The 264187-nt window shown below is 38.8% G+C and overlaps 2 protein-coding genes and 1 long non-coding RNA gene across 4 annotated transcripts; all 3 read left to right on the plus strand.

The window, feature by feature from the left end:
- Positions 1-8333: 8333 nt before the first annotated feature.
- Positions 8334-25279, plus strand: LOC311089259 (uncharacterized protein). The gene is made up of 7 exons (XM_084123814.1): positions 8334-8501; positions 14309-14459; positions 20565-21648; positions 21762-21911; positions 22257-22349; positions 23629-23664; positions 24052-25279. Exons 3-7 carry the CDS (start codon positions 20590-20592, stop codon positions 24289-24291), a joined length of 1578 nt encoding a protein of 525 aa, XP_083979940.1. The 5' UTR covers positions 8334-8501; positions 14309-14459; positions 20565-20589; the 3' UTR covers positions 24292-25279.
- Positions 25280-44758: 19479 nt separating this feature from the next.
- On the plus strand, positions 44759-47358 carry LOC311090063. The gene is made up of 8 exons (XR_014607824.1): positions 44759-44852; positions 44942-45000; positions 45742-45860; positions 45985-46282; positions 46385-46445; positions 46611-46704; positions 46795-46913; positions 47021-47358. It is a non-coding gene; the product is annotated as an uncharacterized lncRNA (long non-coding RNA).
- A 25152-nt stretch (positions 47359-72510) lies between these two features.
- Positions 72511-243473, plus strand: iqck (IQ motif containing K). 2 transcript variants are annotated; one of them, XM_084124587.1, is made up of 8 exons: positions 72511-72629; positions 72753-72831; positions 77081-77207; positions 78996-79048; positions 79181-79258; positions 131902-131986; positions 233205-233319; positions 243094-243473. In XM_084124587.1, exons 1-8 carry the CDS (start codon positions 72620-72622, stop codon positions 243195-243197), a joined length of 651 nt encoding a protein of 216 aa, XP_083980713.1. In that variant the 5' UTR covers positions 72511-72619; the 3' UTR covers positions 243198-243473. The 2 variants fall into 2 exon arrangements, 1 of the variants encoding a protein (XP_083980713.1); XR_014607739.1 differs by lacking the exons at positions 72511-72629; positions 72753-72831; positions 77081-77207; ... (1 more) ...; positions 79181-79258; positions 243094-243473 and adding an exon at positions 89869-90343 and having other exon boundaries at positions 233205-233261.
- Positions 243474-264187: the final 20714 nt, after the last annotated feature.

Below are 264187 nucleotides of genomic sequence, written 5' to 3' on the forward strand. Positions count from 1 at the left end.
TGGTCAGAGCTAATGACTTTAAATTAGAAAGTTGTCCGGGTCGATGAGACCAATATACGTACTGATTTTTGTAATTGTGGGTAAAACTAACCCCCCCACTTTTGTCAAAAACATTTTTAAAGTGACACACTTCCTGCTGCCAGTTGATGGCGCTATAACTTTGACTCACAATAGTCACATCCATCTGATCGGCCTCTTACCACGAACACACTGCTGAAGTTTCATCAAGATCAGTTAATGTATGCAGAAGTTATAACACACTTCCTGTTTCATTTTTTCGCCATAAATTTGTTTCCTCGCCACGGCCAAACCGTTCGAGATATCAAAAATCCGTCCGCAATTTAGCATCCTCAATGTCTTGACTTCATGCACACCGAGTTTGGTGGCGATTTAATTAATTCTCTAGGAGAAGTGTTTCAAATTCCACAGCAAGCGTTCTCCAAACAACCCATAATAACCGACTTCCTGTTGGGCTGGCGTAAAACTTAGAGCACGAAAGTTGTTCGGCCCGATGAGATCTATATGTGTACCGAGTTTCATATCATTACATGCAAGTGTGTTTGATTTATGGACAAGTGTTCGGATCCCCTTCCAGGGGGCGCTGTTGAGCCCCCCTGCCACGCCCGGGTACCAGCTTCAGCCCGGCCCTGATGGCCGCGGTTTCTGACCTGTGTGCAAAGTTTCAAGAGTTTTCGAGCACGTTAAAGGCCCCAAAAGCCCCTGAAACCTTGAAAAACAGGAATTTTAAACAAATCTCACTCAAAAGACAGATCCCCCCACCCCTCACACACACAGAGACGCAGAGGCAGAGAGAGAGGGAGAGAATTCTCCAAAAAATCACATTCAAACCAAAATATCTCACTTCCTGTTGGTCACAGCTTATGACTATAAATTAGAAAGTTGTCCGGCTTGATGAGAACAATATACATAACGATTTTTGTGACTCTACTTAAAACTAAGCCCCCATTTTTGACTAAAGGTGGCGCTACTGAGCCCCTCACCACGCCCGTTTCTGAAACTTTGCACATGTCTACTGGCTAATAAATGTGATGTGTCTGTCGAGTTTCATCCAATTTCAAGCATCTTAAGAGTCTCAAAAGCATCCAAAAAGAAAATTAAAGTTTGATGCGTTGCCACAGCAACAGTATCTAAGATATCAATAATCCTTTCACAGGTCTACATCTGCCGTGTGTTTACATTATACAGATAAAGTTTGAAGCAAATCGGGTAAAAATAAGAGGGTGATTTCAAAGCATTTTGAAAGTGACACACTTCTTGCTGCCAGTAGGTGGCGCTATAACTTTGACTCACAATAGTCACATCAATGTGATCAGCCTCTGACCACGAACACACTGCTGAAGTTTTATCAAGATCAGTCAATGTATGCAGAAGTTATAATACACTTCCTGTGTCCCATTATTCGCCATAAATTTGTTTCCTCGCCACAGCCAAACCGTTCGAGATATCAAAAATCCCCTGGCAATTTTTCATCCTCAATGTCTTGACTTCATGCACACCGAGTTTGGTGCTGACCGGGTGAATTCCCTAAGAGAAGTGTTTCAAATTCCTAAGCATGCGTTTCCAAACAACCCTAAATAGTCGACTTCCTGTTGGGCTGGCGTAAAACTTAGAACATGAAAGTTGTGCGGCCCGATGAGATCTATATGTGTACCGAGTTTCATATTATTACATGCAAGTGTGTTTGATTTATGGACCAAGTTTTCGGACCCCGTTCCAGGGGGCGCTGTCGAGCCCCCCTGCCACGCCCGGGTACCAGCTTCAGCCCGGCCCTGATGGCCGCGGGTTCTGACTCGTGTGCAAAGTTTCAAGAGTTTTTGAGCATGTTAAGGGGCCCAAAAATGCCTGAATAGTCGTAAGAAAAATAATAATAAATATAGCTGCGAGCAGCGATTACGGGCCCAAGCCGGTGGCACCGCAACCCCGGTGCCTTTAGTTACCTAAAGGCACCGGGGTGGCGGTGCCCCCGGCTTTGGCCCTTCATCGCTGCTCGCAGCTATATTTATATATATATATATATATATATATATATATCTTTAATGTATTTTTATCATGTTGAAAAAGTTTGGTGTGAATAAAATAAACCACTTAGGAGGAGTAGCTAAAGTCTGACATATCCAAAAAATCCACATTCAAACCAAAATATCTGACTTCCTGTTGCTCGGAGCTAATGACTGTAAATTAGAAAGTTGTCCGGCTTGATGAGAACAATATAGGTACTGATTTTTGTAACTGTGGGTAAAAGTAACCCCCCCACTTTTGTCAAAAACATTTTTAAAGTGACACACTTCCTGCTGCCAGTTGGTGGCGCTATAACTTTGACTCACAATAGTTACATCCATCTGATCAGCCTCTTACCACGAACACACTGCTGAAGTTTCATCAAGATCAGTTAATGTGTGCAGAAGTTATACCACTTCGTGTTTCTCTTTTCTCGCCATAAATTCGTGTCCTCGCCACGGCCAAACCGTTCGAGATATCAAAAATCCGTCCGCAATTTAGCATCCTCAATGTCTTGACTTCATGCTGACCGAGTTTGGAGGTGATTGGATGAATTCTCTAGGAGGAGTACATCAAATTCCACAGCATGCGTTTTTCAAACAACCCATAATAGCCGACTTCCTGTTGGGCGGAGCTAATAACTTAGAGTGCGGAAGTTGTTCGGCCTGATGAGATCTATATGTGTACCGAGTTTCATATTAATTCATGCAAGCGTGTTTGAAATATGGACCAAGTTTTCGGACCCCGTTCAAGGGGGCGCTGTCGAGCCCCCCTGCCACGCCCAGGTACCAGCTTCAGTCCGGCCCTGATGGCCGCAGGTTCTGACCTGTGTGAAAAGTTTCAAGAGTTTTTGAGCACGTTAAGGGCCCCAAAAGCCCCTGAAACCTTGAAAAACAAAGATTAAATGGAATAGACAAATCCCCCCCACCCCCTCCACACACACACACAGAGAGAGAGAGAAAATTCTCCAGAAAATCCACATTCAAACCAAAATATCTGACTTCCTGTTGGTCTGAGCTAATGACAATAAATTAGAAAGTTGTCCGGCCTGATGAGAACAATATACGTACCAAGTTTTGCGATTCTAGGAAAAACTAAGCCCCCATTTTTGGCTAAAGGTGGCGCTACTGAGCCATTCCACCACGCCCATTTCTGAAACTTTGCACATGTCTACTGGATAATAAATGTGATGTGTCTGTCGAGTTTCATGCAATTTCAAGTATGTTAAGAGTCTCAAAAGCTTAAAAAAAGAATATTAAAGTTTGAAGCATTGCCACGGCAACAGTATCTAAGATATCAATAATCCTTTCACAGGTCTACATCTGCCGTGTGTCTACATTATACACATAAAGTTTGAAGCAAATCGGGTAAAAATAAGAGAGTGATTTCAAAGCATTTTGAAAGTGACAAACTTCCTGCTGCCAGTTGGTGGCGCTATAACTTTGACTCACAATAGTCACATCCATGTGATCGGCCTCTTACAACGAACACACTGCTGAAGTTTCATCAAGATCAGTTAATGTATGCAGAAGTTATAACACACTTCCTGTTTCCATTATTCGCCATAAATTCGTTTCCTCGCCACGGCCAAACCGTTCGAGATATCAAAAATCCGTTCGCAATTTAGCATCCTCAATGTCTTGACTTCATGCTGACCGAGTTTGGAGGCGAATGGATGAATTTCCTAGAAGGAGTACATCAAAATCCACAGCATGCGTTTCCAAACAACCCATAATAGCCGACTTCCTGTTGGGCTGGCGTAAAAAGTAAAAGTACGAAAGTTGTTCCGCCCGATGAGATCTATATGTGTACTGAGTTTCATATTATTACATGCAAGCGTGTCTGATTCATGGACCAAGTTTTCGGACTTCGTTCAAGGGGGCGCTGTTGAGCCCCCCTGCCACGCCCGGGTACCAGCTTCAGCCCGGCCCTGATGGCCGCGGGTTCTGACCCGTGTGCAAAGTTTCAAGAGTTTTCGAGCATGTTAAGGGCCCCAAAAGTGCCCGAAAGGTTGACAAAAAAATAATAATAATAAATAATCCTACCGAAAACAATAGGGCCTTCGCCCTTTCAGGGCTTGGGCCCTAATAATAATCCTACCGAAAACAATAGGGCCTTCGCCCTTTCAGGGCTTGGGCCCTAATAATCCTAACGAAAACAATAGGGCCTTCGCCCTTTCAGGGCTTGGGCCCTAATAATCCTACCGAAAACAATAGGGCCTTCGCCCTTTCAGGGCTTGGGCCCTAATAATCCTACCGAAAACAATAGGGCCTTCGCCCTTTCAGGGCTTGGGCCCTAATAATAATCCTAACGAAAACAATAGGGCCTTCGCCCTTTCAGGGCTTGGGCCCTAAAAATAATCCTTACGAAAACAATAGGGCCTCCGCCCTTTCAGGGCTTGGGCCCTAATAATCCTTACGAAAACAATAGGGCCTCCGCCCTTTCAGGGCTTGGGCCCTAATAATCCTTACGAAAACAATAGGGCCTTCGCCCTTTCAGGGCTTGGGCCCTAATAAAAAATATTGCATGAATCAGAATCAGAATGAGCTTTATTGCCAAGTGTTCTTGCACACACAAGGAATTTTTCTTGGTACTGAAGCTTCCAGTGCACATATACAAATACAACAAAAAACACAGTAATACAATGATAATAATAAAATATAAAATTATAAAGACACAGTTAGTTTTAGTCATAATGAACATTTACAGATTATGAACACATTTACAGTATTATAAATAATATAAATAAATATCAACTGAGTTTAGAAAGATATTGCATTAAACAGTGTGAGACTGGGAGTATTGCACTTACAGGCACATGCCTTTGGAGGCATTTAACTGTTCAGAACGGGAATGGCCTGTGGGAAGAAACTGTTCCTGTGCCTAGGTGTTCTGAAAATGATCATGTAGCGTTAGATTTAGGGGGTATTATGTGGGCAGGCCCGTTTTTACCCACCTGCCTGGATTATACCCCCCATTTCTTCTCTCTAAATACACAAATGGTTCCTAAAATGGGTTTGATACACCTACACCAGCAATACTGTTCAATGCAACATTTTATTCTATTAAAGTTTAGTTTGATTTATACAGACAGCTCTGCTATTCAGGAGGCTAATACCTGAGCGTATGAAAGTACAAACTTTTTCCATAAATCACAGAAAAGGAAACAATTATAAATATCCAAAAATACAATAATGTTTATGTACAAATATTATTCATTGTTTGAATAATGAAAAATACAAAAAAAAAAAAAAACACACCCTGAAATAACAAGGGTATACAAACATGTTTGTCCTTAATGTCTGTTTAACTTTTACAGGCATAACACAGAAAGTGAACTTTTGATGTCACCCGGACACATTGGTGGTACCATCGACCGCAGCAGTCATACGCAATCTGAAATTTAGAAAAAACTCAATAACTTTCTGTAAGGCACTATACAGACACAGTTACAACTGGTGTAATTGTGATAAATGCAAGTTAATAATATTAAAATACATCAACTAGTAAACAGCAACTACTTAACCAGTCAGTATCACCACTTTCCTCCCCAGAGACATGGCACAAATTGCTCAGGTCATCTAAAATAACCAATTCAAGTAAGAAGATGTAGTGAGAAGACTTCTTAATGTAGAAGTACATTAAGTCAATCAATGTACACTATGCATTGCAAAATGTATCATAGTTAAATCCAAATAGCAGGAGAAGTTCTGCTAAACTAATCTAAGCAGACTGTAAAGACAACAAATAATAATTTAACTAATTAATTTAGATGCTTCTCTAAAATACTTTGCAAATAGTTAGTAAAAAAATACTATTTTTAATGTTTTTAAAAGAAGTCTCTTATGCTTATCACGCCTGCATTTATTTAATCAAAATACAGTACAAATACAGTAATATTGTGAAATATTATTACAATTTAAAATAATGGTTTTCTATTTTAATATACTACAATTTATTGTTGTGATGCAAAGCTGAATTTTTATCAGCCATTACGAACAGTCTTCAGTGACACATGATCCTTTAGAAATAAGTCTAATATGTGTCACAGGCAGGGCGCATCACTGGTTCTTCTCTGTTGTTTGTTATGGTCCTGTCATTTTCTGCAGCCCATCATTTGGGAATTTTGGAAACACATTTGCGGCCTTATATATTTATTGGAACCTGTGATGCTTTTTTCAGGATTCATTGATGAAGAAAAATGTACAAAGAACAGCATTTATTCAAAATAGAAATATTTTCTATTTTTATTTTGTTTCTATAATAGAGTCTTTAATATCTCATTTTATCAATTTAACACATCATTGCTAAACAAAAGTATTAATTTCTTTAAAAAAACAAAAACAAACAAAAACTTTTGAACGGTAGTGTATATTGTTTCAAAAGTTTTCTATTTTAAATAAATGCAGTTCTTTTTCAATGTTTTATTCAACAAAGAATCCTGGGAGGGGAAAAAAATCACAGGTTATAAATAATATTAAGCAGCACAACTGTTTCCAGCATTGATAATAAATAGCATATTAGAATGATTTCTGAAGGATCATGTGACACTGAAGAGTAATGGCTGATGAAAATTCAGCTTTGCATCACATAAATAAATAATATTTTTAAGTATATTAAAATAGAAAACCATTATTTTAAATTGTAATAATATTTTACATTATTAACCAATATTAACCATTTACAATATCCACCTTGATAAAACCCTGGCTGCTGACTTCAACACTGTACTGGCCTCATTCGACCTCAAGCGAGTGTCTACTACGGCTACTCACAAATCAGGTAACCAACTGGACCTTGTCTACACACGCTACCTCAAACTGACTCCTGACACAACACGCACTCCTCTGCAGGTCACCTTTCGGCGTAACCTACGCTCACTCTCTCCCTCTCGCCTATCCTCTATGGTTTCATCCTCACTTCCTCCACCTGCTCAGTTTTCAGCACTGGACACTAACAGTGCTACTGACACTCGTTCCTCCACTCTAATATCTTGTTTAGACAACTTTTGTCCCCTTTCATCCAGACCAGCCTGCGCCACCCCCTCTGGCCCCTGACTTTCCGATGTTCACCGTGAACATGGCTCTAGACTCAGGGCTTCAGAGAGGAAGTGGCGCTACTCAAAAAATTATACTAACCTTAGTTTCTAGCAATCTCTCCTCTCTTCCTGCAAATGTCTCCACTGCTAAAACAACATTTTACTCTAACAGCTGACGACTCTGCAACATTCTTCATAAACAAAACAACCATTAGTGGCCAATTCTCCTCACAACAAAATGACAAACACATCATAACTAATACACACTCTCTCTCTTCCCTTTCTCCACTCTCGGAGGCAGAAATTTCCTAAATTATCCTTTCCAATCATCCTACTACCTGTCAGCTTGATCATATCACCCCTCACCTCCTCAGGCCATTTCTTCCTCAGTTACACCTGCACTTACTCACATTATTAACACCTCTCTTCACACTGGTACCTTTCCCACAGCATTTAAGCAAGCTTGGGTAACCCCACTGCTTAAGAAACCCACACTAAATCCAGCACTTTTGGAAAAATACAGACCAATATCACTTCTTCCATTCATTGCAAAGACACATGAAAGAGTTGTGTTTAACCAACTCTCCATGTTTCTCACACAGAACAACCTCCTGGACAACAACCAATCTGGCTTCAAAAGCGGCCACTCAACTGAGACGGCCCTGCTCTCGGTTACTGAAGCACTGAGACTGGCAAGCAGCTTCCAAATACTCTGTACTCATCCTGCTGGATCTGTCTGCTGCTTTTGACACAGTCAACCACCAGATAATCCTGTCAATCCTCATGAAAGATGGGCGTCTCAGGAACTGCACTCCAGTGGAACTGCACTCCAAATCTTGCCCACTCAGGAAGATCCTTCAGGGTGTCTTGGAGGGGCGAGGTCTCTAAGTCACAACTTCTTGCTACCGGAGTTCCTCAGGGATCAGTGCTTGGACCACTTCTCTTCTCCATCTACATGTCTTCACTAGGATCTGTAATTCAGAAACATGGCTTTTCCTATCACTGCCATCATCTAGCTACTGGAGTGCCTCAGGGCTCAGTGCTGGGACCACTTCTCTTCTCCATCTACATGTCATCACTAGGATCTGTAATTCAGAAACATGGCTTTTCCTATCACTGCCATCATTTAGCTACTGGAGTGCCTCAGGGCTCAGTGCTGGGACCGCTTCTCTTCTCCTTCTACATGTCCTCACTAGGATCTGTCATTCAGAAACATGTTTTTTTCTATCACTGCTATGCTGATGACACACATCTCTACCTCTCATTCCAGCCTTATGATCCGATGGTAGCTGCTTACATCTTAGCCTGACAGACAGACATTTCTTGCTGGATGAAGGACCATCACCTACAACTAAACCTTGCAAAGACAGAGCTGCTTTGTGGTCTCAGCCAACCCAACACTTCAGGACAACTTCTCCATTCAGCATTGAAACTCAACCAAATGGTAGGCCTCAATTTGGGGACAACCTATCAGAGTATGACCCCGATTGGCCCATAGGTGGTGCTGCAGCAAGCAAAAGTACAAAATCGCTAATAACTCTTAGACCGTTTGTCCTAGACTCAAGTGCCTTACACCACTGTGATCCCTGGCTCAAGGCGGACAATCCAAATTCAATTTTCCGCTATGTCGAATTTTGTCCGAAACCTACTTTTGCGAACTAGTCCCTGGTTTTTGACCCGATCGGAACCAAACCAGTCTAGGACAATTCTCTGGACTCTCTAGATCAATAATTATCGAAAAAAAAGTTGAACTTTTGCATCTGGGTGGCTGTAACAGGGTCATTTAGAAAAGGGGCGTGACAAAATATACTCAAAAGCCTACAAATCCTACAGCAAAACTCAGAACTTCACAAAAATTGATGAGCATATGTGTCAGAACATGGTGAAGAAGCATGCCGAGTTTCATGCAGATCGGACCATAGGTGGCGCTATAACTGGCAAAAAGCTTTCATTCTTATTAGGGGTTCAAGCACGAAGTGCTGAAACCCTATTGTAATTGTGCTGGTTAGGGGTTCAAGCACGAAGTGCTGAAACCCTATTGTAATTGTACTGATTTTTAGGGGTTCAAGCACGAAGTGCTGAAACCCTATTGTAATTGTCCTGATTAGGGGTTCAAGCACGAAGTGCTGAAACCCTACACTGAAAAAAGTGATTTTGGAGAGTGGTAAATATAATCTGTGGAAACCATATAAAATGTACATGATTATTGCAGCCAGCCAACGAATTCTAAAGTAATGGGTAAATTCTACATATGCTACCCATTCGTCAACAGTAAGAACCATCACATAGAAAAATGCAGTAAAATATACCCCCAAACCGTGAGTTTTTTTGCTTTAAATTGCGCATGCGTTAGCCCGCGTTTTTGAGTGAGTGTGGGCGACGCTGGATCCTCTCTCTGGCTGCCATCGAACAGTAGAAGTGAAGGTAAGCTATTTACATAGGAGTGCTGTATATATATTTTTTAATTATGAGATATTACACTTCACTTGTATTCGGCTTTCGTTTGTTTAACATGCCATTACTTGAAATTAAAGTTTGAATCTGTCGCTGGCGTCACCATGGCCCGGGACACATCAAGCCGACGGTCGGCCGTTGGGCAACGTCGGACCGTCGGTCAGGCAACTTGGTTTAGGCCGGTGACACACTGGATGCGTGGCGTGAGCGTCTCAGCTGCGTGGCGTGTCCGTTTTTATTTCGGCTCCCATGTTAACAGGTTAGAGCTTGCACACTGCCTGCGTGACACTCAGGCGCGGCTCGAGCCGCGCGGAAAACGCGTGCATGCTAGAAATAGAACCGACGCCTATTTTTCACGCGACGCAATCGTCTTGGAAGTGTTTCCAAGCAAAATTTAATAGGATACAATGTTTATATGACATTTTGACATGAATACATATTAATAAATGTCATTTTGATGTTGGAAAGTGTCTAGGGTTTGACATAAATGCAAATATAAATGCAATTTAAAAAAAATATTATTGATTTTCAAATACTGCACAGTCAATAGGCCTACAGAACGAAATATTCTGTAGCCTATATTGCCAACAACACTGCCCACGTTGTCTTTGCTGCTATATATTTATGTTTATCATGAAGTATAGGCCTTCCACAACTCTCTCCCCATATGTCAAAAATATCACCAATGAGGCTTATCATATGTCACCTAGCAGCAGCAGCGCCAAAAATGGATTTGGGCGGGTGGATAAAAATTGGGCTGGTTTCGGATCAGTTCGGCGGGTTTTTGTTGCCGAAACACCGGCACTTCAGATCCTTCTTCCTGCGACCCTCTGTTCAGCGGGCAGCAGTCTCACTCACTCATTCATACACTCACACACCCACTACAGCTCTGGCTGACGTCACGTGCCGCCCCGTAAGCTCACAACAGACACTCCCTCACTACTACTACGTAAAGCACGCCGGCACCGCCTTCCCCCCAAACACACTAGATTGCGGGGTTTTCAAACTTAGTTAGCTGACTGACACTGTCAATATGCCAAAGTGGGCAAAATATAAAAAAAGTTACAGGAAAGAGTGGGAAAGAGATCCAGACTTAAAGTCATGGATTGCACAGGGTGCAGAAGAAGGAAAGGCACACTGCAAATACTGTAACGCTGATGTCCGTGCTCATTTAAAAGATCTCAAAGATCATGCAACCACCAAAAAGCATAAGGCAAGGTGCCAGCCAACGGTCAGACCATTTACAGTGAGCAGAGTGGGTGAGTCCAGTAACCCTGACAACAATGTCCAGAAACGACGAGAACTGCGGATAGCAACGTACATTGCGTGCCACACGGCCATTAATGCTGTTGATGAACTATCTGATATACTGAAAGACGAGACAGGTGCATTCCAGATGCACAGAACAAAATGCACTGCTGTTATTAAGTCATTGCTAGCACCTCATTTTAGACAGGAGCTACTAGAGGACATCGGTGACTCCCCGTTCTCACTATATTTGGACGAGACAACTGACATTACAGTGAGCAAATTGCTCTGCATATGCATAAAATATCGCTCCAAAAAACACAACCAGTTTATTAGCACTTACTTGGGTTTGGTGGAGCTCTCAGATGCTGATGCTAATGGAGTTGTGGAGGCAGTCATTAGATTTTTGCAGGAGTGTGCACTGGACATTGCTAATATGGTGGGGATAGCAACAGATGGGGCCAGTGTAATGGTCGGCAGGCATCATTCGGTGTACACGTTACTGAAACAGAGGCAACCGAATTTACAACTTATAAGATGCGTGTGCCACTCCCTGGATATAATTGCCCACAAAGCGATGAAACAGCTGCCCAGCAATATAGACTATCTGATCAGGGAGACGTATAACTGGTTCTCACACTCCGCAAAGCGCCAGACCGATTATAAAGCCATATATACGAGACCGTCAATGGAGGGTCTCCCCTAAAATTACTATCGCTGAGCGTCACCCGCTGGCTGGCAACAGCAGACTGCATAGACCGAATTCTGGACCAAGAAGAGGAGCTGACCTTAAATTTTACATTGGCCGCTAATGCTGAGCATTGTTATGCCGCGCGTCTCCTCAGCGAGATGTACAAAGACAAAACAAACAGTCTGTACTTGCATTTTCTACGTCCGCTGCTGTTTGAAATTAAGGCCGTAAACAAGAATTTCCAGTTGGAGACTGGGGACAGCCTCGCTGTATTCCGAGACCTTAACCGGCTTTATATGTCAACCATGAGACGCATGATCAAGCCTAGCGTTTTCCGCATGAATAATGAAAAACAGCTCAGAGAATTGGACCTAAATTCCACCAGTATCTATCTCTCACCTGCAGACACTGACTTGGGGGCCACATTCAGCCAGAAGCTGGAAGCAAGCATCTTGTCCCCTGAAATGAAGCTACTGGTCCAAACACGTTGCACAGACTTTTTGAAAGAACTCCTGGTCCAATACCAAATGCACCTGCCTGCATCCATGGAGCTACTCGCCAAGCTGGAGCTCCTATGTCCTGCTGCCGTGATGTCCTACAAGCCAAAAGTCCGAGAGTTGCCTAGAGAGTTTTTTTCTGGCTCTCTCGATTCTCTTGAGACTCAGCTGAGAAATGTTGCCTCAGCAGGTTTTTCTCCCAACCTGGCCATTGACGCATTCTGGCTTGAGGTGGAATCTTTTAAAGATGCTGGAGGAAACCACTGTTTCCAGGATTTAGCTTTTGGTGATATAAAATTGCTCACCCTCCCCATATCCAACGCTCCAGTTGAAAGAGCATTTTCTCAAGTCACACTACTGAAAGATGACCTACGAAGCAGGATGGGCTTACCCCTTCTTTCAGGGTTGATGGACGTGCGCACAGGTCTTGCGCGTAATGGCTTCACATCAGCTACATTCCGTCCGCCCCGACAGTTGTTGAGCAAGTTTGACACTAGTATATACTAGAGCTTTTGTGTTAATCAAATTATTCTTAAAAACAATTGTTCAAAGCGATTTACACGAAAACTCACACTCCTAACGGTCTGACGTGTGTTTATGTAAAAACCTGTGTGTTTATGTAAAAATCGCTTTGAACATGTTATTCAGAATAATTTTATTAACAAGTTAAAATTATTGTTTATGTTATTGTGTTAATCAAATTATTCTAAATAACAATTATTCAAAGCGATTTTCATTCAAACTCTAGGCCTAACTGCCTGTCTCAGGGAATAGGCTACATTTATGGTATTAGGTCTAATTGTTCAAAATCACAGGTGTCAAACTCAAGTTTGCTGTTATATTTGTAGAGATGGCCCGCCCGCCATGCATGAACGTTCTGCTTATGCAAAGAGCGCACTGACTGTTCTAAATAATATGTTCAACGCGATTTTCATAAAAGCATAGGTTTAACTGCCTGTCACAAGGAATAGCTTGGTAACTCCTTGGTATTAATTGTTCTAAATCACAGGTGTCAAACTCAAGTTTGCCTATATTTGGCGTACGCCTATGAAATTATTTTTTGTATAGCCTAGAATTGTCCCGCCAGTCATGTGCTGCAAAGAGTCGACACCCCTGTTCTATCAACGAGATTTTCATGAAATGTTATTCATATCATATGCATGTTTCATGATGAAATTTGAAATAATTGAAATGTTAAAGTGGGTTATTTTGTATGTCCATATATCCACTCAATGTTTTTATGTTACTGAATGCTTTTGTTCCAACGTTTGACAATAAACAGACTTATTGAGAGCCTAAGTTGATCGCATTATTTTCCGAAACATTATAGCTTATAGTTTAATATATGTAGGCTACTGAATTGTGATTGCTTTTTTGCATTTTATTGTTGTTATTCTCTTTTGTGTATTGTAGCGCTTTGAGTCTAAGAAAAGCGAATATTAGCTGACATTAGAAATAAAATGTATTATTATTATTAATTGTATAGTCTGACTGAGGTCAGTAGCCTACTTTTGCGTTCATTTGATTGAATATTGTTTCTAAAGTTGGATAGGCTAAGTCGAAAAATGGGTCATTTTAAAGCTTGTTAATGATTTCAATGTGTTTAAACGAGAAACAAGCCACACAAAAAATTGGGCGGTTTTTGACGAGGTTTTGGGCTGGAAAACCTTGCTGGCACCTGGCAACCCTGTCTATGAAGCTAATTATATGAAGCATGAATATTAATATATGTAATTGCAATGCCTTTATTTAAGTCAGTACACAGTCTGTTATTTCTGCATGACCGGCCCTTGTCAGACAGACAGACTGCCCAGATCAGAGGAGCACAGATAAACTACCATATTTCCCCAATTAAAGGGATAGTTCACCCAAAAATGAAAATTCTGTCATCATTTACTCAACTTAACACAAAGGAAGATATTTGGAAGAATGTTTGTAATCAACAGATCTCGGTCCCCATTGACTTCCATAGTAGGAAAAAAATATATACTATGGTAGTCAATGGGGACCGAGATCTGTTTGGTTTGGTTACAAACATTCTTCCAAATATCTTCCTTTGTGTTCAGCAGAACAAAGAAACTCATACAGGTTTGGAACAACTTGAGGGTGAGTAAATGATGACAGAATTTTCATTTTTGGGTGAACTATCTCTTTAATCACCGGTCTGCAAATAGCCACCTGGTTCTTTTAAACGTCTGGGGTTATAATCCATTTTGCGTATTAAACACCCACCCGAATAACCAAAGGGGGTGATTATTTGCATTATATTGAGGTAAACCCAAAATCATCTGTACAAAATCTAACCCAGGTACATGTCTGATAATTTGTTTTGTGTATTTTTTGTTTTTATTTCTGTTGCAGGCAGAGTCTGTGTATGTGGACACTCACTATTTGCCCTCTCTTCAGTTCCTCTTTTCTGTCCTCCACAAGCAGAGACTCACTGTTAGACCACTGTTACCAGTTCTAGTTGACACATCCACCCCCGTCCCCACCACAAGTGTATCCTTTACAGGTATGCAAGTTTTCCAAATAAAATAAATCACATTGTCCTTAAAGGTATAGTTACCTTAACTAAAGTCCTCAGTTATGGGAAAATGAACTGGAAATGCAAGTTGTGCAAATTCACAACATCAAAAAGATTGGACCTGCTGAAACACAGCAGACTAATACATGAGCATTTAGGTCGAGTCCACTCCATACCCTGCCTCTATGCAGATTGTCCTTGCACAGTCAAGACATGGGGTGCATTAAGGACACATTTGTCAAGGCATCATTCTCAGTCAACCCAGCCAGGAAACATCATTTCGTTTACATGCATTGTCTGTAATTCATGCTCTTTTGACAATGAGAGGCATTTTTTTGAACATCTTGGTGGCCATCTAAAAAAGTTTGAAACTGTGACGTGTTTTTGAGGGTTGTGATTATAAGACCAACAAATATACTACATTCCACAGCCACAAGAGTAGAAAACACAACCCACATTTGTTGGAAGATTTCAAGACTAATGTTCTTTATCAACACCAAAACAACCCGGATGAAGAAAGTGATTTTGTTGAGGATGAAAACGACTGTGGCTTAGTCCTTGAGGAGGATGAGGACTTAAACAAAATTATTACTAAAAGAGTGGGGTTGCTCCTCCTGAAAATGGAGAATATTTTTAATGTCTCAAATTCATGCATTAATGAACTAGTAGAGGAATTTCATTTCCTTACAGCGTCTGCATCTGGCCCCGTCATTAAAGAGATCATTCTGAGTACTTTGAGAAAACATGGCTGTACATTTGAAGACTCAGTGATATCAGAACTGGTCAAAGACCTTTGCCAGCTAAGCCCTGTCTGTGCTGCTTTACGAGTGGATGGGCCTTTCAGCAGTAAGTTCAGGAGAGAGCAATTTAGTAAGGAGCATCTCTCATCGATTGAACCAGTTGAGTACATACTTGATAGTACAGAGAAAAAATCATTTCAGTATATACCAATCCTCCCATTATTATCTCAACTTGTGAACAACAGCCACATTCAAAACACAATATTACAAAACAAAAAGCCATCTGATGCCTCTTCTGGATACAAATCGTTTAATGATGGATCTTTACTAAGAGAAAACAGCTTTTTATGTGAGGATGAACTTAAACTCCCACTCATATTATATATAGATGACTTTGAGATATGCAACCCTCTGGGAACATCCCGCAAGAAGCATAAAGTCACAGCAGTGTACTGGGTGTTCGCAGACATACATGCCACATTGAGATCTACACTGACTTCCATTTACTTAACCATTTTGTGCAAGGCAAATGATGTCAACCAGTATGGCTATGCAAAGGTTTTGGACCCACTGCTCAGAGATTTGAAGTCCTTTGAAGATGAAGGTATTTTTGTTTCAAGTCTGGGCAAAGTGGTCAAGGGCACTGTACTTGCTGTAGTCGCTGACAATCTTGGTGCTCACTCAATAGGTGGCTTTGTTGAAAGCTTTTCAGCTTCACATTTCTGTCGCTTTTGCATTGGAGAATGGTCACAGATTCAGGAGCATGAAGTAGGAGAAGGACTGTTTCCTCCACGGACTAAGTCCAACTATGCCATGCATGTCAAAGCAGCACTGTCTGATCCAGCAGAAGGTCACCACTGCGGAGTTAAAAGACAGTGTCCCATCTCAGACAGACTCAGTAACTTTCATGCTATATCAGGTTATCCCCCTGATGCTTTGCATGATTTGCTCGAAGGAATTGTACCTGTGGAAATATCACTCTGTCTTGATGTGTTAATCAGAAAGAAATACATCTCTCTTCAGGAGCTCAACCATTCCATACGTTGCTTTCCTTACAAATGGAGTGACAAAAGAAACTGTCCACAACCCATTGCCCCGCATTTCAACTTACGAAAAAGCGTAGGAGGTAACGCACACGAAAACTGGTGTTTGTTGAGAATGATGCCACTCATGATTGGTGACAAAGTCCCAGAAGATGAGCCTGCTTGGGAGGTTTTGATGAACCTTAAAGATGTTGTGGAGCTTGTCATCATGGCTCCTCTCCACACAGATGAGACAATAGGTAACATGCAAAGTAAGATCTCAGAACACCGTTACAGATATTTTGAAGTGTTCCCAGAGCAGAAAGTTCGACCAAAACACCACTTTCTCGAGCATTATCCATGGCTTACAACTGTTTACGGGTCACTGGTACATTTCTGGACTATGCGGTTTGAAGCCAAACATCGATTCTTTAAAAGGATTGTGAGGCAGACTGGGTGTTTTAGAAACATTCTCATGACAATGGCAAGAAAACACCAATCAATGATTGCGTATCATACCAACAATTGCAACAACCAAAGGCCAGCACTGTCAGTGTCCCAGAGGACTCTTGTGGCAGTTGATGTTCTTAAAGATGGCATTAAGGAGTCCTTCGCAAGGAAGTTCCCTGGGGAAGAGTTTGTGAACATGACAAATGGCACAGACTATAATATTGGCATGATGCTGCCGTTTGGCTCAACAGGAGGCCTACCTGACTTTGGAGAAATCCAGCAAATAATCATTGTGCGTGAAACTCCTGTCTTTGTTCTGAAATTGCTTAGTGGTTGGTATTGTGAACACCTGAGGAGTTTCAAAGTAGAGCCAACAGGAGAGACAGAAATCCTTAAACATTCTGAATTAAAAGAAACATACCCCTTGGCTGCATACAATACAGCAGATGGCCGTATGGTGACCCTTAAACACTTCATTTGCACATCAGAGTAAGTGTAATGGGTTGATTTTATATATGTTGTCGTCATCAAATATGTGTGCACTTCAAGTAGATATTGAAACAATTACTTAACAGCTTAGTATGGCCAGGAATCCTGTCTTATTTATTTATTGTGATGTTTATTTAACAGGGACGATTGCCACAGAAAATGGGAAAATGTGATGCATACTTACTCTCCTTTCTTCTCCTCCTTTCCTCATCTACCTCTTCCTAAAGGGATAGTTCGCCCAAAAATGATATTTAAGCCATGATTTACTCACCCTAAAGTCGTTCGAGATGCATACGTCAATCTTTTTTCAGACGAACACATTTTCAGTTATTTTAGAAAATGTCTTAGATCTTTCAGTGGTTATAATGTGAAGCAATGGGGTCCAGCTGATTCAAGTCGGAAAGTGTACATGCATCCTTCTCAAAAATAATCCATCCGTCTCCAGGGGGATAAACGAAGGCCTTCTGAGGGTAATCCGTGCGGTTTTGTCGTAAAAATATACATATTTAAAACTTTATAAACTAAAATAACTGGCTTCCGGTGGCGGTCGGTGCACGTTCACAGAGATGAATGCGTCGTGACGTAGAACGAACGTTGAGTTTTGTTTTGCTCTGCTCTCTGGCTCCGCTGTCACGTTCGTTCTACGTCACGACGCATTCATCTCTGTGAACGCGCACCGACCGCCACCGGAAGCCAGTTATTTTAGTTTATAAAGTTTTAAATATGTATATTTTTACGACAAAACCGCACGGATTACCCTCAGAAGGCCTTCGTTTATCCCCCTGGAGCCGGATGGATTATTTTTGAGAAGGATGCATGTACACAGTGGCGTCATGCCCATTCAAAGTGAGGGGGCACGTGCCCCCTCAGATTTTTCCTCCCTGGTAATTTTTTTGTCACAACTTTATTCCTATTATGCTCCATAATATACCAGAGCCTATAACGACTCAAATGTATTCTTCTGGATGTGTAATAAATCGGTCAGCATCAGCCCGCCCCTTTTTCCTAATATGGTGTCTGTGTATATAAAATCTAGAGCGCTACGCGCGTCTTTGCTGTGTATGTTCAAGCAACTCACTCGTCTCGCACGTTGAGCTGGCAATGTTATACAGATGGTCTTGAAGTGGTAAGTGGGCAAAGCAACAAATCGGCATTGAATTAGTTATCGGATGATATTAAAAGGTAGTGGGATTATTTCTGGTTGACCTGGAAATTTTAACTTGATCAAAAAGTTATGGATTTGATATTAGCTGCGAATTCAGAGCATTAACTTAAGTTGTGTCAGTGTAACATTATGGATAGCTAGCCTAGTCTAACCGTAAACTAGCTGGCTAACGTTACTGCCATACAAAGCCATATGTTATCTGATCGGTTTTGAAACATAATAATGAGCAGTGTAACTACAGTATTTCAATGATTTTACTAAAGTAATGTTACATATTTACGGAAGCGTATTGCATTCACTTGAGGAAAAATAATCTACTCTGTTTTTCTGAATTAACGAGTTAATTATCTCAGAATTACGAGATAATTTTTCATACAAAATATTTGCTCTGTTTTGTATCTCATAATTCTGAGATAATTAAGTCATTAATTCAGAAAAACAGAGCAAAAACTTTTTATTCATGAAAAATTATCTCGTAATTCTGAGATAATTAAGTCATTAATTCAGAGAAACAGAGCAAAAACTTTTTATTCATGAAAAATTATCTCGTAATTCTGAGATAATTAACTTGTTAATTCAGAAAAACAGAGTAGATTATTTTCCCTCAAGTGAATGCAATACGCTTCCGTACATATTACATTTGATTTGATTACTTTTTTACATTTCTGTCAAATATTAACCATTTTCAAATAAACGGGGTAGTGTTAACCTTATTCAGCACTGAAATCTGTCAAACTTCTTTCAAAGTCCTTCATCACATATTAATATTAAAATAACTTAATTTCAGAGCACCACAAAGTCAGACCTCAGCACCTTTATGTACCTTTAATGTAAGATCGTTCTTAGGTCACATACCAATTTAAAATCATAACATAAAAACTGCAATGGTACTGTTTTTAAAATCATGTGTAGTAGGCCTAAGTGTAGTAGGCCTAAGTAGAATAGAATAGAATAGAATCGGGCATTTATATAGCGCTTTCATATGTACTACTGTACACCCAAAGCGCTTTACAATCATGTCAGGGGATCTCTCCTCAACCACCACCAGTGTGCAGCATCCACTTGGATGATGCGACGGCAGCCACAGTACAACGGCGCCAGTGCGCTCACCACACACCGGATATAGGTGGAGAGAGGAAAGAGAGTGATAGAGCCAATTCAATGTAAGGGGATTATTAGGAGGCCATGATTGGTAAGGGCCAATGGTGTGTGGCCATGACACCGGGGTTACACCCCTACTCTTTACGAGAAATGCCATGGGATTTTTAATGACCACAGAGAGTCAGGACCTCGGTTTAACGTCTCATCCGAAGGACGGTGCTCTTTGACAGTATAGTGTCCCCGTCACTACACTGGGGCGTTAGGACCCACACAGACCACAGGGTGAGCACCCCCTGCTGGCCTCACTAACACCTCTTCCAGCAGCAACCTGGTTTTCTCAGGAGGTCTCCCATCCAGGTACTAACCAGGCTCAGCCCTGCTTAGCTTCAGTGGGCAACCAGTCTTGGGCTACAGGGAGATATGGCTGCTGGCTAAGTGTACAGTAAGTGTGTGTGTAAACATGCTTTAATGAAGCAGACTTCAAAAGCTTTTGAATTTGAGCTTACAGTTCTTTCATCAACCTGTCTTTTACATAAACTTACAAAATAGATACTTTAACTTAGTCCTCAGATAGAGGAGGGTTGCTGCTAGCTCCGTTAAGGTATTTCTGTCCCTCCCAAACTGCATTGAAATGGTATGTTTAGCAGCCAGAATTTAAAAAATTTCAGGGGGAGAAACCCCCTGACCCCTCCTATCATGATCCATATCACCCGTCAGAAAACAATTGCAACGTCTCAGATTGTGCCCCCCCAGAATTTTGGCTTGCATGACGCCCCTGCATGTACATTTTCCGACTTGAATCAGCTGGACCCCATTGCTTCACATTATAACCACTGAAAGATCTAAGACATTTTCTAAAATAACTGAAAATGTGTTCGTCTGAAAAAAGATTGACGTATGCATCTCGAACGGCTTTAGGGTGAGTAAATCATGGCTTAAATATCATTTTTGGGCGAACTATCCCTTTAAAATAATAATGACAATCAAAGATTATTTATTGAAATTTCCACTGAACTAAATATCTGTTTATTGCTTTGGCAGAAGAATATTGAAGCAAACCTATGCAAGTAAGCTCATCAACTATTAATAACCTGTCTCAATTTCTTTTCTTTCTCTGTCTCTACAGCTGAGGAAACACACACCAAACAACAATGGCGGTCCATTTAAGAGTCATTTTAGAAGAACACAACATTCAAAAGCTGAAACTTCCAACAGGAATTCCAAATACAATGGAAGATCTTGTTTCCATAGTTACTGAAACTTTTCAATTGCATGGGGAAATTGGACTACTATACCAGGACAAACACTTTGACAATGAGTTTTTCAGTGTCACCTCAACTGCTGACTTGTATGACAAGGCCACTGTTAAAGTGATCCTAAAAGAGCCGACGATAACCCTTGACCTACACCCAGTACTTGAATCATCTACATTGAGTTCAGTGAGCACCTATCCTGCAAGTACTACTGAAACGGACATCTGCCCTGCAGATCATGATGCATCCTCAGAGGTGTCAAACTATGCATCGTCAAGTTCCAGTGACACCATTATTCTCCCTGATTCATGTCGCTCTGCTGCATGGCCAGTGCCATTCCAAGTACCGGAGTTTTCCCGAGACATAGAACTCATCCTCGCAGAGGCAAACAACTCATATGATGCCACTGGAAGACACTTCATGGATGCCAGTGTTAAATCAGCAATAATGCAAGAGCTTGCAAAAGTAATTTTTTCTTACACTGCTTACCCAACCAATGAGCAAATCCTCTCAGTGGCTGAAGCCTTGGTTTCTAAGTTTCCGTGTCTTAGGGAGCCGGGATCATATGCAGGCTTATATGGCTGGCAGCAGCACATAAAAAACAAGATGCACAATTACCGTGCCAAGCTAAGATCTCGAAAATATTCTTACCCGGAAATTGAAATCAACACCTTAAAAAGGAAGCATCCAGGTGATGCAGTGCCTTCAAAAAATATAAAAAAGCCCAAAAAAGCAGAGGTTAATTACCTCCCTCCGCACCCTACTGGTGAAAGCCAAGAGACTCTGGAGAAAGAGAGGCTTGAATTAATTTGTGAAATTACAAAGAAAAACAATGCAAAGATAATTGCAGATAAAATTAATAAAACCTTCTCTAGCCGAAGAGTTGAAGTGGTCAGCCTCAGCCCCTCTGTGGGTGTGTTTAAAGAAAGGTGGCCAGCATTATTCACTGAGGCTCAGGTGAGAATGTCTTGTAATTTTTTCTTCCCACTAGGATACATTCATGTGATTACTATGAGAGCTGGTCTTTAATTTAAAATGTAATTTTTGGTCCTTTTACTTCCTATATCAAGGAGGAGTTTAGACGCATCACAACAGTTTCCTTGGAGGAGACATTCATGCGGAAGCTTGATGAGTACACACCAGGTCTTTTGCGGCTAATGCGTGCCAAAGGAGGAGCAGCTGGTTGCAAGATGCGTCCTCTGCTGGACACTTTAAATGACGTATGTTATTTTATTTTTTCACAAATATGTAATTATTGATATGAGTGAATTAAAAGTAAAGTAATTTGTAAACAATTGCTTTGTTGTGCGCAAAGTTGAGCTCCTTACCAACTTAAACCTTTTAACATCAATGTGTGAATTCGGTCTTATCCATCCATTTTCTTTACTGCTTTGTCCGTTCGGGTCACAAGATTTTTGAGCCAACCCAGCATTTATCAGGCGAAGGGGCAGGGTTCACTCTGGACAGGTCGCCAGTCTGTTGCAGGGCCGGAATTCGGTCTTAGTATATGTAAATCACTCCCCACTCCGCTAACAGTCTTATCACTAAATTGTATCTCCCTACAGACACAGAACATTGAGAAAAAAAGAGATGCTGTTGTCTGCTGCCTCATTAACTACCTCGGTGAAAGACAAGAAGATCTTTTCCATGACTGCCAGGTATGTCATATTGATAACAGATTTTTGATTAACCCATTTAATCCCAAATTTTTCCCAGACACAAAAATATCCAAATCATGTGCCATTAGTATCCCTTTGAAACAATCAATCATAATTTTTAGACATTTTCATGGAAAAGTGTGTGAAAAAGTGTGTTTTATGATCGGTCACAATTGTGACTGGTGGGATACTGTGTTGTATCAACCATTGTACAGATTTAATATAGGTCTATTTGACCTGTGCATTGTGTTTGTGTGTGTTTGTGTGTGTTTGTGTGTGTGTGTGTGTGTGTGTTTTGTGTGTTTTTGTGTGTGGAGTGTGTGTGTGTGTGTGTGTGTGTTTTTGTGTGTGGAGATCAGACATCAGAGGAGACATGACCGTGTGTGTGTCTGTTTCTGTGTGTGTGTGGAGATCAGACATCAGAGGAGACGTGACCGTGTGTGTGTGTGTGTGTGTGGAGATCAGACATCAGAGAAGACATGACCGTGTGTGTGTGTGTGTGTTTCTGTGTGTGTGTCTGTGCGATCAGACATCAGAGGAGACGTGACCGTGTGTGTGTGTGTGTGTGTTTCTGTGTGTGTGTGTCTGTGTGTGTGGAGATCAGACATCAGAGGAGACGTGACCGTGTGTGTCTGTGTCTGTGTGTGTGTGTGTGTGTGTGTGTGGAGATCAGACATCAGAAGAGATGTGACCGTGTGTGTGTCTGTGTGTATGTGGAGATAAGACATCAGAAGAGACGTGACCGTGTGTGTGTCTGTGTGTGTGTGGAGATCAGACATCAGAGGAGACGTGACCGTGTGTGTGTTTGTGTGTGTGTGTGTGTGTGTGGAGATCAGACATCAGAGGAGACATGACCGTGTGTCTGTGTCTGTGTCTGTGTGTGTGGAGATCAGACATCAGAAGAGACGTGACCGTGTGTGTGTGTGTGTGGAGATCAGACATCAGAGGAGACGTGACCGTGTGTGTGTGTGTGTGTGTGTGTGTGTGTGGGGATCAGACATCAGAAGCGACATGACCGTGTGTGTGTGTGTCTGTGTGTAAAATTAGGTAGAAAGTAAGGTAGAACAGTTAGCCTATGTGTTAGCATGTAGATACAATGGGTTATCCCACCGGTCACTATTGTTGCCGTTGACATGTTTGTGAGTTCTATGACCACATTAAACAAAGTTGAGTAATTGCAAATGCATATATCAATACTAGACACCTTAAACATGATGTTTACCAAAAATCTATGTCCTATCTTTATGTTAACATACTTTACCACCCTTTTCTTTGGGAGCTTTCTTGCTGCCATCCTCATCTCTTGGCGCAAACAGTAAGTAAACAGCTCTGGTCATGTGACAATTTACAGTAAACATGCGACACTGCACATATTTCATTGAGACCCTTTATTATTTCAATATCTGCTGGAAATGCATTGATAGATCATTCAGTAACATTTTTATAGCCTTAGAAATGAAACTTTTTTTTTACGGTCACTATTGTGACCGGTGGGATTAAATGGGAAGGGATCCTCCTCTCCTCTCCTCTCCTCTCCTCTCCTCTCCTCTCCTCTCCTCTCCTCTCCTCTCGTATCCACCTTCTCCTTTTGCCTTCCACTCCCCCTCTGCTCTCCTTTTAGATAAACTGAAATATATTGAAACAGCATCTTAAATAAAATAAAAATGTGTATGCTTTTTTTTTGTTTCTTTTTAACATGTAGGAATGTGAGGACTACACAGACAAAACGATGAAGGTGATTGTGAAGCACAATGTCATGGCTGAGGAGGATCCATCAGATTTGTCTATTGTGATCGAGGGAAACCAAGTGATGGAAGGATGTGGAAGCCGAACAAAGGCATGCATACTGCTGATGGGACTCATTTATGCAATCAACATCGAATATCCAAAGGATCTGAAGAACACGTTTGAAGCTTTTCAAAAACTTTTTTTGGGAAATTGACGGGGCAAAACTACTGAAAAAGGTCCACAGCCTCAAAAATAAGCTCATGCAGTAGACACACATTTCCCCTCTTGTTCGAAGAGGATCTTTTGTCTGGACATACTTTTAATGGAGTTGTAATGGAGTGTAGTTTTATATTTTTCTTCTTTTCCCTTATTTGCTCCACACACAGACACAGATCCATCCACTCTCTCTCAGCCCACTCCATTGCTCTGTGATTTCCCCCAGATTGACAGAAAAGGAATACCAATAGAAAGTGGCCTGAAGAATTTTGATCTCTCCTTCTACCCTCTTTCCCTCCCCATTTGTTTGTTTTTTTTAATTCTCATCCTATCTTTGAGAGTGAGAGCAAGCTCAAAAACTAAAGAATGTTGGTTTCTGTTTTATCTTTATCCAGATATTTGATACTGTACATGCACAGAAACAACCATGTGGAGTTTGTGTGTGTGCTTTTGATTTTTAAAATAGAATAAGTGGCATGTGTTGTTTGCAGTAGCCAATTATCCAGAAACAACATTTGAAACTTATCTTAGTGAGTTATAAAACAAGTCAATTTGTTCATTGTTGTGTGAAGCTGTTGTACTTTATTTAGCACTTTATTCTGTGTTTTTGATAATTTGGTGCATCATTGCTGCATATAAACAAGGCTGTTCGGTTATTTGTTATATGAATGTACCTGGACCACAGATTTGGTCAGTCACTGTTGTGTAAATCTGAAGAGACACAAAGAGTTTAGTCTAAGAGTTTAGATACAAGAAAATCTTAATGTGATTGGACATCCAGCACTGCTCTGATCTCCTCACTTCTCCTTTCCGCTCTGATCTGGATGTCCTAAAACAGGGATATGTTTTATTATCCAACATTATTGAAACAACATTTGATAGATCAGTGAGTTATAAAACAGGTTCATTACTTGAAATGTTGTGTAAAGCTGTTGTGCTGCACTATATTTTGAGTGTTTCATAGGATTTTTGGGATTAAAAACATTGATCTGATGAACCATCTGAATGTCTTTATTGTGGGGGGTACATTTTACCTTCTCTGAATAAGTAATTGTTATTAACTGATATTAATTAACTTTGATTTGAAGAGATAATTTTTACCTAATTTTAATGAGTAAGTAGCTGTTGAATATATACATAAATGTGAGGTATTATTACCCAATTTATGCAAGTATTTAATAGCTTTTTACTTCAGATAGTTTATACTCAATATATGGGATTAAATCTACCCCACCAAAGTCGATGCAAATTGTTACCTCACATTTATTGGGTAAATTCTATAGATTCGTTTTTACAGTGTATTATAATTGTACTGATTTTTATTAGGGGTTCAAGCACGAAGTGCTGAAACCCTATTGTAATTGTGCTGGTTAGGTTCAAGCACGAAGTGCTGAAACCCTATTGTAATTGTACTGATTTTTAGGGGTTCAAGCACGAAGTGCTGAAACCCTATTGTAATTGTAAGGATTTTTTTAGGGGTTCAAGCACGAAGTGCTGAAACCCTATTGTAATTGTACTGATTTTTATTAGGGGTTCAAGCATGAAATGCTGAAACCCTATTGTAATTGTAAAGATTCGTTGAACGATGCGTTCAGGCCAAACCGTAAGGCCTAGAGACGTGAAACCTGGCCAGATGGTAGGCCTCAATTTGGGGACAACCTATCAGAGTATGACCCCGATTGGCCCAAAGGTGGTGCTACAGCAACCAAAAGTACAAAATTGCACATAACTCTTAGGCCGTTTGACCTAGACTCAAGTGTCTTACACCCCTGTGATCCCTGGCTCAAGGCGGACAAAATGGATATCTCTAAATTTGATTTAAGCAGGAAAAATTTTCTGCTATGTCGCATTTTGTCCAAAACCTACTTTTGCGAACTAGTCCCTGGTTTTTGGCCCGATCGGAAAGTTGAACTTTTGCATTTGGCTGGCTGTAACAGGGTCATTTAGAAAAGGGGCGTGGCAAAATACACTAAAAAGCCTATAAATCCCAAATGAAAACTCAGAACTTCACCAACATTGATGAGCATATGTGTCAAGAAGCATGCCGAGTTTCATGCAGATCGGACCATAGGTGGTGCTATAAATGGCAAAAAGCTTCCATTCTTATAATTGTTAAAAAGCTTTAAACCATATATTTCCTATGGTACATTGCCTGTATTGGCTGCAAATGGTCTTTTCCATCTATTATGTCAGTGGTTACATGCTTGCTAAATAAAACTTAATAACTTTAGATGCTTTTGTGCTTAAAGACCTTAAAGGCCTTAACCGCTTGAACCCCGATAAATGCTGCTTGCAGCTTTAATTAGGGGTTCAAGCACTTCGTGCTGAAACCCTATTGTAATTGTACTGATTTTTAGGGGTTCAAGCACGAAGTGCTGAAACCCTATTGTAATTGTAAGGATTTTTATTAGGGGTTCAAGCACAAAGGTTGTACAGTACAAATAGAGAAAACTAGACATCTCTCCATTGGGTCCCTTGTCAAACAATGTAAAACAAACCTTATAAATAATTAAGTTTAACATGATATTAAATAATGAAATCAAAATAACAGGCCCGGTAAAATTGTAATAGTCTAATGGAAATGTCCTAATATATAGCCACATTTTATGTTGCAAATGGGTAAAAAAAAAAAAAATATTTGATTAATCACATAGTTGTAGTCACCTTCAATATCATAAATAGCTGTTTTTTTCCCGGAAATTGGACTTCTGGTCCTTGGGTAATCCCTGAGGATATACCCACCACCTGTTTTGTAGGTCACAATAGCACTGTATGTTGCAGGATCCATAATCTACAGACCAAAAAGCACAAATTAATAAATAAGGGTTGGTTGTCTAGAGGGGTTTATTGGCACAGATTTAATTGATGGTATTTTATAATCACCTTCATAAAAGCGTAACATAAATGTTTTCCCTCTTGATGTGCACTGATCCTGTAAGGGCCTTTAAATGTTAATATATTAATATAATTCATTCATTCATTCATTCATTCATTACTATTGAACTTCTGAAACTGCAGTCAAACTGAAATAAAGATAGCCAGACACATATTTTTACAATATTTTACATTGAAAGTAGTAAATAATGATATTTCTTATATTTTGATGTAAGATCTGCAAGGCACCTAGCTGACACACATAATTTACAAAAAAGTGAGCACAATACTGTCTAGCACAACACTTACACAAATCTCTCATAAAGTAATTCATTGGGCCTGATAACAATTGTGTTGTTGTTTTGTTTTATTTTAAACAAATAATTTTTTATTTTTTTAGCTTTCATGACATCCACATAGTTGTTATAATGTTTGTTCCACCACAGGAATTCAACACAAATGTAAGAGTTCAATCAACCCCAGTCAGCCTTACTCTAAATCTGTCTATAATGTGACAATGGAAACATTTACCTTTCAAAAGGACAATTTCGATGGAAAGAAAAGCCTGCTTTTTAGATCCTGTATATTTACGTTTTACACAGGCCAACTAATTCCTTGAAATTACATTTGTGCAATTTTAAGAAAATTAACAGTGTCATATAATATCTGTCAATCAAGATATTATCATAATTACACGGGTAACGCTCCTACCTTTTTACACCTCCTCTTCGGCACACAGCATCACCGCACCTGAGGCCGAGTCCTGATTGGTCATCTTTCACGTGATCAGGTGATGGACAAAATATGACGCTTTCAAATTGTACAAGGCCAGCAAGAACGAAGTAACATTGTAAAAAAGGCACAATTTTATTTGTGTTCTCATTTGTATTAATTGTTATTAAGAGTTGAACTGTAGAGAGAGAGAGAGGCGCGGGCGCGATCGAAAAGTCGCAAAGTGTTTACTTATATTTGTGTGTGTGTGTGTGTGTGAGTGTGTGTGTGAGGCATGGCGCGATCGAACAGTGGAAACATAAAAAACAATACTCCGTCATTTTGTTTATACAGGACATCATTCAAACTGCAAAGTGTTTAAGTTACTGTTAATTAAAATTTTAAGGAAAACAAATATATTAATCTGAAATGTAGCAAATAAATTTTCAATTCATTCAGGTACAATTATCAAACATATCTCAAGGTCTTTTTGTCTTTTTATTAATTTAATTAATAAACGAATTATATAAAACTATTGTCAGTGCACTACAAATAAACTGGTTCTATGCCTTTACTTTATTAATAAAACTTATTTAAAAAATACAAGGCTTAAGTAATTTATTTTCCTTTGGTGGTACAGCCTGAGACATGCACAAGCCTTCTGCATTTTTGTTTTGCTTTTCCCTCCATTGTACCGAACTCGTACCGAACTGTGATGTCTGAACCGAGGTATGAACCGAACCGTGACTTCTGTGTACCGTTCCACATATTCAACAAAATATTTTTTTACAGAATTACAAAATCACGTTTATGAAAACGGAAAAAAAAAGTCCTAGTTAAAGAGATTTGTATATTAACTCTGATTACATTTACAGTGTATGTAGGCCTACTTATAACACAACCTATACTTGAGGGGTTGACGCACTGCACAGAAACACATTACACACTATTATTGCAATATGACCAAATAAATTACAATAACTCTTATTTTATTTAAATAAAACAAACAAACAAAAAAAAAAACAGAAGAATGGTGGGGGTGGGGGTATAATCCAGGCAGGTGGGTAAAAACGGGCCTGCCCAAATAATACTTAATGCTGGTTAATGCTGTTCGTAATCGAGTATAAAGTGTGCCATAGAACACATGTAAAACGTTTATGCTGTAGAAGTATACTTGTTAAAACCTGTTTGCACATTTATGTAATGGGAATAATATTTTTAAGTTCAAAAGTTATGAATGTTAAATGCATTTCGTGATGGGTGCTGACATGCGCGCCAGCTCATTGAAGAGAGAGATGTGAGCCACATGTGTGGCTATCCTTAATCTAAACCATCGTTGTCAATATTTTCCTAAATGGATGTCTGAACTGTTTTATTGCATTAGTTTGAATTGTTTCAACGCTCCGTGATCGTGTTGGATTCGCGCAGCGAGGGAGAACCGCGCTGGATTCCACTGTGGAGGAATTGCGTCATCTGGGACTCTGCCTTCACGAGGAAGGAAAAAAAAAAATTCGTTCATCGTTCATTCCTGCAAAGATAGTAGGCATTCACATGCAAACGAACTGTACTGAGTCACTTCCATTTCCACGCGAACTGAGTCCATTACTTCCACTTCCACGCGAACTGAGTCAATTGCATTCACACAAACTGAACTGAGTCAATTGCATTGCACTCGGACTTGTCTTTATTTATTTTTTTATTATTATTTTATTTTTTGTTTTTATTTATTTTATTTTATTTTATTTGTCATTGATGAATGATATTTTTTTGTTTTCAAATGGTGATTTGTAAAGAAAAAAAAAAAAAAAGTCGTCTCATGTGTGCAAAGTGATGCGTGCACATTGAAGATTTCAGTGAATACAGTTACTGTTCAGTGAACTGATTTGTTTCATTCATTAATTCATTTTGTTATTATTCATTAATTCTATTTCCTATTTTATTTTATTCACTGGTTTAATATATATTTTTTTTTATTTGTCCAGTTAGTACTGTAGACAACCATTTAAACAAGTGCAGACACACATTTAAGAGTATTAAATAATTTTCTTTTTTTGTTAATGCAAGGTGTGAGATCCCGAACCCGGGACTCCAAATATTAATATAAGTTGTGATTTATTTGTATTTGGTGAGCTCAGACCCGGTAGATATTTTTTTCTCCTTTTCTTTTCTGGTGTTAAGTCCTACTGATGGGTTACATCCAAGAATAGAGAGAGAAAAATTTGGCGCCCAACGTGGGGCTGCGCTTGTTTGACAAAATCGTGTTTTAGTCCTAACTGTTCTGAATATTTTATACAGTATTTTTTTTTCTTAATTTTTTTTCTTTCTTTTCTCTCACAATGGACTTGTGCAAGCAGCATAATTTTGATCCTGAAAGATCTGTAATACTTACAAAAGTAGATCCAAATACTACTCTCATGGAAGTGAGGAGATGTTTTGATCATCTTGATGACGTGAAGAAAATAGAGTGGTTAGGTGACAGATTCTCAGGAGAGCTTCTTTGTGAATTTCAGGAGGTTACTACCCCTTTAATAGCCGAAGAAGAATATTTGAATGCAGATGGCCAAAATGTATGGGGTGTTGTGCCACTAGAGGGTAGACAGATCGAAGATATGCAGCCTCACTCTAGCTCTCCAACACCAATACAGAGTGAATATTCAGGTCAAACCTTGGATGATATGGCTGATTAGCTGTTGGTGCAAATAGAGAGTTTAGCACAACTTCACTGTGTAAATGTAAATGATCTAAGCCAGCAGGTTGCGACTAAGCTTGCACACAAAGCTGATGGTGCTGATAGGGGCCCTTCCACTTCAACCCCTGCTCCAAGAAAGTTTGGTAATGTAATGCCATCATCAACGCCTACTGTAGTCGCCAGTTCGGCCCCAAAAGTGTCTTTTGCGATTCGAGCTGATTCACCTCCTGTGGAGAGGGACGCAATGCATGAAACTCCTATCACTTTCACTATACCACAGGACGTACAGCGTGTAGTGGTGGAACATGTGGTGAAACATGACTCGGATTACCAGGGACATGTTCCCTCACCCCCCAAGTTAAGAATGTTTTCCGGACATTGCCCCAAGCCTAATGGGGAAGTTGATTTCACCACGTGGAAATTGTATGCTAGGCAGTTACTCTCAGACACTTCTCTGATGGAGAGGCATAAGAGAAGGCATATTTTGGATAGTCTCCTTCCCCCTGCTCTTAATGTTGCCCTAGGAGTAGGCACAAATGCGCCACCAGAAACATGCGCACGGGAGCTAGAAAAAGCTTATGGTAGTGTCACGGGTGGAGATGAGCTGTACATCCAGTTTATAGAAACGCACCAAAACCGAGGTGAGAAGCCCTCTGATTATTTGAGGCGACTCCATTCCGATGCAGGAGGTGGTTGAAAAGAGGGGAGTGGTTGGCAAACATTCTGACACTTTGCTTCTCAAGCAGTTCATCAGAGTGTGCTGGGATGAAGTCCTGATAACACAGTTGCGTCTTAAAGATTTGCTATCAGATTCTTTACAGCCTGACTTGAACTATTCCAGCTTGCTTTTCAAACTGAGGTCTTTTGAGCATGAGAAACAGCTTAAAGAGAAACGTATGAATCTCCATTTATGCATGCCTCCTGTAAGAGTGCAGAGTCAAGTGCATATTACTGCCGATCAGGGATTTGCAGCGAACACTGAGGAAGCACAAGCCAATCGGGCATTGACAGAACGCATTAAAGAGCTTGAAGCTGAGGTGGCTAAAGCAAAAGCACAGAAGCCAGCTTCAGTGAAGAAACTGCCATATGATCAACACCAGTCAATTGTGCCTAACAAGAAAATGGGCAAAGAAGGGAAGCCATCACGTCCTGTGCCTCAAACTCAAGCTAAGTCACTGGCCTTGAGTGGGTTTTGTTATCGCTGTGGCGAGGATTCTCATTATTTGCAACAGTGCACTAATCCAGTGAATGCAGCCTTGGTGCAGAAAAAGTTGGTGCAGAGACATGAGCAAAGGAGTTTTCCAAATAAAGTAACAACACCCACTGCTCATTTAAACATGGAGTAGCCTCTGTTGTGGAACGAACAGAGGCTGGAGTTGTAAAAGGTTCCATAGACAAGATAAACCAGGTTCCTAGGGGCTTAGTTGGAGAACCTTGGGAAAGTAAAGTTTGGGTGGACGGAATTGAGTGTTGTTGTCTAATCGACACTGGGTCCCAGGTGACTTGTGTAGCTGAATCTTTCTACAAGCAGTATTTACAGCAAAGGGGTATTAACCCCATGGTAGAATTACTCCGGGTTGAGGGGGCTGCAGGGCAATTAGTCCCTTATGTTGGATACATTGAAATAGATGTGCAATTTCCCAAGTCTGCTTGTGGGATAGATGCAGTGGTTGCGGTACTAGCGCTGGTCTGTCCAGATCAAACCTATAATGCTCGTTTGCCCTTGTTAGTGGGTACAAATGTTCTCCGTCAGCTTGTACAAGATTGTAATATGCTGCAGGGAAAAGAATACCTACTGCAAATGCCCATTAGCACAAACTGGATGGCTGCTTATCGTAATTGTGATGCTACTTCGACACCTTGTAAAGGGGCACAGTGCCTCACCCCCGTTAGACTGTCGGGCAAGAAATCTGTAACGATCAGTAAAGGGGAAAAGTGTGAAGTGACTGGGGTGTATCGAGCTAAAGATTGTGGACAGAGCAAGACGATGATCATTGACGAACCACTGATGCACCACATTCCAGGTGGCTTAGTCGTGGAATGTAAGTTGATACAAGCTGAGGCTAGAGCTCGAAATAAAGTCAAAGTAGTCATTCGAAATGTTTCAGACCACAGTGTAACCTTGCAGCCAAAGGGAGTGCTTGCAGAGTGTTCATTGGTGGACTGGATAAAGTCTGTGCCTATTTTTGATAACACTAGCGCTTCACAAACTACCACTTCCCTGATAGCAAGTCTCATGGTAAAGGCAGACGATCCTGTGGTTCTAGATTTTGATGGCTCCCCCATTTCTGAGGAGCTCAAAGCTCGCATAGTTGGAAGAATAAATTGTGAGGCATCAAGTGCATTTGCCCAGCACGATCTAGATGTGGGACGAGTGTCAGGCGTGGCACATAGAATAGAGCTAATTGAGCATGTTCCTTTCAAAGAGCGTACTCGTCGTGTCTCTCCAGCTGATTTTGAGGACTTGAGGAAACACTTGTTAGATTTGCTTGCTAGTGAGATTATAGAAGAATCTAATAGTCCATACCCTTATCCATACATATCCATAAGAAAAATGGTGACTTGAGAATGGTGGTTGATTACCGCAAATTAAATAAGTTGACAAAGGGAGATGCATATCCTCTTCCCAGGATCGAGGAGACCTTTACATTGCTGTCAGGTTCAAAGTGGTTCACGGTCCTAGATTTAAAAAGTGGATATTACCAGTTGGAGGTGGAAGAGAGTGATCGTCCCAAAACTGCATTCACTACGCCGTTTGGAAACTGGCAGTTTCGGCGTTTACCACAAGGGCTGACGAATTCTCCAGTAACTTTTCAGAGAACCATGGATAAAGTCATGGCTGGTTTGACTTTGCAGGAAGTTATAGCTTTTCTTGATGATTTGATCATTTTCTCTGACACACTTGAACATGAGGCTAGGCTCATGAAGGTACTCCAACGTATCTCCGCTTTTGGGCTGAAGTTAGCACCTTCTAAGTGCAAGTTCTTTCAAACTTCCGTAAAATATCTAGGGCATGTTATTTCCGCTCAGGGTATACACCCTGACCCAGACAAGATTTCTGCTCTAACAGAATGGCCCATCCCAAAGACTGTTAGAGATCTGAGGTCATTCCTAGGCTTTGCTGGGTATTACCGGCGATTTGTTGAAAGCTACTCCCAGATAGTCAAGCCTCTGAATGCGTTATTACAGGGTGAATTTTCTACTAGAGGACGGTCAATATCATCTTACCGTGTTAGGAGTAAAGCGCAATCCCTAGCTGGGAAATGGGATGATGAGTGTCAAGTTGCTTTTGACACTATCATTCAAAAGCTTACAACTGCGCCTGTTCTAGGTTTTGCGGACTGGAAGTTACCGTACATTCTACACACTGACGCCAGCGTCACTGGCGTAGGCGCTGCTTTATATCAAGTTCAAGATGGAAAGACAAGAGTGATCGCCTATGCCAGTCGCGGTCTTTCTAGGAGTGAGAAAAACTATCCAGTGCACAAGCTAGAGTACTTAGCACTTAAAGGGTCACAACACCCCCCTCTTTCAGCTCAAGTCTAGCTCACAATCTTTTTGAAAAATGCAACTTAATTGGGCGTGGTGGCTGTGAGAAGAAGGGAGGGGAGTGGGTGTGGTGTGGCACGGCAGGGGAGAGGGGGGACTGTCATCGCCAGTGGCCCATTCATGCATATCGACTGTCACTAAAAATCAGTGGTAACACGTGAGGAAATGCTTGATTTTTTTATAGCTGGCAAAGTTATAGACTAAAGAAATACACTGATACCTTATAATTGTATTTAAAACATATAAATGCACATGTATGTATAATTATGTCATTATAAAATATATATTTGTTTATATACACACTATAAATGCATATATTTGAAAATTAAAAAAAATTCGCTTAAAAAAAAAACGTTCCGTACATAGCCTAGATCTACGCGCCCCCTAAACCCACATAATAAAGATGGACAGTGACATAGAAATTTGCACAAATTAAGCATACGTTCCATACAATTGAGGTATTATCGAAATATCTAAATTTTAATAACGAGTGATTATTTAACAAAAGGCAAGTAAACCGGTCAGGGTTACATTTTAGACACACACACACACACCTCTGAAGCGATAGAAAAGTCCTCGGGACCGCATCACAAGAAAAGACGAAACTTGTATTGGTGTACAAGGTCAAAGTCCACCATTCTCCCGTTGAATGGTTGCTACACACACATTAGATGTGTCCGTGGTTGATGGCCAACCAGCCGGCCGCAGTCAGAGTCCATCCCGGGCAGCATCGCGAGGAAAGATGCACTGGAACTTTTGCACCACGAAAACAAACGCGCGTCCCATCATTGCCTCTCTCATCTACTACGCGATATCATAGGTTGACATGTCTGTCATTGGAAAGATCCACGTGGTGTCATGAATAATTAATAGAAAGTGTCTTCTCATTGGATAAAAAACTCAGTCTCATTAATAATTATGAGACACCGATGAGTCATCAGAGTACTATAGTGCTCTGCCACGTCACAGCCAGTGACGTGGACACGATGAAGATTTTAAACCAGGAAGACGAAAATAGCGTATAAAAACTAAAATTTAACCATTTCCCCCCTACTATTAAATCTAACAGATGCTAACTTTGTCTTCAATGGTGTTCAACACACATACCTCTGTTAAAATCTCAGAAATTTTGGTTTAGGGTGTCGTGACCCTTTAAATGGGCTGTGTGTGAAAAATTTCACGATTTCTTGTATGGCACAAAGTTTACCGTGTTAACAGACAACAATCCATTAGTGTATGTGCTCACTACGGCTAAATTGGATGCGGCTGGCCATAGGTGGCTTGTGGCTCTGTCTATGTATGATTTTGATATTAAGTACAGAGCGGGCAAAACTAATGTCGATGCAGACGGGTTGTCACGTCGTCCTCAAAACCCACTTATGGATGATGCGGAGGCCATACAGATCGATGAGCGAGTAGCAAACTTGATAAGCAGAGCAGAATGTGCAGCAACTGAGTTTGAAAACATTGAGCATCAAGCAATCAAAACTGTGTGTTTGCGACATAAGGTGTGTTGTGAGACTCATGTCGTACAGCCGTGTGAGGAGGAAGACCTGCTCGAAGGCAGAGTCATCCCAAATCCCGCTGTCGAGATGCTTCTTTGCGATGATGATGTGGTTCCTGATGATTTGATAGAACCTGAGCACTGGCCTGGACAAAGTACTTTACCCAGTATGACTCCTACAGATTGGCACAAGTTACAGAGAGAGGATATAGCCATCAGAAGGGTAATTGACATTGTGGTGTCTGGGGAAACTTTAACTCATGCAGATAAGTTCAAAGAATCTAGAGAAGTGAGTCTAATGCTGAGGGAAAGGCCCAGACTAAGCTTAGTGGATGGAGTGCTGTATCGTGTGGTATCTGATCAGTATGGACAACAATTCAGGCAGCTGGTGGTTCCCCCGAGTTTCAGAGATAGAGCTCTTGAAGGAGTTCATGATGAAACGGGGCACATGGGGTATGAGAGGACTCTGGAGCTCGCAAGAGGCAGATTTTATTGGCCTAAAATGGCAGAATATGTGGAGAGAAAGTGCAGGACTTGTGAGAGGTGCGTCAAGAGAAAGGCTCGTGCACAAAGAGCTGCAGAACTAGTGAACATCAAAGCTTATTCTCCCTTGGAATTAGTCTGTATTGACTATCTTTCATTAGAGCCGGATTCAAATGACACCCGCAACATATTAGTCATTACTGATTTTTTCACTAAGTTTTCTTGGGCATTTCCCACTAAAGATCAAACAGCCAAAACTGTGGCTTCGGTGTTGTGGGAAAATCTGATTTGCAGTTTTGGTTTTCCTAAGAGAATACATAGTGATCAGGGGGCTAATTTTGAGTCTGAGCTTGTGAAGGAGTTGTGCACACTAGCTGGAGTTAAGTCCCGCACTACACCTTATCACCCGCGGGGAAACCCAGTAGAAAGATTTAATCGAACCCTACTGGATTTACTGGGAACCCTGAGTGATAAAAAGAAAGAACATTGGAGAAAATATGTCTGTCCTGTAGTGCATGCGTACAATTGTACTAGGAATGATTCGACTGGTGAGACTCCTTTCTTTCTGATGTTAGGACGCCAACCTCGTCTCCCAATCGACCTTTGTTTCCGGATTAACCCAAAGGGGCATAATTCCAAAACTCATACTAATTATGTCAGCGAGTTGAAACGAAGGCTGAAGTACGCTTATCAATTGGCTGTTCAAAATGCGGAAAAGAGGCAATTGATGAATAAGGCTAGATGGGATAAGAAAGTGACTGCTGCTACAGTAGAAGTTGGCGATCGTGTTCTTGTAAGAAATGTTAACATCCGGAGAAAGCACAAGATCACAGATCGTTGGGAATCCACCATCTATGTGGTGGTAAAGCAGCCTAATGCAGAGATCCCAGTGTATGTCATTCAACCTGAGAATTGCGAAGGCCCTGAGCGTGTCCTACACAGAGATCTTTTACTCCCATGTGGGTTTCTTCCTACCAGTCCTGATGAGATTGATGAGGCTCCGGCTGTCGAAGGAGCAGTTACATGCAGGAGGCGTAAACGTGAATTGGAAGGGGACATGGAGGCTGAATGTTGTGATGAGACTGTGGAAACTGAAGGTCCCAATGTGTCTCTGAATCCTTATGCCCCAGAGTTTCAGTTGGGGAGAGCCTTGCGAGAAGTCTCTGAATCTTTTATGTCTCCCAGTTTGTTGAATGAGCAAGGAGAAGTCTCTGAATCTTTTGTGTCTCCCAATTTGTTGAATGAGCTAGGAGAAGTCTCTGAACCTTTTGTGTCTCACAGTTTGTTGAATGAGCACGAAGTTGAAATGCACCAAGGTGATTGGCAAGGCACTGAATCTGTTGAGGACAACGTGGAAGAGGGCCATGAGACTGTAATCCAACAAGATGTTTCATCCTTAGTGGATGATGTTAATGAGGTGTCAGTACATCCCGATGAGTTGAGTGCTGAAGGGAAACTTGATTCTCATGTTGAGTTAAGGAGGTCCCAAAGAGAGAAAAGACCCCCAAGTAAATTGAAAGATTTTGTATGGAAAGCACAATGTGGGATGCAGAGTGTACATGTAGAACCCAAACCTAATTATTTTAGTCAAGTACTTGAAATGATGCAACAACAAATGAGAGTGCAACAAACTCAAAGCGAATTGTTGTTTAGCCTTGTGGGTCATGTACCAACTTGAGTATCTGATGAGGACATCAGAGTTTCAGCAGGGGAGGATGTAACCCACCCAATTAATTGAGGTTGTGTTCCGATGTATTTTTTCATGTATGATTTTTTTTGTTTGTTTGTTTTGATTTTATATTTTTCCTTGCCTAATGCATGAAATGTTCAGACATATATTTTTTATTATTATTTTATTTTATTTATTATTTTGTTTTCACTGGTTGACGAAAGTAATAAAGAATTGCGTCGATGGGTGCGCGCCAGCTCATTGAAGAGAGAGATGTGAGCCACATGTGTGGCTATCCTTAATCTAAACCATCGTTGTCAATATTTTCCTAAATGGATGTCTGAACTGTTTTATTGCATTAGTTTGGATTGTTTCAACGCTCCGTGATCGTGTTGGATTCGCGCAGCGAGGGAGAACCGCGCTGGATTCCACTGTGGAGGAATTGCGTCATCTGGTACTCTGCCTTCACGAGGAAGAAAATAAAAATTCGTTCATCGTTCATTCCTGCAAAGATAGTAGGCATTCACATGCAAACGAACTGTACCGAGTCACTTCCATTTCCACGCGAACTGAGTCCATTACTTCCACTTCCACACGAACTGAGTCAATTACATTCACACAAACTGAACTGAGTCAATTGCATTGCACTCGGACTTGTCTTTATTTTTATTTTTTTATTATTATTATTATTATTATTATTTTTTTTATTTTTTTTCTTTGATTGTTATTAATGAATGAGATATATATATATATATATATATATATATATATATATATATATATATATATATATATATTTTCAAATGGTGATTTGTAAAGAAAAAAAAAAAAAAGTCGTCTCATGTGATGTGTGCAAAGTGATGCGTGCACATTGAAGATTTCAGTGAATACAGTTACTGTTCAGTGAACTGATTTGTTTCATTCATTAATTCATTTTGTTATTATTCATTAATTCTATTTCCTATTTTATTTTATTCACTGGTTTAATATATTTTTTTATTTATTTGTCCAGTTAGTACTGTAGACAACCATTTAAACAAGTGCAGACACACATTTAAGAGTATTAAATAATTTTCTTTTTTTGTTAATGCAAGGTGTGAGATCCCGAACCCGGGACTCCAAATATTAATATAAGTTGTGATTTATTTGTATTTGGTGAGCTCAGACCCGGTAGATATTTTTCCTCCTTTTCTTTTCTGGTGTTAAGTCCTACTGATGGGTTACATTTGCATCTAAGCAGAAAAGAAAAAAGAAGAAGAAAAAAAAACTTTTAGCGTTATCAAAAGAGATTTGCAACGGACATGCCAGTCTCGTTTACGATTAGGGTTGAAAAGTAATTAATTACGTTTCTGAGTTTACACTGCCATCTACAGGAAAATGCATAGATTTTCGTCAAATTGAACGTTTGGAGTTGAAGCAAATGCATCAGTGAAGCATTTGACCAAACTTTTCGTGTTTTAACTGCCATCTACTGGAAACACGGTGGTACTGTCCGCATGCACGTGAAAGGGGGTAGTCTCCAGCCGGGGGGGTCGGAATTAGGCACGACACCAGTCAAAAATGACCGTTCCATTAATACTCATCATAAAAAAATTAAATAATACATTTATTCTTTGTTTTATATGTTTTTATTAACTTAAATTCTTATGAATAATACAATTTTTGTAATGTCTATTTGTTATTTATGGCCTGTATGCCTCATTATTGATCTGAGTTTATACATCTTGAATTCGATCGAGTACTAAAAAACATAATTGCTGGATTATTTTGACTATAATAAATAAGTAGATGAAACACAGTATACTGTTTATCACAGATTACTTTGGGCCAAAGTTACCAAGGAAATTTGTTTAGAAACCATTTAAAAATGTATACATTCACATAAAGTAACACCTGTTTGGGTCAAAAGTGAGAGATTTTATCTGTCACTTTGGAAAAAAGAAAGAGACTTTGAGAAAATGTTCGCGTAGAAGGCGTGAAAAAAGCATGGAAATATTTTAAAAATATTAAAAATAATAAAATGATCTATGGAAAGGAGTGCCATGTCTTTTTGGTACATGATAAAGTATCTGCATTCAGGAAAAAGTTGGACCTGTGTTGGGCTCGCGTGGAACAGGGCTCAGTGGAAAAGTTTCCAACCTTGGAGGATGTTTTGGAGAAGGCGGGACTGGCCGTTGCCTCTGTGCAGCAGTTTGCCACTGCGCAGGGCCGGATTAACAATTTTTTTCCCCTTTAAGTCCGACCGACTTGCCGGTTGTAGGCTAAACTTGCGTTAAGACCGACCGATTTTTTTTTACTCTTCAAACAACTAACACAAATGCATTAAAATAATATTAATTATAAGTATTGTGAATATAAATTGCCCATAGGCCTACATACAAACGTAGGCTATACGCTCTTTCTTTTAAATAAAAACCCGTGGCGTCATGATTATAAGGGCTGTATATGCCAAATGAAACCGAAATCGCAACACTCAGGGCCAAGAACCTGTGTCGCGGTGTGAGAAGGCAGAATCGCGACACAACCCTTCCAACTCCCAGAGTTATCCTTCCCGCCCAGATCCAATGCTATCTTTAAATTACTATTATTGGGCAATTCCAGCGTTATGGACGTGACATTTGCAGTCAAAACTTGAAATATAAATTATCAGAAAATGCGTTTAATACTAATATATTGAAACGTCTGTTTATATCCATACTCATTAATAAAGGAGTCCAGACATTAGAAAAATATCAGTATACACATGCGTTTTATATTTAATATGAGGGAAATACACTTGCGTTACGGTCCGGTCCGGACACAAAAAATCTTTAACTTGTAGGTGGTAAAATATGTTTTAGTAATTCTATGAATTACACTGCGCAAACCAAAAGTAATATACCCACCGGATGAAGAAGGGTCGGCTCTCCACATAACATAATATATTCATTTTATTTTATTTTTCGTGTTCGCATTTATGAGGAAAAAACAATGTTACGGACATGACAGCTCTGAAAGCAGCACTAAAAGACTGCTTTAAAACTTTCACAGAGACCTCAAACATGCATTTAAAACACTAAAATATTAAGGATTGGCATATCAAGCAAAATAATATTCGATGATTGATCGCAAATCGTATCTCTCCCCCCACATGCTCACCGGCAAGCTCCGACATTAAATTTCTCTGTACTGTAGGCTAATAGGCCTATGTGTTGTAGCCTAGTCATTTAAAAAACTATTTAGTTTCATATTCATTCTTAAAGGTGCCATAGAATGGATTATTTTATTATTTTATAATGTTTCCTGGGGTGCCCTTATAATGTTAGTATGTTTTTTAGATCAAAATTTGTTATAATTTAGAAATAAAAGGCATATTTCCTAGCCTGATTTCATCCATTGATTTGAACACTCTGTTTGAAGGGGCGTGTCTGCTGTGAGACTTCAGTGTTGTTGCCCACTGCTGTGATTGGCTGACATGCTTGCATATGAAATATCTGGCATTACATGTAGAGCTATCTGGAAAACTTTTACTATTACAGCTTTTATATGTTTTTACTATTACAGCTATCGGGATTAACGAATCATGAGAAGTTTTTTTTTAAGTATTTAGATCTATTCCCATCACATAAAAGGTTTCAGTGATGAGCACTGAGCAGATGACAGCCTGTTGATCGCGTGAATGAAGATCTTATCACTGCAACGCGATATACTGATGCATAAACAGTGTTGAACGACTTTGAAAGAAAGATTATCTGTCTGAATTTGAACAATTACACATCAGAAATTCACATAACCCACTGGTTCTCCAGAGGCTCGGATGAAGGAGCAAAAAAATATTTTTGTGTTCATTTGTACAACCAAACACTGAGCAACTGCCATGCTTCGTTCGCTCGTTTGCAAGCCATGATGTCTCTCGAGGAAAAAACAATATCGCGCTGGATCTAGATAACACAATGTAAATTATCGTTAATAAAATCCCTACTTGCCGCTTGCGGGAATATAACGTTAGTTGAAATTGCCCCCTTCGTCCGTTTGAGACGCCGAGAGAAGCCTGGCTGCTTGATATTGTTGTAACAGTCCGTGGTGAAATGGGCAGAGCAACTAAACAACTTCGAATTAAACTGTAGCGGTATCCGATTATAGATAGATCTGCCATTTTCCCTATGATCCTCCTCCTGCTTGTTTCTTCACCTGCAGAACTTCCGATGATTCGGCTGTGCAGTTCCGCCTGGCACTGAGCATGGGCTGGCATATGCAAATTTTTAGAGGCGTACATATTAATGATCCCATCGGTTTCGTCACAGTTGGTGTTATGTGGAGATTCGCCCGTTTTTCAGGGGTGTTTTTCAAAAACGAGATTTAAATAAGAAAGAGAAAACTATGGTGTTTGAGACTCACTGTATGTCATGTCCATGTACTGAACTCTTGTTATTTAACTATGCCAAGATAAATTCAATTTCACATTCTATGGCACCTTTAAATAAAATAATATATTTTTGTAATATAATATGTTGATTATATGAAAAGTGAAAAGCATGAATAAGATAAGATGATCCCGAAAATATCGGGAGACAAATGGAGTGGGCAGACTTGATTTTGACAACCTCATTAAGTTCGTTTTTGTAGAAAACCTTTCTTTAAAGTGAATTTCGTTTTGTATTAATTGTATCTCAATTTTAATCAATGTTTCATCAACCAATTTCCTGGATTTAATAAAATATAGCAGGCAATATAATCAGGACACGGAGGCGCCGGCGCGTGAACTGGAGCTCTCTCTTGAATGAACCGAAACTCAGCTATATACTTGCCTCACAGACCTGATAAATATATCTATAAAAAGCTTGGAATGTGTAACTGCTCTCTGCTTATGTAATCCGTATGAAATGTGCATTTCTCTCTGGCGAGTTCACTACTGCAAAGATCGCAAGTCAGCATCGTCAACTTCATCTTTGCAGCCGACTGTGACACAAAAAACACTTGTAAACAATTGAAATGTCTCCTTGATATATTTGACATATTAATAATCATTACTTTTCCCAGTTCTTTGTGACAGCTTTTAGATGCGTTAACACGTCACCACCGCTCAATAGTTAATATTATTCTTTGGTGTTAAGTTTATACAGGTTTTCTAAATGTTATTTAATATATATATATATATATATATATATATATAATTTTTTTATATTTTTTATTTTAATACATTTTATTTATTGTTTTTTTTAAATCAAAATCTCTCTTTTTTTTCTCTTGACACCTCTTTAACTTGGCACGAAGTTCTGGAAAACTGTAAGTGAAGTCCCGATATGCAAATTTGTTGCAATTCATACCTACGTAATCACCATGACCAAAATTGTACTTTTTTTTACATTGAATCTTGAAAAAAAATATAGACCCTTTTTTTTTTTTTTTTGGCTGTTACGGCAAACCACAATATTTTTAAGGATGCCCTGAGCAGGAGTATATCGGGAAGATCTAAGGAATAGCAAAATCTATTGGCAAGGGAAGGCAAAAGTTACTTGTATTGCAAAGGAATGCAATATAAACTATAAAAAGGGTCTTCTCTCCATTCTGCCTTTTGTCTGATAACAACCAAATAATTGGGTGACAAATAGCATGCATATAGACTATTAATTTTACAGGCAAACGAATACAGTGTGGGTAAACTCTTAATTTGAAAAATAATGAATGCATATGTAGCTTTTGTTAGGGAGACACACAGAAACCGTCTTGCTCTGTACACTTGGTTTATTGAACTGCCCGCTTCACCTTCTGTGCTCACTGTTACACGTCATGCACTGCATGAAAAGTGGGATTTTCGACAGTTACCGGCGCTGTAGATTGTCGTGGAAGTTCAGGTTTACGACTGCAAACGGCAATTTACAGGCAACACTGCAAACTGACGGAAATTGTCGGAAATTGACGTGGGACTTGCTTGCCCCGTGACCCCCCTCCCTCTAATGCTTTAACATGTAAATGAGACTGCTGTGAGCTTTACAAATGCAAATGAGGGTAGCAGGGGGAGTTTTATCCCAGGTGACTAAAAGGTATTAACTTAATTCAAAAAAAAATACAATACAATACAATATTTATTTATAACGCACAATTAAAAACAGCCAAGGCTGACCAAAGTGCTGTACAGGGCAATAGATAAAATGCAGGGCAGAAACAGGACAATAAAAAAAAAAAAAAAAAAAAAAAAAAAAGGCAATAGTTGTATCATAGTCAAGGGGTATTAAAAGCAAGAGAAAATAAATAAGTTTTCAAGGATGTTTTGAAGATGGAAATTGAGGGAGCTAGTCTGATATAGAGGGGTAGACTGTTCCAAAGTTTTGGGCCTGCAGTCGCAAAAGTGCAGTCGCCTCGTTTTTTAAGTCTGGATCTGGGCACGATGAGAAGACAGTGATCACTGGATCTCAAAGTACGAGATGGAGTGTACGGGCAGAGGAGATTGGTCAGATATTGGGGGGCCGGTTTGTTAAGAGCTTTATACACAAATAGTAAAATTTAAAATTTTTAAAATTTATTTCAACAATTAATTTCAATCAGGCTTTGCCACAAAGGTAAAATGTGCATTCCATGCAAACAGCATCACAATCTCTTAGAGCCCAACCACTTTGCATAATACAACACGAACAGAAGATTGTATTTGACTCATGCTGCATACACATACGCAATGACAAGAATTATGCCTACTGTACATATAGAGTTACAGCTACGATTAGAGTTGTTTGCATAAAATGTACCGTGAACAGTTTGCCCTGTGATAGGCCACAATTTATCTCTATAAATACTATTTTCTCAATTCTGTGCATATATTTTTACTTAGATCAATTGACATGATGCTGATAATGACGATATTGTGTGTAAGTAACTTTTTTGTTACTTTTCTGGCCTAGTAGTAGTGTAAATATACCTCGTTTCTATTTTGCATTAAAAATGTTTGTGGCCCCTTTAAGAAATCCCTCTCTTCTCGCGATACTATTCACTTGTGCTGGACGCGTGCGCGCGACCAGAGAACGGAAGCCATTTTACACTGTTCAGGAGAGCTCCGTGACTGTGCGTGCATCGATCGGATTCTGTGTTATACGTTCTTCTTTCTTGGTAAATATTACTCCAATATCTTTAATATGCACAAATAAGTTGTGAAGCGAAGTTAAAAGAACATTTGATGTATACATTTTTGTTTATAGATTTATTTGGAGCATGTGTGACGAGTGAACCTCGTGGTGATCGGACGGTATAGGATTGGGTATGTACGTTTCATGGTTTATGGGGGAAATTACTGATGGCATGTTTATTTGATAAATCTGTTAATGAGTTGAATCTATATTCTGTGATTATACAGTATAACTTTATGGTTAAATGCATATTTCTGGTTCCGCATGGCATGATTAAACGTGGGTTGTGGCTTTGTTAAAGTGCTTTTATTTCTCTTGTAACTTAGGCCTACCTCAGCCACCGCCGTATTCCAGTTTGTGTTATCGTATTTAATTGTAACATATTTTGGTTTGGAGAAATCAATTTAAATCTGACCAGTTGCAGTGTATTACACTGCATTTCAGTTTGAATTAAGTATTCTGTGGATTTGGGCATTGATCCACTGGTTAAGCTTTTTGTGACATTTGATTGTCATCTTCAAATTTACTGTAAACTGTTTATACAACTTTTTTTTTTTTTTTTTTTAAACTAGTGAAATCTATTTTTTTTCTTGTGAAATCTCTTCGAACAAGGCAAACTTTTTTCTTAATCAGACTTTTATCTGTTTAATTGTGCTTCCATTGACCGCTGTCACTTATTTTAAACAGCAGTCAGAATAAAACCCCAATTTCAAAAAGCATAGTTTGCTTCCGGTGTGTATTTCTTCAATTTCACCCGGTTGCATTTTTTTTCCTTTATTGTTTAATTTTACTGTGACTTATGTTGTTCTTATTAATTTTACTGTGACTTATGTTGTTCTTATTAATATCACACTCAATTAATTGTTTTCCAGCTGCCTTTAAGACATATTACGCAACAGTGCGCAGGAGCTTCAGGTACAAACAACCAGATCTTGCATTGCAGGCGGAAGCTGAGGTGAATTCAGCTCGGAGTCGAGCGAGAAGAAAGACGGTAAGATTTATTAGATTAGATTCGTTTTTGGTCAATGTGACTATTTTTCAGGTGCATTAATAGATGTGTGTTGTCCATACGCAGTGCATTGCGCAGTACTGATTGTCTTTATTGGATTTTACAGCTGCTAGAAGCGAGACAGAGTGTGCTAGCTGAGTATGAGGTGGGCCTTCGGAAGTGTGCTACCATAGACCTGATGTCTGATGAGGAAGACAGCATCGTCGGCGGGGTGTCTGGATGGATTGTGCGACCTCTGTCCTTTCGCAGCCAGGAGCTCACCGAGCTCTGTGCCACGCTGCAGTCGAGATTAGAGGCGACTCCAAAGTACAGGGCAACGCACCACAGACGTCTGCAAAATGGACCGAATTCAGACAGAATGCCGCTAGTTACCTGCAGCTGTATTCTGTCAGGCCTTGTGAAATGTAAGAATATTCTGTTTTTCATGATTTCATCATAAAGCAAGAGGTCATGGGATTGATGGCTATTATTTGTTTAATAATTGTAAATAATCCTGTAATTTACAGGAAGCAGTATGCCATCTTCTCAACTCTGAGACAAATTGTGGGCGCTACGAACTGGAGCAAGGTAAAAAAATAAATAAAAGAATCTTACATTCTTTTATTTTTTTACTTTCATAAAAACTTACAAACATTTTAAAGGTAAGATTCAAAGAATATGCTTTCATTCTCTTATATAAGAAAATAGATCCGTTATAGTTTACGATCTTAATCATACATTTTGTTTCCATAGAGTAACCTCGCCTCATAACGAGGGCATAACCTCACATTTACTCAGAGCTATGTCTGCAAGTCCAGATTTTCATGACGCTGATCATGACGACATTGTAAGTAACTTTTACTATTTTCTCCTTGTTTCATTTTACTTTGACTTGCGTTGTTTTTATTCATATCACTCTCATTTAATTGTTTTCCAGCTGCCTGTAAGACATACTACGAGACAGTACACAGGAGCTTCAGGTACAAACAACCAGATCTGGCATTGCAGGCCGAAGCTGTGAAGAGTTCAGCTCGGAGTCGAGCGAGAAGAAAGAGGGTAAGATTTTTAGTCAATGTGACTATTTTTCACGTGCATTAATAGATGTTTTGTGTCCATACACAGTGCATCACAGTACTGATTGTCTGTATTGGTTGTTTTTACAGCTGCTAGAAGCGAGACGGTGTGCTAGGTGAGGATGACGTGGGCATTTGGAAGTGCGCCACCATAGATCTGATGTCCGATGAAGTTCAACCACCAGCCAGGAGCTCACAGAGCTCTGTGCTACGCTGCAGTCGAGATTAGAGGCGACTCCTAAATACAGGGCAACGCACCACAGACGTTTTCAAAGTGGATCGAATTCAGAGAGAACGCCGCTAGTCACCTACAGCTCCGAAGATGAAAACAGACACTGAGCTTCCAATTTGTTGTGTGTGCAGATGATCTATGCTTTGTACATAGGTGTATATTGTTTTGTGTTTGTGCTAATAAAGCTCTTTCTTTGAATAAACAGCATGTCCCTGGCAAATTTTCCTTTCCTTTATAAATTCATGTCCTTGATGGTAATAATAGTGTAGTCCATAGGTTAACAATGACATGAATATACCACAGAATAGCATATTATGAATATAAATAAATAATTTATATATTATTATTTATATGAATATTATAATTTTTTTAATTTATAATGAGCGAGGGTGACCAATAGTAACAGATCTGCCAACCAATCACGAGTGATTTTTCTTGTTTAAACCACGTGGGTTCAACCAATAGTGAGTGAGGAAATTAAAGCCTTTCTCTGGCGGGAGCTGCTATTCATATGGTAATTAGAGCCATTCACACCTCCGGCGCGAGCGCTCTGCATACGTCATGGTTCGTTTCCGACAATATTCGGCACAGACGAACGCGACGTTCACAGGCTGTAAATTGTCGTTAACTGCCGAAAATTAGGGAGATTTACGGCCGTTTACGGGGTCGGAAATCCCAATTTTCATGCAGTGATGGGAGGAGGGGCCTTAAAGGAACATACCACATAACTCTACATCCCCCCTCTTTTAGAGAAGACCAGAAGACATTGCAAAATACAAAATTAAGTATAACCAATGACATAACATAACATGAGATTGCAAAATGCAAGATTAAGTATAACTAATAACAGAACATAACCTGAGTACCATTTATGAGGCAATATGAGAGTGCATAGCACCTTTCAATCAGGTCATAACATAGTCTTTGTAACATTCGTTAGGACGGCTGACTCTTCCAGAACGAGTCACCACTGAATGTTTGCCTTCTTTGTCAGTGTAACAATCCACTTTAGGGGACAGTGGTTGCCGCATGGGCCCCTCAGTATTGGATGGTGTTGCGAATGTCTCAGTATTAGTCACCACTGGGAGATCATCTTCAAAGTCAGCTGGACGGGATTCTGAGACGTGGAGGAGATGCCGTCTGTTCCTGATGTACTTGACACCTTGTGATGTCACAATGTAGCTATTTGGTGCTGGGCAGGGGAAACCACAGTTGCTAACCTGTCAAAACCACGTGCTGTCTGCATCCTGACAGTTTGCCCTGGGTTCAGTGCAGGGAGCTGATGAGCATTTCTGTCATAATAGTCTTTTCCCCTCAGTCGTTGTTTTGTGATGGTGTCCTTTACGTTTGTGTGAACAACAGGCTGAAGCATTGCTTTGGTCACTGGGAGGAAGGTCCTCGTTTGTCTGGAAAGAAGGCATTGTGCAGGGGATGGTAAACCATCTCGGGGAAGATTACGAACATGGAGAAGTGCAGCACGGATGTCAGTATGATCACGGTAGCATTTTTCCAGAAGATGTTTGGCAGATCTCACTGCACGCTCAGCCAGTCCATTGGATTGGGGATAGTGAGGGCTGCTGCGAATATGCTTAAAGTCCCATGTGTGTGCAAAATCTTCAAAATCCTTGCACACAAACTGAGTAGCATTATCAGTCATTAAAGTGTGTGGGACACCATGTACTGCAAAATGTCTTTTCAGTTTTGCAATAACCGTGATGCTTCTCATGTCAGGAAGGTAATCCAGCTCACACCAGCCAGAGAATGAATCCACGAGGACTAAATGTGTCTTTCCATGCCAATCAAACAGGTCAGCAGCCGTGAAAGACCAGGGAAGATCCGGGACTTCATGGAGCTGCAGTGGTTCTTTTGTCTGATGAGGTTTGAGTGCATTGCAGGGTGCGCAACGAGAGATCTCTATCAATGTACATCGATGGCCAATACATCATTTCCTTAGCCCTGCGCTTTGTTGCTATAATACCAGGATGACCTTGATGTAACTGGCCTACATAAAATTTCTGCAGCGCAGGTGGAATAATGAATCTCTCCCCACGAAGCAGCAAGTCATCCTGAATGGTCAGCTCGTCTCTCATTGAAAAGAAGGGACGCAAGGAATATGGAAGTTCTTTTGAGGTGGCTGGCCAGCCGTTTCTAATCATGTCAGAAAGCTGTTGGCATGTGACATCTTTTTGCACAGCAGCCCTGAGTTCATCTACACGACGGGAAGATAGTACCTGGACAGTCATGACCTCCAGCAGGTCATCAGTGAGTTGTGGGTCTGTTGTGGAGAGGTGGGCCCGGAACAAAGCATCAGCCACAAACAGCTCTTTACCACATTTGAAGATGGCATCTAGGTGATATCGATGCAGTTTCATCATCATACCCTGCAGGCGGGGTGAGGCAGTGTGGAGTGGCTTCTTCAATATGGTTATCAAGGGCTGATGATCAGTTTCTACAGTGACAGGGCGACCATAAATAAAATCATGGAATTTTTTTTGTTGCAAACATAAGTGCCAGCATTTCTTTTTCAATTTGAGCGTAACGGGACTCAGTGGGCGTGAGGTTCCCGCGATGCACATGCCACAGGCCGCCCTCGCTGTAAGCATACTGCACCAAGGCCATGTTGGGAGGCATCTGCAGAGAGAACTACTGGTACAGATGTGTAAAACTGGGGGGTTTGTCAAAGCCTGTTTCAGTCTTGCAAAAGCCTTGTCATGAGTCTCATGCCAGCACCACTCCGAATCCTGATGAAGCAACTGTCTTAAAGGACCAGTGATGTCATTGTACTGTGGAATGAATTTGGATAAGTAATTTGTCATGCCCAACAACTGCTGCAGAGCTTGTTTTTCCTGAGGTGTTGGCATATCACATACTGCTTTAGTTTTTTCAGGGTCAGGTTTGACACCATCAGCAGTCAGAAGGTGGCCCACGTACTGGACCGAATTAACTCTGAATCTGCATTTGTCCGGGTTGAGTTTCATGTTAATGGCACGAATTTTGTTCAGTACCTGTTGCAAGCGATCATCGTGTTCCTCATGTGTCCGGCCCCAAATGAGAATGTCGTCAACTACAATTTCACAAGGCTCTCCAGCAAACAATTGCTCCATTGATCTCTGAAAGACCTCACTGCCTGTTGAGATTCCATATGGCATCCTCAAGAACCTGTAACGGCCAAACGGGAACATAAATGTGGTTAATTTGGATGAAGCTTCATCAAGGGGGATTTGCCAGTATCCACATTTAGCATCCAGAATTGTAAACACTTTGGCACCAGGCATGTCTGCAATGATCTGTTCAATCGTTTTTAGGGGGTGCCGTGGTCTGAGGAGGGCTTTGTTAAGATGGACTGGGTCTATGCAAATCCTCACTGACCCATCTTTTTTTTGGCTGCAACCATGGCTGATACCCACTCCGTTGCCTCAGTTACGGGTGTTATCACACCCAGCTCAGTCATGCGATTCAGTTCTGCTTTTACTGTTTCTTTCATGGCTATTGGTATTTTACGGGGTGCACAGACTACAGGGGTCACTTGAAAAGATCTCTGTATTCACGTACCTTCCGGTGCCTCATGATGCAGCATGTGTACATCAGGTCCCAGTTGGATGAGTCCCATAGCAATGCTATCCTGTAGGCCAAGAAGGGGTTTTACATCACGATCCACCACATGAAATTTAAATTCCCCACGGACGCACTGCAACACTGTTGTTCCCTCAGTGTCAATTGTCTCTCCTCCATAAGCCACCAGATTGACTTTCTCTGCTATGTTGGTAGGTATGGTGTGATTCAAACCTTTCAGCATCCGTTTTGATATTACATTACACTTGGCGCCTGTATCAACCTTTACTTTCAGTTGGCCATTTCCATTTTTTAATTTCAGAGTTGTGAAAATTTCACCCTTTTGACTGGAGAGCTCAACAGGGTCACAGAAAAAAGTGTCCTGCATATTTTCATCAGGTTGTGCATCCAGCTCATGTATTCTATCTCTTTGCTGGGTCCTGGGCTGATATATTGTTTTAGCACCTACTTGCTGTGTTGGTGCTGACCTGCAGCATCTCGCAAAGTTGTTTAGTTTACCACAGTTGTTGCAGCGTTTGTTGTATGCGTAGCATTTGTTTTTTTTCTGAAGGATGTTGGCCATTACAGTTTGAGCAATGTGTTTTTTGCAGAGCATATACCTTTGTGTCTTTTCTCAGCTCTTTCAGACTTCTCTCAGACTGTTCATGCAGCAAACATATGTTAACAGCCAAGTCCAGGGTGAGTTTTTTTTCACGGGGTAACTGTTTGCGAACAGTGTCATTTTCTATACCGCAAACTATGCGGTCTCTAATGAGTTCATCTTGCAGTGATCCGAATTCACATTTCTTTGCCAGAATTTTCAAAGTGGAAACGTATGCTTGCACAGATTCACCTGGTTTTTGAACAGCGGTATTAAACGCGTGTCTATGCATGATGACGTTTTTTGCGGGTAAGCACAATTCAGAGAATTTAGTTAGAAGTACCTCTGGATCCTCATGATCTTCGCCGTCATCATACTCAAATGTTTCAGACTTGTCAACCGCTTCAGGACCGGCAAGGTTTAACAATGTGTAGGCTTGTACTTTCTTTGATTTATCTGACAGGCCAGCATAGCAGTATATGCTCCATTCCTTTTCAAACTTGCTCCAGTTATCGGCGATGTTGTCATCAAAGACCAGCGGATCGATACGGCAAAGTCCCTGGGCTATTTTATCCCACTTCTGACACCATGTAGCTTTTGTTAGGGAGACACACAGAAACCGTCTTGCTCTGTACACTTGGTTTATTGAACTGCCCGCTTCACCTTCTGTGCTCACTGTTACACGTCATGGGAGGAGGGGCTGGCCTTAAAGGAAAATACCACATAACTCTACAGCATATCCTGCCAATCAGATTTAGCACCACCCACAGTGAAAAATCGGAATATCAAGTGGTTTTTCTGATTTCCGTGCAAGAACGGAAAACCAAAAATCAAGTAATAATTTCGTTTTTCCGTTTTTCTAAACGAAAAAACGGAAAAAGGAGTTGTTCCCTTTCGAGAGGTCTCTCCTATTGCGTAAGTAGCTTACGCTATGGGAAAACTCCTTTTCTCGAGAATATTGAAGCCAAATTTTTGAAACACAGTGTAGCTCGGCGCTCGCCGCTCATCTGTGTATGCTGTGCTGCGGCAACTGCATGAACCTATGACGGGGCGTCCAATCAGGGCAATTCGCGCCAGGATGGCCGTGGCCAGAGGCTATAAAAGAGCCCATTGTCCGTCAGAGTCTTTAGATAAAATCTCCTTCAGCGAACCTCCACTTTGCTGAATCTCTGGATTAGAAGCCTTCGCCGCCGTCGACGAGCATCCAGCGGAACAAGCCCCTGCTTCGCAGGTCTGAGAACGCCGGCTTCCTTCGCCGCCTTCAGCCTGCTGTTCTGCTGAGCCATCCGACGCGCCGTATCCTTTCCTTGCTGTGTTCGCCGTCGCGACACATTTCGGAAAGAGAAATTTCCAGCGAGGCATTGTTTCAAATGCCTCGCACCAACTGCGCCTCATGCAGAGGTCCTCTCGTCGGTGGAGACCGTCACATCCTCTGCGCTTCCTGCCTGGGCCGTGACCATGGCGGCTGCCCTGAGTGCAATTTGATGGATCTCCCCACACTGCGGGCTCGCCTTGCCGTCTTGGAGGATGACCCCGCCCTTTCCGCTCTCTCTCTACCTTTGCTCGAGCCGCGCAAGAAAAAACGCCGTTCACAAAGGATGCCTGAGCAGACGGAGACGAGCGTTATCATGCCGGCCCAGTCCTCGCGTGCCTCGCTCTCTCTGGATGATTCCTCCTCGCTGGTCCAGTTCACGCAGGTGGACCAGCGCCCTTCTATGCGAGTGGCAGGTCTCGTCTCGAGCTTCGGACGACGACGAGGACAAGGATGACAGCCTTTCTCTCACTGCATCCGACTGTGATGATTGGGCGGGCTCCGCTTCCGGCCCCGCACCATCGACCCAAGCCAGCACAAGAGATCATTCGTGTTCTCTCCAGGGCCATCAAAGACCTTGGGATCGATTGGTCTTCCCCAGAAGAGCCTGCACGCAGCAGACTAGACAAGTGGTTCCTGCAGGGGCGCTGGCAGGCCCCTCAGCAGAGACCCACCCCGTCCTTCCCAGAAGTACACGACGAGCCGTGGAGTGGAAGGCAGACTCAGCTCGCCTGAAGCACTCTTTTTCATCGACGCTCTCCTCTGTGGACGGCGCGAAGGATAAAGGCTATGAGGCGATTCCTCCCCTCGAAGAGGCCGTGGCTGCTCACCTCTGCCCGCCCACTGCTGCTGGATGGAAGGCCAAAGCCTCTCATCCGTCTAAGCCCTGCCGCACTACTTCAGCTCTCGCCGGCCGCGCATATGCCGCCGCCGGTCAAGCTGCGTCGGCACTTCACACAATGGCTGTCCTCCAAGTGTTTCAGGCCAAGCTTCTCCATTCTATGGACGAGTCTGGACCTGACTTGGAGGCTTTCAAGGATCTGCGCAGCGCCACAGACCTGGCCCTGCGAGCCACAAAGTGAACAGCCCAGTCCATTGGCCGCAGCATGGCGAACCTGACTGTACTCGAGTGGCACCTCTGGCTCACGCTGACGGAGATGAAAGACACAGATAAGGCGGCGTTTCTTGACTCGCCTATCTCCACTAGTGGGCTGTTTCGCCGAGCGCTTCACCGAGGCTAAGAAGGCGCCGCCGCCTCAGCATGTGAAGGCAGCACCGACAGCCACTCAGCCCCGGCCAGCGACTGAAGTCCGTCACCGCTAGGCGCCAGCAGTTTCCTGAGAGGCGGGGACCCCGACCCAAGATTGCGTTGGACCCTGAGCCTCGAAAACCTTCCTAGCCACAGGAAGAAAAAGGGAGAGTTTGAGTCCCGCCGAGGCCGGACCGATCTCCCCAAAGCTTCTCAAACATTCCCCAGTCCCCTTCTTAGAGGTGGCTGGAAATGTCTATATTGCAGTCAATGGGCCGGTTACGAAACACGCTCACCTGCAAACAAATGCCGTTTTAACGGCGACGCACATAAAGCACGAAAAGAGCCCTTTTCTGTCTGTGTCACTTGTAGGTCACGTTCCCACGACAATGTACGCACCCCTACACACAAGCACTGTTCCCACAGTCTCAAACATGCTGGAAGTTTCATAAATATAGCGCGCGTGCCTACTGTCATGTACGCACCCCTGCACACAAGCACTGTTCCCACAGCCATAAGTATTTCCCCAGCTCACGCAGGAAGTTTAATAAAAGTAGCGAGCGTGCCTGGTTTATAACACACACCCCTACACACAAACACTGTCAACTCGATGCTCACTCTCCCCCCAACCAGTGCGGGAGAGACAATAAACCTAGATTGTGTGCCCACTCTTCAGTGCGCACCTCTACACATAAAAACTGTTCCCGCATCAGTTTTCCCTCTAGCTCATGCTGGAAATGTGACTATGGGTACGCCCGCTGTGCAGCCTGTGCCCCCGCTTATGAGCGCTGTACACACGGCATCAATAGCTCAAGATGGCCTGACGGCTGGGCCCCTATCTCACAGCGGCCCGTCCCCAGCCTTTATTCAACCCCTAGCTGTACGGGCCAAAGCCTGGGAAGCTATCCCCAACATATCAAAATGGGTGTTGAACATAATAAAACACGGCTACTCGCTACAGTTTGCTCGCAGACCGCTGCGCTTTTCAGCCATGGTCGAGACGAGAGTGAGAAAAGACGTCTCACACGTTCTCCGCACCGAGGTGCTCAAACTGCTGGAGAAGGGTGCTGTCGAAACAGTTTCCCCCTTACAAAGCGAGTCGGGTTTCTACAGTCGCTATTTCCTCATCCCGAAAAAGGATGGCGGTCTCCGACCCATCCTAGATCTCAGACACTTGAACAAAGCGCTGAGCAAGCGCCCGTTCAGAATGCTGACGACCAAACATATCCTTGCGCAAATTCGCCCGTGAGATTGGTTTTTCTCAGTGGATCTGAAAGACGCTTATTTTCATATCCAAATATCGCCTCATCACAGGCCATTTCTGAGATTCGCTTTCAAGGGACAGGCTTACCAGTACACAGTACTACCGTTCAGCCTATCATTGGCTCCTCGTACATTCACGAAGTGTATGAATGCAGCACTTTCCCCCCTGAGACAGCGGGGAGTGCGAATACTGAACTACCTTGACGATTGGCTGGTAATAGCACAATCAGAGGCACAGTTACTCACAGATCTTGGATCCTCAGCCATCTAGAATGCCTGGGTCTCCAACCCAGTCTCACGGCAGTTCGTGATATGGTCACGTAATTTAATCTATTGATTCATGACACGGACACGATTTATTTAGTTATTACTGTGATGTCAGCATGTTTTTAAAACTAATGTATTTCAATGGGAAGCATCTTTCGTGATCACAGCACGATTCTTTCTGCCTGTCGGGCTGCAGCAGTGAAGCTGTTTAATCAACATTTATTCACTTATCATGGTTTATATATTTCTTTTAATGTTATTATTTAGGTCTTATTGCCAGGGAAGCTGGATTGCTTTGCTGTTTATTGATATTTTTAAAATTATATTTTATCAGTAGGAAATCGCGCTGGAGAAGTCTCATTCCGAACACATTGCGATATTTGGCATCAGTTCACGTGTGCCAGATGTTGGTAAGTAACGTTAGTAAATACGGTAGTAAATAGTTGGTAAATGCGCTGTCCTAATAATGTTTGATATAATGTCTTTTTCTCTTTGTCGATATAAATCAGATTAGCTCACGTTCAGTCACTGCATTATATCTGTCATCTCCACGGAGGCTTTACATTTTATTGCTTTCTAATTCAAAACAGGGTGATACTGTCTGTCACGTTACGTGCTATAGGCCTAGGGCCTAGACCTTCAATCAGTTAATCATATTCATATCAGGTTTAAAGTAGTACTATTAGTTCCAAAGTTGTATTTGTAGTAGAAGCACAGTAAAAACAACACTTACCATGCTTTTACCACAGTAACATTAGTTTTACTGTGATAAGTGTAGTAAAAAGACAGTAATCACAAAACTTACCATGCTTTTAGTCAAGTCAAGTCACCTTTATTTATATAGCGCTTTTTTACAATACAGATGGTATCAAAGCAGCTTTACATTGATAACATGAAAATAATACAACAAAGTTTGTTTCTAGAAGAAAATTGCATCATCGTCCACCCTTAATAAGGCAGATCAATAATATTGTTGAATATTAAATGTCAGCAACTAAGCAAGCCAAAAGCCAAGGCAACAGTGGCAAGGAACCAAAACTCCATCAGGTGACAGAATGGAGAAAAAAAACCTTGGGAGAACCCAGGCTCAGTCGGGGGACAGTTCTCCTCTGGCCAACGAGCGAACAGTGTATGATTATGATTGAGGCAGCATTACAGGTCAGAAGTCAGATTGGTCGTGTCGATGAGGCCTTCACAGGGCTGATGAGGCTGGCACTTCAGGGTCATGGTTGGGTCCAGGTGCAGATCCACCATCTGATCTGGATACGGCCGGGGTCCACCTCACTTCAGGAAACGGAGAGACTGGTTGACACTTCAGTACTGCATTGTCGTCGCGCCAAGGCGCAGGTCCTTCATCGGATCTGGATACGGCCTAGATCCGGCGGAAGAGGAGAGACTAGTTGATACTTCAGGACTGCGTTGTCGTTGCGTCCAGGCGCAGGTCCTTCATCGGATCTGGATACGGCCTGGATCCGACGGACTGCGGTAAACCTCGACAAAAACAGAGAGACTAATATTAGCGTAGACGCCATTCTTCTTATGATGTAACGAGTACATCAGGATTTATGGGAAGTGTTCCCGGTTCCGGCTGGCCTAATCTATGCAGCCTAATATGGAATTATAGAAGTCTATAATGTGTTATGTGTATGCTAGGTCAAAGAGATGTGTTTTTAGTCTAGCTTTGAACTGACAGAGTGTGTCTGCTTCCCGGACAATGTTAGGAAGACTGTTCCAAAGTTTTGGTGCTAAACAGAAGAAGGATCTACCGCCAGCAGTCGATTTTGATATTCTAGGTATTATCAACTGGCCGGAATTTTGAGATTGCAATAGACGTGAAGGGCAATAATGCGTTAAGAGCTCGCTCAAGTACTGCGGAGCTAAACCATTTAGTGCTTTGTAAGTAATCAGCAATATTTTAAAATTTATACGATGTTTAATAGGGAGCCAATGCAGTGTTGACAGAACTGGGCTAATATGGTCATACTTCCTGGTTCTGGTAAGAACTCGAGCTGCTGCGTTTTGGACCAGCTGTAATTTGTTTAAGCGTGCAGGGCAACCACCCATTAGAGCATTACAATAATCTAGCCTTGATGTCATGAACTAATTGTTCCGCATTTGTCAATGAGAGCATATGACGTAATTTAGATATATTTTTAAGATGGAAAAATGCGGTTTTACAGATACTAGACACGTGACTTTCAAATGAAAGATTGGTATCAAAGAGCACACCCAGGTTCCTAACCGACGACGAAGACTTAACATTTACATTTTCACTAGTTAAAATGATAATTCTTGATATCAACAATTGAATTTCAACTAGTAAAAACTATAATTCTTGATATCTGTAATTGTATTTTCACTAGTGAAATGTCACCATAGGCTGCCATTCAAAATCCATTGTTGATATCAAAAATGTATTTCTTACTAGTTAAAATTCTGAATACACATATCAGAAATACAATTCTTACTAGTAAAAACCTTTATTTTTGATATCAAGAATTCAGTTGTCACTAGTTGAAATGTCTATTCTTGATATCAACAATTGAATTGCTACTAGTAACAATGTTAATTTTTGATATCAACAATTCCATTTTCACTAGTGACAATGTTAATTTCTGATATCATGAATGTGATTGTTACTAGTAAGAAAGCCATTTTAGATATCTGAAATTATATTGATATCAGAAATACATTTTCAGATATCAAAAATGAATTTTTTTACTAGTAGCAATTCAATTGTTGATATCAATAATATATATTTCAACTAGTGACAATTGAATTATTGATATCAGTAATTCACATTTTTACTAGTAACAATGTAATTATTGATATCAAAAATTATATTTCTACTAGTAAGAAATCAATTCTTGATATCAACAATTGATTTTGAATGGCAGCCTATGGTGAGATTTCACTAGTGAAAATATAATTACAGATATCAAGAATTCAATTGTTGATATCAAGAATTACATTTTTGATATCAAGAATTAAATTGTTGATATCAAGAATTCAATTGTTGATATCAAAAATTCAATTGTTGATATCAACAATTACATTTTTGATATAAAAAAATTTAATTGTTGATATCAAAAATATAATTCTTGATATCAACAATTCATATCCTGGAAATGAATAAAAGTTAAAACGGCTTGCCATAGACAACTGAATTCTTGATATCAAAAATAAAGGTTTTTACTAGTAAGAATTGTATTTCTGATATGTGAACTGGAATTTTAACTAGTAAGAAATCAATTCTTGATATCAACAATTGATTTTGAATGGCAGCCTATGGTGACATTTCACTAGTGAAAATACAATTACAGATATCAAGAATTATAGTTTTTACTAGTTGAAATTGAATTGTTGATATCAAGAATTTTCATTTTAACTAGTGAAAATGTAAATGCTGATATCAAGAATTAGCATTGTTACTAGTGGAAATGTAATTCCTGATATCAAAAATTGCCATTGTTACTAGTAGAAATCTAATTCCTGATATCAATAACTATCATTTTAACTAGTGAAAATTTAGTTGTTGATATCAAGAATTCATATTCTGCGAATGATTAAAAGTCAAAACGGCTTGCCTATTGCCATTCCCAGGATATAAATTGTTAATATCAAGAATTATAGTTTTTACTAGTTGAAATTCAATTGTTAATATCAAGAATTATAGTTTTTACTAGTTAAAATTCAATTGTTGATATCAAGAATGAACATTTTTACTAGTTGAAATGTAATTCCTGATATCAAAAATTGCCATTGTTACTAGTAGAAACATTATTCCTGATATCAAGAATTATCATTTTAACTAGTGAAAATTGAATTGTTGATATCAAGGATTCATATCCTGGAAATGAATAAAAGTTAAAACGGCTTGCCATACTTGTGAGGGTTGGCTCTTAAAAGAGCTGTTGAGTTTGATATTGTAGAGATCTTAAAAAAAAAGACTAAGTAATCCTGTAAAACAGAAAGGAAGGTAATTGTAATACATTACTTGAGAGTAGTCAGTTTATATATAACTGTAGGATTTATTTCTGTAAAGAGTGTTGCATAATTAAATGTTAAAAGCATATTTATGTAATAAGTTCACTGATATGTGGGCATTTCTATGAATAAAAGTATGTCTTTAATAGCAAGCAATAATCATATGAACTCGTTTAAAAATAACATGATTTACATGCAAACGGGACAGTTATCAGCAGTGTAATTGATCTAATTATGACAAAATAATCGAGTATCTGATGTCATGTGACATGATAATGTCAGATAAGCTTTTCCACTCTTGCAAACAGAGGTAGGTTATGAGGTGTGGAGAGACATCATGTATCATTGGAACATGAACAGACAGGGACCAATTTGTAATAATTTTAATGAATACAATGCAATTAATATAAACTTTCTGACAGTGTGTGGGACATACGACTACTTTCCAAGAAGAGGCGCAACTGATTTACAAATATCGCAATAAATATGTACAGGAATTGAGGCAGTAGCCAATGACAGCACTAGGAGTAAAAGCTGCAGGATTATGTACGAGTATACAAATATGTATGAGTATCGTACAAATTTGACAACTTGTTAAATCTTGTGAATTAAGACTTTGAGACTATGTTCGTACTGATTGGGCTATGGGTTTTGTGAGAAAAGGTTTAAGAAACAACAAATGCTTGATAAAATGTTTGATTTAGGGTTAAATCCAACACATACCATTGCGAATATTTGCCTTTGCAGCTGTCCATCTCCTCCGTTTACTTGTCCTCAAACAATAATGGGCTGACTGAGTCCGAAAGGCCCTTTTGGTCTTTTCAGCTGAAAAAAGAGAAAAGAAAATATCATTATGTATAATATTTTTAATAATAGTAAAAGTAAAATTACTGATTTACCTTACAAATATTGGATGTTACATAATTAAGCATTAAAAGCATGGTAAGTGTTGTGGTTAATATGCATTTACAACAAATATCACATTAAAACTACCAATAGTGTGGTAAAAGCATGGTAAGTTTTGTGATTACTGTCTTTTTACTACACTTATCACAGTAAAACTAATGTTACTGTGGTAAAAGCATGGTAAGTGTTGTTTTTACTGTGCTTCTACTACAAATACAACTTTGGAACTAATAGTACTACTTTAAACCTGATATGAATATGATTAACTGATTGAAGGTCTAGGCCCTAGGCCTATAGCACGGCACGTGACAGACGTCACCCTGTTTTGAATTAGAAAGCAATAAAACGCAAAGCCTCTGTAGAGATGACAGATATAATGCAGTGACTGAACGTGAGCTAATCTGATTTATATCGACAAAGAGAAAAAGACATTATATCAAACATTATTAGGACAGCGTATTTACCAACTATTTACTACCGTATTTACTAACGTTACTTACCAACATCTGGCACACGTGAATGAATGCCAAATATCGCGATGTGTTCGGAATGAGACTTCTCCAGCGCGATTTCCTACTGATAAAATATAATTTAAAAAATATCAATAAACAGCAAAGCAATCCAGCTTCCCTGGCAATAAGACCTAAATAATAACATTAAAAGAAATATATAAACCATGATAAGTGAATAAATGTTGATTAAACAGCTTCTCTGCTGCAGCCCGACAGGCAGAAAGAATCGTGCTGTGATCACGAAAGATGCTTCCCATTGAAATACATTAGTTTTAAAAACGTGCTGACATCACGAAAATAACTAAATAAATCGTGTCCGTGTCACGAATCAATAGATTAAATTACGTGACCATATCATGAACTGCCGTGAGACTGGGTTGGAATGTCTATCTGACGGACCCCCACGTCGAAAAACAACGCAAATGGTACACCTCTTTGTTAACATGAATGTCTATCTGACGGACCCCCGCGTCAAAAAACGACGTCAAGGGTACACCTCTTTTGTTGAAACTTGACGCCAGGGGTCCTTGACCATGCGTCAGAAATTTGACGAGTAGGGAGTGAGACTGTGTTGGTGGGATAAATGACTCTTGCACCCGACGCAAATCTAAAATGGGTTGGTCTGAAGTAGCTTCATTATTCATGTGGTTTGGGCATAACGTGAAATAACGGCGGATTTGCCAGGCGCACGCCAGGAGCAGTTCACAGCCGAGGAGACCGACGTTCTCGTCAGGGCCGTAAAAGACAGAGAAGTGACATTGAATGCGGATGGGAGAAACCCACCCAAATTAGCTTCGGTTAAACAGGCGTATAAAAATTTGGGTAAATGTGTAAGCTAGATTTATGCCTATTTTTTCACAGCTTCATGGACACAACAATGATTTCCCTCGTGTGTTCATATTTTTCCTTGTAATAATGTAAGGTTTTCTAAAAATGAGAATTGCTGCGTCTGTGTGTAGATGAGATAAGCAAAGTGCACACGCTACATTGATTATGGCCAAGCATGCGCCCTTAAAATAGCATATGAATAACAATTCCGCCACTGACTTTTCCTGGTCAGTGGCGGAATTGTTAACCTGCAAATTAGCACCAGGGAACGTTTGCGCCGGAACACACCTCCTCTTTGTGCTGAACCGCCCCCGGGAGCGCAAGTTAATTTCCTAATTTACCGACGTGCGTCTGTGGAGGGAAAAGTCTGCTGTGCGCGGGTGCAAAATATGAATGATACATGCGTCGTGTACAAAATCAATTGCGCTGGGTGCAAGATAGGGCCCAACATGTGAGTTGTTACAGAGCATTGCATACAAAAACTGGATTATTGGCCTGTGCATTGAAGAATAACACATATATGTGCTTCTTTCTACTTGTTATAGAGCATGGCCTATCATGTTCGGGTTCTCCCCAGATAGTAAAATATGATTCACTCACTAAATTATGATGATATTTTTAATTTATTTGCCTCAATTTGATGTAAGATGTAATTCACTTTCAAGAAAAACTACAGTACATTTTTCAATTTCACTTATAACATGAAAAATGTGTCATGGTTTATTGGAAGATTGCTGCCATCTACTGGAAAACAGACATATTAAATAAAATAACATTACATTTCACCTGCAGCCACTAGATGGAGCAGCCCCCCTGCTATTTTAGCATATTTTGCTAAATATATTAATATTTTAATTTCCCTCGTTTCCCTACATTCATTTATAAGTTTATGGAAATGTGGCTCCAGGTGTCTAATTTATATGAAGATGAGTTAGGAATGGATTCCAGATCCAATAAATAAATACAAATTCAATAAATGTAGATATATTGTTCCTGTTGGTGAATGATATTTTTTCTAATGTGATGTACTCTGTTAGAAGATTGATCCAGTGATTGATATGTATACACTTTTTGGATTTTCCAGTTTAATTTGACTACACTGTAAAAAATTAAATCGTAAAAAACGGTCAATGACTGTCAGCTACGGCTGCCAAACATAAAACGTAAAAAAAAAAGAGTAAAATATCCTAATTTAAATAAAGTGCAAAAAACTTTTACAGAAATTTTCCTTAAATGTTTTACAGAAAAACACTGTTATTTTACAGCTATTTCCTGAATTATTACGATCAAACACCTTCACTGTAAAAAAACAAACAAACATACAAAATGGTCAAATGACTGTCACTTATAACATTCTTACTGAGAATTAACAGAGGTTTAGAAGTTGATGTTTTAAGATGTTGATGGGGTTTTTGGGGGTGGTGTGATCTTTTTCTTAGAAGTTTTTTATGCTTTGGATATTTTGTAATGTTCTATTGTTTGTTTTGGTGGTTTTTGGATTGTCTTAAGTATGGATCGCTGAATCTCCAACAAATTGGGTACTAATAAAGACACCTTGACCTTGACTTTGACAATGAAAAAAATTCAGATCAACTCTGAACTCTGAATTCATCACAAAAAAAGCTACTAAAGTCAAAAACTTTGTTGATTGTCACCATTGTTGAGATTCATAGGTTGATTTTTGATGACTCCTATAAAAAACCCAGCGCAAAACATTTTCTGTAAAATATATATAGGCTATATATATATATATATATATATATATATATATATATGTATATGTATGTGTATATATATATATATATATATATATATATATATATATATATATGTATATATATATATATATGTATATGTGTATATATATGTATATGTGTATATATATATAATATACAGAAAATGCTATTGTAAAATGTTGATGACTCCTATAAAAAACCCAGCGCAAAACATTTTCTGTAAAATATATATAGGCTATATATATATATATATGTATATGTATGTGTATATATATATATATATATATATATATATATATATATATATATATATTTTTTTTTTTTTTTTTTTTACTTCAGAATATCTGATTGTCCTAATACAGATGCCACAATATCACAAGGACCATGTAAACAATTGCAACATTAAATATACTCTCTATGTAAAATTAAATGATGTCTCTTTTATGTAACCTCAGCCAATATACTCAGAGATTTGACTCAAAGTCATATCAGTAAATCAGAACTCCATATGATAACTGTAACATCACCAATAAGTGACCAACATCATCTAATGAGATTTTCTCCTGCATTTCAGGAATTAATTCAGGAAATAAATGTCAAATAACAGTGTTTTGTTTCCGGTGTATTTAAATTGGAATATTTTACTTTAATTTTAAGGGTTTTGTTTGGCACCCGTAGCTGCCAGTCATTTGACCATTTTTTTAAATGATTTTTTTTACTTTTTTTTAGAATGAAGGTATTTGATCACAATAATTCAGGAAATACCTGTAAAATAACAGTGTTTTTCAGTTTATTTAATTTAGGATGTTTTACTTTAATGTTACAGGTTTTTTTGGGGCTTTCAGTCATTCGACCATTTTATCATTTAACTGTTTTGTTACTTTTTAATAACAGATTATATTTGTAATTTTACATACATTTGTATGTAATTTAAGAAAACAGAAAAAATATTGTATGAAAAATACAGTAAATTTTCTGTATAAAAATATGAATTACTGCAATTTGTCATTAATGTCACAATACCTAAAATAACAACTGAATTTTTAATTTATAGATATTGAGTTTTGAGTACAATTTAAAATGAAAGAAAATGAACGTCAAAAAATCAGTTATTTTCTGTAAAATTAAGATTCTTTTTTACAGTGTATCTTGGCAATAGTTAGAGAAATGAGGAGTGTGTTTTTATATGTGACTGAGATTATCGACTTTAAACAGCCCATGATAGTGGAAAGCTTTGGTGACAGTATCCAAAACGAGAGAACTGGCATATGAGAGCATATGAGTTTCATGAGTTACAATGAAAGAAAAGCAGGCAGTTATGATATATTTTGTAAGTATATCCTAATCACGAGGTATTTCTTTAATCCAGTGTAATGACCCAGCAATCAATAGCCATCATTTCACCGTCTCGGTTAAATATAGACCCGATATAGTCCGGCTATGTGCAACCCACTTTTAGCCAAAATAACACTGAATCTGGTTACATGTCATTTTTTGCAAAATAACTTGCAAAATGTATGATATTCCATCATGTAGGCACAGTCAACTGTGATTACAAGGTGTTTGGTTTCATTTCTTTGACATGTTCAGGCTGTGCGTAGCCACGATTTAGCTCCTAGTCAGACCGGCCCCACTTATAGTCAAAACTGATTAATTGTAGTTTTTTTGGCCAGGCAGTGCGTGAGATGGTTGATATCCCATTATGTTCGCATTGGTAATAATATCTACAAGGTGCAAGTGTCATTTCATGACATGGTTGATCTGTAGATTTAGCTCTGAATAGCCCTGATTTAGACCAGCGATTAGTAGGCTATAGCCAAAATAGTCTTAAAATTGTTAACATGTTTTTCGGCCCACACAGCTTCATGTTTGCTGTCACACATAACATTCATACACAATCTACGATATTATTTGAATGTCTTTCATTTTAAATTAAATAAAAATGCAATTACATTTCTCAACCGCTAGATGGCAACAGCCCTACTGAGACATGACTACTGGCAACGCGAGACTTGATAATTAGTAGACTAGAGATCACTGTTCTCGCGCAATAAACATTTCCACCATTTTGAAACATTTTAAACGAGACGGAGCAATGGAGGGTTTTCACTACTCGTCATCAATCCGGAAGTCATTCTGAACGGATTTGCAAATTTGGCTGATTATTGCTGCTGAAAAATGGTCGTGTTTTGGTCTGTACTAATCGGTCGCACCGAGAAAAAACATTTCGAGTTCTATAGACTGCCGAAAGTTAAAGAGAAGAGTGCAAAAAACTGATGAAAGATGGCGTTTGTGGTTGAGAGAGGCACAGCATCAGCCACATGTGTAAATGAAACGTTGACTATGGCTAAAATGTTGACGTAAATTAGTTCACTATGGCTACATTCACACTGTCAGTCATCTTTGTATCCGATTGGAATATGATCTAAAATGATGTCCACTGTGTATCGCAACTGTTCAGATCCGATTTGTGTGTCCACGCAGCTCTTTGACAATACGGCAATGATGTTGCGTCTTTTACAAATTTTACAACATGGAAATGTGTAGCCGCCGTGCTGGACTACTGCGTCTTGAGCCTGCTGCAGAACTGTAGGAGGCTTGTATGCACAACTCTTTTTCCACGCCGGTTTCAAAATACATTTCAAAAATAATCATTTTCTGCTCGTCTGGCACTTTGCAACAACACAGCCTTGTTTCGGCAGCGACTTTCAGCATGTTCCCTATAACAACGTCTGATGTTTACATTTTACGTGGTGTAAGAAAGTCACATAAACCACGTGAAATCCGATCAGAGCGTTCAGACTGAAGTGGTTTGTCAACATTTCGCGCTCTTTCCTGCTTACTAAGTCCTTCCATATGATTTTGCAGCTTCCATGTGTTTTTTCCGTGGTTTAGACATCATAAATTAGTGTAACAATGTGTTCAGTAGTACATAAACAGTGCAATCCATGCCGTTGTTTACATCCGAGTACCTCCAATATGGCCGCGCATCCAGGTAACTGACCAAATCGTGACGTAGGTGCAAACCCTCTATGCATTCACTTATCTGTCGGTCGAAGAGAACAGGTAAAAGACATTCCTACTTTTGTCTTGTAAGTATCTGTGTTTTCGTTTTGACGTGCTAATTTTTTTATCTAAATTATTTGTTGTTGTTGGAATCGTGACATTTTTGCGGGTAACAGTGAACTGTAACCCGTTTCCATGTGCCCTTAAACTCGAATGATCTGAATTCAAAGGGGTAAACATGAAACATGTGCAACCTATTATAATGTATTATGAAAGCCACAAATATCTTTTACTCTTTTCTTTAGATCATTATGATATGAAAATAGGACTTTTTAACTTGGCAAGATTATTTGTATAGCACATTTCAACAGCAAGGCAATATAAAAATACAATATAAGAAAACAATTAAAAACACTTTAAAATACTTAAACAAAAACAAATAAAACCGAATAGTAAGAGTTACAGTGCAGTGTAAGAAATTAATATTTTTTCCAATTAATAAAAGGTAGTGACGCAAAATTGCTTGCTGGGTTTTTTCAGCGATCCGTTTCCTTTAGTTGTAACTTTTACAATTAAACAATTAAAACCTTTAAATAATTAAATACTCTCCTCACATGTGATTACAAATCCTTCTTTCCTCACGGGTCAAAATTACCCGAAGTATTACTATTACACTTCATTATTTGTCCAGAAAGCTTATATCATTTCATTCTGATATTTTTTCTTTTTTTAATGCATTTTTGGGGGATTTTTTGTGTGTTATTTATTATTTTATTTTATTATATTATTTTATTTACTTCTTAAAAACTTTAACAATAATTACATTTTAACATTCTACACATTCTAAATACAAAATAAATCTGCATTGCATGCAAAGATCAGTTAAAAATTCCTAATAGTCATTTCATGACTATTGCAACTAGATGGCCGAGTAGTTTTTCTCAGTTGCTTTGCTACATTTCTTGAATCATCCTTAAGATTTGCAAACCAGTAAGTGCATTTCTCCAAACAATTCATACAAACAGCAGAACACAATGGATTATCTGCAAAAGCCTAAAAAACCATTAGTTCACCTCTTAAAAGTCAGTATTTATGTCAATGAACTCTGCCATCAGAATGACAAGTCCTTGAGTCACTGTTCACAAACAAGATAAAAACAATATTGACAGCATGACTAAGCATTGTGAAGCAGTTTTTCCTTTTTGTCCAGAAAGCTTATATCATTTTATTCTGATATTTATTTCTTTTTTCATTCTTATTTCTTTTTTTGCTATTTATTATTTTATTTACCGCTCAATAACTTTAACAATAATTACATAAAAAAAAGGCACATTCTCCACATTATTTAATTTAAATACAAAATAACCAAAATAACTCTGCATTGCATGCAAAGATTGGTTAAAAAACATAATAGACTTTGCATTGGGTGTCTTTGCCGACCTCTTGTGGACAAAAATAGTATAACATGGCATTTCATGACTATTGCCACTAGATGGAGCAAATGAAAATTTCTTACTTATGTTAATTTTTCATCTCTGTTTTTTTGTGTTTTGTAAAATAAGAAAAATCTGATATTATTTTAATCTTACATCTGTTATTTAACAGTTGAGATAGTTGTTTAATGCAGAAACACTCGCCGGGTTTAAACTAGCAAAACGGGTTTAAAGTGCACACAAATTAAATAAAGCATGTTGTCACACTGAGTTACAATGAATGTTACTATTAGAACTATGATATTCTATTCTATACTTTTATCAAATCTATTGAGAAACCATGAGAAAAAGGTGAATAAAGACTGAAATTATTCATTATTATTATTATGTTTTGAACTAAGCTGTATAGCTGTGTTTTGTGTGTGTTGTTAAAAACAAATTTTATGATTAAAAATGCCATTATTTTATATGAAAAAGTTAATAATTTTATTTTATTGACAAAATATTTTATTTTGTCTTTTGTATATTTTTTGATTAGATCAGATCATGTGATAATGTACTCCACCTATGGGGCATGTTGTCTCATTTCGTTTCATTTCAAAGGCTTTATAGAAATCTACAAATAAAGCTATAATTTTCTCCTAAAGGTGTTTGTACAAATTTAACCTTTGCTGCTTTAAAGGGTTAGTTCACCCAAAAATGAAAATTCTGTCAGTAATTACCCTCATGTTGTTCCAACCGCGCAAGACCTTCGTTCATCTTCGGAACACAAATTAAGATATTTTTGATGAAATCTAAGTGCTGGATCACTTCTCCATAGGCTGCTAGGTGACCGAAACTTGCTGGCCCAGAAAAGTTATTAAAGAGATCGTTAATATAGTCCAAGTGACTACAGTGGCTCAATCTTAAGTATATCAAGCGACGAAAATACTTTTTGTGCGCAAAAACAAACAAAAATAACGACTTTATTCCACTATTCATTTCCTTCTCTCTGGGCCTCTAGTTGGTTCACGTAGTGTTTTTGCGCTGCGCGTCTGTGTTACACGTCACCACGTAGGCTCACAATTGGCCGACGCTGGTCATGTCAAAAACACTACGAGGCCCAGAGAGAAGGAATAGTGGAATAAAGTCGTTATTTTTGTTTGTTTTTGCGCACAAAAAGTATTCTCGTCGCTTGATATACTTAAGATTAAGCCACTGTAGTCACTTTTTACTATATTAACGATCTCTTTAATAACTTTTCTGGGCCAGCAAGTTTCGGTCACCTAGCAGCCTATGGAGAAGTGATCCAGCACTCAGATTTCATCAAAAATATCTTAATTTATGTTCCGAAGATGAACGAAGGTCTTACGCGGTTGGAACAACATGAGGGTGAGTAATTACTGACAGAATTCATTTTTGGGTGAACTAACCCTTTAATTAAAAAAGAGGGAGAATTGATGCTAAATTTATGTTTTTGATTAAAGATTAAAGTGCACACGAATAAAACAATAAGAATAATGATAAACATTGCAATATTCTGTTAAAAAAAAATATGATCAATTTTGAATTCATGGTGATCAGAGCCCGTCTACGGAGAGCCTGCCCACTCCCTATTAAGTCCTATTGTACCGAATTTTGGTTGTAGTTCCACCAGAGTTCCACTGGGGGCGATCGCCATGAGTGCAAAATGAATGGGAGTCTATGGGGCTAGACGGCTAAATGTCTCTCTTTCACCCGATTGCCGTTGAGAAATCTCAGATTTGAGTGTAGGTTTTGCAAGTTCAACATGGGTTATAGGTCGAAAGTTGAATGAACGAGTACTTATGTCCTTTCGATTTCTTACAGGTTGAGTTGTTGTTGCCCATAACACGCTAGCATTCTGCTAATGAACGCTGATTGGTCAGTGAAGGACTGATTACGACCAGAGATACCGCTTGATGGCATCGTGGCATCCGAAGCGGGACCAGAAACAAACAAAACAAAAACTCGTCTAGCACGTGTATATACCTGTGTCAGCTGTGTTGTCGATGCCTCGAGAGAAAACAAAGTGCAGAGCGCGAAAGCACCTGAGTGACTGAAGGATTGCCGTAAAGCAGTATCTCTGGTCGTACGATGTGTATGACGTCATTGACACTTTAAAACATTTTTTTAAGCAAATAAGTGACTCTAAAAAATCTAACACCCAGCAATGTGTAATTTCTTTGCATCTCCTTTCGAATACAACATTCAAATTACTAGACAAAAAATTATATCCTGAGAAAAGTGGATTTTGGTTGGTATAGCGCCATAGACCTCCATTCATTCTGCACTCGTCCTGTGAGCGCCCTCATATGGAATCAGAGTGGAACTGCAACCAGTTCAGAAGCTGGAAGTGTACTGAGAGTGAAACTTCTCGCCTTATTAGACATTTTATTTTATTTTTTTTATTTTATTTAGAACATGTAAATAACATTACAGAAAAAACAGGCATGAGTAACATAAACTCCAAAGATGATTAAATAAAAAGAAAAATAATAAAATAAAATAAAATAAAAAGAGACATTCACAAGACGCCAAATACAGATTCATAATATCTTACAATAGACATAGCTTTTGAATTTTTTACAATTTTAAGAGACTTCATTAACAGAGTGAGTTCGTTAGAGAAAACCTTGTATAAAGGAGGAGATTTTGACAATCTACATTTATGAATGAAAAATTGTCCATTCAGGATGATAAAATTTACAAAATTGTGAATATTTTTATCATCATTCTCAAAGTAGCAAATTATTTCTTTCACATTCAGTGTTATCGTTAGATTAATTTTAACTGAAAAAGTAAAAAAACAATCTTTCCAAAATGACTTTACACTCTGGCAATCAACAAACAGATGATTTAAAGACTCCTCACAGTTGTTACAAAAGGAACATTCTTTCCCCAATATCCATAAAATTAGAAAGCCACATATTAGTTGGATATATTTTGTGTAAGATCTTCTGGTGAATTTCTCTTACTTTGTTAGAAATACAAAATTTGTAAGGGAGCAGCCATGCTTTTCTTCAATTAACATCTCTTAAAATGGAATTCCAGTAAAATTTCCCTCTTGGAGTAACTCTCTTTTGTTCGTTAAATACTTGTCTTATATCTTTGTTAGTACATTTTTTATCAAAAATATATTTACCATTTATAAGGAGATCGTAATCTTTATTTTCAACTTTATAATAAGTCAGGTGGCTGCACATTAAATTAATAAGCCCAGAGGGAATAGCTTTAATTACTACAGAAAATTCTTTAAATTTTATAGGAAAATTGAATTTGGACAAAAAAGAATCGTAAGAGTGAATTTTTAAAGATGAATCAAATAAATCACTTAAATACATTAACCCTGTGATCCAACCATTTCTCAAAAAATAAACTCTTGCCTTTAACTGTAATCAATTCGTTGTTCCATATTTTCATTCTGTGAGGAGAAAAATTATGCACAAAGCACAATTTCCAGGCCAAGAATGCTTGCTCATGGAATTTAGACAGTTTTATAGGTAATTTAGATGGTACAAAATTGCAAGTTAAAAGAAATTTAAGACCACCGACCCTCTTAAAAATATTATGTGGAATAAAAGACCAAATTGAATCAGTATCAATAACACACCTTTTGATCCAATTAATCTTAAAAGTATTGTTCATGTCTACATAATCCAGCATTTCAAAACCTCCTTCAGATTTCTTTCCAACTAATAAAGTTTTTTTTTAAGATAGTGGTGCTTATTTTTCCAGCAAAAATCAACTAATAATCTATTAATTTCTTTACCAGTAGAATCTTGAACAAATAAAGACAGCCCAGGAAAAATGAATCTGGATAAACCTTCTACTTTTGTTAATAAGATTCTGCCTAAAATAGATAAATCCCTTCTTAACCAATTGTCAAAAATCATTTTTGTTTTTTTAATCTTGTTATTAAAATTGAGATGCTGTCTAACTGTCAAATTTTTATATATATAAATTCCTAAATATTTAACATATTCTTTCACTGGAATGTTAAACATTGAATGTTCAGAAGAATCATGCACTGGGAGAATTTAACTGGAGACCCGAGGTATCAGAACAAGTTTGAACTAATTCGATTGCATTCTTAATTCGAGTCTTATCTTTTAGAAATAAAGTTGTATCATCAGCCAATTGTGATATTTTTATTTTTCTATTAAATAATGTTATACCATGTAAATTTGGATTTTTAATTATACTAATCGCTAATAGTTCCACAACAATTAAAAACAAAAATGGGGAAATTGGGCAACCCTGCTTCACTCCTCTGTTGATGGAGAATCTTCTAGAAGTATTGTTCTGTAATATAACGGAACTATTAATGCCTTTGTAAAACATTTTAACAGTCTGAATGAATTTATTTCCAAAACCAAATGCATGTAAACTCTGTAATAAAAATTGGTGATCAATTGTGTCAAACGCCTTGTAAAAGTCAAGGAATAAAATGAGTGCATCTGAATTAACAAATATAAGCCTAATATTTGAACTAATATGACGCTTTGCCATAAAACCAGTTTGAGATTCTCCAATTATTTTATTTAAACCACTCTTTAATCTAGTAGCATTTACCTTATTAGACATTCTCTGTGGTGACTTTAAGTGAATGTCGTCACTTCCTCAGTTACCGTCACCATGGTTACGGTAAACAGACACGACAGAACAGTGGGTGGAACCGTTTATATACTGTCTATGGGTGGAACTAAACTAATGTTCATTCACGACGCTGATCCGCATAATTTATAATCTAACAAACAAACAAACAAACAACAAACGGGCTCCTCTTTCGTCTTGTTGTGAAAGCGATGGAGGCAGGTGAGAAAACACTGATTTTTATTTTCTCTCACGAAGTATAAATCATTCGAGCTATTAATATCGCAGTGGTAAATATTGGGAAACAGTTTGTTAAATTAGATGTCTTTTCCCTCTGTTTTGCAGAGGAAGACATGAACGAGTCATCCAGTTTATCAAGCTCTAGTTTCTACCCACTCTTCATCAGATGCTCAGCTCAAACAGAGTAATTCAACTGATACTATTTATTAACAAATCAGGGTTTTCCTGTTCCTGGTTTCCAGGTGGTAAAATCCCGATAATGTATTTTTCGTAGACCATCATATAAGTTAGCCTACTGTGTTTCCCACTGTATTTATGTGGGTGGAGCTCGGTACCTCTCTGGGGTCCGGCGTCATGCCCCCCCGGAAGAAAATGTACATTTTAAAGATAAATTCATTTATCTGGTGCACTTTGAGTCACCCAAATACGCTGTTAAAAATAAAAAATCCACCCGCCAACTGCCCAAACCTATGATATTCTCTGATTTAGATCTGCATCTGATCATCACATTACAATTATTCAAATTCTCAGTGTTAATCATGATAATATGGTAACATATCACACTGAAGTAGGCTGATTTAAAATGAACATTTATTTTAAAAGTTCTTCTTTTGGCAAAATTACATTTCCTTAATAGCCTTAACAGAGGCTTTACTCCCTTCAAATTTAAATTGTCAATGTTTCATTACATCACTGTTGGAAAACACTCTTATCAGATTTTTTTTTTTTTTTACCTTTATAAAGGGCATTTTTCCCCTAATTTTATTAAATGCATACTCCAGTTCAGTTAGAATAATAAGACACTAGGCTGTTACCAAATTAAATTATTTACATTGAAAAATTACAACTGTATTAAATGAGATTATGAGAGTGTAAATATTTTTTGAATAAACAAATAAGGAATGTTGAAAATAATGATACTTTGAAATTAAACCGCCAGTAGGAGGCGGCAAGCGACTGTGTTAATGAGCGAGTTATTGAGTCATTCATTCAAACGATTCGTTCAAACGGCTGATTTATCCAGAATGAGGCAGCTTATGAATGGATCATTGAATCTTTGAGTCAACCGATTCGTTTAAAATGCTGAATCATTCAGTAATGAAACATGGCTGAGTGTCCATGTGAGATGCGCGTGCTCTGTGCTATCAATCCCACTTAACATTACATTAAATGAAATAAAATCAGAATCCTCGCGTTTTCGGTAATTCCCTAGTTATTTTATTTATTTAATATGAAAAATGATTTTAATCAGGGCATTTGTCCGGTTGGGCAAGTACACTTCTCTTTCACGTGTCCCTTCAAAAAAAACACACGTGTCCCGGACAAGCGTTAATGTCGAGCGTTAATGTTTTCCTTTATTGGTTTTCCCTGAGGAGAATTACGTTGTTGAAAACGAAAGTAAAAGAGTGACACACGTTCATTGCGTTTTACCGTGATGAGTGTTCCATTACTTTAATGAACTCATCACCAGTAGCGGTTTTAGGCACGGGCGATCCGGGGAATCGCCCGGGGCGGCATTTTTTGGGGGGGGGGCGGCGCCGCCGGCACGAGCGAAAAAAAAATAATCTGCTCCGCGAAGCGGTTTTCTATTATCTATCATTTCACTGTGTGGTGGGGAATTGGCAAATTTGCGCCCCCTGCAGCTGCAGGCGCCCCTGCTTGCTGAGAAGATGCCGTGCACAGAAGCTGTTTGTTTGAGAAGGGGAAAGGGGAGGGGGCGCGGGCGCGGATGACAGTTCATATAGTTGGGGGGGTCCATATAGTTATCGAAGTCAGTCACACCTCGACTTTCTTCCAAATAACGCACATTTCATTCATAATATTATACAGGCCTCTATATTTCCTGCACATTTTTGTTTTTCTGAATGGTCTGAATGGCTAATAAAAATAGGTAATACAAAACGATTACTTGGTCGGTCACCACCACCAAGGTGAATTGGTTTAGTCTTGACTTCTGGTCGTGACTCGTGAGTGACAGTTGGTATGGGGGGATCAGGGGAAATCTGTTGATTGTCGAGTGCCAAATAAGAGATGGACAAGAAAGGTCAAAGCCATCAGGTGCCCAATTTAGATACGAGCGAAAGATAAAGGTATGCAATGCAACTATGTTTTCTCTGTATGATTACGGTATCCATGATGTCATGAATGAAGGGGCAATATTAATTGGTGGGTATAACTCTTATTTGTTAGCCTTTTTGCTATGATTCTTGCTATGCTTAACAATAAGGTTTTAACTCAAACACGAGATCTACCATAATATTGTTCTTTGCCAGTGGCGGTTCTACATTGAATTACACCCTGGGCGAGACCCCCTTCGAGCGCAACCCCCCCCCCCCCCCCCCCAAATATTTTTTTTCTTACCCCATTGGCAGATCAAGCAAAAACTCAATTTTTATTTATTTCCCCAGAAAACAAAACTTAATATCTTATGTCATTTTACTACTTTAGTAAAATAACGTTATGCATCTTTATTTAAGAAATATTTGATATTTGGACTGGAAACAAGACAAAAATACTAAGTAAGAAAAGCATTTTTGCAGAACTTGAACTTGTGAACCTGAACTTGTAACTGTAACTGTGGCGTTTCCATTAACCGATGTTATGCAACTAAAACGTCCTTTTTTCTCTCGCGATAAGTCATTCCAAAAATCACTGCAACGGACGTTGGTTATAATATCACAGCCACCGCATTAGACATTATTATTATTATTAATGGAAGGAGACGTGGCGTGTTATCCAAGCATTAATGGCAGGGAAAGAACCCCAAACGACACATATAAGGAGATTCTGGGTGTTTCGCCCTCATTTCTGCTCCGAGGATTTGATTGTGGCATTTCTTTGAGATTTAGAATCCAGTATTCCTATAGGCTAATTATTGTTTCTTTTATGAATTTAATAAATAATTCTGTCTCGTATTCTGTCCAAACGATCCATGTAGGCTACTTTTGTGTCCATTCGTTTTTCCTTTTTTAACCCCTAATTGAAAAACGAAAAATGAACGGTTGTTGTCTTTTTAAAACGCAAAGTTGAACACCAACATTTTAATTTGAACTGGCTACACCAACTGCTGTGCAAAAAAGTAAATATCGACGAATTTTCAGATTTTTGTTTATGACTTTTTGCCCCTTTATTAAACATTTAAAATATTCACAAATTAATATGGAAAACATGTCGATTTTACTGGTTTTCTAAGGCCAAATTAGAAACTGGAATTGATGTATTTCCCGCAGTGTTGAATGAGAAGAGCCATTAATATTATTAATAAACTATTGTTTTCTAAGTGTCGGCTAAAATCACATCTCCATCTCTGCTGTTAAGCAGATGCGCTTTTAGAGAGAAATGCACCTTTCATACGGATTGCAGAAGGTATTAGCTTTCGATTCGAATTTGTTCGTTTTAAAGTGGACATTTCAAGCTTTAGCCTACATAGGCTATATTTTGTTTCAGTTCTCACGCTCCAGTTTACGGAGATCATGAAAGTGCGTCTGATTGTTTCTTTTATTTTACAAAAGCACAGCGTTTTCTTGTTATTGTGAGTTTACACAAATAAAAGTAGTTTAGAATAATGTATTATTATTTTCTGTATGACCAGAAATGATAGAGTATTTTAAGTTGTTTCCATTGTTGATAGGAAAATGCAAGTGTTCGCGCCCGCGCCTCCGTGCCATGCAGTGCACGCTCCGCTCAGCTTTGTTCCTTTTTTGCATAAAAGCGTCTTCTAAATATAGCCTATTAAATGTTATAATAAAATAATATAAAATTATTATTATTTGCGTAGCTATAGGCTACATGGACTTCAAACACACCGCGTCGTCTAAGTCAGGTGACTGTAAATGCGCAAAAACTGTTTCCATTGCAGTTTTGCGAAATATTCCTTTTTCGAATTGCCTGAAAAACCACCTCATGAGAGCGTAAAAACTTTTTTGCGATAAATGGGAGTTTTTGCGAAATTGACGTGTTTCCATTAAGCGTATTTTCAATTCGCAATTTCAATTTGCGCAATTTGAAGGGTAATGGAAAGGCGGCTAGTGACTGCCTGTCCGAGTTTTGTCGAAAGCCGGAGGCGGCCGCCTCGTAATTCTCCATGCAGGAAAAACCCTGCATAATATTTATCTGTTTGTTTATTTACAGAGGTCCACACATGAAGTGGATTCAAACCTTTCATCAAAGTAATACATTAATTTTGATGAACTTTTTTGATCCACTTCAAATGTTGACTACTGTATTTGCTTGCTATTTCAACGTAAAAATATCATTACTTGTTTTTCAGTCATTTTATTTCCCATTATTACTATAATGACCCTCTGTTAACTGTGTATAATGCATGTTTGTCTGAGCATATGTTCAGAGCGAGGCAGCTGTGTCCAGGACCCCTCAGGTGTTATTTAGAGGAGTGTGTGTTACCTGTGTATAATGCATGTTTGTCTGAGCAGATGTTCAGAGCGAGGCCAGCTGTGTCCAGGACCCCTCAGGTGTTATTTAGAGGAGCGAGTGTTACCTGTGCTGCTGGCCGGACTGGAGGCTTTGCTCACAGAAGCACAGAAACACCAGTACTTTCAGGTCAGCTTTATCAGCATCAGTCCTGACTCACACACACACTGTCCTATAGGCAATAACTGTATATTTAAAAAAACATATTATTTGAATATGAGTAATGTACTGTACCTGTATTTGTTATTAATTAAATGATTAGTTCACTTCAGAATTAAAATGTCCTGATAATTTACTCAGCCCCACATCATCCAAGATGTTCATGTCTTTCTTTCTTCAGTCGAAAAGAAATTAAGGTTTTTGAGGAAAACTTTCTAGGATTTTTCTCCATATAGGCTAGTGACTTCAATGGGGTTCAACGGGTTGAAGGTCCAGATGTGAGTTTCAGCGCAGCTTCAAAGTCTCGACACGATCCCAGCCGAGGAATAAGAGTCTTATCTAGACAAACCATCGGCCATTTTATAAAAAAAATAAACATTTATATAATTTTTAACCACAAATGCTTGTCTTGCATGTCCACGACTTTACACATTATGTAATCACGTTGAAAGATCATGCGTGTTCCGGTTCATAAATGTAGGGTGATCTCATTCACTCATCCATCTCATTTTCTCCTCCAACTTTGTTTTTGTAAATGCCGTTTGACTCAGTCTTTGCACGTTGGCTTTGTAAACACTAGGTCTGTTCTTCCACCTACGTCATGCTTGACCTTTCAATGTGATTATGTAGTGTGGCACATCACAGAGACGCTCGCAAGACGAGCATTTTTGGTTAAAAAGTATATAAATGTTTATTTTTGTTATAAAATGGCCGATGGTTTGTCTAGATAAGACTCTTATTCCTCGGCTAGGATCGTGTAGAGACTTTGAAGCTGCACTGAAACTCACATTTGGACCTTCAACCCGTTGGACCCCATTGAAGTCACTATATGGAGAAAAATCTTGGCATGTTTCCCTCAAAAACTTTCATTTGTTTTCGACTGAAGAAAGAAAGACATGAACATCTTGAATGATGTGGGGGTGAGTAAATTATCAGGAAATTTTAATTCTGAAGTGAACTACTCCTTTAAATGATCTGACTTCAAAAAACAATAATGAAACAATGAAATAAAACAATTGAATTAAACTGGAAAAAAAAGCATCGCATTGAAGGTGAGAATTTCAGTAAAATAACTGCGATAAAGGTCTTATGCTTCTTAATAAGTCTCGTAATAAAAAAAACAAAAAAAAACTATATAGTACTATCAGTTTCCCTGCCAATGTCCTACGGAGCCCCTAAAGGGACATGGTGAAGACAAAAAATATCAGATGGGAGGAAAAATTATTTGGCAATGCTTTTGCGTTCTCTCGCAAATGTTTTGCCTTCCCTGAGAAACTTTGCATTCACTGTCAAAGAACACAAAAGTTTTTGCGAGGGAACGCACAGTATCTCAGTGGAATGCAAAACATTTGCGATAGACTTATTTTCCCCCTCATCTCATATTTTTTTCCACCACCATGTCCCCTTAGGGGCTCCATAATGTCCCGAGTCGCTGCGATAGGCTCCAGGATCCTCACCATGACCTTACTTAGCGGTTTGGAGAATGGATAGATGAATATTACCAGTGGATGCACATTATTCACAATATTTTTTTGTGATCTGAATAACTCTGCAAGAGATTTCTATGAAGATAAAAGAGTAGCAAAAAAAAAAGGGGGGGTCGCGAAAACAGTTGCACAGTGCTGTCACAATGCTGACCTAGGCAACTGCAAGATATGCCAGGATCCTCCAGTGATCAGCCATAATACAACAATAATATAATCTTGATATATAACATATTTTTCATTATTTTTATTTCACGTTTCATTGTCAATCTAGAGGAAAAAGACGGCGTTTAATGGCTGTGACTTCCTTACTGAATGGCTATACAAGTGAGTGGGACAAATGTGAACCTTTGTGTACTGCCAATATTGTATGGTTATTTTGTTGTGACTTTTATATATACAGTAAAAATGGTTAAGTGTGTTTAAATATTCTATATTTTTTATTCTCTTGTTTATCAGTAAAAACCCTCAATGGACAGAGCGAATGCCTACGAATTTTCACAATATTCCTTTTGTCCAGGACTGGTTTCTTAAACAGTAAGTATATTGCCTAATAAACATACTCTTGCGTACTTGTTGCACATTTCGTTATCGTTACACACTCTCTCTCTCTCTCTCTCTCTCTCTCTCTCTCTCTGGGGGGCGGTGGTGGACAGACAACAAAGTATTTCTACTTCTTTACTGTACAATGTAAATTTTTCAAGTGTCTGTACTTTTTAGTATCCATATTTTAGAGTATTTTTATTTTTGGGAAACTTTTACTTGCATTCCAAAGCATGATATCGTACTTTTACTCAATTATATGTTCCATAAAGACATATTGTTCTTCATTATTTGGAACTAAAGAAATCTCCACCCCCTCTGAGACGCAAGAGTGATGTCTGATTCGTGAACCTGCTGAATCAGTTCACAAACAACATGAACGAATAAATCGTGAATTGGACTGATCCATTTGCAGCTGTTCACGAGTCAGCAAATCACTGATTCAATGAATGATCTGGTCAAAAATGAGCCATAAACAGGGATATGGTCAGTACTGACTATTTTAAATGAAATCATAATTAGGTCATTAATGTCAGTTATTTGTGAATAACGTCTCGGTTACGTATGTAACCCTCGTTCCGGACGGAGACGTTACGTCAGTGACGACAAATGGGGTTTCGCTTAGAAAGCCTCTCACCTTCGAGTATACAAAATGAGCCAATGGCAAGAAAATGCCATGGGTCTGCGGAATTTGCATAGCGTAAGTCCGCCCCACGTCGTGGGTATATAAGGAAGTACGCTGGCAACATGCAGTTATGTTTCTTCGCTGAGGAGCTGAGACTGAACTCGAGCGTTCCAGCGTTCCAGCAGAAGTGGCAGGAAGACGTAACACTACGAGTTACGTCAGTGACGACGAATGGGGTTCCCAGTCTAATCACGCCACCTCGGCTGTCTTCCAGTGCCCTGCGTAAGTCTGAGCTCCCTGTCGTGAGACTGGCACGGACGAAGGACTCCTACTTAACACAGGAATACCAAGGTACACTGGGAAGCATATCTCAGTGGAAATATGCAATCATGCCCAGCCCGAAGGGGGGGCAAGCGAAGACACCTGAGCAGAATCTAGTACTGGCTGGATGAAGCGAGTACATGAGAAGAAACTGGCTCCACTCGGAGATTGTAGAATCTCGCAATTGTGTTAGGTGTCGCCCAGCCTACAGCTCTGCAGATGTCTGTTAGCGAGGCGCCATGACCTTGCTGCTGGTATGCCAAAGCAATGGCGTCCACTATCCAGTGAGACAACCTTTACTTGGAGAGAGCCTTTCCCTTCAGCTTCCCACCATAACAGACAAAGAGCTGGTCTGAGGTCCTGAAACACTGTGTTCTGTCTACGTAAGCACGGAGGGCGCGTACTGGACAGAGCAGTGCCAAGGCTGGGTCTGCCTCCTCCGAGGGCAGCGCTTGCAGGTTCACCACCTAGTCTCGAAAGGGAGTGGTGGGAACCTTGGGCACATCCAGGCCGGGGTCTCAGGATCACGTGAGAGTTAGCCGGCCCGAATTACAGGCACGCTTCGTCAACCGAAAATGCCGGTCCCCTACCCTCTTGATGGAGGCCAATGCAACCAGAAGCGCTGTCTTAATTGACAGGAACTTAAGTTCCACTGATTGCAAAGGCTCAAAGGAAGCACTCTGCAGGGCAGTTAAAACCACTGAGAGGTCCCAAGAGGGAACGAGAGGAGGGCGAGGAAGATTCAGTCTCCTCGCTCCTCTCAGGAACCTGATGATCAGGTCGTGCCTTCCCAGAGACTTACCTTCAACTGCATCGTGATGTGTGGCAATGGCGGCAACATACACTTTCAAGGTGGAGGGAGACAGCCTTCGCTCCAACCCTTCTTGCAGGAAGGAAAGCACGACACTGATCGGGCATTTCGTGGGGTCTTGTTGTTTAGAAGAACACCAGTTGACGAAGAGGTTCCACTTCAACGCATAGGCGTGTCTCGTGGACGATGCTCTAGCGGAAGTGATGGTAGCCACCACCGCTGGTGGTAGGGTACTCAAACCTGCCTCGTCCCGTCCAGGAGGCACACGTGGAGGTTCCAAAGATCGGGACGAGGGTGCCATAGGGTGCCCCGTCCCTGAGAAAGCAGGTCCTTCCTCAGAGGGATTGGCCAGGGAGGTGCTGTCGTGAGGAGTACTAGTTCTGGGAACCAGGTGCAGTTGTGCCAATACGGGGCAACCAAAATGACCTGCTCTTCGTCCTCCCTGATCTTGCGCAAAGTCTGCGCAAGAAGGCTCACTGGGGGAAACGCATACTTGCGGAGGACCCGCGGCCAGCTGTGCGCCAGTGCATCCGTGCCGAGCATGCCCTCGGTCAGGGAATAAAACAGGTTGCAATGGGACGAGTCGTAGGAGGCAAACAGATCTATCTGTGCGTCCCCGAACTGATCCCAAATCAGCTGAACCGTCTGGGGATGGAGTATCCATTCTCCAGGGAGAGGCCGAAGCCGAGACAGCTCGTCGGCCGCACGGTTCAGGTCTCCCGGGATATAAATGGCTCGAAGCGACCTCAGATGCTTCTGACTCCATATGAGGAGGTGGCGGGCGAGTTGCGACATACGGCGGACCACCCTGTCGGTTGATGTACGCTACTGTCGCGGTATTGTCTGATCGGACTAGTACGTGCTGAACACTGAGCAACGCCCAGAAGCGGTGCAGGGTGAGACGTACAGCCAGCAACTTGAGGCAATTGACATGCCAAAGGTGCTGGGGTCCTGTCCAGGAGCCCGCGGCAGCATGACCATTGCACATGGCGCCCCAGCCCGTGGTGGAGGCATCTGTTGACACAACAACATGCCTGGAAACTCGTTCTAAGGGTACCCCGAAGAAAGCTGAGGTTCGACCACGGGGTGAAGGTCTGACGGCAGGCCGGAGTCACTGGGACTCGGAGTGTGCCGTGTTGCCATGCCCACCTCGGGACTCGATCGCGAAGCCAAAGCTGAGGCGGTCTCATATGAATCAATCCGAGCGGCGTTACTGCGGCTGTGGATGCCATATGCCCCAGGAGCCTCTGAAATAGTTTCAGTGGAACCGCACTCTTGCCCTCAAATTGACGAAGGCAAGTCAGCAGTGACTGCTCGTAAGCTGCGCGCACATGGCGACCGAGTTGATTTCCATACCGAGAAAAGAGATCCTCTGCACGGGGCAGAGTTTGCTCTTCTCCCAGTTGACCCGAAGGCCCAGACGAGCTAGGTGCCGGAGCACTAGGTCCCTGTGTTCGCAAACCTGGTCTCGAGAGTGAGCTAGGATCAGCCAGTCGTCGAGATAGTTTAGGATGCGAACCCCGTGTTCCTGTAGAGGAACAAGGGCTGCCTCGACGATCTTCGTGAAGATGCGAGGAGACAGGGCTAGCCCGAAAGGGAGAACCGCGTACTGGTATGCCTGCCCCTCGAAAGCAAACCGTAGGAACGGTCTGTGTTGAGGAAGAATGGAGACATGGAAGTAGGCGTCCTTTAGGTCGATTGCTGCAAACCAATCCTGCGGCCGCACGCATTCGAAAATGCGTTTGGCCATGAGCATCTTGAACGGCATCCTGTGAAGGGAGCGGTTCAAGACGCGCAGGTCCAGGATCGGTCGTAACCCACCGGATTTCTTCGGTACAATGAAGTAGGGGCTGTAGAAGCCGGACTTCATTTCGGCTGGAGGGACAGTCTCGATCGCACCCTTCGCCAGTAGGGTGGCGACCTCCGCTCTCATGACAGGGGCATTGCCACCGACCATAGTGAAGCGGACTTCCCTGAAGCGGGGAGGAGACCGCGCAAACTGAATCGCGTAGCTGAGCCTGATGGTTCTCGCGACCCAGCGGGACAGCCTGGGAAGCTCTAGCCAGGCTCCCAGAAACTGTACCAGCGGGGTCACGCGAATCACAGACGTACCCTCGCTGGTGCAGCGAGGCGGAATGACCGGCGTGGGTGGCAAAGCGGCCCGGTGCGGGGGCACGGTCATTAGCCGCGTCCTGCCAGAGGAGGCCAGGGAAGGACCAGCGTTCCACGGGGGCGTGCTCTGGCAGGGGTCTGGCGACAGAGCGTAAGCGGCACGCACTGTCATCCACAGCCTCTTGGGGCTCGGAGAAAGGGGCATCCGTTCTTGAAATGAGATTCTCCCCCGGCCCTCCACCGGGGGAAGGAGTGACCCTGCTACCAGCTCCTGAGAAGAACTGAGCCCTAACTCCAAGCTGCCCGTCTCGAGAGTGCTGCTTAGCCCGGCGTTTGGCCAGCTAAGGGGCGGAGACGGACGGTGCCGCCCTCCTGCAATCCTCTCCTGCTCGTGGCCAGTGAAGGCTCGAGGGGAGGGGCCGCAGGGAGGCGGCCTCGGTGGGAAGCAGACTAAGGAGACTGCACGGACGGATGACCGTTGGTGCAGAAGGCCTCAGTCTGCTTCTGGAGGGTCGAAGACTGTAGGGTACAGTCCTCAACCACACCGCCGAGGAGCCCAGCCTGGGACATGGGGGAGCTGAGAAAATGAATTCTCAGACCCCCTCACATCAACCGGCCCAGGGATCACGCAGGTACCGATGTCGCCCGTAGAGCGAGGTCAGTAGTGTGCATGGCGGATCGACCAGCCCGGACATGGGAGGCATAGCGTCCCTGCGTGGGGGCATGGTCGAGTTTCTGCGTTCTGTCAGTGTTGGCCAGGGAAGGACCAGCGTTCCACGCGGCCTGGTCTGACAGAACTCCCGAGTCAGCACTGCCTCGAAGGCGAAGGCGACACACAGTACTGCATGCCTGTGCCACGATAGTGACAGAGAACATACAGCCCATGATCGCCACGCGATCGAGTGCAGCGAAGGTGGAGGACGCCCGCGGGCCGCGATAAGTCACGAGGACTCTCGCGAGCCGGAGGCGTCCTGATGCACGTCCGGGAGAAAGGCACTGGGAGCGAGTGCTGTAGAGCAACACGTGCCCAGGAACCAATTGTAAGCCTACAGCGCTCGGGGGGAGGGCGGCGCCACTCCAACCGATGCTTTCAGCTGCCCAGGAAAGCATGGCCATCAGCTCTGGATCTGACTCGACTAACGCTGACACACCCGAGGGAGGCAACGCAGTCGAATCCTCATTTCCAGAGGAATCAAGCCCACCTTGTGATGCTGTGAGTGACATGACACCATCTGCTGGAGCCTCGAATGAAAACACTGGGTCCCCTAGAAGAACCAGGCACACACGGAAGCCCCACGGTTTGCGATGTGGAGGGGGGCGTGGCCCGAGGAAAGTTTGTTGGTATTATGCCACACCGTAACCCTCAGATCACCCTGGCCACCAGCCAAAGTATCCCCTCTCGAGGAAGAGATAGATTTGGGTGTGGCAGAGGGGACTCTACCCACACGGAGATCATTGAGTCTCGATCTATAACATCGCGATGGTCATGTTCCCGCAATGAAAACATGACTCATCCACGAGCGCTGCCGAGCGTGATTAAGCCCGACACGCGAAACAGCGGGCACATCCACATCCAGTAAATACACGGGCGAGCCGTCTTGAAAAAGACGTGCCGTGTGCAGCTCTTTTAGAGAGAGGAAAAAGCTGAGCAGAGTGCTGAAGCGCCCAGGGAGAAACACACACACTGTCGGCAAATCACTGCATAGATCAGCAGCAGGCAATGCGATCTCGCTGGAACGCGCCGTCACACCAACACACTGAAGAGCCGCTCGTCTCGTAGAGTAAAGATGATTCAGAATGGCTTGTAGGAGTAAAGAGAGCTCTCGGCTCCGAAGCGAAAACATATCTGCATGTTGCCAGCTTACTTCCTTATATACCCACGACGTGGGGCGGACTTACGCTATGCAAATTCCGTAGACCCATGGCATTTTCTTGCCATTGGCTCATTTTGTATACTCGAAGGTGAGAGGCTTTCTAAGCGAAACCCCATTCGTTGTCACTGACGTAACTCGTAGTGACCACGAAAGGGAACTAAATCTGCTGTAAAAGGGCAAGCGGAAATACTTAAATGTGGACATTGTTGTTGAACACAAATGAATGTCCATGCATCTTCCCCGCTGTTGTAGCAGTTTCAAATGATATAAACTAGTGGTTTCATAGCGTTCCTCTTAAAATATGAATGCATTTTGCCCCATGTGAGATCCAAGAGATCACTATATATTGTATTATTTGCACACTAAAATTATCAGTAACTTAAATAGCTGTTTTAGTATATTAAAGTTTCATGTCTTAATAGTGTATAATACATATGCCTAAAAAAAGTTTGCTCATTTGCAAAACATATTCATATTATGCACTAATCTTTTTTCTTAATGCTGACCAGTGTGACTAGTGCTGGCTAGAATAAATACAGTATATTGTTCATCCATCTGTACTTTTTTTCTTTCAATACTTATGTACATTAAAAATCAAATACTGCCAAGTGTTTTTTCTAACTGTGCGCTTTCCCACACTTGAAGAAGATTCTCACTCTTTGAAGTTGTAAACTGGATTCCACTCAATGGTTAGGCCTTGTGAATTATTTCCATCCATTTATTTATTATAGCATTCACGTAGGTGAAAAACCTTTAAACAAATAAACATACATACAATGTTAATCCCCAGCAATATGGCAAGCCGTTTTAACTTTTATTAATTTCCAGGATATGAATTCTTTGTAACAGTTCTAGGTTGAATTCTCTGTTACTAGTGCTTTTTCCGCCACACTAGGGGGCGATATCCTCAGTTTTGAGGGGGGAGGATGCAGATATAAGCAGAGAAGAAGTGAAGTTATGGAGGGGTTGGGGTCTCATTTGCGGAAGCGGCTAGGAAAGTACCTGCTCAGCCAACTGTACAGGTGAATAAAACAGCGGCTGTAGAGGCATGCAGTTCTGCTTGTCAGGGATGCAGTAAGATCAAAGAAGATACTCTACTCATGAGAAAAGATGACTTTGTTTTGTTCATGGTAGAGATTATTAATTGTACTGCTCAAGCAGAAAGGAAGACGGAAAAAATTCAAATAATTGTAAAAGCAGCGCAGAAGTACCTCGGTTTTAAAAATACTAGCTGGGAATTAGTGGAAGAGAGATTAAGGCCATCCTTAAAAATATTCTTGTTTGCCGTAACCCGACCGACCCTGTCAATTTAGCACCGACCCAATTATTTATTTATTTTCCCTTTTAGTCCGACCGACTTGCCGGTTGTAAACTTGCGTTAAGACCAACCGATTTTTTTTAACTCTTCAAACAACTAATACAAATGCAATAAAATAATATTAGTTATTAAGTATCGTGAATATAAATTGCCTAGACCTACATACAAACATAAGCTACGCTCTTTCTTTTAAATAAAAACCCGTGGCGCGTCATCTATGATTATGTTTACACCATTGGTTAACGCATGTCACACTACGGCCTGCAGGCTAAGTTCGCTTCGTTTCATTCACTGTCAATGGTTCGCGCTTGGTAATGATGGCTGCGGCTTTACTCTAAAGATTATTTCATTTTTATATGTTGTTGAATATGGTTTATTAAAAAATAAACATGTGAGAGCGTGTTATAGGCTATATGTCATGTTATTGTCAGATATGACGACGCTACTGCAACACGCATCGCCGCAGATGAGAAGCTGAGCATCAACGTGCTATCGCAAATCAAAGTGAAAGTAAGTCGCAGACGCTTAACACACAATCATCTTCATTAAATGTAAAGAAACAAAATGATCTTACCAGGGCTGTTTCCGCTTTCTCTTATTGCGGGCTTTGATTCAGAAATTTTAGCTGATGATCAATAAAATAATGCGTCTCATAACTGTTGCTTTCGGTGACGTGCACTCCTAAATCTGCATATAGCGGGAATTGAAGATCGGATTTATATCCGCAAAAAACACACACATTTAGCCTATGTAACCAGGTGTAAATGGAATCGTTTTGATAAATCAGATTGCAATCTGATCTGAGAAAACGCATGAAGTGGCCTGGTGTAAACAGCCCCTAGACATCGGTGAAAAATGTTCTCTCTCTCTCTCTCTTAAATTGTCAGACACTGCCAAGTGCTGTAGAGAGGAGGCTTTAGCTGAAAATCCAGGAGTTATTGTTCGGAAGAGAATCACAAGTCGGGATCTTGATATGCCTTTTTCAATTTTTGAATTAAAGAAAGCTGTCTGTAATGTGAAGCAATCTACACCTGGCAAGGATGGTATTTGCTACTCTATGCTTGGACATTTAAGTGACAGGTCTCTTAATGTTGTCCTGAAGCTTTTCAATCTGGTTTGGGAAACAGGAAGGATTCCTGGTGTGTGGAAACAGGCAGTCATAGTGCCAGTGCTGAAGCCTGGTAAGAGTGCAGCTGACCCTTCTAATTACAGGCCCATTGCGCTTACCTCGCAGTTAGGGAAAACGATGGAGAGAATAGTAACAGATAGGCTGACATATTATATGGAAAGTAAAAACTTGTTCTGCCCTTTTCAAAGTGGTTTTCGTAAGAGAAGAAATACGATGGACGCAATTCTATGTTTGGAGTCAGAAGTGAGAAAAGCCCAGACAAACAAAGAAATAGTGGTTGCTGTCCTTTTTGATATAGAGAAAGCTTACGATATGTTGTGGAAGGAGGGATTGTTGATGAAGTTTGAGAAACTTGGTATTGGAGGTAAGCTTTATAATTGGGTACTGGATTTTTTATTTGGAAGAGAAATTGAGGTTAGAGTTGGCACGGCCTATTCTAGTACATATGCTGTAGAGAATGGTACACCGCAAGGTAGCGTCTGCAGTCCAGTACTTTTCAACATAATGATAAATGACATTTTCGATTGAATTGACGGAGCCCTTTGGATGCGGGGACGTAATCTGAAGTACCTGGAAAAGAAGATGCAGATTGCAAATTGTGGTGGTGGAGGAATGGGCTAATAAGTGGGGCTTTAGAATGTCTGTTGCTAAGACCCAAGTTATTTGCTTTTCAAGACGACATAAAGACATTACATTAAAACTTTACGAGCAAAAGTTGGAACAAGTGAGTGTTGTGAGGTTTTTGGGAGTTATATTTGATGAGAAACTTACCTGGAAGCAGCATATAGAGTATGTTCAAATTAAGTGTAAAAAAGTTAATCATTTGTTGAGGTGTTTGTCTGGTCAGGACTGGGGAGCTGCAAGAGGAGCATTGTTGAGGATTTACCAGACTCTCATGAGGTCTTCCCTTGATTATGGCTGTTTATCATATATGGGAGCAGCTGAAAGTCATTTGATTAGGTTGGACAGAGAACAATCACAAGGGTTGCGTATTTGTTGTGGAGCTTTTAGATCGTCTCCTGTTGCTGCTTTGCAGGTTGAGTCTGGAGAACTTCCGATGCGGTTAAGGAGAGTTAAGCTAATGTATGCGTACTGGGTCAATCTCCAGGGTCATAGCTGTGTTCACCCAGCAAAAGCTGTGTTGCAGGATTGTTGGGAACATCAGGAGTCTAACTATTATAGCTTTGGGTGGATTGGGGATATTAAAGCCCAGAATGTAGGCCTGACACAATTTAAGTTCAGTTCGACTGTACCATGTTCATCTATACCTCCATGGTTGTTTGTTATGCCAGTAGTGGACTTGCAGCTACAACTGGCATTGAAAAAGGAAAGTAGTACCCCAGAATGGCTTGTTGTTCAAAATTATTTTGAGCAGTTTAAAGAGCACCTTGTACTGTATACTGATGGGTCTAAAGATCCTAACAATGGGAGAACAGGAACGGCAGTGAGTATTCCACAATATAGCATCAAAATTAAAAGAAGAACTTCTGATTATCTTGCAGTGTATACTGTTGAACTCACTGCCATTGCTTTAGCTCTTAATTGGCTGCTTATGAATTGCATTGGGGGCATAAACAGAGCTTTAGTTGCCTCAGACAGTCAAGCTGCATTATTGAGCATAAAAACAGGAAAGTCATGCAGACTAGATCTATTATACAAAATTTACCATATATTGTTTCAGCTGCATAGTAAAGATGTTTGTGTTCAGTTTGTCTGGGTCCCTGCCCATGTAGGTGTTGATGGAAATGAAGAGGTTGATATTCTAGCTAAACAGGCCTTGAAATTGGATGTGGTTAACATCAATGTCCCTCTGTGCAAAGCTGAAGGGAAATCTATTATTCAGAATAAAGTGATTGGGATGTGGCAAGAGCAGTGGGATAGTAATGACACTGGCAGACATCTTTACTGTGTGCAAAGAAATGTGGGAGGGGGTAGGTCTAGGGATGGAAGTCGGAGAGAAGAGGCAGTGCTGACACGTTTGAGGATTGGCCATTCAGGTCTCAATAGATCTTTGTTCCGTATAGGGAAACATCAGACAGGAGTCTGTGATTATTGCGGTCAGCCAGAAACAGCTGAACATGTCCTAATAGAGTGTAATAATTACATGGAAGAGCATAGTTGTTTAACATCAGTCCTATATAAAGAAGGGAAAGCGCTTACTTTAGTTAATCTCTTAGGAGATGTATCTAAAAGTGTTAAAAATCAAGTTATGAGGTTTCTCAAAAATACGGGGTTGTTTTACCGTATTTAATATGTACATATTTATATCATAGGTATAGATGCGCATAGGTGAATAATTCCCTCTGACTATTCTCGACGACCACACTCCTGTCCGGTAGATGGCGGTAAATGCACCTTAAGTTGGTTTGCCAACCGCCAGTTAAACTCTAAAAGAAGAAGAAGAAGAAGAAGAAGTTATGGAGGGGTAACAAAACACATGGATGTGAGCTGTAGCTCAAGGTAGTCATCTGTGGTTTGGCGTTTGAGGAGAAATAGGTATTTTCTTTGCTACTCATTTAAGCCTTATGTTGTAATTGAGCACATGCTAAGTAAGTTATGAGACAAGTTTCTCTATTTTGACTGTTTATGCTAAGTTCGACCGCTTAATGCGTGTGGGAATCATCCATGGATTATTGACTGGGTTTGTCGTCTTTCGAACTGCCTAAACCTGTGGAACTTATTGTGGATATTAACTGACTGAACTCATCGGGCCATCATTGACTTTGAGAACGCTGGACTTGTGACAAGCTGCGTTGGAAACCCAGGTTTTCTATCATACAAACGATTGAACTGATATGTAAACATGGTGTGTTTTTGCTTGGAGGGTGAACACATTTGATGTTACTTGGTTGGTACTTAAATATAATCACTGATAAAACTCAACGAAGGGTACGTGAAGTTTAAGATAATTAAACTGTTGAAGTTTATCAATAATTTAATTTCAACTAGTAAAAACTATAATTCTTGATATCTGTAATTGTATTTTCACTAGTGACAATGTTAATTTCTGATATCATGAATGAGATTGTTACTAGTAAGAAAGCCATTTTAGATATCTGAAATTATATTGATATCAGAAATACATTTTCAGATATCAAAAATGAACATTTTTACTAGTAGCAATTCAATTGTTAATATCTAGAATAGACATTTTTACTAGTAACTCTTGATATCAGGAATTCACATTTTTACTAGTAACAATGTAATTATTGATATCAAAAATTATATTTCTACTAGTAAGAAATACAAAGCTGATATGTGTATTCGGAATTTCAACTAGTAAGAAATCAATTCTTGATATCAACAATTGAATTTGAATGGCAGCCTATGGTGACATTTCACTAGTGAAAATACAATTACAGATATCAAGAATTATAGTTTTTACTAGTTGAAATTCAATTCTTGATATCTAGAATGAGCATTTTAATTAGTGAAAATGTAATTGTTGATATCAAGAATTAGCATTGTTACTACTGGAAATGTAATTTCAGATATCAAAAATTTCCATTGTTGCTAGTATAAATCTAATTCCTGATATCAGTAAATATAATTTGACCGACTGAAAATTGAATTGTTGATATCAAGAATTCATATCCTGGAAATTAATAAAAGTTAAAACGGCTTGCCATACAGCACATCCAATAGCCTAAAGTGCATTGGCAGGTTTACCATGACTCAATTTTAACTCTTGGACATAGGTCTGAGTTGGTAAATACTACACATTCAATTAAAGCCGGTAAGTATTATACAGCCCAATGACAATAAATAACATACATAATTTATTTTACATTTAAAGTATAAAATGCATTTAATAGCTTTTACAGATTTGTAGTTTCATTTACTGAATTTTAACCATAAAGGCTATGAAATCACTTCACTAACCATATTTATAAATTAATTGCTATTTTAATAATTAAACAATCCATATTCAATTATAGTTGAATCACCTAAGTTTTTATTTCTATTCATATCAAATGGGTTTTAAGCAGTATTTCATATTATTTGAAGTATTTAAACAACTGCCCAAATCGTGAGTTACCAAATTAAACCAATCAAATAAGGTAAACCAAGTAAATTAAATTTAAATAAATGTTAACAAATTCTAAATGTTAAAGGGGTGGTTGATTATGATTTCACTTTTCAAACTTAGTGTGTAACGTTGCTGTTTGAGCATAAACAACATCTGCAAAGTTACAATGCTCAAAGTTCAAAGCAAAGGGAGATATTTGCTTTTAAAGTTAAGGACTACAACAAACGGCTGGTAGGGACTACACAACATTCCTCCAGGGTTAGTGACATCACAAACCCTCAAATTTACATAAACCCGCCCCCGGAACACGATTTATAGATTATCAAGACAGAATATGCTAATCAATGACCAGAAGATAATTACACATAAGCTACACAAATTCATCAACTAACCATTTAGAAACGTCCTGTTGCATTTACATGACTTGAGTCTCTCCATCATTGACTGTTGAAATCATCTGACTCCGGTTTGAACATAAAAGGCTACATTTTTTTGAAATTTGCAGAGCATGTCTGTGACGTAAAAGGACACAAGCTGTTGAAGCTCTGCCCTCTGTGCCGCGAACAGCAGTTCATTTGCATTTAAAGGAACAGACACAAAACGGTGCTTTTTTGCTCACCCTCAAAAAGTGACAACTTTAACATGCTATATAAAAATATCTGTGGGGTATTTTGAACTAAAACTTCACATACACACTCTGGAAATATCAAAGACACATTTTACATCTTGTGAAAAGGGCATTATACCACCCCTTTAAACAAAGCATAAACATATACATATACGAGTAGGCATATTTTAATACACTACACCAATAAACACCTTATAAGTTAAAATACACTACTTAAGAACATGGTGCGATTTACAGAGCGTCATTGAACGCTATATTCACACACTGATAACAGCAACTAGCAAGCATGACAAAGTTCATTTCTTAAACCAGCAGAGCTTCAGAACTTACTGGCTGTCCCTTCAGAGTTCTTTGGTGAGTACCCGATCCCGCACAGTGATCAAATCAGACATCAAGCTCTAATACTCGAGCCAGCGCTGCTCTCTGCCGTAGCGTCAGCTCCCAGTGCACACAAACAATAGCAATGGTGCGTTTCCTTATCCGGCCTGGGATGCGCAGTAGATTGCAGATTAGCTTCACCTGGTACTAATGAGGAAATGCGGGGTGACGGGCGGTTTGCCGCAACAACTCCCACTCGATCTTTCAAAGTCCCCTCTGAAGATCGCACAGCTTAGCAACCGTGCCGTTTGTAGCCTTTACTCTTTCTTCATCTGCTCTTCAACCGGGAGAAGAACAACAAGGCGTCTAACGTCTCTGTGCATCACAGTACCTTGACAGACCCTCTTCCTATCACAAGATGCAGATTCTTTGACCGTTGACTTCTGGACAGGGACACAATGGTTTGGAGAAACTTGAACATTTACATCCCTTACGATGCCCCTTGGATCAGAGTTTACACTGATGACTCTTCCGAGCTTAAACTGCCCTCTTAGTGCATTTTGATCGCATAGCCAAACGATGTCCCCAACGGCAACGTTCCTCTCTACTATATGCTACTTGTTCCTCACAAACAGGTTTGGAACAGCAAGTTGGCTCCAGGATCTCCAAAAGCAATTGACTTGGGTTTGTATCTCTCGCAGCCTTTAGCTATCGCAGGATAGCTAGCAAAGTCGAATGTCTTGTAGTCCCCTGTCTGTGCGGTTCGACCAAGCAGTAGTGTGTTTGGCGTGACATATTGTATGCAGCCCTCCCGGCTCTGAACTCTTGCATCAATAGGATGTTTGTTTGCGAGATTGGCTGCTAGTTGAAGCGCTGTTAACCCCCTGAGGTCGACTGTATCGCCGGCGATACCAGCTCGCTTTTTTTTTATCAGTGTAAAAGAAACTCATAAATACTCTATTGACTTTGATTTTCCATAGGAGTTTCATACATCAATCGATTCTGTTAAATGTGTATTATTTTTGTGTATACTCACAATAAAAACAAAGTGTTGTGCTTTTTGCCAAATAAAGAAAAATAAACACGAAGCGAGTTCTGCCTTCTCTCTGTCAGTGTAGTCCATTCTGAAACGCGTCCGAAAATGAACTGTAACTCAGCGAATACTCAGTCAAACAGACATGCAGACACACAGGCATGAAGCTTGAATTCTCTTCTTTTAAATGAAGTAATTTATATAAAAAACAAATATTTTCAGTTCATGTAATCTGTAAGAAAAGAGCGAGATGTCAGTCGTTCTCATCTCATCTAATTACTTGTAATGTGACTCCGCCCTCGGAGAGCGCGCGCTATTCAAACGCAAATGACTGAGGCAATCCGTGCAAACTGTGAACGCCCTCATATCAGCTCGAGAAAACAAGTTGAATCAGATCATTGTAGCCTACTTGTTTATACCGTCTCACAGCACTGTGAGGAATAATAATAATGGAAAATGTCCCTCAGAAGTGCGGGTATATCGAGGAGCGAGCTGAGGAATGGTGTAGTAAGTTTTTTTCCTTCTCACGTGAATCAGGTTTCTGTTTATGAATGAATGAACGGCATAGATGCGCGCTGTTTACCACAGCTCACAAAAAGACAGTTTAAATTTAAATCGCGTGTGTGAATGAATGATGATGTTTTAGCAAACTGTATTGCTATACTGAGATGAGTAAAATCGACTGAAATATGTTGAAATAAAGTGTCTAGGTTTTGACATAAATGCAAATATAAATGTAATTTTACAAAATATTATCGATTTTCAAATACTGCTGTATTGAATGAACAGCTTTTAGCAAACTCTATTGCTATACTGAGATGAGGAAAAATATCAAAAATTATCAAAAATAAAGTCATCAAATAATATGTTTTGTATACTTTAGTTTTTAAAAAGAAAGATTACACTTGAATTGTTGTAATTGTAACCTTTTTAATAAAAAATATATATTTATAAGGTAGATGTAAACAAGTAAATATAATTTTTTTCTTTAAATAATTTGTATTGTGTTTTATTAGTGACAAATTTGTGGAGAGGATAAATATTCCAAAACTGAAAATACAGTATGAGAATTAACTGCACAATTACTAGACATGTTTACCTTGGATATTCTACAATTTGCAAGCACAATTTGTGAAAAAAAAAAAAAAAAAATGCGATGCCTCCAACTGTGAACCAATTTGGTAGTGTATATATATATATATATATATACAGTACCAGTCAAAAGTTTGGAAACACTACTATTTTTAATGCTTTTGCAAGAAGTCTCTTATGCTCATCAAGCCTGCAGTTAAAAACAAAAAAAAAAACAAAAAAAACTGTAATATTATGAAATATTATTACAATTTAAAATAATGGTTCTCTTTTTTAATATACTTTAAAATGTAATTTATTTTTGTGATGCAAAGCTGAATTTTCATCAGCAAGTACTCCAGTCTTTGGTGTCTTATGATCCTTCAGAAATCATTCTAATATGATAATTTGATACTCAGTTATTATCAATGATGGAAACAGTTGTGCTGTTTAATATATTTTTTTGGAATACTTTTTTCAGGATTCATTGATGAGTAAAACGTTAACAGCATTTATTCATAAAAACAGCATTTATTCAAAATAAAAAAAATTCTAACAATATAAATCGTTACCATCACCTTTTATCAATTTAACGCATTCTTGTTGAATTAAAGTACTAATTTCTTTAAAAAAAATAGTTATTGTTCCCAAACTTTTGAACGGTAGTGTATATTGTTACAAAAGATTTCTATTCTAAATAAATACAGTTCTTTTTAACTTTTTATTCATCAAATAATCCTGAAAAAAGTATCTCAGGTTATAAAAAAATATTAAGCAGCACAACTGTTTCCAACATTGATCATAAATCATCATATTAGAATGATTTCTGAAGGATCATAAGACACCAAAGACTGGAGTACTTGCTGATGAAAATTCAGCTTTGCATCACAAAAATAAATTACATTTTAAAGTATATTAAAAAAGAGAACCATTATTTTAAATTGTAATAATATTTCATAATATTACTGTTTTTTTTTTTTTTTTTTTTTTTTTTTTAACTGCAGGCTTGATGAGCATAAGAGACTTCTTTCAAAAGCATTAAAAATAGTAGTGTTTCCAAACTTTTGACTGGTACTGTATATATATATATATATATATATATATATATATATATATATATATGTATGTATGTATATGTATATATATATATGTGTGTGTGTGTGTGTATATATATATATATATATATATATATATATATATATATATATATATGTGTGTGTGTATATATATGAAGAGTTCAGATGCAAAAGCCTCTAAATGCCATCTGAAATTTTCTTCTAGAATGATCATTTTTATGAAGCTTGTATATTTAAGTTAGCTATAGGTGACACACCTGAATGAATGGCTCATTAAGTATGCAGGGGCATTGTCTAATCAGGTGTGAACTACTAAATATGCATGATCGTTTACGCCCCATCCACATATTGGCTTTCCAAACTAAAAGTGTTTTACAAAACTTAAATCAATGTATCGTTTTATGTGAATGATTAGGCAGGATGATTTTCACATCATTTTGAAGAAAAAACACTAGGCGAGGACATCCATTAGTCAAGTCTTATTGACACATATTTAGTATGTGTTTTGTGGCCTTATTTCAGAAACTTTCATTTTTAGTTTTTTCAATAACCATGCATAAACATTATTCTCTCAAAAATGAAAACATGTACATACATGTGGCTCACATATTATGGTAGTCCTGTTTGTGCTAAATAGAGTGTAATTTTTTTTTGCCATTGATATGTTTATAAGCAACTGAAGAAAGCACAAATGTCAGGGCATGTCAGAACATCTCAAGGACCCCAAAAACACCCCAGACTCCAGAGGGTTAAGAACTCGCTGAAAGTGAGGTCTGACCCTTTTCCAAGGCTTTGGAGAGCTCTCTTTGTAATACGCACTGCAGCTTCCACAGCTCCATTTCGGTGTGGTGATTCGGCTGGTTGCACTTTCCAGGCAAACTGTGTTCCATTCTTAACTGCATACTCCTCTAAAGTTCCTTTATCTTGACTTTCCAGGAAAGCATACAGATCCTTCAGTACAGGTTTTGCACCAATAAAATTGGTTCCTGGGTCTGACCAGACCTTTCGGGGATGACCTTTAACTGCAGTAAACCTCTGGTATGCCAATAGGAAGCTCTCTGTAGAAAGAGTGTTTGCCAGCTCTGCATGAATAGCTCTACTTGCCATACAGCAAAAGACAACTCCCCAAACTTTCATTGACACTCTTCTCTTGACATCATCCTTTACCTGGTAGGGTCCGAACAGATCGATGGCGGTGAACTCAAATGGTACAGCAGGTCTCGTTCTCTCTTCAGGTAGTTTACCCATTACTTGTTGACAAACTCTGGCTTTTGCTTTTTTGCAGGAGACACATCGGTCAACGACTTTTTGAGCAACTCGTCGTCCTCATAAAACCCATGCTTTCCTTATCATCCTCAACAAGGTGCCCGCCACTCCATCATGTCCCTCGTCATGAGCTTCACAAGCCAACAAGGTTGCGATCCAGGCATCAAAGGGCAAGAGGGGAACAGTTTTGAGGTCCTCATGAAAGACTTGAACTCTGCCACCACACACCAAAAGTCCAGTTGCCATGTCTCTGTAGACAACCAGTCGATCTATTGTGGAGTTTGAGAAGATCACACCTTTTTGCACTGCTAAGCAGAGGTCCCTGAATGCATCTTCTCTTTCTTTGAGAGTGATGATACCGCCTCCTACTTTAGTTTGTCCATTGTCTTGACTTGAAGGAACTTTTTTGCAGCTCTCCAGACCAACGCCACCGTCTTAATCAGCCATGTTAGATTGCTGAATCTCTTCACATCAATTAGATCCTGAACTGCTGTTCCACCAGGTGGTCTACTTAGTCCCATCTGGGTTGAACCCCAATTTTCTTTCGGCTCTTGTTTCTTCAATTGAGCCCTAGTAAGTGCGGCAATAAACACTTTTTTCTGGATCTTGGTGATGTTTTCTCTGGCTGTAGCAGCAACATCTTTAGCAGATTTAATTGGCCACTCATTAACTGGTAGACTGAGGAACTTTGGACCTGACTGCCACTCAGTCTTCATACAAATCTTTAGGGCCAGGTCCTCTCGTGATGATGTCTGCAATGTTGATTTGCCCTGGAATCCACCACCAATCCTGGACGTTGGTGCTGCTTTGAATCTCTCCAATTCGATTCGCAAAGAAGGTTTGGTAGCCATAACTTTCACGCTGTACTGCTCCTAAGTAGGTCTCTGACTGTCAACAAGATGATACCACTTCTCAATTTGGACCCTGCAATGTCTTTGGAAGTACTTTTTTAACCGGGCAGCAAAGACAGCTCCGCACACCTCTACTTTTATGGCATCGCCCTTATGGTCGAGGGGGGTCAGTTTGGCCTTAGATTCAACAAGCCTCACGGTTATGCCTTGACTGCAGCCTCAACGCAGATACAACACTGCTCCGTACGCATGTTCGCTGCCATCAGAGGAGGTGACACTAACCGGTTTGATGGCAGTGTCTGGGGGTGTCAGGGGTCTGATGAATTTTACTTGTCCCAGCTCAACATACTCTTCCAGAAGCTTCATTGCATCCTCCCAGAGCCCTTCCGACAAAGCTGCAGGTATTCTCCCAGGTATTCTCGGTTGGGCCGTAGTTAACTTTGGCCTCTTGAAAGGCTCTTCGCACAAGAATTGCACCTTTTTGCTTGACAGGAGTAACCAGACCTAGCGGATCATACAGCCCTGAGACTTGCCTTAGAAGTTCTCTTCTGGTGAGTGGATTTGGCGCTTGTAATCTCACCTGCCCTTTTAATAAATCTTGGCCAAGTCTCATTTTCCTCTTCTTCTTTAAGAAATTTACAGAAATCATGATGTGAGTTTGTCATCTTGTACCGTGTATCCAAGGCCAAGGGCTTTATTATCGTCTTCTGTCAGCTGATTTGGTAAGATCATAGTCTTTGGCTCAGTCTTCATCTGGTCTCTGGACTCTTTCCTCCCACTTTGATCTGAGTAGACCCAGGGCTTTATATGGAATCCGCCAGCTTTTAGAATCTGCTCAACATTCGACGTGATGACCTTCAGTTGATCCATGCTGTCGTGGGAAGTCAGGATGTCGTCGACATAAGCATCTTCTTGCAGCACATGTCGCTCTTCCTTAAGGTGATTGAATATGGGTAGGTTTGTGGTCTCTCGCATGGCCAGTTGAGCAATGCAGCCTGCTGGTTTGTCTCCAATATTTACCCTTGTCAGTGTTGGGGAGTAACGGGAATATATGTACCAGCGTTACGCATTCAGAATACAAATTATGAGTAACTGTATTCCGTTACAGTTACAATTTAAATAGTTGGTATTTAGAATACAGTTACATTGTTGAAATCAATGGATTACATGACGATACTTCTCTGTTTCACGAGTTTATTCACTCTCTAAATAAATTAAGGCAACTCCATGCATTTCCCAGAAGCCCCAATATGAAAACGAAAAAATGCGTGGTTTGCGTGATCAGTCACAATGGAGTCGGAAGAGGAGCAGCGGGAGCTAGAGGTAGAGATGGAGCCGAAACAACAGAGCAGGGCAAGAATGCGTTTCTATCTTGGAAATTCAAACAGCATTTCACATTGAATAAAGAGAAGGGAGAACAAAATATAACTGTGCAGTGCAACCTCTGCTTGCCAGCAATCAACCTCCTTTCAGCGTCCAACTCCACCTCCAACCTGAAGAAGCATCTTAACCCTCTGAGGTCTGAGCTGTTTTCTGGGCCCTGGAGGTGTTCTGACATGCTCTGACATTTCTGGTTATTTCTGTTACTTGTGACATTTTCATGGCTAAAGTCTAATTACACTGTATTCAGCACAAACTCTGCTACGATAATATATCAGCAGCATGTATGTAAAAGTTTGTAGTTTTGAGATAATGACATTTATGCGTGGTTTGTGAAAATACAAAAAACAACTCTCACTGAAATAAGGCCATGAAACCCATACTGATTATTTCTTCACAAGACTTTTGAAAATTGTATCACGTAGCCTAGAATATTTGCTCTAAAACTATGTGAAAATCACCCTGACTGCTCATTCAGATAAGACAATATATTGATTTAAAATTTTTACGACGTGTTTTGTGTGAAAAAGCTTTATGCGGAGGTCATTAATATGTATTGTTTTCACACCTGAGAAAGACAAAGACCCTCCCCTAACAGCCCTATTAGGAGCTATCAGGCCCTGTCATTCTGGGCAACCTTGCACAATACTGTAAATGAGGAGATTTAAAAAATAATGGCTTTTAAATTGTTTGGATTTATTTACAACACAACATAGTCCAAAGATACACACAACAAATGCCAAAAAAGCACTTATTGAAAACAATGATCCAAAGACAGAGACCTTTGTGCCATTCCTAAAAACATTGTACATACCTTTCATTTCCAAGGTGTTTGATTTTCACTTTACCATGTTCATGTTCACTGAAGTCCTCATTGGCATCTGGGCCCTGAAAAAAAAAAGTGAACATACTGATATCAAGAGAAAGGCCTGCACGATTTTGGGAATACATTTTAGATTTTTCTGGTTAAAATTGCTTTTTAAAATTCACAGAATACACACACACATACACACACACACACACACACACACACACAAATGTTTCCAAAAATATATAATATAATGAACACCAGGTTTGTTGTGCCTTGTAGGCATAAGCTATGCGCAGTGCTGGATAAAATAACAATAACCTGTAGCAGTATAAATCTTCCAAAAGATTTCAGTAACAACTAAGCTAGAGAAAAATATATTGATTATCATGTTACTTCAAATGTTTCCATTCGTTATGATCAGTGGCGGTTCTACATTGAATTACACCCTGGGCGAGACCCCCTTCAAACCCCATTGGCAGATCATGTTTTGGCCCGTGCCTAAAACCGCTACTGTTCTTTGCAACAAAAGTTAAAAGTTCAGGTTCGAACTCGTGAGTGACAGTTGGTATGGGGGGATCAGGGGAAATCTGTTGATTGTAGATGTCGAGTGCCAAATAAGAGATGGACAAGAAAGGTCAAAGCCATCAGGTGCCCAATTTAGATACGAGCGAAAGATAAAGGTATGCAATGCAACTATGTTTTCTCTGTATGATTACGATATCCATGATGTCATGAATGAAGGGGCAATATTAATTGGTGGGTATAACTCTTATTTGTTAGCCTTTTTGCTATGATTCTTGCTATGCTTAACAATAAGGTTTTAACTCAAACACGAGATCTACCATAATATTGTTCTTTGCAACAAAACAGTTACAAGTTCAGGTTCACAAGTTCAAGTTCTGCAAAAATGCTTTTCTTACTTAGTATTTTTGTCTTGTTTCCAGTCCAAATATCAAACATTTCTTAAATAAAGATGCATAACGTTAGGGGGTCGAAGGGGGTCTCGCCCAGGGTGTAATTCAATGTAGAACCGCCACTGGCAAAGAACAATATTATGGTAGATCTCGTGTTTGAGTTAAAACCTTATTGTTAAGCATAGCAAGAATCATAGCAAAAAGGCTAACAAATAAGAGTTATACCCACCAATTAATATTGCCCCTTCATTCATGACATCATGGATACCGTAATCATACAGAGAAAACATAGTTGCATTGCATACCTTTATCTTTCGCTCGTATCTAAATTGGGCACCTGATGGCTTTGACCTTTCTTGTCCATCTCTTATTTGGCACTCGACAATCAACAGATTTCCCCTGATCCCCCCATACCAACTGTCACTCACGAGTCACGACCAGAAGTCAAGACTAAACCAATTCACCTTGGTGGTGGTGACCGACCAAGTAATCGTTTTGTATTACCTATTTTATTAGCCATTCAGACCATTCAGAAAAACAAAAATGTGCAGGAAATATAGAGGCCTGTATAATATTATGAATGAAATGTGCGTTATTTGGAAGAAAGTCGAGGTGTGACTGACTTCGATAACTATATGGACCCCCCAACTATATGAACTGTCATCCGCGCCCGCGCCTCCGCGCCCCCTCCCCTTTCCCCTTCTCAAACAAACAGCTTCTGTGCACGGCATCTTCTCAGCAAGCAGGGGCGCCTGCAGCTGCAGGGGGCGCAAATTTGCCAATTCCCCACCACACAGTGAAATGATAGATAATAGAAAACCGCTTCGCGGAGCAGATGTTTTTTTTTCGCTCGTGCCGGCGGCGCCGCCCCCCCAAAAATGCCGCCCCGGGCGATTGCCCGGATCGCCCGTGCCTAAAACCGCTACTGGTTATGATGATATGAAATGAGATAATAGTAAAAACATGAAGCCGTTTGCTTTTCAAACGCGATCGCGCTGCAAAATATGATACATTCAAACGCGATTGCGCTGCAAAATATGATACATTCAAACGCGATCGCGCTGCAAAATATGATACATTCAAGCGCGATCGCGCTCAAATATAAAACATTATGGTTACCATATACATATCTACGTTTGAGCAGATATCCACAAACGCAGTAACAGTAAACACGGGTCTAAATATTATAATATTCACCATATATCTAGCAACAGTTCAACTGCAATGTGAAATTTATGCAACAATAGCAAACTAATATGTAAGAATTTCTTACCTTACATCTTTCTTGTCTTCAAATCGCATTCTTCTTCTGATGTAAATCCAATGTAAGCTCAGGCGCGTCTAAAAGCAGAGACTTGTAAAGTGTTTTGGTGTTTTGTTTTTGAGGTAGGCCTAATGAGCGCGATCGCGTTCCATGTGTGGAGATTTGCATGTGAATCTCTTTTGCGCGAGTGGGCGTGGTAAATTAAAAAAATAATGAGCAAGCGTTTGAGAAGCTGGACATCTTGTTGGTTTTATACAAATTACTTAAACAGAGAATATTTGTTTTCAGTTTGAATCCGATCATTTAAAAGTACACACTTAAATGTTTATAAAGGTATATGGCTCATAAATGTGTGACAAGTATTCGCTGAGTTTTGTTTCAGTTTATAGACGTGCTCAAGAAAAAAAAGTTCACCGCGACGGAGAGGCAGAACGCACACCCTGTTTATTTTCTTTATTTTACAAAAGCACAATGTTTTGATTTGATTGTAAGTGGACACATACAAAAGTAGAAATATCACAGATTCTTTTTTTATATTTCTTTTTTCTGTATGACGATAAATGACGGAGTAATTTAAGTTTATAGTGCTACAATGTGGAGAAAATCCAGCAAAACGCGCCCGCGCGTTTGTCGACCTCAGAGGGTTAAAGTAAGTTATTTTTTTTAATTAGCCAGGTTTAGTCGTCTGCTGTAGTTTTACTGGTTACCTTGCTATTTTATAGTTGTATCAGGTAGCTACCAGGGCTGTAACGATATGCGATATGAAACCGAAATCGTGACACTCAGATCCACGAACCTGTGTCGCGGTGTGAGAAGGCAGAATCACGACACACCCCTTCCAACTCCCATGTTATCCTTCCCATCCAGATCCAATGCTACCACATCTTTAAATTACTATAAGTATTATTTGAAGTTAACATTATAAAATACGTAGACCTACACCACAAAATAAATACTTTAAAATTGGGCAATTCCAACGTTATGGACTGACGTTTGCAGTCAAAACTTGAAATAGAAATTCTCAGAAAATGCATTTAATACCAATATATTGAAACGTCTGTTTATATATCCATACTCCCTTAATAAAGGAGTCCAGACATTAGAAAAATATCTGTCTACACATGTGTTTTCTATTAAATATGAGGGAAATAAACATGCGTGACACAAAAAATCTTTAACTTTTAGGTGGCAAAATATGTTTAGTACTTCTGTGAATTACACTGCGCAAACCAAAAGTAATACTACCCACTGGATGAAGAAGGGTTGGCTCTCCACAGAACACAAAATATTCATTTTATTTAATTTTTCGTGTTCGCATTTATGAGGAAAAAATGTTACGGACGTGACCGCTCTGAAAGCGGCACTAAAAGACTGCTTTAAAACTTTCACAGAGACCTCAAACAGAAAGCACAAAAGCCTTTAAAGTGAATTTCGTTTTGTATTAATTGTATCTTAATTTTAACAAATGTTTCATCAACCAATTGCCTGGATTTAATAACACTCTTGAGTTTGTGCACCCAATGTCAACTGCCGATGGTTTGACTGACACATTAATCATCTGTTTGGCGGCCACGTTGGCTAGCATGGATCTGAGAAAAGGCACAACACAGCAGAACAACAAAAGAAAAACAACAACAGCCACAGCTATTATTATTCCCACCTTAATGAACCATTCTTTCCAAGACCCAAATACAGAGTCAAACCAGTATCCAACGTCTCTGTCTCTCCCCGCATTTTCAGCAACTTGTTGTCTTAGATCCTTCAGCTTCTTCATGGCCCTAGTAAAAGCTCCATCAGGGGCTGTATTATTCGGAATAAAGGTACAACAGTCAGTTCCAAACATCACACAAACCCCTCCTTTTTCTGCCAGTAGCCAATTCAGAGCTTGTCTGTTTTGCCATGTCATTTTGCTGGTGTATTTTAGTTGATGGCCTAAGGCATCCATTGCTTGATCTGTGTAGTTAATAAATCTCTGCTGATTATAATAAATATAGTTGATCCACTCTTGATTCTTATTTGGTAATATCCATACAAGTATTGACTCCCAACCTGCTGTTATCTCATTTCTAGCTTTAAATTCATGGGGTATCCCCCTTGGTTGTCCAATTGAGTCTATCGTTACTTTGGGGTCTGGGACATAGGCTCTTTTAACTCTGTGTTTTTGTCTATTAAGTTCCTCCAGTGTTCCTGTGTCATTAGGATCCCAGTCTACAATTCCCACCTTCTGGGCTAATCTTACTCTGACACAAAGTCCTTTCCAGTCTACTAGGGTGGCTCTTAGTCTCTTTCCTCCGCACAAACAGAAATAGTCAGCTATTGCTTCAGTTTGATTTTCTAATGGTCCTATCAAAGGAAAGGTCAAGGTGGCATTTTCACAATTCTCTTGAACAGTCGTTATTATCATATTATTATTCACTGTTGCTGTGGCATATATAATGCTAGAGGACTTATACACATTTGGGTCATAATACATTTCTTTGTCTAGATGCCATATTATGGCACATTTGCCTCGGAATGTCCCCATATCTCGTTGGCCTATAGTTTTGTTAAAGCATTCATATTCCAATGATCTGTCTAGTATGTAGTTAGTTGGGGTTTCTCGTTTGGTTGGGTATATTCTTACATCAAGCTTTTTGCATTCACTCCCCCACCCTCTCTGATTGTAAAACTTTTGGTAATAATGATTCCCCAACATTGCTAAACATTCCGCTGGGCAGTACAGAGTTATTTGTCCAGCTTGACTGTTACAATACTGCAAACCAAATCTGGCACAATGTACATGGTCATATTGGTTTGGTACTATCATTAGCTTTTTCAAAGGAGAGGGTGAACATAACACGCATGTGCTCCTTTTTGCCTGTTTTACTATATATTCTGCCCACCTATACCATTCATTGTGATAAGCTGTGTCCAATAATTTCTCTTTTCTTAATTTGATTCAAAGTAATACTCGGTTTGTGTGTATTTCTCATGAGTGGCCATAGCCCACTTCAGGGACCTTCTTACGTTGTGTTTGCTTGTTTTGTTACCTTGTGTTGGTTTACTCATGTTATGGTAACTCGTTCCATTCAACGTTGGAGAATTCGATGTCAGGGAGATCAATGTCGGGGAAATCAATGTTGGGGAGATCAATGTCCTGGAGGTCGAGTACATGGAACCCTTCTTGTTGGTGTGGTTCACCGGTGGAGGGTCCTGCTTCAGCAGACTGCCCTTCTGGAGGCCTTGTGCCTGAATAGCTTTATGTATAGCAGTCAATTGTCTCATATACGCTCTCAGTTCCATTTGTAATTGTTCTAAAGATGGCCCTTCATAGGGACCCCTCAAAGGAGGCACAGGCATTGGTCGTCCTGTTAGCATCTCGTGTGGAGACAAGTTAGTGATTCTGCTGGTCTGCATTCGGTAGCTCATTAGTGTATGAGGTAACGCATCTACCCAGTTCAGCTTAGTGTCAACGCAAATTTTGTTGATTTTGGCCTTAATAATTCCGTTCGAACGTTCCACCGTTGTGATTCCGGATGATAAACAGCCTAGAGTCTTTGTTTTATTCTTAGCTGTTGAATAACTGCCTTTACTGTCTTTTGGATAAAAGCAGATCCATTGTCAGAACTTATCTGAGATGGAATGCCAAACCTTGGTATGACTTCTCTGGTTAGGAACTTAATCACAGTTTGTGCTCCTTGATCTGCTGAAGGTTCTGCTTCCACCCATCTACTAAATCTGTCTACAATAACTAACATATACCTTTTTCCCCTTACTGATTTTATCATATCCACATAATCCATTACCAGATGTTTAAAGGGTCCTTCTGGAACTGGGATGGAGCCTATTGGAGTTGCGATTCCATTTCTGACATTATTTTTTGCACAGATTTCACATTCACTTAAGAATTCATCTACCATTGCTTGTAAGTATGGGGACCAGAATCCTTGTCTTTTTATCTTTCTTATAATCTCCCCCCTTGCACAATGGTCAAAACCATGCGCATCTGCAATTAAAATGTTCAGCAATGGGGTGGGGGCTATCATATGGCCTTCATGAGATCTCCATATATTGTTAGCGTCTCTTGTCGCTCCCCTTTGCTGCCATAAAGTTACTTCAGATAGAGAGGCTCTGGATTGCATTTGAGCTATACTGTCTACAGTAGGCAGGGGCTGAATCAGAACGGATGGTGCCATAACTGCTAATTGGCATCCTGAAGCTTGTTTAGCTTTTAGATCGGCCTCATTTTTACCTTTAAGCACAAAATCATTGCCTTTTTTATGCGCTTGGCACTTGATTATGGCCAATTTGGTTGGAAACATCATAGCTGTGATTAGCTTAACAATTTGGTCCCCATGTTGAATTGGGGTTCCATCACTCTTTTTGAAACCTCTTTGTTTCCATACTGCACCAAAAAGGTGGCATACACCATGGGCATATGCAGAATCAGTATAAATGTTGGCTATTTTATTTTTAGCCAACAGGCAAGCTTCAGTCAGTGCGTTTAATTCGGCCAATTGTGCTGAGCAAGGTTGTTCACAATGTTGCATCACAACAGAATTGAAATGGTCCCCATCTCTTTGCACAACAGCAAAACCAGCATGATTGCCTAAGTGGTCTCTGAAACACGAGCCATCTACAAAATAGTCCACGTCTGCATCAACAATTGGTGTTGATTCCAAATCTGGTCTCAGACGAGTGAAGGCCAGAGAGGCAGAAACACATTCATGAGGTGTTCCCTCCCCCTCTAGCGGGACAAAATTAGCTGGGTTTGCTGCGGTACATCTCTTTATTGTAACATCAGGATATGTTAACAAATTGGAGTATGTCAAACATCTAGCTTGGGTTAACCCTCTGGGGTCGACAAACGCGCCCGCGCGTTTTGCTGGATTTTCTTCACATTGTAGCACAATAAACTTAAATTACTCTGTCATTTATGGTCACACAGAAAAAAGAAATAAAAAAAAGAATCTGTGATATTTCTACTTTTGTATGTGTCCACTTACAATCAAATCAAAACATTGTGCTTTTGTAAAATAAAGAAAATAAACAGGGTGTGCTTTCTGCCTCCCCGTTGCGGTGAACTTTTTTTTCTTGAGCACGTCTATAAACTGAAACCAAACTCAGCGAATACTTGTCACACATTTATGAGCCATATACCTTTATAAACATTTAAGTGTGTACTTTTAAATGATCGGATTCAAACTGAAAACAAATATTCTCTGTTTAAGTAATTTGTATAAAACCAACAAGATGTCCAGTATCTCAAATGCTTGCTCATTATTTTTAATTTGACCATGCCCACGCATGGAGATTCACATGCAAATCTCCACATGGAACGCGAACGCGCTCGTTACCTCAAAAACAAAGCACGAAAAAACTTCACAAGTCTCTGCTTTTCGTCGAGTTTGAAAGACGCACCGTGAGCTTACATTGGATTTACCTCAGAAGAAGAAGAACGCGATTTGAAGACAAGAAAGATGTAAGGTAAGAAATTCTTACATATTAGTTTGTTATTGTTGCATAAATTTCACATTGCAGTTGAACTGTTGCTAGATATATGGTGAATATTATAATATTTAGACCCGTGTTTACTGTTACTGTGTTTGTGGATATCTGCTCAAACGTAGATATGTATATGGTAACCATAATGTTTCATATTTTGGAGCGCGATCGCGTTTGAATGTATCATATTTTGGAGCGTGATCGCGTTTGAAAAGCAAAACGCACCAAACGGCTTCATGTTTTTACTATTATCTCATTTCATATCATCATAACGAATGGAAACATTTGAAGTAACATATGATAATCAATATATTTTTCTCTAGCTTAGTTGTTACTGAAATCTTTTGGAAGATTTATAGGCTGCTATAGGTTATTGTTATTATTTTATGCAGCACTGCGCATAGCCTATGCCTACAAGGCACAACAAACCTGGTGTTCATTATATTATATATTGTTGGAAACATTTGTGTGTGTGTGTGTGTTCTGTGAATTTTAAAAAGCAATTTTAACCAGAAAAATCTAAAATGTATTCCCAAAATCGTGCAGGCCTTTCTCTTGATATCAGTATGTTCACTTTTTTTTTTTTCAGGGCCCAGATGCCACTGAGTCCTGCTGACTTCAACATTCACATGAGTCTCTGTACATGAACATGGTAAAGTGAAAATCAAACACTTTGGAAATGAAAGGTATGTACAATGTTTTTAGGAATGGCACAAAGGTCTCTGTCTCTGGATCATTGTTTTCAATAAGTGCTTTTTTGTCATTTGTTTTGTATCTTTGGATTATGTTGTTGTAAATAAATCCAAACAATCAAAAAGCCATTCTTTTTTAAATCTCCTCATTCTTTGTGCAAGGTTGCTCAGAATGACAGGGCCTGATAGCTCCTAATAGGGCCGTTAGGGGAGGGTCTTTGTCTTTCTCAGGTGTGAAAAGCTTACATATTAATGATGTGATCACACCTTCCGCATAAAGCTTTCTCACACAAAACACGTCGTAAAAATTTTAAATCAATATATTGTCTTATCTGAATGAGCAGTCAGGATGATTTTCACATAGTTTTGGAGCAAATATTCTAGGCTACGTGATACAATTTTCAAAAGTCTTGTGAAGAAATAATCAGTATGGGTTTCATGGCCTTATTTCAGTGAGAATTTTTTTTTGTATTTTCACAAACCATGCATAAATGTCATTATCTCAAAACTACAAACTTTTACATACATGCTGCTGATATATTATTGTAGCAGAGTTTGTGCTGAATACAGTGTAATCAGACTTTAGCCATGAAAATGTCACAAGTAACAGAAATAAGCACAAATGTCAGAGCATGTCAGAACACCTCCAGGGCGACATACAAGTGGAAATCTTTATCATACTGAGGTGTTGCTAATGCTGGGCAGTTTGCAATTCTTTCTTTAACGAGTCAAACGCTATCAGTGCTTCAGAATCCCACATCAGTTGTGCTTTAAGATTTTGATGACCTGCATGTTTCATTAAGGCCCGTAGTGGGGCAGTTTTAATGGCATAATCCTCTATCCAGTCTGCACTAAACCCTGTTATCCCCAGAAATGTCATCATTTGTCCCACAGTTTGTGGCTGTGGTGCTTTTCTTATTCCCTCTAATTGATTAGGTGATATCGCCTTTGTCTGGTGTGAAATTAATGGTCCCAAGTATTCTACTTGAGGCAGGCAATACTGTAATTTCTCTTTTGAGGCCTTATGGCCACCTTCTGCTAATTTAGTCAGCACTTTGATTGAATCCTGATGGCACTGTTCTAGCGTTTTTGAGCATATTAACAAATCATCAACATACTGTATCAATGTGCTATCCAGTCTTAGATCTTCCAAATCTAATTTCAGAACTTGGTTAAAAACATGTGGCGAGTGCTTAAATCCTTGGGGCATCCTAGTGTATGTATATTGTTATACCTTGGTAAGTGAAGGAAAAAAGGTGTCTGCTTTCGTCCGCTAACGGGATGCTGAAAAATGCAGAGCAGAGATCAATTACAGTGAAATAATTAGCAGCAGGTGGAACATTTGTCAATAGCGTATGTGGATTTGGGACCTCTGCCGGCCAATCTTCCACTATTTTATTGATTGCCCTTAAATCATGCACTAACCTCCACTTGGACTTACTGGTCTTTTCAACTGGTAGAATAGTTTCAACCAACACTCCAGCCTTTAACAGTCCCTCAGTTGTTTTTCTAATTCCTTCTACTGCTTCTCGCTTTAATGAGTATTGTTGTTTTCTTGGCAGTTGCACTCCTGATTTGACTCTAATCCTAACAGGATTTGCTGACTTCACCAGGCCCACATCTGTGTCATGCTTAGACCACAATTGTATTGGTACCTTTTGTTCCATCTCCAATTTCAGCTCCTCCATTTTTTGACTTCAATTCATTTTTCTTTTCTGTCTCTACTATTAATTTAGGGATCCCTAACATGGTGGTTGAGCATAAAATTAAGATGAAAAATGAAAGGGTTTTCAGTGGCTTCCCATTGTTTTTCTGTGGCTTTCAACATCATTGGGCCTAAGTCTTTCGCTTGACACCCTTCATTCAGGTATAGAGTAACATGTGGGATTGATTCATCTACCCTAAACCATGTTTTAGTGAAGTCACATTCTTCAATTTGCAATGCTGCCCCTGCTGGTCCTACAATTATATAATTTGAGTTCAAATATACCTTCTGTCCCCTGGTTTTTTCTAACCAGTCATTTTCTAATCTCAGGTTTCTAAGGGGGTCATATATCATTGTACAATGAAACTCAGTTCCTGGTGGACTTGGTTTTCTAAGCTGTTCTTTTATATATTTTCCCCATTTTTCAAGTGTTTCTCCTACTCCCTTTTCTATGTTCCCTAACCAAAATATGTTCGCTTGTGGTTCCTGCAGGTCACTGTCATCTATGTATATTCCTTCAGGAGAGCACCATATCTGTAATTTCAGTTTGCATATAGCATCCCTACCCAAGAGATTAACTGGTGTTTGTTCTGACACTAGTACGGGAATTTTTATCTCTGAGTCTTTGGTTTTTATGCTGACAGGGGCCGTCATTGGAATTAGCTGCGTTAGTCCCGAGAATCCTACTGTCTTGACATATTTTCCAGATCTAGGGAGGTGAGAGGCATAATTTGGGCTCAAGCACGTAAACGTCTCCCCTGTATCAAGCATAATGGGTGTTATTTTGTCCTCTATTTCAACCTGCAGCATAGGTTCTTGGTCAGCATTAGATGATATCATTGGAAGCTGACCCCTCCCTGTAGGATTCTCTGGGCATCCCTAGTAGCCTTGATCTGGGCCGCGCCATGGGTTGACAGGCCCTGACACTTGATGTTGCTGGTTCTGATGAGTCTGTTGCCATGGCTGGTACATCTGATCCTGTGGGGGCTCATTTTGGGGCCATGGGTTAATAGGACAGTTTCTCTTGGTATGTCCAGGCTGGTTGCATCCCCAACACATGTCAGATGTTCTTTGGTGACTGTTGTATGGTCTTCACCTTCCTCTTCCTCTTCCTCCACTTGGCCTTGATCTGTTTTGCTGTTTAGGAAGGTATATCACAATTGGTGCATTTGGTTGCTGTGGATTTCCCAAGGTGATGGGTGTAGTCTGACCCATAGGGGCTGGTTCCTGTGGCATGGCTTGTGCAGCTGGGTTCGGTATATTCACCGCTGCCATCACTGCAGACTGATCTTCTACATCTTTCATGGTAGCTTGGACTTTCTTCTTTTTGTTGATTAGGTCATCCAGCTGTAATTGGGTCAGCCTTCTTTGAAGCTCTCTTTCTTGATTCTTCATCTTCTGTTCACTCTTCCTGTATTGTTCTACTGCATGAGTCACATGGTCACAGAACTCTCTTGTCGTCTTTGAATTCAGTCCCACTACATCTTCCAGCTTGGCTTTTACAGCGGGTGGCATGGCTTCCATTATAGCAGTCCTGAACAGCACTGTTATCACTGGATCTTGTTCAGGGTCTTTTTCCAGCTCTTGCTTCCATCTTTGTGATTGTCTCTGGACGTAGGTAGTTGGGTTTTCTTCTTCGCCCATTGGTTCCCCTTTTAATAACTTTGGATCCATCTGGGTGGGATAATTTCCTCTGAGGGTTTGCCACATTACGGTTCTGTAATGGTCAAGTGGTATGGTGTCCATCCTCGTCGAGTCAACTGCTTGGTTAAGTCCTGAGTCATCAAGGATTTCATTTGTTCTTGCACCTCCCACACACTTTGCCAGCAGGGCCTTGATGTCTCCGATGGCTAGTATCTTGCCCATTGTCTCTTCTTCCAGTAGTCGAATCCATTTGCCCGCCCCTTCGTGTATGTCAGGGAGGCGTGCTATCAGTCCTTCCAGATCTTGTCCCGCCCACGGCACATACTGTCCTTGTTGTCCTTTAATCAGGATGGGGCACTGTGTTTGTTCCTCTCTCAGTTGGTTTATTTCGTCTTTATGCAGATATGCTCCACTCAATGGCCCTCATTTATCAAAAGTGCGTATACCAAATTTCCAGCGTACACCTGGCGTACACCCAAAACCACGGTGACTTTGAGATTTATCAATATGGACGTTGGCGTACGGCACGCTCAAATCCTACGCCAGCTCAGGAGGTGGTGTACAAACGTTTTGAGTTAGTGCGGAAATGCGCAGAAAAACAATTCCTAACACCACAAAACGCACTGACAAACTAAAAGATATGATATATTATGACCCACTGTAAAAAAAACAACAGCATAGTAATTATAAACTTCAGTGTTTATTTTTGTGCAACATGGACTGTTTAATTTGTGTGACTTTACCAAAGCATTTGATTTGTAGGCATATGTATTCCTTCAGTTGCGAGCCTGTGCGCTTTACCTGACGTTTCAAGCCTTGTTTATACTTTCGCCTGGCTCCGCAGCGCGAGTCTCCGCAGACTACGCGCGCACTAGTGATGCGCGGGTCGTCTCATAACCCGCGGGCCCCGCGGGTAGCCCGCGGGTCGGGTTGGGGCGGGTAAAGAAATTGTCACTTTATTTGCGGGGCGGGTTGGGGCGGGTCATTAAAAACAAAATAAAATAAAAATCCATATATGTTGCATGCAATGTCCAGCCTATATTAAATATTTGGGAATATCAATCTAATCATATTTTAGTAGGTTCTTTGATAAGGCCGTAGCAATGCAACTTGCGTGATTTCCCCAAACCTTTGGCGTCACGTGACACAGCTCGCGCAAAGCAGCTCGCGCCAAGCAGCTCCCCCCGCCAGCCACAACAACAAAGACGGAGAAATAAAAGTGAAGATGGAAGATGAGGTGCGGGAGAAATTGAGGTCGGGATTTTACATAATTAAAAGAAAAAAAGGTGAATGATGAATTAGATGAATACAAACACTGCATTGTAAATATTGAAAATGTTTAAATCATTATCTTATTAATATGACCTGATTTATGGTTCATATTCAGAATCGTCTGTTATTGCCAGTTTACATGGCGATGTTTCCAAGCACTTTCAGGCTGAAATAAAGGCTGTTTTCATTTACATTACAATGCCTAGTATGTCTATTTAATGATCGCGGGTGCGGGGCGGGGCGGGTTGTAAAAATAGATACAGTGGTGCGGGGCGGGCTGGGGCGGGCTGGGGCGGGCTGGGGCGGGCTGGGGCGGGCCAAATAATTTCATAAAAGCGGGACCCGCGGGTTGGAAAAAAAGCCGACCCGCGCATCACTAGCGCGCACCTCCCCAAACGGACGAGGCGTTTATACTCGACGCGCTCGCCGTTGTAGTATTCTTTGAAACGATGGTTAGGCCAGGGTTAGGCCCGGCAGGTGCGCACGGACTGGGTTCAGTAATGAAAGGCTTTCAATGACCAAAAAATAATTCAGACTGACAAAATAATAAAAATGACATTCTTCTTTTAAATAATAATAATAATACAAATAATAATAATAACGACATTCTTCTTCTAAATAACAATAAGCATCATTAATAATAAAAATCATCATAATAATAAGAATATTACAAATTGTCATGCAATTATTAATGTGAATGAATGGTACTCCACATCACATCATCATCACTATTGTACACCCCAATACATGTGACGTGATACGAAATTAAATGCTAATTGTTTCAAAACATGTGCTGTAAAATAATGCATTGTGATAGGTCATTTGCTCATCCAAACAGAAGTGAAAGAGAAAAAGAAGTTTCTCTTTTTTGCCGTCTTCCGTGTGTCCATGGCGTAAAATGAGGGCGTGGGGGAAGCGGAGACTTGAATATATAGGGGCGTGTTATTCTAATGACGATCGTTTTCAGCCGCGGCATTTATCAAGGGCAGGTATTGCGTACACCTGGATTTCAAAGGTACGCACAGCTTCATAAATCAGGCGGTGAGAGGAATGTAAGCATAATCTTACGCCAACATATACGCCCGTTTCTACGCAAGAATGATAAATGAGGGCCATTGACCACCTTCTCAGATTGTCCCCTCTTATCCAGTATGGTTTGCTTTGGGGGAGTTCTTCCAAGAGCAGGGTCCCTGACACATTCTTGTATTCTTTGTTAGGGCTGGCTGAGTGGGGTCTGTTTCTTGTGTAGTCCTAAAGTCTCCGATGTTCTCTTCGCATGTTTTCCTCCAAGGCCTCCAAGTATGTCTCTTTCTATTTCATTCTGTTCTGGTTCGGATTGCTGAGTGTCAGCTTCCATCTCCTTCTGCAGTCTCTCTTCAAGTTCTTGTAGGGCTTTGCTTGCATGATGATAAGGATTGGAGAGGGTGGGGTCTGGGATTGTCCTGGTCAGATGTCTCATGCTTAGGTTGCTGTCTTGACTTCCCCCATAATTCAGTGTGTCTTGCTTTGAAACTTCAAAGATGTCTGTAGTTTTTCTTTCTCTGCGGCCAGGGCTCACTTTTCTGTCGTCATCCTCTCCTCCCTCCCCTCTTGCTTCATCGGTTGGCTCGTCTTCAAAATCCACTTTACCTTGAACTGTTAAAGTTGCATTCACTAGTGGCAGTTGTTTACCAGTTGAATCATAGATGGGTGCATAAGGGGGTGGGGTTGCCATTATATCACTTTTATTTTCTATCTTCTCCCTAATTCCCTTAATCAATTTTACCCCCATATCTCTAAAAAGATTCAACACTTCCTGCTCTTTTTCTCTCTTCTCTACTCTTTTTTTGCTTCTATCTTGGGCTTTGTGATTCTTTATTAGTGCTCCCATTTCCCTGCACATAGCCAAATCAAATGTTCCCTCTGCTGGCCACTTAGTGTTTAACTTTCTGGTCCTTTTTTCCCACTTCCGAGGTAAGTTTTTAATAGCATCTCTACATATCGGATCTCTACAGGGGTCTCTTGTTGCTGTGACATCGAAGCCATTGCTGCAAGTCTCAATTATTTCTTCACTCAATTAATCAAATTATAATTTTGTGTTCTCAGCTTTCTGTTAAGTTTAAAAATTCTGGTATCTGTTTAGTTTTTTGAAGATACCTCAAAATGGTTCGTATTTGTACCTCAGACAATGACTACGGCGTCACTTCTTCTAGCTGGTTGTGTATATTTCGTTTCCAAATGATATCCTCCCCCAGGCACACCAGTTCGAAACTCCAGATAGTTACTTCTCCTGCCCTATATAGATAAGTGAGAGATGGGGTCAATTTCACTTCATGGCCGTTCAACATGATGACTGAAATATTTAATTCTTCTTTGCTACAAGTGTCTGATTCAAATGGTTCAAATAAATCAATTAAAGTCTTTCTTCCTTTTTTATTTAAAATTCTTCTCCCTCTATTGCCCCTCGCGCCCCTCCTGTTCTTCCAGAACTGCAGCATTCTCGGTTGATGCAGGCTGTCTTTCTATCTACTGCCTGTTTCGGTGAATTTCAACCCACAAATGAGTTATATCTCTTGGATTGTTTTTCAAAACAACCAACACCGCCAGTCTTTCCAATGTCCAATTATCTACAAAGACTGGCCTGATTTCCCCTCCCTGCTTGACTTCAAAGATTGTGTCACTCTCCCATTTCACTGACCTAATGCACGCACCATTATGTATACATTTCTCAGAATGGTTGCCACTCTCAATTCTTTAGGCCAACTCCTCCTTTCCTTCCTTTTCACATATGGAATCCATATTGGATCTATCTTTATTTTGATGGCTGTGAGCTGTGAGTTCAAAAGAACTGTTTTTGGAAGATTAAATTTGTTCAAATGTGGTTTCAGGGCTTCAAGAGTTATCTGTTTTTTTTTATCACATCACGCCAATCCACTAAGGGCCACTCTCGTTCAGCCTGGTTCAAGTTTGTTATTCTTGTCAATTTTTTCAAAAGCTCATCCTTCCCTTGGTCTGTTAACTCCTGTCTCTGCCCTTCATTATCTATGAACTCTTTTTCTAACCAGAAGTGATTCTTAATACCTTTGGTTAGTTTTAATGCCTCTTGAAAATCATTCTCATCTTTTCTTTCTTTCCACAATCTATTCTCCTCTACCTCGTTATTATCTCTCACTCTAGACCACATGTGTACTTTTCTTCAGGTGTCAAAATGTGAAAAAACTCTATCTCTGTCACTTCTCTCCCTCCTTATTTCTTTATCTCAATACAAACGCTTTCAGTCTGCTATAACATACACTCATACACCCTGGATTTCATACACACAGTCACACAGCCTCACACATACAGCCGCACTCAGAGCCACACACACAGAGCCGCTCTCACTCACGCAGTGCCGCTCTGACACACACACTCAGAGCCACACACACACACACACACAGTGCCGCTCTCACACGCAAAGCCGCTCTCACACACTTATTTATTATTTTCCTATTTTTCTTGTAACAAATGAAAAGACAAAGTCAATCAATCAAACTTTTGACAATATGGGCTGTGTTTCCCTATCTGGATCACAACGCTTACAGTCAGGAAAATGGCCAAACAGTCGACAAAACCAATTTCGAGGAATATTCTTTGTTCTTTGATATGTTTGTTTTCTTATTTTCCTTTCATTAATTTTTTTATATTATTATTTTTATTTATTTTTATTATCCATTAAATTTTTAATAACATTGATTCACCATTCTTATTTCTTGTAAGAGTTTTATTTTATGTGCCTTTGTCTGTCTCAGCTTTCTCAGCCTAATTACTCCCTTTTTTCTCACCGAGCGGTGCCAAGGTCACTTGCATACAATTGTAACAATTTCGGGACAGTGGCTCAACTGTAATTTTTTTTTTATACAGAGCCCAGTCAAAAAGCACTTTTATCTCTGCGTCTCCGTCCTTTCTAAAAATTCTGTTCAAACACAATTCTAGCGCTTTAAGTTTCTTATATATATATATATATATATATATATATATATATAGTTATTATTTTATATATATATATATATATATATATATATAGTTATTATTTCTCTCCAAGTCGACTTCTACTTATATTTTTAATGAGAATTCTCTTAGACAAACAAACAGAGACACTTTACTTCACACACAGTGCACTTTTTGCATACAAACAACGCGCTTCTCGCGTACATTAAGAACGCACTTCTGTGTTTAGACAAACAACGCGCTTCTCGCGTACATAAAGAACGCACTTCTGCGTTTAACGCGCTTCTCACGTACATAAAGAACGCACTTCTGTGTTTAGACAAACAACGCGCTTCTCGCGTACACATAACGTGCTTCTCACGTTAAAACGCACCTTCTGCGTTTGGGGACAATACAACAGATAAATTTGCAAACGCACTTTTCACGTAAAGTACCGTGTTTCACACGTATACAACGCACCTCATGCGAATGGAATACGCACCCGCGTATGGACAGACAAACACTTACTGCATGCACTGTTTCTCAAAACCTGGAACCTACCCTCCTTTATCTTTTATCACTTTTAGGCTCTTTTTGGTGGAGTCTTTTATTTAAGGCAGTCACCAACCGGGCGCCAGCTCACCAGGGGCAGCACAAAACAAATATAAGCAAAAATTTGCTTACCTTATTTTATGGCGCGCCTTTGTTTTGTGAGGCCTCTGCCAGCACGCCCACCGTGGTCACTCCTCGACCCCTTGTCCCTCCTGCCTCAAAGAAGTTTCTCAGAGTCGAGGTTCCAGGTCAGAAGAATTAACTTTATTGTACAAACAATAAAGGAGAAGCCAGCTGGTCATCTGAAGTTACAGTATCCAGCACCCATTTTTTATACCTTTTTCATATCATCATGTCTCCAATGGATACCCTCAAATCTATCTCTTCCCCTCTGTCACGCCTGGTGACCTTGACACAATTAGACATGTCTTCTCTATTGGTAAAACCTCACATAATGGTGTTCTGTTTCATACAGTATTTTGACACTTTGCATTTCTTATGCATACTGGGTATTTTTCCATTCTCTCATCCTTTTCAGACCTATTTTTTCATGCTTGTCATTTTCATTGCATCATACTTAGACATGAATCAAGGGAAAATTCTTCAACACTCTCTGGCGCGTTCACTACTGCGAAGATCGCAAGTCAGCATCGTCAACTTCATCTTTGTAGCCGACACTGACACAGAAAACACTTGTTTATTAATAAACAATTAAAATATCTCCTTGCTATATTTGACATATTCATAATCATTACTTTTGCCGGTTCTTTTAGGTGCTTTATTGGCAGCGCCACCCTTAGGCCTACATGTTACATGAACGCGTCACCACCACATCACCGCACCGCATTCCTACACTTATAAAATGCAATTCAATGTGGAAGTAATCCAAGTATTCAGAAAACGTTACTCAGATTGAGTAACGTAACGGAATACGTTACAAATTACATTTTGGGGCATGTATTCTGTAACGAAATACGTTTTGAAAGTATCCTTCCCAACAGCCCTTGTTATGGCATATTCTTCAATTTCATCTCCTCCAGAATCGCGCCAGAGGAATCTGTGCAGATGGACTTCTCGATCTTCTAGCCAGACGGAGTTGTACATTTTCCGTATGTCGCCCAAGGCAGCGAAGACTCCAACTCGGAACCTCAACAGGACAGCACGAATGGGGTTGAGCACGTCGGGAGCTTTGAGCAGCAGGTCATTCAAGCTCAAGCCTCTAAACTTTTGGCTGCTGTTCCAGACTAGCCTCACCGGGGTTGTGACAGAGTGAGGATTTGGAGCGATTAGATGACTAATGTACCACACTGGCCCGGTCCAGCTCTCAATCACCTCATTTGACAACTTAACTGCAGCTTTGTGATGTAAATTTCCATTCTGGTTCCTTTGCCAGCTTTTCCTTTGCCAGTTTTTCTGTCCTGAGGAATGTTGCTTCGACAGCCCTTCTGTTGTTTGGCAGGGAAACTGTGGGTATTGGGTATTTAGCATGCCAGTGTGGTTCCTCACAGTGTTCATCTCCATTTACATATGTTAAGCCATTTTTCACTATTTCGGCTTCTCTTTCTTCAGCGAGTGTCATTTCTTTGCCCCCTGGCTGGCAATTCCTACAGCGACAACCTCCACACTTGAGATCACAGGCGGCTCCAATGCTGTCCCACTTCCACCAATCCAGGAAATCTCGCTTGAGGGCTTGCAGTGCTAGATTGAGCGGCAGGATACAAAGAAGACTGACGAGTAGCTGGACTTTTACAGGTGAATTCTTCGTACTTGACTGCCGCAGTCCTCATTGAGCGTGCAAAATGAGTTTTTGACATATGTGCAGTTACAGCAAGCTCTTCAAAATGACTCTCTCCAATTTTCCCCAGCGGGCCTTCCCAGAGGACAAGGTCTCCAACTGCACGAATCTTCTGGGGCACCAGCTGTCCTTCCTTATGGCTTATAAGGAGTTGGATTTCTTTGGGTCTTACCAGTTCATGCAGTGGAACGTCAGGGAATATTCTTTGCAGCTTCTTTGCTGTCACATGCCGATGGATCTCTGCAATACTGTCGAGTCCATAACACACTAACTGGTGTGACTTAAGAGTGCCACTGGAGGTGCTAACTCTGATCTTCAGCAGGTACCGCTTGGTTTCAACTGATACCTTCATCCCACCGACTCCATGGACCACCAGAGTGACATCTTTGCTTCGTAGATTTTAATTCATTTGCTGCTTTGATGAGTGATGTAATTCGTATCTGAGGCCAGGGCAATCAAGGTTCCAACTTTTTGTCCAGCGTTGGCCGTTACCTGTTGTAGCATCATGATGACTTGAAATTCTTGCAAACCACTTTCTGCTAGTAGCCCCTGCTCACTTGCCCCGGAGTTGAAGGTCCTGGATGCTGAATTGCAGAATGCATCTCGACACTGCTGAGCTTGAAGAGGAACTCCTCCTGAGACTCTGTGCACCTTCCACCTCCCACAGTGCCAGACGTTGTTCTTCTCTGGGGTGTACTTTTGGTTTCAGCATATGGACATAAGTAGTAATGGTGCTCGGGGGTTTGTTGGTCTTTGCATTCCACGTTTCTGCACAGATAAGTGGTTTTGCAATATGCGCCTCCATCATGGATTTCCAGACATCTTTTTTCCAGACATCATGCTTTGAGCCTCCTCACTGCATCCTCTCTCTCTGAAGGTTTCAGAATCCTACATTTCTTGCAGAAATACAGCTGCTTCTTGTGTTTGCTGTCTCCACAGACAATACAACCTGCTGGGTCACTGCTCAATTTGGTGGCTCTTGTTCTGGCTCCTGCTCTTTGAGGAATTCGAGGAGCTTGTCGAAACGAGTTTGTGGTGCAACAGCATTTTTCTCATTAGAAATATATATATCAGCCATTCCTTCTTCAGTGACTCTGGGAGTTTGCGCTCAATGGATTTTGTCACCAAGGGATTCTTCATGGTGCCGGTGTCTCCAAGCTCACCTAGGTCATACAGGGCTTTTTCAATCATTTGAATCAGCTCCACTATTTTCCTAGCTTGGTGACCTCTTACTGGCGGTATTGCTTGCAACTCTTCCACAATTTCAAGGGCAATAGCAGCTCTATTCCCAAAGCAATTCTACAGGACACAAAATATTTCCTCTGCTGAATTATAAGCTTTAAGTCGAACCTCTCTGGCCACTTTATCATCGAGACTGTCCAGCAGCTGAAATTTCTTCACCTCTTTTGATCCGGTTGGTTCGCCTTGCTTCTTCAGAGCTTCCCACTCCTTCCTCCAGCGATGAAAATCACGTTTACATCCAGCAAACTTGGGAAGGAAAGTAGGCTTCAACTTGATGGCTGGCCTTGGAGAACTATGGGCTGTAACTGCTCTCTCAGAATCCTGCTCGATTTTTGCTTGAATAAATTTAGCCTTTCTGGAAACCAGCTTGGGGTGACAAAAAGATGGCTTTTAAAGTCTTTTTGCTCAGCAGAAGGGGCCCAACGATTCCACCGGACATGCGCTTCTCTTGTAGCTTTAACCAATGCTCCCAGGTAGCTCAGCATGAAGTCGTATGCTTCCAGGTTCGCACAAGGTTGAACAGAAAAGACCCGGTCACACTCCGCCTCTGCCACTTGGAAAGCCAGGGACATTTGTGGGTCCCCAAAACTGGCCCAGAGAGTCTTCAAAATTAGATCCTTACCCTCCTTCAGTTTCTGGTCACATTCTCTTGCCGTCTTCTCTAGGTCAGCCTTTTGTTGCGAACTTAGTACTGGCACATCCTCTGCATCCAGCTCAGCCTCAACCTCTGCGATAAAAGCAGCCTCCACGTCCTCATTTGTTTCCATGACTTTTGTGGCTTGTAGTTAAAGATTTTTGAAGCTTTCTTTGAACTCTTCCTCACACATGTCCAAATGGGTCCTAGAAATTGAATTGGCGAGCCGAGAAAATATTCTTTTTGCGCTGGTTCTCGCTTTAAGCTGCTCCAACGATTTTGTCACCACCATACCCTCTGGTTGGAACAACGGAATAATAATGCACACTTTGGGATGACACCACAGCAGTTTACCTTTCTTCTTCCAGGCCTCCAGGTGAGTTTCAAGGTCCTCCAATCCTGGCGGTTTTTCACTGTCAAGTGTTTTTTCTAACTGTGTGCTTTCCCACACTTGAAGAAGATAGGTTCTCACTATTTGAAGTTGTAAACTGGATTCCACTTAGTGATTAGGCCTTGTGAATTATTTCCATCCATTTATTTATTATAGCATTCATGTAGGTGAAAAACCTTTAAACAAATAAACATACATACAATGTTAATCCCCAGCAAATCCAATAGCCTAAAGCATAAATTGGCAGGTTTACCATGACTCAATTTTAACTCTTGGACATAGGTCTGAGTTGGTAAATACTACACATTCAATTAAAGCCGGTAGGTATTATACAGCCCAATGACAACAAATAACATACATAATTTATTTTACATTTAAAGTACAAAATGCATTTAATAGCTTTTACAGATTTGTAGTTTAATTTACTGAATTTTAACCATAAAGGCTATGAAAATACTTATGCTTTTAACCATATTTATAAATGAATTGCTATTTTAATAATTAAGGCGAGACACTACAGGTGAATAGGGTAAAATTTTAAAATAATAGATATCACCATGAAACTTCCTCAGTTGATTACTTGCATAAGTATATAAAAAAAGTATTACAAGTTTTAGAAATGTGTATGTTTAATTATGCAAATTAGGCATTATCTCATTAAATATGCACGATTTTGCATATATTTTCGGTAGATAGATCTGAACATATGATAAAGCCAGGTTCAAAATTCTTTTTTCATTTTGTTTACACACAAGATGAAAAAAAAAAACTCAGAGGGATTTCAGGATATATGCTTTCATTACCTAGGAAATCAAAATATACTGTCCATAGCCTCGATTTTCGCCATATTTTTTCGATTAAAATGTCACATAAATCAGGCCAGGAATGATTTATTAACAAATCCCTCTGAAAATATCTTCAGAATACTGCTAAGTGTATAACTGGAAAGTTTGGTGTACATAGGTGCTACATAGGCTGAGATGTTTATACTGAAGAATGACAAAAAACTAATTTTGAGAAAATGGCAGTTAAAGATTTAAATAGCTCTAAATGAGAAATCGTCGTTAGCTTTAAGGGCTGCAGGGCTGCCAACTCTCACGCATTGAGCGTGAGACTCACGCAATTGACACTTTTCACACGCTCTCACGCCACACATCCATTTTCTCACGCACAGAAAAATTGCGGAGCAAAGAGGTACTTTTAATATTAAACTAATTCTCAGCTCTTAGATTCCGTCAATTTTATTACGAAATTCAGACAAAAATACGTTTGGCGCTTGTAAATGTGATGTGACAGATCGCTGAGCGCCTCAGTTCAAGTGCACGTGAACCGATCATCTGTTACTTTTTTATTTAAAGATGCAGTACAACTTACCGAAAGTATACATAATATCGACCAATTAGTGTTTTTCAACCACGGAAAGAGGTCAATATATAATAGCAAGTCTATGTACAAGTCACATAACGTTACATTTACCTCAGGAAAGCCATTTAATGACCATAGCATATTAATTGAATAGAAAAAATATTTATATTTATTATATTTTTACTTATGTCATTAAATAATTGTTATTATAACAAAAACTGCATTATATTTAATTTCATTTGATATTTTTAACCTTTAATAATACCAGCAGATTGGGCCCTCTATGTTTACAGCATTAGGTGAGATTATTTTTTTAAATAAAATTTAAAATAAACATGTATCCAAATTAATAGAAGGGAGTCACTTGCGCTTCAGCCTGGTTGGTGCTCACGGAACAGGACACAATGTTCAAGAGAGGAAACCCAAGGTCTAGCTAGGACCACGGAAACAGAACCGGAGCACACAACGTTTTTAATAATTTATTAATAAATAGCGACTAACGTTTCGACGCTCATGCGTCTTCTTCAGAGTCAAAGAATGGATGGTAACAATGTACAGATTTTATAGCAATAAAGTTCAAATCATTGGCCACAAGCCTAAATGGGTGTGGTACATCAATTAATTAATCATAATTAAGCACACAGGTGTAGACCAAGATGAAAAAAAAAAAATGAAAAAAAGTAAATAAATAAAAATAATAATATAATCAATAAAAAAAAAAAAAAAAAAAAAAATAATAATAATAATTACAACACCTTCAAAATAAATAAATAAATGAAAAAAAAAAAAAAAAGAAAAAAAAAAAAGTGGAACCTAATGGTCTGAATGAGGAACTAGGTCTCTCATGTTTTTTGTAGTTCACACTGTGAGGCACTTCTATACATGTTGATATTTTTGTATTTGTAATTTTTTTTTTTTTTTTTTTTTTTTTTCTGAAGGTGTTGTAATTATTATTATTATTATTATTATTATATATATATATATATATATATATATATATATATATATATATATATATATATATATATATATATATTTATTTTTTTTTTTTTTTTTTTTTTTTTTTTTTTTTGAAGGTGTTGTAATTATTATTATTATTATTATTATTATTATTATTTTTTTTTTTTATTATTGATTATATTATTATTTTTATTTATTTATTTACTTTTTTTTCTTTCTTTTTTTTTTTTTTCTTTTTTTTTTCCGTCTTGGTCTACACCTGTGTGCTTAATTATGATTAATTAATTGATGTACCACACCCATTTAGGCTTGTGGCCAATGATTTGAACTTTATTGCTATAAAATCTGTACATTGTTACCATCCATTCTTTGACTCTGAAGAAGACGCATGAGCGTCGAAACGTTAGTCGCTATTTATTAATAAATTATTAAAAACTCCGGTTTGTGTGCTCCGGTTCTGTTTCCGTGGTCCTAGCTAGACCTTGGGTTTCCTCTCTTTATGTATCCAAATTAGTCAATATTGAATCAAAATCGGAATCAAATCACAAGAATGGAATTGAAATCTTGTAATTTTTGTCAAGCAACAATAAAAACTGTATCCTACGAGTCATTGTACAATGTAAACATTGTAACATGTTGTCACTAAACTTCATACAATTCTATTTAGTTACCAAATGTTGACAATCACAATTACACTTATTGTGATGCAATATTTGTTTTTACATCCCCCCCCCCCCCCTTGGTTACTGATAGAAAGGAAATGCCCACATAGCGTTGTGCAGGAGACTCTGAGCTTTACAGCGATACCGGTCATGACAGACTTCAGTAAACAGACGAAGGCTCACGGAGCTTCCTGGTAAATTCGGGAGAAACTTACTGCCGTAAGTAAACAAAATGTAATAAAATAAACATCTTAATGTATATTTTCAGCGTTTTCTTTATAGCAGCTTGAAAGAACACATATTAAAGGAGTAAATCTCAAAACTGACCACTGCATGAAAAATCAATGTTTTTGCCTGCCGTGTCTCGCCTTAAACAATCCATATTCAACTATAGTTGAATCATTAAAGTTTTTATTTCTATTCATATCAAATGGGTTTTTATGGCAGTATTTGGCAATAAATGGCAGTATTTTATATTATTTGAAGTATTTAAACACCTGCCCAAATCGTGAGTTACCAAATTAAACCAATCAAATAAGGTAAACCAAGTAAATTAAATTTAAATAAATGTTAAATTCTAAATGTTAAACAAGGCATAAACAAACATATACATATACGAGTAGGCATATTTTAATACACTACACCAATAAACACCTTATAAGCTAAAATACACTACTTAAGAACATGGTGCGATTTACAGAGCGTCATTGAACGCTATATTCACACGCTGATAACAGCAACTAGCAAGCATGACAAAGTTCATTTCTTAAGCCAGCAGAGCTTCAGAGCTTACCGGCTGTCCCTTCAGAGTTCTTTGGTGAGTACCCGATCCCGCACAGTGATTAAATCAGACATCAAGCTCTAATACTTGAGCCAGCGCTGCTCTCTGCCGTAGCGTCAGCTCCAAGCAGCAACCTCCCCGTCTCTCTCTTGAAACCAACACGGAAGTGAGTTAAACTGCAATTCATCGACTGGCCGCTTGAGGCTGGCTGCAGAAGTGAGTCAAATCTGTATCTCCCCCATGTTAAAATTACCAACTTTACAGCAGAAAAAAACATGTTTACAGCCTGGATCTCTATGTGGCTTTGGTCTATACAGCTAATTTTGCCCTTCATAACAACTGTGAGGGGGGTGAATTTTTTTATAACTCATCCGTTTAGTTGATTAATATTTAAAGTTCTGCATAATTAAGGGTGTGGCCACTTGATTGACAGATGGATTCCCGCTGATGTCAATGCTAGCCGTTTGTCTGCTGTTACTAGCCGTCACTTCACCTCAGCAAATGTTAGCTGCTGAACTTGCCATCTCTGCAGTCTTTTGTGCTTTTTTTCGGGATTATTTCATACAATTTAATACACCCATTACTTCACCCACGGCTTAGGATTTCGTCATTGTCGTTGAGTATCGTTCGAGAGAACAACCAGCACTGTATTTCAGTTGTTTTCCTCTGTGAACATGCACTAATGGATGTCTGACAATTTTGTTGCTTTTTGGAGTTTTCAGATTTAAAAACGTCAAAAAAAGGCTTGTTTGTTCTGCTCTCACGGAACAGATAGATTATAATATGCTTATGTACCGTCAGGTGAAATCCTGCTGGTGTCGGCGCTTTCTCCGTCCATGCAAATGCACATCCTTGAATGAGCGTGGATTTTCTAGCGCATTTACTTGAACTTCATAGGCAATATATATCTATGGTTTAACCCATTTGAGAGGCGGCCAAAATCAGAATTTAAAATGGACTGAATAAGCTCTCTACGAACTTGACGATCGATGCCGCGCTGACGGACCATAGACTATAAAAAAAGAGTGACTGACATGTGCACATAAATCACTGTCACACACACTCTCTCAGAGTAATATTAAGTTACTGCATAATACATTTTCAACTAGCAGAATAGTACAGAATCACGATACACAGTCTCACTTGTAGCCATGTCTTTTAACTATTATAATATTTCGAAGGGCAAAAATAGGAACTTTTAATTGGCTTTACATCATCAACTGTCACTTTAGCGCGAGGCCCTGTGCAGTCGCAGACTTGGTACTGTCAGTAGCATAACCTTATAGCATTACCCAGAGCCGTTAACAGCCTGAGCTAACTCGATCATGTCGAGCTAGGTGGGCGTGATTTCAGATAGCCAGGCTCCTCAGCTCCACTCACGCCCCGCCTCTTTGCCCATTTTCTGTTATCCGGGAGTGACGCGAGGCCAAGATGGCGACGGCCGGCTCCACCCACTTTAGGCTTCAAAAATGCTCTTCAGAAACCTACGGGTGACGTCACGGACACTACGTCCATATTTTTTTACAGTCTATGGTCAGCTGCCAGTGCACACAAACAATAGCAACGGTGCGTTTCCTTATCCGGCCTGGGGCGTGCAGTAGATTGCAGATTAGCTTCACCTGGTACTAATGAGGAAATGCGGAGTGACGGGCGGTTTGCCGCAACAAATACTTTTGTACTTTACTCAAAAATCTGAAAATGAGTACTTGCAGTATACTTTTACTGGAGTAATATTTTAATAGTGTATCTGTACTTTTATTCAAGTACTTGATTTGTGTTCAGTTTGACTGTACACAAGATTGTTGGTTATGAGAATATCCTGTCGGTGTCAAGAATGATTAACGCGATTGTTACAACCAAAGTGTTTGGAAATGTGCTGGTAGAAACTGGTGTGTTGATTGGTGGAGTTTTTATTCCTTAGCTCCAATTATCAACACCGTCTAAAAGCGTCTTTCTGTCTCATTTATCATGGATACTGCTTTGACTGAAATGCTTTCGCGTAAATTTGGTAAATTGGTCACTGATTAAAATGATACGGATCAGCAGTAAATCTTATACCCCTTTTGCACCAAGGCAGTGCTGGTGCCGGTTCGGAGCCGGTGCCTACTTGCGAACCAGTTCTTTGTGTTTCGACAGCCAAAGAACTGGTTCTCGGCCAGGAAAATTGGTTCCAAAGCTGCACCAACTCTTTGCTGGACTAGAACCGTTCTTTTACCATGTCATGCTTACGCTGGGGGCGGGGATATTGTCGAACTTCTTCTCGAACGTAACCTCCGTCTATAACTAATCCAGACGAGCAGCACATATGTGTTCTAAACGTCTTCTAACCCCAATATAGGATTGCAAAGCCAGGAGAAACATTTGCAGAAAGACGATATAGTCCGCCATTGTAATTGTTATGCTTGAAGTTGGCGCAAGCGTTTCTGGGAAAGCTAAGACGTATGGCAACGCACACAGTGACGTAACAACGTTGTTCGCTGGGCTCTCTAGTCAGTGGAAAAACAAACAGGTTCTGAGAAGGTTCGCAAGTTGAACCAACTTTGAACCAGCACCAGTTCCGAACCAGTTCTTTTTTGGTGGAAAAGGGGTATTAGTGAGTCAAACATGCATCATTTAGATGTTATGTCTACATGATCTTCAGAGATAAAGATGATCTGGAAATAAAACTGAATTTCCATCATGACATTGCGACTGTAGTTTTTGCCGCAACTCAGAGTATTTGTGTTTTGGTTTCGTCGAAACTGGGACATCCTGTCCAGAAAGACAGGAATTAGTTGAAATTTTGTCAAAAGACAGTGTGGGAATTAGAGAGTTGCAGACTCTGTTTGAAGAGAGATATTTCAGCCAGATATACCTCATGTGTTGGCAGCAGGAACAGAAGCAGTGGAAATGGCTGTTGTAATGAAGGATACAGTTTTGTTGCCAGTTTAATGTTGTCATCACAGTTGGGCATCTCTTGTTCAGCATCTACAGTTTCTTGTATTCCACACTTGCTTCTCATTTATGATAGGTAGACAGATATGTGGTTAATTTTTGCACACAAATCCACCAAAATAAGAATAACTACATTAGCAACACTCACAATACAGGTCTTTCTGCCCATTGCTTCACTAAAAACTAGAATGTCCTCGAATGTGAAGGTTTTTGGCAGTCATATGCTAAAGCAATCCTTTGTGCCCCCTTCAGGACTGTTCCCCACAATCCTTACAATAGCCCACCCCAAATGTGGTACTTACTGGACACTCTGGGATGTCCTGAAGCCTTCTTCAATGCAGCTGAACCTCTCTCCTTGAAATTCTTGATGATCCGGTAAACAGTTATTTCAGGTGCAATATTCTTTGCAACAATTTCCTTGCATTTGAGGCCATTTTGATGCAAAGCAAGTTGCTCTTTTCGAACGGCTTCCTGACCCCGAATTATTCAGTACTTGCACCTTAGTTCCCCAAAAAGCTAGAGTGCTTTAGGTTGCGGTCAACATGCTGAATGAGCATCCTTGTAACTGGGTGATTTGGGTCCAGAACCACTGAATGAGCCATCTCTGGTTCCATTTGTTTACGTCTACCTCTTCATCAAGGTCAGGTGTCAATAGTGTGTGGTGATGGTACTGGTCACCACCAGTGATGTGGTGTCACACCACACACTCAGTGATGAGTGTGTAGTGATGGTACTCAGTGGCGGTTCTAGGGGGGGGCCCCCGTGTCACCAAGCTTGCCCCCCCCTCTGGCCCCCCTAAATTTGGAATCGTAAAATCACACCAAACAACTGCGCATTTTATCAGTTGCGGCGCCTTCATCTATAGGGTACACTGCAGCACGACGTATATTCACATCAAATGTTAACGCAGAGGAACGGGACACTGCAGTTCACAAAAGTTCATCATTTGCATGTGCTTTAAAGCCTTGCCGGTTAAACATGTCATTCGCTGCTGATGCGCTGTTCAAACATGCGCTTTACTGAGCGCGTACACTCGATGCGCACATGCACTAAAAGCCTGTTACTGGACTAAGTTATCTTTTGAGTCTTATATTGCGCTAATACTGTCAAATACAGACAATGTTTACATAAACAAAGTTGGTTATGTCTAAAGTGAAAGCAAACAGAGAAAATTAATTAAAATCTGCTTGTCACTGCTTGTCCTTAAAGAGATAGTTCACCCAAAACCAAACAGTTGCTGGTCCCCATTGACTTCCATACATAGTAGGAAAAAAATATACTATGGAAGTCACAGGGGTACATCAACTGTTTGGTTACTCACATTCTTTCAAATAACGTTTATTTTCAACAGAAGAAAGAAACTTATTCAGGTTTAAAACAACTTAAGAGAGTAAATTATGACTTTTTTGGGGGAGAACTATCCCTTTAATGTTAATAAAACAACAAAACACACAGATGAAATCATTCACTGCTCTTGACTGAGAACTTTAAGTCTGTTGTGTTTTATTTTCATATTTGTTCATTTAATTACTTTCTTCAATTCTACTGTTAAATACACCTATAGCTGAAAAAATAAAGCACTGTGATCTGCACATTTATTTAAAGCACATTTATTTAATTTGTATATTAAGTTGTGTATGTGTAATATGTATCTCTGTTCTTAATTTTTAATAACAAAGAAAATAGTGACAGATTTTTATCTTCGCCACTTTGGCCTAAATGTCTGCCATTCTTTTTTATTTTATATTTTGTTACCTATAAGGCTTTGTTTTTAAAATAGGGACATTAGTTTGGCTGTAATGCTCAGTCACATGCAAAATAGAAAGACCAACATGAAAAAAGAATCGTGATAAAATCGTGATTTTCCTGAAAAAATAAAGAATATTGTGATGTGATATTATTGCCATATCGCCCACCCCAGGTGTAAAAAAGTGCCTAGATGTGCTTAGATGCTAAAAATGTGTTATTATTGATCATTATATCACACTACAATTAAACATAATGAAACATTCATTTGAATTGAAATTGTTTTATTAGCTTAGCTAATATAATTTATTAGCTTTTTCTAGAGATTGCAGTCATGCATGACATGGTGAAAAATTACTTGAAATAATACTGAAAATAGGTTAAGATAAATGTTAAAGGTGTGCCCCCTAAAAGCACAAGTGGCCCCTGCCTGGCCCCCCCAGTTACTGTGGTCTAGAACCGCCACTGATGGTACTTACTAGCAGTAAGACACTGGGTCTCATCAGGGAAACTCTATCTCTCTGGACAGCTCTGAGGATCTTCATTCTGCTTTTTAGTATGTTTCAGCCATAGATCCTGAGAATCAGAGGCCCTGTTTACACCAGGCATTGAGAAACGTTTTGGTCGATCGGATCACACGAGGGAGACACATACCCATTTACACCTGGTGTTTTAATTCATCTCTTTTGTCCACTTTCAACCACTTCTGTCCTGATTTCTTCAAGGGGAGGGTCTATGGGTGGGTAAATGTATGGGCTTTTTCAGATATTTCGATCTAATGGGTGAAATAAGCTCACACAATTTACACATTGCAATTAACATTCGTTTCTGCTCTTAAAAAGCCATAAATCACGCCGGACGCAGTGAGTGTGTGTTAGAAATCAGGAATAGTGAGAAAACATTGTGCTTGGTACGTTTATCGTCTTCAAACCAAACTTGGGTCTTCAGCCGAAGAAGTTTAAATTTTATCTGGCTATAGCGTGTTTCCCATAATGTTTACATGTTAGGTCAGTAGGGGGAGAGCAGGCGTCTTTTGTGGTTGTTCAACAAGCGATGGGCATAAATACATGTGTAAGACACATGCTAAGAAGAACACGGGATCAAACACCCTGCAATGAAACAATTAAACTTAGATCTCTTTGAGGAAAGACTTCAAAGAAAGAGCTTAGGACTTTTTATCTAGTTTTTTCCCTTTCATGTTTGGTATAATTTTAAAGGGATAGTTCACCCAAAAATGAAATTTTGCTGTTAATTTACTCACCCTCAGGCCATCCAAGATGCAGGTGACCTTTTAGTAGAACAGTAAAGAAGATTTTTAGCGGTGGTCCTCTGTGATTCATATAATGTAAGTCAATGGGAGCCGGCACTTTGAGATAAAAAAACAAACAAAACATGCTGACAAAAAAGAATTAATAGCAGTGAGTTAATACATTAATTAATAACAAATTAAGAGCAGTGAGTGATTTTCTCTTTGTTGTTTGATGACACAGACAGCAGCAGTATTTCAGATTGCTGTCACTTTAAGAGCTAATGCACGGACCCAATATATTGATACACATCCAATTCTCCCAGCTGATGCAGTTGGAGGGAAAAGGTTGCGATGGGTGAAAAAACAAAACTGTTTGGAGGGTGCTTTACAAACCACCTTTTAAAAAGAAATCTGGAGACTTACAATAGAGAATTCTGCATGGTGTTATGGTGGTCATGCATTTATTTCTGTTATTAATCCAAGTGTTAATGATGATAAGAGTGCATTTTGTGTTTTGTTTTAATTATGTTTCATTGTTTTGTTTTTTTAGAATGTATGGGACTTTTTGTCCCAAAAATTTGGAGAAAGGTTTACATATAATGCTTTAATTTTGGGGGCAGGGTACAGTCAAAAACTGGGTAAAATATCAACTTTATGATTGATATACCAAGTCTAGGAATTGTTGTTGATTTTAAATATTATAAAGTAATGAACGATATGCCATCATTTGAAATGCCTCTTTTCTTTGTCAGCCCCAGGAAGCACCTTCCGGTTTCTCTACTTATAACAGACGAGCAAGCTGCAGTTTTGATTCAGGCATTCTGGAGGGGATATAAGGTAAGAATAATACTGAGATAACCAAGAGCTCTTGTGGCTGAAAGGGTTACAGAGATGTTACCTGTCAGGGTACCCTACTCTTTTTCTTATTTATAGTGTTTTCTGTAGGCCTGTCTGAAATTCAACTGCTTTAGAAAAGTGGACAGTCTGTAATGGGGCAAAGGGGTGACTATATTGACTATGCTACTCCAATTTTATTTGGATAGGAGATCCCAGATCACCTGAGGCACAAATATTCAATCCAATGAATATACTGGAGGCTAAATTACTATAAACAAAGCATTTCTTTTATTAAATATGTGGATTCTGGTCTCATTTGATTTCACTCAAAAGTTGGCCAAACTTGCTCATAAAAGATGGCAGTTTAAGTAACTATGGGGTTCCCATAGTAAGGCTAATTTAGCTATTGTCATCAACTTAACTGATTACAAAACAAGTACATATTTATTCTCTGGAAGCCAGGCTAAATAAGCAAGCACTGTTGTTGTATTCCTAGCATGGGCTAGACCTGCAGTCACTACACAGATATTAAATACAGACATTGTCTATAATCATAAATACCAGGATATGTAGGCCTACACTAATTTTTATAAAACTATGATTTCCAATTCATTTTATAATAAACAAAGATAGATGGTAAATAAAAAAATAAAAAAATTAAGACCCATAATAATCCATCTAAACATTAAGTCTCTACTGAATTCATCCTTCAGTTTACAGTCACAGAGCATGTACTATCTTAATTGTATAACATCTTATACCTTTTTTATTCTTTTCAAAAACAGAAATAAAATAAAACAAATTCACATCATCATTTCAATCACTATTTTCCCACTAAAATATAGAATTGTTCCCAATTGTTACTTCACTGTTAATCATACTCAATGCCGTATTTCCCACATAACACTTCAAATAAACAAATAAATATATAAAAATTAAGAAATACTACCCCCCCCCCCCCCAAAATATTTTCCTATACACCACATTAATGCACAAAAAAAAGAAAAGACAAAAAAAAAGAGAAAAATCAAACACACACCATTTCACACACACAATCTGTCTATACAGGCGTGAATATCTCCCCCTTTAGTAATGGCCTAGCTATAGTACACAAAGTAAACCATTCAAAAAGTATAACTGACTAGTCATGGGCCAAAAAAAATTTAACAACAACAGTCACAAAACCATAATCTATTTGATACACAAAAATAAAGTTAGGGAAAACAGTGATCAGTTGCACAGGACAAGTATAACTCTAAAAGGAAAAGACAATAGTGAATAAAACAAAGATACACAATATGTCAACCCATGATGCAAAACAAAACTACATTCTCATTAAAAACAAGTGTAATTGTTATACCTAAACAGATAGAAAATAATAATAATACTTTTAACCCTTTAACTGTCACCCCCCCTTTTTTTCGCATAGACAAAAAAATCACTATACAAACTTAAATGGTTGTAATTCAAGAATGCTTTGGAATATAGACATATGGTTGGTTTTGTTTTAAAGAAGACATTTGCCAGATTATTGTAGAAGTGAAATAAATTATGACAGTGAAACAGAAAAAAAGTTATATAAGTTTGAGTTTATGAAAATGTACAATGTAAAGATATAATTATTTATATTTTATATAAAATATATATATTACAAACTATATTTTACTCTAAAACTGCTAGAAAATTAAAGCCAAAAATCTAAACAAGTTGTGTTCCAAATTTTAGGTTGATATCTCAAAAAATAAGCTTTCAGTAAGATTTTATTTGGGCGCAGTACCAAACTTTTTCACTAGATGGACAGCCAGCTTCCTCACTGACCATATAAGGGCTCCTCCATTTTCATATATGTTTTGAGTGATCTGAACCATGCATTTCCATAATTTCATACAATTTATGAAGTTTCCTATTCAGAAATAGTATGGGTGTTTTGGCAGTATTTGATTTGATTTCAACCTCTAATAAACATAAAAAGAGCAGATATGTGCGTTATAGCTCGCTGCCGCATCACAAATCGAGAATCCATAATATTTTTTTTTATATTCAAAACATTTTCAGACCTTTTTTTCTCATAAAATGTAATTGGTGTTATCTTTTGAACTCTTGGCATGAAAACAAACTGAGGTTTCTACCAATCTTTTATGATTTTTCATGTTTATTTCTATTTCAAAATAAAGGCCTAAACACGCCTAATGAATATGAAATATTATTGTTGCAAATTGATACATTACAAAATTTAAAAAAAACAGCCACCAAATATGAAAACTAGAGATTGTAAGTTTTCAGATGATATATAGTTTGTCAATATTACTTTAGGTTTTTACTAAGATATTATTGTTCTAAATCTATATGGGCAGGTGACACTTAAGGGACCTTACATCACATCATAACATTACAGTTTCAAATAGTAACCACTGTCCATTTAGATTTATTTATTATAATCAACAAAGTTAAAATATGCTATACTATCCCAGCATTACATAAACAAAATAGAAATAAATACTCTGTTGCTTTTGGCTGATTTCAGCAGCCATACACTTCCTAAAACAGGAATACTAATTTACTTCGCTACAAAAGAGTCATTTGTCTTGATGCGTACAAAAGGTTTGCCACTGATCATTTGACACATTAAAACGATCTGCTTTAAAGGTGCCTTGTGTAAAAATAAATAAATTCATACTCCACATTCCATACCAGATGGGGGCAGTATACCTCCAGAAAGTGAGTTGGTCTACTCTAGAGTATGAATATCTTCAAGCTACTCCCCTTCACCTTTACCAGTGAATATGTTCATATTCGTTTTGTTCATATTACATTTTTATTGTTAGTTTGAATTACATTAATTTGACAGACAGCATTCGCTGATGTTGACCAAGCTAGCGCCAACATAACCAGAGCTTCCAACTCTCACGCATTCACCGTGAGACACACGCAAACACTTTTCACATGCTCTCACGCCACACATCAATTTTCTCACGCACAGAAAAATCGCGAAGCAAAGAGGACACGGAGACCGACAGACTAGACAGAGCAGGTTATAAAAAAAATCTCAGCTCTCAGATTCTGTCAATTTTATTACGCAATTCAAACAATAAATACCGTTTTGGCACTTGTAAATGTTACACGACAGATCCCTAGCGCATGTGAACCGATCATCTCTACTAGCTAATAGTAAAAAAATCACGAACACTGAAAGATACAGTAACGTTAGGCTACAACTTACCAAAATGTATTCCTCATACATAATAAACCAATAGACCAATCAGTGTTTTTTATCAGCGTGAAGAGGTCAATAACACAGCTGGAGAACAATTATGTCAGATTTACCTCAGGAAAGCCATTTAATATAGCTACATAATATAGGTCACGTAGTTGGCAAGAAAAAAAGAGCAATAGAGATTGTGCTATGTGTACTATATTACAATACTGTATTTTATGAACGTTATATACGTTTATCGAACAGCCTTCGATACATTTCTATGTTATAACTTCCCGAAAATCTACACAAACATATAAAACAAACTTCTAACGAAATACTAACAGCATCTTACTTACCAATCCAAAAGAAATGTTGCAAGTTCGAAGTCAAACCTCATTTTTTTCATGTCCATTAGTTGTCTCCAGCGATGGAAAGCAGTGCCAATGTTTACTCTGGTTCTGTTCCTTTTTTTATCAGATTTTATTTGAATGTAGTAGTGGGGCTGTAGGCTACTTTCCACACGATTGACATCAGGTTCAAGTACGCCCACAAGCCGTGCGAGTTATTCGTGTATTGCATGTTTGGCTGGTGGTTATGTTGCCGGCATACCGCCTCCCATGGCCGAAACTGGTATTACGACACCTGTCGGGCCGTGGCTAGTAATGCTAATGCTAATTCAGGTTGATATCTCTGCAGCACTATAACTTGACATTTTTTTAATGACATCATCGCCCTTATTTCTTCTCATTCTTTTGATGCGTGTAGCTCATTTTTTGGATATTTTTACCTCAATTTTTACATAAGGCACCTTTAACAATAAATCATAAACATTCACATGCAATATGCTGATCAATATGATCATTCAGCATCCACTGCATCATCAGCATGAGGGCCTTTAAAGCACATGTCTAAAAATCAAAGGCAACCAAATGATTTCACACAGCTGGCATTATCCCGGACTGTTTGCATCAAAGACATTGTCACTATAAAGTCGCTGGCTTTTGGCCAACACATCAAAATGATCACAAAACATTTTTGAATGTGAGCACTAAGAACACTCTGCTCATAAAGACATAACACTTATTAAAAGAGACTTACCTGAACTTAGTCTTCCAGCGACCAACAACCACCTGCACGCCAAGCAATGGAAGTGCACTAAGTTCACTCATAGGAAGTGGCGTATTTAAAGGCAAATCGCACTTTCTGCGGATACCCACAGCAGCGCCCCCTATTGACTTGGCTACAAGTCATTTTATTTCAAAACACTAAACAAATTTGAGCCATACAGTCTCAGGCACATAGTAGGTTTAGGTCAATAGTAAATCAAACCTAATAGTCCAGGCAAAGTAGCGTTTTACGACAGACTAATTGTAAAATAATTTTTTTCAGCATAGATCATTTCTATGACGTGTCCAGAACAACATACTAAAAGTCCTAAGAAATCCTAGTTGAGGAAATATGTTAAATTCTCATCAATCCGAGATGTGTGCCAATAAGGCCAGGAAAAAAATAGCTCCATTGGGGTGTATTGTTGCCTGGCCTTATTGGCACACATCTCCATTTTACTCCTATCAAAATGAAACTTTACACAATGAAAGTACCCATGAAAAGTAAAATTTTTTGTATTACAAGTTTCTTTGAAAATTAATTTGAATATGCAAATGAGCTATACACTAATCGAATATAGGCTAAATACACCCGCATAGGCTTAATTTTTTCCTTTACTCCTAACACAATAAAACTTTACATAGTAAAAGTATACATGAAAGGTAACTTTTTTTGTATTACAAGTTTCTTTTGAAATGAATTAGAATATGCACATGAGGGCCACACCTATTGAATATGTCCTAATTTGCATAGGCAGAAACACCATTCATATGTATGACAAATACATCGGCCCAATATTCATCCAATCATCCTACTGCCAATGGGTGATGGCAATGCTGCTTTTAGACTGGCCTCTAACCTGAAAACTGCCTGGCTTGGTAGTACCTGCCAGGGGTATAACCCCCACCGGTATAATCTTCAGGGTCACGGAGGCAAACAAGCCTCCCCACCACGACAAGGTAGCAACAACAGGGGAAGTTTCTTTCTGGTGTTTTTTATTTTATTTTATTTTAGTTTTTTTTCTTTTTTCTTTAACTAACTAGATATTGCTGTTGCTAGCTTCTCATAACACTGCAAAGCTACTTTACAAACGGTGGAAGTCTGATGTGTGGCCCGCCTGGTCTGAAATACTTGCTAACTACAAAAAGAGAAGCAGTTTTGGTGTCTGGCAAAATTATTGTAAAGAGCTGGAATGTCTGGAAAGTGTGTCTATCTGGTTTTTCATCTGTCTTCTGTGTGAGAGTGAATCGTTTAGTTGGTAAGAATGACTTTTGCCTGTAATCTCGTAATCTTACCAACAATACCAATCATTTGTAAATCTACCAGCCCCAAATTTTACTAATGACTAAAATGGCTATTCTGACTTTCTTCTTATGTTATCTGTGGGGGAATGTCATTAGGTAAGGCTTGTTCGCAAAAAAAATAAAAAATAAATAAAAAGAATTTAGAAAGCAACTGGAGGCAAGATTGTGCAATCAATTCTTAAGGTCAATATAAGTCTTTTTGTGGCAAGTGACCCAGGTAAGTGTGGCAAGTGACTTTAAAGGATTAGTTCACCCCAAAATGAAAATTTCCTAATAATTTACTCACCCCAATGCCATCCAAGATATCCATGTCTTTCTTTCCTCAGTGGAAGAGAAATTATGTTTTTTGAGGAAAACATTTCTGGATTTTTCGTCTAACAATGGACTTCATTGGTTACCATCGATTTTAAGTCCAAATCAATGCAGTTTCAAAAGTCTTTGAAGTGTTTAAACGGGCTGTACGTGATCACAGCTGAAGAAGAGGTTGTTATCTAGCGAAACGATAGGTCATTTTCAATTTTTTTTTAATAATTTATAGACTTTTTAACTTCAATAGTTCAGATTGAGCTGATCAACAAACGGACAGGGAACTACGTCATCACGTTGAAAGGTCACGTCGGCGCCGGCAATACTATTTGAACTACTATTCATATTCATCAGAATGTTATTCACTATTCATATTCATATTCACTGAATACTATTACTATATAATAGCAAACAATACTATTTGAACTATCCTCCTACGTATGGTCGCATTGTAAACAGTGGGGCAGTACTTCTGCCGGCACCGGCGCGACCTTTCAATGTGATGACGTAGTTCCCTGTCCGTTTGTTGATCAGCTCAATCCGAACTATTGAAGTTAAAAAGTCTACAAATTATAATTTTTTTTTTTAAATGACCTATCGTTTCGCTAGATAACAATCTCTTCTTCGCGTACAGTCCGTTTAAACACTTCAAAGACTTTTGAAACTGCATTGATTTGGACTTAAAATCGATGGTAACCAATGAAGTCCATTGTTAGACGAAAAATCCAGAAATGTTTTCCTCAAAAAACATAATTTCTCTTCCACTGAGGAAAGAAAGACATGGATATCTTGGATGGCATTGGGGTGCGTAAATTATTAGGACATTTTCATTTTGGGGTGAACTAATCCTTTAAATTGATCGTGTTTATGCATGGGTTAACTTACTGAATGGACATGAATGTGTTAGTTATTTGGCCCCTGTTTTTTCTACTTGTGACTTTATGGTATCTTGGCCATACAGTAAGTCAATTAGGCCTAGTGTTGAGCTCATTTGCATATTTAAAATATATTTTAAAAAGAAACTTGTAAAACAAAAATGTTACTTTTCATGTATACTTTCACTGTGTGAGGTTTGATTGTGATAGGAGTAAAGGAAAAAATAAGTCCATTAGGGTGTATTTTGGGCATATTCGATTAGTATATTGCTCATTTGCATATTCAAATTAATTTTCAAAGAAACTTCTAATACAAAATGTTTTACTTTTCTTGTAGACTTTCATTGTGTAAAGTTTTTTTTTGTGGTAGGAGTAAAGGAAAAAATTAAGCCTATGCGGGTGTATTTAGCCTATGTTCGATTAGTGTATAGCTCATTTGCATATTCAAATTAATTTTCAAAGAAACTTGTAATACAAAAATTTTTACTTTTCATGGGTACTTTCATTGTGTAAAGTTTAATTTTGATAGGAGTAAAGGAAAAAAAAAAATAGCCCCATTGGGGTGTATTGTTGCCTGGCCTTATTGGCACACATCTCGGATTGATGAGAATTTAACATAATTATTTCCTCAACTAGGATTTCTTAGGACTTTTAGTATGTTTTTCTGGACACATCATAAAAATGATCTATGCTGAAAAAAATTCTTTAACAATTAATTCTATTTTTGGCTCCAAAATGAGTTACTTTGCCTGGACTATAAGGGTATGGCATCCAGGTACACATGGCTAAAGTCACTAGTTACATAACTGGGCTTCGCTAGCCCAGTTACACATAAGTCAAGCCACTAGATGTTAAGCCAATCAGTAAAGCAGGCCCAGGCACTCATAGTCTCCCTATCGACTGTGTGAGGATTATCTATGTCTATTAAAGGTGCAGTAAAGTGATTTCTGAGAAACACTGTTGATATTCGAAATGGACACCCAAACACAAACACCCCTCCCTTTGGGGAGGGCTCCACCCCCAAAATAACTTGTTCCTGCTTTATTAGGGGATTTATGTGTCCTTTATTTATGTGTCCATTGCTCTAGTGGAACCACAAACTGTGTGTTACTTGTGACATACATCCTCATACTCAGCTCAATACTCATCTCATAAATTAGACCAACTTGTTTACATAATCGGTTTTGATAGCCTGATTGTTGATTCAGGCTTCTATTATGTTCTTGTTTTCTATTCCCTCCTTGATTTTTTTCTTATTTAATTAGTGTTTGACCCATTCTTAATAAATATTGCTACAATTATTACACTGTTTGTCAAATACTTTACAAAAGATACTGGAAGCAACAGTTCAAAGGCACAATATGTAAGATTTTTGGATTCAAATATCCAAAACCACTAGAACAATGTTATATATTTTGTTTACTTGTATACTTACATTATCCCAAATGTTTCCAACAATTTTTATTCTTTATTTATTTTTCTGTTAAATTTAACAATGAAATAACAAAAAAAAAGGAGTAGGCTGAAGCCAAGGCTTATATTTGCCTACCCTATTTAACCACATACCTGAAGAATCAGCATTATAAATTATAAAAAAAACAAAAAAAAAACAGCATACATAATTGCAGTAATAGCATGCTTTAGCACTTAGTTAAGTGTTTGCTAGCATGTTTTAGCTTCTAGTATGTTGTTAGCATGTTTAGCACTTGCTGGCACTTTTTTATATGTTATCAGGAGTCCACAACAGTGTTTAACATGTCACTTCCTGTTGCCAGCAGGTGGCGCTATAAATGTAACTGAATATGAGCATGGTCATGTGTTCAGGACAGAACGCTTATCAAAAGTGTGAAGTTTGACGCAGATTGGACATTGCCTTCTTGAGTAACAACAACATCCTGTTTCATTGAATTAGCATGCTTTAGCACTTAGCTAAGTATTGCTAGCATGTTTTAACATGTTTCTAGCATGTTTAGAACTCAATGGCATTTTTAACATGTTGCTAGAACAGCATCAACGTGTTAAACATGTCAATTCCAGTTGCCAGTAGGTGGCGCTATTACTATAACTGAATTTGAGCATGGACATGTGTTCAGGCCATGATTCTTATCAAACGTTTGAAGTTTGGGGCAGATTGGACATTCCATGCCTGAGTTACAGCAAATTCCTATTCAATTGCAGTAATAGCATGCTTTAGCACTTAGCTAAGTGTTTGCTAGCATGTTTTAGCATGTTTATATTATGTTGTTAGCATGTTTAGCACTTGCTGGCACTTTTTTATATGTTATTAGGAGTCCACAACAGTGTTAAACATGTCACTTCCTGTTGCCAGCAGGTGGCGCTATGACTGTAACTGAATATGAGCATGGTCATGTGTTCAGGACAGAATGCTTATCAAACGTGTGAAGTTTGGGGCAGATTGGACATTCCATGCCTGAGTTACAGCAACTTCCTGTTTCATGGCGAAACATCGAAATTTGTCAGGCCGCCGAGGACCCGCCCTTCGACGAAAACTCAAGATCTTCGCAATTTAACGCCGCAAAGGCCTTAAGATTACACTCACCAAATTTGAAGATGATCAGATTAAAACTGTAGGAGGAGTTCGTTAAAGTACGAGGCCTGAAAATGGCAAAAACTGCACAAAAATCTGAGAGGAAGTTCAAAATGGCTGACTTCCTGTTGGGTTTAGGGCTACGCTCCAAGAGACTTTTTTGTAGGTATTATGTCATTACATATATGTACTGAATTTCGTACACGTACGTGGAACACAGCGGGAGGCGCACTCCGTTGAACTTTTATAGGTGGCGCTATCGAGCCATTTTGCCCCGCCCAATTCTGAAACCTATATCAGATGTAAATTTTCACCAGTTCTGACACGTGTGCAAAGTTTCGTGAGTTTTCGAGCATGTTTAGGCCCTCAAAAATGCAATTAAATGCGGAGAAGAAGAATAATAAATATAGCTGCGAGCAGCGATTACGGGCCCAAGCCGGTGGCACCGCCACCCCGGTGCCTTTAGTTACCTAAAGGCACCGGGGTGGCGGTGCCCCCGGCTTTGGCCCTTCATCGCTGCTCGCAGCTATATTTATATATATATATATATATATATATATATATATATATATATATATATATATATATATATATAAAAATATATCTTTAATGTATTTTTATCATGTTGAAAAAGTTTGGTGTGAATAAAATAAACCACTTAGGAGGAGTAGCTAAAAACTCAAGAGTCTGACATATCCAAAAAATCCACATTCAAACCAAAATATCTGACTTCCTGTTGCTCGGAGCTAATGACTGTAAATTAGAAAGTTGTCCGGCTCGATGAGACCAATATGCATACAGATTTTTGTAACTGTGGGTAAAGGTAACCCCCCCACTTTTGTCAAAAGCATTTTGAAAGTGACACACTTCCTGCTACCAGTTGGTGGCGCTATAACTTTGACTCACAATAGTTACATCCATCTGACCGGCCTCTTACCACGAACACACTGCTGAAGTTTCATCAAGATCAGTTAATGTATGCAGAAGTTATAACACTTCGTGTTTCTCTTTTCTCGCCATAAATTTGTGTCCTCGCCATGGCCAAACCGTTTGAGATATCAAAAATCCATCCGCAATTTAGAATCCTCAATGTCTTGACTTCATGCTGACCGAGTTTGGAGGCGAGTGGATGAATTCTGTAGGAGGAGTACATCAAATTCCACAGCATGCGTTTTTCAAACAACCTATAATAGCCGACTTCCTGTTGGGCGGAGCTAATAACTTAGAGTGCGGAAGTTGTTCAGCCCCATGAGATCTATATGTGTACCGAGTTTCATATTAATTCATGCAAGAGTTTTTGATATATGGACCAAGTTTTCAGACCGTGTTCAAGGGGGCGCTGTTACGCCTCCTGCCACGCCCGGGTACCAGCTTCAGCCCGGCCCTGATGACCGTGGGCTCTGACCTGTGTGCAAAGTTTCAAGAGTTTTTGAGCATGTTAAGAGCCCCAAAAGCCCCTGAAACCTTGAAAAACAAAGATTAAATGGAATAGACAAATCCCCCCCACCCCCTCCACACACACACACACACACACACACACACACACACAGAGACAGAGAGAGAGAGAGAAAATTCTCCAGAAAATCCACATTCAAACCAAAATATCTGACTTTCTGATGGTCTGAGCTAATGACTGTGAATTAGAAAGTTGTCCGGCTCGATGAGAACAATATACATACCGATTTTTGTGATTCTAGGAAAAACTAAGCCCCCATTTTTGACTAAAGGTGGCGCTACTGAGCCCCTCACCATGCCCATTTCTGAAACTTTGCACATGTCTACTGGCTAATAAATGTGATGTGTCTGTCGAGTTTCATGCATTTTCAAGCATGTGAAGAGTCTCAAAAGCATCCGAAAAGAATATTAAAGTTTGATGCATTGCCACGGCAACAGTATCTAAGATATCAATAATCCTTTCACAGGTCTACATCTGCCATGTGTCTACATTATACACATAAAGTTTGAAGCAAATCGGATAAAAATAAGAGGGTGATTTCAAAGCATTTTGAAAGTGACACACTTCCTGCTGCCAGTTGGTGGCGCTATAACTTTGACTCACAATAGTCACATCCATGTGATCGGCCTCTTAAAACAAACACACTGCTGAAGTTTCATCAAGATCAGTTAATGTATGCAGAAGTTATAACACACTTCCTGTTTCCATTATTCGCCATAAATTCGTTTCCTCGCCACGGCCAAACCGTTCGAGATATCAAAAATCCCCTGGCAATTTTTCATCCTCAATGCCTTGACTTCATGCACACCGAGTTTGGTGGCGATCGGGTGAATTCCCTAGGAGAAGTGTTTCAAATACCAGACCATGCGTTTCCAAACAACCCTTAATAGCTGACTTCCTGTTGGGCTGGCGTAAAAAGTAAAAGTACGAAAGTTGTTCGGCCCGATAAGATCTATATATGTACCGAGTTTCATATTATTATTACATGCAAGCGTGTCTGATTTATGGACCAAGTTTTCGGACCCCGTTCAAGGGGGCGCTGTTGAGCCCCCCTGCCATGCCCGGGTACCAGCTTCAGCCCGTCCCTGATGGCAGGGGGTTCTGACTTGTGTGCAAAGTTTCAAGAGTTTTTGAGCACGTTAAGGACCCCAAAAGCCCCTGAAACCTTGATTAACAATATAAAAGCAATAGTCAAATCCCCCCCTCCCCTCACACACACAGAGACACAGAGAGAGGGAGAGAAAATTCTTCAGAAAATCCACATTCAAACCAAAATATCTCTCTTCCTGTTGGTTGGAGATAGTTAATGTAAATTAGAAAGTTGTCCGTCTTGATGAGATCAATACACATACCAAGTTTTGTTGCTGTTGATAAAACTAACCCCCCCACTTATGACTATAGGTGGCGCTACTGAGCCCCTCACCACGCCCGTTTCTGAAACTTTGCACATGTCTACGGGCTAATAAATGTGATGTGTCTGTCGAGTTTCATCCAATTTCAAGTATGTTAAGAGTCTCAAAAGCATCAAAAAAGAATATTAAAGTTTGAAGCGTTGCCATGGCAACAGTATTAAAGATATAAAAAATCCTTTCACAGGTCTACATCTGCCGTGTGTCTACATTATACACATAAAGTTTGAAGCAAATCGGGTAAAAATAAGAGAGTGATTTCAAAGCATTTTGAAAGTGACACACTTCCTGCTGCCAGTTGGTGGCACTATAACTTTGACTCACAATAGTCACATCCATGTGATCGGCCTCTTACAACAAACACACTGCTGAAGTTTCATCAAGATCAGTTAATGTATGCAGAAGTTATAACACACTTCCTGTTTCCATTATTCGCCATAAATTCATTTCCTCGCCATGGCCAAACCGTTCGAGATATCAAAAATCCGTCCGCAATTTAGCATCCTCAATGTCTTGACTTCATGCTGACCGAGTTTGGAGGAGATTGGATGAATTCTCTAGGAGGAGTACATCAAATTCCACAGCATGCGTTTCCAAACAACCCATAATAGCTGACTTCCTGTTGGGCTGGCATAAAACTTAGAGCACGAAAGTTGTTCGGCCCGATGAGATCTATATGTGTACCGAGTTTCATATTATTACATGCAAGTGTGTTTGATTTATGGACAAGTGTTCGGATCCCGTTCCAGGGGGCGCTGTCGAGCCCCCCTGCCACGCCCGGGTACCAGCTTCAGCCCAACCCTGATGGCCGCGGGTTCTGACCTGTGTGCAAAGTTTCAAGAGTTTTCGAGCACGTTAAGGGCCCCAAAAGTGCCCGAGAAGTAGAAAAAAAATAATAATAATAAAAATAATCCTAACGAAAACAATAGGGCCTTCGCCCTTTCAGGGCTTGGGCCCTAATAAATAATCCTACCGAAAACAATAGGGCCTTCGCCCTTTCAGGGCTTGGGCCCTAAATATATATATATATATATATATATATATATATATATATATAGCTGCGAGCAGCGATTGCGGGCCCAAGCCGGTGGCACCGCTACCCTGTTGCCTTTAGTTACACTAAAGGCACCGGGGTGGCGGTGTCACCGGCTTGGGCCCTCCATCGCTGCTCGCAGCTATATTTATATATATATATATATATATATATATATATATATATATATATATATATATATTACATTTTTATATATATTACATTTTTATATATATATATATATATATATATATATATATATATATATATATATATATATATAAAAATGTAATATATATATATATATATATATATATATATATATCGGACAAGTAATATTCTCTGTCTTGTCACTTTAAAATATATATATATATATATATATATGTATATATATATATATAAAATTCAGAGGCCGATTTTGCAAATAAATCCACATTCAAACCAAAATATCTGACTTCCTGTTGGTCAGAGCTAATGACTGTAAATTAGAAACTTGTCCGGCTCGATGAGACCAATATATGTACTGATTTTTGTAACTGTGGGTAAAAGTAACCCCCCCATTTTGTTAAAAGCATTTTGAAAGTGACACTGTTCCTGTTGCCAGTTGGTGGCGCTATAACTTTGACTCACAATAGTTGCATCCATCTGACCGGCCTCTTACCACGAACACACTGCTGAAGTTTCATCAAGATCAGTTAATGTATGCAGAAGTTATTCCACTTCGTGTTTCTCTTTACTCGCCATAAATTCGATTCCTCGCCACGGCCAAACCATTCGAGATATCAAAAATCCGTCCGCAATTTAGCATCCTCAAAGTCTTGACTACATGCACACCGAGTTTGGAGGGGACACGGTGAATTTTCTTGGAGGAGTATTTCACATTCCACAGCAAGCGTTTTCCAAACAACCCATAATAGCCGACTTCCTGTTGGGCTGGCGTAAAACTTGACTGGGGGAAAGTTGTTCGGCACGATGAGATCTATATGTGTACCGAGTTTCATATTAATTCATGCAAGCGTGTTTGATATATGGACCAAGTTTTAGAACCCCGTTCAAGGGGGCGCTGTTGAGCCCCCCAGCCACGCCCGGGTACCAGCTTCTGCCCGTCCCTGATGGCAGGGGGTTCTGACTTGTGTGCAAAGTTTCAAGAGTTTTTGAGCACGTTAAGGACCCCAAAAGCCCCTGAAACCTTGATTAACAATATAAAAGCAATAGTCAAATCCCCCCCTCCCCTCACACACACAGAGACACAGAGAGAGGGAGAGAAAATTCTTCAGAAAATCCACATTCAAACCAAAATATCTCTCTTCCTGTTGGTCGGAGATAGTTAATGTCAATTAGAAAGTTGTCCGTCTTGATGAGAACAATACACATACCAAGTTTTGTTGCTGTTGATAAAACTAACCCCCCCACTTATGACTAAAGGTGGCGCTACTGAGCCCCTCACCACGCCCGTTTCTGAAACTTTGCACATGTCTACGGGCTAATAAATGTGATGTGTCTGTCGAGTTTCATCCAATTTCAAGTATGTTAAGAGTCTCAAAAGCATCAAAAGAGAATATTGAAGTTTGAAGCGTTGCCATGGCAACAGTATTAAAGATATCAAAAATCCTTTCACAGGTCTACATCTGCCGTGTGTCTACATTATACACATAAAATTTGAAGCAAATCGGGTAAAAATAAGAGGGTGATTTCAAAGCATTTTGAAAGTGACACACTTCCTGCTGCCAGTTGGTGGCGCTATAATTTTGACTCACAATAGTCACATCCATGTGATCGGCCTTTTACCACGAACACACTGCTGAAGTTTCATCAAGATCAGTTAATGTATGCAGGAGTTATAACACACTTCCTGTTTTCATTATTCGCCATAAATTCGTTTCCTCGCCACGGCCAAACCGTTCGAGATATCAAAAATCCGTCCGCAATTTAGCATCCTCAATGTCTTGACTTCATGCTGACCGAGTTTGGTGGGGATCGGATGAATTCTGTAGGAGGAGTACATTAAATTCCACAGCATGCGTTTTTCAAACAACCCTGAATAGCCGACTTCCTGTTGGGCTGGCATAAAACTTAGAGCATGAAAGTTGTTCGGCCCAATGAGATCTATATGTGTACCGAGTTTCATATTATTACATGCAAGCGTGTTTGATTTATGGACCAAGTTTTTGGATGCTGTTCCAGGGGGCGCTGTTGAGCCCCCCTGCCACGCCCGGGTACCAGCTTCAGTCCGGCCCTGATGGCCGCGGGTTCTGACCTTTGTGCAAAGTTTCAAGAGTTTTTGAGCATGTTAAGGGCCCCAAAAGTGGCAAAAAGGCAAAAAAAAAAATAATGAAGAAAAATAAAAATAAAAATAAAAATAAAAAAAATAAAAATAATAATCCTTACGAAAACAATAGGGCCTTCGCCCTTTCAGGGCTTGGGCCCTAATAATCCTACCGGAAACAATAGGGCCTTCGCCCTTTCAGGGCTTGGGCCCTAATAATCCTACCGAAAACAATAGGGCCTTCGCCCTTTCAGGGCTTGGGCCCTAATAAATAATCCTACCGAAAACAATAGGGCCTTCGCCCTTTCAGGGCTTGGGCCCTAATAAAGAAAAATCCTTACGAAAACAATAGGGCCTTCGCCCTTTCAGGGCTTGGGCCCTAAATATAGCTGCGAGCAGCGATTACGGGCCCAAGCCGGTGGCACCTTTTGGTAAAGGCACCGGGGTGGCGGTACCGCCGGCTTTGGCGCTGTCGAGCCCCCCTGCCACGCCCAGGTACCATCTTCAGCCCGGCCCTAATGGCCGCAGCTTCTGACCTGTGTTCAAAGTTTCATTAGTTTTTGAGCACGTTAAGGGCCCCAAAAGCCCCCGAAACCTTGAACAACAATAATAATAATAATAAATATAGCTGCGAGCAGCGATTACGGGCCCAAGCCGGTGGCACCGCAACCCCGGTGCCTTTAGGTAAAGGCACCGGGGTGGCGGTACCGCCGGCTTTGGCCCTTCATCGCTGCTCGCAGCTATATATATATATATATATATATATATATATATATGGCTATAATGAACAGGCTGCGATGTCAAGATTGCAATGCTGGAATGTGTGTGTGTGTGTGTGTGTGTGTGTGTGCATGTGTGTTCATGTTTTTCTATCCCGGTGGGGACTTCAACCTGAATGCACACAGACTCATGGGGACTCGTGTCACAGTGGGGACCTAAATAGAGGTCCCCATGGGTAAACAAGCTTAGAAATCATACAGAATGAGTCTTTTTGGAAATGTAAAAATGCAGAAAGTTTTCTGTAATCGGTAGGTTTAGGGGTAGGGTTAGTGTGAGGAGATAGAATATACAGTTTGTAAAGTATAAAAACCATTAAGTCTATGGAGAGTCCCCACAAAGATAGTAAACCGTGTGTGTGTGTGTGTGTGTGTGTGTGGCGTGGGCGCGATGGAACAGTGGACACATAAAAACATACGTCATTATACCGGACCACATTCAAACTGCAAAGTGTTAACTTATATTTGTGTACTGTCGCAATAAGACACAACATTGTGCTTTTGTAAAATAATTTCAAGCAATCCACCCCCCGAAAGGCACTAATTTTAAAATTAAACTAAAATGCTCATGGCTGCACGGGCATTCATGGTGCGCATCCACGACAAGGAACGAGCAGAACAGAGTGAACATTTTTCAGTTTATTCCTACTTCCATAGGAATTCATTTGAAACGCCCGCTCAACCGCTCACCCTGTGGTCTGTGTGAGTCCTAATGCCCCAGTGTAGTGACGGGGACACTATACTGCCAAAAGAGCACCGTCCTTCGGATGAGACGTTAAACCGAGGTCCTGACTCTCTGTGGTCATTAAAAATCCCAGGATGTCCTTCGAAAAAGAGTAGGGGTGTAACCCCGGCATCCTGGCCAAATTTGCCCCTTGGCCTCTATCCATCATGGCCTCCTAATCATCCCCATGTACTGATATACTGATTGGCTTCATCACTGTCTCCTCTCCACCAGTAAGCTGGTGTGTGGTGTGCGTTCTGGCGCAATATGGCTGCCGTCGCATCATCCAAGTGGATGCTGCACATTGGTGGTGGTTGAGGAGATTCCCCCCATCTATGTAAAGCGCTTTGAGGTCTCAGAAAAAGCGCTATATAAATGTAACAAATTATTATTATTATTATCAACCACTATCAATGTCAGTGCGGACTTTCGGAATATTTTACTTTCGTTTTTAAGTTAGCGATTCAAAAGCCCCCAGCGGTGTCACACGTCGATTAACCGGTGGTAAAATATTCTCACCGTCACATACCTAGTATATTTTTATGTAAATACAATAGGCCTACCTGATTTTGAACACAAGAGGGCAGTATAGCCCTATGTATGACTTGACTTTTATGAGACTAAACAGTACAATTACTATTTTTAAACTTATAAATAATTATTAAATTTAAAAAAAAAAATGAATAAAATGAGTTTGGTTGTGATATTTGTATACTTTTATAGAAATAAATGGTGTATAATTAAATTTTTAGAAGATGAGGCTTTTAGTGTTTAATTTTTGTACATTACTTCAGTCCCTCACTATAGCAAAAACATTTGAGATGTTTAATATCCGTTCACAATTTAGCATCTTTAATGTATTTTCATCATTTTGAAAAAGTTTGGTGTGAATAAAATAAGCCAGTTTGGAAGAGTAGCTAAAAACTCAGAGTCTGAAATATCCAAAAAATCCACATTCAAACCAAAATATCTGACTTTCTTTTGCTCTGAGCTAATGACTGTTAATTAGAAAGTTGTCCGGCTCGGTGAGACCAATATATATACTCATGTTTGTAACTGTTGGTAAAACTAACCCCCCCACTTTTGTCAAAAGCATGTTGAAAGTGACACACTTCCTGCTGCCAGTTGGTGGCGCTATAACTTTGACTCACAATAGTTACATCCATCTGATCGGCCTCTTATCACAAACACACTGCTGAAGTTTCATCAAGATCAGTTAATGTATGCAGAAGTTATAACACTTTGTGTCTCTCTTTTCTCGCCATAAATTAATTTCCTCGCCACGGCCAAACCGTTCAAGATATCAAAGATCCGTCCGCAATTTAGCATCCTCAATGTCTTGACTTCATGCTGACCGAGTTTGGTGGATATGGGATGAATTCTCTAGGAGGAGTACTTCACATTCCACAGCAAACGTTTTCCAAACAACCCATAATAGCCGACTTCCTGTTGGGCTGGCGTGAAACTTGACAGAGGGAAAGTTGTTCAGCCCGATGAGATCTATACGTGTACCGAGTTTCATATTAATTCATGCAAGCGTGTTTGATATATGGACCAAGTTTTCAGACCCCTTTCAAGGGGGCGCTGTCGAGCCCCCCTGCCACGCCCGTTTCTGAAACTTTTCACATGTCTACTGGCTAATAAGTGTTATGTATCTGTCGAGTTTCATCCAATTTCAAGCATGCTAAGAGTCTCAAACGCATCCAAAAAGAATATTAAAGTTTGATGCGTTGCCACGGCAACAGTATCTAAGATATCAATAGTCCTTTCACAGGTCTACATCTGCCGTGTGTTTACATTATACACATAAAGTTTGAAGCAAATCGGGTAAAAATAAGAGAGTGATTTCAAAGCATTTTGAAAGTGACAAACTTCCTGTTGCCAGTTGGTGGCGCTATAACTTTGACTCACAAAAGTCACATCCATGTGATCGGCCCCTTACAACAAACACACTGCGGAAGTTTCATCAAGATCAGTTAATGTATGCTGAAGTTATAACACACTTCCTGTTTTCATTATTCGCCATAAATTCGTTTCCTCGCCATGGCCAAACCGTTCGAGATATCAAAAATCCCCTGGCAATTTTTCATCCTCAATGCCTTGACTTCATGCACACCGAGTTTGGTGGTGATCGGGTGAATTCCCTAGGAGGAGTACATCAAATTCCACAGCATGCGTTTCCAAACAACCCATAATAGCCGACTTCCTGTTGGGCTGGCATAAAACTTAGAGCACGAAAGTTGTTCGGCCCGATGAGATCTATATGTGTACCGAGTTTCATATTATTACATGCAAGTGTGTTTGATTTATGGACAAGTGTTCGGATCCCGTTCCAGGGGGCGCTGTCGAGCCCCCCTGCCACGCCCGGGTACCAGCTTCAGCCCAGCCCTGATGGCCGCGGGTTCTGACCTGTGTGCAAAGTTTCAAGAGTTTTCGAGCACGTTAAGGGCCCCAAAAGTGCCCGAGAAGTAGAAAAAAAAAAATAATAATAATAATAAATATAGCTGCGAGCAGCGATTACGGGCCCAAGCCGGTGGCACCGCCACCCCGGTGCCTTTAGTTACCTAAAGGCACCGGGGTGGCGGTCCCGCCGGCTTTGGCCCTTCATCGCTGCTCGCAGCTATATTTATATATATATGTGTGTGTATATATATATATATATATATATATATATATATATATATATATATACACATCATATACTGTGTGTATATATATATATATATATATATATATATATATATATATATATATACACATATATATACATACACATATATATATATATATATATATACATATACATATATATGTATATGTATATATATATATATATGTGTATGTATATATATGTGTATATATATATATATATATATATATATATATATATATATATATATATATATATATATACACACACACAGTATATATATATACATCATATACATTATATACTGTGTGTGTATATATATATATACATTTTAGGGACAAGACAGAGAATTTTACTTGCCTGACCTGATTAGAACAACGAAAAAAAATCTAATAAAAAGATAACTAGGGAATCACTAAATCGAGAGAATTATTCTGATTTTATGATACACTCAAAATATTCCACAACAAATCCTTTAAATGTAATGATATTCAGAACGGAACAAGAATAAAAAAAATAACTACAAACAAGCCAAAACGAAATAAAAAAATAAAAATACATTTAAGCAATCCATGACATGACATGATTTATCTAGTTTTTGGACTGAAACATTCTGGTTGTTTTTAAACTCAAACATAATTCTTAAATTAAAAAAAAAGAAAAAAAAAGAAGAAAAAGAATAAAATGGGTATAGTTCTGATATTTGTATAATTTTATATAGAAATAAATGGTGTATAATTGCATTTTTAGAAGATATGAGGCTTTTAGTCTGTCCTTTTTTGACATTACTTTAATCCCTCACTATAGCAAAACCTTTTGAGATTTTATTTAAAAAAAAAAATCAGTTAACAACATAGGCCTGCTGACTATAAAAATTACAAATATGGAGGTTTTATATATTTTATAACATATGATACAGTGAAGCAACCTCACTTGACGAGTGTCATTTCCTGAATACAATCACAGTTGAAACTGTGACATTGATTTCATACAACAGGTTAATAAACAGTTCCAGTTAAGTCACTTACATTTTAGATGCAATATTGACTGTTTTTGTTCTGTTTCAGCAGCGAAAATAGTTAAACAAAGATCACAGCAGAACCATCACGCATCACGTGTTTTCTCATAACTGAACGATTCAGCATTTTTAACGAATCGGTTGACTCAAAGATTGAATGATCAATAAACATCTGTCTTAATCATGATCGACTCATTCGAACGAATCGTTTGAACGAATGAATCAAGACTCGCTTATTAAGATGGATGCCTGGCGACACCTAATGGCGGTTTAGTGTTGTTTAAAAGCATAATTCTTTCCAACGTGTGTGTGCAACATTATTTTTCTTTCACTTTTATATTAGCGATTTAAAAGCACCCGCTCGTGTCACACTTCGATTAACCGGTGGGAAAATATCCTCAGACACATACCTAATAAATGTATATTTAAATACAATATTGGCCTACCTGGTAAAAAGTTTTATATACTATTTTGATGTCCTTTTGGACACAAGAGGGCAGTATAGCCCTATGTTTGCTTTTTTGTTTAACCAAATAGCACTAAATAGCCTGTTTTTAACTTTTTCATTCTTCTTGAATTGCAAAAACAGAATAAAATGGGTTTAGTTGTGATATTTGTATACTTTTATATAGAAATAAATGGTATATAATTACATTTTTAGAAAATTTGAGGCTTTTAGTGTTTCCTTTTTGGACATTACTTTAATCCCTCGCCATAGCAAAACCGTTTGAGATATTTTTTATCCGTTCACAATTTAGCATATTTAATGTATTTTCATAATGTTGAAAAAGTTTGGTGGGAATAAAATAAATAGTTTAAGAGGAGTGGCTAAAAATTCAGAGGCTGATTTTGCAAAAAAATCCACATTCAGACCAAAATATCTGACTTCCTGATGGCTGGAGCTAATGAATGTAAATTAGAAAGTTGTCCGGCTTGATGAGAAAAATATAAAACTAATTTTTTTTTTACTGTATTTAAAACTAACCCCCCCACTTTTGTCAAAAGCATGTTGAAAGTGACACACTTCCTGCTGTCAGTTGGTGGCGCTATAACTTTGACTCACAATAGTTACATCCATCTGATCGGCCTCTTACCACGAACACACTGCTGAAGTTTCATCAAGATCAGTTAATGTATGCAGAAGTTATTCCACTTCGTGTTTCTCTTTTCTCGCCATAAATTCGATTCCTCGCCACGGCCAAACCGTTCGAGATATCAAAAATCCGTCCGCAATTTAGCATCCTCAAAGTCTTGACTACATGCACACCGAGTTTGGAGGGGACACGGTGAATTTTCTAGGAGGAGTATTTCACATTCCACAGCAAGCGTTTTCCAAACAACCCATAATAGCCGACTTCCTGTTGGGGTGGCGTAAAACTTGACCAGGGGAAAGTTGTTTGGCACGATGAGATCTATATGTGTACCGAGTTTCATATTAATTCATGCAAGCGTGTTTGATATATGGACCAAGTTTTAGAACCCCATTCAAGGGGGCGCTGTTGAGCCCCCCAGCCACGCCCAGGTACCAGCTTCAGCCCGGCCCTGATGGCAGTGGGTTCTGACCTGTGTGCAAAGTTTCAAGAGTTTTCGAGCACGTTAAGGGTCCCAAAAGCCCCTGAAACCTTGAAAACAAACATTAAACTCAACAGAGAAATCCCTCCCACCCCTCACACACACAGAGACAGACAGAGAGAGAGAAAATTCTCCAAATAATCACATTCAAACTAAAATATCTGACTTCCTTTTGGTTGGAGCTAATGAATGTAAATTAGAAAGTTGTCCGGCTTGATGAGAACAATATACGAACCGAGTTTTGTGACTCTATGTAAAACTAAGCCCCCATTTTTGACTAAAGGTGGCGCTACTGAGCCCCTCACCACGCCCGTTTCTGAAACTTTGCACATGTCGACTGGCTAATAAGTGTGATGTGTCTGTCGAGTTTCATGCAATTTCAAGTATGTTAAGAGTCTCAAAAGCATAAAAAAAGAATTTTAAAGTTTGATGCGTTGCCACGGCAACAGTATCTAAGATATCAATAATCCTTTCACAGGTCTACATCTGCCGTGTGTCTACATTGTACACATAAAGTTTGAAGCAAATCGGGTAAAAATAAGAGGGTGATTTCAAAGCATTTTGAAAGTGACACATTCCTGCTGCCAGTTGGTGGCGCTATAATTTTGACTCACAATAGTCACATCCATGTGATCGGCCTTTTACCACGAACACACTGCTGAAGTTTCATCAAGATCAGTTAATGTATGCAGGAGTTATAACACACTTCCTGTTTTCATTATTCGCCATAAATTCGTTTCCTCGCCACGGCCAAACCGTTCGAGATATCAAAAATCCGTCCGCAATTTAGCATCCTCAATGTCTTGACTTCATGCTGACCGAGTTTGGAGGCAATTGGATCAATTCCCTAGGAGGAGTACATTAAATTCCACAGCATGCGTTTCCAAACAACCCTAAATAGCCGACTTCCTGTTGGGCTGGCGTAAAACTTAGAGCACGAAAGTTGTTCGGCCCGATGAGATCTATATGTGTACCGAGTTTCATATTATTACATGCAAGCATGTTTGATTTATGGACACGTGTTCGGATCCCGTTCCAGGGGGCGCTGTCGAGCCCCCCTGCCACGCCCGGGTACCAGCTTCAGCCCGGCCCTGATGGCCGCGGGTTCTGACCCGTGTGCAAAGTTTCAAGAGTTTTCGAGTATGTTAAGGGCCCCAAAAGTGCCCGGAACCTTGACAAAATAATAATAATAATAATAAATATAGCTGCGAGCAGCGATTACGGGCCCAAGCCGGTGGCACCGCAACCCCGGTGCCTTTAGTTACCTAAAGGCACCAGGTTGGCGGTACCGCCGGCTTTGGCCCTCCATCGCTGCTCGCAGCTATATTTATATATATATATATATATATATATATATATATATATATATATATATATATATATATATATATATATACACACACACACACACACACACATATATATATATATATATATATATATATATATATATATATATTACCGTTCAAAAGTTTGGGGTCAGTAAGATTTTTTATGTTTTTAGGAGAAGTCTCTTCTGCTCACCAAGGCTGCATTTATTTGATTAAAAATACAAACAAAAACTGTAATATTGTGAAATATTATTCCAATTTAAAACAGCTGTTTTCAATTTTAAAATATTTTACATAGTAATTCATTTCTGTGATCAAAGTTGAGTTTTCAGCATCATTACTCCAGTCTTCAGTGTCACATGATCCTTCAGAAATCATTCTAATATGATGATTGATGCTCAATAAATATTCATTATTATTTTCAATGTTGAAAACAGTTGTGTACAGATTTTTTTTCAAAATGCTTTGATGAATGTAAAGTTCAAAAGAACAGCATTTATTTCAAATATAATTTTTTTAACATTATAAATGTCTTTACTGTAACTGTTGATCAGTTTAACTCATCCTTCATAAATAAAAGTATTGATTTATTTTATTTCTTTCCCCCCAAAATAAAATTTAAATTATTACTAACCCCAAACTTTTGAGCGGTAGTGTTATGTTACAAAAGCTTTAGATTTTAGATAAATGCTGTTCTTTTGAACTTTCTATTCATCAAAGACTGTACACAACTGTTTTCGACATTTAAAATAATAATGAATGTTTCTTGAGCATCAATCATCATATTAGAATAATTTCTGAAGGATTATGTGACAGTGACTCCGCTTTGATCACAGGAATAAATAACAGTTTAAAATATATTAAAATAGAAAGCAGCTGTTTTAAATTTGAATAATATTTTACAATATTACTGTTTTTGTTTGTATTTTTAATCAAATAAATGCAGCCTTGGTGAGCAAAAGAAACTTCTCTGTTATGTGCGCGCCACAGACTGCACGCACGTCCGCTTAGAGTTCCGCCTTTTGCGTTCCGTCAATATTACGTTATTAGAAAAATATTTTTTTAGAGAATCGATTTTTTGACATTTGTGAATCGATTCAGAATCGTCCACGTCCGGATTGCGATGCATCTAAGAATCAATTTTTTTCTCCCACTGCTAGATTTCATACAACAGGTTAATAAACAGTTACAATTAACCGAATAACCAGTGGGAAAATATCCTCAGACACATACCTAATAAATGTATCTTTAAATAGAATATTGGCCTACCTGGTAAAAAGTTTTATATACTATTTTGATGTGCTTTTGGACACAAGAGGGCAGTATAGCCCTATGTATGACTTGTTTTTGTTTTTTTACTTTACTGTTTTTAATTTTAGAATAAAATTAGAATAAAATTCTTTTTAAAAACAGGATAAAATGGGTTTAGTTGTGATATTTGTATACTTTTATATAGAAATAAATGGTATATAATTACATTTTTATAAGATTTGAGGCTTGTAGTGTTTCCTTTTTGGACATTACTTTAATCCCTCGCCATAGCAAAACCGTTTGAGATATTTATTATCCGTTCACAATTTAGCATATTTAATGTATTTTCATCATGTTGAAAAAGTTTGGTGGGAATAAAATAAATAGTTTAAGAGGAGTGGCTAAAAATTCAGAGGCTGATTTTGCAAAAAAATCCACATTCAGACCAAAATATCTGACTTCCTGATGGCTGGAGCTAATGAAAGTAAATTAGAAAGTTGTCCAGCTTTATAAGAACAATATACAAACAATTTTTTTTTTACTGTAGTTAAAACTTACCCCCCCAGTTTTGTCAAAAGCATGTTGAAAGTGACACACTTCCTGCTGCCAGTTGGTGGCGCTATAACTTTGACTCACAATAGTTACATCCATCTAATCGGCCTCTTACCACGAACACACTGCTGAAGTTTCATCAAGATCAGTTAATGTATGCAGAAGTTATTCCACTTCGTGTTTCTCTTTTCTCGCCATAAATTCGATTCCTCGCCACGGCCAAACCGTTCGAGATATCAAAAATCCGTCCGCAATTTAGCATCCTCAAAGTCTTGACTACATGCACACCGAGTTTGGAGGGGACACAGTGAATTTTCTAGGAGGAGTATTTCACATTCCACAGCAAGCGTTTTCCAAACAACCCATAATAGCCGACTTCCTGTTGGGCTGGCGTAAAACTTGACCAGGACAAAGTTGTTCGGCCCAATGAGATCTATATGTGTACCGAGTTTCATATTAATTCATGCAAGCGTGTTTGATTAATGGACCAAGTTTTCAGACCCCGTTCAAGGGGGCGCTGTTGAGCCCCCCTGCCACGCCCGTTTCTGAAACTTTGCACATGTCTACTGGCTAATAAGTGTTATGTGTCTGTCGAGTTTCATCCAATTTCAAGCATGCTAAGAGTCTCAAAAGTATCCGAAAAAAAATATTAAAGTTTGATACGTTGCCACGGCAACAGTATCTAAGATATCAATAATCCTTTCACAGGTCTACATCTGCCGTGCGTCTACATTATACACATAAAGTTTGAAGCAAATCGGGTAAAACTAAGAGGGTGATTTCAAAGCATTTTGAAAGTGACAAACTTCCTGCTGCCAGTTGGTGGCGCTATAACTTTGACTCACAATAGTTACATCCATGTGATCGGCCTCTTACAACGAACACACTGCTGAAGTTTCATCAAGATCAGTTAATGTATGCAGAAGTTATAACACACTTCCTGTGTCCCATTATTCGCCATAAATTCGTTTCCTCGCCACGGCCAAACCGTTCGAGATATCAAAAATCTGTTCGCAATTTAGCATCCTCAATGTCTTGACTTCATTCACACCGAGTTTGGTGGCGATCGGATGAATTCCCTAGGAGGAGTATTTCACATTCCATTGTATGCGTTTTCCAAACAACGTATAATAACCGACTTCCTGTTGGGCTGGTGTAAAACTTAGAGCACGAAAGTTGTTCGGCCCGATGAGATCTATATGTGTACTGAGTTTCATATTATTACATGCAAGCGTGTTTGATTTATGGACCAAGTTTTCAGACACCATTCCAGGGGGCGCTGTCGAGCCCCCGTGCCACACCCGGGTACCAGCTTTAGTCCGGCCCTGATGGCCGCAGGTTCTGACGAGTGTGCAAAATTTCAAGAGTTTTTGAGCATGTTAAGGGCCCCAAAAGTGCCCGAAAGGTTGACAAAATAATAATAATAATAATAAAATATAGCTGCGAGCAGCGATTACGGGCCCAAGCCGGTGGCACCGCAACCCCGGCGCCTTTAGTTACCTAAAGGCACCTGGGTGGCGGTGCCGCCGGCTTTGGCCCTTCATCGCTGCTCGCAGCTATATTTATATATATATATATATATATATATATATATATATATATATAAAAGACAGAAAATATAACTTGTCTTACCTTATTCTGATTTTATGATACACTCAAAATATTCCACAACATTGATTAACGTTGATTAACCCGTTGATTAACTGGTGGTAAAATATTCTCACCGTCACATACCTAGTATATTTTTATATAGATACAATAGGCCTACCTGATTTTGAACACAAGAGGGCAGTATAGCACTATAAATGACATAATTTATTTATTTTTTGGACTAAAAAAACATTCTGGATGTTTTTAAACTTAAACAATTATTAAATAAAAAATAAATAAAAAAAGAATGAAATAGGTTTAGTTCTGATATTTGTATAATTTTATATATAAATAAATGGTGTATAATTACATTTTTAGAAGATAGGAGGTTTTAGTGTTTCCTTTTTTTACATTAATTTAATCCCTCGCCATAGCAAAACCGTTTGAGATATTTATTATCTGTTTACAATTTAGCATCTTTAATGTATTTTCATCATGTTGAAAAAGTTTGGTGGGAATAAAATAAACCATTTAAGAGGAGTGGGTAAAAATTCAGAGGCTGATTTTGCAAAGAAATCCACATTCAAACCAAAATATCTGACTTCCTGTTGGTCGGAGCTAATGACAGTAAATTAGAAAATTGTCCGGCTCGATGAGACCAATATGCGTACTGATTTTTGTGACTGTACATAAAATTAACCCCCCCACTTTTGTCAAAAGCATTTAGAAAGTGACACACTTCCTGCTGCCAGTTGGTGGCGCTATAACTTTGACTCACAATAGTTACATACATGAGATCGGCCTCTTACCACGAACACACTGCTGAAGTTTCATCAAGATCAGTTAATGTATGCAGAAGTTATAACACTTCGTTTTTCTCTTTCCTCGCCATAAATTCGTTTCCTCGCCACGGCCAAACCGTTCGAGATATCAAAAATCCGTCCGCAATTTAGCATCCTCAATGTCTTTACTTCATGCTGACCGAGTTTGGTGGCAATTGAAAGAATTTCCTAGGAGGAGTACATTAAATTCCACAGCACGCGTTTCCAAACAACCCTAAATAGCCGACTTCCTGTTGGGCTGGCGTAAAACTTAGAGCACGAAAGTTGTTCGGCCCGATGAGATCTATATGTGTACCGAGTTTCATATTATTACATGCAAGCGTGTTTGATTTATGGACCAAGTTTTCGGACCCCATTCAAGGGGGCGCTGTTGAGCCCCCCTGCCACGCCCGGGTACCAGCTTCAGCCCGGCCCTGATGGCCGCAGGTTCTGACCTGTGTGCAAAGTTTCAAGAGTTTTCGAGCACGTTAAGGGCCCCAAAAGCCCCTGAAACCTTGAAAAACAATTATAAAAGTAAATCTCTCCTAACAGACAAATCCCCCCACCCCACACACACACACACAGAGACACAGATGCAGAGAGAGAGAGAGAGAGAATTCTCCAAAAAATCACATTCAAACCAAAATATCTCACTTCCTGTTGGTCACAGCTTATGACAATAAATTAGAAAGTTGTCCGGCTTGATGAGAACAATATACATAATGATTTTTGTGACTCTACTTAAAACTAAGCCCCCATTTTTGACTAAAGGTGGCGCTACTGAGCCCCTCACCACGCCCGTTTCTGAAACTTTGCACATGTCTACTGGCTAATAAATGTGATGTGTCTGTCGAGTTTCACCCAATTTCAAGTATGTTAAGAGTCTCAAAAGCATCTCAAAAGAATATTAAAGTTTGATGCGTTGCCACGGCAACAGTATCTAAGATATCAATAAACCTTTCACAGGTCTACATCTGCCGTGTGTCTACATTATACACATAAAGTTTGAAGCAAATCGGGTAAAAATAAGAGAGTGATTTCAAAGCATTTTGAAAGTGACACACTTCCTGCTGCCAGTTGGTGGCGCTATAACTTTGACTCACAATAGTCACATCCATGTGATCGGCCTCTTACAACGAACACACTGCGGAAGTTTCATCAAGATCAGTTAATGTATGCAGAAGTTATAACACACTTCCTGTTTATCTTTTCTCGCCATAAATTCGTTTCATCGCCACGGCCAAACCGTTCGAGATATCAAAAATCCGTCCGCAATTTAGCATCCTCAATGTCTTGACTTCATGCTGACCGAGTTTGGTGGGGATCGGATCAATTTCCTAGGAGGAGTACATTAAATTCCACAGCATGCGTTTTTCAAACAACCCATAATAGCTGACTTCCTGTTGGGCAGAGCTAATAACTTAGAGTGTGAAAGTTGTTCGGCCCGATGAGATCTATATGTGTACCGAGTTTCATACTAATACGTTCTTGTATGTGTCCAAGATTTAAGATTGTGTTCTAGGGGGCGCTGTCGAGCCCCCCTGCCACGCCCGGGTACCAGCTTCAGCCCGGCCCTAATGGCCGCGGGTTCTGACCTGTGTGCAAAGTTTCATGAGTTTTTGAGTCTGTTAAGGGTCCCAAAAGCCCCCGAACCCTTGAACAACAATAATAAATATATATATATATATATATATATATATATATATATATATATATAAATATAGCTGCGAGCAGCGATTGCGGGCCCAAGCCGGTGGCACCGCAACCCGGTACCGCCGGCTTTGGCCCTCCATCGCTGCTCGCAGCTATATATATATATATATATATATATATATATATATATATATATATATATATATATATATTATATTACCGTTCAAAAGTTTGGGGTCAGTAAGATTTTTAATGTTTTTAGGAGAAGTCTCTTCTGCTCACCAAGGCTGCATTTATTTGATTAAAAATACAAACAAAAACTGTAATATTGTGAAATATTATTCCAATTTAAAACAGCTGTTTTCAATTTTAAAATATTTTACATAGTAATTAATTTCTGTGATCAAAGTTGAGTTTTCAGCATCATTACTCCAGTCTTCAGTGTCACATGATCCTTCAGAAATCATTCTAATATGATGATTGATGCTCAATAAATATTCATTATTATTTTCAATGTTGAAAACAGTTGTGTACAGATTTTTTTTTCAAAATGCTTTGATGAATGTAAAGTTCAAAAGAACAGCATTTATTTCAAATATCATTTTTTTAACATTATAAATGTCTTTACTGTAACTGTTGATCAGTTTAACTCATCCTTCATAAATAAAAGTATTGATTTATTTTATTTCTTTCCCCCAAAAATAAAATGTAAATTATTACTAACCCCAAACTTTTGAGCGGTAGTGTTATGTTACAAAAGCTTTAGATTTCAGATAAATGCTGTTCTTTTGAACTTTTTATTCATCAAAGACTGTACACAACTGTTTTCGACATTTAAAATAATAATGAATGTTTCTTGAGTATCAATCATCATATTAGAATAATTTCTGAAGGATCATGTGACAGTGACGACTGGAGTAATGATGCTGAAAACTCAGCTTTGATCACAGGAATAAATAACAGTTTAAAATATATTAAAATAGAAAGCAGCCGTTTTAAATTGGAATAATATTTTACAATATTACTGTTTTTGTTTGTATTTTTAATCAAATAAATGCAGCCTTGGTGAGCAGAAGAAACTTCTCTGTTATGTGCGCGCCACAGACTGCACGCACGTCCGCTTAGAGTTCCGCCTTTTGCCTTCCGTCAATATTACGTTATCAGAAAAATATTTTTTTAGAGAATCGATTTTTTGACATTTGTGAATCGATTCAGAATCGTCCACGTCCGCATCGCGATGCATCTAAGAATACATTTTTTCTCCCACCCCTAGATTTCATACAACAGGTTAATAAACAGTTACAATTAAGTCACTTACATTTTAGATTCAATGTTGACTGTTTTTGTTCTGTTTCAGCAGCGAAAATAGTTAAACAAAGATCACGGCAGAACCATCACGTGTTTTCTCATAACTGAACGATTCAGCATTTTTAACGAATCGGTTGACTCAAAGATTGAATGATCAATCCATAAACATCTGTCTTAATCATGATCGACTCATTCGAACGAATCGTTTGAACGAATGAATCAATGACTCGCTTATTAAGATGGATGCCTGGCGACACCTAATGGCGGTTTAGTGTTGTTTAAAAGCATCATTCTTTCCCACATGTGTGTGATTTGTGTGTGCAACATTATCATTATTTTTCTTTCACTATTATATTAGCGATTTAAAAGCACCCACTCGTGTCACACGTCGATTAACCGGTGGGAAAATATCCTCAGACACATACCTAATAAATGTATATTTAAATACAATATTGGCCTACCTGGTAAAAAGTTTTATATACTATTTTGATGTCCTTTTGGACACAAGAGGGCAGTATAGCCCTATGTTTGCTTTTTTGTTGAACCAAATAGCACTAAATAGCCTGTTTTAACTTTTTCATTCTTCTTGAATTGCAAAAACAGAATAAAATGGGTTTAGTTGTGATATTTGTATTCTTTTATATAGAAATAAATGGTATATAATTACATTTTTAGAAGATTTTTAGTGTTTCCTTTTTGGACATTACTTTAATCCCTCGCCATAGCAAAACCATTTGAGATATTTATTATCCATTCACAATTTAGCATATTTAATGTAGTTTCATCATGTTGAAAAAGTTTGGTACGAATAAAATAAATAGTTTAAGAGGAGTGGCTAAAAATTCAGAGGCTGATTTTGCAAAAAAATTCACATTCAGACCAAAATATCTGACTTCCTGATGGCCAGAGCTATTGAATGTAAATTAGAAAGTTGTCCGGCTTGATGAGAACAATATACAAACTGTTTTTTCTTTACTGTAGTTAAAACTAACCCCCCCACTTTTGTCAAAAGCATGTTGAAAGTGACACACTTCCTGCTGCCAGTTGGTGGCGCTATAACTTTGACTCACAATAGCTACATCCATCTGATCGGCCTCTTACCACGAACACACTGCTGAAGTTTCATCAAGATCAGTTAATGTATGCAGAAGTTATTCCACTTCCGTGTTTCTCTTTTCTCGCCATAAATTCGATTCCTCGCCACAGCCAAACCGTTCGAGATATCAAAAATCCGTCCGCAATTTAGCATCCTCAAAGTCTTGACTACATGCACACCGAGTTTGAAGGGGACACGGTGAATTTTCTAGGAGGAGTATTTCACATTCCACAGCAAGCGTTTTCCAAACAACCCATAATAGCCGACTTCCTGTTGGGCTGGCGTAAAACTTGACCGGGGTAAAGTTGTTCGGCCCGATGAGATCTATATGTGTACCGAGTTTCATATTAATTCATGCGAGCGTGTTTGATATATGGATCAAGTTTTAGAACCCCGTTCAAGGGGGCGCTGTTGAGCCCCCCAGCCACGCCCGGGTACCAGCTTCAGCCCGGCCCTGATGGCCGTGGGTTCTGACCTGTGTGCAAAGTTTCAAGAGTTTTTGAGCACGTTAAGGACCCCAAAAGCCCCTGAAACCTTGATTAACAATATAAAAGCAATAGTCAAATCCCCCCCTCCCCTCACACACACACAGACACAGAGAGAGGGAGAGAAAATTCTTCAGAAAATCCACATTCAAACCAAAATATCTCTCTTCCTGTTGGTCGGAGATGGTTCATGTAAATTAGAAAGTTGTCCGTCTTGATGAGAACAATACACATACCAAGTTTTGTGATTCTAGGAAAAACTAAGCCCCCATTTTTGACTAAAGGTGGCGCTACTGAGCCATTCCACCACGCCCGTTTCTAAAACTTTGCACATGTCTACGGGCTAATAAATGTGATGTGTCTGTTGAGTTTCATGCAATTTCAAGTATGTTAAGAGTCTCAAAAGCATCAAAAAATAATATTAAAGTTTGATGCGTTGCCACGGCAACAGTATCTAAGATATCAATAATCCTTTCACAGGTTTACATCTGCCGTGTGTCTACATTGTACGCATAAAGTTTGAAGCAAATCGGGTAAAAATAAGACACTGATTTCAAAGCATTTTGAAAGTGATGTACTTCCTGCTGCCTGTTGGTGGCGCTATAACTTTGACTCACAATAGTCACATCCATGTGATCGGCCTCTTACAACGAACACACTGCTGAAGTTTCATCAAGATCAGTTAATGTATGCAGAAGTTATAACACACTTCCTGTTTCATGTTTTCGCCATAAATTTGTTTCCTCGCCACGGCCAAACCGTTCGAGATATCAAAAATCCGTCCGCAATTTAGCATCCTCAATGTCTTGACTTCATGCACACCGAGTTTGGAGGCGAATCGATGAATTCCCTAGGAGGAGTACATTAAATTCCACAGCATGCGTTTCCAAACAACGCTAAATAGCCAACTTCCTGTTTGGCTGGCGTAAAACTTAGAGCACGAAAGTTGTTCGGCCCAATGAGATCTATATGTGTACCGAGTTTCATATTATTACATGCAAGCGTGTCTGATTTATGGACAAGTGTTCGGATCCCGTTCCAGGGGGCGCTGTCGAGCCCCCCTGCCACGCCCGGGTACCAGCTTCAGTCCGGCCCTGATGGCCGCGGGTTCTGACGTGTGTGCAAAATTTCAAGAGTTTTCGAGCATGTTAAGGGCCCCAAAAGTGCCCGAAAGGTTGACAAAATAATAATAATAATAATAATAATAATAATAATAATCCTACCGAAAACAATAGGGCCTTCGCCCTTTCAGGGCTTGGGCCCTAATAATAATAATAATCCTAACGAAAACAATAGGGCCTTCGCCCTTTCAGGGCTTGGGCCCTAATAATAATCCTAACGAAAACAATAGGGCCTTCGCCCCTTCAGGGCTTGGGCCCTAATAATAATCCTAACGAAAACAATAGGGCCTTCGCCCTTTCAGGGCTTGGGCCCTAATAATCCTACCGAAAACAATAGGGCCTTCGCCCTTTCAGGGCTTGGGCCCTAATAATAATCCTAACGAAAACAATAGGGCCTTCGCCCTTTCAGGGCTTGGGCCCTAATAATAATCCTACCGAAAACAATAGGGCCTTCGCCCTTTCAGGGCTTGGGCCCTAATAATAATAATAATAATCCTAACGAAAACAATAGGGCCTTCGCCCTTTCAGGGCTTGGGCCCTAATAATAATAATCCTAACGAAAACAATAGGGCCTTCGCCCTTTCAGGGCTTGGGCCCTAAATATAGCTGCGAGCAGCGATTACGGGCCCAATCCGGTGGCACCGCCACCCCGGTGCCTTTAGTTACCTAAAGGCACCGGGGTGGCGGTGCCGCCGCTTTGGCCCTTCATCGCTGCTCGCAGCTGTGTATATATATATATATATATATATATATATATATAAAAGACAGAAAATATTACTCGACTTACCTTATTCTGATTTTATGATACACTCAAAATATTCCACAACAAATCCTTTAAATTTAATGTAAAAATAAAAATGAAAGTAAGCAGTGTTGGGCTCACGTAACCCTCTCATTAGAATCAAAATGTTTCAACATTTGCGATGTATTTGAATGCTAAACTATTCTTTATCAGAGGCTTTGTACTTCACTCACGTTCCAATATCGACAGAAAAAAATCATCCTCTTCATACGCGCAAAAATGTGCTTGGAAACATCGCAGTGGAGCGTTGCTTACTGTGAATGGTACAAATTGTACTACTGACTATTTTTACAGAGCAGTGTAATTTTTATATGTTAGGTTGACTATATACCACTTAAGAGGAGTGGGTAAAAATTCAGAGGCCGATTTTGCTAAGAAATCCACATTCAAACCAAAATATCTGACTTCCTGTTGGTCGAAGCTAATGACTGTAAATTAGAAAGTTGTCCGGCTCGATGAGACCAATATACGTACTGATTTTTGTAACTGTTGGTAAAAGTAACCCCCCCACTTTTGTCAAAAGCATTTTGAAAGTGACACACTTCCTGCTGCCAGTTGGTGGCGCTATAACTTTGACTCACAATAGTTACATCCATCTGATCAGCCTCTTACCACGAACACACTGGTGAAGTTTCATCAAGATCAGTTTATGTATGCAGATGTTATACCACTTCGTGTTTCTCTTTTCTCGCCATAAATTCGTTTCCTCGCCACGGCCAAACCGTTCAAGATATCAAAAATCTGTCCGCAATTTAGCATCCTCAATGTCTTGACTTCATGCACACCGAGTTTGATGGGGATCGGATGAATTGTCTAGGAGGAGTATTTCAAATTCCACAGCAAGCGTTTTCCAAACAACCGATAATAGTCGACTTCCTGTTGGGCTGGCGTAAAACTTGACCGAGGGAAAGTTGTTTGGCCTGATGAGATCTATATGTGTACCGAGTTTCATTATTAATTCATGCAAGCTTGTTTGATATATGGACCAAGTTTTCAGACCCCGTTCAAGGGGGCGCTGTTGAGCCCACCTGCCACGCCTGTTTCTGAAACTTCTCACATGTCTACTGGCTAATAAGTGTGATGTGTCTGTCGAGTTTCATCCAATTTCAAGCATGCTAAGAGTCTCAAAAGCATAAAAAAAAAAAATTAAAGTTTGAAGCGTTGCCACGGCAACAGTATCTAAGATATCAATAATCCTTTCACAGGTCTACATCTGCCGTGTGTCTACATTATACACATAAAGTTAAGCAAATCGGGTAAAAATAAGAGAGTGATTTCAAAGCATTTTGAAAGTGACACACTTCCTGTTGCCAGTTAGTGGCGCTATAACTTTGACTCACAAAGGTCACATCCATATGATCGGCCCCTTACAACGAATACACTGCTGAAGTTTCAGCAAGATCAGATAATGTATGCAGAAGTTATAACACACTTCCTGTGTCCCATTATTCGCCATAAATTCGTTTCCTCGCCACGGCCAAACCGTTCGAGATATCAAAAATCCCCTGGCAATTTTTCATCCTCAGTGTCTTGACTTCAGGCTGACCGAGTTTGGAGGCGATTGGATGAATTGCCTAGGAGGAGTATTTCACATTCCATTGCATGCGTTTTCCAAACAACGTATAATAACCGACTTCCTGTTGGGCTTTTGTAAAACTTAGAGCATGAAAGTTGTTCGGCCCGATGAGATCTATATGTGTACTGAGTTTCATATTATTACATGCAAGCGTGTTTGATATATGGACCAAGATTTCGGACCCCATTCCAGGGGGAGCTGTCGCTGTCCAGCTTAAGTCCGGCCCTGATGGCCGCAGGTTCTGACCTGTGTGCAAAGTTTCAAGAGTTTTTGAGCATGTTAAGGGCCCCAAAAGTGGCAAAAAGGCAAAAAAAATAATAATGAAGAAAAAAAAAAAAAATCCTTACGAAAACAATAGGGCCTTCGCCCTTTCAGGGCTTGGGCCCTAATAATAATAATAAAAAATATAGCTGCGAGCAGCGATTACGGGCCCAAGCCGGTGGCACCGCAACCCCGGTGCCTTTAGTTACCTAAAGGCACCGGGGTGGCGGTGCCCCCGGCTTTGGCCCTTCATCGCTGCTCGCAGCTATATTTATATATATATATATATATATATATATATATATATATATATATATATATATATATATATATATATATCTTTAATGTATTTTTATCATGTTGAAAAAGTTTGGTGTGAATAAAATAAACCACTTAGGAGGTGTAGCTAAAAACTCAAGAGTCTGACATATCCAAAAAATCCACATTCAAACCAAAATATCTGACTTCCTGTTGCTCGGAGCTAATGACTGTAAATTTGAAAGTTGTCCGGCTCGATGAGACCAATATGCGTACTGATTTTTGTAACAGTGGGTAAAGGTAACCCCCCCACTTTTGTCAAAAGCATTTTGAAAGTGACACACTTCCTGCTACCAGTTGGTGGCGCTATAACTTTGACTCACAATAGTTACATCCATCTGACCGGCCTCTTACCACGAACACACTGCTGAAGTTTCATCAAGATCAGTTAATGTATGCAGAAGTTATAACACTTCGTGTTTCTCTTTTCTCGCCATAAATTCGTGTCCTCGCCATGGCCAAACCGTTTGAGATATCAAAAATCCATCCGCAATTTAGAATCCTCAATGTCTTGACTTCATGCTGACCGAGTTTGGAGGCGAGTGGATGAATTCTGTAGGAGGAGTACATCAAATTCCACAGCATGCGTTTTTCAAACAACCCATAATAGCCGACTTCCTGTTGGGCGGAGCTAATAACTTAGAGTGCGGAAGTTGTTCAGCCCCATGAGATCTATATGTGTACCGAGTTTCATATTAATTCATGCAAGAGTTTTTGATATATGGACCAAGTTTTCAGACCGTGTTCAAGGGGGCGCTGTTGAGCCCCCCTGCCACGCCCGGGTACCAGCTTCAGCCCGGCCCTGATGACCGTGGGCTCTGACCTGTGTGCAAAGTTTCAAGAGTTTTTGAGCATGTTAAGGGCCCCAAAAGCCCCTGAAACCTTGAAAAACAAAGATTAAATGGAATAGACAAATCCCCCCCACCCCCTCCACACACACACACACACATAGAGACAGAGAGAGAGAGAGAAAATTCTCCAGAAAATCCACATTCAAACCAAAATATCTGACTTTCTGATGGTCTGAGCTAATGACTGTGAATTAGAAAGTTGTCCGGCTCGATGAGAACAATATACATACCGATTTTTGTGACTCTACTTAAAACTAAGCCCCCATTTTTGACTAAAGGTGGCGCTACTGAGCCCCTCACCACGCCCATTTCTGAAACTTTGCACATGTCTACTGGATAATAAATGTGATGTGTCTGTCGAGTTTCATGCATTTTCAAGCATGTGAAGAGTCTCAAAAGCATCCGAAAAGAATATTGAAGTTTGATACGTTGCCACGGCAACAGTATATAAGATATCAATAATCCTTTCTACATCTGCCGTGTGTCTACATTATACACATAAAGTTTGAAGCAAATCGGATAAAAATAAGAGGGTGATTTCAAAGCATTTTGAAAGTGACACACTTCCTGTTGCCAGTTGGTGGCGCTATAACTTTGACTCACAAAGGTCACATCCATAGGGATGGGAATTGATAAGAATTTAACGATTCCGATTCCATTATCGATATTGCTTATCGATCCGATTCCTTATCGATTCTCTTATCGATTCTTATTGGGTGAGGGAATAAGTACAAATTTGTTTGTATTAACTCGCTTTAATATCTGATCAGAAGACACAGCACAGAGTATACACAAATTATGTGTAGCAACCTCAGAACAAACCTAAAAGTAGGTGAGCTACTTCTCAAAGTAAAGTCCAGGGACCTATAGCCTAGGGCAGTGTTTCTCAACCTGTGTGCCTTGAAAGATTATCAAGAAGAGTGCCTTAGGATTAGGAAATTGACAATTTTCACATTCATTGGTCCGGACAAAAAAACAAACAAACTGCCATTTATGTGCCATAAAAACTAAAAACACAGACTGAAAACAGTTTAGGAAGAGCTTGTGTCTTTTGGAATATTAACAGTGCTCATTTGGATTAGGCTATTGAGTTACTAAAACAATCTTTGTCAAATAATACACAGGTTTTCTTCACATTTTGAACGTTTTTGTTTCCATTTGTTTAATTTCAAGATCTGATGTGACTTATCCATTGTTGTTTTTACAGCTACAAAGCTTGGGAGCACTAAATGATATTCAGTCACATTATACACGCTTTTAACATTAAATAAAGCACAAAAATAGTACCTGATATTATCATTGCCACACTTTGAGATTGTCTTGTCTTCATGCACACCGAGTTTGGTGGGGATTGGATGAATTCTCTAGGAGGAGTACTTCGCATTCCACAGCGAGCGTTTTCCAAACAACCCATAATAGCCGACTTCCTGTTGGGCTGGCGTAAAACTTGACCGGGGGAAAGTTGTTCGGCACGATGAGATCTATATGTGTACCGAGTTTCATATTAATTCATGCAAGCGTGTTTGATAGATGGACCAAGTTTTAGAACCCTGTTCAAGGGGGCGCTGTTGAGCCCCCCAGCCACGCCCGGGTACCAGCTTCTGCCCGTCCCTGATGGCAGGGGGTTCTGACTTGTGTGCAAAGTTTCAAGAGTTTTTGAGCACGTTAAGGACCCCAAAAGCCCCTGAAACCTTGATTAACAATATAAAAGCAATAGTCAAATCCCCCCTCCCCTCACACACACAGAGACACAGAGAGAGGGAGAGAAAATTCTTTAGAAAATCCACATTCAAACCAAAATATCTCTCTTCCTGTTGGTCGGAGATAGTTAATGTCAATTAGAAAGTTGTCCGTCTTGATGAGAACAATACACATACCAAGTTTTGTTGCTGTTGATAAAACTAACCCCCCCACTTATGACTAAAGGTGGCGCTACTGAGCCCCTCACCACGCCCGTTTCTGAAACTTTGCACATGTCTACTGGATAATAAATGTGATGTGTCTGTCGAGTTTCATGCATTTTCAAGCATGTGAAGAGTCTCAAAAGCATCTGAAAATAATATTAAAGTTTGATGCGTTGCCACGACAACAGTATCTAAGATATCAATAATCCTTTCACAGGTCTACATCTGCCGTGTGTCTACATTATACACATAAAGTTTGAAGCAAATCGGGTAAATATAAGAGGGGGATTTCAAAGCATTTTGAAAGTGACACACTTCCTGCTGCCAGTTGGTGGCGCTATAACTTTGACTCACAATTGTCACATCCATGTGATCGGCCTTTTACCATGAACACACTGCTGAAGTTTTATCAAGATCAGTCAATGTATGCAGAAGTTATAACACCCTTCCTGTTTCTCTTTTCTCGCCATAAATTTGTTTCCTCGCCACGGCCAAACCGTTTGAGATATCAAAAATCCGTCCGCATAGACTCGTTTGGTTCCGATCGGGCGAAAAACCTAGGACTAGTTCGCAAAAGTAGGTTTTTAACATAATTACGAATATTTAATGAACGGTTTGATTGGCAGCAATGGTTCTTGAGGCAAAGTTGTTCAGCATGAGCAGATCTATTAAATGATATGCATTTTGTAACGATAAGTTTAACACCACGTGATTACAGAGCCATAAAACTTGTTAGTGCCAACTAGTGGCCGATTTCTTTCAAAATTCTTACAGACCCCTAGGGCCATGAGTCGAACATGCCCAGCGAGTTTCGTACCGATCGGTCTCCGTTAACCTTGTCTAATAGGTGCTCAAATTCATTGGCCAATGGCGGCCATGTTTTTTGAGATACACCAATGTCCTCATAGACATATATGGCACCTTGGACCAAGACACTGCATACCAATTTTCAAGTCAATCGGACTAACGGTCAGGTGGTCAAAGCCTATTTTATGTTTTTTTTCATGTTATAGCGCCACCATGTGGCCAATCGCCGCGATTTTTTTACTGTGACCTCATGTTGAGCTCATACATATGTGTACCTAGTTTGGTGAAAATATCTCATTTCGTTCACGAGTTATAGCCGTTTTAGTAAAATAGGCTCCTCCCACAACGTTAATTTTGCGCCCCCTAGCGACCGTGAATCGAAATTTCAACCTTTTTTCGATGATTATTGATAATCAGACTCCAGAGAACATTTCTGCACTGGTTTGGTTCCGATCGGTCAAAAAGCCTAGGAGTAATTAGCAAAAGTAGGTTTTTGACAAAATTCAAAATGGCGGAAAAATTTGCATACCGGGAATGAAATCGGAGATATACGTTTTGTTCGTCAGGTGTCCAGCTTTCCAGTGATATAAGACATTTGAGGCTACGATATACGGTCTAGGAGTTATGAGCAGTTTCGCGCTTTTGGTTGCTATAGCGCCACCTATGGGCCAATCGGGGTCATAATCTCTGAACCTTTCCTCGATTTTTGTACTACCATCTGGCAAAGTTTCAAGTCTCCAGCACTTATGGTTTGGGCTGCACGATGCGTTTTACGGCAGAAGAATAATAATAATAATTAAAGCTGCAAGCAGCATTTAGCGGGGTTCAAGCATTTAGGGTCTTTAAGCACAGAAGGCAGTTTAGTGAGTTGTCTGAGTTTTCGTTTAGGATTTACAGGCTTTTGAGTGTTTTTTGCCATACACATTTTCTAAATGATCCTATTATGGCTACCCAATGGGTAAAGTTTAAGTTTTTTATATAATTATTGATCTAGAGAGTCCAGAGAATTGTACTGCACTGGTATATTTCCGATCGGGTGAAAAACATAGGACTAGTTCGCAAAAGTAGGTTTTTAACATAATCGCAAGTATTTAATGAACAAATTAATTGACAGCAGTAGTTTTTGAGGCAAAGTTGTTCAGTATGAGGAGATCTATCAAATGACATGCATCACGTGATTACAAAGCCGTAAAACCTGTTAGCGTCAACTAGTGGCTGATTTCTTTCAAAATTCTTACAGACCTCTAGGGCCACGAGTCGAACATGCCCACCGAGTTTCGTTCCGATCGGCCTTCGTTAACCTTGTCTAAGAGGTGCACAAACTTTATTGGCCTATGGCGGCATAGACATACATGGCACCTTGGACCAAGACACTGCATGCCAATTTTAAAGTCAATCGAACTAATGGTCAGGTGGTTATAGCCCTTTTCATGTTTTTGTGATGTTATGGCCTGATCTCCATTTTAAATAATTATTTTAAAGGTGCCGTAGAATGCATTGATATATTTTAAATTGTTCTCTGATATCTCTGAAACAGAAATGTCTTCAACAGTCAAGTAGTGGATAAAATCAGTAACGTTACTTTCTGCTTGCGGTAGGGGTTGTAATGGAAATATAACATTAGTTGGAACTGCCCCCTTCTTCAGTATCAAACGATGAGCGAAACCTGCTTGATATTGTCCCAGGTTAGAAAAACTGTCAGTGGTGAAATGGGCAGAGCAAACTAACAGCTTTGAATTAAAATGGTAAGGTATCCTGTTGTAAAAATCAACCATGCCTGTTGGCAGTTCTCTTTTGTGGGAAGGGAATGAAAAGTTCTGAAATCCGCAGCACAGCCTCGAACATAACATTTATATCCATGATCTGACATTTTCACTATTGTCCTTGCTTGCTTCTTCACAATACCTGCAGAACTTCTGATGATTCGGCTGTGCAGGTCCACGTTAACACTGCCTGGCCTAGAACATGGGCTGGTATATGCAAATTGGGGGGGTATAAATATGAATGATCCCGACTCCAACGTCACAGTCAGTGTTATGCTGTAATTCACTCATTTTTCAGCGGTCTTTTGCAAACAGGAGATTTACACATGAAGGAGGAAACAATGGTGTTTGAGGCTCACGGTGTGTCAGTTCCATGTCCAGAACTCTTACCATTCAACTATGCCAAGATAAATACAGTTTTCAATTGTATGGCACCTTTAAAATAGTTGATTAGTAATATAATGCTTACTTGTAGTCTGAAGTGGCTTTAACAAAAGAAGAAAAATATTCTTAGATGTCTGTTCATTCTAATCATGTACAAATAAAGTAGCACAGTAAGATTACATTTATTTGAATGCATTAGTGGGTGTGTGATTGCGCTGTGTGTGCAGCTTATCAATATTAAAAGTGAAGGTGTAGTTGATATCTTTGTTGATAATATCTGTAGTAATCAGAAAAAAACAATTAAGAAATAAAGAATTAAAATTACAAATAATATTCTGTTAAGATATGAGTTACAATAACATGATTTGCAATAGTAATAATATCAATACTATATGCACAATACACAAAGATTAGACTATCAGGTCTGTGTCTTTCAAAAACATTAGTATTGCAGCCAATGTGAGTCTGTGGGATTTATAAACAGACAAAATATGATTTGAAATGTTATTTTAATGATTTTATAAAGTTTAAACAATATTTCAAATGGAAACTAAATGGAAAATAATATTTTAGTAAGCAGAATGAAGCAATGAGTGGTCTTCTGGTGGTTAAAATGTAAATGAAAACAATAATACTTAAACAATAATACTTAATACACTAACCATGCTTCAACACACACATGCAAACACATTTGGTTGTAGATGTAGATATTTTAAACAAAAGATAGGTAACAAAATGATAATTGCAAATCTCCTCTGTATAACACCATTTTCAGATTTCAAATTAATCACTGAGAGGCAGAATTGTTCAAACTGAGAGCTCAGTACAAATGAAGTGATAAACTGACAAAACATGATTGTGTTATAATAGGTGATTTTCATGCAAGCAATTTTATATAGTCTAAAAATGTATGCAAAAGCACAGGTAAAAATATTTTAATAAGTAGAATGTCCTGCAGAGGGCAGTAGAAGACCACTAATTGACTCACTTTCATTTGAAAGACTTTTTTATCCACCAGTAAAACAAAGCAGTTTCTCCATGTTCTTTCCATTAAGCATGCTTACACACACAGACACACACAGACACACACACACACAAAGACAAATATGTTTTCAATGTTTTTGGGATGTTATTGTGAAAATATCTTTTAATGGTCTAACCATTTCACATATTTCTTTGTGATCTGTATTATCAGTCCATAATAATAATAATAAATAGCTTTAAGCATTTGCTTGTTGGCCAAAGCTGAAAGCTGATAAAAAGATTAATACTATGTCTAATACTGCTGCTCCCTCTAGTTGACAACAGTGGAATTACAGCCTCCATCTTACAATTGAAGTGAATGAATGGGAATTTGTTTTTTCACTTATATCTCGGGAACCAGATGGCGAAAAATTCTAAACCTCAGAGCATAGATAGTGCTTGAGGAGCCCTGTTGAATGAGACCATCACAGTGTTTTTGGGCGATTGGGGCCGGGAGCTACGTTTCGATCAAGAGCCCGGAGAGGTCCTTACCATCAAAATTTGAGCGTGCGGCGACTTTCCGTTTTCGAGTTATGAGTGAATTTGTACTGGGGGGGGGCGTGGCCTAAATGGCGGACAAGGTTTTACTTTCGTTTTCTAAATGTAAAACAATTGTCAATAGTAACACTCCAATAGATGCATTTTGACAAAATGTGATTGTAAATGTTAAAATAATGATTTTATAAAGTCTAAATATGAATTATATAACAATATTAGGGAGTAGTATGATTAAATGACAGCAGGGGGCAGTACAATACCACTTATTGGCTTAATATGCCATGTTATATCATTTTTACCTTTTTAACTGTTATAGAGGCAAATTTTGTCCGATCTGTCTGAAATTGTTCATGCTTGTTAAGAGTAACATGTTCTGACTAGATCTGAAAGATATTTAAAAGATATAGGCTTTTGGGGACACTTGGTCAAGGCTACATATTGAAGTGACTCTATTATAGCCATCCAAATGAAGAAGTTATACTTTTTCTGATAATTATTGATCTAGAGAGTCCAGAGAATTGTACTGCACTAGATTTGAACATTATGATTTGAAAATTATAAGATCATAAATGGAAAACACCATTTACAGCCAATACAGGCAATTTACCATAGAATATATATTGTTTTAAAGCTTTTTAACAGTTATAGCGCCACCTATGGTCCAATCTCCATAAAAATTCCCATGCTTCTTTAGCATGTTATGTCACATGTGCTCATCAATTTTTGTAAAGTTCTGAGTTTTTATTTATGATTTATAAACGTTTGAGTGTATTTTGACACGCCCATTTTCTAAATGATCATGTTATAGCCAAACAAAAGCAAAATTTCTACTTTTTTTCGATAATTATTGATCTAGAGAGTCCAGAGAATTGCCCTAGACTGGTCTGGTTCCGATCGGGCGAAAAACCTATGACTAGTTCGCAAAAGTAGGTTTTTAACATGTTCACGAATATTTAATGAACGGTTTGATTGACAGCAATGGTTCTTGAGGCAAAGTTGTTCAGCATGAGTAGATCTATCAAATGATATGCATAATGTGACTATAAGTGTAACACCACGTGATTACAGAGCCATAAAACTCGTTAGCGCCAACTAGTGGCCGATTTCTTTCAAAATTCTTACAGACCTCTAGGGCCATGAGCCGAACATGCCCATCGAGTTTCGTTCCGATCAGCCTCCGTTAACCTTGTCTAATAGGTGCTCAAACTTCATTGGCCGATGGCGGCCATGTTTTTTGAGATACGTCAATGTCCTCATAGACATACATGGCACCTTGGACCAAGACACTGCATACCAATTTTCAAGTCAATCGGACAAACGGTCAGGTGGTTATAGCCCTTTCCATGTTTTTTTCAAGTTATAGCGCCACCTACTGTTTAATTGTCGCGATTTTTTCACTGTGACCTCAAATTGAACTATTACACATGTGTACCGAGTTTGGTGAAGATAACTCATTTATTTCTCGAGTTATAGCCGTTTTAGTAAAATAGGCTCCTCCCACAACGTACGTTTTGACGCCCCCTAACGTCCATGAATCGAAATTTCAACATTTTTTCGATAATTATTGATATTCAGACTCCAGAGAACATTTCTGCACTGGTTTGGTTCCAATCGGACGAAAAACCTAGGACTAGTTCGCAAAAGTAGGTTTTTGAGAAAATTCAAAATGGCGGAAAATTTTCCCAGGCGGAAATGAAATCGGAGATATACGTTTTGACCGTCTTGAGCCAAGGATTACAGTGATATAAGACACTTGATTCTATGACAAACCGTCTAGGAGTTATGGCTGATTTCATACTTTTGCTTGCTATAGCGCCACCTATTGACCAATCGGGGCCATACTTTGATAGGTTCTCCCCAAATTGAGGACTACCATTTGGCTGAGTTTCAAGTCTCCAGCATTTACGGTTTGGGCTGCACGATGCGTTTTAGGGGAAAATAATAATAATAAAAATCAGAGCAATTACAATAGGGTTTCAGCACTTCGTGCTTGAACCCCTAATTAAAGCTGCAAGCAGCATTTATCGGGGTTCAAGCTATTAAGGCCTTTAAGGGTTTTTAAGCACAAAAGCATCAAAAGTTATCAAGTTTTATTTAGCAAGCATTTAACCACTGACATAATAGATGGAAAACACCATTTACAGCCAATATAGGCAATGTACCATAGGAAATATATGGTTTTAAAGCTTTTTAACAGTTATAGCGCCAACTATGGTCCGATCTCCATGAAATTTTGCATGCTTGTTAATGATGTTATGTCACATAAGTTCACCAATTTTTGTGAAGTTCTGGGTTTTTATTTAGGATTTATAAGCTTTTTAATGTATTTTGCCACGCCCATTTTATAAATGACCCTATTACAGCCATCCAAATGCAAAAGTTCAATTTTTTTTTGATAATTATTGATCTAGAGAGTCCAGAGAATTGTCCTAGACTGGTCTGGTTCCGATCGGGCCAAAAACCAGGGACTAGTTCGCAAAAGTTGGTTTTTAACATATTCATGAATATTTAATGAACTGTTTGATTGACAGCAATGGTTCTTGAGACAAAGTTGTTCAGCATGAGCAGATCTATCAAATGATATGCATTTTGTGACAATAAGTGTAACACCACGGGATTACAGAGCCTTAAAACTCGTTAGCGCCAACTAGTGGCCGATTTCTTTCAAAATTCTTACAGACCTCTAGGGCCATGAGTCAAACATGCCCATCGAGTTTCATTCTGATCGGCCTCTGTTAACCTTGTCTAATAGGTGCTCAAATTTATTGGCCAATGGCGGCCATGTTTTTTGAGATACACCAATGTCCTCATAGACATACATGGCACCTTGGACCAAGACACTGCATACCAATTTTCAAGTCAATCGGACTAACGATCAGGTGGTTATAGCCTGTTTTATGTTTTTTTCATGTTATAGCGCCACCTAGTGCTCAATCGTCGCGATTTTTTTACTGTGACCTTAGACTGAACCCATACACATGTGTACTGAGTTTGGTTAAGCTATCTCATTTACTTTTTGAGTTATAACCATTTTAGTAAAATAGGCTCCTCCCACAATGTTCATTTTATGCCCCCTAGCGACCATGAATCAAAATATCGACATTTTTTTGATTATTATTGATCTTCAGACTCCAGTGAACATTTCTGCACTGGTTTGGTTCTGATCGGACAAAAAACCTAGGACTAGTTCGCAAAAGTAGGTTTTTGACAAAATTCAAAATGGCGGAAAAACTATCATGGCGGAAATGAAATCGGAGATATACGTTTTGTTCGTCAGGCGTCCAGCTTTCCAATGATATAAGACACTTGAGTCTACGACATACGGTCTAAGAGTTATGAGCTGTTTTGCGCTTTTGGTTGCTATAGCGCCACCTATGGGCCAATCGGGGTCATAATCTCTGAACCTCTCCTCGATTTTTGTACTACCATCTGGCAAAGTTTCAATGCTCTAGCCCTTACGGTTTGGGCTGCACGATGCGTTTTACGGCAGAAGAATAATAATAATTAAAGCTGCAAGCAGCATTTATCGGGGTTCAAGCAGTTAAGGCCTTTAAGGCATTTAAGCACAAAAGCATCAAAAGTCATTAAGATTTATTTAGCAAGCATGTAACCACTGACATAATAGATGGAAAAGACCATTTACAGCCAATACAGGCAAATTGCCATGGGATATATATGGTTTTAAAGCTTTTTAACAGTTATAGCGCCACCTATGGTCCGATCTCCATAAAATTGTTTATTGTGACCTCAAATTGAACCCATACACATGTGTACTGATTTTGGTGAAGATATCTCATTTACTTCTTGAGTTATAGCCATTTGAGTAAAATAGGCTCCTCCCACAACGATTTGCCACATTCAAGAATTATTTAATATGATTCTAGCATGATTTACTATCATATACCATGTTCCAGAATGATTTATTAGGATTCTAGCATGATTTACCTTGATACACCTCATTTCAGTATTATTTACTATGATTTACAATGTTTCTAGCATGATTAACCACATTACTAGCAATTATGTGAAGTGTCAGTGCAAATGAGGTGATGAACACTGACAAAATATTATTGTGTTATAATAGTTAGTTATATACGTGATTTTTAGTGTGTGTCCAAGTATGAATGCAAAAGCACATGTAAAATATTTCATTATTAAGTAGAATGGCCAGCAGAGGGCACTAGAAGACCACTTATTGGCTCACTTTCACTTTAAACCAGTTTTCTGCACTAAAGCAAACCAGTTTTTCCATGTTAATTCAATGCATGCTTACACACACACACACACACACACACACACACACACACACACACACACACACACACACACATACACACACAGCATAGTTAACCATGATTTACCATGATATACCACGTTCTAGTATTATTTACCAGGAGATAAACGACAATCTAGTATTATTTACTTTGATTTACCATGTTTCTAGCCTGATTTATCACATTACTAGCAATTATTTGAAGTGTCAGTGCAAATAAAGTGATTAACACTGACAAAATATGATTGTGTTATAATAGTTATTGCTATATAAGTGATTTTTTTAGTGTGTATTCAAGTATGAATGCAAGCACATGTTGAAATATTTCATTAATAAGTAGAATGGCCAGCAGAGGGCAGTAGAAGACCACTTATTGGCTCACTTTCACTTTAAACCAGTTTTCTGCACTAAAGCAAACCAGTTTATCCATGTTAACTCAATGCATGCTTACACACACACACACACACACACACACACACACACACACACACACACAGCATAGTTAACCATGATTTACCATGATTTACCACATTACTAGCAATTATTTGAAGTGTCAGTGCAAATAAAGTGATTAACACTGACAAAATATGATTGTGTTATAATAGTTATTGCTATATAAGTGATTTTTAGTGTGTATTCAAGTATAAATGCAAGCACATGTGGAAAAATTTAATTAATAAGTAGAATGGCCAGCAGAGGGCAGTAGAAGACCACTTATTGGCTCACTTTCACTTTAAACCTCATGATTTTGACCAGTTTTCTGCACTAAAGCAAACCAGTGTTTCCATGTTAACTCAATAATGCATACTTGCTACATATGCTACACACAATAATGCTACACACACACACACACACACACACACACACACACACACACACACACACACACAAATGTTTCAGTGATATTGGTGTCACATTCACCTTCATCACATTCACCTTCTGTCTTCATCACATTCACCATCTGTCGTCATCACCTGCACCTGCTCCTCATCACCCTCCTCATCATCACCTGCTCCTCATCATCACCTGCTCCTCATCATCATAACCGTCACCTGTTGTCCTTGTCTTGATCTGTGTATTTAAGTTCCCCTCTCATCTATTATCATTGTCGGTTATTGTTTGTGCACTAGCACTCTGTTATGTTTGTTTTCATGTTGGAAAATAAAACCTTTGTTATATTTGTACCACACACACACACACACACACACACACACACACACACACCATCATTTATCATGATTTACCATGGCTGATACCAATACCAATATGAGAAAATGACTATTTTAAACAGCAGGGGGCAGTAAAATACCACTTATTGGCTTAACATGCCATTAATTCATATCATTTTCACCTTTTTAACTGTTATAGAGGCAAATTTTGTCCGATCTGTCTGAAAATTTTCATGCTTGTTCAGGGTGATATTTCACACGTTCTGACTTGTTTTTAAGAAGGTCTGAGCATTGATTAAAGAGATATAGGCTTTCGGGGACACTTGGTAAAGGCCAGATTTTGAAGTGAACCTATTATAGCTATCCAAATGAAGTAGTTCAACTTTTTCTGACAATTATTGATCTAGTGAGTCCAGAGAATTGTATTGCACTAGTTTTGAACATTATGATATGAAAATTATATGATCAGAGATGGAAAAGACCATTTACAGCCAATACAGGCAGTTTACCATAGGAAATATATGATTTTAAAGCTTTTTAACAGTTATAGCGCCACCTATCGTCCGATCTCCATAGAATTTTTCATGCTTGTTAATGATGTTATGTCACATATGCTGACCAATTTTTGTGAAGTTCTGAGTTTTTATTTAGGATTTATAGGCTTTTTAATGTATTTTGACACGCCCATTTTATGAATGACCCTATTACAGCCATCCAAATGCAAAAGTTCAACTTTTTTTTGATAATTATTGATCTAGAGAGTCCAGAGAATTGTCCTAGACTGGTCTGGTTCCGATCGGGCGAAAAACCTAGGACTAGTTCGCAAAAGTAGGTTTTTAACATATTAATGAATAATTAATGAACAGTTTGATTGACAGCAATGGTTCTTGAGGCAAAGTTGTTCAGGATGAGGAGATCTATCAAATGATATGCATATTGTGTGGATATTTGTAACACCACGTGATTACAGAGCCGTAAAACTCGTTAGCGCCAACTAGTGGCCGATTTCTTTCAAAATTCTTACAGACCTTTAGGGCCATGAGCCGAACATGCCCATTGAGTTTCGTTCCGATCGGCCTCCGTTAACCTTGTCTAATAGGTGCTCAAACTTCGTTGGCCGATGGCGGCCATGTTTTTTGAGATACGCCAATGTCCTCATACACATACATGGCACCTTGGACCAAGACACTGCATACCAATTTTCAAGTCAATCGGACTAACGGTCAGGTGGTTATAGCCTGTTTTATGTTTTTTTCATTTTATAGCGCCACCATGAGGCCAATCGTCGCGATTTTTTTACTGTGACCCCAGAGTAAGCTCATACACATGTGTACCAAGTTTGGTGAAGATACCTCATTTACATCGGGAGTTATAACCATTTTAGTAAAATAGGCCCCTCCCACAACGTACGTTTTGGCGCCCCTTAGCGACCGTGAATCGAAATTTCCACTTTTTTTCGATAATTATTAATATTCAGTCTCCAGAGAACATTTCTGCACTAGTTTGGTTCCAATCGGGCAAAAAACCAGGGACTAGTTCGCAAAAGTAGATTTTTGACAAAATTCAAAATGGCGGAAAATCTATCATGGCGGAAATGAAATCGGAGATATACGTTTTGTTCGTCAGGCGTCCAGCTTTCCAATGATATAAAACACTTGAGTCTACGACATACGGTCTAGGAGTTATGAGCAGTTTCGCGCTTTTGGTTGTTATAGCGCCACCTATGGGCCAATCGGGGTCATAATCTCTGAACCTTTCCTCGATTTTTGTACTACCATCTGTCAAAGTTTCAAAGTTCCAGCTCTTACGGTTTGGGCTGCACGATGCGTTTTACGGCGGAATAATAATAATAATAATAATAATAATAATTAAAGCTGCAAGCAGCATTTATCGGGGTTCAAGCAGTTAAGGCCTTTAAGCACAAAAGCATCAAAAGTGATTAAGTTTTATTTAGCAAGCATGTAACTACTGACATAATAGATGGAAAAGACCATTTACAGGAAATACCATAGGAAATATATGGTTTTAAAGGTTTTTAGCAGTTATAGCGCCACCTATCGTCCGATCTCCATAAAAATTGGCATGCTTGTTAATGATGTTATGTCACATATGCTCACCAATTTTTGTGAAGTTCTGAGTTTTCATTTAGGATTTATAGGCTTTTTAGTGTTTTTTTGCCACGCCCCTTTTCTAAATGACCCTATTACAGCCATCTACATGCAAAAGTTCAACTTTTTTTTTGATAATTATTGATCTAGAGTGTCCAAAGAATTGTCCTAGACTGGTCTGGTTTCGATTGGGCGAAAAACCTAGGACTAGTTCGCAAAAGTAGGTTTTTAACATAATTACAAATATTTAATAAACAGTTTAATTGACAGCAATAGTTCTTGAGGCAAAGTTGTTCAACTTGAGCAGGTCTATCAGATGATATGCATTTTGTGACGATAAGTGTAACACCACGTGATTACAGAGCCATAAAACTCGTTAGCGCCAACTAGTGGCCGATTTCTTTCAAAACTCTTACAGACCTCTAAGACCATGAGTCGAACATGCCCATCGAGTTTCGTTCCGATCAGCCTCCATTAACTTTGTCTAATAGGTGCTCAAATTTCATTGGTCGATGGCGGCCATGTTTTTCAAGATAAGCCAATGTCCTCATAGACATACATGCCACCTTGGACCAAGACACTGCATACCAATTTTCAAGTCAATCGGACTAACGGTCAGGTGGTCATAGCCCTTTTCATGTTTTTTTCATGTTATAGCGCCACCTAGTGATCAATCGTCACGATTTTTTTACTGTGACCCCAGATTGAACTCATACACATGTGCACCAAGTTTGGTGAAGATATCTCATTTCCTTTTTGAGTTATAGCCATTTTAGTAAAATAGGCTCCTCCCACAACATTAATTTATCACCCCCTAGCGACCAGGAATCGAAATTTCGATAATTATTGATATTCAAACTCCAGAGAACATTTCTGCACTGGTTTGGATCCGATCGGGCGAAAAACCTAGGACTAGTTCGCAAAAGTAGGTTTTTGACAAAATTCAAAATGGCGGAAAAATTTGCATATCAAAAATGAAATCGGAGATATACGTTTTGACCTTCAGGAGTCCAGCTTTCCAATGATATAAGACACTTGAGTCTACGACATACCGTCTAGGAGTTATGAGCAGTTTCGCGCTTTTGGTTGCTATAGCGCCACCTATGGGCCAATCGGCGTCATACTTTGATAGGTTCTCCCCAAATTGAGTACTACCATTTGGCCAAGTTTCAAGGTTCCAGCATTTACGGTTTGGGCTGCACGATGCGTTTTAGGGGAGAATAATAATAATAATTAAAGCTGCAAGCAGCATTTATCAGGGTTCAAGCAGTTAAGGCCTTTAAGGCATTTAAGCACAAAAGCATCAAAAGTTATTAAGATTTATTTAGCAAGCATGTAACCACGGACATAATAGATGGAAAAGACCATTTACAGCCAATACAGGCAGTTTACCATGGGATATATATGGTTTTAAAGCTTTTTAACAGTTATAGCGCCACCTATGGTCCGATCTCCATAAAAATGTTTACTGTGACCTCAAATTGAACCCATACACATGTGTACTGAGTTTGGTGAAGATATCTCATTTACTTCTTGAGTTATAGCCATTTTAGTAAAATAGGCTCCTCCCACAACAATTTACCACATTCTAGTATTATTTACTATGATTCTAGCATGATTTGCCATATTCTAGCATGATTTACCATGATATACTACATTCTAGTATGATTTACCATTGTTTACTGTGATTCTAGCATGGTTTACCATAGTTTATCATGATTTATCATAGTTTACCATGATTTATCATAGTTTACCATGGTTTACCCTGTTCTAGCATAGTTTACCATGATTTACCATGTTCTAGCATGATTTACCATGATATACCACATTCTAGTATTATTTATTATGATTTACCATGTTTTTAGCGTGATTTACCATGATTTACCACATTGCTAGCAATTATGTGAAGTATCAGTACAAATGAAGTGATAAACTCTGACAAAATATGATTGTGCTACAATAGTAATTGTTATATAAGTTATTTTTTAGTGTCTTATTGTTATATAAGTGATTTTTAGTGTCTAATGAATGCAAAAGCATATGTGAGTAGACTTCATTAATAAGTAGAATGACCAGCAGAGGGCAGTAGAAGACCACTTATTGGCTCACTTTCACTTTAAACTTCATGATTTTCACCATTTGTCTGCACTAAAGCAAACCAGTTTTTCCATTTTAACTCCATAATGCATGTTTACACACACACACACACACACACACACACAAAGACAAATGTTGTTGTTTTTTCAATGCTATTGGAATGTGTCATTATGAAAATATATTTGAATGGTCTATAAACATTTCACAAAGTCTTTGTAAGCTATTAATCAGATTATTCAGAATTTATTCAGAAACCTAAGACTACACACACACATTATGTTGTAGATACAGATATTTGATATATATGATGTGATCAAACTGTCAATACTAATACTTTAACAGATGGATTTTGACTAAATGTAATTGTAAATGTTCAAATAGGGATTTTATAAAGTCTCAATATAAATTATAGAACAATATGACAAAATGACTATTTTAAACAGCAGGGGGCAGTAAAATACCACTTATTGGCTTAATATGCCATTATATTCATATCATTTTCACCTTTTTAACTGTTATAGAGGCAAATTTTGTCCGATCTGTCTGAAAATTTTCATGCATGTTCAGAGTGATATTTCACATGTTCTGACTTGTTTTTAAGAAGGTTTGAACATTCATTAAAGAGATATAGGCTTTCGGGGACACTTGGTAAAGGCCACATTTTGAAGTGAACCTATTATAGCTATCCAAATGAAGTAGTTCAACTTTTTCTGACAATTATTGTTCTAGTGAGTCCAGAGAATTGTATTGCACTAGTTTTTAACATTATGATATAAAAAAAAAATATATGATCAGAGATGGAAAAGTCCATTTACAGCCAATACAGGCAGTTTACCATAGGAAATATATGGTTTTAAAGCCTTTTAACAGTTATAGCACCAACTATTGTCCGATCTCCATAAAATTTGGCATGCTTCTTAATGATGTTATGTCACATATGCTCACCAATTTTTGTGATGTTGTGTTTTTTCCTTTAGGATTTATAGGCTTTTTAGTGTATTTTGCCACGCCCCTTTTCTTTATGACCCAATTATAGCCATACGAAAAATTCAAAAGTTAAACTTTTTTTTGATAATTATTGATCTAGAGAGTCCAGAGAATTGTCCTAGACTGGTCTGGTTCCGATCGGGCGAAAAACCTAGGACTAGTTCGCAAAAGTAGGTTTTTAACATGTTCGCGAATATTTAATGAACGGTTTGATTGACAGCAATGGTTCTTGAGGCAAAGTTTTTCAGCATGAGCAGATCTATCAAATGATATGCATTTTGTTACGATAAGTGTAACACCACGTGATTACAGAGCCATAAAACTCGTTAGTGCCAACTAGTGGCTGATTTCTTTCAAAATTCTTACAGACCTCTAGGGCCATGAGTCGAACATGCCCACTGAGTTTCGTTCCGATCGGCCTCCGTTAACCTTGTCTAATAGGTGCTCAAACTTCATTGGCCGATGGCGGCCATGTTTTTTGAGATACACCAATGTCCTCATAGACATACATGACACCTTGGACCAAGACACTGCATACCAATTTTCAAGTCAATCGGACTAATGGTCAGGTGGTTATAGCCAGTTTTATGTTTTTTTCATGTTATAGCGTCACCATGTGGCCAATCCCCACGATTTTTTTACTGTGACCTCAGATTGACCTCTTAAATAATTGTACCGAGTTTGGTGAAGATACCTCATTTACTTCTGGAGTTATGGCCGTTTTAGTAAAATAGGCTCCTCCCACAATATACAATTTGGCGCCCCTTAGCGACCGTGAATCGAAATTTCAACTTTTTTTCGATAATTATTGATATTCAAACTCCAGAGAACATTTCTGCACTGGTTTGGTTCCGATCGGGCAAAAAACCTAGGACTAGTTCGCAAAAGTAGGTTTTTGACAAAATTCAAAATGGCGGAGAAATTTGCATACCGGAAATGAAATCGGAGATATACGTTTTGTTTGCCATGAGGTCTTGATTACATTGATATAAGACACTTGAGTCTACGACATACAGTCTAGGAGTTATGAGCAGTTTCGCGCTTTTGGTCGCTGTAGCGCCACCTATGGGCCGATTTGGCTAAGTCCGTGTATCTGAGTAGCGAGCAATACTACTACCATTTGACCAAGTATCACGTCTCTAGGCCTTACGGTTTTGGCTGCACGATGCGTTTTAGGGAAGAATAATAATAATAATAAAAATCAGGGCAATTACAATAGGGTTTCAGCACTTCGTGCTTGAACCCCTAATTAAAGCTGCAAGCAGCATTTATCGGGGTTCAAGCAATTAAGGCCTTTAAGGCCTTAAAGCACAAAAGCATAAAAAGTTATTAAGTTTTATTTAGCAAGCATGTAACCACTGACATCATAGATGGAAAAGATCATGTTCTAGCATGATTTACCATGATATACCACATTCTAAAATGATTTACCATAGTTCATCATGATTTATGATGGTTTACCATGATTTACCCTGTTCTAGCATAGTTTACCATGATTTACCATGTTCTAGCATGATATACCACGTTCTAGAATGATTTACTAGGATTCTTACATGATTTACCTTGATACACCACATTCTACTATTATTTACTATGACTTACCATGTTTCTAGCGTGATTTACCATGATTTACCACATTACTAGCAATTATGTGAAGTGTCAGTGCAAATGAAGTGATAAACACTGACAAAATATGATTGTGTTATAATAGTTATTGTTATACAAGTGATTTTTTTTGTGTCTACTCTAAATATGAATGAATCCAAAAGCACATGTGAAAAGACTTCATTAATAAGTAGAATGGCCAGCAGAAGCCAGTAGAAGACCACTTATTGGCTCACTTTCACTTTAAACTTCATGATTTGCACCAGTTTTCTGCACTAAATCAAACCAGTCTTTCCATGTTAACTCAATAATGCATGCTTACACACACACACACACACAAATATGTTTTTTGGATATGTTGTTGAGAAAATATATTTAATTGTATAAAAATAGGCATTTCTTTGTGATCTAATAATATAAAACTATGTTACCAGTATAGGGCTGTAAAGATTCCTCGATTATAGTCAAGTACTCGATTTAAAAAAATCCTTGATTGCAATTTACCCCTCGAGTAATTGGCAAAATACTGAAAGTGGTGCATTCCACAGATGAGAATCCAACAACCGCAGAATTACAGTTTTCTAGGACAACGCGATATTTAAACAGGGCTCCAGACTAACTTTTTTTACTAGGAGCGCTGTAGCCCCTGACTGAAAATTTAGGGGCACACCTTAAATCAACTTGCAATGCAATTATTCAAATTTCCCCCAAAATAACTACTGACAAATTATTTATTTATTATTTAATAATAAATAGACTTAATGTACAGATATTACAATGTGCAGTTTTATTTTAAGTTCACAGGCACCAGACTAACATCTGAGGGCAGCGGCACCGCAGACACTGAGTTTTACAAAAAAATATCTGGTAGCACTGGGGCTGACAATAAAGCACTAAGCTTAGTTTAGGGTGTAGATGAAATTAACTTTAATTATTATCATTCATAATGTCTTAATATTAATTAAAAAGCAAACCGAGTGAAATAAATTATATTAGGGAGTGAAAATAGCCAATAAGCATCTTACTGTTTACAATGGTAATTTATTTATTTTATTATTTTTAAATAAGTGTATAAATAAGAGTTTAAATAAGACCATTTTTGAAGGATGAACAAAAAAAATGTGTTGGTCATCACATTAAAAATAACATTTCTATATGATAGTTTTGAAGTGCTGGAAAAAGATGAGTAGCCTAACAGTTAGTACTTGTAAGCGTTTGACTATTTCTGTCACATTATGGTTACAGTTACTACATTAAATCCATGGTGAATGTCGCTGATTTGTGGTCTGAAAGCCCAGTGTTTCTCCTGGTTTCCACATCAGCGCTGTTTGATCTGATATCTGATTATGTTATTAATTCTGAGGCGAATTCAATGGATTTCTTCACTGGATCTCCAGAGTCTGGATCTCCTAGTAACAGTGTCGCGTGATCGAGATCGGCCCGCGACTGGCAAGTTCGGGCTGCTGCGCTCATAGGCTGCGCCATAGATATCATATATAAACGCGTTTATATATTATATCTATGGGCTGCGCTGTCTATTATTGATTCAAACTAATAAACGGTCTGTGAAGCATAAAGGAGTAAGTTAGCGCATTTTCGTTCCGCTTTCATTTTGTTTGGATTCGCTGCTCGGCAACGTTGTGGTCGAATAAATCGAATAAATATTTGGTCGCACCGGCAGGAAAAATGGTCGCAAAATGCGACCAATTGATCGCAGTCTGGAGCCCACCATTTACAGTCATAATATAGCATAGTGCCATTGTGAAATCACAAAGGCTGTGATTCAGTTAAATAAATATATCCTCTGTTTTTTGTTTGTTTTTTTCACAGAGAAGACACTTCAATTACATGAGTGCAGATTAGCCTACATGTTAAAATTACCTCAGCTCCGTCCACAGTAAACGCTGCTCCAAGCAAACTCAGTCTCTGCAGTGCTGTTTGTTTACGTTTCCAATAACGTGCAAATATGGGAACGCAAGTCGGACGCAGTTTGTTTCATAGTTGCACTGTTATCATTTGTGGAGCACATCTGGGTTTCTCAAACTGCTGTTCATCGCGATTTCAAAATAAAAGTTTAAACATCGCGATTTCAAAATAAAAGTTTAAACTCTCGCTCTGAGTTTGCATGTTTTGATGTGCACATGTTCTTGTTCAAGAAATTACAGTGGCTGTAGCATTTCTATCGTACAGAAGTGGCCAAATATTAAAGGTTAAGTTGACATTTGAATTTAATGTTGTTTGGCCAATAAACAAGGATTTGATAATGCCTTAGTAGTGTAACAACAACCAGGCCGCTGGTGCCCTCTGCAGGCATTTGTTATTCATGTACATAAGTTATCTCTATATTAGTTTATATCATTTATTTTACATGGGTATATTTTAACAGTGTTGTTCAATAAAACCCATATAATTACTTACTTTGATACTTTACTTGAACCAATCATTATTGCTTGTTATTAAATATTTGTATTTTAAGTAATTTTAAAGGCTGTTGTTAACTTGAATCTATTTTTTACCACATTTTTTTATCCGATTACTTGAATAGAATACTCGATTACTAAAATAATCGATAGCTACAGCCCTATCATAATAAAAAAGATTGCTTTTTAAAGCAATTTATTTTTGTTTCCCAATACTGAAAGCTAATGAAAAGATCATATGTAATCTTGCTGCTCCCTCAAGTGGACAAAAGTGGTATTATAGCTTACATTTTACAATTGAAGTGTTTAAATGAATGAGTGAATGAATGGGAATTTGGTTTTTCACTTATATCTCGGTAACCAGAACGCAAAAAATTCTGAAACTCAGAGCATAGATAGTGCTCGAGGAGCCCTGTTGAATGAGACTATCATTCAGGCCCGCGACAACACGTTTCGATCAAGAGCCTGGAGAGGACCTTACCATCAAAATTTGAGCGCGCAACGACTTTCCGTTTTCGAGTTATGAGTTAATTTGTATTCGGGGACGTGGCGTAAATGCCGTTTTACTTTCGGTTTCAGTATTCACTTGTGACTCAGTTGTCAATAGTAATACAACAATAGATTAATTTTGACAAAATGTGATTGTAAATGTTAAAATAATGATTTTATAAAGTCTAAATATGAATTATAGAACAATATTAGGGAGTAGTATGATGAAATGACAGCAGGGGGCAGTAAAATACCACTTATTGGCTTAATATGCTATGTTATTCATATTCACCTTTTTTATTAACTGTTATAGAGGCAAATTTTGTCCGATCTGTCTTTTTCATGCTTGTTCTGACTTGTTTTTAAGGTCTGATCATTCATATTAGAGATATAGGCTTTTGTGGACACTTGGTCAAGGCTACATATTGAAGTGACCCTATTATAGCCATCCAAATGAAGAAGTTATAATTTTTCTGATAATTATTGAGTACAGATAATTGCACTGCACTGGTTTTGAACATTATTATATGAACATTATATGAGCACAGATGGAAAACACCATTTACAGCCAATACAGGCAATTTACCATAGGAAATATATGGTTTTAAAGCATTTTAACAGTTATAGCGCCACCTATGGTCCGATCTCCATAAAAATGTCCATGCTTCTTTAGCATGTTATGTCACATATGCTCATCAATTTTTGTGAAATTCTGACTTTTTATTTAGGATTTATAGACGTTTGAGTGTATTAGGACATGCCCATTTTATAAATGACCCTATTACAGCCATCCAAATGCAAAAGTTCAACTTTTTTTTGATAATTATTGATCTAGAGAGTCCAGAGAATTGTCCTAGACTGGTTTGGTTCCGATTGGGCAAAAAACCTAGGACTAGTTCGCAAAAGTAGGTTTTTAACATGTTTGCGAATATTAAATGAACGGTTTGATTGACAGCAATGGTTCTTGAGGCAAAGTTGTTCAGTATGAGGAGATCTATCAACTGATATGCATATTGTGTGGATGTATGCAACACCACATGATTACAGAGCCGAAAAAACTCGTTAGCGCCAACTAGTGGCTGATTTCTTTCAAAATTCTTACAGACCTCTTGGGCCATGAGTCGAACATGCCCATCGAGTTTCGTTCCGATCAGCCTCCGTTAACCTTGTCTAATAGGTGCTCAAACTTCATTGGCCGATGGCGGCCATGTTTTTTGAGATACGTCAATGTCCTCATAGGCATACATGGCACCTTGGACCAAGACACTTCATACATATTTTCAAGTCAATCGGACAAACGGTCAGGTGGTTATAGCCCTTTTCATGTTTTTTTCAAGTTATAGCGCCACCTACTGTTCAATCGTTGCGATTTTTTTACTGTGACCTCATATTGAACTATTACACATGTGTACCGAGTTTGGTGAAGATACCTCATTTATTTCTCGAGTTATAGCCGTTTTAGTAAAATAGGCTCCTCCCACAACGTACGTTTTGGCACCCCCTAGCGACCGTGAATCGAAATTTCAACTTTTTTTCAATAATTATTGATATTCAGACTCCAGAGAACATTTCTGCACTGGTTTGGTTCCAATCGGACGAAAAACCTAGGACTAGTTCGCAAAAGTAGGTTTTTGAGAAAATTCAAATTGGCGGAAAATTTTCCCAGGCGGAAATGAAATCGGAGATATACGTTTTGACCGTCTTGAGCCAAGGATTACAGTGATATAAGACACTTGATTCTATGACAATCCGTCTAGGAGTTATGGCTGATTTCATACTTTTGCTTGCTATAGCGCCACCTATTGACCAATCGGGGTCATACTTTGATAGGTTCTCCCCAAATTGAGGACTACCATTTGGCTGAGTTTCAAGTCTCCAGCATTTACGGTTTGGGCTGCACGATGCGTTTTAGGGGAAAATAATAATAATTAAAGCTGCAAGCAGCATTTATCGGGGTTCAAGCATTTAAGGCCTTTAAGCAAATAAGCATTTAAGACATTACGTTTTATTTAACAAGCTTTTAACCACTGAAATTATAGATGGAAAAATCCATTTACAGCCAATATAGGCAATTTACCATAGGAAATATGTAGTTTTAAAACTTTTTGCCAGTTATAGCGCCACCTATGGTCCGATCTACATGAAATTTTGCATGCTTGTTTAGAATGTTATGGCACATATGCTCACCCATTTTCGTGAAGTTCTGAGTTTTCGTTTAGGATTTATAGGCTTCTGAGTGCATTTTGCCACGCCCATTTTCTTTATGACCCAATTATACCCATGCGAAAAATGCAAAAGTTCAACTTTTTTTCGATAATTATTGATCTAGAGAGTCCAGAGAATTGTCCTAGACTGGTCTGGTTCTGATCGGGCGAAAAACCAGGGACTAGTTCGCAAAAGTAGGTTTTTAACATATTCATGAATATTTAATGAACAGTTTGATTGACAGTGATGGTTCTTGAGGCAAAGTTGTTCAGCATGAGCAGATCTATCAGATGATATGCATTTTGTGATGATAAGTGTAACACCACGTGATTACAGAGCCTTAAAACTCGTTAGCGCCAACTAGTGGCCGATTTCTTTCAAAATTCTTACAGACCTCTAGGGGCTTGAGCCGAACATGCCCATCGAGTTTCGCTCCGATCGGACGTCGTTAACGGTGCTCAAACCTCATTGGCCAATGGCGGCCATGTTTTTTGAGATACGCCAATATCCTTTTAGACATACATGGCCCCTTGGGCCAAGACACTGCATACCAAATTTCAAGTCATTCGGAAAAACGGTCAGTTGTCTATATGTTTTTATTTGTTTTATAGCGCCACCATGTGGCCAATCGACGCAATTTTTTTACTGTGACCTCAGATTGACCTCTTACACATGTGTACCAAGTTTGGTGAAGTTTACTTAATTACTTCTTGAGTTATAGCCATTTTAGTAAAATAGGCTCCTCCCACAACGTTAATTTTGCACCCCCTAGCGACCATTAATCGAAATTTCAACTTTTTTTCGATAATTATTGATCTTCAGACTCCAGAGAACAATTCCGCACTGGTTTGGTTCCGATCGGGCGAAAAACCAGGGACTAGTTCGCAAAAGTAGGTTTTTGACAAAATTCAAAATGGCGAAAAATCTATCATGGCGGAAATGAAATCGGAGATATACGTTTTTTTCTTCAGAAGCTCTGGATTTCAATGATATAAGACACTTGAAGCTACGCCTTACGGTCTGGGAGTTCTGAGCAGTTTTGCGCTTTTGATTGCTATAGCGCCACCTATGGGCCGATTGGGCTGAGTCCGTGTATCTGAGTAGCGAGCAATAGTACTACCATCTGGCAAAGTTTCAAGTCTCTAGGTCTTACGGTTTGGGCTGCACGATGCGTTTTATGGCGGAAAAATAATAATAATAATTAAAGCTGCAAGCAGCATTTATCGGGGTTCAAGCATTTAAGGCCTTTAAGCACATAAGCATTTAAGACATTACGTTTTATTTAACAAGCTTTTAACCACTGAAATTATAGATGGAAAAATCCATTTACAGCCAATATAGGCAATTTACCATAGGAAATATGTAGTTTTAAAACTTTTTGCCAGTTATAGCGCCACCTATGGTCCGATCTACATGAAATTCTGCATGCTTGTTTAGAATGTTATGGCACATATGCTCACCCATTTTCGTGAAGTTCTGAGTTTTCGTTTAGGATTTATAGGCTTCTGAGTGCATTTTGCCACGCCCATTTTCTTTATGACCCAATTATACCCATGCGAAAAATGCAAAAGTTCAACTTTTTTTCGATAATTATTGATCTAGAGAGTCCAGAGAATTGTCCTAGACTGGTCTGGTTCTGATCGGGCGAAAAACCAGGGACTAGTTCGCAAAAGTAGGTTTTTAACATATTCATGAATATTTAATGAACAGTTTGATTGACAGTGATGGTTCTTGAGGCAAAGTTGTTCAGCATGAGCAGATCTATCAAATGATATGCATTTTGTGATGATAAGTGTAACACCACGTGATTACAGAGCCTTAAAACTCGTTAGCGCCAACTAGTGGCCGATTTCTTTCAAAATTCTTACAGACCTCTAGGGGCTTGAGCCGAACATGCCCATCGAGTTTCGCTCCGATCGGACTTCGTTAACGATGCTCAAACCTCATTGGCCAATGGCAGCCATGTTTTTCGAGATACGCCAATATCCTTTTAGACATACATGGCCCCTTGGGCCAAGACACTGCATACCAAATTTCAAGTCATTCGGAAAAACGGTCAGTTGTCTATATGTTTTTATTTGTTTTATAGCGCCACCATGTGGCCAATCGACGCAATTTTTTTACTGTGACCTCAGATTGACCTCTTACACATGTGTTCCAAGTTTGGTGAAGTTTACTTAATTACTTCTTGAGTTATAGCCATTTTAGTAAAATAGGCTCCTCCCACAACGTTAATTTTGCACCCCCTAGCGACCATTAATCGAAATTTCAACTTTTTTTCGATAATTATTGATCTTCAGACTCCAGAGAACAATTCCGCACTGGTTTGGTTCCGATCGGGCGAAAAACCAGGGACTAGTTCGCAAAAGTAGGTTTTTGACAAAATTCAAAATGGCGAAAAATCTATCATGGCGGAAATGAAATCGGAGATATACGTTTTTTTCTTCAGGAGCTCTGGATTTCAATGATATAAGACACTTGAAGCTACGCCTTACGGTCTGGGAGTTCTGAGCAGTTTTGCGCTTTTGATTGCTATAGCGCCACCTATGGGCCGATTGGGCTGAGTCCGTGTATCTGAGTAGCGAGCAATAGTACTACCATCTGGCAAAGTTTCAAGTCTCTAGGTCTTACGGTTTGGGCTGCACGATGCGTTTTATGGCGGAAAAATAATAATAATAAAAATCAGGACGATTACAATAGGGTTTCAGCACTTCGTGCTTGAACCCCTAAAAATCAGGACGATTACAATAGGGTTTCAGCACTTCGTGCTTGAACCCCTAATAAAAATCAGAGCAATTACAATAGGGTTTCAGCACTTCGTGCTTGAACCCCTAATTAAAGCTGCAAGCAGCATTTATCGGGGTTCAAGCAGTTAAGGCCTTTAAGGCATTTAAGCTCAAAAGCATCAAAAGTTATTAAGATTTATTTAGCAAGCATGTAACCACTGACATAATAGATGGAAAAGACCATTTACAGCCAATACAGGCAATTTGCCATGGGATATATATGGTTTTAAAGCTTTTTAACAGTTATAGCGCCACCTATGGTCCGATCTCCATAAAATTGTTTACTGTGACCTCAAATTGAACCCATACACATGTGTACTGAGTTTGGTGAAGATATCTCATTTACTTCTTGAGTTATAGCCATTTGAGTAAAATAGGCTCCTCCCACAACGATTTGCCACATTCTAGAATTATTTAATATGATTCTAGCATGATTTACTATCATATACCATGTTCCAGAATGATTTATTAGGATTCTAGCATGATTTACCTTGATACACCTCATTTCAGTATTATTTACTATGATTTACAATGTTTCTAGCATGATTAACCACATTACTAGCAATTATGTGAAGTGTCAGTGCAAATGAGGTGATGAACACTGACAAAATATTATTGTGTTATAATAGTTAGTTATATACGTGATTTTTAGTGTGTGTCCAAGTATGAATGCAAAAGCACATGTAAAATATTTCATTATTAAGTAGAATGGCCAGCAGAGGGCACTAGAAGACCACTTATTGGCTCACTTTCACTTTAAACCAGTTTTCTGCACTAAAGCAAACCAGTTTTTCCATGTTAACTCAATGCATGCTTACACACACACACACACACACACACACACACACACACACAGCATAGTTAACCATGATTTACCATGATATACCACGTTCTAGTATTATTTACCAGGAGATAAACGACAATCTAGTATTATTTACTTTGATTTACCATGTTTCTAGCCTGATTTATCACATTACTAGCAATTATTTGAAGTGTCAGTGCAAATAAAGTGATTAACACTGACAAAATATGATTGTGTTATAATAGTTATTGCTATATAAGTGATTTTTAGTGTGTATTCAAGTATAAATGCAAGCACATGTGGAAAAATTTTATTAATAAGTAGAATGGCCAGCAGAGGGCAGTAGAAGACCACTTATTGGCTCACTTTCACTTTAAACCTCATGATTTTGACCAGTTTTCTGCACTAAAGCAAACCAGTGTTTCCATGTTAACTCAATAATGCATACTTGCTACATATGCTACACACAATAATGCTACACACACACACACACACACACACACACACACACACACACACAAATGTTTCAGTGATATTGGTGTCACATTCACCTTCATCACATTCACCTTCTGTCTTCATCACATTCACCATCTGTCGTCATCACCTGCACCTGCTCCTCATCACCCTCCTCATCATCACCTGCTCCTCATCATCATAACCGTCACCTGTTGTCCTTGTCTTGATCTGTGTATTTAAGTTCCCCTCTCATCCATTATCATTGTCGGTTATTGTTTGTGCACTAGCACTCTGTTATGTTTGTTTTCATGTTGGAAAATAAAACCTTTGTTATATTTGTACCACACACACACACACACACACACACACACACACCATCATTTATCATGATTTACCATGGCTGATACCAATACCAATATGAGAAAATGACTATTTTAAACAGCAGGGGGCAGTAAAATACCACTTATTGGCTTAATATGCCATTAATTCATATCATTTTCACCTTTTTAACTGTTACAGAGGCAAATTTTGTCCGATCTGTCTGAAATTTTTCATCCTTGTTCAGGGTGATATTTCACACGTTCTGACTTGTTTTTAAGAAGGTCTGAGCATTGATTAAAGAGATATAGGCTTTCGGGGACACTTGGTAAAGGCCACATTTTGAAGTGAACCTATTATAGCTATCCAAATGAAGAAGTTCAACTTTTTCTGACAACTATTGTTCTAGTGAGTCCAGAGAATGGTTATGCGATAGTTTTTAACATTATGATATGAAAATTATATGATCAGACATGGAAAAGACCATTTACAGCCAATACAGGCAGTTTGCCATAGGAAATATATGGTTTAAAAGCCTTTTAACTGTTATAGCGCCACCTTTGGTCCGATCTCCATAAAATGTTGCATGCTTGTTAATGATGTTATGTCACATATGCTCACCAACTTTTGTGAAGTTATGAGTTTTCATTTAGGATTTATAGGGTTTTTAGTGTATTTTGCCACGCCCATTTTATAAATGACCCTATTACAGCCATCCAAATGCAAAAGTTCAACTTTTTTTTGATAATTATTGATCTAGAGAGTCCAGAGAATTGTCCTAGACTGGTCTGGTTCCGATCGGGCAAAAAACCTAGGACTAGTTCGCAAAAGTAGGTTTTTAACATATTCATGAATAATTAATGAACAGTTTGATTGACAGCAATGGTTCTTGAGGCAAAGTTGTTCAGGATGAGGAGATCTATCAAATGATATGCATATTGTGTGGATATTTGTAACACCACGTGATTACAGAGCCGTAAAACTCGTTAGCGCCAACTAGTGGCCGATTTCTTTTAAAATTCTTACAGACCTCTAGGGCCATGAGCCGAACATGCCCATTGAGTTTCGTTTCGATCGGCCTCCGTTAACCTTGTCTAATAGGTGCTCAAACTTCATTGGCCGATGGCGGCCATGTTTTTTGAGATACGCCAATGTCCTCATACACATACATGGCACCTTGGACCAAGACACTGCATACCAATTTTCAAGTCAATCGGACTAACGGTCAGGTGGTTATAGCCTGATTTATGTTTTTTTCATGTTATAGCGCCACCATGAGGCCAATCGTCGCGATTTTTTTTACTGTGACCCCAGATTGAACTCATACACATGTGTACCAAGTTTGGTGAAGATACCTCATTTACTTCGGGAGTTATAGCCATTTTAATAAAATAGGCCCCTCCCACAACGTACGTTTTGGCGCCCCTTAGCGACCGTGAATCGAAATTTCAACTTTTTTTCGATAATTATTGATATTCAGTCTCCAGAGAACATTTCTGCACTGGTTTGGTACCAATCGGGTAAAAAACCAGGGACTAGTTCGCAAAAGTAGGTTTTTGACAAAATTCAAAATGGCGGAAAATCTATCATGGCGGAAATGAAATCGGAGATATACGTTTTGTTCGTCAGGCGTCCAGCTTTCCAATGATATAAGACACTTGAGTCTACGACATACGGTCTAGGAGTTATGAGCAGTTTCGCGCTTTTGGTTGTTATAGCGCCACCTATGGGCCAATCGGGGTCATAATCTCTGAACCTTTCCTCGATTTTTGTACTACCATCTGGCAAAGTTTCAAAGTTCCAGCTCTTACGGTTTGGGCTGCACGATGCGTTTTACGGCAGAATAATAATAATAATAATAATTAAAGCTGCAAGCAGCATTTATCGGGGTTCAAGCTATTAAGGCCTTTAAGGGTTTTTAAGCACAAAAGCATCAAAAGTTATCAGGTTTTATTTAGCAAGCATGTAACCACTGACATAATAGATGGAAAAGACCATTTACAGCCAATACAGGCAATGTACCATAGGAAATATATGGTTTTAAAGCTTTTTAACAGTTATAGCGCCACCTATAGTCCGATCTCCATAAAATTTGGCATGCTTGTTAATGATGTTATGTCACATATGCTCACCAATTTTTGTGAGGTTCTGAGTTTTCATTTAGGATTTATAGGCTTTTTAGTGTATTTTGCTACGCCCATTTTATAAATGACCCTATTACAGCCATCCAAATGCAAAAGTTCAACTTTTTTTTGATAGTTTTTGATCTAGAGAGTCCAGAGAATTGTCCTAGACTGGTCTGGTTCCAATCGTGCGAAAAACCTAGGACTAGTTCGCAAAAGTAGGTTTTTAACATGTTTGCGAATATTTAATGAACGGTTTGATTGACAGCAATGGTCCTTGAGGCAAAGTTGTTCAGGATGAGGAGATCTATCAAATGATATGCATATTGTGTGGATATTTGTAACACCACGTGATTACAGAGCTGTAAAACTCGTTAGCGCCAACTAGTGGCCGATTTCTTTCAAAATTGTTACAGACCTCTATGGCCTTGAGTCGAACATGCCCATCGAGTTTCGTTCCGATCGGCCTCCGTTAACCTTGTCTAATAGGTGCTCAAACTTCATTGGCCGATGGCGGCCATGTTTTTCGAGATACGCCAATGTCCTCATACACATACATGGCACCTTGGACCAAGACACTGCATGCCAATTTTCAAGTCAATCGGACTAATGGTCAGGTGGTTATAGCCTGTTTTATGTTTTTTTCATGTTATAGCGCCACCATGTGGCCAATTGCCGCGGTTTTTTTACTGTGACCTCAGATTGACCTCTTACACATGTGTACCAAGTTTGGTGAAGATACCTCATTTATTTCTGGAGTTATAGCCATTTTAGTAAAATAGGCCCCTCCCACAACGTACGTTTTGGCGCCCCTTACCGTCCGTGAGTCGAAATTTCAACTTTTTTTCGATAGTTTTTGATAAACAGACTCTAGAGAACATTTCTGCACTGGTTTGGTTCCGATCGGGCGAAAAACCTAGGACTAGTTCGCAAAAGTATGTTTTTGACAAAATTCAAAATGGCGGAAAATCTATCATGGCGGAAATGAAATCGGAGATATACGTTTTGTTCGTCAGGCATCCAGCTTTCCAATGATATAACACACTTGAGTCTACGTCATACGGTCTAGTAGTTATGAGCAGTTTCGCGCTTTTGGTTGCTATAGCGCCACCTATGGGCCAATCGGGGTCATACTTTGATAGGTTCTCCCCAAATTGAGGACTACCATTTGGCCAAGTTTCAAGGTTCCAGCTCTTACGGTTTGGTCTGCACGATGCGTTTTAGGGGAAAATAATAATAATAATAATAATAATAATAATTAAAGCTGCAAGCAGCATTTATCGGGGTTCAAGCATTTAAGGCCTTTAAGCACATAAGCATTTAAGACATTAAGATTTATTTAGAAAGCTTTTAACCACTGAAATAATAGATTGAAAAGTCCATTTACAGCCAATACAGGCAATTTACCATAGGAAATATGTGGTTTTAAAGCTTTTTAACAGTTATAGTGCCACCTTTGGTCCGATGTCCATAAAATTTGGCATGCTTGTTAATGATGTTATGTGACATATGCTCACCAATTTTTGTGAAGTTTTGAGTTTTCATTTAGGATTTATAGGCTTTTTAGTGAATTTTGCCACGCCCATTTTATAAATGACCCTATTACAGCCATCCAAATGCAAAAGTTCAACTTTTTTTTGATAATTATTGATCTAGAGAGTTCAGAGAATTGTCCTAGACTGGTTTGGTTCCGATCGGGCGGAAAACCAGGGACTAGTTCGCAAAAGTAGGTTTTGAACATGTTTGCGAATATTAAATGAACGGTTTGATTGACAGCAATGGTTCTTGAGGCAAAGTTGTTCAGTATGAGGAGATCTATCAACTGATATGCATATTGTGTGGATGTATGCAACACCACGTGATTACAGAGCCGAAAAAACTCGTTAGCGCCAACTAGTGGCCGATTTCTTTCAAAATTCTTACAGACCTCTTGGGCCATGAGTCGAACATGCCCATCGAGTTTCGTTCCGATCAGCCTCCGTTAATCTTGTCTAATAGGTGCTCAAACTTCATTGGCCGATGGCGGCCATGTTTTTTGAGATATGTCAATGTCCTCATAGGCATACATGGCACCTTGGACCAAGACACTGGATACCAATTTTCAAGTCAATCGGACAAACGGTCAGGTGGTTATAGCCCTTTTCATGTTTTTTTCAAGTTATAGCGCCACCTACTGTTCAATCGTCGCGATTTTTTTACTGTGACCTCAAATTGAACTATTATACATGTGTACCGAGTTTGGTGAAGATACCTCATTTATTTCTCGAGTTATAGCCGTTTTAGTAAAATAAGCTCCTCCCACAACGTACGTTTTGGCGCCCCCTAGCGACCGTGAATCGAAATTTCAACTTTTTTTCGATAATTATTGATATTCAGACTCCAGAGAACATTTCTGCACTGGTTTGGTTCCAATCGGACGAAAAACCTAGGACTAGTTCGCAAAAGTAGGTTTTTGAGAAAATTCAAAATGGCGGAAAATTTTCCCAGGCGGAAATGAAATCGGAGATATACGTTTTGACCGTCTTGAGCCAAGGATTACAGTGATATAAGACACTTGATTCTATGACAAACCGTCTAGGAGTTATGGCTGATTTCATACTTTTGCTTGCTATAGCGCCACCTATTGACCAATCGGGGTCATACTTTGATAGGTTCTCCCCAAATTGAGGACTACCATTTGGCTGAGTTTCAAGTCTCCAGCATTTACGGTTTGGGCTGCACGATGCGTTTTAGGGGAAAATAATAATAATAATTAAAGCTGCAAGCAGCATTTATCGGGGTTCAAGCATTTAAGGCCTTTAAGCACATAAGCATTTAAGACATTAAGTTTTATTTAGAAAGCTTTTAACCACTGAAATAATAGATGGAAAAGTCCATTTACAGCCAATACAGGCAATTTACCATAGGAAATATATGGTTTTCAAACCTTTTTAACAGTTATAGCGCCACCTATGGTCCGATCAACTTGTTTAGAATATTATGGCACATATGCTCACCAATTTTCGTGAAGTTCTGAGTTTTCGTTTAGGATTTATAAGCTTTTGAGTGCATTTTGCCACGCCCATTTTCTTTATGACCCAATTATAGCCATACGAAAAATTCAAAAGTTCAACTTTTTTTCGATAATTATTGATCAGGAGAGTCCAGAGAATTGTCCTAGACTGGTCTGGTTCCGATCGGGCGAAAAACCAGGGACTAGTTCGCAAAAGTAGGTTTTTAACATATTCGCGAATAATTAATGAACGATTTGATTGACAGCAATGGTTCTTGAGGCAATGTTGTTCAGCATGAGCAGATCTATCAAATGATATGCATTTTGTGACAATAAGTGTAACACCACGTGATTACAGAGCCGTAAAACTCGTTAGCGCCAACTAGTGGCCGATTTCTTTCAAAATTCTTACAGACCTCTAGGGCTATGAGTTGAACATGCCCATCGAGTTTCGTTCCGATCGGCCTCCGTTAACCTTGTCTAATAGGTGCTCAAACTTCATTGGCCGATGGCGGCCATGTTTTTCGAGATACACCAATGTCCTCATAGACATACATGACACCTTGGGCCAAGACACTGCATACCAATTTTCAAGTCAATCGGACTAACGGTCAGGTGGTTAAAGCCTGTTTTATGTTTTTTTCATGTTATAGCGCCACCATGTGGCCAATCGCCACTATTTTTTTACTGTGACCTCAGATTGACCTCTTACACATGTTTACCGAGTTTGGTGAAGATACCTCATTTACTTCTGGAGTTATAGCCATTTTAGTAAAATAGGCCCCTCCCACAACGTACGTTTTGGCGCCCCTTAGCGTCCGTGAATCGAAATTTCAACTTTTTTTCGATAATTATTGATATTCAGACTCCAGAGAACATTTCTGTACTGGTTTGGTTCCGATCGGGCGAAAAACCTAGGACTAGTTCGCAAAAGTAGGTTTTTGGCAAAATTCAAAATGGCGGAAAATCTATCATGGCGGAAATGAAATCGGAGATATACGTTTTGTTCGTCAGGCATCCAGCTTTCCAATGATATAAGACACTTGAGTCTACGACATACGGTCTAGGAGTTCTGAGCAGTTTCGCGCTTTTGGTCGCTGTAGCGCCACCTATGGGCCGATTTGGCTAAGTCCGTGTATCTGAGTAGCGAGCAATACTACTACCATTTGACCAAGTATCACGTCTCTAGGTCTTACGGTTTTGGCTGCACGATGCGTTTTAGGGAAGAATAATAATAATAATAAAAATCAGGGCAATTACAATAGGGTTTCAGCACTTCGTGCTTGAACCCCTAATTAAAGCTGCAAGCAGCATTTATCGGGGTTCAAGCTATTAAGGCCTTTAAGGGTTTTTAAGCACAAAAGCATCAAAAGTTATCAGGTTTTATTTAGCAAGCATGTAACCACTGACATAATAGATGGAAAAGACCATTTACAGCCAATACAGGCAATGTACCATAGGAAATATATGGTTTTAAAGCTTTTTAACAGTTATAGCGCCACCTATAGTCCGATCTCCATAAAATTTGGCATGCTTGTTAATGATGTTATGTCACATATGCTCACCAATTTTTGTGAAGTTCTGAGTTTTCATTTAGGATTTATAGGCTTTTTAGTGTATTTTGCCACACCCATTTTATAAATGACCCTATTACAGCCATCCAAATGCAAAAGTTCAACTTTTTTTTGATAGTTTTTGATCTAGAGAGTCCAGAGAATTGTCCTAGACTGGTCTGGTTCCAATCGTGCGAAAAACCTAGGACTAGTTCGCAAAAGTAGGTTTTTAACATGTTTGCGAATATTTAATGAACGGTTTGATTGACAGCAATGGTCCTTGAGGCAAAGTTGTTCAGGATGAGGAGATCTATCAAATGATATGCATATTGTGTGGATATTTGTAACACCACGTGATTACAGAGCTGTAAAACTCGTTAGCACCAACTAGTGGCCGATTTCTTTCAAAATTGTTACAGACCTCTATGGCCTTGAGTCGAACATGCCCATCGAGTTTCGTTCCGATCGGCCTCCGTTAACCTTGTCTAATAGGTGCTCAAACTTCATTGGCCGATGGCGGCCATGTTTTTCGAGATACGCCAATGTCCTCATACACATACATGGCACCTTGGACCAAGACACTGCATGCCAATTTTCAAGTCAATCGGACTAATGGTCAGGTGGTTATAGCCTGTTTTATGTTTTTTTCATGTTATAGCGCCACCATGTGGCCAATTGCCGCGGTTTTTTTACTGTGACCTCAGATTGACCTCTTACACATGTGTACCAAGTTTGGTGAAGATACCTCATTTACTTCTGGAGTTATAGCCATTTTAGTAAAATAGGCCCTTCCCACAACGTACGTTTTGGCGCCCCTTACCGTCCGTGAGTCGAAATTTCAACTTTTTTTCGATAGTTTTTGATAATCAGACTCTAGAGAACATTTCTGCACTGGTTTGGTTCCGATCGGGCGAAAAACCTAGGACTAGTTCGCAAAAGTATGTTTTTGACAAAATTCAAAATGGCGGAAAATCTATCATGGCGGAAATGAAATCGGAGATATACGTTTTGTTCGTCAGGCGTCCAGCTTTCCAATGATATAACACACTTGAGTCTACGTCATACGGTCTAGTAGTTATGAGCAGTTTCGCGCTTTTGGTTGCTATAGCGCCACCTATGGGCCAATCGGGGTCATACTTTGATAGGTTCTCCCCAAATTGAGGACTACCATTTGGCCAAGTTTCAAGGTTCCAGCTCTTACGGTTTGGTCTGCACGATGCGTTTTAGGGGAAAATAATAATAATAATAATAATAAAAATCAGTACAATTACAATAGGGTTTCAGCACTTCGTGCTTGAACCCCTAAAAATCAGAGCAATTACAATAGGGTTTCAGCACTTCGTGCTTGAACCCCTAATAATAAAAATCAGTACAATTACAATAGGGTTTCAGCACTTCGTGCTTGAACCCCTAATAAGAAGAGACATTTTGGACAGTTATAGCGCCACCTATTGTCCGATCTTCACGAAACTTGGCATGCTTCTTCACCATGGTCTGACACATCTGCTCATCGATTTTCGTGAAGTTTGGGGTTTTCCCTTAGGTTGTATAGGCTTTTGAGTGTTTTTTTGTCCCTCCCCTTTCCTAAATGACCCTGTTACAGCCAGGCAAATGCAAAAGTTCAACTTTTTTTCAATAATTATTGATCTAGAGAGTCCAGAGAACTGTGCTAGACTGGTCTGGTTCCGATTGGGCCAAAAACCAGGGACTAGTTCGCAAAAGTAGGTTTTTGACAAAATTGGCCATAACAATTTTTTTTTGCTCGTAGGTGAATTTGGAGATAGCCATTTTGCCCGTCTGGATCCAGGGATCACAGTGATGCTAAAATGGACAATCTAGGACAAACTGTCTAGGAGTTGTGAGCAATTTAGTAAATGTGGTCATTGTAGCGCCACCTATGGGCCAATCTGGGTCATACTTTGATAGGTTCTCCCCAAATTGAGGACTACCATTTGGCAAAGTTTCAAGGTTCCAGCTCTTACGGTTTGGTCTGCACGATGCGTTTTAGGGCGGAATAATAATAATAATAATAATAATAATTAAAGCTGCAAGCAGCATTTATCGGGGTTCAAGCAGTTAAGGCCTTTAAGGCATTTAAGCACAAAAGCATCAAAAGTTATTAAGATTTATTTAGCAAGCATATAACCACTGACATAATAGATGGAAAAGACCATTTACAGCCAATACAGACAGTTTACCATGGGATATATATGGTTTTAAAGCTTTTTAACAGTTATAGCGCCACCTATGGTCAGATCTCCATAAAATTGTTTACTGTGACTTCAAATTGAACCCATACACATGTGTACTGAGTTTGGTGAAGATATCTCATTTTGAAGATATCTCATTTACTTCTTGAGTTATAGCCATTTTAGTAAAATAGGATCCTCCCACAACAATTTACCACATTCTAGTATTATTTACTGTGATTCTAGCATGATTTGCCATATTCTAGCATGATTTACCATGATATACTACATTCTAGTATGATTTAACATTGTTTACTGTGATTCTAGCATGGTTTACCATAGTTTATTATGATTTATCATAGTTTATCATGATTTATCATAGTTTACCATGATTTACCCTGTTCTAGCGTAGTTTACCATGATTTACCATGTTCTAGCATGATTTACCATGATATACCACATTCTAACATGATTTACCATAGTTTATCCTGATTTATCATGGCTTACCATGATTTACCCTGTTCTTGTCATGATCCTGGTTCTGTCCTTCTCTTTTTCTTTCCTTTGTCTCCCTCTGCTGGCTGTTTTACGTCTCACTACCTCCTCTCTCACACATTTACGCACACACTCATTAACGCATCACCTCATCTCTATCAGCTGGTTCTCATTCACATCCCTCTTACACACCTGTTCTCAATCTTTCTCTTTTGTCTTCGCTATATCTAGCTTTCTCTTTCTTGTTTGTGTTGTCGGATTATTGTTTGACTGTGATGCACGTCGATTGTTATAGCTCTGAAAAGAAACCTAAGTCCTGTCCTGTCCAGTCCTGTCGGGTCCTGCTGTTAACTGTGCAACTGTTATCATTTGCTGTGAGTTACCTATTCTGTGCTGTACCCAGTGTTCTCCATGGAGAATAGCAGAGGGTTCCACTGCTCACCTGCTTCCCAGTCCTCGCTGCCCAGGAGTGGCCAGATCGACAGTATCCTCAGTTTCTTCATTCAATGAGTTGATCTACAGCATCCTCTGTTTATTCATATTCTGAGAGAAGCAACGAACTAAGTCTTTGTTTCATTGTCTGAGAAGTGACTTTCTGTTATCAGCCTGCACGGCGTTATCTTGTTTCAATTAAAAGAGAACATTACCTGCTTTTCGTCTCTGGACCTCTCTCTGTTTTATCACAGTTCTAGCATAGTTTACCATGATTTACCATGTTCTAGCATGATGTACCATGATATGCCATGTTCTAGAATGATGTACCAGGATTGTAGTGTGATTTACCTTGATACACCACATTCTAGTATTATTTATTATGATTTACCATGTTTTAAGTGTGATTTACCATGATTTACCACATTGCTAGCAATTATGTGAAGTATCAGTAAAAATGAAGTGATAAACTCTGACAAAATATGTTTGTGCTACAATAGTAATTGTTATATAAGTGATTTTTTGTGTTTTATTGTTATATAAGTGATTTTTAGTGTCTAATGAATGCAAAAGCATATGTGAGTAGACTTCATTAATGAGTAGAATGGCCAGCAGAGGGCAGTAGAAGACCACATATTGGCTCACTTTCACTTTAAACTTCTTGATTTTCACCATTTTTCTGCACTAAAGCAAACCAGTTTTTCCATTTTAACTCCATAATGCATGTTTACATACACACACACACACACACACACACACACACACACACACACACACACACACACAAAGACAAATGTTGTTGTTGTTTTTTCAATGCTATTGGGATATGTCATTATGAAAATATATTTGAGTGGTCTATAAACATTTCAGAATTTATTCAGAAACCTAAGACTACACACACACATTATGTTGTAGATACAGACATTTGAACTGTATGATGTGATCAAACTGTCAATACTAATACTTTAACAGATGGATTTTGACTAAATGTAATTGTAAATGTTAAAATAGTGATTTTATAAAGTCTAAATATAAATTATAGAACAATATGACAAAATGACTATTTTGAACAGCAGGGGGCAGTAAAATACCACTTATTGGCTTAACATGCCATTCTAATCATATCATTTTCACCTTTTCAACTGTTATAGAGGCAAATTTTGTCAGATCTGTCTGAAAATTTTCATGCATGTTCAGAGTGATATTTCACATGTTCTGACTTGTTTTTATGAAGGTTTGAACATTCATTAAAGAGATATAGGCTTTCGGGGACACTTGGTAAAGGCTACATTTTGAAGTGAACCTATTATAGCTATCCAAATGAAGTAGTTCATTATGATATGAAAATTATATGATCAGAGATGGAAAAGACCATTTACAGCCAATACAGGCAGTTTACCATAGGAAATATATGGTTTTAAAGCCTTTTAACTGTTATAGCGCCACCTTTGGTCCAATCTCCATAAAATTGTGCATGCTTGTTTGTGATGTTATGTCACATATGCTCACCAATTTTTGTAAAGTTCTGAGTTTTCATTTAGGATTTATAGGCTTTTTAGTGTATTTTGCCACGCCCATTTTATAAATGACCCTATTACAGCCATACAAATACAAAAGTTCAACTTTTTTTTGATAATTATTGATCTAGAGAGTCCAGCGAATTGTCCTAGACTGGTCTGGTTCCGATCGGGCGAAAAACCAGGGACTAGTTTGCAAAAGTAGGTTTTGAACATATTCATGAATATTTAATGAACTGTTTGATTGACAGCAATGGTTCTAGAGGCAAAGTTGTTCAGCATGAGCAGATCTATCAAATGATATGCACTTTGTGACGATAAGTGTAACACCACGTGATTACAGAGCCATAAAACTCGTTAGCGCCAACTAGTGGCCGATTTCTTTCAAAATTCTTACAGACCTCTAGGGCCATGAGTCGAACATGCCCATCGAGTTTCGTTCCGATCGGCCTCCGTTAACCTTGTCTAATAGGTGCTCAAACTTCATTGGCCGATGGCGGCCATGTTTTTTGAGATACACCAATGTCCTCATAGATATACATGACAGCTTGGACCAAGACACTGCATACCAATTTTCAAGTCAATCGGACTAACGGTCAGGTGGTTACAGCCTGATTTATGTTTTTTTCATGTTATAGCGCCACCATGTGGCCAATCGCCGCAATCTTTATACTATGACCTCAGATTGACCTCTTAAACAGGTGTACCGAGTTTGGTGAAGATACCTCATTTACTTCTGGAGTTATAGCCATTTTAGTAAAATAGGCACCGCCTTCTTCAAACATTTTGGCGCCCCTTAGTGACCGTCAATCGAAATTTCAACTTTTTTTCGATAATTATTGATATTCTGACTCCAGAGAACATTTCTGCACTGGTTTGGTTCCGATCGGACACAAAACCAGGGACTAGTTCGCAAAAGTAGGTTTTGGACATAATTCAAAATGGCGGAAAATTTGCATACCGGAAATGAAATCCTTGAGGCCTTTTTTGTTCGGCTTGACCCAAGGATTCCAATGATATAAGACACTTGAGTCTGTGACAAACGGTTAATGAGATTTAAGCAAAAATATGATTTTTTTTTGTTTTTTGCACTGTAGCGCCACCTATGGGCCAATCGGGGTCATATTTTGATAACCTCTCCTCGATTTTTGTACTACCATCTGGCAAAGTTTCAAGTCTCTAGCACTTACGGTTTGGGCTGCACGATGCGTTTTACGGCAGAAGAAAAATAATAATAATAAAAATCAGTACAATTACAATAGGGTTTCAGCACTTCGTGCTTGAACCCCTAATAAAAATCAGTACAATTACAATAGGGTTTCAGCACTTCGTGCTTGAACCCCTAATAAAAATCAGTACAATTACAATAGGGTTTCAGCACTTCGTGCTTGAACCCCTAATTAAAGCTGCAAGCAGCATTTAGCGGGGTTCAAGCATTTAGGGTCTTTAAGCACATAAGGCAGTTTAGTGAGTTGTCTGAGTTTTTGTTTAGGATTTACAGGCTTTTGAGTGTTTTTTGCCATAACCATTTTCTAAATGATCCTGTTATGGCTACCCAATGGGTAAAGTTTAAGTTTTTTATATAATTATTGATCTAGAGCTTCCAGAAAATTGTACTGCACTGGTATATTTCCGATCGGGCTAAAAACCGATGGCGGCATAGACATACATGGCACCTTGGACCAAGACACTGCATGCCAATTTTAAAGTCAATCGAACTAATGGTCAGGTGGTTATAGCCCTTTTCCTGTTTTTGTGATTATATGGCCTGATCTCCATTTTAAATAATTATTTTAAAGGTGCTGTAGAATGCATTGATATATTTTAAATTGTTCTCTGATATCTCTGAAACAGAAATGTCTTCAACAGTCAAGTAGTGGATAAAATCACTAATGTTACTTTCTGCTTGCGGTAGGGGTTGTAATGGAAATATAACATTAGTTGGAACTGCCCCCTTCTTCAGTATCAAACAATGAGCGAAACCTGCTTGATATTGTCCCACTCCCAGGTTAGAAAAACTGTCTGTGGTAAAATGGGCAGAGCAAACTAACAGCTTTGAATTAAAATGGTGAGGTATCCTGTTGTAAACATCAACCATGCCTGTTGACAGTTTTGTGGGAAGGGAATGAAAAGTTCTCAAATCTGCAGCACAGCCTCGAACATAACATTTATATCCATGATCTGCCATTTTCACTATTGTCCTTGCTTGCTTCTTCACAATACCTGCAGATCTTCTGATGATTCAGCTGTGCAGGTCCACGTTAACACTGCCTGGCCTAGAACATGGGCTGGTATATGCAAATTTGGGGGGTATAAATATTAATGATCCTGACTCCAACGTCACAGTCAGTGTTATGCTGGGATTCACTCATTTTTCAGCGGTCTTTTGCAAACAGGAGATTTACACATGAAGGAGGAAACAATGGTGTTTGAGGCTCACGGTATGTCAGTTCCATGTCCAGAACTCTTATCATTCAACTATGCCAAGATAAATACAGTTTTCAATTGTATGGCACCTTTAAAATAGATGATTAGTAATATAATGCTTACTTGTAGTCTGAAATGGCTTTAACAAAAGAAGAAAAATAGTCTTAGATTTCTGTTCACTCTAATCATGTACAAATAAAGTAGCACATTAAGATTACATTTATTTGAATGCATTATCAATACTAAAAGTGAAGGTGTAGTTGATATCTTTGGTGATAATATCTGTAGTAATCATAAAAAAATCAATTAAGAAATAAAGAATTAAAATTACAAATAATATTCTATTAAGATATGAGTTACAATAACATGATTTGCAATAGTAATAATATCAATAATATATGCACAATACACAGATTAGACTATCAGGTCTGTGTCTTACAAAAACATTAGTATTGCAGCCAATGTGAGTCTGTGGGATTTATAAACAGACAAAATATGATTTGAAATGTTATTTTAATGATTTTATTAAGTTTAAACAATATTTCAAATGGAAAAAAAATGAAAAATAATATTTTAGTGAGCAGAATGAACCAATGAGTGGTCTTCATCTGGTGGTTAAAATGTAAATGAAAACAATAATACTTAAACAATAATACTTAATACACTAACCATGCTTGAACACACACATGCACACACATTTTGTTGTAGATGTAGATATTTAAAATAAAAGATAGGTAACAAAATGATAATTGCAAATCTCCTCTGTATAACACCATTTTCAGATTGAGGGGCAGAATTGTTCAAACTGAGAGCTCAGTACAAATGAAGTGATAAACTTTGACAAAACATGATTGTGTTATAATAGGTGATTTTCATGCAAGTAATTATATACTTTATACAAAAATTAATGCAAAAGCACAGGTGAAAATATTTTATTAAGTAGAATGTCCTGCAGAGGGCAGTAGAAGACCACTAATTGACTCACTTTCATTTGAAAGACTTTTTTATCCACCAGTAAAACAAAGCAGTTTCTCCATGTTCTTTCCATTAAGCATGCTTACACACACAGACACACACAAACACAAACACATCCACACACACATCCACACACACACACACACACACACACACACAAAGATAAATATGTTTTCCATGTTTTTAGGATGTGATATTGTGAAAATATCTTTTAATGGTCTAACCATTTCACATATTTCTTTGTGATCTGTATTACCAGTCCGTAATAATAATAATAATAATAATATTTAATTGTCTATAGGCATTTCTTTATCTAATAATATAAAACTTCATAATAATCATAATAAAAAATTTAAAAATAAAATATATACAAATATCATAATAAAATAAAAAACATCATAATAAAAAAGATTGCTTTTTAAAGCATTTGTTTGTTTCCCAATACTGAAAGCGAATAAAAAGATAATGTGTAATCCTGCTGCTCCCTCCAGTGGACAACAGTGGTGTGTTTCTAGTGGTGCAACAGTTGAAGTGATTGATTGAATTAATGAATGAATGAATGGGAATTTGGTTTATCACTTATATCTCCGGAACCAAAAGGCGAAAAATTCTGAAACTCAGAGCATAGATAGTGCTTGAGGAGTCTTGTTGAATGAGACCATCGCGGTGTTTTTGGGCGATTGGGACCGGGAGTTCTGATCGTTCAAAGGCATATATTTCAGGGCTTTTATCTCTGGAAGGCCCGAGGCCCGCGACGATACGTTTCGATCAAGAGAGGTCCTTACCATCAAAATTTGAGCGTGCAGCGTCTTTCCGTTTTCGAGTTATGAGTGAATTTGTACTGGGGGGGCGTGGCCTAAATGGCGGCCTCCGTTTTTACTTTCGTTTCAGGATTCCATTCCTTAATTTGACAGAATTGTCAATAGTAATACTTCAATAGATGAGTTTTGACAAAATGTGATTGTAAATGTTAAAATAATGATTTTATAAAGTCTAAATATGAATTATATAACAATATTAGGGAGTAGTATGATGAAATGACAGCAGGGGGCAGTACAATACCACTTATTGACTTAATATGCCATGTTATATCATTTTTACCTTTTTAACTGTTATAGAGGCAAATTTTGTCCGATCTGTCTGAAATTTTTCATGCTTCTTAAGAGCAGAACTTCTTAAGTTCTGACTTGTTTTTATTAAAGAGATATAGGCTTTCGGGGACACTTGGTAAAGGCCACATTTTGAAGTGAACCTATTATAGCTAACCAAATGAAGTAGTTCAACTTTTTCTGACAATTATTGATCTAGTGAGTACAGAGAATTGTATTGCACTAGTTTTGAACATTATGATATGAAAATTATATGATCAGAGATTTACTGACCATTTTACAGATCAGACCATTTACAGCCAATACAGGCAGTTTACCATAGGAAACATATGGTTTTAAAGCCTTTTAACTGTTATAGCGCCACATTTGGTCCGATCTCCAAAAATTTTTGCATGCTTGTTAATGATGATATGTCACATATGCTCACCAATTTTTGTGAAGTTCTGAGTTTTCATTTAGGATTTATAGGCTTTTGAGTGTATTTTGCAACGCCCATTTTATAAATGACCCTATTACAGCCACTCAAATGCAAAAGTTCAACTTTTTTTTGATAATTATTGATCTAGAGAGTCCAGAGAATTGTCCTAGACTGGTCTGGTTCAGATCGGGCGAAAAACCTAGGACTAGTTCGCAAAAGTAGGTTTTTAACATGTTTGCGAATATTTAATGAACGGTTTGATTGACAGCAATGGTTATAGAGGCAAAGTTGTTCAGCATGAGCAGATCTATCAAATGATATGCATTTTGTGACAATAAGTGTAACACCATGTGATTACAGAGCCATAAAACTCATTAGCGCCAACTAGTGGCCGATTTCTTTCAAAATTCTTACAGACCTCTAGGGCCATGAGCCGAACATGCCCATTGAGTTTCGTTCCGATCGGCCTCCGTTAACCTTGTCTAATAGGTGCTCAAACTTCATTGGCCGATGGCGGCCATGTTTTTTGAGATACGCCAATGTCCTCATACACATACATGGCACCTTGGACCAAGACACTGCATACCAATTTTCAAGTCAATCGGACTAACGGTCAGGTGGTTATAGCCTGTTTTATGTTTTTTTCCTTTTATAGCGCCACCATGAGGCCAATCGTCGCGATTTTTTTACTGTGACCCCAGATTGAACTCATACACATGTGTACCAAGTTTGGTGAAGATACCTCATTTACATCGGGAGTTATAGCCATTTTAGTAAAATAGGCCCCTCCCACAACGTACGTTTTGGCGCCCCTTAGCGACCGTGAATCGAAATTTCCACTTTTTTTCGATAATTATTGATATTCAGACTCCAGAGAACATTTCTGCACTGGTTTGGTTCCAATCGGGCAAAAAACCAGGGACTAGTTCGCAAAAGTAGGTTTTTGACAAAATTCAAAATGGCGGAAAATCTATCATGGCGGAAATGAAATCGGAGATATACGTTTTGTTCGTCAGGCGTCCAGCTTTCCAATGATATAAGACACTTGAGTCTACGACATAAGGTCTAGGAGTTATGAACAGTTTCGCGCTTTTGGTTGCTATAGCGCCACCTATGGGCCAATCGGAGTCATACTCTCTGAACCTCTCCTCGATTTTTGTACTACCATTTGACAAAGTTTCAAGTCTCCAGCTCTTACGGTTTAGGCTGCACGATGCGTTTTACGGCAGAAGAAAAATAATAAAAATTAAAGCTGCAAGCAGCATTTATCGGGGTTCAAGCATTTAAGGCCTTTAAGCACATAAGCATTTAAGACATTAAGATTTATTTAGAAAGCTTTTAACCACTGAAATAATAGATTGAAAAGTCCATTTACAGCCAATACAGGCAATTTACCATAGGAAATATGTGGTTTTAAAGCTTTTTAACAGTTATAGTGCCACCTTTGGTCCGATGTCCATAAAATTTGGCATGCTTGTTAATGAGGTTATGTGACATATGCTCACCAATTTTTGTGAAGTTTTGAGTTTTCATTTAGGATTTATAGGCTTTTTAGTGTATTTTGCCACGCCCATTTTATAAATGACCCTATTACAGCCATCCAAATGCAAAAGTTCAACTTTTTTTTGATAATTATTGATCTAGAGAGTCCAGAGAATTGTCCTAGACTGGTTTGGTTCCGATTGGGCAAAAAACCTAGGACTAGTTCGCAAAAGTAGGTTTTTAACATGTTTGCGAATATTAAATGAACGGTTTGATTGACAGCAATGGTTCTTGAGGCAAAGTTGTTCAGTATGAGGAGATCTATCAACTGATATGCATATTGTGTGGATGTATACAACACCACGTGATTACAGAGCCGAAAAAACTTGTTAGCGCCAACTAGTGGCCGATTTCTTTCAAAATTCTTACAGACCTCTTGGGCCATGAGTCGAACATGCCCATCGAGTTTCGTTCCGATCAGCCTCCGTTAACCTTGTCTAATAGGTGCTCAAACTTCATTGGCCGATGGCGGCCATGTTTTTTGAGATACGTCAATGTCCTCATAGGCATACATGGCACCTTGGACCAAGACACTGCATACCAATTTTCAAGTCAATCGGACAAACGGTCAGGTGGTTATAGCCCTTTTCATGTTTTTTTCAAGTTATAGCGCCACCTACTGTTAAATCGTCGCGATTTTTTTACTGTGACCTCAAATTGAACTATTACACATGTGTACCGAGTTTGGTGAAGATACCTCATTTATTTCTCGAGTTATAGCCGTTTTAGTAAAATAGGCTCCTCCCACAACGTACGTTTTGGCACCCCCTAGCGACCGTGAATCGAAATTTCAACTTTTTTTCGATAATTATTGATATTCAGACTCCAGAGAACATTTCTGCACTGGTTTGGTTCCAATCGGACGAAAAACCTAGGACTAGTTCGCAAAAGTAGGTTTTTGAGAAAATTCAAAATGGCGGAAAATTTTCCCAGGCGGAAATGAAATCGGAGATATACGTTTTGACCGTCTTGAGCCAAGGATTACAGTGATATAAGACACTTGATTCTATGGCAAATCGTCTAGGAGTTATGGCTGATTTCATACTTTTGCTTGCTATAGCGCCACCTATTGACCAATCGGGGTCATACTTTGATAGGTTCTCCCCAAATTGAGGACTACCATTTGGCTGAGTTTCAAGTCTCCAGCATTTACGGTTTGGGCTGCACGATGCGTTTTAGGGGAAAATAATAATAATAAAAATCAGAGCAATTACAATAGGGTTTCAGCACTTCGTGCTTGAACCCCTAATCAGCACAATTACAATAGGGTTTCAGCACTTCGTGCTTGAACCCCTAATTAAAGCTGCAAGCAGCATTTATCGGGGTTCAAGCATTTAAGGCCTTTAAGCACATAAGCATTTAAGACATTAAGATTTATTTAGAAAGCTTTTAACCACTGAAATAATAGATTGAAAAGTCCATTTACAGCCAATACAGGCAATTTACCATAGGAAATATGTGGTTTTAAAGCTTTTTAACAGTTATAGTGCCACCTTTGGTCCGATGTCCATAAAATTTGGCATGCTTGTTAATGAGGTTATGTGACATATGCTCACCAATTTTTGTGAAGTTTTGAGTTTTCATTTAGGATTTATAGGCTTTTTAGTGTATTTTGCCACGCCCATTTTATAAATGACCCTATTACAGCCATCCAAATGCAAAAGTTCAACTTTTTTTTGATAATTATTGATCTAGAGAGTCCAGAGAATTGTCCTAGACTGGTTTGGTTCCGATTGGGCAAAAAACCTAGGACTAGTTCGCAAAAGTAGGTTTTTAACATGTTTGCGAATATTAAATGAACGGTTTGATTGACAGCAATGGTTCTTGAGGCAAAGTTGTTCAGTATGAGGAGATCTATCAACTGATATGCATATTGTGTGGATGTATACAACACCACGTGATTACAGAGCCGAAAAAACTTGTTAGCGCCAACTAGTGGCCGATTTCTTTCAAAATTCTTACAGACCTCTTGGGCCATGAGTCGAACATGCCCATCGAGTTTCGTTCTGATCAGCCTCCGTTAACCTTGTCTAATAGGTGCTCAAACTTCATTGGCCGATGGCGGCCATGTTTTTTGAGATACGTCAATGTCCTCATAGGCATACATGGCACCTTGGACCAAGACACTGCATACCAATTTTCAAGTCAATCGGACAAACGGTCAGGTGGTTATAGCCCTTTTCATGTTTTTTTCAAGTTATAGCGCCACCTACTGTTAAATCGTCGCGATTTTTTTACTGTGACCTCAAATTGAACTATTACACATGTGTACCGAGTTTGGTGAAGATACCTCATTTATTTCTCGAGTTATAGCCGTTTTAGTAAAATAGGCTCCTCCCACAACGTACGTTTTGGCACCCCCTAGCGACCGTGAATCGAAATTTCAACTTTTTTTCGATAATTATTGATATTCAGACTCCAGAGAACATTTCTGCACTGGTTTGGTTCCAATCGGACGAAAAACCTAGGACTAGTTCGCAAAAGTAGGTTTTTGAGAAAATTCAAAATGGCGGAAAATTTTCCCAGGCGGAAATGAAATCGGAGATATACGTTTTGACCGTCTTGAGCCAAGGATTACAGTGATATAAGACACTTGATTCTATGGCAAATCGTCTAGGAGTTATGGCTGATTTCATACTTTTGCTTGCTATAGCGCCACCTATTGACCAATCGGGGTCATACTTTGATAGGTTCTCCCCAAATTGAGGACTACCATTTGGCTGAGTTTCAAGTCTCCAGCATTTACGGTTTGGGCTGCACGATGCGTTTTAGGGGAAAATAATAATAATTAAAGCTGCAAGCAGCATTTATCGGGGTTCAAGCTATTAAGGCCTTTAAGGGTTTTTAAGCACAAAAGCATCAAAAGTTATCAGGTTTTATTTAGCAAGCATGTAACCACTGACATAATAGATGGAAAAGACCATTTACAGCCAATACAGGCAATGTACCATAGGAAATATATGGTTTTAAAGCTTTTTAACAGTTATAGCGCCACCTATAGTCCGATCTCCATAAAATTTGGCATGCTTGTTAATGATGTTATGTCACATATGCTCACCAATTTTTGTGAAGTTCTGAGTTTTCATTTAGGATTTATAGGCTTTTTAGTGTATTTTGCCACACCCATTTTATAAATGACCCTATTACAGCCATCCAAATGCAAAAGTTCAACTTTTTTTTGATAGTTTTTGATCTAGAGAGTCCAGAGAATTGTCCTAGACTGGTCTGGTTCCAATCGTGCGAAAAACCTAGGACTAGTTCGCAAAAGTAGGTTTTTAACATGTTTGCGAATATTTAATGAACGGTTTGATTGACAGCAATGGTCCTTGAGGCAAAGTTGTTCAGGATGAGGAGATCTATCAAATGATATGCATATTGTGTGGATATTTGTAACACCACGTGATTACAGAGCTGTAAAACTCGTTAGCACCAACTAGTGGCCGATTTCTTTCAAAATTGTTACAGACCTCTATGGCCTTGAGTCGAACATGCCCATCGAGTTTCGTTCCGATCGGCCTCCGTTAACCTTGTCTAATAGGTGCTCAAACTTCATTGGCCGATGGCGGCCATGTTTTTCGAGATACGCCAATGTCCTCATACACATACATGGCACCTTGGACCAAGACACTGCATGCCAATTTTCAAGTCAATCGGACTAATGGTCAGGTGGTTATAGCCTGTTTTATGTTTTTTTCATGTTATAGCGCCACCATGTGGCCAATTGCCGCGGTTTTTTTACTGTGACCTCAGATTGACCTCTTACACATGTGTACCAAGTTTGGTGAAGATACCTCATTTACTTCTGGAGTTATAGCCATTTTAGTAAAATAGGCCCTTCCCACAACGTACGTTTTGGCGCCCCTTACCGTCCGTGAGTCGAAATTTCAACTTTTTTTCGATAGTTTTTGATAATCAGACTCTAGAGAACATTTCTGCACTGGTTTGGTTCCGATCGGGCGAAAAACCTAGGACTAGTTCGCAAAAGTATGTTTTTGACAAAATTCAAAATGGCGGAAAATCTATCATGGCGGAAATGAAATCGGAGATATACGTTTTGTTCGTCAGGCGTCCAGCTTTCCAATGATATAACACACTTGAGTCTACGTCATACGGTCTAGTAGTTATGAGCAGTTTCGCGCTTTTGGTTGCTATAGCGCCACCTATGGGCCAATCGGGGTCATACTTTGATAGGTTCTCCCCAAATTGAGGACTACCATTTGGCCAAGTTTCAAGGTTCCAGCTCTTACGGTTTGGTCTGCACGATGCGTTTTAGGGGAAAATAATAATAATAATAATAATAATAATAATAAAAATCAGTACAATTACAATAGGGTTTCAGCACTTCGTGCTTGAACCCCTAATAAAAATCAGAGCAATTACAATAGGGTTTCAGCACTTCGTGCTTGAACCCCTAATTAAAGCTGCAAGCAGCATTTATCGGGGTTCAAGCAGTTAAGGCCTTTAAGGCATTTAAGCACAAAAGCATCAAAAGTCATTAAGATTTATTTAGCAAGCATGTAACCACTGACATAATAGATGGAAAAGACCATTTACAGCCAATACAGGCAAATTGCCATGGGATATATATGGTTTTAAAGCTTTTTAACAGTTATAGCGCCACCTATGGTCCGATCTCCATAAAATTGTTTATTGTGACCTCAAATTGAACCCATACACATGTGTACTGATTTTGGTGAAGATATCTCATTTACTTCTTGAGTTATAGCCATTTGAGTAAAATAGGCTCCTCCCACAACGATTTGCCACATTCAAGAATTATTTAATATGATTCTAGCATGATTTACTATCATATACCATGTTCCAGAATGATTTATTAGGATTCTAGCATGATTTACCTTGATACACCTCATTTCAGTATTATTTACTATGATTTACAATGTTTCTAGCATGATTAACCACATTACTAGCAATTATGTGAAGTGTCAGTGCAAATGAGGTGATGAACACTGACAAAATATTATTGTGTTATAATAGTTAGTTATATACGTGATTTTTAGTGTGTGTCCAAGTATGAATGCAAAAGCACATGTAAAATATTTCATTATTAAGTAGAATGGCCAGCAGAGGGCACTAGAAGACCACTTATTGGCTCACTTTCACTTTAAACCAGTTTTCTGCACTAAAGCAAACCAGTTTTTCCATGTTAACTCAATGCATGCTTACACACACACACACACACACACACACACACACACACACACACACACACACAGCATAGTTAACCATGATTTACCATGATATACCACGTTCTAGTATTATTTACCAGGAGATAAACGACAATCTAGTATTATTTACTTTGATTTACCATGTTTCTAGCCTGATTTATCACATTACTAGCAATTATTTGAAGTGTCAGTGCAAATAAAGTGATTAACACTGACAAAATATGATTGTGTTATAATAGTTATTGCTATATATTTTTAGTGTGTATTCAAGTATAAATGCAAGCACATGTGGAAATATTTAATTAATAAGTAGAATGGCCAGCAGAGGGCACTAGAAGACCACTTATTGGCTCACTTTCACTTTAAACCTCATGATTTTGACCAGTTTTCTGCACTAAAGCAAACCAGTGTTTCCATGTTAACTCAATAATGCATACTTGCTACATATGCTACACACAATAATGCCACACACACACACACACACACACACACACACACAAATGTTTCAGTGATATTGGTGTCACATTCACCTTCATCACATTCACCTTCTGTCTTCATCACATTCACCATCTGTCGTCATCACCTGCACCTGCTCCTCATCACCCTCCTCATCATCACCTGCTCCTCATCATCATAACCGTCACCTGTTGTCCTTGTCTTGATCTGTGTATTTAAGTTCCCCTCTCATCCATTATCATTGTCGGTTATTGTTTGTGCACTAGCACTCTGTTATGTTTGTTTTCATGTTGGAAAATAAAACCTTTGTTATATTTGTACCACACACACACACACACACACACACACACACACACACACACACACACACACACACACACACACACCATCATTTATCATGATTTACCATGGCTGATACCAATACCAATATGAGAAAATGACTATTTTAAACAGCAGGGGGCAGTAAAATACCACTTATTGGCTTAACATGCCATTAATTCATATCATTTTCACCTTTTTAACTGTTATAGAGGCAAATTTTGTCCGATCTGTCTGAAAATTTTCATGCTTGTTCAGGGTGATATTTCACACGTTCTGACTTGTTTTTAAGAAGGTCTGAGCATTGATTAAAGAGATATAGGCTTTCGGGGACACTTGGTAAAGGCCAGATTTTGAAGTGAACCTATTATAGCTATCCAAATGAAGTAGTTCAACTTTTTCTGACAATTATTGATCTAGTGAGTCCAGAGAATTGTATTGCACTAGTTTTGAACATTATGATATGAAAATTATATGATCAGAGATGGAAAAGACCATTTACAGCCAATACAGGCAGTTTACCATAGGAAATATATGATTTTAAAGCTTTTTAACAGTTATAGCGCCACCTATCGTCCGATCTCCATAGAATTTTTCATGCTTGTTAATGATGTTATGTCACATATGCTGACCAATTTTTGTGAAGTTCTGAGTTTTTATTTAGGATTTATAGGCTTTTTAATGTATTTTGACACGCCCATTTTATAAATTACCCTATTACAGCCATCCAAATGCAAAAGTTCAACTTTTTTTTTGATAATTATTGATCTAGAGAGTCCAGAGAATTGTCCTAGACTGGTCTGGTTCCGATCGGGCAAAAAACCTAGGACTAGTTCGCAAAAGTAGGTTTTTAACATATTAATGAATAATTAATGAACAGTTTGATTGACAGCAATGGTTCTTGAGGCAAAGTTGTTCAGGATGAGGAGATCTATCAAATGATATGCATATTGTGTGGATATTTGTAACACCACGTGATTACAGAGCCGTAAAACTCGTTAGCGCCAACTAGTGGCCGATTTCTTTCAAAATTCTTACAGACCTTTAGGGCCATGAGCCGAACATGCCCATTGAGTTTCGTTCCGATCGGCCTCCGTTAACTTTGTCTAATAGGTGCTCAAACTTCGTTGGCCGATGGCGGCCATGTTTTTTGAGATACGCCAATGTCCTCATACACATACATGGCACCTTGGACCAAGACACTGCATACCAATTTTCAAGTCAATCGGACTAACGGTCAGGTGGTTATAGCCTGTTTTATGTTTTTTTCATTTTATAGCGCCACCATGAGGCCAATCGTCGCGATTTTACTGTGACCCCAGAGTAAGCTCATACACATGTGTACCAAGTTTGGTGAAGATACCTCATTTACATCGGGAGTTATAGCCATTTTAGTAAAATAGGCCCCTCCCACAACGTACGTTTTGGCGCCCCTTAGCGACCGTGAATCGAAATTTCCACTTTTTTTCGATAATTATTGATATTCAGTCTCCAGAGAACATTTCTGCACTAGTTTGGTTCCAATCGGGCAAAAAACCAGGGACTAGTTCGCAAAAGTAGATTTTTGACAAAATTCAAAATGGCGGAAAATCTATCATGGCGGAAATGAAATCGGAGATATACGTTTTGTTCGTCAGGCGTCCAGCTTTCCAATGATATAAGACACTTGAGTCTACGACATACGGTCTAGGAGTTATGAGCAGTTTCGCGCTTTTGGTTGTTATAGCGCCACCTATGGGCCAATCGGGGTCATAATCTCTGAACCTTTCCTCGATTTTTGTACTACCATCTGTCAAAGTTTCAAAGTTCCAGCTCTTACGGTTTGGGCTGCACGATGCGTTTTACGGCGGAATAATAATAATAATAATAATAATTAAAGCTGCAAGCAGCATTTATCGGGGTTCAAGCAGTTAAGGCCTTTAAGGCATTTAAGCACAAAAGCATCAAAAGTTATTAAGATTTATTTAGCAAGCATGTAACCACGGACATAATAGATGGAAAAGACCATTTACAGCCAATACAGGCAGTTTACCATGGGATATATATGGTTTTAAAGCTTTTTAACAGTTATAGCGCCACCTATGGTCCGATCTCCATAAAAATGTTTACTGTGACCTCAAATTGAACCCATACACATGTGTACTGAGTTTGGTGAAGATATCTCATTTACTTCTTGAGTTATAGCCATTTTAGTAAAATAGGCTCCTCCCACAACAATTTACCACATTCTAGTATTATTTACTATGATTCTAGCATGATTTGCCATATTCTAGCATGATTTACCATGATATACTACATTCTAGTATGATTTACCATTGTTTACTGTGATTCTAGCATGGTTTACCATAGTTTATCATGATTTATCATAGTTTACCATGATTTATCATAGTTTACCATGGTTTACCCTGTTCTAGCATAGTTTACCATGATTTACCATGTTCTAGCATGATTTACCATGATATACCACATTCTAGTATTATTTATTATGATTTACCATGTTTTTAGCGTGATTTACCATGATTTACCACATTGCTAGCAATTATGTGAAGTATCAGTACAAATGAAGTGATAAACTCTGACAAAATATGATTGTGCTACAATAGTAATTGTTATACAAGTTATTTTTTAGTGTCTTATTGTTATATAAGTGATTTTTAGTGTCTAATGAATGCAAAAGCATATGTGAGTAGACTTCATTAATAAGTAGAATGACCAGCAGAGGGCAGTAGAAGACCACTTATTGGCTCACTTTCACTTTAAACTTCATGATTTTCACCATTTGTCTGCACTAAAGCAAACCAGTTTTTCCATTTTAACTCCATAATGCATGTTTACACACACACACACACACACACACACAAAGACAAATGTTGTTGTTTTTTCAATGCTATTGGAATGTGTCATTATGAAAAATTTGGCATGCTTGTTAATGATGTTATGTGACATATGCTCACCAATTTTTGTGAAGTTTTGAGTTTTCATTTAGGATTTATAGGCTTTTTAGTGAATTTTGCCACGCCCATTTTATAAATGACCCTATTACAGCCATCCAAATGCAAAAGTTCAACTTTTTTTTGATAATTATTGATCTAGAGAGTTCAGAGAATTGTCCTAGACTGGTTTGGTTCCGATCGGGCGGAAAACCAGGGACTAGTTCGCAAAAGTAGGTTTTGAACATGTTTGCGAATATTAAATGAACGGTTTGATTGACAGCAATGGTTCTTGAGGCAAAGTTGTTCAGTATGAGGAGATCTATCAACTGATATGCATATTGTGTGGATGTATGCAACACCACGTGATTACAGAGCCGAAAAAACTCGTTAGCGCCAACTAGTGGCCGATTTCTTTCAAAATTCTTACAGACCTCTTGGGCCATGAGTCGAACATGCCCATCGAGTTTCGTTCCGATCAGCCTCCGTTAATCTTGTCTAATAGGTGCTCAAACTTCATTGGCCGATGGCGGCCATGTTTTTTGAGATATGTCAATGTCCTCATAGGCATACATGGCACCTTGGACCAAGACACTGGATACCAATTTTCAAGTCAATCGGACAAACGGTCAGGTGGTTATAGCCCTTTTCATGTTTTTTTTCAAGTTATAGCGCCACCTAGTGTTCAATCGTCGCGATTGTTTTAATGTGACCCAAGATTGAACTCATACACATGTGTACCGAGTTTGGTGAAGATACCTCATTTACTTCTTGAGTTATAGCCCTTTTAGTAAAATAGGCTCCTCCCACAACATTAGTTTTGCGCCCCCTAGCAACCATGAATCGAAATTTCAACTTTTTTTCTATAATTATTGATATACAGACTCCAGAGAACATTTCTGCACTGGTTTGGTTCCGATTGGACAAAAAACCTAGGACTAGTTCGCAAAAGTATGTTTTTGACAAAATTCAAAATGGCGGAAAAATTTGCATACCGGAAATGAAATCGGAGATATACGTTTTGTTCTTCATGGATCCAGCTTTCCAATGATATAAGACACTTGAGTCTACGACATACGGTCTAGGAGTTATGAGCAGTTTCGCGCTTTTGGTTGCTATAGCGCCACCTATGGGCCAATTGGGGTCATACTCTCTGAACCTCTCCTCGATTTTTGTACTACCATTTGGCAAAGTTTCAAGTCTCCAGCACTTACGGTTTAGGCTGCACAATGCGTTTTACGGCAGAAGAAAAATAATAAAAATCAGCACAATTACAATAGGGTTTCAGCACTTCGTGCTTGAACCCCTAATAATAATAAAAATCAGTACAATTACAATAGGGTTTCAGCACTTCGTGCTTGAACCCCTAATAATAAAAATCAGCACAATTACAATAGGGTTTCAGCACTTCGTGCTTGAACCCCTAAAAATCAGTACAATTACAATAGGGTTTCAGCACTTCGTGCTTGAACCCCTAATAATAAAAATCAGTACAATTACAATAGGGTTTCAGCACTTCGTGCTTGAACCCCTAATAAGAAGAGACGTTTTGGACAGTTATATCGCCACCTATTGTAGTGTAAAACTTAATAACATTAAATGCTCATAGATAAAGAGTAAAAGATCTAGGCTAAACCCGATATTTAGAAAAATACACAAATGCTGAAGTCTTTGAGGTCCTTCAACATCACGGGCTGATTTGAGTTACAGAATCGCGCTGAGCCTCTTTATATAGACAAACTTCTTTCACATGGAAACATTTGCTAACAATGGGAATTTGCATTCAGAGTTTACACCTTTCGAGAGCCTGGATGTCATTTGCCTGGTGGAAGACACACTCTACTCTGTGTGCAAGTTATCTCTAAACTCTTAAGAACTTTATTACCTTTTGGTTTACTTCTTTGGGAATGAGATATTTGAACCAGTTGCACTGAGACATTTCAAATGATACCAAACATGTATAATACTGTATGATAATTATTCACATTAAACCATATAGATTTTTGGGTGAATATCTGGTGATCTCAGCGTGAGAGAGAGACAACATGGGGGAGGGGATGTTGTGATTTCAATCTTTTTCGAAATCAATTCTCAGAGATCTTTAATGGCAGAAATATTAGACTTTATTTTACAACAAAGCCGAGCATCTGCTGCAGGAGATCACTCCAGATCAGTGCCCAGCTTCTCACATATATACCATAGACCCTTTTCCAAAGATCCTATAGATTATAGTATAGTATAATAGTATAATAATTATAGTATAATAATCTATAACACACCCTATAGATTATTTTTGGGGTCTTGTACCATGTGACTTTCTCAGAATAGAATGGCTATTTTTTCAGGCTTCCAAAAGTCAACCCAAAGGCAGACACAGAGGATAATAGTGTACAAATATATAGCTAAATTACTTAATTTCTAAATAATAAAATCTACAGTGATTGACTCAGGGATGCTAGTTTCTCAAGAGAGAGTCAAATGTAGACCACGAGAAAGGTCCTTTGTCTTCTCGGGGAGTGGTCATTCCTCAACCAGACTGCCTTACACCAAGATAGGCTACATTGAAGGGGCCCTTGGGTGTTCTCTAGGTCCTGGGTTTTCAAAGTGGGGGCCACCAGGGGGGCCGCAGCAAGTTGGGAGAAAAAAAAAAGTAAAAAAAGCTAAAATATTTATATTTTTATGAGTATTTTTATTAGTGAACAAATTCCATCGCACACCTGCAGGTGATAGGTGCGTAGGATAACAAGACCAAATAGGTAGGTCGTTTCAGCAGATAAGGAACTCCCGCACACTATCGTTACTTACAATTAAAATGAATATTTATTAACAACGTTTCGGTCACACGACCTTCATCAGGAATATACAAATGTTCAAATTCATCAACAGAGCTCCATCTGTAAACAATTAAGCTCATTGAGAGTACATAATTAACACCACATCATAAACCGATACAAAATGTGATAGTTACAACAATCAGCAAAGATCCACCTGTAGGTTAACAAGATCATCGAGAACACATAATCAACACGTCGTCATCAAACAGTATCAAATTGTAATTCTAAACAATTACAACAATCAGGAAGGCTCCATAGCCACTAAAACTCATTGAGAATACATAGTAGAAAAAAACACGTCATTCAAAACAGTTACAAAATATCACTATAACTATGGATCTTTGCTGATTGTTGTAACTATCTCATTTTGTAACGGTTTATGATGTGGTGTTAATTATGTACTCTCAATGGCCCTCATTTATCATTCTTGCGTAGAAACAGGCGTATATGTTGGCGTAAGATTATGCTTACACTCCTCTCACCGCCTGATTTATGAAGCTGTGCGTACCTTTGAAATCAAGGTGTACGCAATACCTGCCCTTGATAAATGCCGCGGCTGAAAACGATCGTCATTAGAATAACACGCCCCTATATATTCAAGTCTCCGCTTCCCCCACGCCCTCATTTTACGCCATGGACACACGGAAGACGGCAAAGAAGAGAAACCTGGATGAGCAAATGACCTATCACAATGCATTATTTTACAGCACGTTTTGAAACAATTAGCATTTAATTTCGTATCACGTCACATGTATTGGGGTGTACAATAGTGATGAAGATGTGATGTGGAGTACCATTCATTCACATTAATAATTGCATGACAATTTGTAATATTCTTCTTCTTCTATGATTTTTATTATTAATGACGCTTATTGTTATTTAGAAGAAGAATGTCGTTATTATTATTATTTGTATTATTATTATTATTATTATTTAAAATAAGAAGAATGTAATTTTTATTATTTTGTCAGTCTGAATTATTTTTTGGTCATTGAAAGCCTTTCATTACTGAACCCAGTCCGTGCGCACCTGAAGGGCCTAACCATCGTTTCAAAGAATAGTACGACGGCGAGCGCGTCGAGTATAAACGCCTCGTCCGCTCGGGGAGGTGTGCGCGCAGTCTGCGGAGACTCGCGCTGCGGAGCCAGGCGAAAGTATAAACAAGGCTTGAAACGTCAGGTAAAGCGCACAGGCTCTTAACTAAAGGAATACCTATGCCTACAAATCAAATGCTTTGGTAAAGTCACACAAATTAAACATTGAAGTCCATGTTGCACAAAAATAAACACTTAAGTTTATAATTACTATATTGTTTGTTTTTTTTGTTGTTTTTTTACAGTGGGTCATAATATATCATATCTTTTAGTTTGTCAGTGCGTTTTGTGGTGTTAGGAATTGTTTTTCTGCGCATTTCCTCACTAACTCAAAAGGTGCGTACACCACCTCCTGAGCTGGCGCTTAATTGTTGAGCTTAATTGTTTACAGATGGAGCTCTGTTGATTGGTCATGTGTTTATCTTAAAAGAGATGAATTTGAACATTTGTATATTCCTGATGAAGGTCGTGTGACCGAAACGTTGTTAATAAATATTCATTTTAATTGCAAGTAACGATAGTGTGTATGAGTATTTTTATGAAATAGCATTATAATAATTTGTTGCATAGCCTATCTGAACATTATACTTTTAATGCTAATCTTTTAGAGATGCACCGATTGATCGGTTGGTGACCAGAATTGGCCGATTTTCACGTGATCTGCCATGACCGGCGACTGGCCGGTCAGTCTGACATATGCCGATTTTATGCCAGTCAAATGCACTCGGGCGCCGCATGATTAACATAGCACAACATTAGCATCACAAGTGCACACGGAACGCACATGTAGAATTACGTGTTGTGAATTAAGGCCGTTTCAGACCGTAAGCACGAGCGGCGCTTGAGCAGTGCATAATTTTTTCGACGTGCATATTAATCAATGATTGCATTCACTTATACCATGAGCAGGAGCAGCGCGTGAGCGTCAAGCAGGAGCCTCACGCTCAATTAAAGTGAAAGTGTAACCCATTAGTAGGACTTAACACCAGAAAAGAAAAGGAGGAAAAATATCTACTGGGTCTGAGCTCACCAAATACAGATAAATCATAACTTATATTAATATCTGGAGTCCCAGGTTCGGGGTCTCACACCTTGCATTAACAAAAAATAAAAATAAAAAATAATTATTTAATAATCTTAAATGTGTGTCTGCACTTGTTTAAATGGTTGTCTACCGTACTAACTGGACAAATAAAAAATATATAACAAACCAGTGAATAAAATAAAATAGAAAATAGAATTAATTAATGAATAATAATAAAATTAATTAATGAATGAAACCAATCAGTTCACTGAACAGTAACTGTATTCACTTAAATCTTTTAACTTCAATTCAATGTGCACGCATCACTTTGCACACATCACATGAGAAGACTTTTTTTCCCTTTACAAATCACCATTTGAAAACAAAATATATCATTCATCAATGACAATCAAAGAAATTAAAATAAAATAAAATAAATAAATAAATAAAAAATAAAAAAATAAACAAAGACAAGTCCGAGTGCAATGCAATTGACTCAGTTCAGATTGTGTGAATGTAATTGACAGTACAGTTCGTTTGCATGTGAATGCCTACTACAATCTTTGCAGGAATGAACGATGAACGAATCTTTTTTTCTTCCTCGTGAAGGCAGAGTCCCAGGTGATGCAATTCCTCCACAGTGGAATCCAGCGCGGTTCTCCCTCGCTGCGCGAATCCAACACGATCACGGAGCGTTGAATCAATCCAAACTAATGCAATAAAACAGTTCAGACATCCATTTAGGAAAATATTGACAACGATGGTTTAGATTAATGATAGCCACACCACACATGTGGGCTCACATCTCTCTCTTCAATGAGCTGGCGCGCATGTGACGTCAGCACCCATCACGAAATGCATTTAACAGTCATAACTTTTCAACTCAAAACACTATTCCCATTACACAAATGTGCAAACAGGTTTTAACAAGTATACTTCTACAGCATAAACGTTTTACATGTGTTCTATGGCACACTTTATACTCGATTACGAACAGCATTAACCATCCACATTTTCTTCTATGAACAAACACCAAAAAACATTATTTATGAAAATATGAAACAATTGTGACTTACCTAATGCAATAAAACAGTTCAGACATCCATTTAGGAAAATATTGACAACGATGGTTTAGATTAATGATAGCCACACATGTGGCTCACATCTCTCTCTTCCATGAGCTGGCGCGCATGTGACGTCAGCACCCATCGACGCAATTCTTTATTATTTTCGTCAATCAGCGAAAACAAAATAATAAATAAAATAAAATAATAATAAAACATATGTCTGAACATTTCATGCATTAGGCAAGGAAAAATATAAAATCAAAAAAATAATAAAAATCATACATGAAAAATACATCGGAACACAGCCTCAATTAATTTGGTGGGTTACAAAAGCACACTTTAAAATAAATATGATTTCACACAAAAAGTGCCTAAAATGCACATCATTTGCATGTCTAGTGTGTTTTAACAAGAACTGGAGTAGGCTATGTCAGAAAAGAAAATGAAGACTCAAAAATATTTATAGAAAATTTACCCATTTAAACTTGTTTTTATTATTCAGTTTGGGTAAAAGTATATGGTGTTTTATAAACAAAAATATATAGAAAATAAATATATGTGTGTGCTGTAAAGTGGTTAGAAAAAATGAAATCAGAATTGGCTAAAATCGGAATCGGCCTAGAAAATTGTAATCGGTGTAAATATCGCTATAATCTTTCTGATTGGCTGGTATCAAACACATCACATAATCTGATGTTCACAGATGTTTTATTTATTTATTTCTACATTTGCCGTAGTATTGTCAACGGGTTCAATAACACATCCTGCAAAAGGGGGGCCTTGGCCAGAACCTAGTTGTATTTGGGGGGCCTTGTCATGGAAAAGTTTGGGAACCCCTGCTCTAGGTGTTAATGAAGAATGCAAATCTAATTTTATTGTAAACAGACACTGCAAGAATGTAATGCTTTGCACATTGTTTTTTGATTATGGATTCCTCAACAGAGCGAGGTTTCTGAGAGGGAGAAAAAACTTATTATTTTTCTTCTTGTATTATGGTTTATTGTTACTGTAAATTCACAAGGATAGTGAGATTAAAATTGGTTGGTTTCTGGTTGTTGCTTTTACCACATTATGCCACATTTAGATTGTGATTTCCTATGAATGGAAAGTGGAATAATAAAACTAAGCGCTACAGTAATGTGCTCTGATGTATTAATGATCAAATGTGCATGACCAACATATTAATGAGGATAGGAGCAGGCTTCACTCACTTCACTTGGTGGGGGCATATAAGATTGGTCACAATGTCTGTTTGATTGCACACTGAAGAAGGCACACGCCGAAACGCGTTTGTGCAACGAATAAAAAACGTTTATGCATAGTGCGGCCTCTGTCCTATTCTTATGCAACATATAAAATACTATTAATTACTGAATCATGAGTTTTATCAAACAGTAAACTTGCATATGGCTCATCCATTGCTACAGTTCTGAGAAAGGTTGACATCGGCTGGCCAAGCACAGGACTTTCCTGTTCTGATCATGTGTTTCTGTGGCCGTTTCACATCGTAACTGTGACTATTGTGTACATCAGTTTTGGTTGTGGATGCACAGCGTTCCAGTTGCACTATCCATTTCATAATATGCTGTACTTTATTTCATACCATTTTGAAGATACATATTTTAGAGACTTTTTTAACAATGTAGATTGTTCCAAAGCAGCTTTACATTGATAATAGCAAATTAAAGTAACAGAGATTGTTTTGGCTTTACAGCATATCTAGAATAAAGTTATTGTCCAGCTAAAGTTAGTTTTGATTGATTCACTTCTGTCGCAACGATCATTAGTAATTAACTTAGGGGCCGCTAACACGATGCCGTTTTAACTGAAAACTCTTAAGTTCTCTCTGCGCAAAAATTTTAAAAACGCAAACCTGTGAGATCCGCTGATACGCGTTTGAATATATGTGCACAGGCGTGTAGTCATTCCCTACAAACCAACCCTCAACAAACTACTTGTCTGGCCTTAAAATTTATAATACAGAATTTGAATCACTTCCGCGTAGCCACGCGAACCGGAATTATCCCGACAACGCTTTATCTGTAGAGAGGTAAAGGGAGTGGAGGGAGGTCTTCACAGGGGAGAGACTAGTTGACATTTCAGGACTGCGCTGTCGTCGCGTACAGGCGCAGGTCCTTCATCAGATTTGGATACAGCCTGGATCCGGCGGACTGTGGTAAACCTCGGGATAAACAGAGAGACTAATATTAGCGTAGACGCCATTCTTCTTATGATGTAACGAGTACATTTATGGGAAGTGTTCCCGGTTCCGGCTGACCTAATCTATGCAGCCTAACATTGAATTATAGAAGTCTATAATGTGTTATGTGTATGCTAGGTCAAAGAGATGTGTTTTTAGTCTAGCTTTGAACTGACAGAGTGTGTCTGCTTCCCGGACAATGTTAGGAAGACTGTTCCAAAGTTTAGGTGTTAAATAGGAAAAGGATCTACCGCTAGCAGTCGATTTTGATATTCTAGGTATTATCAACTGGCCGGAATTTTGAGATCGCAATAGACGTGAAGGACTATAATGTGTTAAGGACTAATAGACGTGAAGGACTATATCACTGAATACTAGGGGTGTAACAATATATCGTGTCACAATATATATCGCAATACATAAATGCAACAATATGTATCGTGGATAGTGACAATGTTGTATTGTGTATTGTAAAAATTATTTAGTGTCAGTACTAGTGTCAGTAGCATTAGTGTCAGTCCTACATTAAACTACTACATATAATGTTGAATACAATGTATAATAATGCAATGGGGGAATATTTGTGGGCTCTGATAATGCCAAATGTCTGATGTTACCAGTAAAAAGTGGCCTACATTATTTTAAATATATCTAGTCAGTGACAGAGATCAAGCATATTCACCTAAAATAATTCTGTGTTTTCAGTTTCAGAATAATGCATAGCATAGTGTTATTCTGGTGTCTCTATTGTCCTGTGCTTTGGGTTTCCAGCACCAAGTCTAAGCCTATTCATTTACACACACAATGTAAAACCACATTTTAATCAACAGTACGTTTTTTGTTAACCTTTTATCATATGTCTTGGAGTATCGCAATAATATCGTATTGTGAGTTCAGTATCGTGATATGTATCAAATCGTGACATGAGGGAATCGTTACACCCCTACTGAATACTGAATTATGTCAACATGGCGTTTGTTTTTTCAGGTGCGTGTGCGTCCAGATGTGCAAGAGTTGAGGCAGTGGCAGAGAGAACTGCGGGAAGAGAACTGTGACATCAACAAAACGGTTCAAGACTTCTGGGTACGCCAGGAGAACAGAGGTGAAACACACACTCATCATGCTCTCTCTGACAATCCTTACAAACTACATTACATCACACAAACACATTTCACACAGACTGGGAAGGCCAAATGCGTTGGGATTTGAGCTGTGTAAAAAAAAGAAAAAGGAGGGAGCTGACCTATCTGAAATATTTGTTGGTATTAGCTGAGAGAGAGTAGAGTTACGTTTAGCAACGTCATAACAAGCTTCATGCTTTATTACAGCTTTTATGAATGACAACTAATTAATTTCTGAACACAGCTCTGTTCTTGTAACTTTTCTAATGTGAGCTGTAATGAACACTGAAAATGCAGTGCACTGTACCACAGAAGCGCCAAACCAGGGCCATGACGTGTAATAAAAACAAAGTGTTGTGCTTTTCGCCAAATAAAGAAAAATAAACATGATGCGAGTTCTGCCTACTCTCCGTCAGTGAAGTCAATTCTGAAACGCGTCCGAAAATGAACTGTAACTCAGCGAATACTCAGTCAAACAGGCATACAGACACACAGGCATGAAGCTTGAATTCTCTTCTTTTAAATGAAGTATAAAAAACAAATATTCAGTTTATATAATATGTATGTAAAGAGAGAGATGTCAGTCGTTCTCATCTCAGCTAATTAAGTTGTAATGTGACTCCGCCTACGGAGACCGCGCTATTCAAACGCAAATGTGAGGCGATCCATACAAACCTGTGAAACGCCCACATCCGCTGGATAAGGCTGGTGAAACACTGGATGCGTGGCGTAAGCGTCTCAGCTGCGTGGCGTGTCCGTTTTTATTTCGGCTCCCATGTTAACAGTTTAGAGTTTGTACACTGCCTGTGTGAGACGCGCGTCTCAGGCGCGGCTGGAAAACGCGTGCATTCTAGAAATAGAACCGACGCCTATTTTTCACGCGACACACAAGCGTTCTTGGAAGCGTTTCCATGCAAAATTTAATAGGAAAATCTGTTTATTTGTCATTTTGACACGAATACATATTAATAAATGTCCTTTTGATGTTTAAAATTGTCTAGGTTTTGACAAATATAAATGTAATTTACAAAATATGATCGATTTTCAAATACTGCTGTATTGAATGAACAGCTTTTAGCAAACTCTATTGCTATACTGAGATGAGGAATATATACTGTATGTGTTTTGTCAAAAATAAAGTCATCAACTAACATTTACTTTGCTTTGAAATACGTATGATAAAATGTATACTTTAGTTTTGAAAGACGTTGACTAGTTTTGAAAAGATTATAAAGTATGTATGTGCATGCATATATATATATGTGTGTGTATATATGAAGAGTTCAGATGCAAAAGCCTCTAAATGCCATCTGAAATTTTCTTCTAGAATGATCATTTTTATGAAGCTTGTATATTTAAGTTAGCTATAGGTGACACACCTGAATGAATGGCTCATTAAGTATGCAGGGACATTGTCTCACCAGGTGTGAACTACTAAATATGCATGATGCTGTTGGAGCGTTTACGCCCCATCCGCATATTGGCTTTCCAAACTAAAAGTGTTTCACAAAACTAAAATCAATGTATCGTTTTATGTGAATGATTAGGCAGGATGATTTTCACATCATTTTGAAACTCTAGGCGAGGACATCCATTAGTCAAAAGTCTTATTGCCACATATTTAGTATGTGTTTTGTGGCCTTATTTCAGAAACTTTAATTTTTAGTTTTTTCGATAACCTTGCATAAACATTATTCTCTCAAAAATGAAAACATGTACATACATGTGGCTCACATATTATGGAAGTCCTGTTTGTGCTATATAGAGTGAATTTACACCTTTGCCATTAATATGTTTATAAGCAACTGAAAAAAGCACAAATGTCAGGGCATGTCAGAACATCTCAAGGACCCCAAAAACACCCCAGACCCCAGAGGGTTAACATTGCCATATTCTTTACCATACCAATCTCTTTATTTCTCAATGACAGAAATAAAGTTTGTCCACAATTCACACGCTCTACTTTGTTTGCGTAGTAATCCATACATCATACCGTTTCATTCATAAATTAGTTTATTGACAGCAAACTGATAACAAATATTTAGTCCATTGCAAGGTGTAAATTCCACTGTGACTGCCATTCGGTTATTTTTCTTCTTTTGTCATTCTACTTTGCATAAACATGAAACAGTACTCAGAGAACGGTGATCCAATGCAAGGATGAATGCTTAATTTGTCATCAAATGATTACAGCGAGCAGATTTTGATGTAACTGTGTGAATCCTCAGAATGTCCTGTTACCCATACAGTACATGTCCGAGATACTCGTCAAAGTTTTGAACTGGAACCCACTTGGGTCTCGTGTCGGCCCTCGGGTTTTTGGATAAAATGTGCTTTAAGTCCTGCATAGATTTAATACCTGTTGCACATTACACCTAGTCAAAGGAAGGTGTAAAGCGAAAAGTATTTTTTGGACTGTTGATTTTAATAAAGACACGGAACTCTCATTTCACGGTAAAACGAAACGAACGTGCATCATTAATTTACTTTCGTTTTCAACAACAACGAATAAGTATATCTCTTCAGGGAATTAACCAATTAAAGAAATCACCTCTTAGTGGTCATGATATAAAACACAAAAGAAGAAAATTAGATATTGCTTAATAACTGAACAGCTTTAACTAAAAATATACATTAATCTTAGAGTGATAGATTTGTTTCGTGTCTGAATTAACTGTTACTGTGGACATGAACTGTAATGTTTATGATATTATAATATAACATGGTTAAGATGCGTGTGCTGCACACTGCCGACACAGGTACACTGTATGTATTTATGTTGGAAATATAAAAAATGAACATATATCTGTGATTAAATTGTATACCATCATCTTGCTCAGAGGGAGCATATCACTATCTATGAATGGACTTGAAGACGTGAAATATTATTTCCAAGCATATTTAGCCAGCAAATTATTCCAATTAAGTTACTGTAGGCCTACAAAAAAATATATATATATATATATTATCGAACACAAAACTTAATTACATAACCCTTTGGCTACAAGGTGAATTAAGTTGAATGCACATAAAAACGCATAAATCTGTATTCATATTTCAGAATAAGCACTTTGACATTTGCAATAGGCTTATATGTAACTTGATCACACTTTTAATAAGCAGGGACAATTCCCGACTTTAAATAAATAACCATTTACATGCTTAGGACGTTAGTGTTGTTAGAATGTACAGGGAGATATAAAAAACGCTGACTCGTTAACATTTACGCACTGAAATATGATGCATTATGATGTCATGAGCAATTCAGTTCTTTATTAACTCTTTCATTGATGGAAATTTCCGGATTTTGTATGTTTTCACTGTTATACAGTAGGGGGCGCCATGACATCTTCTGAAAGAGTACAGAATCTCCTGATCAAAACACATGAGAAGAAGAAGCAGGAACAAGCGATATCATATAGGCAGTGTTGGGGAGTAACGGAATATATGTACCGGCATTACGTATTCAGAATACAAATTATGAGTAACTGTATTCCGTTACAGTTACAATTTAAATAGTAAGTTATTTTTTTTAATTAGCCAGGTTTAGTCGTCTACTGTAGTTTTACTGCTCACCTTGCTATTTTATAGTTGTATCAGGTAGCTACCAGGGCTGTAACGATATGCGATATGAAACCGAAATCGCGACACTCAGATCCACGAACCTCGCGGTGTGAGAGGGCAGAATCACGACACACCCCTTCCAACTCCCATGTTATCCTTCCCATCCAGATCCAATGCTACCACATCTTTAAATTACTATAAGTATTAATTGAAGTTAACATTATAAAATACGTAGACCTACACCACAAAATAAATACTTTAAAATTGGGCAATTCCAGCGTTATGGACTGACATTTGCAGTCAAAACTTGAAATAGAAATTCTCAGAAAATGCATTTAATACCAATATATTGAAACGTCTGTTTATATATCCATACTCCCTTAATAAAGGAGTCCAGACATTAGAAAAATATCTGTCTACACATGCGTTTTCTATTAAATATGAGGGAAATAAACATGCGTGACACAAAAAATCTTTAACTTTTAGGTGGCAAAATATGTTTAGTACTTCTGTGAATTACACTGCACAAACCAAAAGTAAGTTACCCAGCGGATGAAGAAGGGTTGGCTCTCCACAGAACACAAAATATTCATTTTATTTAATTTTTCGTGTTCGCATTTATGAGGAAAATTTTTTACGGACGTGACCGCTCTGAAAGCGGCACTAAAAGACTGCTTTAAAACTTTCACAGAGACCTCAAACAGAAAGCACAAATTCTTTCTTTAAAGTGAATTTCGTTTTGTATTAATTGTATCTTAATTTTAACAAATGTTTCATCAACCAATTGCCTGGATTTAATAAATAAGAATAAATAAATATAGCAGACAATATAATCACGACACGGAGGCGCCGGCGCGTGAACTGGAGCTCATCTCATAAATGAACTGAAACTTAGTGTATAAGGTTATACTTGCCTCACAGACATGTCTACTTTTAAACAGAACAATTCAAAACGAAAGAAAACAGACTGCTCTCTGCTTATGTACTGCCCTACAAAGGCAAAAGACCTTACCTCGCTAGAGTGTGGAACTGAGAAAAATGACTTTAAAGAGTTTTAGTTGTCCCGCCAAATTAATTATAGGTAGGACACTGGAAATCTGGCAAATAGATGTTTTAGTAATGAAAATTATATACATAAAAAAATCTTGAGCTCAAACTTGACTTTTGACCACTATTTTAAAGTTACTGTACTCAGCCTTTGTATTGTCAGCAAAAAGTGAGAAGTCATGCCAAGGCAAAAGGCAGTAACTTCCACATTATCAATATTTGGTTGCTGATCACCATTAACAAAATCATTATAGTAACACCTGTATAAAATCTAGTGATCATGGCATTTATTTTGTATGATTTACAATTATTTATAGCCATCTACTCATTGCTATCCTGTGCTTTGGTTGCATCCTGATGGCATTATTAATACATTTGACATGACAAAATACCTCCATAGATATATTAGTCCAGCGATGGTTCGACCGTGTTTAGGACGGTGCTGAAGGTGCCGTCGAAGTTTTGGCACTCTGCCAGCTACTGTAGATGCATGAGTGTTTCAACCAGGTCCGGTACCTGAACTGGGTGAGGCGGGGCTTTAGTTCATTGTTGTATTCATCTGCTACGGCACATTGTAACATTGTAACATATATGTAACATTTTTCTGTCAACTCTGCATAATCCTTCGCGATCGATATCGCATGTTTGTCGATGGAGCGGTTTCAGACCATACTAAATGTTCTGACCGCATTTGTGCAGGACAAAGCTCTGAGGACATCAGAAGTTAGAGGGACTGATGGCAGCTGTACAAAGTACACAGGCTACACCGTAATTTTTATTTTAATGGACAGTAAAACAAAGGCAGATAACCGTACAATCTGGTAGGTAGCATTATTTGATAGAACACCGGCACAGTAACTTCATATTGACGCGTGGCTAAACAAAGGCAGAGTACCGTAACTCAATTTGAGCGTTCCAAAACAAAGCCAAAGAGCGGTAACTGGTGTTACGGTGTTCTGCCTTGGTTTCTCATGGGCTTTTGGAAGTTACTGTTAAGACAACTCATTATTTTCTCGAAAAAACAACGGAATTGATTCAAGATACTCATCCACATGATAAAGGAGGTCTTGAATGTGGCAAAAATATAAATAACTCATTTTCGACCTCAATAACTCAATAATTAACTCAATAACTCATTAACTCATCTTTTGCCTTTGCACGGCAGTGTAATCCGTATGAAATGTGCATTTCCCTCTGGCGCGTTCACTACTGCGAGGATCGCAAGTCAGCATCGTCAACTTCCTCTTTGCAGCCGACACTGACACAGAAAACACTTGTTTATTAATAAACAATTAAAATATCTCCTTGCTATATTTGACATATTCATAATCATTACTTTTGCCGGTTCTTTTAGGTGCTTTATTGGCAGCGCACCCCGTAGGCCTACATGTTACATGAACGCGCCACCAGCGCATCACCGCACCGCATTCCTACACTTATAAAATGCAATTGTAAGTAATCCAAGTATTCAGAATACGTTACTCAGATTGAGTAACGTAACGGAATACGTTACAAATTACATTTTGGGGCATGTATTCTGTATTCTGTAACGAAATACGTTTTGAAAGTATCCTTCCCAACACTGCATATAGGGCTGTGACGGTGGCAGTGTTTTATCACCGGTGGTGGCGCGGTGGTTGGGGGGTGTATATAACATAATATACATCTCAATTAAATACATTTTGAAATAAAATAATAATAATAAATGAGGCTCAAACATCCATTTCTTAACAGACATGCGTGTTTATTTGAGCACTTCCGTCAATGAAACATCACACTAAAGCCTGTAAAGCATTGAAATAAATATCAGTAATTAATATTAACTTAAATAATATTATAAAGTTAAATATTTAAAAAACATTTGTTTGATATTTCCACACAAAGACGCGTGATAAGCCTTCCGCTCTGTGCCTTGAGACACGTGTGGGACACGAGTAGAAACGAGACCATCTCTTCTAATATCTTCATGTTTTCTACTTGTTGTAGACAGTCTGAAGAGCGAATTTGATCTTCCACAAGGGCAAGACATTTAGGCTATATTTGATTTTGCGCTGCCAGAGAAAGCGAAACTAAAATCACCCACGCTTGTGAAAGCGCTTACAAAAAACTTGACGCGCCTTACCAAGTATAATAAGAAGCACAAACTGTGTTAAAAGGAATTTGACGTGCAGGTAAAAAGGTAGGCTATCTGTCCTACAGCGTTTTTTCTACTTTACCACAGTAAAGAATGTGAATATAATAGGCCTAATTAAAAGCGAACCAAAGGAAGAAACGTTTATAATCCCCTGCGAAAATGGGTGATACGTGAGTGAAGATTTGGGAAAAGAAACAAGAGATTCCATGTCCAGTGGAATAACTAATGGAATATTGTTAAATTCGCTGATAATCGGGTGACCAGATCGCAAGAATACAAAGCCGACAAAGCTTAAATTATGGGCTCACGCACAACTCTCTCATTCATCACAAATCCAAACGTTTCCATGGCTGCGATGTAACGTTTAATTGCTGACCTATTATTTATTTTGTAAACAAAGCTTTCTGCTTCACTCCTGTCATAATATTCATGTAAAACAGCTTTTTCACTTTTTCGCCGGTGCTACTCAGCCACAGCGGTGGTGCTTTACAACCGCGGTGGTGCGGTTATCAAGTTTACCGGCACAGCCCTAAATATGTAATCATATACATATGTAAAATAACGCGATCATCAACATTAAACAGCATATAAATTAAAATTGCCTAATGTTACTGAATGAAATGTCGACCCGAATGGACTCGATAGTCTGCGTTTTGATCATCGCTCTGAATCTGGTTTGAATCTGAATCTGAAACTTTGCCCAAAAGTGTTGATAAAAAAGAATGCATTAAGCTAGAATAAAACGTTTTTATTATTATTATTATTTAATTTTTTTTTAAAGCAGAGGGTCTGTTCTTTCTTTTGATATTTTGCATGTTCAGATATTCAAACAAACAAATATTCTGGGGGCCATGACATTTTTGTGAAAATGATCAAAAACGCTGCCGGGAAAAGAGTTAACTTTTTGTTTTTGAGTCAGTATTGTTGTATTGTGCATGTGAATTAGGTTTTGTAAAAAATAATAATAATTTGGGTTACCTTGTTAATGTTGTCAAATTACTTTCTTGCCACATTCTCCATTGTAGTGTGCATGTAGATGAAGAGAGTCAAGCATGGAGAGAAACACAGAAGACCAGTGTCAGAGATACTGTGATTTTCTGATGTATTCAAATGAAAGGCATTCTGATTTTACTGTAAGACAAATTTGGGTTACTGAACTTATCGTGTCAATCTACTGTTGTCACGTGACCCACGATGTCATTATTAAATGTCCTGCACATTGTGAACAATGTTAATTAAATGCCTTAGTTTCAGTGCTCCAGTTACAGTTTTTCTCAGTCACTTTGGTGAATTTCTCACATCACTATTTACATTTGCACAACAGTTAATGCAGTTCTCAAAACAATTAATACAAACTGCAAAACCTAGTTGATAACCTGCAAAAGCGTGTCACTTGCTCAAAATGGATAGCTCATTCATCAAAAGCAAGTATTCATGTCAATGAAAGTGTCAGTGTCATCAAGATGAAAAGTCCTGACACCATTGTTTATGAACAAGATAGTCAAATGGCTTTGTCATGTTTTCATTATGACAGTTTACTCTGTAAATGTTTTCCAATGCAAAAAAAGTCAGATCTTGGTGACACTACCTGAAACTGCTCAAGACAGCACTATATACTATTTGCACAGCCATTTGAAAAATACAGTAAAGTTACACATTACTGTATTTAGTGAGGTAACTGAGTACAAGACACTGAATATGTATGTTTCACATTTTTACTGCATATGCTCTTTGCAATTCTAATTTGTTCACAGCATTGTGCAAAATAAAAAATACACCCTTATACACCCAAAAATACACCCTTATTTACAACAAACATAAACTCCCTTTGGGTAGAGCTGTCCACAACTGTAAACAATATTGCAGTACATATTGGAACTGAACATACAACATATATAGTACTGTAATCATTCATGCACATCCAGACGTTCCTCATCAGTGAAAGCTGAGATTCACCTGAGAGAAATTGTTCAGTTTAGGAGACATTTTCAGAAAAAATATTTTAAAAAATGTGTAAAATTTGCTTGACAGATTTTGACAACTAGTTCAACATTTTTGTATGTAATGACTCAAGCAATGAAATGAGGACTATTAGTTTTATATGGAATGACTATTCAGCATTCACAAGTATAGTTAATTTTGACTGACATGACATAAGCAAATGATAATGTTATAAAACAGCAGAGAGTTGTATGAAAGCAATTTGATGCATGTCCAAAAGCATTTGCAATTTGTTGGAAGGAATGAGAAACTGCTACTATGATGTGCACAAATGACTAAATGTTGTGGAGGTTGAACTAACTGTTGTGCAAATGTAAATAGTGATGTGAGAAATGCACCAAAGCAACTGAGAAAAACTGTAAGTCTTTAAAGCTTAAGTTCAGGCAAACAGCAACAATGATATCTGTCACGTGACTCTTCTTCCACATTTAATATTGTGGTACAGAAGCTTAAAGGGTAACTAAACCCCTGGTCAGAGCCTGACTCCACCCACTGGCAATATTTGAAAAATGCTAGAAAAGTGGGCAGACCCCAGCGGAGATAGAGGGGACGAACCGTGAGCGGAAGGGCGTGCACCTGAGACCTGCTGTCAGACTCTCTAAAATGGAGAGTTTGCTCACAGGGTCGCAAGACGACGTAAAGTACATGCATCTGATGAGTTTTATCGAGTTGATGTCAATAGCGCGCGCTCTCTATAGGCATTTTCATATTTTGCCGCTATGTGAAAAAATCCAGAAAAATGCGCCGACGCGTTTGTCGACCCCAGAGGATTAACTTTAGCCTAACCATAAATTGTGATTAAAATATATATGATCACTCACATCAAGGCGCCGCTGCGGTGGTGGAGTCCATGCAGGAGTAGCAGCGTTTTGCACTGCGTCGCTTTTCATGTAGATGGAAAAAGTCACACACAGAAATAACAGAGAAGATTAATATCCAGAGATTATACAGTGATTTTTCAGGGGGGAAAAATGGTTTACTGAACTTACCGTGTTTATTATGTTGTCAGATGAGCCGCCATATGCCACATTTCCCAGTCACAGCTCAAACAGTGGCACGCCGATGGAGAGAGTCACGCACAACAAGGAGCAGAGAAAAACAGTTTTGGAGTGATATTTCAGAAATAAATGAATGTGTATTGTCATATCAGGCCCGGAGTGGGTAATCGGGAGAATCGGGAGAATTCCCGGTGGGCCGCTTCATTTTTGGGCCGGTCGAGGATTTTTTCACATTTCAATGTCGCATTCTGACACCGCAGCGCGCAGCCTCTGCATGGGTTGTACCATGTGAGGGAGTTCTCCCCTACCCTCCCATAGAGTTGGTTGGGTCCATAGCCGGTCTATTCCAAAACGTTTTCTCAGGTAGGCTACCGCGGCACCGCACCGCCGGCGCCTACCGATAGCTGGGACGGTGTTCTGTCGATCTGTCCTACCTTGTCAGATTTTCCTACCGTAGCGCAAAATTATATGAAGGACTAAAAATGACAGAACGAAAAATAAATAAATAAATAAATAAAAGTAGAAATAAATAAATAAATGCAGAAATAATAGTGAAAATAAATACATTTTGGTAATATAAATGGCTATTTCTGTATTTTTACATGTATTTATTTATTTATTTATGCATTTCTATATGTATTTATTTATGTATTTATACATTTATTTATATATTTATTTATACATTTATATGTATTTATTTCTACATTTATTTATTTCTACATTTATTTATTTCTGTATTTCCACATTTCTACATTTATTTTTCCCTGCGCCTGTATGCTAATTGCCTATGGCTAAGCCACGCCCCCTCTCAACATTCGGTAACAGGCGCTATGGCAGCTGTCACAGTAGGAGACATTTCACAGGAGGCAATTGATGATTTTTTGGAGACATAAAGATTATATATCATCTCGAAGTCACCAAAAGGGCCTTAAACTATGCATTGGAGGGTTATATTAATAATTGTATTGTTGAGAAGGTCGATAAGCTTCAGCTCCAGACAAAGATTTACAGTTCACAGTGTAAACCTTATAGTTTGGTGCTATTTCGCTTCAAACGCTCGCTTTATACGCGCGTCCTATTCGCTTTGGATTCAAAATGTTCAAGCGTCGAACTAGACGCGATACGCGCGAATTTGACGCTCTATTCGCGTTTGGTGTGAGCGCAGAATAATGAACAGGCTGCGATGTCAAGATTGCTGGAATGTGTGTGTGTGCGTGTGTGTCAGAGAGAGAGGCGCGGGCGCGATCGAACAGTGGAAACATAAAAACATACTCAATTTTGTTCATACAGGACATCATTAAAACTGCAAAGTGTTTAGCCTACTTATATTTGTGTAAAACACAACATTATGCTTTTGTCAAACTGTAACCTACAACTGTCACCCAACCAAAATCACACACACACACACACACAGACACACACACACACACACACACACACACACACACACACACACGCTGTTTAAAAGCCAAAATGACAAGAAAAAACATAAAAACGAATGAAAACTGACTAACTGCAATGCATTTCAATGGACGTGGAAGCAGAGAATGTCAGAGTGTATTGGGTTAGCTGTGCGCACTGTGATTGGCTCATCGCGTTTGGGGGCGTGGCTTAGCCATAGGTCAATTAGCATACATGCGCAGGGAAAAATAAATGTAGAAATGTGGAAATACAGAAATAAATAAATGTAGAAATGTGGAAATACAGAAATAAATAAATGTAGAAATGTGGAAATACAGAAATAAATAAATGTAGAAATGTGGAAATACAGAAATAAATAAATGTAGAAATGTGGAAATGTAGAAATAAATAAATGTAGAAATAAATACATATATAAATATATAAATAAATAAATAAATATATATATACATAAATATATAAATAAATGTATAAATACATAAATAAATACATATAGAAATGCATAAATAAATAAATAAATACATGTAAAAATACAGAAATAGCCATTTATATTACCAAAATGTATTTATTTTCACTATTATTTCTGCATTTATTTATTTATTTCTACTTTTATTTATTTATTTATTTATTTTTCGTTCTGTCATTTTTAGTCCTTCATAAAATTATAGCCATATCTATCGGTTCATCCTACCTCGTCGTAAAATCCTACTGCGCGTTTCTGCTTCGCGTCTGTGACTACATAAAATAATTCAGTGTAACTTTGCCGAAGATTTTTATTAGGCTATGGTAGGTTGATGTTACAGTGGAAAGTAACGTTACCTCATCAGATTGTCCTATGAAATAAACGGGTAGGATGATTTTACGGTGCAAAATACCTCATCAGATTGTTCTACCAGTATGAAATAAACGGGTAGGATGATTTTACGGTGCAAAATACCCCATCAGATTGTCCTACCAGTATGAAATAAACAGGTAGGATGATTTTACAGTGCAGAATACCCCATAAGATTGTCCTACCAGTATGAAATAAACGGGTAGGATGATTTTACAGTGCAAAATACCCCATCAGATTGTCCTACCAGTATGAAATAAACGGGTAGGATGATTTTACAGTGCAAATACCCCATCAGATTGTCCTACCAGTATGAAATAAACAGGTAGGATGATTTTACAGTGCAAAATACCCCATAAGATTATTCTACCAGTATGAAATAAACAGTTAGGATGATTTTAGTGCAAAATACATCATCAGATTGTCCTACCAGTATGAAATAAACAGTTGGGATGATTTGTAAATTTTTAATCTGTAGTCCCTGGACAGATGTTACAAACTTACCCAAAAACAGATGATAATGTAAAGTGATTATGTAAATTGAAATAAGATTAGTTATTGAGATAATTTATAATCAAGCAGAACAATATAGAAAAGAGATAATTAATCAAATTAATTTCAAAAATTCAAAATCATGCAACAGAGGCACAATACAAAACAAGTAAAATAATAAAATTAGTTATTCATATAAATATGAACTAAATAAGACCACATTGTGCTGCAGACTGTTATCAATGCAAACACACTCAAACTAAACCACACATTTTTTGCACATGAACACATTTAGGCTGTTGAAGTTGCAACATTTAAAATGTGCCCATCTATTGCAGCTCTCACACTGTACCTGAAAATAAAAGAGATGAAAATATTTGTAAATTAGTACATCTAAAACAATATAGAATCTAAAAATATGAAAAGATTTAAATAACAAAAAAAAGATTTATCATTTAAATAACAAAATTCTACACACACAAAAAACATGGCACATAAAGTTAAACTATTGCTTTTTGGGTGTGTGTATTATAAGTTGTATACCATTTCAATCATGCTTTCGTTGGGGTCGTCTTCCAGCATGCTGCAAAGCACACAGTACTCCTCTGCATTACTGTACCTATAAATTTGTTAACATTAATAAGATAAATATGAATTAATTGGGCAATCATATCATAGTGTACTAAATGTCAACATAAACGCCATGAAAAATACTATGTCAGACCTGTTCTGAAATTACATTAAATCATTCTTGCATTACTTTTTGCATCCTTCAAGTTATTTTCTACTCTATGATTTTCTTCTCTATCCCCTCTGTATATTTGGATATTCTTACTTGATTAAATACAATTTTCAGAGTGAAGATAGCATCTACAGAGGTGTACTACATGACATACTGTACATTACAATATTACTACGGTATTATTACAGAATTAAAACAGCACTCACCTCGACATCCAAGAAGTGTGCAGGCTACTTTCATGCGTGCTGAGCTGACCGCTTCAGGCGTAGTCTGAACAATGCTGATCGTTCCTGTCAGCAGGTATTGTTCAGCAAACTGAAACATTAATTGACAGATGATTTAATTCAATTCATTACAACATTTCCAGATCTGAAGCCACTTGTGCAAATATATGAACACATACATTAAATACCAAAACTCCACAACTGCTGGAATCCATCTGCAGGTCGTGCTTCAAGGTCCGTAATTGCCACTGTGCTGTTTGCTCATCACACCTCAGTTTTAAAAAATTCCTAGATGTCGTTGAGACATTTGCACTGTTTAGAATTGAACAGCATAAAAAAAAGAATAACAGTTCTAACAAGGTTACCTCCAGTTCCGTAGAATTTTATGTTAGGAATGTTCATTTCCCATTGGGTCAATCAGAAGGAGTATTTTTTCAGGCATGTTGATAATCTAGAATATAATGTCATGTAATCATAAATAAGGTTATTAAATATTTTTAGATCACCACTAACAACTACAGGAAGCTGCTTGGTATAGACACTATCAATCTCTGAAATACTTCTTATGTAAATGGAATAAATAAACCTTTAAATTATTGACCTAAAGCATTAAAGAATGTCTGCAGATTATGGACAAAATTGTTAGGATGTGACAGACTTTGAGAGAGAGAGAGAGAGAGAGAGAGAGAGAGAGAGAGAGAGAGAGAGATGAGGTAAGTGTCAACACAGTGAATTAGTTATTTGCAGGTGAATATAAGGCCCTGTCCCAATAGGAGATACAGATAACAAAGGCTCTTTGCCTTTGTCAGAGAATATATATAGCCTATGTGCGTGTGTAGCCTATTTCTCTGCTCACAACTTTAAAACTTGCCGTGTGTCATCTTTGACCCTGCAAGACATTTCTTAAACTTATTTAAACATAACATGACAAAAATTTGTGAAATAGCCTATATCACAAACAAAACAAAACAACTTGAATTGCTCTGTTGGTTAGTTAACTCAAACTCCCCCACCATCTAGCTTTTTAAAAAAAAAAAAACGAGTATTCTATTGGACAATAGCCCAAGATCACTAAAGAAGAAGAAGAAGAAAAATATTTTCTATAATCTCACTTGCAATGTACTTTGAAAAATACACACGCACCACAAGAATCCAATGTGCTCCAACGTTCACAGGGCACAGCCAAATGTCCTCAATGGGAAACTTCATCTGTGAAAAATGTTTAATAAGTTTGTGATGGTTCCAAAACACGTAATAATATCTACTTTATTACTTTATGAAAAGCTTAATTACCTTCCCTAGGCATCTGAACTGTCCAGCAAACAACGAACGTGCAACAACTGCACAAAGCTGGTGTACATGGTTCTGAAAAAAAAAAACCACACACACATTTTGTAAGTATATAAAATTAAATGAGTGTTCCTAAATAAGTAGACATTCTATACATACCTGTTGTTTTTCAATGACCAGGTGCAGGTATGCATCAATTACCTAAATTAAGAAAAATAAACATGAATATAAACAAACTAAACTTTGTTTTTGTGAGAGAAAAAAACTTTTTCAATTGGGTGACTCTTAAAATCATGTTCTGGGTTTACAAGTAATTTAGACAACTGGCCGATTGGAAAGAAAGGCCACCCATAGCATAAGAATAAATAACTTACTTCATCAGAAAGCCACTCGGTCCCTTGCAGTGAGTGAAAAGAAGAGTCATAGAGCTTATATGGCCCAACAACTGCTTCAACCTGACCAGTGACATTTTCAGCCCAGACCTTCATTACTGAAAAAGAAAGACAAAGTTAGTGTTGTCAATAATTTTTCTAATTAATCAACTTTACAGGGCCAACGAGCCAACATAAAATGAACTTGGCAAAATGAACGTGCCAAACAGTCAAGGCCGTAGGTTTGGTCTTTACGTTAGAAGAAACAACAATCCACCCCCTACCCCCACATCGGTAGTATATAATATGAAAAATAATGTGATCGAGTTCACTGAAGTACTAGGAAGGACAATTCTGTCCTCCCAAAATATTGGTAACATGTCCCTACTATGCATATGCAAACCTACGCCCTTGCAAACAGTCATCATATCAAAAGTGTACAGGACAGCTAGAGGAAGTGGATATAACTTAAAAACAATTTATAGTATCTATATTAAATAAGAAAATTTTTATATTTTGGTGGCATGCATTTTTAATTTTTTAGGCATATATATATATATATATATATATATATATATATATATAATTTTTTTTTTTTTTTTTTTTAATGGGGCTGTGTCTTTTTTATGATCTATTGGTTATTATGTCCACTTCCTATAAATAACGATGACCTGTGACCAACAGGTCAAAATGGCCACCATGATTTAAACACTGCAAGCAACCATAACAACAAGACCAAACTGGTCAGGTAGGCCAAACTGGCAACTAAGGGTGAACTGAGATCACTGTAAATATAAAACCTTGTTCCTCTGAGATTTGGTTTACATCTGATGGGAACTTTATTGCTGCCTCTTCATCTGTTGGGGTTAATTTTACCTCCTTGATGTACCCATTTGTTTGGTCAAGCATTTTAGGGGCAACTTGAATAACAGAAGGTCTTTGTAACGCTGAATCTTCTTGGAGATTCTCAGAATCATTTACCTTGGTCATGGAATGCTGAGGGCTGAGTGTAGGTGCAACAGTGCAAGGAGGCATCTTGCAAGAACTGTTACTCTCAGTAGACCCACTGGAGACTGAGATACCAGAACAGTCATCAGGCACCTTTCCAGTTTGGCTTCTTCTGTAAGGTTTAATGTGACTAATGCTATATTTAGTTTTTAAAGTAATCCCTCCAGGTTTGATTAAAGTGACAAGTTTGCCACTGAGTCTCTCAATGATGTAGGGTCCTGAGAAGTCAGGTTCAATCCTTCCTCCTTTTCTTCCACGCTTCCTCATATTCACCAGAAGAACCTCATCACCAACATTGTAAATCAAGTCTTTGTACTTCTTCTGGACCTTTTTAGCATAAGCTTCCTTCTGTTTCTCCTGTGATTTACCAATGTTTTCTTCTGCCTGTTTTTTGGCCTCATCTCTCTTTTTTTTATCGGAAACTACATAATCACTAAAACTTGATTCCACAGGGAGACTGATGGTGGAAAGCTAAAAAACAAGGCAATATAATTGAAGCAATATAAATTAAATTTTTAACTATTTAAAATTTCACATGTGCATGTATGTAATGAAAAGCCCATGGTAGCATGAGAAGAGGTCCTTTGCTAAAAACATGGTTGTTTACTATTATAACAAACTGTTAGGAATATTAGTGACCCTTATTGTCTGTTGTGGAACAAGGTCGAAAAATTATGATCATTACCAGTTTAAGATCAAAGGTTTTATAACAGATGTTAAAATTGAATACAGTTAATCAATACAGCGTACCAATAATAAAAACGATATTTACTATATGATTAGTTTTGTAAAAATAATAATAAAAGTTTTGCATCATCTACTACAGTACCCATTGGAAATGATTTCAAGGCTAAATTTACTTTAAGCACAATTCTTCTGACATAGGCTAGTATGACAAAATTGCTGAAATTAATGACTCCATAAGCACACTCACCGGCATTTCAACAGGAATCTCTGCAGGGAACACTGCCTCTCTCCCATACATTAAAAGAAAAGGGGAGTGTTTTGTGGTGGTGTGGACCTTTGATCTTTAAGAAAACAAGGTGGCATCCAGATAGACATCCCAGTCATTCTGCTGGTCGTTAACCAATTTCTTGAGGGCTCTAAAATGAAACATAAGGGGGAAAGTTGTTTTTTTTTAAAGGCTTATAAACTTGGCGTATGAAAGCCTTTTTAGAAACGCATTTATAACTTATTTGGTGCCTTGAAGCGGAAGATGGGTGAAAATATCATGGGGGGTGGGGGTGCCTTAACTTGGTACTTAACCTGACCTAGGTACATACAATAATAAAACTTACCGTTTAATGTTGTCGTTGGTCTTTTCATCCAGGCCATTAGTTTGAGGATGATAGGCTGCTGTCACACTTCTTTTGATGCACAACATTTCACAAAGCCTGTGGTTAAGCTTAAAAAATAAAGGAAAAAAATCACTGTGAGTAAATTGGTGAAAAGCTCCTTAAAACAGTAGTTGAATACATGTACTGTATGTGCAAAGGAAAATATAACAACTCTTGAAAATCTAAAAACAAAGACATTGAGGCTAAACCTATATCACTTTAATACTGATAATTTTAAATACACTTACATCATTTACAAATTCCCTTTCCAGAAATCTGAGAGAATTCTCTGGGGACAGCCATGTCTATAAATGATGGAACAGAGATGTCTTCCAACTTCAGCTGCTGTCTTGGTTTTTAAAGGAAAAGCCTCAACCCACTTAGAGAAATAGTCTGTGGCTGTGAGGATGTATTTAAAGCCATCTGCAGTTTCAGGTAATGGTACAGTTAGATCAATGCCAACAAGCTCCCAAACAGCAGAAACCTATCAAGTAAAATAAAATGTAAAGTAAGTTTAGCGTGTATAAAGTAGGTTTAGTATATGTATGCTGTATGTTACTGCAGTTACTTACCTTGATGCACTGTAAGGTCTGCACAGCAGTCAAAGGCTTTCCCACTTTTTGACACTGATCACATTCCAATACCTTTCAGAAATTGTTGTGTATATATATATAAATAAATATATATATATATATATATATATATATATATATATATATATATATTAAAATAACTATATAAAATAAATAACACATACCCAATTTTCAATGTCAACTGACATGCCATGCCAGTAAAATCTGGCACAGATGGCAGCACGTGTTTTACCAATCCCTGTGTGCCCACCAATGGGAGAGGAATGGAATTCTTCAAAGAGCATCCTGGCTTCCTCTTTGGTTTTGATCATCACTCTTTTCCCTCCATAAAAAAGCATTCCATCTACATTAAAGAGAAAACATGACTATGACCAAAGTAGATTAAAAGGACATTTGGCATTGTTGGAAAAGAAAATCAAGATGGCAACAAATGAATAATAAAATAAACATAATTGAAATTTAAAGTTAAAATAACTACCCTTTAAGTTGAATTTGAGTGCATATCTTCGAATGTTCTGCCTTTTGGACTTATCATACCCTGATGGGTACGATCCCACTGACAGAAGATTATACAATGCTTCCCACTTATCTTCCATAGCTGTCAAAAAATGCAAGAAAAAAAAAAAAAAAAAAAAAAAAGCACAAATAGATTTTGGGCCCTATTTTAACGATCTGAAACGCAAGTGGCAAAGCGCAAAGCGCAAGTAACTTTGTGGGCGGGTCTTGGCGCTGTTGCTATTTTCCCGGCGGGATAAATGACTCTTGCGCCAGGCGCAAATCTAAAATGGGTTGGTCTGAAGAGCTTCATTATTCATAGGTGTGGTTTGGGCGTAACGTGAAATAAACCAATCAGAGCGTCATCTCACATTCCCTTTAAGAGCAGGCGCGCTTGTTCTAAAGCAGATTCCTATCATAACGGCGGATTTGCCAGGCGCGCGCCAGGAGCAGTTCACAGCCGAGGAGAGCAACGCTCTCGTCAGGGACGTTGGGGATGGAGAAACCCACCCAAATTAACTTCGGTTAAAAAGGCGTATGATAATTTGGGTAAATGTGTAAGCTAGATGTATGCTTTTATAATAAATTATCTATCTATCTATCTATCTATCTATCTATCTATCTATCTATCTATCTATCTATCGTAATAATGTATGATTTGCAAAAATGAAAACTGCTGCTTCTGTGTAGATGAGAGAATCAAAGTGCGCGTTGTGCACACGCTACATTGATTATGGCCAAGCATGCGCCCTTAAAATAGCATATGAATAACATGCGCAACGCGCCACTGACTTTAAACAATTTTTTCCTGGTTAGTGGCGCAATTGTTTTCTAAACCTGCAAAATAGCATGAAGGAACGTTTGCGCCGGAACACGCCTCCTTTTTTGAGCTGAACCGCCCAGGGAGCGCAAGTTCATTCCCTAGTTTAGCGACGTGCTTTTGTGGAGGGAAAAGCGCGCTTTGCGCGGGTGCAAAATAGGAATGATACATGCGTCGGTGTACAAAGTCAATTGCTCTGGGTGCAAGATAGGGCCCATAGTGCTGTAAATCAATGGGGCATTTTTTATGTGATTAATCGTAATTCTTGAATTTCTTGAATTTCTTTATTGTCATTCATTGTACACAAGATACAACGAAATTGCAGAGCTTCTGCATAAGGTGCATGATACATAAAAATAAATAATTAATAATATACATAATACGAAGTGATGTACAATTAAAATATTTAAGCTTAAGAAAAAAAAAAAAAAACATAGAAAGAGTTACTTGTGTATATATATATATAAGAGTAATAATAATAAATATAGCTGCGAGCAGCGATTACGGGCCCAAGCCGGTGGCACCGCAACCCCGGTGCCTTTAGTTACCTAAAGGCACCGGGGTGGCGGTGCCGCCAGCTTTGGCCCTTCATCGCTGCTCGCAGCTATATTTATATATATATATATATATATATATAAAAGACAGAAAATATTACTTATTTTACCTTTTAACGTTACCTGTTAACCCGTTGATTAACTGGTGGTAAAATATTCTCACCGTCACATACCTAGTATATTTTTATATAGATACAATAGGCCTACCTGATTTTGAACACAAGAGGGCAGTATAGCACTATGAATGACATGATTTATTTATTTTTTGGACTAAAAAAACATTCTGGCTGTTTTTAAACTTAAACATTTATTAAATTGAAAAAAAAGTGTTTCCATTTTTGACATTACTTTAATCCCTCACCATAGCAAAACCGTTTGAGATATGTATTATCCGTTCACAATTTAGCATCTTTCATGTATTTTCATCATATTGAAAAGGTTTGGTGGGAATAAAATAAACCACTTAAGAGGAGTGGGTAAAAATTCAGAGGCTGATTTTGCAAAGAAATCCACATTCAAACCAAAATATCTGACTTCCTGTTGTTCGGAGCTAATGACTGTAAATTAGAAAGTTGTCCGGCTCGATAAGTCCAATATACGTACTGATTTTTGTAACTGTGGGTAAAACTAACCCCCCCACTTTTGTCAAAAGCATTTTGAAAGTGACACACTTCCTGCTGCCAGTTGGTGGCGCTATAACTTTGACTCACAATAGTTACATCCATCTGATCGGCCTCTTAGCACGAACACACTGCTGAAGTTTCATCAAGATCAGTTAATGTATACAGAAGTTATAACACTTTGTGTTTCTCTTTTCTCGCCATAAATTCATTTCCTCGCCACGACCAAACCGTTCGAGATATCAAAAATCCGTCCGCAATTTATCATCCTCAATGTCTTGACTTCATGTTGACCGAGTTTGGAGGCGATTAGATGAATTCTCTAGGAGGAATACATCAAATTCCACAGCATGCGTTTTTCAAACAACCCATAATAGCCGACTTCCTGTTGGGCGGAGCTAATAACTTAGAGTGCGGAAGTTGTTCGGCTCAATGAGATCTATATGTGTACCGAGTTTCGTATTAATTCATGCAAGCGTGTTTAATATATGGCCCAAGTTTTCAGACCGTGTTCAAGGGGGCGCTGTTGAGCCCCCCTGCCACGCCCGGGTACCAGCTTCAGCCCGGCTCTGATGACCCTGGGTTCTGACCTGTTTGCAAAGTTTCAAGAGTTTTTGAGCATGTTAAGGGCCCCAAAAGCCCCTGAAACCTTGAAAAACAAAGATTAAATGGAATAGACAAATCCCACACACACACACAGACACACAGACAGAGAGAGAAAATTCTCCAGAAAATCCACATTCAAACCAAAATATCTGACTTCCTGTTGGTCAGAGCTAATGACTATAAATTAGAAAGTTGTCCGGCTTGATGAGAACAATATACGTACCACGTTTTGTGATTCTAGGAAAAACTAAGCCCCCATTTTTGACTAAAGGTGGCGCTACTGAGCCATTCCACCACGCCCGTTTCTGAAACTTTGCACATGTCTACTGGATAATAAATGTGATGTGTCTGTCGAGTTTCATGCATTTTCAAGCATGTGAAGAGTCTCAAAAGCATCCGAAAAGAATATTAAAGTTTGATGCGTTGCCACGGCAACAGTATCTAAGATATCAATAATCCTTTCACAGGTCTACATCTGCCGTGCGTTTACATTACACACATAAAGTTTGAAGCAAATCAGGTAAAAATAAGAGGGTGATTTCAAAGCATTTTGAAAGTGACACACATCCTGCTGCCAGTTGGTGGCGCTATAACTTTGACTCACAATAGTCACATCCATGTGATCGGCCTCTTACAACGAACACACTGCTGAAGTTTAATCAAGATCAGTTAATGTATGCAGAAGTTATAACACACTTCCTGTTTCCATTATTCGCCATAAATTTGTTTCCTCGCCACGGCCAAACCGTTCGAGATATCAAAAATCCCCTGGCAATTTTTCATCCTCAATGTCTTGACTTCATGCACACTGAGTTTGGTGGTGATCGGGTGAATTCTCTAGGAGAAGTGTTTCAAATACCAGACCATGCGTTTCCAAACAACCCTTAATAACCGATTTCCTGTTGGGCTGGCATAAAAAGTAAAAGTACGAAAGTTGTTCGGCCCGATGAGATCTATATGTGTACCGAGTTTCATATTATTACATGCAAGCATGTTTGATTTATGGACCAAGTTTTCGGACCCCGTTCAAGGGGGCGCTGTTGAGCCCCTTTGCCACGCCCGTGTCCCAGCTTCAGCCCGGCCCTGATGGCCGCAGGTTCTGACCCGTGTGCAAAGTTTCAAGAGTTTTTGAGCATGTTAAGGGCCCCAAAAGTGCCTGAATAGTCGTAAGAAAAATAATAATAAATATAGCTGCGAGCAGCGATTACGGGCCCAAGCCGGTGGCACCGCAACCCCGATGCCTTTAGTTACCTAAAGGCACCGGGGTGGCGGTGCCCCCGGCTTTGGCCCTTCATCGCTGCTCACAGCTATATTTATATATATATATATATATATACCTTTAATGTATTTTTATCATGTTGAAAAAGTCTGGTGTGAATAAAATAAACCACTTAGGAGGAGTAGCTAAAAACCCAAGAGTCTGACATATCCAAAAAATCCACATTCAAACCAAAATATCTGACTTCCTGTTGCTCGGAGCTAATGACTGTAAATTAGAAAGTTGTCCGGCTCGATGAGACCAATATGCGTACTGATTTTTGTAACTGTGGGTAAAGGTAACCCCCCCACTTTTGTCAAAAGCATTTTGAAATTGACACACTTCCTGCTACCAGTTGGTGGCGCTATAACTTTGACTCACAATAGTTACATCCATCTGACCGGCCTCTTACCACGAACACACTGCTGAAGTTTCATCAAGATCAGTTAATGTATGCAGAAGTTATAACACTTCGTGTTTCTCTTTTCTCGCCATAAATTCGTGTCCTCGCCATGGCCAAACCGTTTGAGATATCAAAAATCCATCCGCAATTTAGAATCCTCAATGTCTTGACTTCATGCTGACCGAGTTTGGTGGCGATCGGATGAATTCCCTAGGAGGAGTATTTCACATTCCATTGTATGCGTTTTCCAAATAACGTATAATAACCGACTTCCTGTTGGGCTGGCGTAAAAAGTAAAAGTACGAAAGTTGTTGGGCCCGATGAGATCTATATATGTACCGAGTTTCATATTATTACATGCAAGCGTGTCTGATTTATGGACCAAGTTTTCGGACCCCGTTCAAGGGGGCGCTGTTGAGCCCCCCTGCCACGCCCGGGTACCAGCTTCAGCCCGGCCCTGATGACCGTGGGCTCTGACCTGTGTGCAAAGTTTCAAGAGTTTTTGAGCATGTTAAGGGCCCCAAAAGCCCCTGAAACCTTGAAAAACAAAGATTAAATGGAATAGACAAATCCCCCCCACCCCCTCCACACACACACATAGAGACAGAGAGAGAGAGAGAAAATTCTCCAGAAAATCCACATTCAAACCAAAATATTTGACTTTCTGATGGTCTGAGCTAATGACTGTGAATTAGAAAGTTGTCCGGCTCGATGAGAACAATATACATACCGATTTTTGTGATTCTAGGAAAAACTAAGCCCCCATTTTTGACTAAAGGTGGCGCTACTGAGCCCCTCACCACGCCCATTTCTGAAACTTTGCACATGTCTACTGGCTAATAAATGTGATGTGTCTGTCGAGTTTCATGCATTTTCAAGCATGTGAAGAGTCTCAAAAGCATCCGAAAAGAATATTAAAGTTTGATGCGTTGCCACGGCAACAGTATCTAAGATATCAATAATCCTTTCACAGGTCTACATCTGCCGTGTGTCTACATTATACACATAAAGTTTGAAGCAAATCGGATAAAAATAAGAGGGTGATTTCAAAGCATTTTGAAAGTGACACACTTCCTGCTGCCAGTTGGTGGCGCTATAACTTTGACTCACAATAGTCACATCCATGTGATCGGCCTCTTACAACGAACACACTGCTGAAGTTTCATCAAGATCAGTTAATGTATGCAGAAGTTATAACACACTTCCTGTTTCCATTATTCGCCATAAATTCGTTTCCTCGCCACGGCCAAACCGTTCGAGATATCAAAAATCCCTTGGCAATTTTTCATCCTCAATGCCTTGACTTCATGCACACCGAGTTTGGTGGCGATCGGGTGAATTCCCTAGGAGAAGTGTTTCAAATACCAGACCATGCGTTTCCAAACAACCCTTAATAGCTGACTTCCTGTTGGGCTGGCGTAAAAAGTAAAAGTACGAAAGTTGTTCGGCCCGATGAGATCTATATATGTACCGAGTTTCATATTATTACATGCAAGCGTGTCTGATTTATGGACCAAGTTTTCGGACCCCGTTCAAGGGGGCGCTGTTGAGCCCCCCTGCCACGCCCGGGTACCAGCTTCAGCCCGGCCCTGATGGCCGCGGGTTCTGACCTGTGTGCAAAGTTTCAGAGCACGTTAAGGGTCTCAAAAGTGCCCGAAAGGTTGACAGAAAAATAAGAATAATAATAATAAATATAGCTGCGAGCAGCGATTGCGGGCCCAAGCCGGTGGCACCGCCACCCTGGTGCCTTTAGTTACACTAAAGCCACCGGGGTGGCGGTGTCACCGGCTTGGGCCCTCCATCGCTGCTCGCAGCTATGTTTATATATATATATATATATATATATATATATATATATATATATATCAGACTAGTATTCTCTGACTTGTCACTTACAAAAAAATGTAAAAAAATTATATATATATACACACTTAAAAAAAAAAAAATATATATATATATATATATATATATATATATATATATATATATATATATATATATATATATATATATATATATATATATATATATATATATATATATATATATATATCCCCCACAATATAAAAGACAGAAAATATTACTTGTCTTACCTTATTCTGATTTTATGATACACTCAAAATATTCCACAACAAATCCTTTAAATGTAATATGAAAATAAAAATGAAAGTAAGCAGTGTTGGGCTCACGTAACCCTCTCATTAGAATCAAAATGTTTCAACATTTGCGATGTATTTGGATGCTAAACTATTCTTTATTATAGGCTTTGTACTTCACTTGTGTTCCAATATCGACGGAAAAAATCATCCTCTTCACACATGCAAAAATGTGCTTGGAAACATCACAGTGGAGCGTTGCTTACCGTGAATGGTACAAATTGTACTACTGACTATTTAAACAGAGCAGTGTAATTTTAATATGTTAGGTTGACTATTTTATAATTATATTTTATTAAGACTATAATGGACAGGCTGTGATGTCAAGATTGCAATGCTGGTGTGTGTGTGTGTGTGTGTGTGTGTGTGTCGTGGGCATGATTGAACAGTGGAGACATAAAAATATACTTTATGGTGCTAACTTTAAAATTGAAATAAAATGCTCACGGCTGCACGGGCATTCATTCCTACTTCCATAGGAATTCATTGAAAAAGCTCGCTCTGCTCCCAACCATAATCAATGTCAGTGCGGACGAACATATTTTACTTTCGTTTTTAAGTTAGCGATTCAAAAGCCCCCAGCGGTGTCACACGTCGATTAACCGGTGGTAAAATTATATTCTCACTGTCACATACATAGTATAGGCCGCCTACCTGAAAGAGAGTTTAGCTTGCCCGACCATAGTAGCCTGATTAGAACGTCAATGACAAAAAATAACTTGGGAATCACTAAAACGAGAGATTATTCTAATTATATTACATTAATTTTAAGTTGCAATCAACAGTTGATAATAAATGTATTACTGATCAATGGTAACAAGGTTGCGCTGCTGAGGCTCGTGCAGCTTCTCCAGGAGAAACGTAAACAACTGAGCGCAGCACACAAAAAAGAAACCCAGTTAACAACATACTGACTATAAAAATTACAAATATGGAGTTTTTATATATTTTATAACATATGATAAGAGCAACCTCACTTGACGAGTAGGCTGTGTTTCCTGAATACAATCACGATTGAAACTGCGACATTGATTTCATCAACAGGTTAATAAACAGTTACAATTAAGTCACTTACATTTAAGATGAAATATTGACTGTTTTTGTTCTGTTTCAGCAGCAAAAATAGTTAAACCAAGATCACAGCAGAACCATCGCGCATCTCACAGCAACTTGTTTTCTCATTTCTGAATGATTCAGCATTTTGAACGAATCGGTTGACTCAAAGATTCAATGACCAATCCATAAACATCTGTCTCAATCATGAATGACTCAGTCATTCGAACGAATCGTTTGAACGAATTAATTAATGACTCGCTCATTAAGACGATCGCCTGGCGACACCTAATGGCGGTTTAGTGTTATGTTTAAAAGTATCATTCTTTCCAACGTGTGTGCACCATTATCAATGTCTGTGCGGACGTCTTTACTTTCACTTTTATATTAGCGATTTAAAAGCACCCGCTTGTGTCACACATTGATTAACCAATGGGAAAATATCCTCACAGTCATATACCTAATAAATTTATATTTAAATACGATAGGCCTACCTAGTAAAACGTTTTATATACTATTTGGATATCCTTTTGGACACAAGAGGGCAGTATAGCCCTATGTTTGCTTTTTTGTTGAACCAAATAGCACTAAATAGCCTGTTCATAACTTTTTCATACTTCTTGAATTGCAAAAACAGAATAAAATGGGTTTAGTTCTAATATTTGTATAATTTTATATAAAAATAAATGGTGTATAATTACATTTTTAGAAGTTATGAGATGTTTCCTGCTTCCTTTTTGACATTAATTTAATCCCTCGCCATAGCAAAACCGTTTGAGATATTCAATATCCGTTCACAATTTAGCATCTTTAATGTATTTTCATCATGTTGAAAAAGTTTGGTGGGAATAAAATAAATATTTTAAGAGGAGTGGCTAAAAATTCAGAGGCTGATTTTGCAAAAAAATCCACATTCAGACCAAAATATCTGACTTCCTCATGGCCGGAGCTAATGAATGTAAATTAGAAAGTTGTCCGGCTTGATGAGAACAATATACAAACTATTTTTTTTTTACTGTAGTTAAAACTAACCCCCCCACTTTTGTCAAAAGCATGTTGAAAGTGACACACTTCCTGCTGCCAGTTGGTGGCGCTATAACTTTGACTCACAATAGTTACATCCATCTGATCGGCCTCTTGCCACGAACACACTGGTGAAGTTTCATCAAGATCAGTTAATGTATGCAGAAGTTATACCACTTCGTGTTTCTCTTTTCTCGCCATAAATTCGTTTCCTCGCCACGGCCAAACCGTTCGAGATATCAAAAATCCGTCCGCAATTTAGCATCCTCAATGTCTTGACTTCATGCACACCGAGTTTGGTGGGGATTGGATGAATTCTCTAGGAGGAGTACTTCGCATTCCACAGCGAGCGTTTTCCAAACAACCCATAATAGCCGACTTCCTGTTGGGCTGGCGTAAAACTTGACCGGGGGAAAGTTGTTCGGCCCAATGAGATCTATATGTGTACCGAGTTTCATATTAATTCATGCAAGCGTGTTTGATCTATGGACCAAGTTTTGGGACCCCGTTCAAGGGGGCGCTGTTGAGCCCCCCTGCCACGCCCGGGTACCAGCTTCAGCCCGTCCCTGATGGCAGGGGGTTCTGACTTTTGTGCAAAGTTTCAAGAGTTTTTGAGCACGTTAAGGACCCCAAAAGCCCCTGAAACCTTGATTAACAATATAAAAGCAATAGTCAAATCCCCCCCTCCCCTCACACACACAGAGACACAGAGAGAGGGAGAGAAAATTCTTCAGAAAATCCACATTCAAACCAAAATATCTCTCTTCCTGTTGGTTGGAGATAGTTAATGTAAATTAGAAAGTTGTCCGTCTTGATGAGATCAATACACATACCAAGTTTTGTTGCTGTTGATAAAACTAACCCCCCCACTTATGACTAAAGGTGGCGCTACTGAGCCCCTCACCACGCCCGTTTCTGAAACTTTGCACATGTCTACGGGCTAATAAATGTGATGTGTCTGTCGAGTTTCATCCAATTTCAAGTATGTTAAGAGTCTCAAAAGCATCAAAAAAGAATATTAAAGTTTGAAGCGTTGCCATGGCAACAGTATTAAAGATATAAAAAATCCTTTCACAGGTCTACATCTGCCGTGTGTCTACATTATACACATAAAATTTGAAGTAAATCGGGTAAAAATAAGAGGGTGATTTCAAAGCATTTTGAAAGTGACACACTTCCTGCTGCCAGTTGGTGGCGCTATAATTTTGACTCACAATAGTCACATCCATGTGATCGGCCTTTTACCACGAACACACTGCTGAAGTTTCATCAAGATCAGTTAATGTATGCAGGAGTTATAACACACTTCCTGTTTTCGTTATTCGCCATAAATTCGTTTCCTCGCCACGGCCAAACCGTTCGAGATATCAAAAATCCGTCCGCAATTTAGCATCCTCAATGTCTTGACTTCATGCTGACCGAGTTTGGAGGCGATTGGATCAATTCCCTAGGAGGAGTACATTAAATTCCACAGCATGCGTTTCCAAACAACCCATAATAGCCGACTTCCTGTTGGGCTGGCGTAAAACTTAGAGCACGAAAGTTGTTCGGCCCGATGAGATCTATATGTGTTCTGAGTTTCATATTATTACATGCAAGTGTGTTTGATTTATGGACAAGTATTCGGATCCCGTTCCAGGGGGCGCTGTCGAGCCCCCCTGCCACGCCCGGGTACCAGCTTCAGCCCGGCCCTGATGGCCGCGGGTTCTGACCCGTGTGCAAAGTTTCAAGAGTTTTCGAGCATGTTAAGGGCCCCAAAAGTGCCCGGAACCTTGACAAAATAATAATAAATATAGCTGCGAGCAGCGATTACGGGCCCAAGCCGGTGGCACCGCAACCCCGATGCCTTTAGTTACCTAAAGGCACCGGGGTGGCGGTGCCGCCGGCTTGGGCCCTCCATCGCTGCTCGCAGCTATATATATATATATATATATATATATACAGTATATATATAACAAAAGATATATACATTATATATATATCAGACAAGTAATATTCTCTGTCTTGTCACTTCACAAAAAAATGGTACAAATTGTACTACTGACTATTTAAACAAAGCAGTGTAATTTTGATAAGTTAGGTTGACTATTTTATAATTATATTTTATTAGGGCTATAATGAACAGGCTGCGATGTCAAGATTGCAATGCTGGTGTGTGTGTGTGTGTGTGTGTGTGTGTCGTGGGCGTGATTGAACAGTGGAGACATAAAAATATACTTTATGGTGCTAACTTTAAAATTGAAATAAAATGCTCACGGCTGCACGGGAATTCATTCCTACTTCCATAGGAATTCATTGAAAAAGCTCGCTCTGCTCCCAACCATAATCAATGTCAGTGCGGACGAACATATTTTACTTTCGTTTTTAAGTTAGCGATTCAAAAGCCCCCAGCAGTGTCACACGTCGATTAACCGGTGGGAAATTTTTTATCACAGTCACATCCCTAATATATTTATATATAAATACAATAGGCCTACCTGAAAGAGAATTTTACTTGCCCGACCAGAGTATATCCTGATTAGAACGTCAATAACAAAAAAATAACTTGGGAATCACTAAAACGAGAGATTATTCTAATTTCATTGCATTCATTTTAAGTTGCAATCAGCAGTTAATAATAAATGTATTACTGATCAATGGTAACAAGGTTGCACTGCTGAGGCTCATGCAGCTTCTCCAGGAGAATTGTAAACAAATGAGCACAGCACACAAAAAAGCAACCCAGTTAACAACATACTGACTATAAAAATTACAAATATGGAGTTTTTATATATTTTATAACATATGATAGAGTTAAGCAACCTCACTTGACGAGTAGGCAACTATTTCCTGAATACAATCACGATTGAAACTGTGACATTGATTTCATACAACAGGTTAATAAACAGTTACAATTAAGTCACTTACATTTTAGATGCAATATTGACTGTTTTTGTTCTGTTTCAGCAGCAAAAATAGTTAAAGATCAAAGCAGAACCATCGCGCATCTCACAGCAACTTGTTTTCTCATTACTGAATGATTCAGCATTTTGAACGAATCGGTTGACTCAAAGATTCAATGACCAATCCATAAACATCTGTCTCAATCATGAATGACTCAGTCATTCGAACGAATCGTTTGAACGAATTAATTAATGACTCGCTCATTAAGACGATCGCCTGGCGACACCTAATGGCGGTTTAGTGTTATGTTTAAAAGTATCATTCTTTCCAACGTGTGTGCACCATTATCAATGTCTGTGCGGACGTCTTTACTTTCACTTTTATATTAGCGATTTAAAAGCACCCGCTCGTGTCACACATCGATTAACCAATGGGAAAATATCCTCACAGTCATATACCTAATAAATTTATATTTAAATACAATAGGCCTACCTAGTAAAACGTTTTATATACTATTTTGATATCCTTTTGGACACAAGAGGGCAGTATAGCCCTATGTTTGCTTTTTTTGTTGAACCAAATAGCACTAAATAGCCTGTTCATAACTTTTTCATACTTCTTGAATTGCAAAAACAGAATAAAATGGGTTTAGTTCTAATATTTGTATAATTTTATATAAAAATAAATGGTGCATAATTACATTTTTAGAAGTTATGAGATGTTTCCTGCTTCCTTTTTGACATTAATTTAATCCCTCGCCATAGCAAAACCGTTTGAGATATTCAATATCCGTTCACAATTTAGCATCTTTAATGTATTTTCATCATGTTGAAAAAGTTTGGTAGGAATAAAATAAAGATTTTAAGAGGAGTGGCTAAAAATTCAGAGGCTGATTTTGCAAAAAAATCCACATTCAGACCAAAATA

The sequence above is a fragment of the Abramis brama genome, assembly GCF_963993115.1.
Source record: "Abramis brama genome assembly, chromosome: 9".
Taxonomy (NCBI): Eukaryota; Metazoa; Chordata; class Actinopteri; order Cypriniformes; family Leuciscidae; genus Abramis; species Abramis brama.

Coding starts and splice junctions, on each gene's coding strand:
- LOC311089259 (XM_084123814.1), top strand. CDS start 20,590: ATGGCGGTCCATTTAAGAGTCATTTTAGAAGAACACAACATTCAAAAG. Junction 21,649..21,761: donor CATTATTCACTGAGGCTCAG/GTGAGAATGTCT, acceptor TCCTATATCAAG/GAGGAGTTTAGACGCATCAC. Junction 21,912..22,256: donor TGCTGGACACTTTAAATGAC/GTATGTTATTTT, acceptor ATCTCCCTACAG/ACACAGAACATTGAGAAAAA.
- iqck (XM_084124587.1), top strand. Junction 79,259..131,901: donor CAGGACTGGTTTCTTAAACA/GTAAGTATATTG, acceptor TTTCTTTGTCAG/CCCCAGGAAGCACCTTCCGG. Junction 131,987..233,204: donor CATTCTGGAGGGGATATAAG/GTAAGAATAATA, acceptor TTGTTTTTTCAG/GTGCGTGTGCGTCCAGATGT.